General features: G+C 47.1%; 3 protein-coding genes, 2 non-coding genes and 3 pseudogenes across 5 annotated transcripts; 4 read left to right on the top strand and 4 right to left on the bottom strand.

Annotated features, from left to right (window-relative positions):
* Positions 1-31,078: 31,078 nt before the first annotated feature.
* On the bottom strand, positions 31,079-98,308 carry LOC149354755 (uncharacterized). Its single transcript, XM_089583506.1, has 13 exons — positions 98,145-98,308; positions 97,333-97,403; positions 83,258-83,319; positions 77,498-77,654; positions 71,639-71,867; positions 68,920-68,987; positions 64,732-64,897; positions 63,697-63,847; positions 62,059-63,226; positions 61,787-61,973; positions 42,003-42,111; positions 34,391-34,528; positions 31,079-33,232 (listed from the first exon to the last, which is right to left on the bottom strand). Exons 4-8 carry the CDS (start codon positions 77,634-77,636, stop codon positions 63,766-63,768), a joined length of 684 nt encoding a protein of 227 aa, XP_089439632.1. The 5' UTR covers positions 77,637-77,654; positions 83,258-83,319; positions 97,333-97,403; positions 98,145-98,308; the 3' UTR covers positions 31,079-33,232; positions 34,391-34,528; positions 42,003-42,111; positions 61,787-61,973; positions 62,059-63,226; positions 63,697-63,765.
* On the top strand, positions 69,718-71,441 carry LOC149354756 (uncharacterized; annotated as a pseudogene).
* Positions 98,309-104,162: 5,854 nt separating the features above from the next.
* LOC149354754 (uncharacterized) lies at positions 104,163-105,699 on the top strand (annotated as a pseudogene).
* Positions 105,700-107,906: 2,207 nt separating this feature from the next.
* On the top strand, positions 107,907-180,996 carry LOC149354751 (uncharacterized). Its single transcript, XM_089577547.1, has 6 exons — positions 107,907-107,988; positions 149,605-149,659; positions 159,808-160,537; positions 162,855-162,957; positions 177,443-177,584; positions 179,083-180,996. Exons 2-6 carry the CDS (start codon positions 149,657-149,659, stop codon positions 179,299-179,301), a joined length of 1,197 nt encoding a protein of 398 aa, XP_089433673.1. The 5' UTR covers positions 107,907-107,988; positions 149,605-149,656; the 3' UTR covers positions 179,302-180,996.
* TRNAQ-UUG (transfer RNA glutamine (anticodon UUG)) lies at positions 113,518-113,589 on the bottom strand. Its single transcript has one exon. It is a non-coding gene; the product is annotated as a tRNA-Gln (tRNA).
* Positions 124,269-124,340, bottom strand: TRNAQ-CUG (transfer RNA glutamine (anticodon CUG)). Its single transcript has one exon. It is a non-coding gene; the product is annotated as a tRNA-Gln (tRNA).
* An 8,905-nt stretch (positions 180,997-189,901) lies between the features above and the next one.
* On the bottom strand, positions 189,902-200,367 carry LOC149354750 (uncharacterized; annotated as a pseudogene).
* A 46,266-nt stretch (positions 200,368-246,633) lies between these two features.
* On the top strand, positions 246,634-248,196 carry LOC149354749 (uncharacterized). Its single transcript, XM_089583505.1, has 2 exons — positions 246,634-247,128; positions 247,289-248,196. Exons 1-2 carry the CDS (start codon positions 246,759-246,761, stop codon positions 247,297-247,299), a joined length of 381 nt encoding a protein of 126 aa, XP_089439631.1. The 5' UTR covers positions 246,634-246,758; the 3' UTR covers positions 247,300-248,196.
* Positions 248,197-267,007: the final 18,811 nt, after the last annotated feature.

Genomic DNA, 267,007 nt, shown 5'->3' with positions numbered 1-267,007 from the left:
ATTATGATCAATGATTTACACAGGCAAAGCAGACCAGTTGGTCTAAAAATTCGAATGCAGAAAACTAAAGGAATGTTCAATCGTCTCGAAAGGGAACAGCAGTTTACGATTGATAGCAAGGCGCTAGAAGTCGTAAGGGAATAGGTCAACTTAAGGCAGGTACTGACTGCATATTGGGATCACGACAGTGATATATAACTAGAAGAATAAGAATGGGGTGGAACGCGTTTGGCAAGTTCTCTCAGATCACGAATGGCTGTTTACTTATGTCCCTTAAGAGAAAAGTATATAAGAGCTGCATCTTACCGGTACTTACCCATGCGGCAGAAACGTGGAGGCTAACCAAAAGGGTTCTGCTTAATTAAGGGCACCGCAGCGAGCTATAGAAAAGAAAATTATAGGTCTAACGTTAAGAGACAGGAAGAGGGCAGAGTGGTTCAGGGAACAAACGCGAGTTAATGACATCCTAGTCGAAATCAAGATGAGAAAAGGGGCTTAGACAGGGCAGGCAATGCGAAGGCAAGGTAACCGATTGTCGTTAACGGTAATTCATTGCATACCATGACAGTGCAAACGTAGCAGTGGGCGGCAGAAAGTTAGGTGGGCGGATGAGATTAAGAAGTTTGCGGGGATAAAGTGGCCGCAGCTGGCACATGATATGGTTAATTGAAGAGTTGTGGCAAAGTCATTTATCCTGCAGTGGACGTTGTCAGCATACCTCGGCACCATGAGAGGTAGCTCAACTGCACTCACACTCACGGGCACTCGCATTCACATCCACTCACTCACACTCGCAGTAATGTCCACTCCACACACAGCTACTCACTCACCCTCACACTCATGATCGCTCATACGCTCTCATGACCACGCACTCGCGACCACTCACTCACACTCATGACCACTCGTACTCATAAGCACTCACTCACACTCATGACCGCTCGCACTCACAATCACTCACTCGCACTTACAACCACAACCACTCAGTCGCACTCGCACTAACAATCGGCCAGAACCAGTCGCGCAGCGTCCGCGACTCGCAGGGATGTATGCAGCCGAAGAATAGATAATGAGGCACTCCAGAGCTGATGACTCGCAACGGGCGTTTATTTTTCAAACTATGAGATATGAAGTTTAGTAGAGAGCTGCTAGAGGCTTGTTGGTTTGACAAGAGAAATTAACAACGCGGACACATGAACGATGAAGACGACGTTCATGGTCCTGTGTCCGCGCTGTTCCTTTCCCTTATAAGGTACGGTTGGAAAGACGTTCCTCTCTGTTGCCGGCAAGAATTGGTAATGAATGATTCAGGACGAGTATGTCCTTGTCAAACCGGGAAAGACGTAGGTTGACTCCGCGGCCACCGCAGCCTCTGCAGCCGCCCGCAACTACCAAAACCCACTCGCGCACCCCTATCCACCGAGGGCTGGCAGCTCCGCACCGTGGAGTATCTCTGCAGAAGGCTGCTGAGCAGGCACAAAAAAAAATGCAGGAGGCTATATCATGAGCCTTACGGGAGGGGAGCCCGGAAAGAGCAATCTGGGTCTTACAAGCCCCACGGGTGTCTAAGTTGCATACGGCACTGCGGCGCTCAAGGGTGCAGCGCTCATGTGATCACGGATTCACAGCAAGCCTGCCGAAACTTCCTGCGAGGACGCGTCCACAGACACGCCGCTCGACTAATGGGTACCTAACCCCTCAATAAACCCCACCAGATTACGTGGACCCCTGGTCACGCGGGACTACGAGGTCTGTTAGAAAAGTATCCGACCTTTTGCCGAAGAAAAAAAACTGGCATACCTGAAGCTTTGGAAACCTAATCATCTTCAAAGTAGGCTCTTTGGGACTCCACATAGTTCTTCCAGTGGTGCTGCCATTGTTGGAAGTATTCCGAAAAGGCCCTTTTCGGAATGGAGTTTAGCTCAGCTGTCGTTGCAGCCATAATTCTCTTGTCTGAAATCGCGCTCCTTCCAATGGCCTCTTGATTTTGGGAAACAGCCAGAAGTCACAGGAGGCCATATCAGGAGAGTAAGTAGTCTGTTGAACTACAGCAGTCTGGTTTTTCGCGAAAAAAGTGTGCATTTAGTGCGAGGAATGTGCAGGAGCATTGTCGTGATGGATGCGCCAATTTCCTGTTGACCACAACTTCGGCCTCTTGCGCCGCACAGCACCACGCAGGCGACGGAGGACATCCCTGTAGTATTCTTTTAGTCAATGTTTACTTTGTGGGGTGCGTACGCGTGGTGTGCCACACAGAGGGAGTCAAAGAAAGCAGTCAGCATCACTCTGACATTGCTGCGCACTTGGCGGGCCTTCTTTGGTTTTGGTGACGTGGAATGCTGCCATTGTGACGACTGGGATTTCGTTTCCGGGTCGTACCTGTACACCCAAGACTCGTCACCAGCGGTTATGGTGTTGATGAAGTCGGGGTCACTGTTTGTGGAATCCAGCATATCCTGTGAGACTTCAACACAAAGCTGCTTTTGTTCCACCGTGAGCCGCTTCGGCGCGAATTTCGCCGCATCTTTCTCCATGGCCAAATTTTCGGTGATAATGGAATGTTCAGAAAAATTGGTGATGTCCACCTCTTCCACAATTTCTCGGATAGTCACACGATGGTCCCGCGTCACCATAGCGTTCACTTCGGCAATGACCTGGTCATTTCGGCATGTTGATGGCCGACCGGAGCGTGGCTCTATGTGCACCGATGTGCGGCCGTCTTTAAACCAATTGTACCACTGCTTAATCTGTGTCCTGCTCATAGCATTGTCACCGAAAGCCGTCTGAATATTCCGAATGGTTTCCACTTGGCTGTCGCCTAGTTTCTGGCAAAATTTGATGCAGTAGCGCTGCTCCAGCCGCTCCGCCATTTTCCTTGCAACAAAAAACCGACGAGAACACTGCGCACTGCCTCACTCAAACGCTGCGTGCCAGTGACTGACGCTATCGGCAGGCGAGAAAAAATTTGTGCATGCGCACCAAGGCTCAAGGTAGCCTGGTGCAAGCGTGCTTGTTTCAAATCCATCAGGTGTTCGTAAAAAAAAATAAAGTCGGATACTTTTCTAACAGACCTCGTATAGGGAAATGAAAGGGCACACGCCTTAGGTCGAGCATCAATTAACCGAGCGGGACCATCCAGCGCATTCCTGTTCATCCGGATTCCCTCCGCGTACAACGAACGCTTATAGTTCGATTGTCTCGAACTCCGAAAATACCCTCCTCCTCACCAAAAATTAGACACCCAGAACACTTTCTCCCGGTGCGATCCAAACGAACGCTTTCCCTCATCTCCACAAACTTCACCTCATACGACCAACATTTTACCCTGACAAAGACCCATGGTACCAGGCCCGCCCAACACTCTTCCACATTTCGTGGTGATGCGAGGCGAAACCGAAGCACTTACAGACGCAGTGCATGTCATTTGAGCGGTGGGAGGTGATGCTTACCAGAATCGTATCGAGGACCAAAGAGCCCTCATAAAACAGGTCCGCCTGACAGCACAAGCAGGTGGAGCCCTGGAATGAGGACCCCACCCACAAGCCTAAAGAAACAATCCCCTTATTTTGATCATTAAAGTTTACCTACCAGCCTACCTACCTACCTACCTACCTACCTACCTACCTACCTACCTACCTACCTACCTACCTACCTACCTACCTACCTACCTACCACGTGCTCGGGCAGTGCCGCATCGCTTAACCGCTGCACCACTGCGCTATGACCCTTTCCGTAATCTATGCACGTTATTGAGACGGTCGTGACGGCATCAACGCCACGTGACTACCAGTCGACCAATCATGGGACCCCGCCAAATTTGAAAATCTGATGAACCCTAAAATCCGTAAGTTAGCCTACCCACAAAAATTCCGAAGGGCCTCTAACCAGACGTACCAGAAAATGGACTAAGGTTGATTACTAGGGATTAGTGGGTTTGATTAGTATAACCCTATACGATAACCGAGAGATGCAGCGATGGCGTAGAGGTAGAGAATCCGCCTCGCGCGCAAGAGGACCGGGGTTCGAACCCGGTGCCATGCAATTCTCCACCGGATTAAAAAAAAACCGCGTGTCGATGGAATTGCATAACCAGGCTAGGAGTGCGGCCTGATTTCGGTGACCAGAACCGACAACGCACTTCCTCACCAGAACAGAATTTGGCCACCCTGGTGTAGTACTTGGCCACAACCTTCTATGAACAAACCAGTTAACCCTCGGCCCTCAGTCCCCAGCGGCTGCGGAGCAACTGACCAAGGTGGAGGTCAGACTTGTGACGCAGCAGAGGGTGCTAAGAATCTCTGGCTCCGGACAAGCCGCCATTGGAAACTGAACCTGGCAACGTTTAACGCTAGAACCTTATCAAGTGAGGCTAGCTTAGCAGTGCTGTTGGAGGAATTAGCCGGTATTAAATTGGATGTCATAGGGCTTAGTGAGGTTAGGAGGACAGATGAGGCGTATACAGTACTAAAGGGCGGGCATGTACTGTGCTATCGTGGATTAGCAGATAGGCGAGAACTAGGTGTGGGATTCCTCATAAATCAGGATATAGCTGTCAACATCGAGGAGTTTTACAGTATTAACGAGAGAGTGGCACCTATCGTAATTAGGCTTAATAAGAGGTACAAGCTGAAGGTGGTGCAGGCCTACGCGCCTACATCAAGCCATGATGACCAGATAGTTGAAAGCTTCTATGAGGATGTGGAATCCGCAATGACCAAACTAAAATCACAGTAAACTACTGATGGGCGACTTTAATGCAAAGGTAGGTAAAAAGCAGGCTGGAGACAAGGCGGTAGGTGACTATGGCATAGGTTCTAGGAACAATAGGGGAGAGTTATTAGTAGAGTTCGGAGATATAAATAATTTACGGATTATGAATACCTTCTTCCGCAAACGAGCAAACAGGAAGTGTGGAAGAGCCCCAATGGTGAGACTAAAAATGTAAGACTTTATACTGTGTGCACACCCTGGCATCGTAGAGGATGTGGAGGTCCTCGGTAAGGTCCGTTGTAGCGACCACAGAATGGTAAGGTCTCGTATTAGCTTAGATTTGAAGAGGGAACGGAGGAAACTGGTGAAGCGAAAGGCTATTAACGAGTTAGCATTAAGAGTGAAGGTAGAGGAATTCAGAATGTCGCTGCAGTACAGATTTTCCGCTTTAACTGAAGAAGACGACCGTAGTGTTGAAACAATGAATGATAATCTCACAGCTATCGTTACAGAGTGCGCCGCAGAAGTAGGTGGTAGGATGGTTCGACAGGATACCAGCAAGCTATCTCACGAGACTAAAGATCTGATTAAGGTGGGGTGAGACTTTGAAATCGAGTTTCAAAATTTGGCTGTACAGAAGTAGCAATAAAAGCTATGGTCATAAAATTTGAAAGCAATATTAAAGATAGACGCAGCTTGCACTACAGTCAAAAATTAGTTTTAAGTTTTGAAGTAGCTTTTTTATTTTTGTTTTTTACTTTTTTATACGTTTGTACCTTTTATTTAAGATCTACTACCCACAGAGTGTTCCAATTTTGTACAAAGGTCGCAACAAATGCTTTACAGACGTGGAACTACAATTATGTTCCTACAACAAAAACTAGATTTTTGTTTTTTTATTTTGCCGATGCATGAAAACTGCCACTTATGACCGGTCTTTTTATGCTAGAAAAAATAAAAATGCTCCTAGGCTATTGATCCTAGTTCCAGTTATGTAACAGCAATTAATTAACACCTCAGAGAAATTTTCTTTGCTTGTGCCCTATAGTTCCTGAGAAAAAGGTACACAAACATCTAGAAATGTTGTTTTGAGTAGATCGCCGGTAAAGTCCTTGAAAACATTTTTATTCTTCAAAAATTCCCTGAGCGGCAGTCTTTTGAAGTGGAAGCATTGCCATACCCTTTCTCTTTGTTTTTTAGGTCCTTTCCTTCCTGTTTCGCTTCAGATCTCAGCTTGAAAACATTTTTTTTTTGACCCTCCGTCTGTCTATAGATGCTAGCGTTGACACACGCAGTGGCCCAGGGGTGGCTCCCAAATGTTTCAGCACACTTACTCATGCTACATTTCCATCATTAAAGCATGTAATTGCATCATCGACAGCTGTCTCAACTGTTTTGAGACTGGCAAAGATGGTTTCAGGACACCTCACCCAGAATAATTGTTAGTACATCGGCAGCACAAGGGGACAGCGTCAAAGATTAGCGCGCAGCCATAAACAGAAGAGCAACAGAAGGAGCCCTAGTGGCTTACAAATGAACTACTCACAAGAATAAATTTAAAACCAAAACCGAAACCTTCAGTGAATTGACTTTCTGCACGTATCGGAAACGAAGAGATTGCGTCGAGATCACAGTGGAGATTAGTGGTCGAGATACACCCATTTTTCCTGTGAACGTGTCGAAGAGAAAGGACAAAAAATATTTTTGAAGCAGCGAATACCCAAGTGTAATATATTTTCTGAAAGATAAAGAAATTCTCTATCCGATGATTGAAGAATCTCAAAACTGAATTTTATGACCAAACAAAGTCTCACCCCACCTTAAGAAACGCCAAAGCATGAGGACGTCTAACTCCACAGACAGGACAGAACTAGCAGAGCTATCAAAGTTCATAAATAAGCGCAAGGTAGCCGACATAAAGTTTAGCATGGAGAAAATCAGTGAGGAGAAAACTGGGCATAGGTAAAAACCAGATGTATGCACTAAAACACAAACAGGGCAATGCCATCAGCAATATGGATAAGATAGTTGAATTAGCCGAAGAGTTCTACACAAATCTATACAGTAGCGAATCTAATCATCAAGTTACTGAGGGAGGCAGTCGAGCACAGCAACGGGACCTCCCGCTAGTAACGAATGAGGAAGTAAAGAAAGCCTTAGGAGCAATGCAAAGAGGGAAAGCAGCTGGTGAGGATCAGGTAACAGCAGATTTGTTGAAGGACGGAGGAGAGATTGTGCTACAAAAACTAGCCACCCTGTATACGCAATGCCTTGTGACGTCGAGAGTACCAGAAGCTTGGAAGAACGCTAACATTATCTTAATTCATAAGAAAGGAGACGTCAAGGACTCGAAGAATTACAGACCAATCAGCTTATTGTCCGTTGCCTACAAGGTATTTACTAAGGTAATCGCTAATAGAGTCTGGACAACCTTAGACTTTAGTCAACCAAATGATCAGGCAGGCTTTTGTAGAGGATACTCGACGATAGACCACATTCACACTCAATCAGGTGATAGAGAAATGCGCATAATATAACCAAACCCCTATATATAGTCTTCATTGATTACGAGAAAGCATTTGACTCAGTAGAAACCTCAGCTGTCATGCAGGCATTGCGAAATCAGGGTGTGGAAGAGTATTATGTGAAAATATTGGAAGATATTTATAACGATTGCACAGCTACTATAGTTCTCCATAAAGTCAGCAATAAAATTCCAATAGGGAAAGGTATCAGGCAGGGAGACACGATCTCGCCAATGCTCTTCACTGCCTGCTTACAGGAGGTATTCCGGGGACTGGAATGGGAACAGTTGGGGATAAGAGTTAATGGAGAATACCTGAGTAATTTGCGATGCGCTGATGACATTGCCTTGCTAAGCCACTCAGGACAAGAACTGCAAATCATGATCAATCAGTTAGACAGGCAGAGCAGAACGGTGGGGTTAAGAATTAACATGCAGAAAACCAAAGTAATGTTCAACAGCCTAGCAAGAGAACAGCAGTTCGCAATTGGTAGCGAGGTGCTGGAAGTAGTAAGAGAATATGTCTACTTAGGGCAGGTAGTGATCGCAGATCCGGATCATGAGAGGGAAATAACTAGAAGAATAAGAATGGGGTGGAGCGCATATGGCAGGTTCTCTCAGATCATGAATGGTAACTTACCAATAACCCTGAAGAGAAAAGTATACAACAGCTGTATCCTACCGGTACTCACCTATGGGGCAGAAACGTGGAGGCTAACAAAGAGGGTTCAGCTTAAGTTAAGAACAACGCAGCGAGCTATGGAAAGGAAAATGATAGGTGTAACGTTAAGAGATCTGAAGAGGGCGGAGTGGGTGAGGGAACAAACGCGGGTTAATGACATCTTAGTTGAAATCAAGAGGAAGAAATGGGCTTGGGCAAGGCATGTAATGCGAAGGCAAGATAAGCGCTGGTTAAGGGTAACGGAGTGGATTCCAAGAGAAAGCAAACGTAGCAGGGGACGGCAGACAGTTAGGTGGGCGGATGAGATTAAGAAGTTTGCGGGGATACAGTGGCGGCAACTGACAAATGACAGGGTTAATTGGAGAGACATGGGAGAGACCTTTGCCCTGCAGTGGGTGTAGTCAGGTTGATGATGATGATGATGATGGTGTATTGATTATCCGCTGCACCACTGCACTGGGAGGGGTATGAGGACTCACAGAGATCCATGAATGCAAAGTAGAAAATGACCTCATATACGGGAATTAAGCCACTATGCTATCGCGTCATACCTGGTGCTGTACAAGACTAACAATATTGGCCGCTGATGCATGACAGCGTGAGCACTACATCATCGTCTTCCAGGTCAGCCATGTGCCACCTGGCAATACTATAGTCGGACACATCTAAAGCCTGGAGCTAAACTCCGGCCATATTGAGGACCTGCATACAGATTTCTTCCGCAACAAAAAATAATCTATTGTTAAAACGTTTCTTGTTACCTAAAGAAAAAGCTACTTACAACGGAAGCAATTGTAAGTATGATACCTGGCTTGTTTGCTGTACTCAAACAGTAAAAAGTTGATTTAGTTTACTATTGTGATTGGCCAGCGGAGTAATACAGTACGTCGCGAATCGTTGCCCACCGTTAGCAACTGCTCTTTTTTTTGGTTGTATCAGACTGCAGGTGGCATTATTTCCTCCTATAAAAAAGAGAAACATTCTCATGCATCGCGGTCGACGTAAGGTTAAAACCGAAAATAAATGGGGGGGGGGAGGAGTGAATTAAGTGAGCAGAGGATTCCAGCTGAAGCGCATTGCAACTTAAACACGTTCGCCATTACCTTGTATAGCACGTAAGCCACGCAACGTGCACAATGTGACAGCTGAGCTGTCAGCGTCACGGTTGCACGGCGCCATCCACAAGCACTTCATAGTCAACATCACCAACATGCCGTAGCACTCTGAAATGGCCAAAATAGCGGCAGAATTCTTTCTCACACATGCCTTGGCAACGAACACGAGTCCACATCTAGATTTGATCACTGGGTTTATAGCCAACCCGGCGATGGTGACGGTTGTAGTGGTGTGCATCTGTGCTGTGCTCTTTGCCCGATGTGCGCATGGGCCAGCTGACGGCTTTCTTCAGCACGTTGAGCAAATTGTTGGGCGCCCAGGACGAGCTGGTCATCATCTGGGCACGAGATCATAGCATCAGGCATACTCTAGACTTCCCATCCGTAAATGAGGTGAAATGGCGTGAAGCGCACAATTTCCTTCAGGTGGGTGTTGTAGCTAGGCTAAGGTGACATACGGCAGGACCTCATCCCAAGTTTTCTGCTGTGCATCTACATACGTTGGCAGCATGTGCACAATGGTCATGTTCTATGGTAGGACCTAAACTCAAAAATGTGGTCGATTAGCTGTGCCGTAAGCACCTATCATCTGTCAGTAATCGCGTGCAAAAAGGCACCATACCGCAAGATAATGTTGTGCATGAAGAACTTCACGACATCAGAAGCTGTACTACGAGAGATTGTCTTGGTTTCGACGTAGTGAGTGAAATAGTCTGTGGTGACTATAATCCACTTGTTTCTGGCCAGCGACCGAAGGAATGGGTCGAGGAGGTCCGTTTCTGTTTGGTCGAAAGGAGCGCTGAAATGGGCTTAAATGGTAACGTCTTTCGGTACTGGCATTGTCGGCAGCTTTTAACATAGCGTTTGACAGCACCAGTGAGTCCAGGCCAGTACTAGATGTTCCACACTCTGGCGAGCGTTCATGAGAAACCCAAGTGGCCAGATGTGGGGTCATTGTGGAAGAAAAAAGTATGTTGGCACGGATACCAGTGTAAATTACGAGAAAGTAAGCTCTATTGTGGTCTTTCAAGTCGTTGTACGAGAGACCATGTTGCAAACAGAAGGAGCTGAGACATCAAAAGAAGTGTAAGGTAGAATGAGAGGGCGAATGTCCGCGTCCGCCTGCTGCCGGGTCATTAGTTTCGAGGTGGTGAGGGTATCAAGAAAGTTGCTCTCATCATTGGGTGGTGTGCGAGCCAATGTGTCTGTGTGTTCGTGTTTACGGCCTGACGTTTATATAATAGTGGTGTCAAATTCCCGAAGCCGTAAGCTCCGGAACCAACTTCGACTTATATATATATATATTCTAAGCACTGTAATAATAACCGCCGCCGCGGTGGCTCAGCGGTTATGGTGCTCGGCTGCTGACCCAAAAGATGCGGGTTCGATCCCGGCCGCGGCGGCTGGAATTTCTTTGGAGGAGAAATTCTAGAGGCCAGTGTACTGTGCGATGCCAGTGCACGTTAAAGAACCCCAGGTGGTCGAAATTTCCTGAGCCCTCCACTACGGCGTCTCTCATAGCCTTAGTCGCTTTGGGACGTTAAACCCCATAAACTAAACTGTAATAATAACCCTAAAGTCATATTGCTGAAAGAGCTGCAGCAAGGTCAGGCTACACTGATAAGTCAACAGGACATCATTGAGACAAGGTTTTTCACACATGAGGCTGTAATCAAAGAAGTCAGTGAGAAACTAAGCTTAACTGAAGAACGGATTGAAGATATTAACAAAGTAGTAACTGACCAAGCTGGCATCATTAAACACCTGACACCGCAGGAAGGCCTTGCAAAGTAATACAGTCGAACCGAAAAACTGAAGCTGCAGGCAGAATCTTGTCTTCTATGGTGCAGATGATAATAATCCTTGTGAAAGGTGGAAGGAATCAAAGGTTCTGGTAACGAACGTAAAACATCTATAGACTGAACCAAAGTTTATATAAAGCACACCGAGTGGGCCGTTATAATGAGAAGACAAAAAGATATTTGTTGTTAGGTTTTCGTTGTATAAAGAGCAGCAGGACATTATGCTAAATGCTAAGAAATTGAAAAATACGCAGTACAGCGTAGGGCAAGACTACACACCGGAGACTTGTACGGTGCGAAAGCGACTATGGGAATATGGCAAAGAAAAAGCAACTGATAAAGATAAGGTGGACCTGAACTATGACACACTTACCATTAACGATTGGGCCTTCATGTGGGATGCAGAGAAGGAAAAGGCTGTTTCTGTCAGGAGGACATGACACCGTAATGAAAACCACAGATGTATGTGTCATGATCTTGTTGCTTTAATTATTAACTGCCGAAGTGTAGTGAACAAAGCTGCCGAATTGGCTGGAATACTCAGCAAAACCTTATGTACATAATTTTCGACACAGAATCTTGGCTCAAGCCAGATATTGCTAACAGTGAGATATTCCCGAAAGAATATGCCGTTTATCGTAAAGAAAGGCCACGAGTGGGAGGAGGTGTTTTCTTGCTTGTACATACTGCTTTGTCATCAACAGCACTAAATTTTGGCCACGACGACACTGAATCTGTCTTGTGCAGGATAGCCTTGCCTGATAATACTGCACTAACTGTCGGGGTGGTTTATCACCCACTAAATTCTGACCTTAGATCATTGCAGTCTTTACGTGACATAGTTTCCGAAGCATCTGCTCACACGTTAATTATTACTCGGGGTAAACTTTAATCTTCCCAATCTGCTTTGGCATGATGGCTCATGTATAGGTGAGCTCGTGGTCATGACAACTTCAAAATGAAAAACATAGCTGATACATTTGAGTTGCTGCAATACATGGATAAACCAACCCATGATAACCATATTTTGGATCTTTTGTTCTGCAGTTAACCTAATCTCGTTACTTCTGTGAATGTAATTCTGGGTATAAGTGACCACCTTCCTGTTATCGTAAATATCAATTCTGAAGTGCATCGTTGGAAAATGTGCCAGAACAGCAGCTTGGGCTTGTTGGTGATCCATCTCGAAGTAACAGCGCAAAAACATAGACAGGACACACAGAATAAGAAGACACCACAGCGCTCATGGTGTCTTCTTATTCTATGTGTCCTGTCTATGTTTTTGTGCTGTTACTCGAGAGGAAAATGTGCGCTGAAAGAACAGTCTATTTTTTTTCAAAAAGGTGATTATTCTGCTGTCTGAAAAGCTTCTTGACCACTTGCCTGTATTTGAGTGTTTGAAGAAAGTGATATGCAATGAGTTATGGCTTATGTTCAGAGATATTGCTCGAGCTCACAGATATGTGTTTGTACTGAACGTTAAATCCTCAAAGCTAAAGAAAAGAAGAAAACCATGGGTGAGTGCACGAGTCCTGATGCTTATTCGAAAGAGGAGGCATGCACTACAAGCGTGAAAAAAAAATCAGTTCGTTAATTCTCAATACTTTCTTAGATTACCAATGAATACAAAATGAGCATACCAATGGCAAAAGACAAATACTTCTATAACATGAAAGAAAACCCCAAATTATTTTGGAAGTATATTAGAGGGTCTCGATCTGAATCGTCAGGCTTCAATGAATTAGTTTATAATGGCCAGGTCCTCACTGATGATGAAAGTAAAGCAATGTGTCTTAATAACTACTTGCACTCTGTCAATCTGCCTAAACGTGACTTAAGTTCTGTACCACCTCTGAGCAATATCCCTGCAGTGTAGTCAGTACATAGAAATCAGTATATGCGGTATTCAACGGCTATTGGAAAACGTTGACGAAAGTAAAGCTATTAGGCCCGACAGTATCTCACCATGTATTCTGAAAAGATTCTCGGTACCAATTTCTCATTATTTGTATTTGATTTACAGCAAATCTTTAGCAGCAGGCAGTTTACTGGATGTCTGGAAAATTGTACATGTTGTTCGTGTTCACAAGAGTGGTTCCAAAAAAGATGCCAGTAATTACAGACCCATATCATTAACATCAATAGCATGTAAAATCCTTGAACATATTTTATATAAGGCGATAATGAAGCATATTTATTTATTTATTTATTTATTGTACCCTCAGTGCCCGAAGGCATTACAGAGGGGAGTGGGAATACATAAAATTTTTAGTCTAAACAGCAACAACAAGAGAAAACAAAAATAAACCAGGAATACATGACAAATTGAAAACACAGGAAGGCAATAAGATTAGAATGCAGTAGGGATATATTAAAACAGTGTGTAGACAGTGAAAGGCAATTTTTATACAGTAATAAACGACACATACTCAGAAAGAAACATTAAGGACTTGACGAAATGCATTGTTATCAGAAATACCTGCGATGTCGTGGGGAAGGTGATTCCAGCTGGCACAAGTTCGAGGTATGAATGAGTCATGAAAACATTTGGTGTGACAAGATGGGATTCCAACTTTATGACGGTGATCAACGCATGCTGATATGTAACATGGTCTTGACAGTAACTTAGGGTTGAGAAAGCTGTTGTGGTAAATTTTATGAAAAAGACACAATGAGGCTATTGATCTGCGGTGGGAAAGAAGTGGTAGGGACAAACTTGATTTCATGGCGGTTACACTGCTTGTTCGGAGATAATTAGAAAGAATGAAACGGCATGCGCGGTTCTGCACAGCTTCCAAATCTGAAACAAGTGAATCGATGCCAGGGCTCCAGACAGATGCAGCATATTCTAACTTGGACCGTACCAATGTTTTATAAAGTAATAATTTTATTGAACTAGATGAACGTGAGAAATTTCTGCGAAGGTACCCAAGCATGCGATCAGCGTTATTTATTATGTATTCAACGTGAGTTTTCCAAGACAGGTTACAAGAAACGTAAACACCCAGATATTTATAACATGACACGGTTTCGAGAGACACGTTGTTAATGTGATAAGAGGAAGGGGCATTAGAGAGACGAGAAATGCGTACATGTTTACACTTATTAATGTTTAGTTGCATGTTCCAAATAAAACACCCGTCAAGAATCTTGTTAATATCGGATTGAAGACAACAGACATCATTATCATCTTTAATTTCGCGGTAAATAACACAATCATCGGCAAAAAGATTAATTGAAGAAGAAATGTTAGCCGGTAAGTCATTTATATAGATGAGAAAAAGGAGGGGCCCAAGAACTGACCCCTGAGGCACTCCAGAACGGACAGGCAAAGAATGCGAGTTTATATTGTTCACTGTTACGAATTGTGAACGGTTAGAAAGAAAGCATTGTAGCCATGCAAGGACATTAGGGTCTATGTTAAGATTGCTTAATTTAAGAAAGAGAAGCTCATGCGAAACAGTGTCAAACGCTTTCAAGAAGTCCAAAAATATGCAGTCTGCCTGAGACCCGTGGTCAAGGATGCAATGAAGGTCATGTGTGAAACATATTAGCTGAGTTTCGCATGAAAAAGACTTACGAAAACCATGCTGGGCAATGCTGAAAAAGGAGTTAGATTCTAAAAAAGAGATGAGATGAGAATATATGACGTGTTCCATGATCTTGCACGGAATACTAGTGAGCGATATAGGTCTAAAGTTATCAGGAGAATGTTTATTTCCAGACTTATGCAGTGGAATCACCTTCCCAATTTTCCAATCATTGGGAATACAACCTGTTACAAGAGACTGTTCAAACAATTTAGTAAGAATTATGGAACCGAAAACAATTTGTTAACAAGAGAACAGCATGGGAACAGGTTGTCTTGCACCACCCAGCAGATCAAATTTTATCGCAACTTAGCATCAGGTATCAATGAGGGAGGGCAAACTGACTGTGTTTTTCTGGATTTCCGCACAGCTTTTGATACAGTTTCATACTCACTCCTAGTTAACAAGCTTCAACTTATAAACATTCACTGCTCCGTACTAAAATGGATAGAAGATTACCTGTTTCAGCGGCAACAGTGTGTTGTGTTAAATGGTAAAATATCAGGGTACTCTTGTTCTTGTTATATGTAAATGATATCTCCGAAGGTATTGTACGCTCTGTGCATTTTTGCCGACGATTGTGTTTTGTATTGCAAAGTTGTCACTGATCATGATGTTTCATATCAGATTTAACACGGATTCAGACCTGGTGTTCAACTTGGAAGAAGAATTTAACTGTTAAAAAGTGCGTTCATGTCCGCTTTACCAAAAATAAAAAACCTAGATTCCCGGTATATGATTAATAATAATCTAAGACGTAAAGAAACTGCATATAAGTATTTAGGCATAACGCTCTTATCTGACTGTTCATGGAATGCACATGTTGACGACCTGGTGCATAGAGCACGTAGGGCACTAAATTTTATTCAAAGAAATTTGAGATGTTCTCATGTTAATTTAAAACATACTGCCTATCTCAGCTGCGTAAGATGTATTGTAAAAAATGGCTGTGTGGTTTGGGACCCTTCAAGCAAGACGCATATTGAGCATTTTGAAAAAATTCAAAACCCTGCGGCCAGGTTTATCTTAAACGATTCAGAAGATAGGACGGCGTAAGTGCCGTGAAAGATCCACTTAACTGGAACTGCTTGCCTCCCGCCGAAGAAAACCAAGGCTTAAACTGTTCTTTACAGTATATATCACAATTAAACTGATATTAACAAAGAAGACGATATTAAAGAGCCACACTACGTCTCCAGGCGCATAGACCACAAGTTCGTGGGTATCATGCCAGGGCAGGCACTTACACAAATTCCTTTTTTGTTAAATTGATTGGAGACTGGATTCGACCAACAAATCACAAGTGTGCTGTGTGAATGAAGATGTGTTTTTCTCTATATTGTAACCCTCCCTGCTGTAACACCCTCGGGCACTGCGGGGTAATGTCTGAATAAAAAATAAAGAAAAAAATATTAAAAGATAAGTATTTGCAGCAGTTGACTTGTAAATGGAAGTGCTGTAACCACGATCTATAGATTAAGGAAAATTTTGCCCGCATGTCTGTGTAACGGAACTTTTTTTTCAAGCACTGTTCATTCAGTGGAATAGTACCTGTAGCTGATGCAAGGATTTCTGGTGTACTTAGCAGTTATATGATGGTTGCCTTTAGTATACCTTGCTGCATGCCTGTGTTTTCAGCTGTCATTACCTTGGTGCAACTATTAGTAATGTACCCTTTATTTATTTCCAGATTGCTTTTGATTTCTCATAGCATGCATTAGGTTTACTTGTGAAATGTATGGCAGCCATGCTTACAAACCTGTATCGAATCACTTTCAAAGGGCAAGGTAGATGAAAGTAGTAAAATATCAGAGTTGTTTGCAATATGTCATCCACGAAGTGTGAGCAGGTGTTGGGGTATGTGGGCCTCATGCACTAAGAGTGATTGACCCTTCAGTAGTCACTTTTGAGAAGCCTCCAGCTAGCACATTTTTTCTCTGATGGCTGCCTTACATCTTGTAGAACTTCAGTTTAATTGCTGCAAACATAGCAAATCAAGTCTGTTCATTGTGTGATATGTCTCCATTAAATATGTGCATTTGTATTTTTTGTAGATTTTCCAGCATCGAAGGAAATGGAAGAAATAAAGGAGCAAGTGCAATTCATAGCAGCTAGTGGGCCAAAGCTTTTACCCTCAGGAGCAATGAAGAAGTACCTGTTGTGCCACAAGTCAGGAATGCATGTGAAAACTGGAGAAGGTAAGCGGCAGCCAAAGTTAGACCTCTTTCTCTCTTTCACTCCCACCTTCCTTCCTTCCCTTACAGCACAGTTCAGGTGTCCACCGAGGTATGTGAGACAGACACCGCACCATTTCCTTTCCAAAAAAAAACAATTTAATTGAAGCCAAACTTCGAGGGCAGCATGAAGTGCAACAAGCACTGCTTTGCAACTATGGCTGTCACACAAGAAGGTGAGAAGGTAACTATTGAGTACCAGGCTGAGCATTATGGCCATGAGAAAAGTGTGAAGCATTAGCACTTGACATCCATTAGAAGAATTTCATAGCAGCAAAACTGAGCCTAGGATTCCCTTGTAAAAGGATTTTGCTGGTGCACACACAACTGGTCGAGATGAATGTGCTCCATACTTTGAACAGGCATGATGTTTACAATGTAAAGCGCAAGTTTCATATTGGAAATGAAGAGAAGAAAGACCCAGATGAGAAAAAGCACTGTGCAGGTGTCACTATATCGAAATCCAGTGCTAACAAAGCACCTGATGGCGGCTGGCTTGTGGAGTCGCAGTCTTTGCAGTAACATCAGTACACAGTAATAAAGGGGAGCACAGCATGCGCAGGGCACAGATGAGTGGCCAGGAATGGAACATTTGTATTCACAGTTGGCATTGTACATGCAGTGACTTCGGGAACAGCTTGAGTTTGTGCAAGCACATTCGTGTTGTTGCGCAGTGGGAACTGGAACAAAATTAAGCTTTCAGGGCCCACTTGATGAAGATGAAGCCCTTCCCTCAACTTCTGTGCAGAATAGTTAATTTCCATTGGATGAGCCTCAGGCATTTCTTGTTAGCATTCAGGCCGATTCTATCCCTCAGCCAAAAAAATTCTAGCATGGAAGGCATTTGCGCTCTGACAGCAGCTGTTCTATGAAACCTCATGAACACAGAAGACTTGGTTGATCCATCAATAGTACAATTAAAGAAAAAAAAACTTCACGAAGCTAGGCAAGTTGCAAAACAACTCCCAGACAAGCAGCTATCACTGCTGAAGTCCCCTGTGAGTAACAAAAACCTGGAGAAACAGCCAGATTATTGGCCCTGAAAGCACTGCATCTCTGCATCTGCTGCGTCTGCACACTTTCCAGCACCTATGGTTTTCCAGCAGGACTACTTAAAACAAATGCTTCTCAATGAAGTGGAGGTTCCTTTCATTCATACTGCTAGTGAAAATGAATTTTAGTGTTGTACAGGGTATACAGCTCAGTGTCATCATAACATTGGTGTAATTATCAGACATGGTGCAGGAAATGTTGTTTCAGCTTGCATCGCACACCGTTTTATGAGTGTACAAAAGCAGTCAAAGCTCAGATCAAAGCACACGCCCATGTTATGTAAGTAAAACTGTGTATCTTTTTTAACCATTGTCTGCTGAATCTGGCAGTAAACGAAGTTCTCTTTGCTACTTTGTTATGATGACGTTTAATTGTAATTTTAATTCAGAGTTGGAAATAATAATGCTCTTGCTACAGTCAAGTCAGTACTATATGAAAGCGTGAGAGCAGTGGCCCTTGCAGTTGTGTATAGTTAAATTCGTACAGTGCTGCCATAGCGCAGCCAGGATGATGTGTGTTACTGAGGCACCTCCAGATTTTCTGTATGGGCAGCCTGTGTATTCTTGTGCAGCATAAAATGATGATGCTGTGAATTTTAACAGGAATAGTTCATGTTGTGTATTATTCCACTAGTCAGCACCAGGTCCATCCATTACTGCAACATGTAACTTCGCTGCGTAAATGAGCGCTGGGCTCTGGTACGAAGTAGCATGGATGCTGCATGGGTAAGGTGCCACCATTGCTTCCCATGTGGTCTGGCTGGGTAATAAAGTGTTGTGCAGCATAAAACAATAATGACAGTGACATCCTTCATGCTATGTATTCTTACTGTGGTAATCAAGTGTTCTGCAGCACAAAAATAGTAATGCTCTGGACACTGGGGTGTTGTGTATTGCTAAATCTAGTCATCTCCAGGTCTTCAAATGAGTGGCTTCAGTGTTAGCTACCATTATAGTATTTGTGTGCAGTAAGGCCTCTAAAATACTTGTGTGCTGTACTGGTGTGCTTTTGTTTTCAGCAGGCACTACAAGTGCCGCAGCATAGTGCTGCACCTGGCTGTGCCAGGTTTTTTTTCCTCTCAGTAGAGCCTGGCTGCTAGAGAGCGTGTCTCCCAGGTGGCGGATAGGGAGGCTTCTACCAAACAAGGCAACTTCAAAGCCAGTGCATCAGTGATCACACGTGCAAGAATATTGTTCATGGATTGAGAGCTTAAAAGCGGCTGAAATACAAAGCCAAACTGATTTTGCTAAGCTTTTGTTTGGCAGGAGGGGTGCTTGCACCCGCGGACCAACAGGTGCTTTAGAGATGATGATCGACCACTTTGTCATCATTGCACGTCACAAACATGGCAGCATTTAAACAGCTCTGCTTATTTAAACATATTTAGGCACCACTTCCTTTCAATATATTATGTGCCCCAAACTTTTTGATGTAGTTCTTTTCGCCATGTACCTTTTTTTTTGGTTTGGGTGAGGTTGACCCTAACAACAGCCCCCATCCAAAGTGACCACCCCGCTGGAGAAGAAATACAAGGAGTGGCAAAGTGGCGTGTGAAAGTGCGTAAGAATTCAGGGGTGAGGTGATTCAGGGAGAGTCCACAAGAGTCAACCAACCACGGCCCCCAACCAAAGTGACCTTCACACTGTTGCAGCAGAAAGACGAAGCAGTGGCAGAGTGGTGTGTGAAAGTGCGTAAGGTTTCCAGGGTGAGGTGACTGGGAGAAAAGGAGTGTTCACGAGAGTCAACTTTTTTGGTGGCAAGATTGACCCCAAACAGGGCCACCAACCAAAGTTACCTGCACCCTACTGCAACAGGAAGCCCAAGCAGTGGCAGAGTTATATGTGAAAGTATGCCACTGCCAAGCACTCCTGGGACTACAAGATGGTGATGAAACCACATCTCCCTCGACAACCTGCTTACTGTTCCAGAAGGGCGACTGCCTTTGAGAACTGCTGTGTTGTGTGAATGGACTGTCGCTGCACCGCAGTCATTGTATGCATCTTTTTCAATTTCTATTCAGTGCAAACTTTTCAGTTCATTCTAATTATTATTTGTCACCCTTAATTGTAATCACTTGTATGTGTTTAATCTGTATCTATTTCAGTGGCAGACTGTGAACACATGTATATAGTGCTCTGGTATTCTTTGATTATTTTTGTGCAGTTTTTGATTTGTCTGCATATTTGTTTTCCTGAAACTATATTTGTTATTCTTACCTTAATTTGTGGCTGTGTCCCATTCACAATTAACGTGTCAAATTCCACCCATTTTTTGCCTCGGTTTGGCAAAGTGCTTCGCATTTCTGCTGAGCTGTGAGAGCACACATCCATGGTATACCACACTGGTCAGCATAATCACAAATGCCTTCATTCGGCCTCACATTCAGGCTTGTGAGTGGATATGTGTTTAATGGTGATTGGCTTCTCCAGCTGGTCCATGCTTTATGTACACTGATCTGTTTTGTTTATCTTATCTGTTTTGTTTGATCTTGGCTGTGTCATGTGGTGATTTGGAGCGTATAAAAAGGAATGCTCAAAGCATTTTTGAATAAATAAAGGACATTTCCAGTCAATTCCTGAAAGTAATCTTCGAACAGAACGGGTGAACTACCTAAAGATTGGAAAATTAATAAAGTTGTGCCGGTGTTTAAGACTGGTAACCGATCATTTATTGCCCCATTTCCCTGACATGCACTGCTTGCTAACTTCTGGAACACGTAATATACTCACAAGTCGCATCACATCTCGATCACAACTCTTTCTTTTTCACTAAGCAGCATGGTTTCCGCTCCGGGCTCTCCTGTGAAACTCAGCTTTTTGAATACTGACCTTCACTTAAATCTGGACTCTTCATTCCAAACTGACATAACTTTTTTAGACTTTTCTAAGGCTTTCGATCACGTACCCCACCATCGTCTCATGTCTAAACTTCCTGGTCTGTCCACTGACCCTCTAATTTTAGCATGGGTACGCTGTTTTCTAATTGATCATTCTCAGTATACAGTAATAGACAAGCACTGTTCAGGTCCTACTAAAGTACTGTCTGGTGTACCACAAGGGTCAGTCCTTGGCCCTCTTCTTTTTCTCATCTTCATTAATGATCTTCCCTCTAGTACTTCTTCCACTATTCGCCTCTTTGCAGATGATTGCATCCTTTATCGCCGCATTGCTACTAACAGAGGCCAATTATTACTCCAGAACGACTTAAACATAATTGAACGGTGGTGCTCTGAGTGGCTTATGACGCTAAACATCTCAAAATGCCAATACATGCAAGTATCTCGCAAACATTCCACCCTCACTTACGCTTATTCATTGCTTTCAAACACATTAACACATGTGCGATCCTACTGATACGTCGGAGTCACTATTTCCAGCAGTTTAACCTGGTCTGAACACATCTTGAAATTAGCAGCCAATTCATCCAAATCACTCGGCTTCATCAGAAGATAGTTATACTTGGCCCCTCCTTCGGTCCGTAAATTAGAATATGAAACCTTCATGCGTAGTAAACTTGAATATGCATCTTCTATATGGGACCCTCATCAAGCGTACTTAATTAACACCCTAGAAGCTATTCACAACTGCACAGCATGTTACATCACCTCAAATTATGATAGATACTGCAGCATCACCAGGATTAAATCAGCACTCAACCTTCTACCACCTGAGAACCGTCGAAAAATTTCACGACTTTGCCTTTTTCATAAATTGTATTACAACTTTCCTGACCTCCGCAACTCGATCATTACTTCTACCTCCCATCAGAACATCACGTCGCCTCTTTGATTCCCTGAGTGTTCAGTGTTTACATGGTTCTACAATAGCGTTCAATAAATCATTTCTACCTACAGCAATAGAAAATTAGAACCAGTTACCAGACCACATTGTAAACAAGTGTGATGCTACTAAATTTAGATACGCACTAATCGAACATTATAGCAAATGAAAAATCAACCTAATGCTTTGATTTTTACCATTTATTTTTCTTGTTACTAGTGCCTAATTTAGCCTATCTGCCACCATGTATTGATTAGAACGGCAACTTAACATTTCACACTGTATTCCAGTTTTTTTTCATTGCATTGTGTTGTATTTTACTGTGTTAACATTGTTATTCTCTTTACATTGTATTTCAACCGTTCTCCCCCCTTATGTAGTGCCTGAAAAGGGCCTTCAAGGGTACAAATAAATGAATGTGAGCAGAAGGTTTGCTGTGCACTTTTGTGGCAACTGTACATGTTTAGTTAGAAGGGAAGGATGAGTCAGTGCAGAGAGTACTCGAATTGACAGTAATGGGGCATGCTTGAGTCCAGTTTGATTGGTAGAAGCAGAGGATTTGACGAATTACACAACAGTAGGCCTTCCCCTTCATTTCACTTACCTATTTGGCTTCTTGGCACTGTCACCATTGTCTGAATTTGCACTGCCAGTTCTACATGGATTGCTGCTCCTTTTTGTGCACCTTGCATGGTTCAAGGTCCATACTGTGCAGTGTCCCTGTGCTTCCTAGACCAAAAGGCCCATTGATTCATAATTTGGATAACAGGCAGTACAGTCCCAGACAATGCTGTATAAGTATGGTGTCTGTTCCCCAAATAGAATGCCTTAACAGGATTTAATCCAGTTGTCTCCTTTAGAAACTAGCTCGTTGGAAACTGGCAGTGTAGAATATTTGGGCATTTGCAGATGCACTCCATCATGCACTGTTCTCCAGCAGACCTGTGAGGACCCATTCACGCATTAGAAAGAGCATCATCTACATATGTCAAAACGTGTTTTTTTTCAAGGTAGCCACAGGCTAAGTTCTTATATCTTGTAACTGCCATGGAGATTACAGAGTTTCTTTTGGAAGTCATGCATACCTGGTCACTCTTCAATATACCACCCTGAAGCAAAACACAAAGTAAATGTTTGAATAGGATTTAACCAATTGCCTCCTTTAGAAACTAGCTCACAGAAAACAGCCATGATACAATAGTTGGGCGTTTACAGATTCACTCCACAGGCATCAACAGGAGCAGTTGCATCTACTGTTACAAGGGAAATATCTGAGGACCAAATCAGACGTGTTTTTCTCTATTCCTTCCTGGTTTGAGACCAGCCCTCACCAAGCCCTTCAGGAATTGAGAGCAAATAAATAAGCAAAGTTACACTAAATAATTCACAGATACACAAAAGGCAGCTAAGGCACCATAAAGTGGGAGACTTCAAATCCGCAAGCCTGTCTCTTTTAAAGTAAATGGATTTTTTCTGTTGAAAAAAGTGATCAGAAGACAGGGTCCAGCCTCGTATCTCTTGAACGAAGGGAAAACCTGGCATTCATCACAAATTTATTTATCTCCATCGACTTGTAAGAATCATAATTGCACCTTTTAAGGGACGTGAAAGGGCTTTTTAAAGGGACCATGAAAAGAATTAAAAGCCGCTTGTAAATGTTAGAAGGGATGCTCAGAAGCATTGACACCAAGTATGAATCTTCGGAACTGAGCCGGCAATTTATTATGAATTTTTAAAAATCGTGTTTTTTAAAATTCGCGGGCCGCTTGGTGTCTTCGTAGGGAGCAATTCTGAAACCAAAATCGGGAAAACAGACGTCACTAGTCCCATGACGTCGGCAGGCCACCACACGCTGTCATTCGCTAGAGCCGCGGCAGCTTCGACGTCACGGGCACACTTCCGGTAGCGGTGAACATCGTCTGCTCGAGCGGCCGCGCGACCCCCTCGGGCAAGCGCGAGCGAGGGCATTGCCTTCGCGCATATGGTTTTAATTTACCTCTGCCGCCTCTCTCTGTCGCGAGTTCGGGAGCCAAGAAAGCGCAGAGACCGGAGAGACGCTGCCGACACACGCTGCTCCTCGGGAGTGGGACAACCGGAAGTCGTAAACCGAACGTCAGCGAATGACGTGTTCATGGGCGGAGCCGAGTCCCGGAGCTGTTTTCTTTATTTTTTTATGGTACCCCGCGCGTACGAGTTGAGGGGGGAGAGGAGGAGCGTGATTTTTAATCGCCTATAACTTCGTTGTTATTGATGCTAGCTCAAAAATTCTTGCGCTGGAGTGACGAGTGATGGATTGCCTATCTTTACGTAATCTCAAAAAATTTGTTTCATAGTCCCTTTAAGGGCTTTCGGAGCTGCAAAATTTATTTTTTGTCATGAAGCGATGACATTTGGTACGCTTATTCTGAAATTCACTAAGAAAATGAATACAAATTGTCACCCATATATGCCGAGCAGTTTTGACATTAAAATTTTTGTGCTTCACTGCTGTACAAAACTTGCAGAAAGCCTGGCATGGTAACAAAGCATGGCAAGAGCCTGAGTCGAAAATTTTAGCCAAAGGAATGGTACATGCAGTTACATTCTCTAAATATTCTTATGAACCAGAGTTTTTTCTGCACAGAACATTATATCCATGCTTGCAAGCTTGTTACTATCGTGTCAAGTTGACAAAGTGAAAAAGTGCGAAAGGTAATTCACAAATATAAGGCTATCACTGCATTCAGAATTTATCACAAAGCAACAAAACAAACCACTTCAAAATCTTTTCTACGCTTTCAGCGAGCAGGCGATCAGGAGAAACAAAAATTTGGGAAAACCTGGCATTTTCACATAGATTTCGACCAGTTTCTTTATAGCCAAGTATCAAAGGAATCCCACTCTCTTGGCCAAAGAGCCCAGTCCATACAGCAGCAGGCTTCAGAGATTCATCTGTCTCCAGGAAATCGGCGTAAAAGGACGAGGGGTCCACCTCCATGGCTCAAAGACTACCATTTCAAAAGTGTCTGGTAGGGTATGTGTAATAAGGCAGCTTCCCTTGAAATACAAGTGTGCAGGTAGTTTCATTGTGAAACTGATGGCGTTGTGGTATTGTCTTTAGTGCTTGAAGTTTCCTAGTGTACTGTGCAGTCTGCAATTCACTCTGAACTGTCACATTATTAGACCAAACTTTCTTGAGATGCACCATCATCATCAGCCTGAATACGCCCAATGCAGGGCAAAGGCCTGTCCCATATCTCTCCAATTAACCCTGTTTTTTGCCTGTTGCGGCCACCGTATCCCTGCAAACTTCTTAACCTCAACCGCCCATTTGACTTTCTGCCACCCCCTGCTATGCTTGCCTTCTCTTGGAATCCACTTCGTTACCCGTAAGGACCAGCGGTTATCTTGCCTTTGCATTACATTCCCTGCCCAAGCCAGTTTCTTCCTCTCGACTTCGACAAGGGTGTCATTAAACCGCATTTGTTCCCTCACCCACTCTATCAGTTTCTAACATTTAACATTACACCTATCATTTTTCTTTCCATAGCTCACTGTGTTGTCCTTAACCTAAGTTGAACCCTCTTCGTTAGCCTCCATGTTTTTGCCCCATAGGTGAGTACTGGTTAGATACAGCTCTTGTATACTTTTCTCTTGAGGGACATTGGTAAACTGCCATTCATGATCTCACAGAACCTGCCATATGTGCTCCACCCCCTTCTTATCTTTCTAGTTATTTTTCTCTCATGATCCGGATCAGCGGTCACTACCTGTAGACATATTCCCTTACTACTTCCAGCACCTCTCTACCAGTTGTGAACTGCCATTTTCTTGCTAGACTGCTCAACAGTACTTTAATTTTCTGCATGTTAATTTTTAGACCCACCATTCTGCTCTGCCTGTCTAACTCACTGATCATGCTTTGCAGTTCACGTCCTGAGTGACTCAGCAAAGCAACATCATCAGCGAAATGCAAGTTAGGTGTTCTCCATTAACTCTTATCCCAACTGTTATGGTAGCTGTACAGTCATTATAGATATCGTCCAATATTCGAACATAAATCTCTTCTACACCCTGATTCCGCAATGCCTGCATGAAAGCTGAGGTTTGCACTAAGTCAGTGCTTTCTCGTAATCAATGAAGGCTATATATAGGGGTTGGTTATATTCAGTGCTGACTCTAGTACTCTATAGTGCTGACTGATAGTGTGAATATGGTGTATCCTTTAAGAAAGCCTGCCTGATCATTTGGTTGATTGAAGTCTTATGTTGTCCCGACTCTATCAGAGATTACCTTAGTAAATACCTAGGCAACGGACAGTACGCTGATCGCTCTGTATTGAGATGCATGCTCCATTAATTTTTTTTTGTCATGAGGGGAATTTCATGTCCCCTTTAAAGGACCTAACAGTCTGCTGTCCTAAGACATAAAAAAACGTGGCTGCTCAGCTAGCAGCTATCACTGATCTGGGGACACCCAGCAAGAGTAGCCGCTCCCCCCCCCCCCCTCCCCCCCGGGATGAAGGAAAAGCGTCGAGGTGTCTTGGATGCATTGCACATTGATGACAAGTATGAGCATGTGTTGGAAGTGTGTGTGCTGTTACATGTGGCAGTACCGGCATGAGTAAATTCAATGCAGCATTAATTGCGAGCATTCAGTGTTGCAATTAGCAAATGTGTGTGAAAAATTGTACGCAATTTTCATGCTATTTGTCAAGTGCTGGGTTGGGTTTGAATTGTAGGCATGTGTTTCCTTCCTATGAGTTGGGTATGCTTGATTATTCGGACTTTTTCGCGGCACCGCGACATGGCCCATAGAGTGTGTAAGAGCGCTTGAAATTTCGGACGCACCGCAACTGACCACACGATTTTTCGGACCTCGTTCGCACTCGCCGCCAGTACTCAAGCCGTCATATAATACAGTGGACCCACATTAACTCAAACTGCAGGAGAGATCGAAAACTTGATCAAACAAAACGAAATTCAAGCTTAAAGGGAGGCTCTTGCGACGCTGAAATTCTGCGCGAGTCGGCACATTGCGCTCGCGTGTTTTCGAATTCGTGCTGTTCTTGAATACGGAACGCGTATACGATCGCGGAGGCTACGCGCACGCCGTGGCCTCCGCGATCGAAGCATGCTTTGGGCGCGCCGCCGAAGCAGGTCGGCGCGCGCCGTGGCCTCTGCGATCTGCTCCGGCGCCGCGCCTTTCGCGGAGGCCACGCGCGCGCACAGGAGCTTCCAAGGCCGTTATCATCATCATCATCAATTTTTTTTTTCCGCCGCATATTTTCGTTAATCACATCGGCATCACTATCGCCAGCTCCAGCCCTTTGTTAAAGTGAACTAGAATACTTTGTGGCGTGTTAGCTTGGAGCAATACGTTTCTAGATAAAGACGCCGGTGAGCCAGGAGCAGAGCGGCCCCACGCGATCGCCGTCTAGGCGGTGGCGCTGCGGTCGCTTTAGGATGAGCGCGTCGTCTGCTACTCCCAGCTCAACGTTTTTAGATAATATTATCAACATAAACTATATATGAGGAGAAAAGCGGTACGTCATGTTTCTCTAAACCGCGGAAAGAAGGGCTTCCAGTTTTTTGCGATATGTACAGCCAAAAACTCAACCTCGAGCATCCTGCCCTCACGCACCCCAGACCACGGTGGAAGAAACAGACTTCCACCGTGCCCCAGACGTAGAGCGCACGCGGACTTCGCAATTCGTAGATGAGCGCTGCTAGTAGCAGCCGCCCCCGGCGCAGACGATGCGAGGCGCGAGCTAACGTTATTCGCGCAGCAAACTGTGACCAAGTGCAGCCAATGGTGAAGAGAAATCGTGGCCTCTGAGATTAAGCGCAATGTTCAAGTACCGATGCTGGAGCTGGTCACGGAGGCCATGGGGAAACAAACGCGGTACTCCCACCACCCGAGAGATGGCGCTCGCATCTCTTCGAGATTTTTGAGATGAAATCGGCGACAGAAAGGGGCCGCATACTCGGAGCAAGTTTTCCAACTGTCTTTATCTAGAAACGTTGGGAGCTTCCAAGGCCGTTGGCTTGGAGGAAGGAAAATGTGTCTGAGCATGGAGCGTGTCAGCACGTTCGCCGTAATAGTTGTGATTGTGGCTGTCGCGTGCTGCCGCCGAGCTTCGCAGTTTTAGCGCGATGGGCAAGCACCTGAAGCTACACGGCTGGGAGTTAGCTTTCGAACACGGTAAGCGTGCGGCGGGCAGGAAATTCGACGTGGCCGAGGAGTGCGTCCGATAATGGTGCAACCAGAAGGATGCATTTAGAAACACAAGCTGCAAAGAGCGCGCTTTCCGAGGCAAGCCGTGCGAGTTTCCCGAACTGGAAGAAGAGCTGCTCCTCTGTGTGACGGAATTTCGGAACAGCGACGCGTTGACAGCGGACAGCGTTGACAGCGGACGTGCTGCGCGACTTCTTTTGGGATGTGCGTGCACCAGAGCACAGCACCAGCTCAAGAGTCGAAATACTCCGCGAGTGACGAGTGAACGTAGAATAAATGTCGCTCATTCCCTGGTTGGTGTGTTTTTACTTAAAAGAATTTTTTTTCGCACATCGCGTGTATGGGCCGCACCCCCCAAAAATGGCCCTCGAATCTGGAGAAAAAAAAAGTGCGGTCCTTATACGCGTTTATACGGTATGTCGCACGGCGAAATATCGTGAGGAGCTTTAGAATGTGTGCAATACAATTGGCCGCTTTCTGCGGCGTACTGGTAATAATAAGTTCGTGATTTTTTCGGTGGAATTTGATTTTCCGGACTGCCCAATTTTTCGGTCGTTTTCGCGGTCTCTAGATAGTCCGAAAAATCGGTCGTCGACTGTAAATGTTATATAGTTGGTTTCAGTTTATGGTTTATGGTTTAGTGGCATGTCTTGTGTCCGTGTTGTGTATGCAAGTAACTGAATGTCATGTGATGACAATCAGGCTAACTACACACACCCACTGCAGGGCAACAGCCTCTACCATATCTCTCCAATTGACTCGATTTCTTGCAAACAGTGGCCACGCTATCCCCACAGGTTTTGTAATCTCATCTGCCCATCTAACTTTCTGCCATTGCCTGCTACATTTGCTTTCTACCGGAGTCCAGTCAGTTGCCCTTAGCGACCGTTAGATATCTTGCCTTTGCTTTACATGGCCTCCCCATGCCTATTCCTTCTCGATTTCGACTAGAATGTCATTAACTTGCATTTGTTCCCAGACTCAGTCTACTTACTTCCCAGCATTGCACCTATAATTTTCTTTTTCGTACCTTCCTGCATTGTCCTCAATGCAAGTTAAATCCTTTTTCGTTACCCTCCAAGTTTTTGCTCTAGTGAGTACTATTAAGATACAGCTGTTACATACTTTTCTCTGAGAGCACGCCAAATACACTCCATCCTACTCTTATTCTTCCTAGTTATTTCATTCTCATGATCAGGGTCTGCAGTCACTATCTGCCATAGTAGACATATTCCCTACCAATTCCAGCACTTTGCTACGAAATGTAAACTGCTGTTTCCTTCCAAGACTGTTAAACATTACTTAGGTTTTCAGCATATTAATTTTAGACACACTGTTTTGCTTTGCCTATCTACAACATTGATGCTTAGCAATTCAGCCAATTAATGGCCTTAGCAAGGAAATGTCTCAATGAATCGCAGAACACTAAGATAATGTCCGTTAGTTGTTTTCCCTGAATGTTACCATTTCAGGTCTCACAATAATTCTTGCATGCAAGTGAATAGCAATGGAGAGATTGTGTCTCATTGTGTACCATCATTCTTTACTGCTTTCTCTATGGAGGCCTATTTTGTCGCACAACCACTGTAAATATCTTGCAGTACTTTCACATATGCCTCCTCTGCACCTTGGTTCCACAATGTCTTGATGACTGCTGACATTTTGACTGCCAGTTAACGGTTAGCTTTCTCAAAATATATGATTGCTATATAAAGGGGTTGGTTATTTTCAGTGCATTTCTCTATCAGCTGGTTGATAGTGTCATCATCATCATCATCATCATCAGCCTGACTACGCTCACTGCAGGGCAAAGGCCTCTCCCATGTCTCTCCAATTAACCCTGTCCTTCGCCAGTTGCTAGTGATACCAGTTGCTAGTGTAGACATGATCTATTGTCAAGTAGTGTTATTGAGTGTTGTGCAGTACATGGCCACAAACCATGGTATCCTATGGGAATACTTTGCTCAACGTACACCCTTCACCTTCAAGCCTTGTCTAAGTTCTGGGATCTATCCCGAAGCCCCGTGCTGCAAGACGCATGCTTGCTTGCAAGTAGCTCACTACAGTGGTAACAGCAGTGCAATACTAGAATTTTTCCATGCAACTCTTGGCAAAACGGGCAGTAAAAGACATAAAAAATCGAGTGGCAAAAATTATGGTCAGTCTGTCCAGGCGAAGCAAAAATGCCCATATGAAAAACGGATGCAAAGAATGAGAAAGAGCCCTTGTTTTGCTGTAATTTATAAAGCGAATAAGTAAGCTGGATAGCGGTGTGACCAGATATGAATAGAGTGTTTCAACGCTAAACACGCATCATAAAATGGTTCCCTCGGTTAAACCGCTGTATAGGCATGACCAAAATACAGAGCACACTTTGGCATGCTACTTTCATGCATTTCACAGTCTGCTTTCAGCACTCACGCCAGCTAGGCTGTGTGTTGTATTTTTTTTATGGCCGCACTGGAGCTTGCACCGAATGTTTAAAATGACTGATAATAACACTTAAGGAATTCGAGTTCGGACAACACTTGCGGCCGAACGCATATTCAAACCATAGTAAGCAGTGCAAATGCATCCCGCAGTTGTCGGCATGCCACCAAAGAAGGATTATTTCCTCTTTTCTAAAGCACTCACGTTAACATAGCCGCCACAACCACCATCATAGTTGCTTGCAATCAATCCTCTCAGCGCTGTAATTCTGAATCAGCAGCTGTGTAACAGTAGCTACTCTTGCTGAATACTCGACAAGTCCACGACACCTTTTGCTGTTAACCAGAGAAGTTGATGATAAAGCTCTGTGTCGCTACTGCTACGCCATATTTGTATTCGTTTACCAGATTTGTGCTAGGTTTGTGGCTAGTCTTAGCCGTCCACAGGTACAGATGTGCAAGTTGGCAATGCGAAAGTGCATTTTTTTTTAAGTGATTCAAAAATGGCCTTATATTATTGAACAACACAACTTGAGGCCCACTACAAGGTTTTTGCATTTCTCTGATGCGATAAACTGGTTATTGCCATTACCTTTAAATGAGTGCGATCCTTGGAAGGCGATAAGAAAAAAAATTAGCGATTTTTCTTCGAATATGCTTGCTGAGCAATGCAGCACTAGCCTGTAACATTTATGACAATTTTACAGGTCTAAATTAACAGCTGGTGCATTTGTGCTCCTCGAATTCTGCAAGTACTTTGGCCGTGACCTCCAGGTCATTTCGGTAAAACTGCTAAGAAAAGCAGATTGATTTATGTAGCAAAAGTCTGGTGCCGTTCATAAAGCTAATTTCCAGAAAACCACTGTTAGTTCCTAGGTGACACCGAGTGTTGCTGCGTAAAATGTGACTAACGTGATGTAGCCAGCGAGGAGGGACGAGGCGTAGCCTGCACAGTGTCACTTAGTTTATTAGGTGTAACTGTCCAATGCCAAATGAAACAAACAGCAAAAATGGGTGTCCTCGCATGCTCCATCTGGTGGTAAGGCAACAAACTGTCGACAGGGGTGGAAGCAGGCACCAGCTTTTTGGAGCAGGCACGGGAGCACCAAAAGTCTTATTTTGGAGCAGCTTTGGAGTAGCAAAAGTCTTATTTTGGAGCAACTTTGGAGCAGCAAAAGTCCCATTTTGGAGCAACTTTGGAGCAATTTGTAGGCCATTTCAGAGCACTTTTGGAGCAGGCTGGTGACATTTAAATGCGACTGAAGGCAATTTTGTTTGCAACTTGTCCAAAAACTGCATAAATATTGATCATCAATCCTACAGGCCAGAATTCTTTAAAAGCACTGCAATTGTTCTAAAGATAATTGCTAGAGTTCATAAAAAAAATAGACATGTGGCAGCTGCTACAAACAGTAGTTGCAGTAAATTAGCCGTTATCAATTTCAGTTCCGAAAAAAAAGAAAACAACATAACGGCAACAGTTCGTCAAAACCATCAAAAGAGTGCAGCAGAATCTTGAATATACTATGTCAGGACTGAAAAAAAAAGAATCAATACCTGCCAACCGGTGGATTTTAAATTCGGAAAATTGCCGCAGCTAAACCAACAAGAAGGTACTCACGTAATTTGCACCCTCGCGTAAATGCGCACCAAGAATTTATTACCCAAGCGTATATGAAAAAAAAAATGCACCAGCGTGCATGCGGGTGCATGCAAGGCAGGCTGTGGAAAATCGGCGCGAACGCATTGCTGTGTATGGCTGCGAAAGGTGTGAGTAGCAAGGGGACGCCAGCCGCACTGCTGTGAAGATGTAACCCCGTAACTGGCCACGCCAAGCCAAAGCAACGTCAACAGTGTGCGAGGTATGAGCACGACGGTACCTCGCACGACGGGTAGTAAGCCCGATGTCCATTTCCTGGCAGCTCCACGTGTAAGAAGTTCGTAATTCGTTTGTTAAATTGGCTCCGGTAAATAAAATTATATTTGTGGGCTGTTTACCCGTTCCACTCGTACTGGCAGTCGCTTTCCAGGACAAAATGTCGGGAATCCTAAACAACCGAACCATTGTCGGTTCGGTCTGCCGCTATTCAGCCGGTCCTATCGAGAGGACGCTGTTTTAGTGCCGTTTATCTCCAGAGTTTTTCCTTCCTCCAAGAGCGAACCCAACTGTCGATGCCAATGTGGTTGCGTCCGTTTCGCAGCGAGCGCCCAGTGTTGCCCAGCCGACAATAACACTCGGCTAAATTTGGCTCTGTATACTTGCAATAAGCGTAAATTGCCGTTTAGGTGCAGCTTGCCGCAGGAGATCAAATTGGCGCAGCATGGCGCAATTGGCGCAGCACTTCCACCCGTGTCGAGAAAACAAGCCATCTGATGGTGGCTTGTTTTCACACTGCACGTTTGAAGTAAATGCAAGAGATAGCTTTAGTTTGCAGCCATAGTTTCGGAGGCTGCACGCAGCCCTCACTTCATCAGGGTAAAATGAAGAGTTACACATAGGCTCACGTAACCTGCAAGGCTGTAAACATGGTGCAGGCACTGCAAGGCGTAATACTGACTTCAAAGAGGTCAAAGGAACAGCCGGGTCTCCATGGCAGCCTTAGAGCTAAAATCTCATAGTTGAGGTGCAGTTCATACTGCATGTGTCCTCAAATGCTTCCATTGACAACTTCTCCAAAAGGTGCACCTCCACCAGCTATCTTCATATGTTTGGTCGTACCCATGCTTCTAATTTTTTCTTATGTTCACCTCTAACACCCAGTTTCCAATATATCATTCATCCCTCATTATGCAACCATGCCAATGAAGCATTAACTTGTGTCGATTCACACCTGCATTTGCCACCATAACCATGCACCCTATTATTATCTCAATTTATCATAGTCACTCCACAGATCTAAGATTCTATCTTTATCAAATTGGTGCATCAAGTAGTCCTCTGTGCCCGACATGTGGTGTGTGGAAGGATCTTTAACACTTGATCTGTTGCTGCCAAATCTTCAATCCCCATCACAAGGCACTGTTAAGTGCTTTAGGACTCCGTCAGGACAGATCGGTGCACCAGGAGCATGTCCTTGGACCCTGGAGTGGTGCGGCTTCGGCTGCGAAAGGGATAAAAGCATTCTTAGTTTTTCTTAGGGACATGGGTTCAGTGGACACCATTTGACAATCATGTGTTTGTGAGTGCATGAGTGTTGACTATGCTTGATGCCACCTTTCTTTTTTTCCTTTTTTCTCTTTTTCACCCTCCTCTTTCACCCTCATCTGAAGTAGCATGCTAGGCTAATAACCAGGCAGACCTCTCCTGTATTCATTAAAGTCTCTCTCTCTAAGTATTCCCAGCTGACATAATACGATAAATACGTCATACTCACAGTATATCACGAAACTACAATTGCACATTGCACCACCCTTGTTTCTTTGAGGAGCTGGATAAATTTATGAGCAGGTACTGTGAACTAGCAATTCATTTTGAAAAAAAAACATCTGTAGCCAAATAGGAAAACCTAAAAATATTGAAATTTTCAACTCTTGTCATACAACAAAGTGACTGCAAACACAAAGCATAGTATAAAAATGTGCATCTACATGAAGAAGCACCAACATAAAGTTGACAATTCATGCCACATAAAAAATTTTACTTCCATAAACACAAGTTCTCAAATTTGCACACTGTCCTCACAAGACACACATTTCAGTTTACCTCCAACTATAACTATCTAAAAGCATGTCAAGACATTTAAAGTTTGAATAAGCTAATGAAGTCCCGGAACATGTGCTTGATTTATTTGTGTAACACCCCCAGCATTTTGCACCTTTTGAAAACAAGCAAACACAGAAGTACTGCAGCTGTCAATTTCGGCACATGACACATGACAGGGAACAAATCATAGCATAAAAATGTTTACATGCATGAAAGAGCAGCAATACGAAGTTGATAAATTACACGAAGCGCGAGGTCCCATTTCTACACAAAGATGTTCTAAACCCACAATGGTAGCACCAGCCATACATTTCAGTTTACTACAATAACTAAGTTTTTAAAGGATGTCGAACCATTCAAGTTTTACTAAGCTTACACAAGTCAGAAACATCTTAACAAACCCAACATTCTGCTTTTTTTTTAAGCAACCAAGGAAGGGAATAGTGCAGTTTGTCCATCTTGGGGACAAACAGTTTGTCCATCAGCAAGTCATTCGCACACATCTATTGGTTTCTTTGACCGTGCTCCGTGAAACCCACGATGTTGCACTTCTCACCGCATGCTTCCTGGTGAGCATGTACTAATTCGAGAACTTGCAAAAGTGGACCCGGTGCATGCCCAAAGCAGTTCTTCCAAATTGCCTTCAGCTGTGGGAGCGACGGTGCAAAACGGCTTGCAAGTGCAGTTCTGTGTGCTGCAATAATAATAAAATAATATATATATAAACAGTTATCATAGGTGTGACTGTGGCCACTATCGCACAATGGGCATGGCATTGGGGTCGGCGTGCTGCCGTGAAATGCCTCCAGTAGCAGCCCATATCCCCGAGAGTGCACAGTGCATTACAAGCAGCAACATGTTTGTGCAATGGTGCCTTAACATCTGTGCACTACAACTTGCATACTTTGCACTGCTGGAAGGCAGGCCGGCCCTCGTCAACGCACCAGAGATCCACGGTAATTGGATGTTGCATGTTCAATCATATATACTAGAGGCACTTGATTTGTTGCCATGCTTCACTCCTGTATGAGCTTCAATGGTGACATTTGTGTCTCGTCTCTTGCATTAAACTCCACATTTGTCATTGATCTTCAAACCTAGCTTAACAGCCATTGGCTTGCACCAATACCGGTTTGAATGCAGCCAGCATCACATGAACTAAGTTTTCAAGTTTGAGCACAGTGGTTGGAATTTTGGCAATTCTGACAGCAAAGCTCTAGAAAGTGAAAATACAGCTTCCAACACAATATCGCTACATACTCTCTTACTGTTAATATATCTAGCCTGGCACCTCAGTTGAGGCACTTGCCACTGATATTGAACAACTAATGGAAAAATGAATTCAGGGTTGTGTGACTACGTAACAGCGTTTTTCTGTGTTTTGCACATCACCATCATGACGCAGTGACTATTTTTTGCAGTTGTTACAGGTACACAGCCTACCGACAGTTTGTAAGATGGATTTCGCATCGCCTTGGGAGAAGGAATCGTAGAGATCTTTCAAGCTGTATCGTGGCAAACATCAGAAATGCTTTCCCTGCATAGCGATACTGTGGGTTTCGCTACCCAGAATAAATCAGTGTTTCATATTAGCAAAACATACTGAACTGTGCCCACTGAAGTCAACAAGGTGTACAGTCATTCATTTCACATCAAAACGCAAGGCAGAACATGAACTACAGGTAAAAAAAAAAAGTATACATTAGACTGAATTATCACAAGTGATATTTCGAACAAATGTGTACTTTGTATAGATACACATATACATATTTTGGGCTGGCCTAGCTATACATATAACATATGCATGAAACGCTGCCTTCAACGATACAAATGCCCGAAATTCACACCGCATAACAGGGTTTGTACCTGTGTTAAAATATCAGATTGCTCTGTAATCACTATGAATGAATACATGCATTTGCATACGCAATAGTAAAATGGCAGAACAGCTATACCTGCATTAGCTCCTATGCATAAACAGTGACTCTGGCCGGGCCAGTTTGTACCAATCATATGCTGGTACAGTGACAGACGTCACTATAGAATGGACTTCCTCAGTTGTATGCACTTTTTGCAAAATCCTGAGAAGTTTGGTTTGGTTTCGTTTATTGGAGTTTAATGCCCCAAAGCGACTCAGGCTATGAGGGACACCGCAGTGAAGGGCTGTACTGGGCAGTGACATCGCACAGTACACGGGCCTCTAGAATTCCCCTCCATTGAAATTCAGCCACCGTGGCCACGATCGAACCCGCGTCTTTCGGGCCAACAGTTGAGCATCGTAACCACTGAGCCACCACAGCGGGGAAAATTCCTGAGAAGTGCTACCCTAGTTAACTCAATGCATGTGCAGCAAAGCTTTAGCACTGCTCAGTGCATGAAATAAAGCCCATATACTGCGTCAGGATGCATGCTTTGCCTTCTGCAAAGCACTGATTATTATGTCAGCATGTCAATATCCGTGATATCCAGACAAACCAGTTTCATTGAATGAACCCTCTCCCACTGCTGTCCTTTTTTCTCCCATTTGCTCACCTCTGTGCCCGTTGTGCACACATACTAAAAGAACCCACTATTAGCAAAGCATAGAAAATTAGTGAATCACTTATTCTCGTTCTGCAAGGTAGTTTTATCATGGGAAGTAGCGGGGCCAGTTGGTTCATTTTTCAACTTAAAACAGTGCGCAGGGACAGGACACAGTCAAGAAACACACAGACACAGCACTGACTGACAACTGAGGAATTTACTGCTTTGCTTGCAATAAATACAGAAATTATCGTCTAAAATACAAAGAAAGCCTTGAAATCGTCATTTTGTCACTTCTGTCGTCATTGCTTGTCCAGATAACCCATTTCTTTTTTCGTCAACGTTAGTGATGGTGTGCTTACGCAGGTGGAACGATTCTTCTGAATGATGAACGCTTCGTATATCTCTCGCATGAGCTTTCGGGGGTATCTTCTCAGAATCTTGCAGCGTCGAAAGTGTGGAATGCATTCGCAGTCCGACACGTGTCCCGCTAGCTTGCTGCCATATCCTTTTTCGATGTTGCCGACGTGTTCCATGAGACGTATGTTGACGCAGCGTCCTGACTGCCCGACATATGACGCCCCGCATGACAAGGGGATCTTATAAACTACATCACTGTCGCATTCGGTGAATTTGTCTTTGTGCTTTGTTTTACAACGTGCTGTTTTTTCAGCGCCTTGGTTGACCATTTTGCACAACTTGGATAATTTGCTGGGCGCATTGAAAACTAAGTCCACTCCAGCTCGCGCCACCACTTTCTTTAGTGCGTGGCTGACACCGTGGACATATGGCATGACGGCTACCTTCCGCTCTACTTTTTGAGGCTTCTTGGGGTTCGGTCGCCGGAACTCTTTCAGTAACTTGAAGCCAAGGCTACAGATGAGGTCGTCCGGGAAACCAGCTTCACGTAACCGTGTCAGCTGTGTCTGGACGCTTTGCTGCTGACGGTGAATGCAGGATCTATTCACGGCACTCCTCAATGCGCCTGTGGCCACAGCTCTTTTTACCAGTTTCGAGTGCGCCGATGAATATGGTAGCAGGCCTTTTTTTGACCGCGGTGCATAACACCAGCACAGATGGGCTTCTTCGACGAATAGTCGTAGATCAAGGAACTGAAGCTGATTCTCCGTCGGTAATTCTTTGGTCAGTTCAAGGTCAGCAAGACCTTCACAGAAGATCTTGAAGATGCCGTCGACAACGTCCTTGTGCTGCTCCTTGTTTGGAAGCTTGTGGATAACAAGGAAGTCGTCCACAAACCGGAATGTCCTCACGACAGTGGTATTAGCCAGAGTTTCTTGTAGTTGACGGTCTCGGCGAGCTAGCAGAAGGTCACTGAGAATTGGTGCAACGCACGAACCAATGCATACGCCTTGCCGTTGGATGTATAGGTCATCATTATGCTTTACAAATGTCGAACGTAGATAGAAGGCCAGCAACTCAAGGAATCTATCCGCATTGATTCCGCATTCATTCTGGAACCTTACAGTTCCCATGGCATCGATTCCTTCTCTCACTGTCTCAAACAAGGCAGCATGTGGCAGAGTGTAATAAAGATCTTTGATGTCTATTGAGAAGACACTCACTTTTTCCTGGCAGCCGTTCATGAGAAATGCGGAAACTTCTTCTGCCTTCTTGACAAGGAAAGGGTCTTCGACGGCGAGGAAGGAGAGCGATTCTTGCAGGTATCGTCCCAAGGGTTGCTGCCACGTTCCTCTTTCAGACACAATTACTCTGAAAGGGCAGTCATCTTTGTGGGTTTTTGCCGTGAAGAAGGCATTCAGGCATAAGCCCTCACTGTTCTTCACAGCTAGTCCTAGTTTTGTCAAGTTGTTGGCTTCACACAGTTTTAGGGCTTCGTTCCTTACTTTTTGGGGTTTAATCTTGTTCAGTTTGCGGAAGTTCTTTGCGATGGCCTGGCTTGCCTTCTCGCCAAAGGAAGCTGACGACATGACGACAAATCCTCCTTCTTTATCCGACAATAGAAGGCTGAGGTCCGCCTCCTGTAAAGACTTGGCCGTCTTGTCAAGGCGTGGAAAGGCTCTTTTCTTCGAGGCTCGACTTAAAACGTCTACCCCTTCGCTTATGCACCTGCTTACTTCTTCATCATCTCCTTTGCCGGCACTACTCCTCAAAAAGGAGAGCAGCTGAACTTTGTCCAGACGAGGTTCCATGCAAAACTTCGGTCCCAGTTCAAGCACTTGGCTTGCCTGGAGAGGCACTTGCGTGTTTCCAAGGACATGGAGTGTCTGCTTCGGAGGGGAGCGAGTGCCCTGTTTTGGAATTGATGCCAACACCTTTTTCCACAAAAAGTCCGTTACCTGTGACGCCGTCCGAAGGGCTAATTGCAGCCTTCTGGCCCCGCCGTCAGGCGGCGATTCTCGAAGGCAAGCGATCTTGAGGCAATCTTTGAAATATTCCACTTGGTGCCAGGCCTCCGAACGGAGCAACCGGCACAGCCTGATGCCATGCTTGCTTGAAGGAGGTAGTGGTCCTACCAACCATTGTAGGTCAGGCGGAATGTATCGATGCTTGATGGAATAAGAGTAAAAGCAAGCTCTGCCTGCTCTTCCTGCTCAGCCTGCTCTTCCTTGGTCGTAGCAGCAACGTGCAGAGCTCGCTTTTACTCTTATTCCATCAAGCATCGATACATTCCGCCTGACCTACAATGGTTGGTAGGACCACTACCTCCTTCAAGCAAGCATGGCATCAGGCTGTGCCGGTTGCTCCGTTCGGAGGCCTGGCACCAAGTGGAATATTTCAAAGATTGCCTCAAGATCGCTTGCCTTCGAGAATCGCCGCCTGACGGCGGGGCCAGAAGGCTGCAATTAGCCCTTCGGACGGCGTCACAGGTAACGGACTTTTTGTGGAAAAAGGTGTTGGCATCAATTCCAAAACAGGGCACTCGCTCCCCTCCGAAGCAGACACTCCATGTCCTTGGAAACACGCAAGTGCCTCTCCAGGCAAGCCAAGTGCTTGAACTGGGACCGAAGTTTTGCATGGAACCTCGTCTGGACAAAGTTCAGCTGCTCTCCTTTTTGAGGAGTAGTGCCGGCAAAGGAGATGATGAAGAAGTAAGCAGGTGCATAAGCGAAGGGGTAGACGTTTTAAGTCGAGCCTCGAAGAAAAGAGCCTTTCCACGCCTTGACAAGACGGCCAAGTCTTTACAGGAGGCGGACCTCAGCCTTCTATTGTCGGATAAAGAAGGAGGATTTGTCGTCATGTCGTCAGCTTCCTTTGGCGAGAAGGCAAGCCAGGCCATCGCAAAGAACTTCCGCAAACTGAACAAGATTAAACCCCAAAAAGTAAGGAACGAAGCCCTAAAACTGTGTGAAGCCAACAACTTGACAAAACTAGGACTAGCTGTGAAGAACAGTGAGGGCTTATGCCTGAATGCCTTCTTCACGGCAAAAACCCACAAAGATGACTGCCCTTTCAGAGTAATTGTGTCTGAAAGAGGAACGTGGCAGCAACCCTTGGGACGATACCTGCAAGAATCGCTCTCCTTCCTCGCCGTCGAAGACCCTTTCCTTGTCAAGAAGGCAGAAGAAGTTTCCGCATTTCTCATGAACGGCTGCCAGGAAAAAGTGAGTGTCTTCTCAATAGACATCAAAGATCTTTATTACACTCTGCCACATGCTGCCTTGTTTGAGACAGTGAGAGAAGGAATCGATGCCATGGGAACTGTAAGGTTCCAGAATGAATGCGGAATCAATGCGGATAGATTCCTTGAGTTGCTGGCCTTCTATCTACGTTCGACATTTGTAAAGCATAATGATGACCTATACATCCAACGGCAAGGCGTATGCATTGGTTCGTGCGTTGCACCAATTCTCAGTGACCTTCTGCTAGCTCGCCGAGACCGTCAACTACAAGAAACTCTGGCTAATACCACTGTCGTGAGGACATTCCGGTTTGTGGACGACTTCCTTGTTATCCACAAGCTTCCAAACAAGGAGCAGCACAAGGACGTTGTCGACGGCATCTTCAAGATCTTCTGTGAAGGTCTTGCTGACCTTGAACTGACCAAAGAATTACCGACGGAGAATCAGCTTCAGTTCCTTGATCTACGACTATTCGTCGAAGAAGCCCATCTGTGCTGGTGTTATGCACCGCGGTCAAAAAAAGGCCTGCTACCATATTCATCGGCGCACTCGAAACTGGTAAAAAGAGCTGTGGCCACAGGCGCATTGAGGAGTGCCGTGAATAGATCCTGCATTCACCGTCAGCAGCAAAGCGTCCAGACACAGCTGACACGGTTACGTGAAGCTGGTTTCCCGGACGACCTCATCTGTAGCCTTGGCTTCAAGTTACTGAAAGAGTTCCGGCGACCGAACCCCAAGAAGCCTCAAAAAGTAGAGCGGAAGGTAGCCGTCATGCCATATGTCCACGGTGTCAGCCACGCACTAAAGAAAGTGGTGGCGCGAGCTGGAGTGGACTTAGTTTTCAATGCGCCCAGCAAATTATCCAAGTTGTGCAAAATGGTCAACCAAGGCGCTGAAAAAACAGCACGTTGTAAAACAAAGCACAAAGACAAATTCACCGAATGCGACAGTGATGTAGTTTATAAGATCCCCTTGTCATGCGGGGCGTCATATGTCGGGCAGTCAGGACGCTGCGTCAACATACGTCTCATGGAACACGTCGGCAACATCGAAAAAGGATATGGCAGCAAGCTAGCGGGACACGTGTCGGACTGCGAATGCATTCCACACTTTCGACGCTGCAAGATTCTGAGAAGATACCCCCGAAAGCTCATGCGAGAGATATACGAAGCGTTCATCATTCAGAAGAATCGTTCCACCTGCGTAAGCACACCATCACTAACGTTGACGAAAAAAGAAATGGGTTATCTGGACAAGCAATGACGACAGAAGTGACAAAATGACGATTTCAAGGCTTTCTTTGTATTTTAGACGATAATTTCTGTATTTATTGCAAGCAAAGCAGTAAATTCCTCAGTTGTCAGTCAGTGCTGTGTCTGTGTGTTTCTTGACTGTGTCCTGTCCCTGCGCACTGTTTTAAGTTGGAAAAAGGTAGTTTTATTAGGAGCATTCACTAGACATGTTAGTGAATTACACTATGATGCATGCCACTGCTGCTGCAATAGCAGAACAAACTCGGAGTCTGTACAACAGAACGACCCCAAAACCAAATTCATTCCATTTCAGAATTTCCTGTCCATAATTGGCTGAAGCAATTTCCTGCTCCACATTTGCTCTTTATAAGTGCTTGAAGCCCAGGGCATGGCATCAATTCAACCAATGACAAAGGACAGGGAATCCATAGATAGAACACACTGTTGAAATAATTTTTATATTATACTGACAGACTTAAAAATGGAACCCACAAGAAAGTGCGATGCATTCAGCACTGAAGAAGGCAACTGCTAGCTGCATACATGTAGTGCTTAACCTTGACTACACTGCAGTAATGACATTTCCTTTATCCTGTATGAACCAGATACCTTCAGTTCGTAAAATACTCATAAAAAGCAGGAAGCATCCGACTAGCCATCTGTTGCAAGTCCTTGACACAACCAAAAATTCGCAACACAAAGAGCTCATAAGTGTGCTGCAGTGCAGGTGCTGGGAGCTCTACCACCAAATAAAGTTTAAGGTTGGGAGTAATTGCTGACTGACACCTACCTGAGCACAGCGTTACAGCAACAAAGCGGATTGGAATAACAGTGTTGCCAATTCAAATTGATCCACTCGGCCTCGCCCTGCCACCTGCTAGCCGTCCCAATTAGCCCACCTGGTAGGAGGAGGACAGGAAAGGCAAGGAGGTTAACCAGGCAATGCCCAGTTTGCTACCCTGCACATGGGGATGAGGATAAAGGAAGAGGAAGGGAAGAGCAGAACACTTGTGTCCGTGCAGCCATCAGTTCAACAAAGCACAGATCATCTAAAGTCTTTTGCTCAAGCCTGTGTATTTAGGTATTAGAAGAGTGCCTTGATGTTTTTTTCTCTAAGGATGAACTAGGCCAAGGACAGTTGAACTCAGACAGTGACCTATTCATGTGCGAAGGGCATGACCTTGAATGCTCTGGAGACATGCAAGTTATTCATGCATACGAGGTCTGTTAGAAAAGTATCCGACCTTTGGCCGAAGAAAAAAAAACTGGCATAACTGGAGCGTTGCAAGCCTAGTCACCTTGAAAGTAGTCTACTTGGGACTCCACACACTCCTCCCAGCGGTGCTGCCATTGGTGGAAGTATTCCGAAAAGGCCCCTTTCGGAATGGAGTTTAGCTCAGCTGTTGTTGCAGCCATAATGTCTTCTCTTGTCTGAAATCGCGCTCCTTTCAATGGCCTCTTGATTTTGGGAAACAGCCAGAAGTCGCAGGGGGCCATATCAGATGAGTAAATAGCCTGTTGAACTACAGGAGTCTGGTTTTTCGCCAAAAAAGTCTGAATCAAGTGCGAGGAATGTGCAGGAGCATTGTCGTGATGGATGCGCCACTTTACTGTTGACCTCAACTCCGGTTTCTTGCGCCGCACAGCGCTACGTAGGCGACGGAGGACATCCCTCTAGTACTCTTTGGTCATTGTTTGACCCTTTGGGGTGCGTACTCTTGGCGTGCCACACAGAGGGAGTCAAAGAGAGCAGTCAGCATCACTTTCACATTGCTGCACACTTGGCGGGCCTTCTTTGGTCTTGGTGACGTGGAATGCTTCAACTGTGACGACTGGGATTTGGTTTCCGGGTCATAACCGTACACCCAAGACTCGTCACCAGTGATTATGGTGTCGATGAAGTCGGGGTCACTGTTTGTGGAATCCAGCATGTCCTGTGAGACTTCAACACGAAGCTGGTTTTGCTCCACCCTGAGCAGCTTCGGCACGAATTTCGCTGCAACTCTCTCTATGGCCAAATCTTCGGTGATAACAGAATGTGCAGAAAAATTACTCATGTCCACCTCTTCCACAACTTCTCGGATAGTCACACGATGGTCTTGCATCACCACAGCGTTCACTTCGGCAATGACCTGGTCATTTCGGCATGTTGATGGCTGATCGAAGCGTGCCTCGCTCTCCACCGATGTGCGGCCATCTTTAAACCAATTTTACCACTGCTTAATCTTTGTGCTGCTCATAGCATCGTCACCGAAAGCCGTTTGAATATTCCGAATGGTTTCCACTTGGCTGTCGCCCAGTTTATGGCAAAATTCGATGCAGTAGCGCTGCTCCAGTCACTCCGCCATTTTCCTTGCAATAAAAAACCGACGAGAGCACTGTGCACTGCCTCACTCAAACGCAGCGTCCCAGCGACTGACGCTATCGGTAGGCGGGAAAAAATTCGTGCATGCACACGAAGGTTCAAGGTCAGCTGATGCAAGCGCGCTTGTTTTATATCCATCAGGTGTTCGCAAAAAAAAAAATAAAGTCGGATACTTTTCTAACAGACCTCGTATGTTTAAAATTGCAGGCACATATACTACAAGAATCCCAAAAAAAAGCACTCTGTATATCTCCAGCACTAGCCTGGTCAACGACCACCATGATTTTCCGCCCACAAATCTTAGGCAGCGACAGTGAAAAGCTTCTTTTTCATGAAGGTACAATGGTGCAAACGTTTACATGTGACAGGGAACAGTCTCTTTGGAAGACAATTTTGATGCAACGTGAACTGCCCAGATGATGAATCCCAAGAAATACGATGCCTTCTTTCGCTGCCTTCATGACTACAAGCAAACTTGCGTCCGTAATGCCATGTTGACATAACAAATGACGTCATAAGACTCCTTACTGAGCGGGATGAATGTCTACACAGCGATGCACTCATGCTCAGAGGTGGTCCTGAGTGACTCCAGGATAGCCGTATCGTAGATGTCTAGTGCTACAGTGCAGTAGTGATTTCGTCAGGCACGAAGGCCTCCAGCTGCACAGAGACAGCTTGGCTGTTAAGCTGCCTCATCTTATCCATTGGGTGCACATGGGCAATGAGGATAGTGTGCCTCATTGGTTGGCTTCAAGTCTTTACCGCGGACACACTGCCACCTCTTAGTTTGTAGAATGGCTGTCACAGTACAGCGGAGGTCAGGGCTCAATTATTGAACCAGGACATAATTTTATTCAAATGCAAAGCTTCCCAAGAAAGCTTTATAGCTTTCCTATGCAGCTGTATGGCTACACTCTGTAGGATGTCAATAAGCAACTACTTTCTAAGCAAAATTCTCCTCCACCTTGGTGCAGTCCCCTAAATATCACTGTAGGACTAAGAGCGGAGTACTAAAAGTGTTTCCATAGCACAGGCAAGTTAAAACCTTCAGAATCCATTGCTATGTCCTTATTAGCTTAGCTTGTGCCATTCATGGTAAGGTGGTGCAGCTCAGAATGTACTGGTCACAACACAGTCATTATAATATTGAGTACTTTTACTTAATCCAATGCGGGATTGTGTGGCATTACTAAAATAAATCCTAACACTGAAAGGATTGAAGGGAAAAGCACCTGATTGTCTCACCACTTCATTACTCATCAGCACCACAGCACAATAATTGCAAGACATCCTCAGGTAGATAGCATAAATAAGTGGCTGACACTAAGCAACTGTAGCATTACATTACAAAAACTCCATGAAATGACCGGCCAACAATGCAGCAACACACAACAGAACCACCTGCGCATACCACTACCATGTACAATGTCCTTCCAAAGTAAGGCAAAAAGCAGCATGCACATTTTGAAAAGAAAAGCAAACAAATTCTACCTTGAGGAATGCTACACTAATGATGTTTCGTACAAGCAATACAGCCCAACAACTTCAATGCACTTCATACACAGCAAACACGTGCGAGTAATGAAGACTTGAGGGCTGGACGAGTTGCAGTGGGCTCATTTTTTGAAGGGCAAGGATAGATGACAGTAGAAAGAAGATACTTGTGCTAATCAAAGAAGGTAATTTGGAAGAAGCAACAAATTACAGCTAAATTAAACTAAGCAGACAGAGGAAGAAAATAAAAAAGGACTGCTAATGGTTTACAGCAATTATGAACGATTAAGCACAAACTGTTTGTGTGCATCAAGGAGCTTTGACTATGAATGCAACTGCCAAACAAATGCGTAACGCGAGCCCCAGCGTCTCGCTGTTATGTGAAAAATTTCAGATTAGAGCTTTATATGGGGAATTCTGAGCAGGCAGCCACATTTCCTTTCTGTAGGTGTTGACACCTCAGTGAGCACAGCAGATCGATAGGAGTGCTGTTAATTTAGTCTGAACTCTCTTGAAACAATGCTCTGGTAAAAAAAAAACTTGCACGTGGCCAGATATCTGCTCAAGCAAGCTAGCGCGTCAAGTGTGGTAGGTCTGGTGGCAACCCATTCATAGTGTTTTATGGTAAGAGGTGAGTTATGAAAAGTATCATCGTCATCATTAGCCTGACTACACCCACTGCAGGGCAAAGGCCTCTCCCATGTCTCTCCAATTAACCTCGTCCTTTACCAGTTGCGGCCACTGTATCCTCGCAAACTTCTTAACCTCATCTGCCCACCTAACTAACTGCTGTCCCCTGCTACGTTTGCTTTCTCTTGGAATCCACTCCGTTACCCTTAAGGACCAGCGGTTATCTTGCCTTCGCATTACATGCCCTGCCCAAGCCCATTTCTTCCTCTTGATTTCAACTAGGATGTCATTAACCCGCGTTTGTTCTCTCACCCACTCTGCCCTCTTCCGATCTCTTAACGTTACACCTATCATTTTCCTTTCCATACCTCGCTGCGTTGTTCTTAACTTAAGTTGAACCCTCTTTGTTAGCCTGCATGTTTCTGCCCCATAGGTGAGTACCAGTAAGATACCGCTATTGTATACTTTTCTCTTGAGGGATATTGGTAAACTACCATTCATGGTCTGAGAGAACCTGCCATATGCGCTCCACCCCATTCTTATTCTTCTAGTTATTTCCCTGCAAGGTCCAGTGCCCTTGACATTTCTATGATTTCTGCGCATCTGTCGTCTTCAGCAACTTGGAATGTAGACATAGAAACTCATGGCAGCGATCATCTACCTACGTATATTAAGGTTGGTGGTGCTTTTTTACGTTCCGAGCGGCGTAAGGTACGCTACACGAATTGGGATGTTTTCTCTGACACAGTAGATAAATTGCAGCTCTCCCACCTTGATTATGAAAACTTTATTGATGCTGTAGCACGTGCTAAAACGACCAGCACTAAAGTTGTAACCTTACCAACAGTGTACTCAAGTGTAGATGCTGAATATGAGCGACTTCGAGCAATTCGCCGCAGAGCAGAGAGACGAGCACTCAGGACCAATAACAGAGAAGACATCAGCGTTGCTAGGCGTGCACAGAAACACGTTCAGCGCCATTTGGACAAACTCGCAAGACGGGAATGGCGATCTTTCTGCGCAAAGCTCGATCCCAGAAAGCCCCTTTCGAAGATTTGGAGCATTGTGCGCAGCCTCAGTAGTCAGCCGGCACCATTAAATCCTTTTGAGTGCGTAGCTCTGAATGCGAATATTTCTCGTCTCGACGCAGCAGAGGCTCTCTGTTCTAAGATAATTGCTCGTTCATCAGCCGTATCGGTGCCACTATCTCCCCAAAGATTTATCTCTTCACCTAACACCGCCCTCCTTGACGAACCGTTCACTATGGATGAACTTCATGTGGCTCTGGCAACTACCAATAGAAGATCCTGCCCTGGACCAGATGGCATAAGCTACACTACCCTCTCTCACCTGACAACTAGCGCCAAGGTTCAACTCCTTGCAGTTTATAACATCTCCTGGGAGTTCGGCCGCCTTGAAACGTGTTGGAAGCGTGCGTGTGTCATACCCATCCTCAAGCCTGGAAAACCATCAACTGACTTAAACGCCTATCGTCCTATAGCCCTTCTAAGTTGCGTCGGGAAGTTGATGGAGAAAATGGTTCACTCCCGTTTAACCTGGGACCTGAAGAACAGGGGAATTTATCCTCCGACCATGTCTGGTTTTCGAAAAGGACGCAGCAGCATTGACAATGTTATTGCCCTTGCCAATTGTGTCAAATGCAGCAAAGCAGTGCGGGCTATGACCATTGCAGTGTTTCTTGACGTGAAGGGAGCATTTGACAACGTCACACATGAGGCAATTCACTCAGCTTTACAATCAATTGGCATTACTGGACGAATGTATAACTGGCTGCGTGACTATCTTCATGAGAGATCGATTTTTATGTCAACATGTGAAGGTGACACAGCTCCGCATCAAATATCTCGCGGAGTACCTCAGGGGGGTATACTAAGTCCCACCCTTTTCAATCTCTCACTTGTTGGCTTGGAAAAATGCTTGCCACCGACAGTTGAAATCTCCCTTTATGCAGATGACATCTGTATATGGTGTTCCGGACGCAATAGGCGCATTGTGCATGCCCGTCTACAGAGGGCAATAGGCTCCATTGAATCGTTCTTAAGCAAGCGCGGTCTCGCCATCTCGTCCGATAAAAGCTCAGCAATTGCATTTTCAAGGCGTGATCTTTCGCGCTACGGGCTAAAAGTTGGTGGTACTCCAATACCGTACGTCACAACCCATAAATTTCTGGGGGTAACGTTTGACAGGTCACTGTCATGGTCCCCACATGTACAACAGATGAAAGTCAAGCTCTGCTCTTACGCCTCTATTTTTCGTATGCTCTCCACCAGCAGAACAGGCTGTTCGACACCATGATTACTTAGACTGTATGGAGCCCTCTGTGAAGGCCTTCTGTGCTACAGTCTCCCAGCTCTGGAGGGTATTTCGCAAACCAATATTAAAATCCTTGAAGCCATGCAAGCTAAAGCCTTGCGAATCTGTCTCGGCCTTCCCAAAAACACCTCCACAATGGGTACTCTAGCTGAGAGCAGACGTCTATCGGCATCAGTGCTTTTAACCCAGGAGCTCCTTCGTGCCCAGGTGCGGTTTGTGGCTCGTGTACCAAACCACCCACTCGCTGAGTACTGCATGGAGGAAATTTCTAACATTCTCCCATCACAGTACCAGCGTCCTGTCACAACCTCCACCGCACCTTGGAGGTATGCAGCATGGCAAATTAAGATCACAATCCCTGGCATTAAAAGAAAAACAAACACCCCCAATCCTGCACTTAAATACTTTGCGCTTGAGCACATTCATAGTTGCTACAATGCGTACCGTCACATCTACACTGATGGCTCTATCACGTCCTTGTCATCTGCGATTGGCGTCTGGATTCCGTCGACATACACCACAATTTCAGCGATACTCAGTCACCGCACCTCGACTACTGCTACCGAGCTGGCTGCTCTGCGTGTTGCATTTACTTACATCCTACAACAACTGCCAACAGCGTGGGTTGTCTTCAGTGACTCTCGCGCTGCACTACAGGCGATAAATTCACCAGGAAGCCTTCAAGAACAGATCGTCGATGACTTGAATAGGTCACACAGAGGCCTGTGAGTTACGTCACCGTGTTGTGCTTCAGTGGTTACCCGCTCACTGTGGCCTCGCAGGCAATGATCGTGCTGACGGTGCAGCAAGATCAGCGCATGGCGACACCTCCTTGGTTCTACCGATACCCTTTTCCCGTAGTGATGGCGCGAGACTTCTCGCTACTAAAGCCTGGCAGACGCAATGCTCTTTGTGGTGTGATCCGCGGCGTCAATACAGACCCCTCTTTCGCATTGACCCCGTTTGTGAATTCCGCATGCCCCGGAATTTAAATAGACGTGACTGTAATTGCCTGCACCGAATTCGTCTGGACGTTGTCTTTTCTAAATTCTATCTTCATAAAATTGGTGTATCAAGTAGCCCTCTGTGCCCGACATGTGGTGTGCGCGAAGATATTGATACATGCATTCGAAGAAGAGACAGAAGTAGTGCATGCGCTAGAAGAGGAAGAAGTTGGTTGGCTCTCTCGCGCGCGCTCGAACCACTGGGTGACCGCCGCAGGTTTTTCGGCTCTGCGCGGGTGTTCTTTTTGGCGTTGCACGCTACAGTTTGGTGGAGCAGTGCTGGGTACGCTTCCCGACCTGCAAACTCCGTACAGCGTCACTACGGACCTCACACCGGTTCACCAGCGACCCAGCCGCCGTCTCCGCGGAGAGTCGCCTGAATTTGGGCCCCTTCCCCCGCCAACAAGGACGACGCAGCCTCGACCGCCGAGTCCAACTGACATGGCCACTGACACCAGGACCCAGCCGCCGATCCAGCCTCTACCGTCGAGTCCAACTGCCATGGCCGCTGACACCAGGCCCCTGGCGCCGATCCTTTGCCACCCACCGCGAACACCGCCATCTTTTCACGGTGACGTGTTCGAAGACGCTGAGGACTGGCTGGAGACGTTCGAAGACGCTGAGGACTGGCTGGAGACGTTCGAGCGGGTCGCACGCTACAACGGCTGGTGCGACGAGCGCAAGCTGAATAACGTCTACTTTGCCCTGGAAGAGTCTGCTCGGACGTGGTTTGAAAACCACGAGGCTACACTTCCCACCTGGGAGACGTTTTGCCGGAGTCTCCTGGCTACGTTCCCCAACGCTGACCGCCGGGAGAAGGCTGAAGCTGCGCTGCACTCCCGAAATCAGCGCACGAACGAAAGCGTGCGCATGTACACCGAAGACATGGCCCGTCTTTTCAAGCGCGCCGACCCCAACATGACAGAGGAGAAGAAGCTGCGCCATCTCATGCGTGGGGTTAAGCAGGAGCTGTTCGCGGGCCTCGTGCGCAGCCCACCCCGCACGGTGGCGGAATTTCTAACCGAGGCGACCACGATGGAGACGACGCTGCAACAACGGGCCCGCCAGTACAACCGGAACATCAACTGCATGGTGCCCGAAGGCTTTTCGTCGTGTCTCGGCGGCAGTGCAGACACCCTGCGTGAACTAATTCGCTCCGTTGTCCGGGAGGAACTGCAACGGATCCATCTGCCTCAGGTTGCACCTGCGCCGCTGTCAGCGCTGTCCGAAGTTGTCAGGGACGAGGTGCGACAGGCTGCGCAGGCACCTCCTGTCCCCGAAGCGCCATCCCGGTTCGATGACCGACCCACGTACGCATCTGTTGTACGTCGCACGACAGGCTACGGTCCCATTACCCCAACGCCTGGCGTGAGCAACATCGGCACATGTCACGCAAGCGTGCCTGGCTACGGTGTGACCCCGTCGACCTCCGTGAGTAACATCGCCACGTATTCTGCAACCGCATCTGCTACAGCTGGGCCACGCCCTCGCAAGTCGGATTTGTGGCGTACACCAGACCGCAGGCCTCTCTGCTACCACTGTGGGGAGCCTGGTCACCTCTACCGCGCCTGTCCGTACCGCCAAGTGGGCCTTCGCGGTTTCCATCCCGACGCACCCTGCCCTCAGAACGGCGAACGACCGCATGAGATTGCACAGCATCTCTGGGCACGCCAGAACCCTGCCTACTCTGGAAGGCGCGAGTCCCGTTCCCCTTCGCCTCTCCGTTATCGCTCTTCCAGCCCTGGCCGCCAGAGTAGCTCTGCTGGCCGTCGCTCGCCGAGTCCGCGTCGGGAAAACTAACACCAGCGACCTCTGGAGGCAAGGGCGCTGACGTCGGGACGTGTCAAGATCCTCCATCGCGGAACCCTCGAGCCGACGATACCCGGACAGAGATAGGCAGCGACAGTATCAGATACGCTGCATCCGATTTGCGTGTGACAATTGATGGCACTGACATTACCGCGCTGCTCGATACCGGTGCTGATTACTCTGTTATGAGCCGTGCCTTCGCTGGAGAACTTAAGAAGGTTCTGACACCATGGACGGGGACGGACCCCCATTCGCACCGCTGGTGGCCACCTAATTTCCCCTGTGGGCAAGTGCACGGCTAGAGTTGGGATTAGTGGTTTTACGTACGTTGGTGAATTTGTCGTACTCCCCGAGTGTTCCAGAGACTTGATTCTGGGGATCGACTTCCTGCAGTCGAACGGCGCTGTGATTGACTTTCAGGAGGCACGTGTCACGTTCTCGACCAAACAGGCCGTGGCGCGCTTTGACTCCCGCGACCCCTGCAGCAACGCTCTGCGCATTGTCGAGAACGACGTCACGGTGCCGCCGCGGTGCAGTGTTCTGGTGCTCGTGCGGAACGACCTCTTTCATGACTACGAGGGCCTAGCGGACAGCCATAGTCCACTGCTGCTTAAGCGGGGACTTGCCGTTGCAAGAGGTCTCATCCAACTACGTGACGGCCGCACCCACGTCCTCCTGACTAACTTTGCCAACGAATATCAGCACCTGGCCAAAGGCATGGCCATTGCCTTCCTCCACGACGTTGCTGAGGTTCCAGGTTTGTGCACCGTGGGAGGACCCTCTCCGGAGTATGCTGGCCCACATCACGTTCTTCAGTCAGTCAGAATAAATCCTGCCTTGCCGTCGGTTCAGAGGGATCTTCTGTCGGCCCTCTTGGCAGAATTTGCGGACTGTTTCGCTACGTGCTCGAAGGTCGGCCGAACTCCACTCGCCAAGCATCGTATCATCACTGACGAGACTACGCGACCCGTCTGCCAGCGCCCATATCGTGTTTCCCCGGTGGAGAGAGAAGCCATTCAGAATCAGGTTGCCGAGATGCTTGCAGACGATGTCATTCAGCCGTCCACCAGTCCGTGGGCATCGCCTGTGGTTCTTGTCAAAAAGAAGGACAATACTCTGCGTTTCTGCGTGGACTACAGGAAACTTAACAGCGTGACCAAAAAGGACGTTTACCCGCTGCCCAGGATAGATGACGCGCTCGACCGATTGCGGAACGCCAGATACTTCTCGTCATTGGATCTTAAAAGCGGGTACTGGCAAATCGAAGTGGACGAGAGAGATCGGGAGAAGACGGCTTTCGTGACGCCTGACGGCCTCTATGAGTTTAAAGTGCTCCCATTTGGTCTGTGCTCAGCACCGGCCACTTTCCAACGCATGATGGACACTGTCCTCTCCGGCTTGAAATGGCAGTCCTGCCTGGTGTACCTGGACGATGTCGTTATATTTTCGCCCACCTTTGACCAACACTTGGAGCGGTTGCGCATTGTGCTACAAGCGCTCAAATCCGCGCAACTCACCATCAAAGCCGAGAAATGCCATTTTGGCTTTGAGGAACTTCGCTTTCTTGGTCACGTTGTCAGCGCACAAGGTGTTCGCCCGGACCCTGACAAGACTGCTGCCGTCTCAGGTTTTCCACGCCCAACTGACAAGAAGGCCGTTCGCCGGTTTTTAGGCCTGTGCTCCTATTATAGGCGCTTTATTCAAGATTTCTCGAAAATCGCGGAACCGCTGAACGCACTGACCCGTGACGACACGCCCTTCCTCTGGGGGACCGACGAAGAGGCTGCATTTGTCGAGCTTCGCAGCCGTCTGCAAAGCACTCCGATACTCGGCCATTTCGACGAGCATGCTGCCACGGACATCCACACTGACGCCAGCAATGTTGGCCTTGGTGCAGTACTGATCCAGTGGCAAGACGGTGCAGAACGGGTCATCAGTTATGCTAGTCGGACACTTACGCGCTCCGAGACCAATTATTCTACGACGGAGAAAGAATGTCTTGCAGTGATATGGGCCATCTGCAAGTTCCGACCGTACCTCTACGGACGACCCTTCCGTGTGGTAAGCGACCACCACTCCTTATGCTGGCTGGCGAGCCTCAAAGACCCCTCAGGACGCTTGGCTAGATGGAGCTTACGCTTGCAAGAATACGACTTAACAGTAGTTTACAAGTCTGGCCGCAAGCATCAGGATGCGGATTGTCTGTCGCGCGCGCCTATCCCAATCAATACCGAAGAAACCACCGATGATTTTCCTTTCCTGGGCTCTGTTAGTACCACCCAAATGGCGCAGCTTCAGAGGGCGGACACGGAGTTGGCGCCGCTCATCGATTACCTCGAAGGCAGTGAAGCTCCCATTCCGCGTGTTTTTCTTCGAGGGCTTCACACCTTCACTTTACGGTCTGGTGTTCTCTACAAGCGCAACTTTGCCAACAGCGAAGAAGTGTTCCTACTTGTCGTACCATCACAGCTGCGGTCTGAGATCTTGAGTGCCTGTCATGATGCACCATCCGCCGGCCACCTTGGAGTCAGCCGTACACTCGCGCGGATTAGACAAAAGTATTATTGGCCCAGGTTACTCCCATCGGTGCGGGCCTACGTCAAAACATGCCGTGAATGCCAACGTCGGAAGACTCCTCCATTGAAACCGGCCGGATTTCTTCACCCCGTCGATCCACCGAAGACCCCTTTCCATCAAGTGGGCATGGACCTCCTTGGCCCATTTCCGAAGTCTTCGTCTGGAAAGCGTTGGATAGTCGTTGCGACTGACTACCTCACACGGTACGCTGAGACCACGTCTCTTGCCAAAGGCACTGCTGCTGAAGTGGCGCAGTTCTTCGTCCACAACATTGTCTTGCGTCATGGAGCACCCGCCGTTGTTGTTACTGACCGGGGAACTGCTTTCACGGCCCGCTTAACCCAGTCCGTGATGACTCTGACGCACACGAGCCACCGACGTGCTATGGCGTATCACCCGCAGACAAACGGGTTGGTAGAGCGACTCAACCGCACACTAGCCGACATGCTATCAATGTACGTTGACGTCGAGCGTCGAACTTGGGACGCCATTCTGCCGTACGTAACGTTTGCGTACAACACCGCCCTGCAGGAAACAACCCGACTGACCCCCTTTCAGCTTGTCTTCGGTCGCCAGGTGACCACTCCGTTGGATGCTATGTTGCCCGTCGACCCTTACTGCGACTCTGACGCTGACATCGACGTAGATACCTTCGTTCAGCGTGCTGAGGAAGCGCGTCAACTGGCCCGCCTGCGCATCCACCGTCAACAGGAGGCTGACGCCACTAAGTACAACTGTGGACGCCGTTTCGTCAGTTATGCTCCCGGCGACCTTGTGTGGATTTGGGTACCTGTTCGTCGCCGCGGGCTCTCTGAAAAGCTGCTGCGCCGATACTTCGGCCCTTACGAAGTAGTGCGCCGCATCAGTGATGTGACTTATGCAGTTGCTCCCGCCCCGACAGCTTGTTCATCGCGCCGGTCGCACCGAACTGAAGTCGTACACGTTGTCCGCATGAAGCCTTACCACGACCGGCTACCTGACTGAACTGCGGTCCACTGCAGCTGTGTTCTACCCTTTCGCTGACTTTTCTCTCCTAGCCGCATCGTGTCGATGCTGCAGAAGAGGGGGCAGTGATACATGCATTCGAAGAAGAGACAGAAGTAGTGCATGCGCTAGAAGAGGAAGAAGTTGGTTGGCTCTCTCGCGCGCGCTCGAACCACTGGGTGACCGCCGCAGGTTTTTCGGCTCTGCGCGGGTGTTCTTTTTGGCGTTGCACGCTACAATATTGAACACTTGATTTGCCACTGCCAAATCTTTAATACTCATCGCAAGGCACTGTTAGGTGCTTTAGGACTTCGTCAGGACGACCCCGTGCTCCTGGAGCATGTCCTTGGACCCTGGACTGATGCAACTTCGGCTGAGCGAGGGACAAAAGCTCTCTTAGTTTTTCTAAGGGACACGGGTTTAGTGAACATACTTTGATAATCATTGTGTGTGTGAGAGTGCGTGAGTGTTGAGTATGTTTGATATCACTTTTTTTTTTTTCACCCTCTTCTTTCATTCTCACCTGGAGTAGCATGCCAGGCCTATAACCAGGCAGACCTCTCCATTATCCATTAAAGCCTCTTTCCTTCCTTCCTTCTCATGATCCGGATCAGCGGTCACTACCTGCCCTAAGTAGACATATTCTCTTACTACTTCCAGCACCTCGCCACCAATTGCGAACTGCTGTTCCCTTGCTAGGCTGTTGAACATTACTTTGGTTTTCTGCATGTTAATTCTTAGCCCCACCATTCTGCTCTGCCTGTCTAACTGATTGATCATGCTTTGCAGTTCTTGTCCTGAGTCGCTTAGCAAGGCAATATCATCAGCGAATCGCAAATTACTCAGGTATTCTCCATTAACTCTTATCCCCAACTGTTCCCATTCCAGTCCCCGGAATACCTCCTGTAAGCAGGCAGTGAAGAGCATTGGCGAGATCGTGTCTCCCTGCCTGATACCTTTCCGGATTGGAATTTTATTGCTGACTTTATGGAGAACTATAGTAGCTGTGCAGTCGTTATAAATATCTTCCAATATTTTCACATAATACTCTTCCACACCCTGATTTCGCAATGCCTGCATGACAGCTGAGGTTTCCACTGAGTAAAATGCTTTCTCGTAATCAATGAAGGCTATATATAGGGGTTGGTTATATTCTGCGCATTTCTCTATCATCTGATTGATAGTGTGAATGTGGTCTATTGCCAAGAATCCTTTACGAAAGCCTGCCAGATCATTTGGTTGACTGAAGTCCAACGTTCTCCTGACTCCATTAGCGATTACCTTAGTAAATACCTTGTAGGCAACGGACAGTAAGCTGATCAGTCTGTAATTCTTCAAGTCCTTGATGTCTCCTTTCTTATGAATTAAGATAATGTTGGCGTTCTTCCAAGCTTCTAGTACTCTAGAGGCCACAAGGCATTGCGTATATAGTGTGGCTAGTTTTTGTAGCACAATCTCTCCTCCGTCCTTCAACAAATCTGCTGTTACCTGATCCTCACCAGCTGCTTTCCCCCTTTGCATTGCTCCTAAGGCTTTCTTTACTTCCTCCTTCGTCACTGGCGGGATGTCCCATTGCTGTGCTCGACTGCCTCCCTCACTAACTTGATGATTACATTCGCTACTGTATAGATTTGTGTAGGACTCTTCGGCTAATTTAACTATCTTATCCATATTGCTAATGACATTGCCTTCTTTGTCTCTGGCTCCGGACAGGCCGCCATTGGAAACTGAACCTGGCAACGTTTAACGCAAGAACCTTATCAAGTGAGGCTAGCTTAGCAGTGCTGTTGGAGGAATTAGCCGGTATTAAATGGGATGTCATAGGGCTTAGTGAGGTTAGGAGGAGAGATGAGGCGTATACGGTACTAAAGGGTGGGCATGTACTGTGCTATCATGGTTTAGCAGATAGGTGAGAACTAGGTGTGGGATTCCTCATAAATCAGGATATAGCTGGCAACATCGAGGAGTTTTACAGTATTAACAAGAGAGTGGCAGCTTTCGTAATTAGGCTCAATAAGAAATACAAGCTGAGGGTGGTGCAGGCCTACGCGCCTACATCAAGCCATGACGACCAGCTTCTATGAGGATGTGGAATCGGCAATCACCAGAGTAAAATCACAGTACACTGTACTGATGGGCGACTTTAATGCGAATGTAGGTAAAAGCAGGCTGGAGACCAGGTGGTAGGTGACTATGGCGCAGGTTCTAGGAATAGTAGGGGAGAGTTATTAGTAGAGTTCACTGATAGAAATAATTTATGGATTATGAATACCTTCTACCGCAAACGAGCAAACAGGAAGTGGACGTGGAAGAGCCCCAATGGTAAGACTAAAAATGAAATAGACTTCATACTGTGTGCTCACCCTGGCATCGTAGAGGATGTGGAGGTCCTCGGTAAGGTCCGTTGTAGCGACCACAGAATGGTAAGGTCTCATATTAGCTTAGATTTGAAAAGGGAATGGAGGAAACTAGCAAAGCGAAAGGCTATTAACGAGTTAGCATTAAGAGGGAAGGTAGAGGAATTCAGAATGTCGCTTCAGAACAGATTTTCCGCTTTGACTGAAGAAGACGACCGCAGTGTTGAAACAATGAATGATAATCTCAAAGCTATCGTTGGAGAGTGGGCCGCAGAAGTAGGTGGTAGGAGGGTTCGACAGGATATCAGCAAGCTATCTCAGGAGACTAAAGATCTGATTAAGAAACGCCAAAGCATGAGGACGTCTAACTCCACAGACACGATAGAACTAGGAGAATAAATAAGCGCAAGGTAGCCGACATAAGAAAGTTTAACATGGAGAAAATCGAGCATTCTCTAAGGAATGGAGGTAGCCTAAAATCAGTGAGGAGAAAACTGGGCATAGGTAAAAACCAGATGTATGTGCTAAAAGACGAAGAAAAGAATATTGAGTAACAAAATGTGTTACTACTTTCAAATAATGATAAGCGACTATTCTGGGGCTTCCTCTTGCGGCAGTACCAGGTCTTCCAGCAATAAAAGTGAGCAGCAGGTCAGTGGCAAACTTTTTCATGGTTGTAACACACTGCAGGCCCACTACAACAGATGCACGATTATGCACTGGGGCATCACCAGAGAGAGATCAATCACTGGCCAGCAATGTATGAAAAAAAAAATCCAGTCTTAAATTTATTAGAAAACCAAGCACTGCACTGTCTATACCTATTTAAGACAGCCCAGCCTAAATCCTCTAGGCAAGATAAAACAAAAATCAGCTGCGAGCAGTTGGGGCCATTATGACAAAATGTAAGATCGAACACACAACCCATTTTACTCAGTGCTGTATGGGTGTTGTTTAGAGTTTCTGCCACCTGTGCAAGGAGAAATATTTGCCAGACATGAAGGGCACTATGTCAGTGATAATATTTGAAAGAACATTTCGATTTTTTTAAGCTGTTCCTAACTCTCATCAATTTCTACACTGTTGCCCTATCGATTCCACTCTCATAATGCAAACTGACCATTACACATTCACAGAAGCAACCTTCCAGAACGTAAACAATTCTTTTTTTGTCAGAGTTCTTGATCCTTATACGCCCTGTACACTATCCCCCACATGATACTTTCGAAAGAGGGCCTTTAGGGGTAAAATGACCAAATAAATAAAAAGATCTTAGTGTTGGCCAGCCTTGTATGAAGAGGTGAAACAAGATGGGCAACCATTTGCAAACATTGTACCCTAGAGTTCCACTCCTGGTTTTAGTTGCTTTTTTTTTCTCGTTTTATTGCACTTTTGGCCCTTTGCTTTAATTAATTTTTTTCCATGATTCATTGCTTTTTCCAAAACATCTCCACCTGAAACTGATTGTGTCACCTATCTGTCTTTTGTCATCAACTTTCTGTACACATGCTCCATAGCATCAGTTATCTGTGAGCCTTTCTGCAAAAAGTACCTTGGCTAACAGACGCGTAACACTTATTCAGCATGTCACAATACAAAAACATAATACAGGAAGCAGGCCCATACTTGGAGATCTGAGCTGCATTGCAGATGGTAAACACGCATGGTAAACACACCCTAGGATCTAAAAACCTGCTGATGCCTTAGTACAGTAACACATATGCAGAACATTACTTCAGAAAAAATAACCTTTGGTACTTCCAGGGGCTGTACTAAGCAAGGATATGAAAAGACACCAAAAGGATGACAAAGAGGTCGGGAACTTTGATTGGATAGCACAATTTGCACAAAGAAAGCAGGCAAAATGTCACTACACCTGCGACTATGGAATGGACTTTACAACGAGAAAGAAAGCAAAAGACAGCATTTATGTAGAGGGCAGCTACCATGCAGCTTAGACAAATTGCTGTTTACAAATGCTACTTCATCCTGATGCCAACCCGTCTGTGGTCCTCTGTTGGAACTACTTGCACCTACTTTTTGATGAGTGCAAGCTTTTTTTCTGTGGCCCTCCTGCTTTTTACTGCGTGATTTTTCTTGTCTCTTAGGTCTGCTAAAGCTGTTTGATTTTTACAAAATGTTTCTGAAGCTTCAGCTGCAAAAATTATTTGCACTGAGTCATTTTCACTCTTGTGTGTACTTGGGCCCTGCATCCACCATGCTGTGCAGGTATTCACACCGCATACTTTGACTGCTGATGCTAAGCAGCTAAAGAAACAAGTTACATTTCTCACTAAGCAGTTTGACTGCCTCTATAGATGGTACAAAAGCATAACACAAGATTCTGCTGCCTTAAACTAAATGAGTAAGAGGGGGTTCTGGCCAAGTTCAAACTACATAGTCTGCAATGACCAACAACAGTTCAAGTCAAATGTTCAGTCTACAAGCATCCCTTGTGTTTCGCGGTCGTCGTCTTCTTCACAGCGCTGACCCAGCATGGCTGGCTGCTCTGCTACTGTAGAAGATGTTGCTTCCACAAGAGCCACAGCCAAACTGGTTTATTCCAGTTGCTGCGCATCTCTTCCTTTACTTCTTCGCCTCATAGTGCATGGTGCTGGGTCACGTCACCACAGGGCCTCCCCCTCAGGAGATGGAGTCGTACCAGTGAACAGTCTTTCAGAAAGGTGAAAGTGGGCAGTTGATGAAGGAAGCACGAAGTTGTCGACGTGTGGCTGGCTTTAGGTGATCGAGGAAGACATTGGTGTAGTGACCGTTGATGCGCAGCGTATAAGCTTTGTTGCCCTGCCCAATGACGAGATGGAGTCCAGTATAAGGTGCCTGAAGCGGAAGGCAAGCCCAATCCAAGCGTAAGAAAATGTAGGTGCTGTCTCTCAAATCGCAGTGGACAAAGACCGGCTTCCACTGGTGAGCGTGTGTCGGAAGGGCGGAGATACGGGACAGGAGAGTGGTTAGACGTTCAACGTAAGGTATGCCAGGAGAAGGACAAATGATGCTTTAGGCAGGCGGGCACACGAAATCAGCCGGTGGACGCAATGATGTGCCATAGATGAAATAAGAAGGGGCACATCCGAGGTTTTCATTGATGACTGTACGAAGGCCTAAAAGGACGACTGGCAAGGAAGTGGCGGCCCAGTTCTCTGGAAGGTCGTAAGCCATGAGCGACACCTTCAGCTGATGGTGTAACCTTTTGACCAAAAGGTGGGTGATGCCGAGAAGCTGGGTCAAACTGGCAGTCAGTGGTGATTTCTGCTGGCATACCGAAACGGGCTATCCATGTGGAAATGAGAGCAGAGGCAAGTTTCCACAGTGATGTCCAGTATAAGAGTGGCTTCCGTCCAGCACACAAAACGGTCATTTATGATGAGTATATAACAGTAACTGTGCAATGATGGTAGTGGCCCGACCAGGTCGATGTGAATAACTGAAAAATGGGTTTGTGGTCCGTGAAGATAAAAAAATTTCGACCTTCCAAGAAGAAAGAAACTGTTTCATGGCGATGTACGCTGCAAGCAGCTCACGACCGAAAGCACTCTACTGCTGCTCTGAAGATGAGAGCTTTTTCGAGAAAAAACGAAGTGGACACCATTCACCACTAAGAAACTGCACCGGGATGTCACCAACGGCGGAACCTGAAACATTGGCCATGACGCTCGTGGGTGCGTCGTGCGCCGGATAATCTTAAAGGCTGGTAAAGGCAAGACGCTCTTTGACAGCAATGAAAGCAACATTGGCAGCTTCGTTCCAGGAGACAGCAGGTGCCTTTGGTTTGGCCAACTGGAGTAAACTTTCGAGTGGTTGCAGAAGGGCAGCGCATCCAGGAATGGAACACCTGTAGTAGTTGACGAGGCCAAGGAAACACCATAGCTGACACAGTGAGTCCAGGTGGGAGAAGTCTGCGACTACCTTGATCTTGTCTGGAAGTGGTTGGATACTGTGGGCATCGGCTAGATGTCTGAGGAATTTGTCGGTGTTAAGAATGAGTCTGTGGTAAGCAAAACGTTCGAAGACAAGGTGCAGATGACGGAAGTGCTCGGCAGGAGAGGAACTAGTGATGAGGACATTATCGACGTATGCGCACAGAAAGTTGTCCCCAAACATTATGGTTTTTGTGAGCTATTCGTAACCCAGGATTATGAACATTACTTTCATATGGAACGTCAAAGCAAGGGTAACCAAGTCCCCTTGGTGTTACACCGAGCTTCTGAACAAATCAGCCTTATTTTTATCAAAAACATGCGCGATATGTTTAACCCAAAACCTGTATAATAAGCTATCCGATCTTATTTTTCATAATTAATGCATTGGCATTATGCATTTGTAATACGAACAAGCTAGCTTCCCTCTCACATTTTCTGGCCTTCTGTGGTACACAGTAGCATTGAAGCTGCCCTTACAGGTCTAGGGAGGCTCTTATAAACACCTTACACTGCTTTACAAACACTTTACACTAGTGATTACAATATTAATTTCCTATTAACCAAAATTAGAAATAAAAAAAAAACATTCTTCTGTGCTTCGCTTCTCTTGGTTTTAATCACTGTTGGCTTCCTTTCTAAGTATGTCATATCGAGCCCTTCACTTCGCTACACTAGCAGTCTTGATGCCATAAGGACCATAAGAAGGTTCTTGTACAACTGCTTCCCTTACATTCAATCACGCTCTACCTTAGAGTACCATATGCGGAATACAGAGGTCGTGGTTTTGGATCCCACTGGTGACATGGTTGATTTTCTTCTAATTTATTACCAATTTTCAGCCCAAAGCGATTACACCACTAGTTTCCCATTAACACAAATTAAAAAGTAAATTTAAAACTTCCCCAATGCTTCCCTTGGTTATGATGACACTTGGCTTCCTGTACCTTTACAGAACTAAAGTCCTTTGCTTCGACTTCGTTTAAAAGGTCTCCTTTTGCTGTAGCGGAGAATGGTCCAATCAACTACTAAACAATTCTTGCAATTAGGCAGTGATGCAGTTTCCCAGCTGTAGAGGTGCTAACCTTTGCCAACGTGCCAAGCATCAATTTGGTGGGGGATATCTGGCCTCACATCTCTCGTAAGGGCGGGCACTTGGGCATGCCGGTCGGTGACGAGCTCGAGGACTTTGACATTGTTGGCAGCAAGGCAATCAAGTCCTCTTTTCAGGCCCTTGGGTTCCATCGCACCACTGCAGCTGATTTCATTGGACTGCAGAGAAATGTGAAATGATAGATATCAGAAATTAGTGAAATCAGTGAACTGTGAACATGAAAAGTAGACAAAACTGCGTTACCTGGACAAGCTGCATATCAACTACCCGGTTCATATAAGTGTCCAGCAGGGAACAGATGCCATGTTTCTACAGCCAGGAGAGTCAGCCCAGCTGTCCCTAGCCAGCTTTGTGGCAGTGGTGCTCAGGTGGCTGAGTGATGCTGACTTGCCTTGTTCCCAAAGCTAGGATGAGAATAAGAGGGAGAGCAAGAGAGCGAGAGAGAGAGAGACACACACACACACACGCACACACACACACACACACACGCACACACGCACACACACACACACACACACACACACACACACACACACACACACACACACACACACACACACACACACACACACACACAGAAGAACGGTAGATTGGGCGAGTCAGCGCCGTGTTTGTCTACTCCTCTTCTAGTCCTGTCGTTTAGCGCTGTTTATATGTACTTTCGACACACACACACACACACACACACACACACACACACACACACACACACACACACACACACACACACACACACACACACAGTTGTAGCTACAATACACAGCTATACTTTGGCCAATGTAACTATACTCTTGACTTACAGCAACCTGTTAGAAAAATTCCTTGCATTTATGAGTGAATGTGCAAACACTGCTTGTCAACATATGTATTAGGTGCCATACAATTTTTAAGTAGTAAACAGAGTTTCATCATCAAAGCATGTTGTCGACATGACTACACATAACACTACTCAAGCTAAAACACCAAGTCCAGAACAAAAAGATTGGCACAGCGGTATAAGTAATACATTCATAGCACCAAGAAAATTAGCAGAATCTAAAAGATGTCACACACAGACATAACTAAGTTTTCAGCACACAGTGGTTGAAAACATGCTTGAAGAACGAATATATAATGTCCTCATTTGCAATAGCAGAAATCCTGGCATTTATAAATAAAACATCCAAACCTTGTACAAAGCTGGGGAAAAAATGTCCTTTTGGATTCTGTCGTATGTGCACTTTGAAAAGCAGCAGATGCCGGCATTCTCCAGGAGTCGCAGGAACTGTGCTGGGTTGCTTCCTGTGAATAGAATGGCAGCAGCCAGAAGCACGTTGCCATGTCCAATGCGCCTCTGCGTTGGCTGGCTATACCACTTTGTGCCGTGTGTATTTGGACATGTCGCTGTCACCACATCAACAGAGCCAATGACCTGGAAAACACACAGAGCAAGATTAAACAATTAGCGAAGGTAGGAAGATATAAAGCAGTACATTCAGGTATTCTGATCAACTGAGAAAAGATTACTGCAACTGCCACAATGTTTAAATGAGACTCAATTACACATCTTCAGTGAAGATTGTGTTCGGTGTGATGGCACTTCCTGCAGAGATTGGTGAGTTGCAGCATGCGGTCCTCATAAACAATGAATTTCAGAGGTGGTGATGGTTCATAGGAAGACCTGCAGGCAGTTTAGTATTGTCATGTGCATAATGAAACAATATGCTCAATGTACAACTACCAAAAAGATTAAAGAATGACCACCTTCAGGTGCTACTATGAAAATATTTGCCTGTTGATGTTATGCACAGGTTCTACTTAAGCAAATTTGGCCATTAACGAAGATACATACGTGCTGCTGAGCGATTGTGTGTATGCTTAGGCCTGACTTAATATACTTACGCTGCTGAGGTGCCCGAACTTGGATAGTAAGTGCTGTCATGAGGATTGTCATTGAATTTTGCAGGCAAATCATCCCAGTTTGGCGACGAACACCTCGGAGCTGTGTCCTCTTGCAGCAAAATATTGGCAACTATAAAGTCGGTCTGAGATTCTGTAATTTGGAGGAGAATTAAGAGCAATGTGCAGTTGCCAACATTGTGAAAGTAATCAGCCAAAAAGGTAGAGTTGTACCACAGATGAGCAGTGCACAGTGCGTGCGTCTAAAATCAGAGATGCACTATACTGGCATACCTCGGCTCTTCAGTGCTAAGAAACCAGCCTATTGTGTGTATACTTGCAGGTTTACACCACAGATGCATATGATTGCTCTTTCTTGAGACACAGTACAATTGCTTTCAACTGCTGGGCAAAACATTGAACTTTCATTGCTGAGGCTGCTCCCGGGTAGATCACCTGAATAACTAGCTCGCTTATGTCTGGCTTGCCAGCAGTAAACCACCTGGATGCTTCTCTCAGAGACCAGTGCTGGTCAACAAGCAATTGACATGAACTATTAAAGGATTCCAAAGAAAACCTCATGCTAGTGTGCTTGCTGGTTTGGTTCATTGGGTTTAATGTCCCAAAGAGACTCAGACTATGAGGGACACCGCAGTGGAGGGCTTTGAAAAACTACGACCAGGTGGGGTCATTTAACGTGCACTGACATCGCACAGTGCATGGGCCTCTAGCATTTAGCATCCATCGAAACGCGACTGCTGCAGCCCGGATTGAGTGTCTTTCCAGCCGAGCACCAAACCACTGAGCCGCCATGGTGGCTTCTAGTGTGCTAGCAATGACTATATCATTAGTACTCTTTCCAAGAACCCAAAGAATGTCCCGTTAGAAAATCACATGTAGCGGCACAAAAATGTATAATTAGGGCTGCTGTTACAGGGATTAACAGCATCAACAACTCACAAAATCGTAATGCATGCATTATAACATGCTTCTTTCATATTTTTTAAAAAGGAGACAAGTACTCCTTTGCACACATACCCTGCATGCCCTGTTTGCACACCAACACTTTTCGTTTTAGGCATGAATGCTGCCTGCGTACGTTTCCATGCCACTGGGGCTGTGCACTTGAGCTTTGCATCAGACTTGGTAGGTGCAGGTTTTTCTGGCCCTGTGAGAAGTGGTGTTGCTTGGCCATGGATAAGTGCTAAAACCAAAAGAAAATGTAACAAAATTGTGCAAGGAAACTAATAGCAAGGCTTCCAAGTATACAAACAGGCATTTATACAGATAGGCCATGACAAACATATGCTGGACAGTCATACAGGCTGTTTGTCAAGTGCATCACAAGATTTGCTATGCACAAGGAAACAGTGGATGAATCAGTGGTTTCCGAGGACTTTCACTAAAACGGTGGTGGTGGATGCCACTATGCTTTGTTTTTTTTTTTTAATTATAAGCCAATCAATCTGTGGAACTTTTGTTTCAAGTAAAAATCTCAGTATTTTTTAAGCTATCTCAAATTTCAATCCTGATCTTGTACCGTTAGGTCACTGCACTGCTTTTAAGCCAACAATCTTGCAACTTTCCCTTGACAGTGTTGACAATGGCTGTTTCACGTACTGATTGTGCAATTATCTATTTCTGTATGCTCACATATCGTTTGAAACAGTAGGGCAAAGCATCCTGAATTATCATGGAATGATCTTTTCCCAATTTTCCATTTCTATTTCCTAAGCAAGCCCATAGTCTTCCTTTCTGCCTCTGTTTAAAGTTCTTTACTTCCATTTCAGTTGACCACAAACTAGTTTTCTATTCCTTTCCTTCCTTTTTGAGTCCAAGCTCTTTTTATACAGGTACCTGAGCACCTCAAGTGACATTATGTTTGCACCTGATTTCCTACACCATTCCTCACACAAAATTTTACTCTGTGCTTCTCATCTTGTACAGCGTCATTTTAAGTTTCACCGTGAGCACGTAATGCTGGTACTCCGACAGCACTCTGGTTTATTTCTGGAAACGTGCGCAAAGCTGCTTAAGTGCCTGTTTTGCTAACTTAGAAGTCAACACGGAAGGAAACTGCAGGCATGGCAATTGATGTGCTTCATATACAATGACCAAAAACTTCCTAGCTCTATACAGGAGTGCACTGCACAGAAATGATGTCCAACTCTGCATTTTGGTAGTGAACACTTAGTCTATAAAGGGCACAAGATGAACGTAGCGCTAAGGCTGCCATGAAAGAAGCAAGACGAAAGTACGCAAGGGCTGCCATAAGAAGAGTCACTGCGCGTCTGTCTGCATGTCATGCAGGGTGGACATCGTTGTAGCATCAGGACCCGACAGCGAAGGTGGATTTCTCGGAGCTGTCTCAGCTTTTGATACATTGACATGGGAGACAACCATCCTCTTGCAAGGCCAACCTGTCAAATTCGAGACTGACATAGTCTGTCATCCCACCTACGACATTCAGCATGCTCCGACATCACCCTCCATTGTCGTGTGCTCCTCGGCAGCTCTACGGTCCTGATCGGAGACCTCTCACAGCCAAGGACGTAGTGCGTCTTCAACTCACCTACCGTGGACATGAAATGATCCATGATGTCTACGTGCTGAAAGATGCCCACACTCCCTTACTCGGCAACCATGCCATCAAAGACTTGCAGGTGCTAACCTTCGTCAGTGCCATCACAAAAAAGGTGAGCCTGAGACAAATTTCCTTCATTGTTTCAAGGCCTTGGCAAGCTACTACGAGAACACCACATTCGCCTGTGCAAAAGTGCGAAACCATTAGCTCTGAACTCCCCTCGCCGCATACCAATTCCGCTCTACAAGAAAACAAGAAAACAACTGGCACTCTTCCTGCACGACTTACATTTAAACCTTGATCTTAATATCCCGACTAATGCAGTGTTTTTAGACTTCGAAAAAGCGTTCGATAAGGTCCCCCATGGTCGTCTCTTACTAAAGTTATCGCGCCTTAATATTCATCCATGTGTTCTGAACTGGATTCGAGGGTTTTTATCTAACCGTCAGCAGTTCGTATATGCCAATTCACACTCTTCATCCTTAACACCTGTGCTCTCAGGGGTACCGCAAGAAACGGTACTCGGGCCCCTCCTTTTCTTGATATATATTAATGACCTACCGTGTAACATTTCTTCTCAAATCCGACTCTTTGCCAATGACTGTGTCGTTTACTGAGGAATTACTAACTCCACCAACCATTTCGCATTACAAACTGACCTTATTCGCATACAGGACTGGTGTAAAACATGGCTCATGTCATTAAATATTTCTAAAACCGTGTTAATGTCCATTCACCGTCGTCACAATCACGTAGCACCTAATTATAATATTAATAACCTGCAGATTGGAACATCCGAATCATTCAAATATCTTGGTGTGCATATCTCGCGTGACCTAACTTGGACCTGTCATATTAATCACATAATAAATTCTGCTAATTGTGCTCTAGGTTATTTACGCCGTAACCTTTCACTCGCTCCTTCCTCTATTAAACAGCTTGCTTTTCAAACCTTTGTGCGTCCCAAGCTTGAGTATGCTAATGCTATTTTTGATCCGCACCACAATAATCTTACTAACGCCCTCGAATTGGTTCAAAACCGCGCAACACGATTCATTCTACCTAATTATTCCTACCACACAAGCATCTCAGCACTAAAAGCCCGAATCAACTTGACCCCCCTAGCCTCGCGCCGTAAGATAGCACGTCTTTACCTTTTTCATAAATTCTTCCATTCTTTGCCTCTTGATAACCCCTACATAAAAAGAGCCCACCGCATCGCCCGGTTCAGCCACAGTAACGCAGTGTATCCCCTACAAGCCCATACTGTGACATTTCAGCAGTCATTTTTTCAGCGTACTGCACGAGACTGGAATGACCTGCCCACCGAAGTTGCCATTATCATCAACCCACTAGAATTCAAGCGGAGCATCGCCAACCTTTCATCTTAACATTTTTTACCATTGTTTGCCAGATACCGCCCACTCCCTCATGTAATGTCTCAACTGAGACCTTTGAGGAAATAAATAAATAAATAAACTGCAGTGAATGGAAAATGCCGGCGTCATTTCACCTGTTCATGAGCCGACTGAATGCTGTGCACCTATGGTGGTAGTCCAAAAACCAAACAGTGATGTTAGAATCTGCGTGGACTTCACTGAACTCAACCGTTACATCCTGAGAGAGTGGCATCCAATTCCGTCCGTCGAGCATACACTCGGGTTGCTTCACGGGGTCAGGATGTTTTCAAAGCTTGATGCCAATTCAGGGTTCTGGCAGATACCACTCAGTGAAGACAGCAAGAAGCTTACTACCTTCATCACACCATTCGGGAGGTTTTCCTTCAACAGGCTTCCATTCGGCATTGCATCTGCTCCTGGGCACTTCCAGAAGCAGATGTCAAAAATTCTAGAAGGCATCAATAGAGTTGTGTGTCATATGAGCGACATCCTTATCTGAGGCTCAGACGAAACAGAGCACGACGAGACCCTCCGCACCATTCTTCAACGACTAACTGAGGCAGGCCGCAGGTGTCACGCTAAACGAGAACAAGTGCCTGTTTCACCTCGACTAGCTCACATTTCTAGGTCACAAGCTTGACCAGCACGGAATCAAGCCCGACGAAAAAAAAGGTTGAAGCCACCTGAAAAATGGCCAGTCCCGATGATAGAAGCGAGTTGCAAAGGCTGCTTGGAATGGCTACATGTCTTTCCCGCTTTGTACCCAACCTTGCGGACCTGCTCCAGCCGCTTACTTGTTTGCTGTCAAAAAAGCAGCAATTCATTTTGGACATTCCTCAACAGCAAGTGTTCAACAAATGGAAGTAGCTACTTTCATCTCGCAAAGTGCTAGGGGTCTATGATCCTGCTAAGGAGACGGTGGTCAGTGCAGACGCTGCTTCCTTTGGACTGGAGGCAGTGATCCGACAGAAACAGACCAGTGGCAAGTTTTCAGTCATCGCTTATGCCTCCCGGCTTCTATCTGACATGGAGAAACACTATGCGCAAATAGAGAAAGAGGCACTTGTCTTGGTTTGGGCTTGCGGAAAATTCAGTGGCTCTGGTCGGCAAGCAATTCACAATCGAAACAGGCCACAAGCCGTTGGTACCCATCTTTATGTCAAAAAGTCTTGATGATCTTACACTGTGGCTACAAAGAGAAAAAGCGAATGATGAGGTACCAGTACGAAGTGGTATATGTACCTGGGAAAGCAATGACCGCAGCCGACACGCTTTCCAGAGCGCCTCTGCAGGAGACAGGTGACATAGAGCTAGAAAGTGACATCAAGGCTTTTTGCACTGCGTGAGGACAACCCTTCTCATCAAGCAGCACTATGGAGTGCATATTGCAACCGCGCTAAAACGACGCAGGACAAGAAAGGAAATCACAGGACAAGACGGTTTCGGCTGTTTATCTGGTGTGATTACGTTTCCTGTATAAATGTGGTTTTCCCGTAGTAAACTTTAGTTGAAGTTCCGCGTCTTGTCCTGTGATTTCCTTTCTTGTCCTGCGTCGTTTTAGCGCGGTTGCAATATGCACTCCATTGTCAACCACCAACTAGCCCGCCTTCACTTGTTACAAGCAGCACTGCCTTGAGTGGCTGAAAGAGTCCCAAAAATTAGATTGTGTGTGCTTGTATCTCCGAGAACTCTGCACAAAAGAAGGCCTTCTCGATGAGATTGACCCCTTGTACCCCTTAAAGTGAGATCCTTCTATGAGCATCGCCAACAACTCACCATAGAGGATGATCTGCTACTTTAAGCTGCCCGTGTGGTTGTCCCCCTCATGTGCAGGAAAGAAATTTATACCTTTTGCACGAAGGTCACTTCGGCATCACGAAAACCCAAGCCCGTGCTAAGGACTCCGTACGGTGGCCTACAGTGGCCAAAGACATTGCAGCCACCATAAAATATTGTCCAGAATGTGTCAAGATGTCCAGCAGCCGAAAATTGCTCCTTCAAAGCACTGAGTTTTCTTCAAGATCGTGGAAGAGAGTTGCAATGAACCAGTTCTTCAATAGCCACCAGTGGTTAATTGTGACTCATTATTACTCCAGATATCCGGAACTGACTCGTCTAAAGAAGCTACATCTAGTACAGTGATCAATCACTGCAAATCAATTTTCACCCGACACAGCATTCCAGAGGTGGTGGTCTATAATGGTCCCCAGTTCTCGTCCTCTGACTTCACTATGTTTGCTCAAGAATACGGTTTCAAACATGTCACATCAAGCCCACACTACCCCCTGAGCAATGGACTCGCTGAGGTAGCAGTGAAAATCATCAAAACTTCAATGAAGAAGACCCAATACTCGTACCTGACCCACTTGTCCTACAGGTCAACTCCACTGAAAAATGGCTACAGCCCCTCTGAGCTATTGATGGGGAGGCAGTTGCATTGGGGGTTGAGTCAGAAGAATCTTTGTCTGCAACCGCCTGCCGGAAGGCTCGTTCCCTGTTTTCCAGACGCCACTAAACTTCGGAATTTTGAAACCTAATACCTTAAACAGCAGCGAAGAGATTACGATAAACGACATGGTGTACGGCAACTTCCGACCCTTCTGGAAGGAGATGAAGTCTGGGTTACAGACTTAAAGCGAAAAGGGAACGTGATGGCGCCTGCAAGTGAGCCTAGATCATATAAAGCTGACACAGGGAACAGCACTATATGGCGAAATCGAACCCATCTTATCCTTTTTCTCAAGCCTGCAAAAGACGAGAAAGGTAACCAAGACCTCGTATATGAGGAATCTTTGTATGGCGATATACATGAGGACAACAAGGCACTAACACTCCCTGGGACTTTAGTTTCTCCAGAAGATTCACAAACAACCTTTGCTGACGCCTCTCACCAGAACACCAGGCGTGGAGGTGTGGACGTTGCGTCATTCTTCACAAGAGTTTGCTTTTTTTGTCAGGGGAGATGTTGTAGTAGCCACATGCAGTGGTTAGGCCGGTTAGCTTGGCTGCGCTGCTGCGTGCTTACGTGAGGCTCGTTGGGGCTGGCACATGTCTCGGGCTCGTGCTGCTATTCACCTGGCTGGAATAAACCTGTCCCGTTGGCATGTCAACATGACTGACAGGCTTCCTAGTCCACCATGCCACTACCAATAGTGCTCCATGCCGCCCCTCTGCTGTGCTGTACCAGACTGGGCAAGGCAAAGATTGCCCGGGTTTCTGGCTCATTTCTTTTTCCCTTAGGCACAAATCTACACTTTCAAAACAAAGCTCTGGCACCATTTTTTCTATCTATCAAAGTTCCTTTCAGTCGTTGATACCTGTTGCACCCACTTAAAAGTGCTGCAGACTAACCATAGAGTAGCTCAGTATCAATGGGTACAATGTCAGGAACAATTTCTGCTGCATGAATGCATTGCAATGCTAAGCTCCTTATCACCTGCTACCTGCATTACCGAAATACGCTGGGGAGAAAGAGGAAGAGGAAATATTTTGATTTTCCTCTTCGACGGCGGTCCATTTTAATCAACCGTAGCGCTTGCAGCGGCGTGCCGCGCACGTCACAATAACGGAAGCCAGCGGTCGGGCAGAGATAGGAACAGTGAGGCCATATTAATACAAAGCTCTAGTGAAGTCACGGCGTTCACACCAGATTTCAGTACCATTTACGACCCGTCCTTTTTTGCACTTTTTCTGGGCAACTGTGATCTTTAGATAAGCAGCCAATCAAAGCATCAATCTCCGGCGCCATGAGAAAACCGAACTAAACCAGACCATCAAAAAATGTCAACTTTTGCTCGAAGACGACAAGCCTGGAGCCTCATCCATACCCGCGTACTCACATGAGTCAGGAAGCCTGCTGACACCATCAACGATGCACTGTGCAAAAATTTTTTCAGAAGCTGACGATGCAGCACGAACATGCACATTGACAGACATCATTGAGAAAGCGTGCGATACATACCTGAAGCTTTGGCTCTGTTGGTCTGCTCTGTGAGCCCTCCGCAGCCAGAAGATGCTGTGCTGCTGTGGGGTCTCAGGAAATGCTTTGCTCGAATGCCAAAGCCACGTAGGTATGCCAGGTTGCACTCGTAGCTGTTGTTCTCGAAGTGTAGTGAGCATATAACACTGTACTTGCTCAGAGTTCAATAGTGGCACCCAGTTCCACGCACAAAATCTGCCCAGGCTTGCCTCTGCATGGCATCCCGAGGAGAGAGAGAGAGAGAGAAAGGAATTTTATTGAGATGAAAAGGAGGAGAGGTTGGCCGGCGGTAACATGGCCCTGGCCTGCTACTCCACACAGGGGAAAGGAAAGGGGAGGAAAGGGAAAGTGCGAATGAAGGTTGATGATGGCATAATAATATGAGTTTCATGGGGTGATGTCCACACCCACACACACTGGCTGGCACTCGCATCGCAGTGAGTAGACACACGTGAACTTCATGTCTTGAACACACACACCGACACGTCATTAACACATACTGGAGTAGGGGCTACATGAAAACACAAGTGTAAACCGTGTAAACTGTGTAAACCATGTAGGTAGTTCACAAGCAGTCACAAACAGGTATCCAGGACTGTTTCAAATAAAAACTTGAGCATGGCCTTTGTCACACACCACCAATCAGAACATTTCATCCATTGTTCTCCTTTCAATAGTGTAGTTCGGGCACTTGCAAAGAAGGTGTCCAAGAATCTCTGGAGTGTGGCACTGTACGCAATTTGGGTTAGTTTTTATTCTGATCTTGTGACGGAAGTGCTTGGTTTAGGCAATGCTAAGCCACAACCAGTGGAATAAAGTCCCATAACATCGCATTACCCTAGATGGCAGATGAAATCGTGAGCCGGCGTCAAGCTTAGAGACGCAGCCCTGTTGATGGCTCGAATTGTTCCAGTGCAACTGCATTGCGGTTTGCATTAAATGTGCCAGCAAGCCTCCAATGTCAGATCTGGAAAAGGCTATTTCAGTGAAAGCACTATCATCATGTGCCAGCCTAGCCTCGGCATTAGCACGCTCGTTTCCCACTATGCCGCAATGGCTCGGTATCCATTGAAGTTCTATGATATGGCCGCGGTGAAAAGCCTCAGCTAACAAAAGTACAATCTGTTGAACCAGCTGCTCGCATGTCCTTGATTTAACTTAAGTTTGTGTGACCTGCAATGCCAATCTCGAGTCACAGAATATAGTCCATTGGTGTGCTGACTGGTGAGTAATATAACAGACGGCCTCTCGTATGGCTGCCAATTTGGCTGCTGTAGATAGCCTTTTATGCATTAGCCTGAAACAGTGACATAAGGCATTTCCTGACATTATCACCGCTGCAGTTGAAGAGGTGGCCGTCACGGATCCGTCCACAAAAACATGCTGGGGGTCACCATACATAGATGCAATGTATGACAGCGCCAGCTGTTGCAGACCGCCTGTTGGGATGTTCATCTTCTTTGTTATCCCTGGAATGGTTGTACGTATATATGGTTTCGGTACTGCCCAAGGTGGCACCTCCACAATCTGTGGTGTGGCATGTAGTTTGCAGGTACTGCACTGCATTGCATCCAGAGGGCTTTGAAAAGGCTGAATCGGGATGCACAGCACTAATATTGGTCAGGGGGTGACGACGATGCCTGGTCAGATGTCGCAAATGCACATGAAGAGGCTCCTGTTGAAAATAGATTCGTGCTGGGCAGGCGCGGGCCTTGTAAACTGTGCCCCATGTAGAAGTTTTGCATGGCAAACCCAAGCATACTTTCAAAGCATGAGCCAGCGCTTTCAAGTGCACGCAGGCCTGATAGTCTGACCTCCGAGAGAACGGGTGCTCTGTATCTGAGAAGACCGACTACCAGCGCCTGGTACACGTGAAGCAAAGATGGCTCCGAGGGACCCCAGGATGTCCCGCCATACACCGCACAATGCTTGCAAAGCTGTCGAGCTATTTCTTGAGCAAAAAAATGTGCTTCGTCCAGGACAGGTCACGGTCTATCGTAACACCTAAGAATTAGTGATGTGTTACGTATGCAACAATTTGTCTGCCGATTGTGACCGGATACCACGCCATTAACTTGCGTGTTAAAGCCAGGATTACACTTTTAGTTGGTGAAAGTTCAAGCCCATGACAGCGCAAGTATGCAGACGTAATGGAAACCGAACGCTGCAACCTTGCTTGCACTAGGGGACGCGTGAGCGTGACACTTGATGTCCATATGCAAATATTGTCTGCATAGGCGGATATCGAAACAGTGTTCAGTAGTTTCTTGAAAAGGCCGATAAGCACGAGATTAAACAACGTTGGACTGAGCACTTCTCCCTGAGGAACACCACGAGCAACTTGATGATCTGCTGTGTCTCCTTCAAGAGTCTCCATGTAGACTGTCCGGTTTGTCAAATACGTAGCTTGCAATCCAATTGTGCAGACGTCCGCCTATACTACATCCATCGAGTGCATTTAATACTGCGTCATACTGAAAATTATTGAATGCGCCCTTGATGTCGAGGAAAAGAGCAGCAGTCAACTTGTGACGCCGTTTTTCATGTTCTACCATCAACACAAGATCAATTACACTGTCGGTGGCAGACCGGCCTTTGTGGAAACCCGTCATTGTGGAAGGATATAGTCCACATTTTTTAAGGAACCATTCTAGACAGGTCAGCACCATATGCTCCATAGTCTTGCCAATACAACTTGCAAGAGCTACTGGTCTGTAGGATGTTAAGTCGAGTGGCGGTTTTCCTGGTTTGAGCAAGGCCACAATGCGGCTTCTTTTCCACTGCTGTGGAAAAGTGGCAGAGGCCTAAGACTGGTTGAACAATGTTAAGAGGGCTTCCATTACCTGTGGGTCCAGATGACGAACCGCGCTGTATGTGATTCCATCAGGTCCTGGGGACGAAGGATGCGTACAAGCAGAAAGCGCTGCTTTCAGTTCTTGAATTATGAAGGGAATGTCTAGTCAATTGTCCATTGTGGGAGGAGCACATCGATGCTGCCGAGGTGAAGAAGCGCCTCCAGCAATTCTCGAACAGAAATCCTTCGCGGCCTCTAGTTCTTGCTGTTTTTCATGAAGTGCCATTGCACGGAAAGGGTGTTGCTGCTGGGGAAATGTCGATAGTGCTCGAATGACGTGCCAGATTTTGGAGAGTGGTTTGCAGGGATCGAATGTGTTGCAAAATGGCTACCACCGTTGTCTGCCTAGATTCTCTAAATAGCACTGTATTTGCTTCTGGGCATGTCGAGAGGCCCGGAGATCCGAGACATCCTTTGTCCTCCGGTATTTTTTCTCTGCGTGCTGATGAATCATCTGAAGCTGCATGTAGATCACATCCACTAGAGCTGTGGAACTGGGTGCTGAGATGTTGCACATTGTATTTTGCATGGACGCAATAATATGCTGCTCCACATCTGTTGGATTAGTGAGGTTCTCACAGCTCTTTTCTAGAAGAATGCGGAAAGCACTCTAGTCGGTGCAGCATATTTTGGCATGTGGAAGATGGTGAAACCACCGTAGCTGCACATACCCTTGGTATGTGGTCACTTCCATAAGTTTCAATATCAGCACACCACGTTGCGGACAATGAGAGGCGCCTGGATACAAATGCCAGGTCCAGGCAGCTGCCGTTGGTAGTCCCGAGCAAAAAGGTCGGCGTGCCATCATTGAGCAAAACAAGACCTGCACTGTCCATGAACGTGGCGATATCCCGTCCTCGAACTTTCATAACGGCGCTTCCCCAGCCGTGGTGATGCGCACTGAAATCTCCTACTATTATATGGGGCTCTGAAACCCTGTCGAGTAGCGATTTCAGTCGTAGGGCGTCAAATCGACCCCTTGGTGGGATGTAGCCACTTATAATAGAGATTGTGCACCCATTTAAAGTCACAGTGGTTGCTACACACTCGTGGCTACTGCCCCCAGGAATTTGATGCTGAACGTAAGTCAGGTTGCGGCAGACGCATAGTAGTACCTTGCTCAAATGCCCAGCCGCTTCAGAGAGGAAATTCTCATAACTGGACAGTCAAAAAGGCAATGTGATATTCGGCTCACATATCATAAGCACAGGAAATCGGTATTTGAATATCCTCTGCCTGAAATTTGCTAGGCGGCCTCGCAGACCTCTAGTATTCCATTGCAATAGTGCCGATCAAGAAATTCTCTCCTGTAGTGAGGGTGCTGACGACGGTAGTCATAATTTCTGACTGCTGCTAAAGAGTGGCAAGTACCGGTTCAATAGAGTCTAAAATTTGGACAGCAGCCTTAGCAATGGGCGTGTCCACTCCAGCAATTATCAGCCGCATCGCCCTGATTTGATCATCTGTTGTAGACACATCTGGCGGACATACAGGAGGACGTGTCACAAAGCTTACAGTGCGCGATGGTAGAGGTGGCCACTCTGCAGAGTCCTCCTGGGTGGTTGGCATTCTTGGCTCTTGCGGAGCTGGAGGCAGTGGCTTCTGCGCGGCAGAGCGGTCTCATTCCTCCTGATGTGTTGTCACTTCATTAACTAAATTCAGTTTCTTCTGCCAGTTTCGTGTCCTCCTTCTCGAGCGACGTACCGTGATTGCTGCTTCTTGGTGAGTAGAATGGTCTCTCACCATTTTCTTCAAGATCTTCATCTCTGTTTTTACCTTCAGACAATCCCTAGATGTTGCCTCATGGGGTCCTTTGTAATTGGCACAAATTGTAGCTTCAATCGTACATGTAGGTCCCTCGTGAACACCACCACAAGGCGGACGTGCTTTCGTGCTCGTACACGCAGCACTTACATGTCCAATCTTCTGGCATTTTCGGCACTGCACTGGTCGGGGTACATAAGGACGCACTGGGTGCCTCACAAAACCCACTTTCACATGAGATGGTAAAGTAGTACCCTCGAACACTAGTTTGACACACCGTGATTGGCCAAAACGATGGATGTCAGTTATGCGAACAGAACTTGATAGAAGTTGCACCAGTCCATATCCTTGGACTTGGTGCAACTTTGTGCAAAGCCTTCGGACTTGAAACTTGGCTTTGTCCAAAGCCGCTTCGGTGCCGGACTTGCTGAGGCAAAAGTCAACAATGCATGAAATTGGAGGCATGGTGATTGGTGTGCCTTGAAGCTCACTGTTCATGTAAACTAGAATGAAAGCAGAACAGCGAGACTGGCGGGCTCACTATAACAGTATGTGCTGAGGCATTGTGAGCACTGCCACACTCGTGAGCTTGGAGGAAAAAAAATGACTCGCAAGTACTCGTGAACAAGATTGCTAGGCTGCAAAACTTCGTCCTGTACGTCAAAATATCGTGCAATGATTTAAGAAATACCTGCTTGTGTTTTCTTCTCTGTCACTACATCCCACTGATGCGCTAGCAATGGCTCAGACTTCAAAGTGAGCATTTTCACAAACTTTAAAATGACATTAAAATATATTCTGGACCTCCTGTAAATTTAATACTTCGCTCCTATGGTCCTCACACACAAAGAAAACATATAGAAGCCTTTTGTACAACCTTGGAATTTTGTGCTTCTACCCCTTTAAGCCACACCAATGGCGAATTCAATGAAGTCTAAATGAAAAAGTGCCTCTGTGCTGGGCAACACCAGTAAAAACTAAAGAGCCCCACGTGATGCTGCAGACTTCACGGAGCAGATACAGCTCAGAAATACATCAGGAACAGGTCTCACTGCCACCAGGTTAATCATCAAAACCTTACAATCACTGCACTTCCCACTGCTGTAAGTACTGCAGGCTGTACTGCAGGGCCTATGGACTGAAGTAGCCATAGCAGTCTCCATGCTGGCTGCCCTTAGATCCGCAGTGATGGCACTAGTGAATGACATACCTGGCAGGCACACCTGAGAATAGTGCCGGGATGCCCGCTCCATAAAATTTTGCGACGCCCCTGGCGAAGACCTTTGTTAGCTCCAGGATACCTTCGCCAGCCAATAGGTGATAGCCATCAGAGGCAAAAAGGTGCTCCTTGGGTGTCTTCATTGAATCCAGAAAGTGACACTGAAAACAAAATGCGACGTGCTGATAAGGCAAATTGAGCAAGCAAGACATCCCAACAGCATAGAGCTGCAAGTATTTCGGCTTTAAGGCACATCTTGCCAGTAAAGAATGCATCCACACAAATGCAGTGCTCATTGAAAACCAAATTAAAATGACTGATTTATATTTTTGGCAGGTAACCAAGCAGACACACAAGGATAAGAACCGAGACCTGGATGTCCCACTGCACTAGGAGTGCTTTTTGGCAAAATACTGGCATAAACTGATACCTTTATTGCCTCCTCCTGCAGTCTTCTCAGCTGCTATAGTTTCCTGTTTTCTTTTGAGAATGAGTCTGAGAACCAAGGTATAAACCAACTGGAGCTACAATGTGCAGCTGTGTCCAACATGGCCAGTTTTCATCCTGATAGCATGCCCCACGAGTCTTTCATTATGACACCACCCAGTCTAACACACTACTTATGAGGATTATGACACATCACACTTTCTATTCAATAAGGGATCTTACGAAGAGATGCAGCTTTTAAATTGCAAAAATTGATCAATAAAGTCTATTTTCACAAATCATTGTATCCACTTGTATGCCTCCTTTTGTATGCTTCATTGCTGAAGTTCACCTAGTATTCTAGAACTGTTTCACAAACCATAGTGCTTCTGCATTTACAGGGTCTGTTCTGAAAGTAGTAGGACTGGTTTTTCCTGGGCAAACGGGCAGACAAGCGGTGGTCTGCGCATGCAGTATCGTTGAAGGGGGGATATTGGGAATGCTGGGGAAAATTAGTAGTCGGCTCTCGGCTGTTGAAGAGAGCAGGTCGCTTGTACTGTGAACCCCTGTCGAAATGTCTCGTCACACAGAATCATGAAGCGTTTACTGGATCAGCGATACGCAATCAAATTTTGTGTAAATCTTGATAAAACGGGCAAAGAGACTTACGACATGATTAAAGAGGCCTACGGTGACACTGCCATGGGTAGATCAGGTGTTTTTTGAGTGGCACAAGCTGTTCCCAGAAGGTAAGGAAAGAGTGGAAGACGACAACCGCTCTGGATGCCCTTCGACCAGCAAGACCAACAAAAATGAGTAGCGAGTGAAACATTTACTGAACCGTGATCGCAGGATGAGTATCAGAATGATTGCTGATGACTTGAGCATTCCTCAAACCCAAATTTTTGAGATCGTGACAGAAAGCTTAGCCATCAGGAAAGTGCACATGAGGTTGGTGCCGGGAGTGTTGTCAGTGGAGCAAAAGGCCAACCGGAAAGCGATCTGCCAGGATCTTCTTCATCATGTGAATGAGGACCCCGATTTTTTGCCCAGCACAAGGCAGCAACAATACCTCAGCACTCCTACAGCCCCGACTTGGCCCCGCCAGATTTTTTTCTATTCCCGAGAATAAAATAAATGCTCAAGGGGAAACATCACAGATCGGTAGAGGCGGTTAAACAGGCCGTGACGAGGGAGCTAAACAGCATTCTGGTCCAGGCGTTCCTGGAGGCGTACGAAAACTGGAAAACTCATTGGCAGCAGCGTGTAGGTGCGGAAGGGTGCTACTTTGAAAAATTCTAACCGTTTGTACTATTCTCATGAATAAATTTTATTAAAAAAAATGAGTCCTACTACTTTCAGAAAAGACCCTGTAAGACAAGTGCTCGAACAGTTGGCATTCTCCATTCCGTTTTGTCTCCCTAGTTACTCACCAGCTTGTGGAGCAGATTCCTTGTAAACTATTTTATTTATTTGAGCCCTGTTAGTTTTACTGTACTTCTAGGACCGTACTGCAGATCAAGACTTGTGTTTGTTTTTCAAATTCATGAAATTTAAATTCCTTGTATGAAATCTGTCTACTGTGAGCATGTGAGCAGCCACTGTGTCATAAAAATAATGGTGAAAATTTGTATTTTACAAAAAGAACATTTATATTTTATTTCAGAGATGACACAGAGTACGACGACACAGGGAATGACACGGATGAAGAGGAGTACACTGCTGTCACGAACCCCGGCAACCACTTAGTTTTTGACCTACCAGCAAGTGATTTGAAAGAGGAGGTATCACGCCTGACCAGAGCGCCTAATACACTTCAGGTTGAGCCAGTAGCCGCCCAGAGTATAGACCCTTTAGAGCGTGCAGTTCCTCCATTTGAGCCCAGTGGCGCCACATGTGCTCTCAGAATAAAGCCCCTTGATAGTATGAAAGTTCCGTCAACCATTGAACTTTTCCATTGCCGCGTGACCTCCTTGCCTCCTCCTTGTTCTTTGTGTGCCCCTTCCCTGAGGGCCGGCTCTCCGCCCAATTTCCTGCGCAACAATTGGTCTCCCTGCCGTTACCCTTGGAAACGCGCGGGTCTGGCGTTTTCCTTGTGCTTTTCTTTTTCCTTCGCACCATTTTTCTCCTAGGCTCGCCGAGCGAATATTACGCACTGTGCTTTTATTGCAACGTGCAAGCGCTATGCCATGCTGTTGCATGTACAACTGCAGTAAGCGGCCTGAAGATGGTTATGCAGTATTCATGATACCTCAAGGCAAGCGTGACAGCTTGCGCAGGCCTGTACAAACAGGCATCATTTTAGCCACAAGAACATCTCTGGAAGTGCAAGATGTTCTTCTCAGCAAGTAAAACTTTCAGTACGTCTTCCTAAGCAGATTAAGCCAAGATGGTCTCGAAAATTTGTTTTCCACCCTGCGTGCAAAAAATCCTGTCCTGCGACTGTATGAATTTAAATGCAGCCTGAGGAATGCAACACTAGCGCAATTCCTCAAGCCCAGCAAGCATGGTAGCTATCCTGAAGTGGAAGGCTCTTTGCTGATAAATTTACGGGACACAAGTGCGCCAAAAATCACGACAAGCAACATTCAAGCCCCAGAAGACCTTGTAGATTTAAGTCCTGAAGTAGAGGAATCGATTGCATACCTCGCGGGTTACGCTGTCTCCAGGTTGACAAAGCGAATACAATTGTGACAGATTGTGACAATTCACTGGTTGACAATAGCACGCCTACCAAGTTGGCAGAATTCAAAAATTTTCCTCAGCACCAGCCTCTGACTACTCCATCTCAAGGCGTGATTGAGGTCATCAAAGTTGCTGAAAACTTCTTCCACAACAATAAAGGAGCCCCGATACATAACTCTGTAAATGTGGCCGAGGTGCAGCAAAGCGTTACTCGAAACATTTCCGTGCAAACATGCTTTCCTTCTTATCACAACGTGATTCCTAATACTGTTCAGGTATTCTGCAATCTGTGAATGGAGATTCCTGTCAAAACCGAAGCGTGAAAAAAATTTTCTGCTGCTGAAAGTGCGAAATGCGCCAGCAAGAGTATTGGCATGCGTGCCGCAGTGTCCTCCATCAAGTGAGGTGGCAGTAAGCTGTTGCAAAAGACATAAAGGGGGTGCAACTGCCTCTGTAAAGTTGTGTACATAACTTGAGCCTTAAGAGAGGACGTAAAAGTCAAACACCACAGTCGCTACCCACTGATATTGGTTAAGGCAGCCTTTTGTGTGGTATATGAAGCCAAGCTTACCAATATTCAATGCAAACATATTGCTATTTTCTAAGTATCGCTTGCGCATTTTATCCACTACAGTCAATACAGCTAAAAAAAAAAACCAGAAAGAGATCCTTCGGCAAATGACATCAACCAATTATCATGACGGAGTGGTTAATCCATTTCACACAGAAACCTACCAGCCATATACGATGTCACGTTAGGGGATTAACCACGACGTCATAAATGGTTGACGCCGTTGGTTGGAAGGCATCCTTCAAGGGTTGTTTGCTGCTTCATTTGTAGGTTATTTTGCATGCAATGCCAGAGCGGAACAAATCTTCAAAGCATCTGTGCATTGCATCTTCTCTGCAAATAGCGACTGGGCTCAAAACGTGCTAGTTCTTGCACTTGCATCGTCTTTATAAAAACAAATCTGCAATTTTTAAAAGACAAGCTTTTAGCGTAAGATCCCATTGTCCATCGACTTTCAGTTGCATGAAACTGCTATATACATGTATAAAGTGACGTTGATTTGGGCTAAGACATACACCACTGTTGTATTTCCTTGAGCATGTTTTTTCTCAACTGTCATCAATATTGCATAGCAGATTTCTGCACTAGCGTAGATGCTGAATATTATGTGATGCTCCCGTCTGTTACATGTATCTTGTCAATCAACGTTCTTGTGTGTGCGCAAAAATAAACCATCCTGCTGACCATGCTCTCATTTTCTTTAATTATATATGTTTTTGTGATGCCTAATCAAAACACCAGCCTTATATCCCCTACTACATACTGGAACAAAATTTCGGTGTCAAGTATAATATTACATTATCGAGAGGTGTTTATCTTGCCTAGAGATATAGAATGCATTCTCTCATAGGTACACTGGGTATATACTTAAGCTTCCTTGACACCAGTGCCTAATAATGTTCGATGAATTGCGGTCGATGAATGGTTGTCCGCACTCCTTGATCGCATTGAAAGTGCGCAACTGTTTTATTCAGTGAACAGACTAGAGTGCAAAAGCCACTTTCACACTAATGAGAGAAACTTATGGACAAAAGATGCACTCATGACTAATTTATTGTAAGCGGGTGCACGCTAAATAAGACCTACTACACGCAAGTATGCACAAGCTTAGAAAACATTTCGAATCAGTTCGTGTTAAGCCTAGTTAGAGTGTCAGCTCTGTTGCTGTGAGACTAGCTAGCATAATGCGTTTACACTTGCCCTTAGTTTTCCATCTATAGTGCAAAGTTTGGATTTAACAGCAGTTAAATAATTAGCACTAATTGATTCGGGTCGATAACTAGCACAGCTCATCTGCACTCATCCTATGCTTTCAAAAGGTGTATGACTCGATGCTAAAATGAAAAGGGTGGTTTTGATTGCATATAGTTCATTAACGCTAATTAATAGGGATTGCTAACTAATTCAGAGCATTTTCACTCATCCCAAGCTTTTCAACGGTATATGACTTGATCGTCTAGCTCAAAGTTTGGTTTTATACAAAATTAACTAATTAACACAGTTTAATGTGGATCGATAACTAGCAAAGTGCCATTACACTTGGTGTAAGCTTTCCAACGGTATATGACTCGATGCTACAGTGCAAATTTTTGGTTTTAATTGCAATTTACTAAATATCAATTAATTTCGCCCAGTAAGTAGTCAAAATAAGTGTATAATTAATCAATGACCCAAACTCACGGTTGATCACATGACATATACTATGCTTAGACAGATAGCTTGACACTAGCGAAACAGACTAAGTCCAGCTTTGACCTTCTATGATCTTGAAGGTTTTCCAAAGTTTTACCACAGTGACAGAGTTCACGCTCTAAAAAAACAAACACAGACAAAGACAGAGGCAGTACTAGATCAGGTGAACAAAGTAAAACACCTTATCATGTGACTTAAAAAGTGTCTGCAGTACAGAACTTGCCTGAAAGCTTTGTTTACATCAGTATTACCCATTCAAACAGTTCCAAGAAGAAACCAGTCTCTTCATGAACGTTACTTCGGCATTATCAATGCTTTCTTCGCAATTTTTCAAATATTTTGTGCACTCCTGGAGCGCAGACCTGGCTCAAAAACACACGCTTCACTCACTGCTGCGGCCAGCCGGCGGGCGCCAAGGAGAAAAAGCGTGTTGTGCACAGAGCTTGCAGCCGCTGCGAGAGGAGAATCGAGGAGGAAAGTTCAGCGAGGAGGAGAGTGTCACTACTTTCAAATTATCAAGGGGCTTTAGCTCAGAACATGGCGCCATTATGAGCCTCATAAATCGCCAGCATGTACGTAGTGGCGCAGCAGTGTAATTACCCCGGGTGGCTGCCAAATGTGCTTTTTCTACCAATATGTGGAAAGGCAGAGAAAATACGTGCTGAATTGTGGATCACAGGAATTGTGACAGAGTTAAAGATGTGCGATGAGATTATTTGTGAGCTTCACGGAACCGAACTGCTCAAGAACTGCCCCTGTTCACACCCATTCACCATGCACCCTTTCCGAACAAGCGAACGGAACAAACACATCAACCAGCGCTGGACAGCCATTCAAGAAAGAAAGGTTTCTATCTAAGAAAGTCTGCGAGGGTAAGTACACAACATATCCGCATGAACAAGCTGTTCCACCGCCGAAACCGAGACGGCATCCTTTCAGTTCCTGTCAGTTGCGTTTGTGCATGTAGTGAGACCCTATTGCTCGTCAGGAACAAAAAAGAAGGACGACTTACACTAATATGTACCGTTAGTATAGATTGGACAGTTCACAGCCATGCGAGCGGACAATGCATGCTGTCGGTCTGTAGTACATGTCTTGGTGTTACTGCTGAACTTTGCCCCGAAAAGCGTGGTATTCATGGACCATGTCCGGTATAAAGCAGTAGCATTGTGGGTGCTGTGCTGGGTGATGGTTTCTTTCTCGCAGCCCATGAGCAAGTCACTAAAACTGACCTCGCAGGTCAGCGCTCACAGTGAAGCTGGTTACTTATTACCAATGAGGCCTCGACCACATGGTTGCATGTGCACGTAATTACAATCTGGAAATCCTTCAAAACGACTGCATGCCAGCTCAAGAAGGCTGCTTAATGCACGGTACTGTTGCCATGGTAATTACCATTTTTGTATATATTTACTTCTGTCACCTTTTTTGTTGAACAAAGCAGTAGAAAATATTTTTGGCTTCCAAAGCATCATTAACAGGTTGCAAACAAATGTGTGCGATGTGCATGTGAATGTTTTAGAGCGGTGTCTGCAGACATGTACACAAAACGAAAACGACCTAGCTGCGCTGCCACAGCAGCATAAAACCTTGCTGCTTTAGACAATAACAGTAAAAAAACATTCAACACAGCCTTCAATGGACGAAAAAGCAAGCATTCAAGCATTGTGTTTGGTTTAATGACGCATAAGCATCTAAGGTTATCATGCGTCAAACTCAAGGTGTAGAAAATTGTTTTGTGCAGAATTTTAATAAAAGGTGTAAAACAATGGTGGTGTAAAGGGCCTAAAAAATTATTTCATAATCTTTAATAATGATCAAGGACAAGAATTTTAGAAATGCTTGTTCGTAGAAGCTTTAAGATCGGGTGACCTCAGCAACCACCCTTGGGTGGGCAACGCTCTAGAGGTTTCCATGAACTCAGATAATGGCCTCTGCCATCTTCTTAGGATTGAGAAAGTGGCTGAGGTTTCACTGTGTGTAGCGAAGCATAGTGCCAACTTTTAGAGTTTATGAAGCATGTTTGCTTCCCATAAAAAGCTGAAAACATGTGGTATACTGACCAGAGTGTCTTCACCTAAAATCAAGGCTGGATGAAAAGGAACATGTTCTTTGTAAAATGGGATAAATTATTTTTTTCTCAGTGATTCAAGCTTTGTGCATAAAAATAAAATGTGGTTTACTGTAATCTCACCTCTGCATTATTTGCAAAAAGGCTCGCCTTCTTTTGTCAGTATCAAGTTATATGCGAGATGTCTGTGTCCTATACGCAGACTGCAGATCATCACTTCCTCGAAAGGTTTCTGGTGGGTGCAAGACTTCCATTCACCTAAGGGCTTTACAAAGTGAAGTTTGTTATTTGCTTCATTGTTCTAAGCCAACTGCTAATTTTTTATTATTTAACGATGTACTAGCTTCATGCAATCTTTAAAGGGTATATGAACTCTATTTGCTTGCCACGAGCTTGAGCAGCACAGACATTTGCTCTCTCGTTGCCTTTAGTCCTGACATGCCTCGGCACCCAGCACAGTTTTGTTTTGTCCTTGAGCTGTGGCTATTTTTATGCTGTGTATGACGTTGTCATGAAGCGGACAGATTGCATTCTTAAAGTGGAGAGCTCTAAGTACACTTAGAGAGTCTGCATAAATAATTTAAAGTGGAGAGCTGCAAGTACAATTAGAGAGGGTGCATAAATATTAATGTTTGTGAGGTTATTTTTTAATACCTTTTCTACAGTTACATAGACGGCATAACATTTGGCAGTGAAAATCGATGCACACTGTGGAAGTCTTACTATTTCTTTCCCATTCCCTTGTACCACTGCACTTCCAACATAAACATAAGTTCTTCAGCCATCCATATAAAAGTCCAGGCACCCACTGTATTTTTCTTCGAACGCAAGAAATTCTTGTATAATCTGTTGTTCTGGAGTTTGCTTCTTACAGAAATGAATTAGTGCAAAATCGCGGATTGCTGACAAATTGTACCATGGAGGAAGTGGATCTCGTCTTTGAGCAATGCTGGGTAGTATGTCTAATATGGCGAGGTTTTCGCATATCTCTTCAAAACGTATGAGCAGTGGCCTGGTAGCTTGCAGGTTGTTGTTGAAGAGTGTAGCATTCAAGTGGTCCCTTCGCTGGTTTGAAGAGGCGGAGAGCTGAGTGTCTCTCTGCGACATGCAGCCCGATCATGCCTCAAATGATCAAATTACAGTTCTAAAATGTTCTTTGGTGCTTTGGCCAAACGATAGTGTCGTCTTCCTACTCTTTTACAACCATATAAGTTGAAACACTGGCTGTCGGAGCCAAACCCCCAGATGCAGCACCCATCGGGACAAGGCAGGAGCCAAGCAGTCGGAGGGTGTGTTAAGACAGTGTGACCATGTGATCAAAGGTGGCAGCCCCATGACATGGCGCTGCAAATAGTTTATAGGCAACCAATTTTAAATTGATAAGCAATGTGGTTGGCATGTTATTTTGCTGCTTGCCTAAGAGATTTTTGTTCGCTTTGGCCCGAGCTGCATAGATGGCTCTGTCTGCCATTGCATCAGCCATTGCCACTGTGACACTGCGAAGGACAAAAACTAGGTCACTAGCACGTGCGACCCCGCATATGTTGTAGCTCGCTCTTTGCTGTTTACATCAACAATGTGAATATTTTCCCAAGCGCACACACCACGCCGTCTGGAAGACATTTCTCCGCACACTATTTGCACGAGTTGTCACATTCAGTGCCACAGACTTTGCTGTTGGTGTGGTATGATTTTCGTGCTCTTGAAGGTCATTCACTCATTTTTGTTCATTTCTTTGGTCATGCCCTTTCTCCTTAAAAAAAAGATGCCGCATTTCTCGTGAGTAAGCGCTTCCAAAAACGTGCCCCGTGCACACCCAAAGCATTTTTTCTGAAATTAGCTTCGGCTATAGACACACAAGCCCACAACAACTTGCGTTTTGCGTCCTGAAATAATAACAATAATAATACAAAAAACATTCACCCTACTTGTCACTGTGGCCACTGCCGTGCCATGATACTTAGCCAGACTCTGTGAGCTGCCAAGAGATGTCCAAGGCAGATGACAAGACATTTGAGAGTGTGCAGTAAATTACAAACAGTGGCATGTTTGTGCAAAAATGCCTGCATAAATACAAGTTCATCTGCATATCTTCACCCCATCTTTCTGCCCTGTGTTGTGTCTTTTTTAGTGCCTGTAAACAAAGATGAGCATATAAACTCTAGGCCCTTGCGATAATGTCATGCTCAACTCCAGGCTATAAGTTTCAATATTTGTTTCTCTTGCAATAAACTCCACATTGTGTTTTGTGCAAGCTGTAAACAAACTGCTTTTAAAAACAGCAATCTGTTCTAGCATTTTCTGTAGCAGAAATGAGGACATAAGTTGTACAGCAATGTATGTGGGTGATACGTACCTAGTCACACAATGATCGCACTTTTTTTTTCAAAAAATTGGCACAAATTTAGGGGTGCAATCATTACCCGGGGTAAATTTTCTACAAAAAATTTCTGAGCCCCGAAAACGCAAACAAGTTGCAGGTCAAACTACCCTTGTCACACGGGCCCACTACCCTCGGTTACGTAGCTAAACGCAGTTATTGCGAACCAAGCTTGGCTACCTCGGTTTAAGTCGTTAACCGAGAAGGCATTGTGCGAAAAGCGGACTAGCTGTCCTACTTCAAGAACGTACTTTCTGCGTATTAAATCATGTTCCAAGAGCAACGCATCAAAATAGGCAGTGTGTATAGTGCTGCGCGATGGTGCTTTTATGCAGCCTTTTATACCGACCGAAGGCACAGCAACAGCGTACAACAGCAACATCCCGCAGCGCTCAAGCTAGAGTCTCTGCCGCAGCGCTAAATTAGATGACACGTTCGCAACAGTCGTAGCACCGGATTCCGTGTGTTTACCGCAATGGTACTGCCCGCAAGCGCAACGGACGATGGCACTCTGGTGTGCGACTCCCTAGTCGTCGCTAGGCCTAACTTGTTTTGTATCGAAACCACGGCGCTTTTGAATTGACCAATGCTATACTAAATGGTAAACTTATGGCACTGCCTTACTGACAACTTAATTGTTTCATATTAAAAGCAATATATACGATCAACTTCAGCGACGCCTTCACAGCAGAGCTGGCGTGCAAACCGATCAGGTCAGTTGTGCTAAAACAGCGGCAGATGCTACGAACTTAAAACTAGCTTCTATCAGTTATTACTCCTACCAGCAACTCGGTACAAGTCAGCGACCCTCAAGGAGGTTTTATTTTTGACATTCCCGTATTCCAGGGCTTATTATTTATGAGAACAAGAAAGTTGAGCACGGTTTTCTGACGCTGGTGCCAGGGATCTGCCGCAAAGATGTTTCCTTGGCGCAGGCGGTTAGCGGGCGGCGTGGCGATGTATTTGGCTGTGAAGGCAGGGCTGCAACCAGACAGCATCGCTGGATGCCACTCTCGACACTGCGCCAACTGCGCTGCAAGATATTTGCAAATGTCGCTTTGCTCCGGATCACCACGTCGCTTCGTTCGTTGCACCGCAACCCATAACGGTGGCGGGTTCTGTGACAACGGCGAACCATGATTCGAGATAACCACAGTTAAGATTGGTATCCGCGTATAAGCATAAGTGCATTTAGACTGCCTGTGTGACTGCAGGTCAGCCAACAGGTGGCTGCCGCTGCAATGCTGACACAGCAAGATGATAATCTGCACGTGCAACCTGTTAGGTAGATGGCAAGTACGATCATCGTCGGCGAGACTTGGCACATGACAAATTGCAGCGGCAAGTTCGGGGTGCAATCATTGCGCGAAGAATAACGACATTTGAATTTTGCCAACAAAATTCGGGGGTGCGATCATTACGCGAGTGCAATCATTATGTGAATAAATACGGTATGTGCAACTGGCCACGTCGCCCACACACATAGCTACTGAAAATTTTTAGTCTTTTTTTTGACAAATTTCTTCAGAGAATCCTAAACATAACAAACATTTCACAATTTTTCGATGGTAAAAGCAGCCGTGTTGGTGCACATTATAATCAGTTTCCATCAAACTACTGTCACTTAAATTCAGGGTTTGCCAAAAATTTCAGTCATTCATGGCCCGAAAACAGCTCGCAAGACTAACCAATCACAGAAAGATTTGGGGATTTGCAAAGGAGGTTTTTTTAGAGCATGGTTTCAGCGAAGTAGCTGCCGTGCTCGCTTCATCCGAGCTATAGCTTGGTGAAATAGTCAAGTGAAAGCTTGGCAGTCATAATGAAGCAAGGAAGGTCATTTTGGCTACCTATTATTAACTATTATGGTTGTGGGAGGCTAAAGTCACTACTTGCATATTTTTTCAACACTCACAGCATCTCTGAGGAATACAATATATTACCAGAAGATTTTTCATCAGTACTGTTGTCATACTTCATGCTGCTTAGTCTTAAAAACTGGGAGCTAGTATAATTACACTTCCCCGATGCCGTGAGATGACCGAACGACAAGATGATGCTTTAAGGGCACGCCAGTGATAGGCGATGGTGTCGCAGGCACAGTGTAAGAATATTTTAGGTGTTGACACATACTGCCTGCCGCGGTGGAAAGCGCACACAGATCATGTTCACCCTCTAGTACATGCGGAAGAAATGGGCTTGAGCAGGACATATAATGCGAAGACAAGATAACCGCTGGTCCTTAAGGGTAATGGAGTGGACTCCAAAAGAAGGCAAGCATAGCGAGGGGTGGCAGAAAGTTAGGAGGGCAGATGAGATTAAGAAGTTTGCTGGGATATCGTGGCCGCAACTGGCAAAGGACAGGGTAAATTGGAGAGACATGGGAGAGGCCTTTGCCCTGCAGTGGGCGTAGTCAGGCTGATCACGATGATGATGATGATGACATGCGCCGACCACAGCGGCGCGGGGGCACTGAAGAGTAGTGGCCATTGGAAGGGTTGCCGTTGGTGGCTACTTTGTGCCAAACTAGCTACTTCTGAAACCTGTCTGGTGATGAAAATTTCAGGTTGGCAACCTGGCTACTTTGAACTTTTATTTTGGTGCATTTATTAGCCATTTTTTAACTCACAGCATCCTCGCCGGCAAGGTCAGTTCACATCGAGGCACCCCTACGCACAGCTAGGCTAGCTATGTAGCTTACATGTGAGCGCAGCGCGATGCTAAAGAAGGTGACATCTCCAGGGAAAAGATTTCACTAGGCCCAGGAGCCGTGATAGAGCGATGCTTCCAGTTCTTGAGGCAAATTGCGATACAACTCCTGCAGTGGCTTCCTAATGCCCTGCACTTAGGAGGCTGCATGCCATCAATCCTGATGACAAAGAAAGCATGAAGAGCCGTCAAGGCATACTTAAGCTGCATTTTTTATAGATGTTCCTCCATCGAGCTGTAGTCGGAAATGTGGCAAATGCAAACAATACGCGTGAAATTGATTACACATCATGTTTGAGTGCCTGGCATGCAGTGGTCGGATTGTTCAAAGACACAGCGAATGGCCTTTCTGCACCTGGTGCAATAAGGCACAAAGTTTTGTCCCTTTTGAAATCCCAACTCTGACGTTGAGCACGTGTTCTCCTGTGATAGCTTCATAAAAAAAGGTGCGCAACAAAATGAAGATTCACTGCCTTATGGTGATGACACGAATCAAGTTCGATCTACGGCTTCAGGTCTAAAACAGCTTCAATGTCTTACTGGGTGGGTTGTTGGCTAGAACGTGACAAAATTACTCTCGCAAGATCACACTATCTACATGCACAGAGCACTTAATAATTCACCTATCTGCAACATACCAGTGCCTTGGGGGCCAAGAAAAAATGATAAAATTTTGTGCCCTTTATTCTGTTTCTTGTGTTGATTTAAAATGCTAACAGTTATTTTTCATCGATAACAGTCATATTCCTAATATCGCTTCTATTCTATTTCGCAACAAATTTGATGCTAAGATTGAATAACATGGCTACTTTTGGCTACTTTCAGCTTAAGTTTTGGCTCCTTTTAAAATGTTCCCAACGGCAACCCTGGCCATTCACTTGTGGAGCAGCGAACGTGGCCGAGCAGTTTGCACAGCTTGCCGGTAACATAACAAATATACAGCTGCATATTTGCAGATGCATAATATTGCTACGACGAAGAGGAAGTGGAAGTCGAAGTGGCCTCCCACGTGAAAGGGTCGCACGAAGAAGAAGAGGTTGTTGGTGCTTCCTGCTAGTGTTGGTACTTCCTGATGCTCGCCGCTAGGAACTATTCACCTACCGCTTGTAAATAAATGTAAATAGTATTTCCCCGTAACATCTTGGTGGAGGTGCGGCAAGACGGAACTACGCAGCGGGCGCTACCTTCCACCCCCGAAGTACCTTTCACGCCGCCGCTACCTTCCACGGCTTACAATGACGGAAGCCGCTCCTCCAGATTCGGCAGCATCAGTGTCCTCAGTGATCCTCACTCACCCTCGGGATCCTGGACCCTTCTCTGGGGACGACGACGCTGACGTTGAGACCTGGCTTCGCAAGCATGAACGGTGCAGCGCTAACAACCGGTGGGACCAAACTTTCATGCTTGCGAACGTGGTTTTTTACCTTAAGGGCACGGCGCTGAAGTGGTACGACAGTAACGAAGAGACATTAAGCAGTTGGGATGACTGTAAGCAGAAACTTATTGACCTTTTCGGCAAACCACTCGGCCGGCAGCTTGCCGCTACAAGAGATCTTGCCAGTCGCGCCCAGTCATCCACGGAGTCCTACGTGTCCTATATTCAGGACGTGTTGGCTTTGTGCTACACGGTCGATAAGGAGATGAGCGAGGCTGACAAAGTCGGACATGTGCTGAAAGGCATTGCAGACGATGCCTTCAATCTGCTCGTTTATAAGAACTGCGACAAGATTGCAGACATCGTAAAAGAATGCCGCCGCTTCGAGGACGCCAAAAGCCGACGGATCACCCAGCATATCGCACGCCTGCCCAACACGGCTGCGTCTTCGTCCTGCCAAGATCTTTGTCCACGGAACCAGCCGACCTCACCAGAGAACGTGACCCGTATCATACGCCGTGAGCTTGAAGCCATTGCTCCGGCCTCCTTAGCAACACCTGCAGCCAACCAGCCCCTGCCCCTTCCACTTATTCAAGCCGTCGTCCGCCAGGAAATTGCTAACTTGGGTTTGTCCTCTGTCGCCGCTCTTCTTCCCTCCCAAGTGCCCGAAGTCCCTCCTCTATACCCTGTCCGGCCTGTTTACGCCGCTCCTCGGCCGCGCAACCCCTCCGAGTGGCGTACGCCCGACGACAGGCCTATCTGTTTCAACTGTTCCCGTGTCGGCCACATCGCCCGTCATTGCCGTAGTCGATGGTACTCCTCCCAGCGGAACCGTTACTCGACCCCACCTTATCGCCGCGACGTTGCAGACTCAAGCTCTTTCTCGCGACCCTTGGACACGTCAAGACCCACCACCGACGTCCCGCCGCCCCGCTTCAGCCGCTCACCATCTCCACAGCGCCGCCAGTCCTGTTCGCCGCAACGACCGCGCGCTTCCTCTCCCGGCCCCTACGGACGATCACAGGCAGAAAACTAATTTCTGCAGCGTCCAGAGGTGATGCTGCAGATACGACCCGGCTCCAAAACCCTCGTTTAGTTCTTCGTGCCCCGCGCAATTTACTGACCATACAAGTCGATGGCGTTGCCATCTCTGCTCTGGTTGACACGGGCACCCACAGTTCTGTGATGAGTTCCGACCTACGACGCCACCTCCGCAAAGTACTGACGCCTGCTCCTACAGCTGTTGTTCGAGTTGCCGATGGCACAACGTCCCCAGTCCTCGGCCTGTGTGCTGCTCGTGTGACGATTTCTGACCGCCAAACCACCGTGCTCTTTACCGTTCTGAATCAGTGCCCTCATGACGTCATACTCGGCCTTGATTTCCTTAGTGAGCATGCAGCCCTTATTGACTGTGCTACAAGTGTTGTTGAGTTGGACCTACCGTACCTCTCAGAACCACCTGCCCCAGTTGTGCACCGTCTCTGTACTGCCGAGTTCACCCGCTTACCACCTGAAGCCGCTACTTACGTATTGTTTAAATCTGTTCCACCTCTTCCTAACGGCCAGTATATCATCACCCCTGTCCTTTATTTGCCCGTCACAAAGAATGTTACCCTTGCCCATACGGTTGTCGCAGTCTCAGCAAACAGCGCGTGGTTACCTGTTCTCAACTTCAGTACGCACGTCCAGACGCTTCCTCAAGACATGTGCCTCGCCACGCTGTCCCCTACCGATGAATACGTGATCCCTGCAGTCACAAATTGTGTATCGTCCTCTCCGGACAATCATGTCACAGCTCTTTCGAGACCTGACCACTTTGCCAATATGATCGCTTCAGATCTCTTTGCCGACCAAGCCGAGGCACTTACCCATCTTCTGGCATCTTTTCAGGACATATTTTACTTCAATGACCGCCCTTTAGCTCGTACGACTATTGTGAAGCATCGTATCAACACTGGTGACGCCACTCCTCTGCACCGCCGGCCTTATAGGGTGTCCAGCTCCGAACGCCAAGTGATACAACAGGAAGTCGAAAAGATGCTTGCTAAAGACATAATCGAACCGTCGTCCAGTCCTTGGGCCTCTCCAGTCGTCCTTGTTAAAAAGAAAGACGGCAGTTGGCGTTTCTGCGTCGACTACCGCCACCTGAACCGCATCACAAGAAGAGACGTCTACCCACTCCCTAGGATCGATGACGCTCTCGACTGTCTTCACGGATCTCAATACTTTTCTTCCATTGACCTTCGTTCCGGTTATTGGCAAATTGCCGTTGACGAGCAAGACCGCGAAAAGACAGCTTTCGTCACACCTGACGGTTTATACCAGTTCAAAGTGATGCCGTTCGGACTTTGTAATTCACCAGCTACTTTCGAACGGATGATGGACTCACTCCTTCGCGGATTTAAGTGGACTACGTGTCTGTGCTACCTTGACGATGTTGTTGTCTTCTCGCCCACATTTGCCTCGCACCTTGAACGTCTCAGGAGTATCCTGACTGTCTTTCGTACGGCTGGGCTCCAGCTCAACTCGTCCAAATGCCAATTCGGCCGCCGGCAACTAACCATTCTGGGACATCTCGTCGATGCCTCCGGTGTAAGTCCTGATCCAGCAAAAAATTGCAGCGGTGCAACAGTTCCCTCGCCCAAATTCTCAGAAAGACGTGCGCAGTTTTCTTGGGCTGTGCTCCTACTTTCGCCGTTTTATTCAAGATTTTGCCCTTATCGCTCGTCCCCTCACTGACCTCCTGAAGACGGACACAGACTTTACCTGGGGCTCTGATCAACCAAATTCGTTTTCCATGCTTGTCCGCCTGCTGACATCATCCCCGATTCTGGCACATTTTGATCCCGCGGCCCCTACTGAACTCCGCACGGACGCCTGTGGCTACGGGATCGGAGCCGTGCTGGCTCAACGCTCCCGGGGCCCACACCACGTGGTTGCGTATGCTAGCCACCTGCTTTCACCTGCCGAGCGAAATTACTCCATTACGGAACGTGAGTGCCTCGCTCTGGTTTGGGCTGTAGCTAAATTCCGGCCATACTTGTTCGGGCGTGTTTTTTCTGTTGTCACGGACCACCACGCCCTATGCTGGCTGTCCTCGCTGAAAGACCCTTCTGGGCGTCTTGGCCGCTGGGCGCTACGCCTTCAGGAATATTCGTACACTGTCGTGTACAAGTCTGGACGTCTCCACCAAGACGCTGATTGCCTGTCTCGGTACCCTGTCGAGCCACCTGCTCTCAGTGACACTGACGATATCCCTTCCCTGTTTGGCATTTCTGATCTACACAACATCGCCGAGGAGCAGCGCAAAGACCCATATTTGCAAACCATCATCGAGGGCGTCAGCTCTGGAAGCTTGAAGCGTTCCCTGCAGCTCTTCGTTACTAAAAATGACATTCTCTATCGTCGCAACTTCCGTCCTGACGGGCCCACTCCTTCTAGTCATTCCCCAGCAGCTGCGGTCTTCTATAATTGCAGAACTCCATGACCTGCCTGCAGCTGGCCACCTTGGTGTGGCACGAACTTACAACCGCATATGGCGCCGTTTCTTTTGGCCTGGATTATACCGTACAGTCCGGCATTACGTCACCAATTGCGACCTTTGTCAGCGCAGAAAGAAGCCTTCGGCACCACCTCCTGGTCTTCTGCATCCTATAGACGTGCCTGTGGAGCCGTTCCACCGTGTAGGGCTCGATCTCCTCGGACCATTCCCGACCTCGGATTCCGGAAATAGGTGGATCGCAGTAGCCACAGACTATGGCACTCGGTATGCGATCACCCGTGCGCTGCCTACGAGCTGCGCGACCGATGTCGCTGACTTTCTTTTGCACAGTCTTATTCTACAACATGGTGCCCCTCGTCAATTACTCACAGACCGCGGACGCTATTTCCTGTCCAGAGTTGTCGACGACATCCTGCGTTCGTGTTCTACCAAGCATAAGATTGCCACAGCATACCACCCACAGACAAACGGGCTAACTGAACGTTTGAATCGAACCTTAACAGACATGTTGTCTATGTACGTCTCCCCCGACCACAAAGACTGGGATCTCGCCTTGCCCTATGTGCCGTTCGCTTACAACACCTCCAGGCATGACACAACTGGTTACTCTCCATTCTATCTCTTATACGGCAGACACGCCGTCCTGCCATTGGACACACTCGTGCCATCCGCTGACCGTCCCGTCACCGCCTTCGCCCGGGACGCCATTGCTCAAGCTGAAGACGCTCGCCAAATCGCCCGAACTCGGCTCCAAGCGTCCCAACAAGCGCAGAAGTCATTGTACGATAATCGCCTTCGTCATGTCACCTACGAACCGGGGTCGCTCGTTCTTCTGTGGTCCCCTTCCCGTCGCGTCGGTCTCTCTGAAAAACTTTTGTCTCCCTACCATGGTCCTTATCGTGTTGTGCGTCAGGTCACCGATGTCACGTATGAAGTTGCTCCTCATACACCTGCATCCTCTTCATGTACACCACCCACCGACATTGTTCACGTTATGCGCCTCAAGCCCTACCACGCCGCTCCTCTATCACCGGCCTAATGCCGGGACGGCGCTCATGCCGCCGGGGGTCATGCTACGACGAAGAGGAAGTGGAAGTCGAAGTGGCCTCCCACGTGAAAGGGTCGCACGAAGAAGAAGAGGTTGTTGGTGCTTCCTGCTAGCGTTGGTGCTTCCTGATGCTCGCCGCTAGGAACTATTCACCTACTGCTTGTAAATAAATGTAAATAGTATTTCCCCGTAACAATATGCCAGACCCTAGAAGGCTCGATGGAGAATTTCGTCGCCCAAAATTATAGAGGAGAACAAGCCACTTCACAATGCCAACTACAATTATTCTCAACTGACATTCACCAATCCCAGTTTAGAGTCGTGCAAGTATTTTACCTCTGCGCTTGCACACCAGTCTTTTCTTGAGGCAGACAACAGCTCAGCATCCTCGGTGTCAGCGTAAAAGATGAGCTTGTGAGGAGAATTTTCACTAACCATTTTCGCGTCGCATAGCTAAAAGTGCACTGCACTAGCCATTAAAATGACGCAAATGCACACTTGGTTTCCTTTCAGTCCCTGTGCTTGTTCGTATGAGGCATTCCACAACGCAGCACAAGAGCGCGGGTTCTATCCTGGTTGCAGAGGCAATATTTCTGATGCAGGTGAAATGTGGAAACGCCCTCAAGGTTTCTCTGCACATTCTCTGCATAAGGTTTCTCTGCCAGTTGGCCAAAAATAACCCTGTTCTCTACACAGCGGGCATCATCTCACAGCATTAGCGCATTACACTGCTAAGCAATGTTGGAATGTACGCGCAGGTTCTTTGGCCCAAATGTGGGAGCATGCACATTGCGGCTGACCTTTTATATTTCAGAGTCTGTATAGTTAACTATGCTCTTAGCATTCATGCAGATGAATGAAAAAAACTTTGCAGTCAATGAATTTCAAAAATGAGCTCGGAAGGATCACAGGGCAGTGTCCTCGCTGCTGTTCCACCCATTCACGCTGTCTCAGCAATTAAAACCTGAAGTCATCCAAAATCATTCGGTGTTGACAGCAGTTTCAATCCTTCTGTGCCTTGCTGCACTTAACAAAGCACATGTACTACACGCCGAGGCACCAAACGATTGCGCAATGCCTGCATTATGACCGCGCAGCTCAGCGATTAGACAAGCCCCCATGGTATGGCGCCATCTGTCCGCGTTCGAGACAAGCACAAGGAGTAGTGAACAAGATCTGGTCATGCCGCCGGGCGCTGTATCAGCACCTAAATATATTCTTACACCTTGGTCGCAGGACACATCACCTCATGCAATTACTGCTTAAGAGTTTGACAAGTGTGTATGCTATACTGCAACCCCTCCAGTGCAGCAAGCAATAATTTGAATGCTTGCAAGAGTACAGCTGCCATGTTATGAAAGGCTCAGACCGTATGCCACCCACCTGGAAATTGGCCTTGAAGGATAGCTCCATTGCAGTATCTGTGGGTGCACACCTCAATTTGCAGACTCTCTCTGAAAAACAAAGGTCTACTGATGTAGGAAAGTTTGAGCTCTGAGAATAGCAAGGGGACTGTGTCCATGTCTGCTCGCCTTGACTGTTATCAAAACAGCTCGAAAATTCACGGTCACATGGAGGCGCTAATCTTTTTCTTCATGACTGTTTGCTTCCCCACGCACAAACATTGTTGCAAGGCACCACTATATTTGTCTCATCTTCTTGTACAGTAGTCAGAATGCCTGTTTAAAGTGCTAGAATGCCACCCTATGACATAAAGACAATGAAAGTTTTGAACCTGCACTCGATTGTCAATATTATGCTGGCACTAGACCGAAGGCTCGTTGGCATACTATATGTCCTGTCAACTGCACTGTACCAGTTAGAGAACAGCTGAGATAATATTTCACTTTTATTGTTCCTTGGCACACCGCTCAAGTGCTCGGCAGGGTTGCTGACTGCACTTGCCTTTCTGTGAAAGGTGCACAACAGTTAAGGCAAGCATGAATTGCTACTCACGTCTGGGCTCAAGATGCCTACACATGACATCCGCTTAAGTGCAGCCGTCAACTTGTCATTAAGCAAGCGATGGCTTGCCTCGACGTCCGTTGTGGCAAAACACTGCGGCAAGACCTTCACCACAAGCACGATAGGTGCCACGTCACGCAGCAGGAGCAGGACAAGGGCCTCTGATGCAAAATATATGAGAATTCCATACTAATATTGACAGAAATTGAATGCGTTGAGCAACTACGTACCTTGATGTTATCGCATATGGCTTGCAGACTGGCACCACACTTCGTAAGGTCGTTCCCTCCAGTGTACAGACTGCAAAATCTGCATGCCGCAGTGTGCTTGCGAAGTGCAGGGCGCCGTAGCCCCCGAAGCTGAATGCGCAGGTCTCAACCGATGGGCACAAACGTCCTGCACAATCGCTTCAGTTGGCTGTCGCTGACGAGAACGCCTCACAGAACTGGAGATACTTGGTTGGAAGTGGACGCTAGGAGGGGAGGGGAAGAATAAAGTATGGGAGTTGTGCAACCCTATGACTGTCTCCTATAAAAAGGGACCACCACAGCGGCGCTACTTAGGCGAAGGGGAAAAAATAGTAGGAGAGAGGAAGAGATGAGGCGAGTAAGGAGTGGAGAGCGGCAAGGGAAATGGAAAAGATGGCAGGAAGCACACGCGTCAGTTTAGAGGCGCAGGCATAAGTTCGATGCCTCGAAAAATTCGAGCAATTTTTTTAGGGCACTGGTAATCTCGTCAGTCGAGCCTTCGGGGGGTGATGGAGTCACATAACGTGGCACAGGAGAGGCCAAGTTTTTGGAACCCACCGCAAAGCTTGGTGAGATGCGGATGCAAACATGGGCACTGACAGATGAGATGTTCCGAAGTTTCACAAGCACCACAGAGAGCACAAGCATCACTGGATGAAAGACGAAAGCGATGCTACCTTTCAGCAGTCCACACACAGCCAACACGCACCCTCAAAAGGAAAACAAAATCGCCATGAGTGAAAGCACAGGTGTCCACGCAGTGAAGTCGCCTCTCAGAGGAAATTCTGGGGTCAGGATGATATAGTTCGGCATGGAGCCAGACTATAAGTCTTGCAGAACCATAAGATGATGCAGCAGTGGAAATGAGGAGGGAGGGAAAGTGGGCTTGACGTGCCAGGTAATCAGCAGCATCATTTAGGTCGACTACGACATGGGAACGCACCCAGTGGAAGGTGACACTGCATCCATGGCCCTGTAGCTCGTCGAGCTGTGTGCGAATAGTGCAAAATTTTGACCCTTATCGGGATGAAGAAAGGCTTCAGTTGCGGTCTTGGAGTCAGTCAAAACAGCCGCCCATGCAGGATGAGGATGGAGACGAAGCAGATTCAAAGCCAGCACAAATTCCGCAAGTTCTGAAGCAGTGGAGGACGCTGGCGGTGAGAGTCTGCATTGCCCGCGAGCACCCAGTGTTGGGGCAACACATGCAGCAGCTGCAGAATTTCTACCATTTAAAACAGAGCCATCTGTATATAAAAGAATACTTCCAGCAATATGATGGGAGATATTTTCGAGCGCCTCGTGATGCAGGGCACAATGGGGCATACGCCTTTTGGATCAAATTCCCGGCAAAGTTCTCTCAGTGACAGGCGAGATGTCGAGATGAGGTGGCTTAGGTCGATAATTATGATGGGGAGCAAGACCTAGCAGTAAGAGTAGTGGGGCACAGTCAGGGGCGCGGCTCATGCGTTCCATGTGTTGGAGGCAGATTTTGAAAGCATGCAGAGAGATAGGCCAGGCGTTGATCTCGGCATAGGTGGGGCCAATCTGCGAGTACCATGGGAGGCCATAGTAAGAGTGAACAGCCGCACGGTGGTCGGCATTGGTCCTGTGCCACTGAGAAGGGCTGAGGGATATGAAAGGTAGGGCATGCAAAGTCTTGGATGTGCCCATGGCCTCGTAAAGCTGCAGACAGATGGCAGGCGAGGAACCCCCCTCTCGAATAAGAAATCGACGGGCATAGCGCTGAACTGCCTTAGTCTGCTAGAGGACAGCATTGACAGCAGGCGACCAAGTGAGATCATAGTCAATGGTGAGCCCCAAATAGATCACTTGCTTGTGCCAAGGTTTGTCCAGGCCTGCGTAGTGGAGGGAAGAAAAGCATCTTTGACCGCTGTGCCCTTGAGAAAGAGAGAAAGGAATTTTAATGAGGAAAAGGTGGAGAGGTCGGCCGGTAGTAACATGGCCCTGGCCTCCTACTCCACACAGGGGAAAGGGAAGAGGAGGAAAAGGAAAGTGCAAATGAAGGTTGATGATGGCATAATACAATGAGTTTCACGGGTGATGTCTTCACACACATACACACACACACACACACACAACACTGGCTGGCACTCGCATCACGGCTAGTAGACGCACACAAAATTGGTTTCACGGTCGCTTCCAATGTTTTTTCAGCAGTATAGTTCGGGCACTCGCAAAGAAGGTGTTCAACAGTCTCTGGAGTGTGGCACTGTACGCAATTTGGGTTACTTTCGATGCCGATCTTGTGAAGATAGTGTTTCATTGAGATAGCCTTTTTTAGATCTTTTTTTAGATAGCCTTGTTGGCGCATTTAATGCAAGCCGCAATGCAGTCACACTGGCATGATTCGAGTCATCAACAGGACCGCGTCCGTAAGCTTGACGCTGGCTCACGATTACATTTGCCATCTATGGTGGTGCTGTGCCCTTGAGGATGGAAAAGAAGTGCCTCGGTCTTCTTCACAGAGATGCTTAGGCCAACACATTGGGGAAGGGAGCGTTTCAGTAGACAGCACTCTGCAGGACACGAACAGAATGCACAATGTGATAGGTGGGTGACAATGCAAAAAGAGCAATCTCATCTGCATAAACTGCAACACGCATGAATTGCGCACTGGGGGAGTTAGGCACTTGGCAACATGAGCCATAACGAGGTTGAAGAGAAAGGGACTAATAACTCCTCCTTGTGGCACACCAGAAGGAACTGAACATGGTGAGCTAAGCGTGCCTCCAACACAAATGCGTATAGTTCAGCAGAGAGAAATGATCTCAGACATGCAAGAAGCTCACCCATTACACCAGTATTGATGAGCACTTGGATTATCGCTCAGTGCAGAAAGTTATCGTACACACTTTTGACATCAATAAGGAGCAGGAAACCAGCATGACTATTCAGCTTGGCCTGTTCCAAGGAGGTGATTGCACGCAGCTTGCGAAAGCCATTTTGCTGGGGCACAATGGAACCACATGCATTTGCAATCCATTCAAGCTTGCATAGCGCCATGGTTTCCATGAGCTTGCCTGCTGATGAAGTAAGAGATACAGGCCGATATGAAAAGATGATACGCTGTTATTTAGCCCTTTTGAGAATGGGGACAACGATAGCCTTTCGTCAAGCAGAAGAAACAACACCCGAACACCAGAGTTGGCTGAAGGCAGCAAGCAGGAGGTTGCTTTGCTGCGGGTCAAAGCTCTGAAGCATCTGATCTGCTCCAGGGGTGCTGTGAGGTTTGCGATTGGCCAGGGCTGAGCGCAACTCATGAGCAGTGAAGTCCGCACTGCAGAGAGCACTGATCTGGGTGCTGTGGCGTTGATGAAGCGAGGGGATGCCGAGAGAGACGTAGGCGGGTGGACAACAGCAGGTACAGCAGCCATGACGGGAGCAAAGTGGTCCGCCAGGAGCTCAGCCAGCTCGGCACTGGTGATTGCCAGGGAGATGGCAACAGCCAAAACAGAACACCTCGAGCCACCCGGCTCAAGAAAAGAGCGAATGATGCGCCAGGCCCACTGTTGGAGATGCTGCGTATTGAGGGTGCAGCAGGAATTCGCCCAGCTTTGCTTCCGGAGTCGTTTGGCATGGCGACGATAAGCCGCGTCAAGCCGATTGTAAACAGTCCACCATTCCGGGCGGTTAAACCGCAGAGCGCGGTGGTGAGCCAACCAGAGAGCCGTCCGAAGGTTGAGGAGCTTAATGTCAGGCACTGGCATCCCCAAAGGCATGGTACACACAGTAAAAGCACCACTGGCACACCGGCAGATATGTTCGAGAAAGTTCAAACTGTCGAAGCCTGCACAGAGTTTACGGACCTTTGTCCACTGAACAACAGTGTAAGTGCATGTGAGTGGGAGCATAGATTGCAGTGTAAAATATTTGGGGAAATGGTCCAATCCCCGAGTGTCTGGCGAGGTTTTCCATGTGCGATCGCGGGCACGAAGGGACGACGCGAAGGAGAGAGACAGTGATGGCCGAACGCACACAGCACGAAACATAAGTGTGATGACCTGTATTCAGGCACAAAAGACCGGCGGCGAGACCAGCATCAAATAGGTCTTTTCTGCTATGACAGTTCACAGGAGAGCCCCAGGTTGTATGGTGAGAATTAAAATGCCCAATAAGGAGGCTGTCACAAGAAAGGCGCAGCATAATGCGCACCAAGACGCCTGGGGCCCAGTGTCAGTTTGGATGCACATAGAACGGAGTGTCTAGCGTTCTGTCCAGATAGAAACATTTGCTGCTACTGCAGTTCCGTCCAGGCGGAATATTTACTCAGCTAGTGTTCCGTCCATACAATGTCCGTACTGTCCATACTATATGCCTAGTGCATACTGCCCTAAAGTGTACAAACATTTATTGCTGCACCCTTTTATTGCTTTAATTTTGGTTCAGTTGACAATAGAAGCGCTCAGACGCGCTCATCAACGCCTTTGTGATGATGATGATCATGACAGTGCGATGCTCCTAGCCAAGCTGAGTGGCCACCTAATGTAACAAGCGATAGCAAATTATTTATAAATATATAGATAAAATAAAATGGGGAAGAAATGAGGCGCCTTGAAGGCCTTAAAATCAGCGTGCACATAGAGCTAGTGCTAACCTGCGCTGTGCCTGTAGGTAGCGCTATAGCAACTTCCACCAAATTATCATCATCATCAAACCTCAGCAGTCAGTGGTGGTGGTGAGTAGCAGCAGTAGCACATGGTAGCAGTCTCAGCAAACCACATGGCTGATGCAACCACACCAGCTAGATCGTCAGCCACATGCTTGCACCAGTTGCGCCATGAAGGTTGGCAAAAAGTTTTCGACGTTCCAGGAATTTGAGGAAGCCATGAAAGCGTACAGCGATAAAAACTATGTACAGTATTACAAGCAGGAGTCATCGGTCGTAGCAGCGGCGAAGCGGAAGGGAATCAAGCAGTACATCAATGAGAACGTACTTGTTTATCAAGTTCACTACCACGGCATCAAGGGCGGCCGAACCTCCGAAACGCGAATACAACCATACAACTGCCAATACAGCCATCCTGTATCTCAGGTATGCATCCAAACGAACTGATAAATTTGGCAGCTTTCATGCACTCTGTATTACATTGCGGCTAAGTTGCGGACAGCAGTGCGAATTCGTAATTCATTGGAAACCTTGAAAGAGTGAAAAGAATCTCCTCATGCTCTGTAGTGTTCATATTATAATGCATTAAAATGGTACCTTTATTCTTTAGGCCATATATGCATAACTTCCTAAGCAACGAGTGCTACCGGAAGGCGTAAAGGGTCAGGACCACCAGCTGCTGCAGCTGAAGGCAAATAAAAAGCTTCTCAAGCAGAAAATTCAACAGGACACAGGCAAAGTCGTCTTGCTGAAGGACCTCAGCAACCTGGCCAGCTCTTCGAAGCCAGCAATGAGAATGACCTTGAGCAGACTGTGCATCTCCTTCAAAAGGATTATGGTATGTTTAATGTGCACTGGACACCATCAGTTGTAACCCAGTACATTTGCTGGACTGCATAGAGAATAAATGGGAAGTTATAAAATATCTTCATTCTCACATTCGTTTCATTCCTTATTTTAACTGCATGCACATTCTGACTGCCATGTCCTGGTGGATGACAATAACTTCTAAGGTCTCCTTATTTCCACCCCTTCAGTGCAGAATACAATGGCTGCATATCCAGAGATTTTAGGCATTGATGCCACATACAAGTTTTTAGATGTCAGGAAGCCAGTGTACATCATTCACAATGAAGATTCCAGTGGTGCTACAGAAGTAGTCTGTGTGGCCATTCTTGTGAGGGAAGATGAATGCAGCCTGGAGTGGCTCCTTGACAAGTTCCAGGATCTCAATCCCTCTTGGACAAAGACAAGATGCATCATGGGAGATAAGAATCTGCTAAAGTGAGATTTGCTCAAGAAGTGCTTTTCCTAGGCACAAGTTTTAATTTGTGTGTTTCACACACTGAAGACATGAAATCACCTGTACAAAGATGACTATGTCAGCAGAACATGACCATGCCCTCAAGCTTCTTCAGAGGATGGTGCATACAAGGTCTGATGAGTTTACGAAGCTTGAAGATCAATTGGGCCCTACAGCACCAGCATCTGTACTGGAGTACTATAACAAAAACTGGCGCAGTAGTAAGGATGAATGGCCCAAAGGACTAGTCTTTAGCTGGGAGCTTTAATAACACAACAAACAACCGCCTTGAGAGCATTAATGCAGAACTAAAGAGTGTTGTCCCTCTGTACTGCTCTCTTGAGCAGTTTGTTGCAGCCCTATTCAGTATTCTAACCACAAAGCAACAAGAGAGGGACCATATGGCTGCAGATTCGGTCTATAAACATCCCACACGTTTGGAAGCGGAAGAGCACCTCCAGCAGTATCAGCTGACTCAGACGCCGTATGCTTTTCTGTTCGTTAAGCAGCAAGGTGAGCAGTCAAAGAATGTTACTGTTAAAGCTGACTGCCAAGATCAGTGGCGATGCCAGTCAATCTCTGGTGAGACTGCAACTACATTGTGCAGCTGCACTTGCTCATTTAGGCTTTCAATAATGCTGCCCTGTCATCACATCCTTGCCGTAAGAAGAGCTGAAGGCCTTAGTCTTTATGAAGGAAAGCTATGTAGTGAAAGATGGAGCAAAAAATATAACCACTGCACTGCAAACAACGATTATTCACAAAAGAGGCATGAAACACTCCAGCCATATCTGTCACACCAGTTGCAAAAAAGCCAAGGCCAATGACACAGCAGCAAAGGTACAAAGCTTTGTTTCCACTCTGCAAGTACTTGGCTGAGCTGGCATCAGCGGAATGCAATGACCAGTATTTGAAGCGTGTACAAGTTTTAAAGCTATTGATAAAGGAGTGGGAAGGGGAGCAGTCTAATGAACAAAACTACCATCAGCAGTACAACTGCACTGAAGCAGACTCAGCATCAGATTGTTTTTTTAGGTCTTCTTCATGTCCATAAGAACATGAAGTGAAGAAAGCACTGGTCACTCTCTTAGAGCACACTGATCCAGTCTCAGTCCCATTGTTGAAGATGAACCAGCCCCAAGCCCAGCGAAAACTGCTAGTCAGCTACTGCTGGAAATGGTACTTGGCCATGTGCCGCCGTTCAATGAAGCTGAGAAAGCGGCAGCAGTAATGTCTCCAAGCCTTGCGCTTACAGTTACGTCAGCTGATAGTACCGAGGCAGCGAATGCTGCAGAGCTTAGTACAATCTAACTGCCAAAAAAGATTAAACCTCGCAGTCGGCCAGCGGGATGTGCAGTCACTGTAATTGTACTGCCTAAAAGGAAAGTTCCAAAAGCCCGCTCTGATCTCAGTAAAGCTGAAAAACAAAAGAAAATTCTTGGTTCGCTGGTTGGAGACAGAAATGCCAGACTTTCCTTGGAAAAAGAAGTTTGCCTGGGTGAGTGAACTTAAATGTCCTATTCCAATCTTTCCAGCTCTTTTGTGGAAAGGGGCTAGGTGAACATACACTGTGCAATATAGTCACATTCTATGTGGTTCAGCATAGCTATACATTACTTACAAGCCCATTTTGCAGCAATATTGCCTATCGGACACTAGGTGATTTAAATTTTGAGGCAATTGTTTTAGCTAAACAGGATGGGTGTTTTTTGAAAGTGGCCTTTCAACATATGTACGGTGAACTCTGCACCTCCTGAGGCGCTAAGGATAGAAAAGTGCGTTCGGAGGCTTCATTACAGTGTGCTCATAGTCGCATGAATTTTGTCTTGCACGGGAAGACAAAGTGGAAACCATCCCTTCAAGGCTCCCAGAGTCCATCTCGGACAGCCAGCTCAACGCTGCTGCCGTGAAAAACTTTTTCACTGCCGATGTGCTGTGCAATACGTGCTTAAAGTCAAGCGCAAGAACATGAAGTGGAAGTGTAATGCTTGCAAGGACCTGTTGAGTGAAGCACCATCAATTGTTTGTGAAGCGTGTCTTTGCTGGTACCACATGTGTTGCCAGAATGATAAAGAAAGCGCTTGCCAGCACTACTTTAGAAAGTAGTGCTGGCAAAACAAATTTCCTTTTAATACACTTCTACCTTCAGCACATTCACTGAACTTGGTGTTCATGGTTGCACCAATTTGAGCAAAAGGGCCATAATGAATTCTAATTGGGTCATTTCATTATAGTAGAATGGATAGTTGGGCTAGCTGGTATGCAATCTTTCTGGGTGGAAAGCAGCGCGAGCAGACGAAGAGGAAGCACGCAGATGAGCGCTTGTCTGTGTTTTCTTGGTCTCTGTCCTTCATCTGTTCGGGCTGTTTTCCCCCCAAAATGGGTAATTTCTACCCACATAAAGCATTTGTTTGCCTCTGGAATAACCAGTTGACAAAGCTGTATACAGATGTCCTCTGTACGCATGTTCAAAGCATCAAAATATCTGTCCGCGTACTGCGTTTAGTTGCATCCTCAAAGGTATAACTTCCGTGCATGCATGCAAAATTGGGAAAATAACACTGTTAGAAGCAGAGTGCAGAAACTCTTTGAGGAGTGATCTGAAGCCCTGTCGCTGTTTGTGCTGCAAGATGATGTAGCCCGAAAAAGACTAGGACGTACACAAACGGTGAACAAGCGTTATGCAAACAGACCAACAAACCCAAGCCAAAACTCGTTCTATGCCATTTCTCACTGACTGCTCGGAAAATAAAATGATAGAGCAGAATATCCTGTTACATATTAAGTGGAACAGGATTGCCATTCTTCTCAACGGACATGCAACAGTCTGCAAGCAAACTGGGTTCCCAACCCCTAACGCCAGCTTTAATTCCGTCTGGACATAACTCTTGTGGCAGATAATGCTGGACGGAACTGTATAGTGTCAGATACAGTTCCGTCTCGACGGAATCCCATCGCTACATGCAGTTCCGTCTGGACAGAACTTTAGCGCAAATTGTAGTTCCGTCCGGACGGAACTCTAGCGCAAATTGTAGTTCCGTCTGGACGGAACTCTAGCCATGGCAGCCCACACAGAAACTAGCTGCGAAAGTATCGCTACCAGAGACGAGCACTGTCACTGCACAGCACTCCACCGCACCACTGACGATATCAGAAACATCGACGTGCACCTGAGAGAGGCTGGCGCGGGTGTACACAGCAACACGAGGATGACCAAGCCGATGAGGCACACTTAACCACCGCACATCGTTGCATGGAGTGGAACACTCGGTCGCAGTGCTACGTCTCTTGGAGAGCCACGACTTGGCAGGAGTAGCGAAGGAGATGACTGGCCAGTTCAGAGCCATTGATAAACTGGCACAGTACGACAATACCACGATACGCGCAGCGATACCAAGGTACTTCTTGGCACAACTTAAAACAAACGCGTTATTGCCCCTCAAGCGCTGCGGCGCGCAGACACCAGCGAGCAGTGGGGGTAGCATCAAGTGAGGAAACCTCTCCTCAATGCGAGCTAGCTATAGCGCAAGCGATCGCAGCGCCAGAGCCTAGGTGGCAATCGCGCAGGCCCACTATGTTCCAAGCGCACTGACACTTTTTGAAAACGAAAGACCTCAGCACTCCGAAATTATTCTCTGCTGCAGTTTTTAAACGTACACGAGGATGTGCGAGTTTCACTCTATATTGAACTAGAAGTTGGAGTAAGCCAGAACTATCGACTGCCGACAGGGGTAGTGGCCTAGAGTAAGCGGCGCTGGTGTGCTACTAGCAGCTGACTAGCACACTGAGCAGACGACGCTGTTTTAGTTGCGACGCTGCCTCCGTCACAGCCAGGTCTGCTGCGGAGATTGATTCGCAATTTTCAAAGGCGATTCCTCGTTTGCGGCTTGCTAAAGGTAAGGTAAGTCGCCTTCTGGTGCAAGATATTCTCAATGCGCGAACGTCGACTGCTACGTTCGGTCTTTAATGAAGGCGCTGTTGTCTCCAGTGAACTATTTCGCCTAGGTGAATCGGCAGTAATTTGAGAATTGGACATTGCGCGTCCCGCTAATCGGCGGTAGCACTCGACCACCATTGACTATGGTACCTCTATGCAACTGGTTTATCATTAACCCTGTTCCGGCCCCTACGGCAGTCAACACATGTGGCGAACGTTCGAAAACTTCGTCTGCCATTCCTGCCAACACATGCATGATCGATGCAAAAACCATACCGTATTGTTCGTTTTTATCGTAAAGATTTTCAAAATTTTTCTTACCTCAACCGCTGGCTCGTTTGCGGTGAAACTGCACACAGAGCTTGCGTATTACGGTAACTTTTGTATCGTAGCAAGTTTTACAACGGTACTTACTTAGTTGAGCCGTGCATGATGCAAAAGCGTAATCGTCTGCTTCGAGATCGGCGAACCGAAACCCAAAACACCAAGTTTTTGCTGAAGGGCGGCAGTAGCGCCATCTGTCTTCTGCAGTGGAAAGCGTCACAAGGCGCCAAAGCAAGCGTTGCAAGGAGCGCGGGCCTTTTGAATACGCCGTTCCGGCCTTTTCGTCTGCTTCAACTGAAGCGCTTCGAACATTTTCGGCCAACTGAGCAGAAAAAAATGCCGGAAACAACTATTTTAACGAGGTTGTGCCGTTAAAAGAATATTGTTTGACGTCTTTTTTTCGTCCAATGATATCGTCTGCTTTCGTGGCTCTTCTAAAGCGTCGGAGGACGACGTCGCGAAGTGCTGAGCTGTGTTTTTCTTCTTTGATTTAGTTCTGTGGGGCAAACTTTTTATTCTTCGCTGCTGTCCTGACTTCTTTGTGTCACTGTGCTGTGGTGTGTTGAGGTGCGGTATGGCAACTTACAGTGCAAAAGAGAAAGCGGCGGCAGTGGTGTGGGTAATTGAAACAAACTCAGTTCGCTATGTCCGCAAACAATTCACGATGAGGTTTCGGCGGCGGCAACCGTCTCACGCAGCCGTTTTTAAATTGCGACAGAAGTTTGAAGACACCGGCTACGTGACAAGGCAAGTGCGAGAAGATAAATCGAAGACACACCGCGGAATCGGTGAAGCGCTTTAGGGCGTGTTTGAAACCAACCCTCGCATGACCTGCATCCGTGCTGGGTTTATGTTCGGCGTAGCCCCATCAACGGTGAGCCGAGCACTCAAAAGCAGAGGGTGGCGTCCGTACAGGGTGCGGGTTCACCAGAATTTAAGCCCTGCAGACAAAGCCCAGCGGGTTTCATTCTGCCGCTCAGAGCAGCAGAGGGGGGCAGCAGACCCTACACACCTCGATTTTCTGCTCTTCAGTGACGTGACTGTTTTTCATCTAGACGGTCAAGTGAACCGACAATGCACGCGTTTCTGGGCGAAAAGCAACCCTCATTTCATTCACACCAGGGCAGTGAACTCGCCACGCACAGTTTTCTGGTGCGCAATATGGCGAGAGGGAGTGGTCGGCCCGTTCTTCTTTGAGGACACCGTGACAGCCGACTCCTATCTGCACCTACTGAAGGAAAAATTTCTGCCGGAGCTGGTGCAGTACCATATGCAGCAGCAGGTAGGCATCTTCCAGCAAGATGGTGCCCCTGCACACTATGCAGCCAAAGAAGGAAATGGTTAAATGAGCAATTTCCGGGACGGTGGATGGGGCGTGGGTCCGCCAATATGCCTTGGCCATCGCGATCGCCAGATATGACACCATATGCTATTTTTTCGCATGGGGATATGTCAAATCGATCGTCTACAGGACTGGAAGCCTTCGCACTCTTGAACATCTTCAGGAGCGGATCAAAGAAGAGCTCAACACCATAAGCGACGACATGAGAGCTGCAGTCTTCTAGGAATGTACGCACAGGCTGCAGCGATGCATAGACGCTGGAGGCGGCCACTTTGAGGATTGATTGTTGTTGTTGCTGTCCTCAAAATGTCTCAAAATGTAAATGCGTTTGCCTTGGTATTAAATGCCTTTGGTTGTTGGTTTTGGTTTTGACACTGCTTTGCTACGATTTCTTTTAATGCCACCGTTCCTCATTTTTAACCTCATGATTCTTCTTTCCTTCTTGATAGCAGTGCTGGGGGTTGTTGGAACTTTCGATGTAATCAGGCTGCACCTGTGGTGGCGTGGTGGCGGTATGGTTTGGTTTATTGGGGTTTAACGTCTCAAAGCAACTCAGGCTATGAGGGACGCCGTAGTGAAGGGCTCCGGAAGTTTCCACCGCTTGGGGTTCTTTAACGTGCACTGACATCGCAGAGTACACGGGCCTCTAGAATTTCGCCTTCATCGAAATTCGAACGCCGCGGCCGGGATCGAACCCGCGTCTTTCGGGTCAGCATCCGAGCGCCGTAACCACTGAGCCACCACGGCGGGGCTGTGGTGGCAGTATGATGATGTGAAATGCGCATGCGACGATTTTTATCGCTGTGTTTGACCTCTAGGGTATAAATGTGCAGCTGTCTATGAAATAAACTAGTTGGAAGTCGCGCATTGTACATGTCGTTTGTGTTTCCTCGTTCTCGTCCCGTCTTTTGCGCAAGCACGTACCCCTTTCTATCAAAATGTCTCTAATGTCGGAAATAGGCGATGCAGGTAATGAATAAATAAATGAATAAATAAAATGTTCAGGGCAGGCTTGCAAGGGCAGTCTTTCAGTTGCTTTGTTATCAGCAAATGTAGAAGCGCGAGCGAGTTGGTGGCAGATAATTCTTAAAACAGCATCAAACAGACACGGACACAAGGAAGGGGCGTACACAAGAACGGACGTCGTGTAGTGCCAATAAATTACTACTGTTTCTTTCAACAACTCCGACAGCGGGACATCCAGCGAGGGGAACAGCTGTTCTTCGGGTGTAGTGTGTGTATGTCGCTTTCATTGGGTAAATGATGACACATAAGCCTGTAATTGGTTTTACTGTACTATACTTGAAAAGTACTAAAGACAATTGATTGTAAAACATTTTATTCGCCGGAAAGAGCTTGGTAAGAGGTCGCGTTGAGTGGTCGAGAGTACGCAGCCCTCGACGACTCTGTCAGTCACTCCACCGCCAAAACTTGCGTTCTGGGGTTAGAGCTAGTCAGCACGGTCTCCCACCGCTCGAGAGAAGGAGCGGTAACTAGATCACCCGGAGGTGGCTCTATTTTGCAGTCCCACAGGATGTGATCATAGGTGGCTGGTTGGCCACAGTGTTTACGTTTGGGTGTGCGGCCCCTTTGAATACGCCGTTCCGGCTTATGCGTTGTCTTTAGTAAAGCACATTTATCCAGACCTTTACTAAAGACAACGCATATGACGGAACGGCGTATTCAAAGGGCCCGCGTTTCTTGTAACGCACGCCTTGGCGCCATGTGACGCTTTCCACTGCAGAAGACATATGGCGCCACTGCAGCCCTTCAGCAAAAACTCGATGTTTTTGGTTTCGGTTCGCCGATCTCGACGCAGACGATTGCGCTTTTGCGTCATGCACGGCTCAACTAAGTAAGTACCGTTGTAAAACTTGCTACGATACAAAAGTTACCATAATACGCAAGCTCTGTGTGCAATTTCACCGCAAACGAGCGAGCGGTTGAGTTTAGAACTTTTTGTTGGGCTAGATGGCCGCATGTTAAGAAAAGAACAGTAAAAGAACAGTTAGCGCTAGTCCTGTGTGGTCCTCACTTGTGTTCGTTTTGGTTGCACTCCTCTTCTTTTCTTACACCGGTAGAGGTAAGAAAAATTTTTAGTCTTTACGATAAAAACGCACAATACAGTACAAAAGAATTATTACGTATGAAATCTTTTTATTTATTTACTGCAGGAAAATACCTCACTATTGCGTCTCGTGGTTCTTGCTAAGCCTATGCAAAAGGCAAGGAAAATATTATTGCCGTCAGCGCAGCCGTCATGTAACGGGAGCAATTCATACTTGGTGGCATTGCAGACGGCAAGTGTAGCTCTGCTATCTGAAGCAATATTCTTAGACAGTTTCAGTTTCGCAGCTCCTGTCGGGAGGTGGCTAAAGTGGCGGGCGCAGGAACTAGTGGCGCTGCGGTAGAGCTTTTCTACATCTTCTGCTGCCGCGGGAGTTTCGCTCCATGCAGTTACGATAGGATAGTCAAATTTCCAAATTGGTTTTTCGTGTAATGGTGCTGTTAATATTGTGAAAACGTGTTTGCGTAGAAATATGTGCACTTGTTTGTGGTGAAATATGTTTGCGGTGAAATACAGGGTGTTTCACCTAAGACTTTCTGCAATTTTTAAAAATAAGCTATTTGAATTAGATGCGCGCTTTTTCTGGAAGAGCATTGTCAGTGATGTAGTACATCATAATGCAGCTAAGACGTGCTAACTAGCAGGCTTGTTAACCAATATTTAATAGTTAACTTTTAAACTATTACCGTTGGGAACCTTAATTATTGAGAGGCATGTAGCCCACCGTAAGTAATGTCCATATCCGTTTTTAGAATTTCGAGAACGCGATTATCCTCGGCGCTGTGGCCCAACAAATTTCGCCTACATCGCGCCAAAATACATGCGGTTTGAGAAGCTTGCAGGCAAAGCAACCTCTCCAGTGAACCTAATTCGTCGAGATAGCCAAAATATGTTGGGCCACAGCGCCGAGGTTAATCGCGCTCTCGAAATTCTCAAAACGGATATGGACATTACTTACGGTGGGCTACATGCCTCTCAATAATTAAGGAGCCCAACGGTGATAGTTTAAAAGTTAAATATTGGTTAACAAGCCTGCTAGTTAGCACGTCTTAGCTGCATTATGATGTACTACACCACTGACAATGCTATGCCAGAAAAAGCGTGCATCTAATTCAAATAGCTTTTTTTTATTGCAGAAAGTCTTAGGTGAAACACCCTGTATATTTGTGGTGAAATATGTTTGTGGTGAAATATGTTTGTGGTGAAATATGCTTGTGGTGAAATATGTTTGTGGTGAAATATGTTTGTGGTGAAATATGCTTGTGGTGAAATATGTTTGTGGTGAAATATGTTTGTGGTGAAATATGTTTGTGGTGAAATATGCTTGTGGTGAAATATGTTTGTGCCGCGTCTGTGACGACCTTGAGCTGCTCCATTTCTTCTTCGAATTGACCGATGTAATAACGCCAGCGCGACACATCGCATTGCGGAAGAACAGTATTCAGGGATGCATTTCCATTTGGCAGTCGCGGACGAAACCGTATAACCACGGTAAGCATCGGCAAACACAGTGCTCATGCTTCCTATGTCTTATTCTCTTGCCTGCCAGTAGTGGTGTCTAGAACTCAACAAGACGAGCCGGAGCAAGAAGGCGTTCTAGGCATTAATAATGACTTCACCACCAAAGTGCACATGGCGGCAGGATGCGCGTAGTGAAGCTGCCTCTGGGCCAGCTTGACTCGGCCATGGACACCCAGGCGCAAACTTTGGCAGCAAAATAGTGGGTAAAAAAAGAAAAGGGAAAATAAAAAACAAGGTCTCACCGAGATTCGAACTCGGATTGCTGGATTCAAAGTCCAGAGTGCTAGCCATTACACCATGAGCCCACACTTCCCGGCGCCGGGAATCGAACCCGGCCCTGCTGGGTGAAAGCCAGGTGTTGTACGCACTAGACCACGCCGGATTTATTTATTGCCTGACTTCGGCAAGAACCACAGTACACAAATACACTTACAGAGCGCAATGAGCAATAATTAACAACACATCATATTAAAACTCCTTAAGCGTCACCAAAGGCTCGACTCTTTTGAGCCACTCGGGAGCTTCAGGAGCAAGTTTCTGAACTTCAATATACTTATGCATGCACTCCCGAAAATAGATCCGTGCAGACCACGCCGGAACACGATAGGTACAGGGCATTCTAGGCATTATATACTTGCAAATACCCTTTGTAACAGACTTTTAGTAGAGCGATAGCGGACCTGTTGGAAATTACGCTAGCGTGCTGCAAGCAACTTATCCCCACAGATAGTTCTGGTATAGCGTTCTGAAAACGTTAAATGCTATCTGCTGGACATGGAGGTGAAAGGTCCTTCTAAAACAGTCGCCGATGCCACGAAATTTCCAAAATAAAATATTTCAGAGTCTTTTGAGCCAATTATTGCACCAACACTTATTTTCGCCAGCAAAAGTGCCGAAAAAATTAGAATAAAGCGAAACGAAAAACGTACCACAGTGGCACCATCTAGTAAAAACAATGTCAACTAGAAACCGTTATAGGAAGAATATTTTCCGTCACGTGGCGTCTAATGTTCAAAACACTTTTGTTAATTTAATATCAATGGTTGTGCTACATGATTTAAGTATATAAAACACCGCGACAAACCTCTAAATATATTTTTGCTTAGTTCCGGACGTTTGTGTCACTTTCTGGGCAGTTGCAGACGGTTACACCTGAGGTCCCATTAGGCTGGAGTGCTAAGAATCGCGAGCGGATCTGAAAAACTAGGCTGTATTGCAGCTTAAACTTTATCGTCGAAGCAAGGTAAGTCATCGCGAAAAGCAACAACACCAGTAGTTGGCTGTAAACATGCCCACCGGAATCGCAAGGCCGTCTGAATCGGCTGAAGCGGGCGGCTTTCGCGGGCGGCGCATGCGCACTTTGGACTCGCTATTCCGCTATGCACGCATTTTCGTAAATCCCCCAATACTAAAACTCTCGCCCAGGGCTCGTGTGACTGCAGCGAATGTCTTCGTGCAGCCTTCTGCTCCACAGCTGAATTCGCGGCACTCTGAACAAATACGGCATTCTTTCGTAGGCAGAGCGGCGACCTTCCGTGAACGATAACAAGGACGTTAGCTGCTCTGAATACGCAACTGATGCGGCAACGTCTTCGCAATAAACCCGTCTTTCGTGGTGATCACCACTGACCTGGACGAAGTCTGTGCGACATAGAACTTGCTTGCAAGCCAAGATTCCCTGGACAGTCTCAGCTTTCCGAAGGGCTCCAGTACTTTACGCATGACATCGTCACTATAGTATGACTTGGTATCCAGTGCAGCATTTTTTTTTTACCTTTTCACCATTTGTTTAGCAGCCATTGAATGCGTCGTTACAGCGCAGATGTGATTAATCTGGTAGGCGCCTATCGACGCCGCGTCTACGACGACTTTGAGCCGCTCCATTTCTTCTTCGAATTGGCCGATGTGATCAGGCTGGCGGGACACATCGCATTGGATAAGAACGGTATTCACGGATGCATTTCAATTTGGCAGTTCGGGACGAAACCGTATAAACACGGTATGCATCGGCAAACACAGTGCTCATGCTTCCTATGTCTTCGCCTCTTGCCTGCCAGTAGTGGTGTCTAGAACTCAACAAGACGAGCCGGAGCAAGAAGGTGTTCTAGGCATTAATAATAACTTCACCAGCAAAGTGCACATGGCGGCAGGATGCCCTCAGTGAAGTTACCTCTGGGCACGGAGATAGAAGGCTTTTAGGAGGCGCAACTCCATGGCCCCGCGGCCGGCGCGGGCGACCAGAAAACGTCACAGAGGAGGAGAGGAAGGGAGGTCGGTTTCCGTGGCGCGCGGTAGATGGCGCTCACGCGTGGTGCCCGCTAAAGTCACTGGAACTCTGAAAGTACCGAAGCTGTTGGATGGATGGATGGATGGATGGATGGATGGATGGATGGATGGATGGATAGGAGCGCCCCCTTTGAAACGGGGTGGTGGCAATTGCCGCCATGCTCAGCTTTTCTTTATTTATTTATTTTTTTTTGTTTACTGTGTTGGCAATTCTCATTAAGATTCTCCATCAACTTTGCCTACGGTTTCCTACTATTCTAACCTTATTCCACATCTCTGCTTTTCAGCCACCAATCCTCCAATCGCTTTTTGCTGACTTCCACTGCAGATTTATTTACATGACCATTGTTATCTTTAAACCCTAGGGCCTCAGAAAGAGTGACTGTGCCTGCATCGACATCCGGATGGATACCATCACATTTGATTATGAGGTGTTCAATTGTTTCCACAGATCTACCACACACTGCACATGTGTCATCTTCTTCGTTAAATTTCTTTTTGTAGCTGCGCGTTCTAAGACACCCTGATCTAGCTTCAAAAAGTAGGGCACTGCCTCTTGAGTTGTCATAGAAAAATTCTTTCCTGATCTGCCTTTTCCAGAATCGATATAGTTCTACACTATGTTTCTTTTCCATTGAATTCATCCAATTTTTAACTTCCGCGTTTTTGACCTGTCGTTTAATGCTCTTTCTTTCTCCGCCCTCATGACTGGCATACTTACTGGTTAGTTTTCTAGTTCTTTTCCGCCACTGTGAGTCAACGTTCTTTCTGTATAAATATTTAAATACCTTAGCTGCCGATCTGTTATCGTCCAATTTCCTCAGGCGTTCTTCATATAGTATTTTACTCTGCTTCCCGTGCCTCGAACGATGCCCAGCCCATATCCCCTTGTACTGCCTCGTTTGTGGTTTTGCCGTGGGCACCTAGTGCTAATCTTCCAACAGCTCTCTGATTTACGTCTAATCTCGACTGAACTTCTGCCCTTAAGCACATAACCGCATTGCCGAAAGTAAGTCCCGGCACCATTATTCCTTTCCAAATACCTCTTAGTACTTCATATTTGTTGTACCCCCATAATGCCCTATGTTTCATTATCCCGGCCTCTCTTCGTCCTTTTGCCCTAAGAGCCTGTTCATGCTTTTCCGTGTATATCTGCCCTTCGTTTAGCCATATCCCGAGGTATTTGTATTCGGCCACTTTGGGTATTTCGTGGCCTTGTATTGTAAGCACCTGATCAGTTGTATCGTTAAAAATCATCACACCTGATTTAGTTGCGCTAAAACTGAATCCTAGAGCGTCTCCTTCGTCTCCACAGCAATTAACCAAAGTTTGTAAATCTTCCTGGCTATCTGCTAACAGTACAATATCGTCCGCATACATTAAACCCGGGAGTCGCTGCTCAACTACATTTCCGCCTAATCTGTACGATAGATTATAACCCAGATTACTTTCTTCTAGCCTTCTTTCCATATTAATCACGTAAAGCATGAACAGCAGCGGTGATAGAGGGCAACCTTGCCTTAATCCTTTGTGCACCCCTACAGTTGTGGTACTTTTTTTCCCTTCCCATGTAATTTCAACTTCATTATCTCGGTAGATTTCCTGTAGAAAATCAATTACCTCATCACCAACACCTAAATCTTTCAATATGCTCCACAGGAGTTCCCTGTTCACGTTATCGTATGCACCGCTTATGTCTAGAAAGGCTATAAACAGAGGTCTATTTTCCGCCTTAGCTATTTCTATGCATTGGGTAAGCACGAACAGGCTATCATCTAACCGCCTACCCCTTCTGAACCCATTCTGAAGTTCTCCGAGTATCCTATTCCCTTCTACCCATGACTGCATTTTTAATTTCACCGCCTGCATTGCCAGCCTGTACATAACAGATGTTATCGTAATCGGACGGAAGGATTTTATGTTCATCTTATCTCCTTTCCCTTTATAAATCAAATTCATTTTACTCTGTCTCCAGCTGTGCGGAATTTGCTTATTTGTTATGACTGCCTCCAATGCTTTTTCAGCGCGTCCTTGCTTCTTGGGCCAAGTTCATTAATCAGCTTAATTGGAATTTCGTCTATCCCTGCGGATGTGGTTTTAGGAATATTTGCTTCCGCCTTTTCCCAGTTAAGACTAGTCAGTTCTAAGCTGTTCTCTTTTGTGCTGTCCTGTGTTGCCGCCTCACTTGGGGAGATTACCCCATTGGCGTCGCTAAAAGACGCAGCTATAAATGACGTAATGTAGTCCACAGCATCGTCTCCCTCCAAACATTTTCCCTCAGCATCTATAATCTGTTCCTGCTTTCTTTGATTTGTTTTTCCCAACCAGCTTATATGGTTCCAGACTTTTCTTGGCCCCCCTTTATTTGCCTCGCGAACTTCAGCCAGCCATTTATCAGAGGACTGCTTTATTTTAGCCTGGACTAGGACCTGAACTTGCTGTTTCTTTTGTCGATAAGATTCCCATTTTTTTCCTATTTCCTCTACAGATACTGCGCCCTCTTTGCTTCTCTGTGTTCCCTTGAAGCCACCCGTCGTTGTTCGATGGCCTCCTTAATTTCCATATTCCACCAGCTTCGTGGCTTCCTCTTTCCTCTCCAGCGGTTAACTCCTTTCACTTGTTTCATTTTTGTAGCGATGAGCAGTTCCAACTGATTATGATCCCAATTTTCCATGTGGCGTTTCTCAATTACTTCTTCTATATCGGCTGATATTAGCGCTATTTGTTCATCATTTAATTTTGCGTTGTCTTTTGGACTTCGTTGCATTTCTCTTTTGACTAGGGCTCCCAACTGTAGACTAATACGTTTATGATCACTTCCTAGGCTGTCCTTCCCCTCTTCGTCTATTTCCATTATTGCGAGCTTGCTATAGATGCCCTGCGACATTAGACAGTAGTCAATGGTTGTTTGCCTGTTACGGGATTCCCACGTGATTTGTCCCTCACATTTAGTTTCTCTATTGACAATAACTAAGTTGTGCCGCTCACACAAGTCCAGCATTAACTTCCCGTTACAATCTGTGTATCCATCCAGATCCTCGATGTGGCCGTTCATGTCTCCAAGCAAAATAATATCGACACAGTCTCCAATCTGCTTTATATCGTCATTGAGGCACTTAACTAGATCCTTGTTTTCTTGCCTGCATTTGTCCCCGGTCCCTAAATAAACTACCCCTAGCCATGTCCTTTTGCCAGCAATTGTACCTGATACCCAGACATGTTCTTTGCAAGTTGATTTTATTCTTTGCCAATTTGTTCCTTGATGTATCAGCATACCTACTCCTCCTCCCTTCTTCTCCGTTGTTGTTCTGTTGCACCCTTCCCAGACATAGCCATCGATGAAAGGTGGATCTTCTAGATCCCTCAGATGTGTCTCGCATAGAGCGTACACACCTACTGCTTCGTCCTTTAACTGCTGTTCTATTTCTAGCCATTTCGCTCTCTTTCTACCCCCTTGCATGTTTATGTAACTGATCCTGGCGTTAAATTTCTTTTTCGTAGTTTTCTTTCTGGGCCTCCTAGTGGCCATTTTGTTGGGATCAGCCGCCATTGTTACATTTACATCGCTTCTACCTACACCTACGCCCTGAGCCACCGTGGACCCCCTAAAAAAGCTACCGCTCGGCCTCCCAGGCGCCTGCCTATCTCTTCTCCTACCCTTCCACTGAAATGGATGCCATCTCGTCCAAAGTCTCTGCCCGAACCTGCCCTGTGCACTTCCTTGTTTATTTCTACCACCTCAAAGCCTTTCTCGAGGCCTAACTGCCTTATCTCGCGATTAAGATTCACAACGTCTTTAGCAACCTCTGCATTCCTTCCTTGTACCTCCGGCACTGTACACACCACGATCTGCGCTTGCTGTGCTATCGCCCTTATACCGTCAACTCCCTCAGCTAATGTTTTCCCTACTTGTGCGGCGTTACCATTCAGGACATCATTTAGCCCAGCCGCTACCACTACCAAGTTACGCCTTGCAGCCTTCTCGGAAAGTTCACTTTTAGTCGCTGTCAGGACATCGTCCATTGTCTTTCCTGGAAACACCCCGACTGCTACCCGCCTATCACCCTTCACCCGGTCCAGAATAGCTCTTTTGCAGCGCCCCATGTTTGAGTCACCAGCGATAAGCACTAGGGTACTCTGCCACTCCCTCCTAACTTCCGGATCTCGCTGCCTCTTATCAGCGACTGTGCCCTCATTTCCTGGAAATAGCTCGGACCCCTTCTCAGTACCGCCTCTCGAATACCCAGCTGCCACCTGTGCATAGCTGTTCCTGCCTGAACATGTCTGACCTACTGGCCCCTCGCTGTCCATGCCAGTGCAAGCCCCATCCACGTGGCTGGCGCTGGAATGCCCGCCATTGTGGCTTCCAATGGCGGTGTCCGCCGTTTTTGACTCGATCTGAGATAGCTGTACTTGAAGCTTACGCTTCTCTGCCCTCTCTATCTCTAACTCTGTTTCTAGAGCATCCATCCTTAGCACTAGTTCGCTGTTCGCCTGTTCAGCCCTGTCCAGGCGTGCACCTAATACGCAGAATTTGCGCATAAAATCTGCGCCTTCGGCCTCCTCCACTGAATCGAACCGCGTTTCTTTTAAATTCACCGATTCCTCACACTCCATACATCTAACCTTCAGTAGCTTAACCATCGTAGCAACACTCGATTATTGCTTGCACCAAATGCCCAGATATCTACACGCTCAAGACGAAAACACTTGAAAACACGTGCAAAATTAAAATAAAAGTCTGGCTACCGCAAATGCCGATCAATCACTTGGAAAAAAAATAGCTATCTCTCTAAAAGTTAACGCACAAAAAAAAACACTGAGACAACTGTCGGCCAAATAGTCCCGGCCGAAATTAGGTCACTGACCTAAATTCTATTCCTTAACCTGTACTTCCCCTAACAGCCTAAAAAACTAAACGCACTTTTAAAACTATTAAAGGAAAGTACTCATCTATTTTACGCAGTCGCTCTCGCAGTCTGTCCGGTCCCGGTCTCCACGCGTGATCTCTTCGCCGCCGCGCCGCCTATTGGCCAGTTTTGATCACGTGAGTAGGCGCCTCCATAGATGGTCCACTCGCTCTAGGAGCCGACGGGGCGCAGTGCTTCCGAGGTGGTTGGACGGCGTGTTTTCTGAAGTAGCACGTTCAGTATAGCGTCTGTGTGCATGTGTGTGTCTGTGTGCGTGTGCGCGCGTGCCTGTGCCTCTATCTGAGCGTATGTCTGTGTGCGTGTCTCTGTGCGCACGCCTGTCTCTGTGTGCGCGCATGTGTGCTGCGCGCGCGTGTCTGTGTGCGTGCGTGTGTCTGTGCATGCGTGTCTGTCAGTGCGTGCGTCTGCGCGCGTGTGTCTGTGTATGCGTGTCTGCGTGCGTATCTGTGTGCGCGCGTGTCTGTGCACCGCGTGTGTCTGTGTATGCGTGCGTATCTGTGTGCGTGCGTATCTGTGTGCGTGCGTGTGTCTGTGCATGCGTGTCTGTCAGTGCGTGCGTCTGCGTGCGTATCTGTGTGCACCGCGTGTGTCTGTGTTTGCGTGTGTCTGCGTGCGTATCTGTGCGCGTGTGTCTTTGTGCACCGCGTGTGTCTGTGGGCGTCGTGTGTTTGTGTGAGTGTGAAAGCAATAAATGTCTTCGAAGATGTTGCTTTACGAGATTTTTTTTCCCTGCTGGTCATCGATATTGGCTAATGAGGATTAAATAAAAAATAATAAATTGCAGAGTTTAACGTCCCGAAGAGACACGATAGCTATGAAGGGTGCCGAAGTGGAGCGCAGTGGGAGAATTTATGCCATCTGGAGTTATTTAACGCGTACTTACATCGCACTGCGCACGGGAGTTTTTGTATTTCCCCTCTATCGAAATACGGCCACAGCGCGCCCGCATGCTATCTTGTATTTCGCCTCTATCGAAATACAGCCACAGCGCGCCCGCATGCTATCTGGCCACACAGTTAGAGCGTTGGACCCGTCGTCGACCTTGGGGTCGCCCAACTACCTCCCGCAAGCCTCCGACCGGCGACTGACCACACGGAGGGAAGAACAGGAGGCAGGAAACAGCAAGCGCACAGGGAACGTTTTATACGCATCAGGCTTCCAAGTGAACCGATTTACTAAACGCTTTGCTATAGCCCGCTCGTATGTACGCAGCCTGCCGGCTTTAAAGTTTTCCGGGCCCCGAAAACATGCATTTGCAAGCCTCTCACGGAAGCAAAATAGGACAAGCCTGCTTCTTACGTTGTTAGCTCACACCCGTGGGCTAAAGAATACGAGAGGCTGCGCAGCTGTCGTGCGACGCTTTCAAGGTTTTCGAAACCCTCACCTCATCTAAGGTATCAATCATGAATACTTTCATTGATTAATTTTCGCGCAAAACCGATGAGCAAGGCGGCCGCAAGGGAGACCTTCTTCGCCTAGCAGACGACGCGCTCGCCGAGCTGGACCACCTCTGGCAACAACACCCCAATGTTGCCCGCGCGCCGCCCGCTGGTTGCGGTACTTTCAGAGTTCCAGTGACTTTAGTGCCCGCTAAAGTCAGTGACTTTAGTGCCCGCTTGGGCAGCGCGAGGCACCGCGCTGCGCGGTGCGTGGCGCGGTTTCGGGACGGCGGAGCGTGAAAAAAAAAAAAGCAGTGCGGGAACATTGGCAGGGTGTTACAGGGAACCCCTCCGTTTGTGGTCTGGGGCCGCTGATGGGGTATCAAGAATGTTACCATTCCAGCCGGCTTGCACGGAGAACAGCGGCTAAGTAGTTGTAGACGTCGTGCTTCCAGCTGTGGCTAAACTAGCCAGCCCACAGAGGGGCTCACAATTTTTTTTTAAACATTGCACCGCTCCCTTTTCATCCCCTGCGGTCAGAGGGACCCTGAAGCGGGCTTCCAAACACTGTACTTTCCCTGTAAGGCGGGTTGAATCCCACGATGGACGAACCCAGCTGGTTCCTTATCTCCCCTGCCTATTTAGCTGCAAGGGAATCACAACGCTGTCACCGCTAATTGGGCACTGCACGTATCGATACGGCTTCGTGTCACTGAGCGGCCTCCTTCATCTTGTTGTGGAGCAGTCCATTGTAGCTAGCCATGCCTGAGACGTCAGGCTCTTCTATTTGGCTATTCGGGTCAAAATGGGCTAACACAATGCGTCGCTGCCCAGCTCAGACTGTCTTGAGAACGGCGAGGTAGACAGCCCTGCTTGTGCACAGTGACGGCTGGGAAACTCCCCCCACTCCCTGCAGAGGAGCTCCGCCAAATCTTTTAGCAGCTTCGGACACAAAGTGGCGGAAGGTAAGAAACCAAGAAAAAATAAATAAATAAGGAATACTCTGTAACACGTAACACCCTCGAAACAGCGGGTGCGGTCGTGTGCTCTAGTCTCCAGAAGCTGTGTGACCGACGTGGTAGAGTGCTCGCGCTCGAGTCCTGGTCTATCTCCGTGGACCCGGTACGCCTTACTGCCTCGCTGTAGCATACGATGGGACGTAAGTGATTTGTTCCGAACTGCAATAGCGGATACAAGTCGTGCAAAGAAAGCGTCATCTCCTTCAAGGCTCCCAGTGACTTGTTCCCAGTGATTTGTTCCGACTGAAGAGGACACGCGAATCAGCAAGCTATGATGTACGTGTTGCCTTAATTATGACCGATGCGGTTTGGTTTATGGGATTTAACGTCCCAAAGCGACTAAGGCTATGAGAGACGCCGTAGTAGAGGGCTCCGGAAATTTCGACCACCTGGGGTTCTTTAACGTGCACTGACATCGCACAGTACACGGGCCTCTAGAATTTCTCCTCCAAAGAAATTCTAGCCGCCGCGATCGATCCCGGTCGCGGCGGCTAGAATTTCTTTGGAGGAGAAATTCTAGAGGCCCGTGTGCTGTGCGATGTCAGTGCACGTTAAAGAACCCCAGGTGGTCGAAATTTCCGGAGCCCTCCACTACGGCGTCTCTCATAGCCTTAGTCGCTTTGGGACGTTAAACCCCATAAACCAAACCAGAATTTCTCCTCCAAAGAAATTCCAGCCGCCGCGGCCGGGATCGAACCCGCGTCTTTCGGGTCAGCAGCCGAGCAACATAACTGCTGAGCCACCGCGGCGGCTTATGACCGATGCTTGCGCCGGGAGCATATGCACCTCTTCATCTTTTTACTTCTTCAGCAAGCTTTGCTGCATGCCTCTCTATCGTGGTCCCTAAGACCCTGAAGGTAAGCACATAAAGCTAATATCTTTCGCATGTTTCATGAGTATCCAAGGAATTTCCTTAACGACGTGAGTAAAAAGGGCAGCCATCGCACGCGGCACTGCCCACCAGTAAGTGGAAGAGCGCCGAGCCGCAGACACATCAACAGTTAGAATTCGAATGTAAATTGCCTCCCGTACTATGAGTCCACGTTTTACCACACGATAACTCAGGGCAGCATGACATTTGCGAAGAAAATGTTGGCCGCGCAAATATGCTCTCCCGCGGAAGCACGGAAATGCACGCGACGGCGCGAGCTCGCGTCGTCCTCGGGAACCTGACGAGGGCGGCATCCGGCGGCGGTCGAAGGAAGAAGACAGCGCCTGTGACTCTGCGGCCGCGGGAGAGAGGCGAGTTTCGCCTCCTAAGTGCTTCTATCTCCGTGCCTCTGGGTCAGCTTGACTCGGCCATGGACACCCAGGCACAAACTTTGGCAGCAAAAGAGTAGGCAAAAATAAAGGGCAAGAAAAAAAAAGCAGGTCTCACCGAGATTTGAACTCGGATTGCTGGATTCAGAGTCCAGAGTGCTAACCATTACACCATGAGACCTCACTTTCCGACAGTGGGGATCGAACCCGGGCCTTGTGGGTGAAAGCCGGGTATCCTACCTGTCGTGAGTGTTCGACGAGCGCAGAGAAGAACGACCCTTCAGACGGGTGGCTGAGAACAGAAAAGCATTTATTTTAGAAAGGGACGGGTGAGCTGGGGCTCGCCCTCCGACGGGCGCCGGGAGAGGAGGGCGCGTCCGCTCTTTCACATTACTTGGCGCTCGGCTGTTACACTAGCCGGCGGCACACCACATCCCCCTCCGTTAGCCGATACCACGGCGATGCCCCCGAAACGGTCCGGCACAAAGACACTACGCCCGGAGCGAGTCACGGCAACTGGTGCCCTTGCAGCCGCAGCTTGAGTGCAGTGTGATGTCTCGGGCGGTGAGTTACTGCCGCGCTGCGGTCGAGCTCCCCCGTCGTCCTCTGTCGGCGACGCTCTTGGTGTTAATAGCCAGTCTTCATCGTCGTAGTCCAGGAAAGCGGGAGAAGGAGGCGGCGTCGTTCGACTCTGCGATGGCTTCCAGGAAACCAGCATCCGCCGATTGCGGCGCACGGTCCCGCGGCTTGTCTTTACCCAGTATGACCGTGGGGTCCCGGCTTGCTCTACTATTTCCCCCTCGCAGTCGAAGTCTCTCACCCAAACTTGGGTCTTGGGCGGGAGTACCGGCAGCTCTCTGGCGGCGTGTCGGGAGTTGAAATTTCGCCTCTGTTGCTCCTTGTTTTCGCGATCCTTTGCGGCTGCCTGCTTGCTCTCGCTACCCCGCTGTGCGAAGAGAGCGGGAAATGTCGGAACACGTGTGCGCAGCCGTCGTCCCATGAGCAGTTTCGAAGGGCTGAAGCCTGTTGGTCCCGGCGTGTCTCTGTAGGCCAGCAACGCAAGATAAGGATCTTCAGCCTTCTTCAGCAGGCGTTTTACTGTTTGCACCGCTCGCTCTGCTTCCCCGTTGGCCTGCGGATGTAAGGGGCTGCTCGTGATGTGGGTGAAACCGTACGTCTTCGCGAATTTCTTAAACTCCGAGCACGAAAACTGAGGGCCGTTGTCGGAAACCACAGTCACAGGAATTCCATGACGAGCGAAAAAGCTCTTGAGGTGGTTTATAACTGCGTCTGCTGTTGTGGAAGCTAGAAGCGCTATCTCCGGGTACCGAGAGTGGTAGTCCACACAGATGAGGTACGGCTTGCCACGAAGTTGAAAGAGATCTATGGCCACCATGTTCCAAGGCAGCTCGGGAATTGATGTTGGCAGGAGCGGCTCAGCATTTTGCTGGCGCGTTTTAGCGCAGATTTGACAGTTAGAGACGACTTGGCGGAGTTCACTGGATAACCCTGGCCACCACACAGACTGCCTGGCTCTGGCTCTGCAGCGCTCGATTCCTTGGTGCCCCTCGTGTAGGCGAGCGAGAATTTCTCCTCTCATGTGTTGAGGGATAACCAAGCGTGTTCCATATAGCAAGTAGCCATCGTTTTGGGATAGACTTGCTTGGTGTTGCCAGAATGGTGACAAAGCAGCGGGAACTTTGCGTTTTTCCGGCCATCCATGCACGCAGTACCATGCACCGAAGACGCTGGCAGATTTCGTCTTCGTTTTGTGCTTTCTTGATCGGATCGAAGGCGGAACTTTGAAGTCCGATGACAGCTCCCTTTACGTAGGCACTGACTTCGTCGCAGGTGAGCATTCCTGCTACCAGGTCGCTGGTTACGGGTGCCCTGGACAAAGTGTCGGCCGTTGCAAGGCTTTTCCCTGGCACATACTGCACCGTATAGGTGAAGCGCATCAGGCGCATGCGGAAGCGTTGAATACGTGGCGGCAGCAAATCCAGAGAGGCCTTTCCCAGAAGGGTGATCAAAGGCTGATGGTCAGTCTGGAATGTTGCCGTGAGTCCACGGATGTATTCTTCAAAGCGTTCGGCTGCCCATGTCAGTGCCAAGGCTTCCTTTTCAACCTGAGCATAGCGCGTTTCTGCCGTTGTTAGGGATCTCGAGGCGTATGCAACTGGGCGTTCACATCCATCTGGCTGCGTTTGTAGCAGGACTGCACCCAAACCATGGGCTGATGCATCCGCTGACAGTGTTGTAGGGTAGTCTGGATGATACTTGGCTAAGCACTTCTCTGAACAAAGGAGGTCTTTGATGCTCGTGAACGCCACTTCCTGAGCAGGCCCCCAGGTCCACTCTGATGTCTTTTTGAGGAGGTCACGAAGCGGTGCAGTTTTCTCGGCCAGACATGGCAGAAACCTTGCCAAATGATTCACCATTCCCAAGATCCTCCGGACTCCCGCGACGTCTTTTGGCGGAGGAAGTGACTTGACTGCCTCGACTTTTTTAGGGTCGGGTCGGATACCTCGGCGGTTTATGACGCATCCCAGGAAGGTCACCTCATTAACACTGAAAACACATTTTGTGCGGTTGAGGGTGAATCCCGATGAAGCGAGTTGCTTTAGCGTCGAGGCCAGGTTCTTGTCATGCTCCGCTTGGTCGCGGCCAAAAACTAGAATGTCGTCCATGAGATTGACTACTCCAGTCAGTCCACTGAGAGTTTCGGACATGCGTTTTTGAAAGTATTCCGGCGCTGACGTGATACCGAAGGGAAGTCTGGTGAAACAGAACCGCCCTATCGGCGTGATAAAAGTAGTCAGCTCTTGGCATGCCGGAGAAAGAGGAATTTGGTGAAACCCCGAGTTGGCATCAAGTCGAGAAAATACTGCAGCCTCACCTAGCAGTGCGAGTGACTGTTCCACTGACGGAAGAGGAAACCTTTCTCTGAGGACCGATGAATTGAGGCGAGTGAAGTCCACGCAGATTCGGACTCCTCCTGACGGCTTCACGACGGGAACGATTCCGGCACACCAGTCCGTAGGGCCTTGAACAGGACGAATAACCCCTTGCTCCCTCATCTTGAGTATTTCCTGCTCCACTGCTTTTCGTAGCGGTACAGGAATGCGCCTCGCTACAGTCACGGAGTATGGCACGGCTGTCGGCTCGAGACGAATGGTGTACTCGCCCGGCAACTGACCTAGTCCGCAGAAAAGTTGGGAGTAACGCTCCTCAATGCGTTCGGTTGCGCACAGGAACTTCACCAAGCCCAAAGCCTCTATAGCAGGTAATCCAAGGAGCGGGTGCTTGAGATGTTGAACGACATAGATGACTTGGTCGGAACTTCGCGTCTTCCATTTGATAGTTGCGCCAAATTTTCCGACAACTTGAAGCGCTTTCCCCGTCGGTCCTGCCAAAGTTTCTTTTACCGGATGGAGATCTCTGGGAACTCCGGCAAAATTTGCAGGCACAACGGAGACTTGAGCCCCTGTGTCAATCTTGGCAACCAATGGAAATCCGTTAATGCCGACTTCGACGAGCCTGATGTCGTTCTGAGCAGTGGCTGGTTGATGGACAGCGCCGAGAAAAAGTGCTGAGGTTTCCTGCTCGAGTGTTGAGACTTCTTTAGAGGGAAACTTTCTGCAGACGCGAGCGTAATGTCCCTTACTTTTGCATCTTGAGCACTTTTCGGATTTAGCCGGACACGAAGGACGAGGGTGAGGCGTTCCCCCGCAGTAGCTACAAGACTGGCAGCTCGTCTTCGCGAAACTGGCCGGTCGCGTGCGATGTTTTCCCTTGTGCTTTGCGCGGGCAACAGCATCCAAAGCAATGCCTTCCGTCTTGACCGATGGACTTCCCCCCGCGGCTTGAAGTTGAAGTAGCTGCTGTTGATGATGCACTGTTTCCTTCTGTCGAGCCTTGGAGAGAGCTTTGACGAGGGTGAGGTCGGCATCCAGCTGCAACGCTTCTGACAGCCTTTTATCACGGAGGCCCAAGACAAAACGGTCGCGGATGAGTCGATCCCGCAGTTCACCGTAATCGCACCTGTCCGCCATGTTGTACAGCACAGTGACGTATTGGTCAACCGTCTCTGTGGGCTCCTGTTCACGCCGGTTGAAGCACGCTGACTCGTAGACAACGTTCTTTGTCTGAACGAAGTGCGAATCGAACTTCTCCTTGACGAGGTCGTAGTTCTTTGCATCTTCAGCGGAGAGCGAAAACGTGCTGAAGATTTGCCTGGCTTGGCGGCCCATCACGTAGAGCAGAGTCCGCACCTGCGTCTCCTGGTCTTGCCTGTTGAGACCGGATGCGTAGCGGTAGTCCTCGAACTCGAGAATCCAGGCTGGCCATTCCGACGCTCGGTCGAAAGTGAAAGCTGTGGGCGGCTTCAGCGCAAAGCCCGAACTCGCAGTTGCTTCTGCCATCACGGTTCCTTCCGACCGCTGAGGACGGCGAGAATCTCTTTAACGAAGCCCTGACCCCACTTCTGACACCATGTCGTGAGTGTTCGACGAGCGCAGAGAAGAACGACCCTTCAGACGGGTGGCTGAGAACAGAAAAGCATTTATTTTAGAAAGGGACGGGTGAGCTGGGGCTCGCCCTCCGACGGGCGCCGGGAGAGGAGGGCGCGTCCGCTCTTTCACATTACTTGGCGCTCGGCTGTTACACTAGCCGGCGGCACACCACACTACCCACTAGACCACGCCGGACTTCTTTTTTTCTTTATTGCATGGAAGAACTTCCGTAGAAAGGAGGAAAACTTCAGTCAGACTGGTTCGAGTCACAAGTTACCGGGCTGCTTAATAGGAGCCCGCCATAGCCCTACCTCAACACTGCATCTCTATCCAAACATCAAAATTCAGGGAGGCACACACATTCATCCAGACACGGCAGCCAGCTTGGAGGTTCTTCGCGTGCAGCATATACACTACTCACCAAAGCACACTGTTCACGAAACACAGATTTGGACGATCTTGGTGGCTCGGCATGTCTGTCCATCATACGGCTTTTCCAAAGACTGAATAGTCCCATCAACACAAACAGATCATAAGGCACAAGAGAGTTTTTGTCAACAGGCAGAAATCTAATAGTGTATGGTGTAATTTCAATGTCCTTCTTAAGAGTTCGTTGTAGTATGTCCCAAAAGAACATGGCATCACGGCACAGGATGAAGCAATGATCAATTGTCTCAGGCACGTTACACAGACGGCAATTCACATTCCAGGGTACAAACATCCCCTTGTCACTAAGAAATGTCTTGACAGGCAGCGTCGCTGTGTGTAGTTTAAAAAAGAACGTTTAGCGGCTGCCTGAATGCACATCCGCCTAACACGCTTTAGAACACTGATGTCCAAAGACCCCAGATAAGGCTGCCGATACAATGGTGTAGGGAAGAAAGACTCAGTGAGAGCCTGGGTCATCTGTTTTCTCGAGAGGCTATACAGGTAATCTAAAGAGAAGCGCACAGTGAGGAAATTGAAAGTGTCAGCAACCTCCTTAAGGAATCCCCATAAAGTCCCCTCACGAGCCTGCACAGTCGGTGCGAATAAGTAAGGCAAATGAAAACTAAGCCGCCTAATGAGCACAGCTACCAGAAACGGGTGGTTTGCCGATTTGAAAAAGAAAAAACGGGAAACAAGTATATGCACGAACAGGTGAACAAGACCCACTCCACCACCCTCTAAGGGAAGGAACAAGTTGTCACGCCTCATGGGCTCCCATTCAGAGCGCCAAACGAATGTTGCAAATATTCTGTGTATTGCTTCCACCTTTCTCCTCGCACAATGCAGGACTTGAAGGACATACGCGAGCTTTGCAAACAAAAATATGTTACAGACCTGTGCCCTCGCAAACACTGAGAGTTCCCTACCCATCCAAGCCCATCCTAGACCACGCCGGACCCTTTGTAACAGAGTTTTAGTATAGCGTTAGAGCGATTGCGGACCTTTGAGAAATTACGCTAGCGTGCTGCAAGCAACTTATCCCCCCAGACAGTTCTGGTCAACGTTCTTATATTAGGATACAACTTAAAAAAACAGCAGTTGCTAACACTGGGCCATGGTCCGCGGCGTCCTGTATTACTCCGCTGGCCAATCGTAACTGTAAAAGAAATCAGCTTTTTAATGTTTGACTATATCAAACAATCCACGTATCAAAATTCTAGACCTCATAATTTTTTTTATTCTGCTAAGCTTCTTGTTTACGTAACAAGAAACGTTTAAGCAGTGCACTACTTTTTTGTCGTGGAGGAATTCTGTGCGCGGAGGCGGAATGAGGGCGGAGCTTCACTGTCGCAGCCCCTCTCGGGAGGTGGCTAAAGTGGCGGGCGCGGGAAGTGGTGGCGCTGCAGTCGGGCTTTTGTACATCGTCTGCTGTCGCCGGAGTTTCGCTTACTGCAATTACGACATGCTGGGCAAATTTTCAAGCTGGTTTTTCGGGTGATGGTGCTGTTAGTGCTGTAAAAATGTGTTTGTGGTGAAAAAATCCAGGGGGGCGCTATGCTGACTTAAAGTGCCATAAGGCGAAAGCCTTAAGCGCGGTGTTGCTGCTTGTGTCACTGAAGTGTGGTGACGATGTTAAGCTTCGAGTGGAAGGCGGCAGCGTCTTGCAACGTTGCCATGGAGTCCACAGAACGCCGTCGCCCGTTCAACTCTACTCCTTGCTCGTCGGTAATTGCAGGATCGGTTCCCCTAGTCCAGGGCTCCGCTGAGGGTAGCTGCCCTGCGTGCACGCCTTACTAGTCCTTGTTTGACTTTCAGGATGCCGCTGGATAGCATCCTCTCCCACTGTTCTGCACTCGGATTTTTTATTATGGGTAGGTCGTCTATTTTCTGGCAAGCCCATGTGGTATGGTATAGGGTTGGTTTGTCTCCACACCACGGGCACTCGCTCTTGTACGGCGTGGGTTAGATTTTACTTAGGATGTTTAGGCACGGGAATGCTCCCGTTTGTAGCTGTCGCCATGCTACGGCGTCTTCTCTACTGAGTTGTTTGTGTGGGGGCGGGTATTTTCGTCTGATCCCTCTGTAGTAGTTAAGAATGTCTGTATAGCTTTGGGCTACCGGCTCGGGTTCCTCAGCGGGGTCGGGATTGTTGGATGCTCTGTTTGTTGCGTACCCTCGAGCTATATTATCCGCCTCCTGATTTCCCTTAATGTCGGTATGTCCCGGCACCCAAAGTATCGTGTGTTTGGCCTGGTTGTTTACGGCTTTGCCACTCGAGCGGAGAATGCGGAGCGCGCTGTGGCTGATTCTGCCGTTTATATAGTTGCGACATGCAGCTTGTGAGTCGGTGAGTATTGTAAAGGACTTGTTGGATCGGTAGCCCTCCGCTGCCGCTAGAGCCACGGCTGCCTCTTCAGCCTCGACTATACCGTACAGTTCCGGATTGACACACTGGTGATTTCTTTTAGGTCCGAGTCGATCACCGTCCACTTTGCTTTTCTTGTGGTTTCTGTCCTCAGTGTATGTAGCGGCGTCTACGTACGCAGTGCGGATTCTAGTTGCCAGTGTTCTTTGTACTGAAGTAAGACATGATGTTGGGCTAGTCGGTATATACTCTGCTCTTGCTTCTCTTCGCACCATGTGTAGGTTCGGGTCCATATTCCTTGGTATCGGTGCTACTTTGATGGTGTTTCTGTATTCGTCTGGTATCGTCTCCGTGGTTTGTGTCTCCTTTATCGTAGCTGCACCGCCGTATCTGCTCAGAAGTCTTCTGCCCATTGCCGATAGTTTTAGTCTTTCGATTTGTGCTATTATTTGCGCTTCTTGGAGTTCTTCGAGACTGTTGTGTAGCCCCAGAGTCAGTAGTTTTTCGGTTGATGTTGATTGTTGTAGGTGAAGCGCCGTCTTGAGGGCTTTCCTCAGGATTGCATCCGCTTGTTGCATTTCGTATTTTGTGCAGTGGTAGTATGGGAGGCTGCATGTTACTCTGCTTACCACCAGGCTTCTGACCAGCTGTAGCGTGTCTGCCTCTTTCATGCCGTGTCTTTTCCTCGAGATCCTTGTTATCATGCGAGCTATTTGGTTGGTTGCTGTTTTAAGTATTGTTAGGGTGTGGGTGCACCTTTGGTTCGGTTGTATCCACTTTCCTAATATCCTGATGAGTGTTTTTTCCGGGATTAGTTGTCCCTTGAGTCGGACATTTAGCCTCAGGTTTTCTTCATCGGGGACAGTGCGGTTCTTGCCTCGCCGTACTCTTAGGAGCTCGGACTTCTCTGTCGAGCAGGCTAGTCCTCTTGCCTTGACATAGTCTTCTACGCATGTCGCGGCCTCTTGTAGTCTTTCTTCGTTTTCCCCGAGTGAGCCTTTGGTTACACCAGACGTGCCTTTGTTCATTCCATACCAGCGAGTTGGCATGGCGGAGTCGTTAGCGTGCTCGTCTCGCACTCCGGACACCCTGGTTCTGTTCCCCAAATCGACCAATTTCCTACTCGGATTTATTTATTTATCTGGTCTGACTAGAAAGGTTAATTAGGCGAATTGGTTAAGCAATTAACTAAACTCAGTCGCACTTACTTGAAGCATCACTATACCATCTCTTTAATTGGTTGCACGGTTACAAGCCAAAGTACTATTGGCCCCGTTTGAAATTCGCGCACGGTGACGTCACGGCCATTTCGACCAATTGAAGATTGTGACATTTCTGTCGACAACTCCTGCCTACAACGATGAGGCATTAAAGGCTTCCGCCTTAATATGTGCACTTGGTGACTTCAAGCGAGAGGTACATATGCCATCCTGCTTTGCGCCCCTCATGCAGTGCCTCGTTCAGATATCGCCCGCCCAAACCCCAGTGGTTGTACCCTTGTGCCCTCCAAGCGGAACAGCGTTTCGCCATGTACCAACACCAGTTATGCCATATTCTTGTTTGCTTATGCCGCAAAAAAAATACCTCCAGCTATGGGCACAGCGCCGCCCTTCTTGATGTGTATGTAGCGGACGACGCGCCATATGTGTAGAAAAGCGCGACTGAAGCGCCGTTAGTTCCAGCGACGTCCACGATAGGCACGCCTGTCTAAGAACGTTGATCTGAAGGTCGTCACGGCGTTTTGCTGTTTCATTACGGAATTGTGTGTCAATCACTGCTGTAGCGAATTAGCTCACACCAAATATTTTCCTCTTGGAGAAAAATGTGAAACGACGGTCTGTGCTTACAAGCTATTAGGTGCCTGTTATCAATAATCGGCAATCGATCGGCTTCTGCGGCGGTCGCCAACCGGCACTGTATAAAGTCATACGCATTTACGCAATTCTCACTTTTCTTTTTAAATACATGTCCGGTTTTAAAAGCACAAAAAAGTGTGCCTGAAATAGTGTTGGTATGCATATAGGACCTTGGATTGCCCTTTTACTGGGGCTTCTGATACGCAACTAGGCATATGTTTGACCTTTCCTTTTGGTCGTTTCGTTTATCGGCAAAAGGGCAAAAATTACAGGATTTTACTTAAGTCTGTTGTTGTTTTTAGTGGCTTTTTTATTGTTAAGAAAAAAAAATATGGAAGGAACAGTTGTTGCAAGCTGCGGCATCTAGCGTCGAAACCTAAAGCACCTGAGCTGCGGCTAGCGGGAATAAAAGTACAGGGAGAGGGAAAGAAAGGGGAGAGCGATAGCAAGAAAGGGGCAGTGCTGCCAACCTTCAGAGCCGCTTCTCCCCCAATTTGAAACCAAAATTCCCTAGATTTCCCTAGATACGAAAAATAGTGTTTAGTTGTATATTGTAAAATTGTATATTTATGCGTAGTTCAATACCAAGTTTTATCATGCGGCTACCCTATTAGCTGGCGTTGGTAAGCAAATTAGCTGTAAATTTGAAATTAAGGATGTAAAATGAAAAACTTCTAAATGAAGCTACAAGATAAACCGCAGCGTTCTTTCAAAATTACAAATTAAAGGCTCTATATTGTATATGTCTTTTTTTTTCACTGTACGGAAGAATTTAGTAAACATGCATCGGCACGTGGAATTAACTGATTTTTTTCCCCTCATGTTTGGTTCGTTTAGACTTCAGCCGAAGGCTACCATGTACACAATGCCTGGAGGTCGCTTGAGAAGTGTACAGAAACGGCGATATAATGGCTGCTTGTTCATTTTTCTGCGATTGCTCTAGAGAGTGGCTGACGTAAGAGTTTGAGTCAATTAAAACAATGAAGCAGTGATTGGCTTTTGTATGCCTCTTGTGACCTCAATGCACTTTGTTCGTCGTGATGGAACTGGAAATTATGGTTTGTGATTTTGGAGGGTCTAACGTCCCAAAGCGACCCAGGCTATGAGGGATGAAATAGTGAAGGGCTCTGGAAATTTCGACTACCTGGGGTTCTTTAACATGCACTCACATTGCACAGTACACGGGCCTCTAGAATTTCGCCTCCATCGAAATTCGACCGCCGAGGTCGGGATCGAAGCCTCGTCTTTCGGGTCAGCAGCCGAGCGCCTTTACCACTGAGCCACCGCGGCGGGTGAACTGGGAATTGTTACCTTAGTTAGACTAGCTCAGATTTCCAAAACGGCACTCCTTTATAAAAAAAATGGTGTCCTTGTTCTTTCCTACTTATCAAAACAAACATGCAGATAAGCTTAGGAAATAGGAATTCCATGTCGTACAGCGAGCTCCAAATGCAGCGTGAGGAAGGGGCGTGCGTGTTGAGGGAAGACGGTGGCGCGGCAGATCACAGCAGCGGGTGCCACTGGCCACGCCAGGAACCATACATGTCTGATTACGTCCGTGTAAAGGCTGGTTCGCATGCAAGCGACTTTTTTAAGCGATGTTTTAATCACTGACCAATTATGGTTTATGGTTTATGGGGTTTAACGTCCCAAATCAACTAAGGCTATGAGAGACGCCGTAGTGGAGGGCTCCGGAAATTTCGACCACCTGGGGTTCTTTAACGTGCACTGACATCGCACAGTACACGGGCCTCTAGAATTTCTGCTCCAAAGAAATTCAACCGCCGCGGCCGGGATCGAACTCGCGTCTTTTGGGTCAGCAGCCGAGCACCATAACCACTGAGCCACTGCGACGGCCTCACTGACCAATTAGTGATGTTTAATTAGTGTTCGTTAATTAGCGGTTAATTAGTGACCGTTGGTGGTGTGGACACCCACTCATAAGCCAAGAAAGGCTTTCGCATTAAAAGTGCCCCATGGCCTTTCGCTGTGGCAGCTGTAACACAATGACTCCTGCTGGGGCTCACAGTCGCAGCAGAATTGACATATGCCACCACATTGCCGGCCAATCGGTCGTCGCCAAAAGAAGTACTTTTGAAAGGGACGCAGCTTGGAACACGGGCAAAGGACTAATCTGTGTTCAGCTACGAAGTCCCTGTGGAAGCGCTTAGACATCCTTTTTAGCCGTAAGGCTACGCTTGGGTGGATGCTGATCAGTTTTAAGGCGAAAGCCTTTAATGGCTCATACTCGCCTCGCGTGCAAGTAGACCGATTGTTCGAATCCCGGTGCCACGCAATTCTCTACCGTGTTAAAAAAAACTCAGCGTGTCGATGGAATTGCATAACCAGGCCTTGAGTGAAGCCTGATCTCGGTGACCAGAACCGACAACGCAGTTCCTCACCAGAAACAGGATTTGGCTACCCTGGCGCAGTACTTGGCCGCAACCTTCTTTGAACAAACCAATTAACCCCCGACCCTCAGTCCCCAGCGGCTGCGGAGCAACTGAACAAGGCGGCAGTCAGACCTGTGACGCAGCGGAGGGGGCTAAGAATCTCTGGCTCCGGACAGGCCGCCATTGTAAACTGAACCTGGCAACGTTTAACGCAAGAACCTTATCCAGCGAGGCTAGCTTAACAGTGCTGTTGGAGGAATTAGCGGGTATTAAATGGGATGTCATAGGGCTTAGTGAGGTTAGGAGAACAGATGAGGCGTATACAGTACTAAAGGGCGGGCACGTACTGTGCTATTGTGGATTAGCAGATAGACGAGAACTAGGGGTGGGATTCCTCATATAGCTGGCAACATCGACGAGTTTCATAGTATTAACGAGACGGTGGCAGCTATCGTAATTAGGCTTAATAAGGGGTACAAGCTGAAGGTGGTGTAGGCCTACGCGCCTACATCAAGCCATGATGACCAGATTGTTGAAAGCTTCTATGAAGATGTGGAATTGGCAATGACCAAAGTAAAATCACAGTAGACTGTACTGATGGGCAACTTTAATGCGAAGGTAGGTAAAAAGCAGGCTGGAGACCAGGTGGTAGGTGACTATCGCATAGATTCTAGGAATAGTAGGGGAGCGTTATTAGTAGATTTCGCAGTTAGAAATAATTTATGGATCATAAATACCCCTTTTCCACGAGCAAACAGGAAGTGGACGTGGAAGAGCCCCAATGGTGAGACTAAAAATGAAATAGACTTCACACTGTGCGCTCACCCTGGCACTGTAGAGGTTGTGGAGGTCCTCGGAAAGGTACATTGTAGCGACCACAGAATGGTATGGTCTCGTATTAGCTTAGATTTGAAGAAAGAACGGGGGAAACTAGTGAAGCAGAAGGCTATTAACGGGTTAGCGTTAAGAGGGAATGTAAAGAAATTCAGGATTTCGCTGCAGAACAGATTATCCGCTTTAACTGAAGAAGACGACCATAATGTTGAAGCAATGAACATAATCTCACAGCTATTGTTACGGAGTGTGCCGCAGAAGTAGGTGGTAGAATGGTTCGACAGGATACCGGCAAGCTAACTCAGGAGACTAAAGATCTGATCAAGAAGCGCCAAAGCATGACGTCGTCTAACTCCACAGAAAGGATAGAACTAGCAGAGTTATCTAAATTAATAGATAAGCGCAAGGTATTCGGCATAAGAAAGTTTAACATGGAGAAAATTGAGCATGCTTTAAAGAACGGAGATAGCCTAAAAGCAGTGAAGAGGATACTAGTCATAGGTGAAAAACAAAAGAATGCGTTAAAAGACAGAGAGGGCAATGTAATTAGCAATATGGATAGGATAGTTAAAGTAACCGAAGAGTTCTACTCAAATCTATACAGTAGACAATGTAATCAGAACGTTAATGAGAGAGGCAGTAGTGCACAGCAATGGGGCATCCCGCCAGCAACGAAAGAGGAAGTGAAGAAAGCCTTCGGAGCAACGCAAAGAGACAAAGCAGCTGGTGAGGATCAAGTAACAGAAGATCTGCTTGAGGACGGATGGGGAGATAAAGCTAGGAAAAATAGCCATCCTTAAAGAATTACAGACCGATCAGCTTGCTGTCTGTTGCCTACCAGGTGTTTGTTAAGGTAATCGCTAATAGAATCAGGACAACCTTAGACTTTAATCAACCAAATGATCAGGCAGGCTTTCGTAAAGGATAGTCGACAATGGACCATATTCACACTATCAGGTGATTGCGGAATGCGCAGAATATAACCAACCCCTATATAAAGCCTTTATTGATTACGAGAAAGCATTTGACACAGTGGAAACCTCAGCTGTCATGCAGGCATTGCGGAATCAGGGTGTGGAAGAGTGTTATGTGAAAATACTGAAAGATAATTATAACGATTGCACAGCTGCCATAGTCCTCCATAAAGTCAGCAATAAAATTCCAATAAAGAAAGGTGTCAGGCAGGGAGACACGATCTCGCCAATGCTATTCACCGCCTGCTTACAGGAGGTATTCCGGGGCCTGAAATGGAAAGAGTTGGGGACAAGAGTTAATGGAGAATACCTGAGTAATTTGCTATTCGCTGATGACATTGCCTTGCTATGTCACTCAGGACATGGACTGCAAAGCATGATCAATGAGTTATACAGGCAGAGCAGAACGGTGGGGCTAAAAATTAACCTGCAGAAAATCAAAGTAATGTTAAACAGCCTAGCAAGAGAACACCAGTTCGCAATTGGTAGCGAGGTACTGGAAGTAGTAAGAGAATATGCCTACTTAGGGCAGGCAGTGACCGCTGATCCGGATCATGAGAGGGAAATAACTAGAAGAATAAGAATGGGGTGGAGCGCATATGGCAGGTTTTCTCAGATCATGAATGGCAGTTTACCAATATCCCTCAAGAGAAAAGTATACAACAGCTGTATCTTACCGGTACTCACCTATGGGGTAGAAATGTGGAGGCTAACAAAGAGGGCTCAGCTTAAGTTATGGACAACGCAGCGAGCTATGGATAGAAAAATGACAGGTTGAACGTTAAGAGATGAGAAGCCGGCGGAGTGCGTGAGGGAACAAACGCGGGTTAATGACATCCTAGATGAAATCAAGAGGAAGAAATGGGCTTGGGCAGGGCATGTTATGCGAAGGCAAGATAACCGCTGGTCCTTAAGGATAACGGAGTGGATTCCAAAAGAAGGCAAAGGTAGCAGGGGCGGCAGAAGGTTAGGTGGGCGGATGAGATTACGAAGTTTTCGGGGATACGGTGGTCGCAACTGGTAAAGGACAGGTTTTTTTGGAGAGACGTGGGAAAGGCCTTTGCCCTGCGGTGGGCGTAGTCAGGCTGATGATGATGATGGCTCGTGGCCATGACTCTGTCCGTCCGTCCATTACATCTGAAGTGAAAGTCATAACTAGTCATTACTAGTCACCACTCATGACTAACTAGTCATTAACCAGTCATCAACTAATTAGTCGCGAATAGTTACCCATTAACCAATCATGACTAGTTAGTCATAAACCAATTATGACTAGTTAGCCATCAACTAATTATGCATGACTGGTCATGACGGCTAGTCATGACTGGTTAGTTATTAGCCAGTCATGACTAGTTAGTAATTAACAAATCACGACTACACTAATAAGTCATGACTAGCTAGTCATTAGCCAGCCATGTCTAAAATAAAATGACTAATTATTCATGGCTAGTCATGACTGGGTAATCATGACTAGTTAGTCATTAGCCAGTCATGACTAGTCAGTCATCAGATGCATCAGCAGTAGCAGCCAAAGTTGCGTGAAAAGGCTTTCGCCTAGCGCACTATAGGTCGTCTAAGTGCTCCCTGAATTTTTTGTCCTTTATTTGAAACACACTGGACCGTGCTGTGCGATACCGCAACACACTGTACTATACCACTCATACCGCACCATACATACACCACATCATACTGTACTATATAACATAGTACACTACATAGGAATCGATGGAGTACTATGCCATATCATACTATACCTTACCCTACCACTACACACCGTACCGTAGGATTCGATATCATAAAATACCAAGCGCAATATGCCATCCTATAATGTGCCATACTACATCATACAATATGATTCCATTCCATACCATTTGTAATATACCACATCACACCATACCATAATACCACATCATACCACACCATACCACATCATACCACATCATCGTACCACATCATAAAATATCGTAAGATACGGCTCCATACCATTATGCATCATATCATTCGCACCACACTATACTACAGCATACCACAATATACCACACCATCCACATCATACCACATCACACCACATCATCATACCACATCATAAAATATCGTAAGATACGGCTCCATACCATTATGCATCATATCATTCGCACCACACTATACTACAGCATACCACAATATACCACACCATAACCACTCGATTCATTACTGCATTATACCATTGTACTATATATCGGCTGTTGCGTCATCAGAGCAAATCGAAAAAATTCCCTCGGCCTAACCGCTTGCATGTTCGGGCTCAAATTTCGCACTAAAGTGGCACTTGGTGGATAGTTTTGTTTTTCACTTCGTTTGGAAGGGGCACTTGCCTGATTCGATCATAATTAATCGAAAATCTCCATCGTATACGGTGAGGGCGCACCGAAAGGGCAAGCTTTCCCAGTAGTCGTACCCGTAGCGGCATCTCAGCCGCCGGAGGTACGAGCGCTCTACCATTGAGGCTGCGGCGAAACGCAAGAGGGGTGAAAGCGGCTGCGCGGTTGGTTTGAAGCGCTTTCTCGGCTATTTATCGAAATTGGGCGCAGGAAAAAATCAGGGGACACTTTGACAATCTAAAGTGCGCGAGGCAAAAGCCTTTCAAGCAGCTTTGGCAGCACAGCTATAGGGACACACGAGGCCGCTATGAGCGACTTGGATTGGCTAGTCATGACTAATTAGTCATTACCCATGACTAAGCAGTTATGATTGCCTATTGACTAATTAGTCATGATGACTAGCGAATGACTAACACTGCATGACTAATCATTTGATGACTGGTTAGTGACTAGTTAGTCATGACTAATTAGATGACAAAATATTCATGATTGGTTAATGACTAACTAATAATGATTTGTTAATGACCAACTAGGAATGACTAACCAGTAATGACTAACCAGTCGTGGCTAGACATGACTAACTACTTATGACTATCCAGTCATGACTGGTTAATGAATAGTTAGCATGACTGGTAGATGACTAGTTATGAATTGTGACTAGTAATGGCTAGACTTTCAGTTGAGATGTAACGGACGGACGGAGTCATGGGCGCGAGTATGAGCCATGAAAGGCTTTCGCCTTAAAACGTTGTTGCACGCAATGCCATCCTCCCCGCACCTTGTTCTTCTCCCACGAGTTTCTCTGCAGCCTCCCTGCGCGGTAGAGTACTCCTTCGTCTCGAGTGCGCATGATGGCGCTACCGGTATCATTACGGCGAAAGATGGCAGTTTCGGTTCGCCGTCGCCACAGAGGATGAACATTTTCGATTACTTTTCACCGAATGAGGCAAGTGCTCCACCCAAACACAATACAAAACAAAACTGGCCGCCAAATGCCACCTTTGTTCCAATTTTTAGCACTATCAAGTGGGCGGTTAGTTCGAGGGATTTTTTTTCTTCGATTCTCTCTGATTGATGCAACTGTCGATGCAGTGCTTTACCATGCCTTCATGATCATTCGGCTTTCATTTCAAGGCCTGCAGACAGTAAAAGCGTATCCATGTGTTTCCAGCTTGTCTAGCTATTTCTCATTGCGCCTTGGCATCTTCTGCTGCCTTTCACTCTGGCGCCGCAATCCTCTCCACTGTCGCGTGCCTGTCGTTGGGTCCTTGCGTGTTGCTGAACGAACGCAGCGCCCTTTTCACAAGCATGCTTTTGAAGAGTGACGCACGTTTTGTGCAGGTGTTTTTTCGAGCTCTTCTCGAGTCCCCAGAGCAGCGTTTGAAGCCGTCAGCAGACAATCCAGCATTACCCCGCCTGCACGAGTAAGCGCAGCTACTGTCGTTTGTACTCCAGGAGCGTCGAAGTAAGCACACCTTTTGGATTAGCCTACATGGTTCTTTTACCGATGTTCTTCTGCTGCGCAGTTATTAGCAACAGCATGTTCGAGCGCGACCGGCACAATTGTGAAGTAGGGGTAACGAGCGTCCGTAGCAACCTACTGGCTCACGTGACATTATGGCTCGTTGTCCTCTACTCTGTACGCGTGCGTCCGCTGTTCTGCACTGCCACGGCGCTGATGGCTTAACCGCCTCAGAGCCGACCGCGCCAATCTCTAACTATGTCGCTTACTTGAAAGGAACAACCCCCGTTGGTGGGGACATCTCTTTCTCTATTTAAGAATTCGTCTTGTTCGCCGCCACTAGTGAGTGCAAGGCAGGATTGGTGCAACATTTTGCCGAGCAGGTCGTGCACGAAACAGCCGCGTCATATGTGTGTTTTAAGCAGGGTGTCGAACCGGAACTGAACCCGAACCCGAAACCGGAACCGAACCCGAATTTTCGCCCGGAACCGGAACCGAACCGAACCCATATTTTTTTCGCCATCTTGGAACTGAACCCGAACCGGAACGATTCAAAGGAACCGTTCCGAACCGGTTCGGGACCCGGTTCAGCCCCACTTTTTTTGCATCCCGGCATACGTCTTGTTTTCAGACAAAATTAGATGATCTTTCGCATAGATTTACCCACCCGTAGCTGTTTGCGCTGGGAAGTGCGAAAATGGTACCCAGTATATGCGACAGCAAAGGAGGTCTGGTGCCTGAGAAGAAGCCTGACTGACGCTTCTGTAATGTACTACCGCCAATTCTAAACACTTGTACGTCAGGTTTATGTGAAATCCTGAGTTATTACTCCTCGCTTTTACATATTTGCGTAAATCTTTAATCAAAATGTTAGGACTGCCCTGACTCAATAAAGTACTATAGACACCAAACTTTTGCTTGCGTGCCTTCTTTCAAACGATGCGTTAGACGTTGGTGTACATGGTGCACCGCGTGGTAGTCTCCCTCACATAATAAATAATTTATATTTGAATTTCTTCTTGGCCCTGTTTCGGTTTCACCAACATAACGATGGCTATGACGTGTAGTGGAAATTAGGTCGCGTGAGGTGCTATAAAACGGCAGTATAACTGCTGATACGTCGTTCGTTGTAATTATAGGTTTTGAAGTCGGCTGATTTAAGTGCTACAGTGAGTCAAAACAACGTATCAGCGTTTGCATTAGTTTTCCCGTGCCTCACGTGACCTAATGTTGAACTCACGTCACAGCCATCATTCGGTTGATGAAACCGAAACAGCATGGGAGAAAAAATTAGTTTCTAAATTATTTAGCGGCAGTGGGTGAATACCACACGGTGGTCCATGTATTCTAATATGAATGGCGTCATTTGGAAGGAGAAAACACGCAATAAAACTGGATGTCTATAGTCATTTTAGTACCGATTGAGAATGCCTTCCTTTTCTTTGCGTCATTTCCCACAAATAGACGATATATTCGCGCGAGGACCCAACAATGTTGTGATGGTGGTTTTTGAGGAAAATGGCGCAGTTTGTCTCACTTCTTGATGGACACCTGAACCGCGCCGTAAGAGAGGGAGGAAGGTGGGAGTGAAAGAAAAAAAAAGAAACAGGCGCAGTAGGGGTGGGCTCCGGAATAATTTCTACCAGCTGGGGATCCTTAAAGGGCAACTGCATAGGTTTTAGAAATCGACGAGCTTAATTAAAAGGGTTGAATGTGTGAAACATCCAGGTAAAATATGCGCAGTCCTTTTGGCCTAGCATTGGCAACGGTGACGTAATCACCAATTAATATTGCGACGGCCTTCAAACTTCTCCGCAGCGCACAACGCTAAGTGGGGGACGCATGGTGACGTCATCGAAATTATCCGTACATTTTCGACGCATAAACGCCTGCTTTGAAGGAAAAAAACCAACGCCACCGAAGTCAAAGCCCGCCGAATGTTGTTTGGCAGCGTCCAACGAGGCAGGGCAGGGCGTGGCTGACGGCAGCAGTAATTTGAAATCATACCTTCCGTGACATCACGCTGAACTTTCCCGCACTCCTCTGTTGCTTTGAGAAGAAGTGCAAAATTTAATCGTTGATTACATCACTATTTTAAATGGTAGTGCAAAAAACTTAGCATGCTTTACCTACAGCCTATATAAACTTGAATCCTTGAGTATCGCGAAATTCTCATAAAGTGGCGCAGTTGCCCTTGAACGTGCACTGACATCGCGCTGCACACGGTGCCTTTTGCGTTTCGCCTCCATCGAAACGTGGCCGCCGGGGCCGAGTTCAAACCCGGGTACACCGAATAAGTAACCGAGCGCCCTAACCACTGAGCAACCGCACTGGGTAGTGCAACATATACTTTTGTAGGCGCTCATTGTCTTAGACAGCAAGTTCTAAATAAAACCCCTCACGATGGGCCTGTAAGACAATAAAGAAAAAAAATGGCTCAATGGCTGTGGAGCTCGGTTGCTGATTCCAAAAATACAAAAACCAGCGTGCTCTGTCGCACGTCGAAAATCCCCAGCTGGTCTCCGTTAATCTGGAGCCCACAACTACACCGTCTGTCATATAGCCCGAATTTCTACTCGACACGTTAAACCCGAGATATTCCGATTAGTATTACCAAAAGAAGGATGTGTAAATAGGTGCAGCTTCTTTTTTTTTAGAATCCGCATATTCTTGTTTGCGCGCAACGGAAATAAGCGACGGTGGCAACGGTGGAAATGGCAACGGTGGAGATGCACTAATAAGAAAAAATTAAATACCGATTACACAAAAGGGCAAAGCGGAAATACATGCGCTCGCTGGCATGCGATAGTGATTACGCCCAGAAAGATGCTACTGCGATGAAATGTAACTGCGATGAAGTGATTTCGTTATGCCGATTCGCTGAAATCGTTCTGCTTCTAAGAAAAATTTGCTGGCAGTCGCCAGCGCGCGGCTCCATCCGCTGTTCTCGCACTGCTCGATCTTGAATTCTCTGTCTGGCGGCTTATATCTACTTCTCGCTGTCATACTTCTGGTTATTAGTGTCTGACACCGCAGGATTACGACTGTTAGCGTTTTTTTTCGTAGAACGCTTGAGCGACTGAATACGTTGAGCCTTCAATCTGCCTCGGCTATATCGGGTACAGGTGTGTGATGAGGGGAGGGGAGATGGGTGAAAGTTTTTGAAGGTGCATTTTTACCAGTGAATGCCCTGATGTGCGCCCACCGGAGTGTGCATCAAGGATGAAAGCGGCACGCACGCAGCGCGGTTAATTTTGGGAAAGCAGGCAGTTCTTTTTACTGCTAACGCAGTAAAAGAACAACTAAAAGAGTATGCATAGTCTAACCTCTGACTCCGAGCGGGATTCGTACTGATGGCGGCGCAACAAAAAACTGTTTACAGATGCTTTAGGCTATTCGGCTATCTTGTAGGCTTCTTTTTATGGTTGCTGCATGGAATATTTGGAACCTCTCTGACCCTACTCATGCCTTAATAGACCGCGTCGAATTCAGCGATCTCGGCATAGGGCCTCATGCCACCATAACTCCCTGCCTCCACCCGCACATGTAAATTCCAGACGGTGCACACGTCATGAAAGGGGAACCAGTCAGGAGGTTGAATTTGCGCAGCATATTCCTCCTGCGTTAAAGTGGACTGTGTTCTGAACAGCGACCTCGCGGAACACGGCAGTTCTGCGTCCTATGGACACGAAGAGTTCGCACGGAATTCCAGAGTTTTTCATCGCAGACATAAATGTTATAGTGAAATGTATGATGTCAATGGGTTTTTTAAGAGACTGCTTAAATATGCCCCAAAAGAACACAGCATCACGACAAAAAAAAAAAAACCAGTTTATTGCTGAAATTGTTTCTCGTTGCTCGCAATGGTAGAGGTGCACTGACCTCGACACAAACGTCCCTTTGGAGCGAAGGTACGTCCTAACATGTAAGGTCCATGTCTGAAGGATGAAAAAGGTTTTTGTGGCCGATTAAAAGTACAGTCGAGTCCACTTATAACGAACATGACGGTCCCGCGGCTTTCATTCGTTATAACTAATGTTCGTAGCTAGTGGATTCTTCGTACAACAGCCAAAAATACTAAGGCTGCTAAAAGTGGCAATTACTTCTTATAAAGGTGCGTTATGCGTGCCTAATTGTGCAAAGCAGAACCTGTCGCGGCTCTTTCCAGGCTATCTATGGCGGTCATTTAATTCTCGTCGAGACCTTGCTGCCAACTATCAAATTCAGGGACGTGGTATAACTAATCATGGATGAAGTGTGCATGGCAACTGTTAGCAGGTCGGCCACATAAATGAGATTCCTGGCAGTAGGGAGAGCTCGCACTTAGTGTTCAACGTCTCCGTCAGAGCAGGCGCTTCTGCGATTTTGTGGTCCGTAGGAACGTAGTTATCCGAGGAAACATCTGGTCGGCTATGGATCAACGAAGCGTTGCCAGAAATCTGCAAGCATCTGGTCACGCGTGTTTTCGAGCTTCTTCTGTCTGTCGTTACTGGGCTGATGCAGCGACGAAACAGCGCAGCGCTTGTGGCGCAGAATGCATCCGTTGCACTGTCCGCTGCATGATAATGCCTGCACATGGTAGCGGCGCGAAGGATGGAGACGACTGGGCAGGCTATGCATACCACGTGACTGGCATGACCAGCAAGGATTTCAGAATTATCTAATCGCTGCTGTTAGTTGATCCGCAACCATGTCCAGTGGCTTCGCTTTTGACGATGCCCTTTTCTCACGCGCACCGCGGTTCTTCTACTCGGGATGCTTTGCCGAGCCGGCGAACGCGTAGGCAATGATTGCCCTCGTTGGCCATCTACGCGGGATTGGCCGGCGGTTACTTACTATTTCAATAGAGAATTATAACATATCATTAGCGTGTTTACGTTAGCGTTTACAGTGATACCGGACGCCGGACTTTCCGGTTAGCGCTGCGCGCAGCAGTGCCGCCTTTTAATTCCATTTCTGGGTTGACATGTTGTTTCCGGGGCGGTGTCATGAAGGTTGAGAGGCTTGGTTTGGTTTATGGGGTTTAACGTCCCAAAGCGACTGAGGCTGTAAGAGACGCCGTAGTGAAGGGCTCCGGAAATTTCGACCACCTGGGGTTTTTTAACGTGCCCTGACATCTGACAGTACACGGGCCTCTAGAATTTCGCCCCCATAGAAATTCAACCACCGCGGCCGGAATCGAACCCGCGTCTTTCGGGTCAGCAGTCGAGCACCATAACCACTGAGCCACCGCGGCGGCTAAGGATGAGAGGCGCTATTTCATCTGCGTGCTTAGCGGAAGAACGACCTCTGCAACCTCGGGGTAGTTCGCCACCTCGTTCGCTATACCGAGTGGTGTGGCCAGAGTTGTTCGCTGTATCTGCGACGAATTTCCGTTGCCCTTACGCATATTTTCACGGTAGCCCCACACCCGCTCGTAATAAGCTAGAGTTCGATATACCTGCGGCCATTAAAGTGGGGTCCACTGTACATCCGCTGACTTCACTTTAATATACTAGTATCAAGAAAGTCTATAGGTAAGGCTGTAGATGTATGGGTAGAAGAAGTAATGACCGATCGCAACATTTGTCATCTGCCTTGTGGAGAGGCCGTACAGGTAAGTAAAAGCGAAGAGTGAGAAAACCGAATGAATCAGCACTGGCGGCCATGTCCAGAAAAGACAGGCGAGCACTTAGTCACCTAAAAAGCACAGCTGCCAGAAGAGGGTTGTTTGTAGTTTTGAAAATAAATGCTTGAAACAAGTTGGTGGACAAATTGTGTATGCCAAATTAACCACTCTTTATCACTCCATCAAGGGCGCAAAAAATTCTGTTGACGCAAAGGTTGCCTTTGATAGCGCCCCAGGAAAAGTCCCAAACATTCTATCACAAACAAATTTCTTACATTACTATAGTGAGAAGCCACGATTAGCTGAGTTTTTGAAGATACTGAGCTATAGGGGCTCGGAATATATAACGTGAGTCACAAAGGCGATGTCGAGTAGGTGATTTAAATGTTTGGTAAGTTCTGGATGTTAGGGAGAGCCAGTGCTCCCACGAGGCTCTCGTTGGGTGGGGGATGGGCGCTGGAGGGATTCTCGAACATTTTCTTACCATGTAGTAAAGGAAGGGGGGGGGGGGGACTTGCAAGTCGGTTTTGGGGTGACGGAAAGGTATCTGTCTGTATGTATACGTGCCGATACATGACAGTTTCGTTTCTCGGTACTACGCGGGAATGTAGAGGGCGCGTGCGGCGATAATTTTGAGGCCCCGTAAGTACACTGCATACGAGAAAGTCCCAACTGACTAAAGCTCCAAGGGAGGTCTATTACTCGCGGTACGGGGTCTCCCAAACTGCTCAAGCAGGAGGGTCTTGTAGATGCAAAATCCATCGGCTTTTCGTCTTACACCTCATAAGGTGGATTATAGCGTATATATATAGCCGATTCTCATTTAATTTTGCGGCTCTTGCCGTAAATTCGTCTTTGTGCTGAGGACAATAAATAAAATGGCTAAAGTGAGAACATCTCGCTTTAAACAATTTTTTCATGCTCAAGTAACGCAGTAAACACGACAAAAGGAAGACAGGAGACGACACGAGTGCTGACTAACAACTGGTTATTTTATTCTGGGAAAAGTATATAAAGCAGGACACAGGGAACAACCCCTAAAAACAGAACAAAGGTTGAAACTTAAAAATCGTACTGCGCATGCAAATCACAGTCGAGTCGTGACATCTTTTTCAACGAAATTCGAAGAGTATCTTCCATAGTAGACGGCACTCTCCTATCTCCTGGACCTCACACAATGCCAGGAAAGCCTGACTCCTTATCTACGAAATTGATAGATGGTGAAGCAAAACTCAACTGATTTCTTCCTGATCCCATTGACCTCGACCAACTCCCTACAAATGCAAACACAGTTATTAAACAGGACACTTGTCTTATCTACGGGGGGAAGCAATCGTTGCACTCGTTGCAATGCAAAACCAAGTTGTACGACACCGCTACTTTTTTTACCCATCTGTTATGTTCGAACAAATGCTCATTGCTTCCCCACTTAGAAAGACAAGTCTCCTGTTTATTCACCCTGATCGAATTTGTAGGGAGATAGTGGAGGCCTCTATGATCAGGAAGGAAGCAGATGAGCGTGTTGCTTCACTATCCATCAATTTCGTAGATAAGGAGTCAGGCTTTCTTGGCAACTGTGTGAGGTCCAGGAGATAGGGGAGTGCCGTCAACTACGGAATATAGTCTTCGAATTTGTTGAAAAAGATGTCATGACTTGACTATGATGTGCATGCGCAGTATGGTTTTTTAATTTTAATCTCTGCTTTCCTGCTTTTTGGATTGTTCACTGTGTCCTGCGCCTTCATATACTTTTCCGAGAATGCAATGACCAGTTGTTAGTCAGCGTCTTTGTCGTCTCCAGACTTCCTTTGGTCCTGTTTACTGCGCTGCTTAAGCAACTCTTACCAACTAGCCCAGTTTTATGTTCTCATAAACAGATCTTTGCATTTTTTTATTTTGTATCGATGTGCAAGAAAAAAGAAAACGCATAGCAAGGTTGCCTGAAACCCACCTGCGTTCTATTTTTTTTTTGTCCTGAACCCGTTTGAACCGGTTCGAGACGGTCCGAACCGGTTCGAACCGGAACGGAATGGCCCTTTGGAGCCGAACCCGGAACTGAACCCGAAAAGCGTGAACCCGAAACCGAACCGAACCCGAAAAAATTCCGGTTCGACACCCTGGTTTTAAGCCAGCGTTGGCCCGCTTTCCTTAGGCGTTAACGACTAGTTGCGCCGTGTTCGCGTGAGGCTGCATAAGGCTGTCGTTGCCGAGCAGTCGGGCGCCTCTCTGCCCCGGGGTCAAACGCGCATTGCGTTGCAGCATTGAGACCCGCGTTGCTAGCTGAAACCGGGTTTGCTGGCTCTCGAATCACCCGGCTAACCCTGGCGATGGTAGAAGCTCCGCCATGACGTGGGTTCTTGACCAGCTCGGGGGCTCAGGAAAGCTTTCTTTTTCCCGTATGTGGCTACTTTGTGAGCGATAGCTCTCGTCCTGTTCAGCTCGACTTTCGGCGTGAACATCACCGTAGTTACGGGAGCAATTCCAGCGAAAGGGATGGAAAAGCGTTTCAAGTTAGGAAAAGGCCTAAGCAAAGTTGTGGGCCGCCGCCCGGTCATTTCAGCGTTCGTCCTGCCAGCGCGTAGTGCTGTGGTTGAGCTGCGAAATCACTTTTTCCCGCGTGAGTGCTCATGCCTGACCTTCGCTCTTTCCACAGCCTCGTGTCCTTGCCCACCTGAGTGTACCGGGAGTTTCTGGCGACCCCAGCCATGGTAAGATGTCTTCGGAAACGCATAGAGGCGTTTAGGTGGCAATGGGCGTGGAGGCGAGTGCCGTAGTAAGACTGGCCGAAGCCATGCAGTTGTGCTGATCTTGCCGTGTTAACGATAATCGAGACATTATAAAAAACATACTCTATACGTCACCGCGGAAGCAGCGACTAACGGGCGCTGTAGTATTTTGCATGAGAAAATTTTGATGTCTGTAAACAACCCTAAATTAAGGTCTTATGATGATAGTGAGTCTCGAGGGATTCCGGCTGACGAACATTCGGTGCTGTTGGCTCTTGGTATGAATTTGTGCCAGTGGCCCCGTGCAGACGCGGCCGCGCTCGAATTGCTTCTTCTTCTTCCTGCGTTCATCCTCTGCTAAAAATACCGAACGAATATTTCAAGCAGCCGGAGCGCGAAGAATAGAGACGCAACCGGGTCTGTGCATGCCTCTGAAAGGTTCTACGGCTAAATAACACTGCACTGAACCCGGAGTATAGAATGGTGAGGAAAGCACTGCCTCTGTTAGTATCGCCGCCTGTGATGCGGAGGACGCTAACGTAGCCTCGCCTGCCATCGTTTCTCTGTAAGCGATGGTCGTGCCCTACTTGCCAAGGTTTCGTGTCCTCGGTTCTCGACCAGATATTTGAAGGAGTGGCCACAATTCGAGCCCTCGTAATAAATAGAAGGAATACACCAAGATGGTCGTAATAGCGAAAATGCGCGTTTCGAGGCTCTGATTTCAGCAGCTTGGAAAAAATGCTCCATCGCTTCGCGCTTGCGTTCTGGCTTCGTCGCCTAGATCGACATGGGAGGTATGGTAGGTAGCGTTCCGTTTGCAGACGTGTTTTTGTGACTAAAAAGCACACCTCTTGCACCTAACGCTGCCGTGCATTCGACAGAGAATCGCCTGCTCAACTCGATTTTAATCTACCAGACGTAACATCTGCTGCCGCGTTTTCAAATCAAAGCGACGGAGGAAGAGACTCGGCAGAGCTCTCTGCATTTTGTAGAACAAGCACTTCCCCCGGAGTTCGTAGGTATGCCAAATTGTTGTACCCATCTTTTCATTGAGAGTCTCTAAGGCCCGGCTGCATTGTTGCCGGAGTAAAAAAGGTTTCGGAGTGATGAGTTTGATTGATACGGAGGAAATGCGATAGCATGCTTCTTTCACTCTCCAATCTATTCCAGTTCTGATTCTGTTACACTTCTGAGTTCATTGGCTTTCACTCCCCAATCTATTACAGTTGAGATTCGAATCGACTACGTAAAATGCCTCACATTTATAGATCGCTGCGACTCCTCTTACCGGTACCGGCGCAGTGGTTTTGTTAGTGGGCCTTGAGAGCCACGTTGCTTCCCGAGCAATGCGAGAAGGCACAGCGCCCGCAAGCCTAGTTTGCTGCGCAGATTGTTCTTTGGGAGGACGTATATTTTCCACGTAGGCCTGCTGTTGTCCGAGTCATTTTCTTCTTAGCCATTTCATTTTTGCTGATTCATTATTCGTCTGCCGTCGCCGTCCTTTGACCTACAAGTGAAGCAGGGTAGGGGGATAGGCACAGGGTTAAAGTGGCTGTTTGACAAGCTGCATTTTGAGAGAAGCAATTCCCCCTAAACTCCGCCTAGCGCGTGCAGGCTTTGTACAGAAGCCGACACGGCCGCACGATTTTCGCCTTCATGACCCTCACAGTGTTGTAGCATTCAAAGCATTTAAACCTGAAGTGATGTGAGGCTCACCTGCTCTTTTTTCTCGGCAGAAAACTTTTGCCAAAACCGTCTACAGCAGGTCGTATAGCGGATGATGCGCCTGCTGTGATTACGACTGTTCCCTTTTTCCAAGACGTGGCTATCTGCTTTTTTCTCGTACGTTGAAGTTGACGGGATAAGGAAAGCTTTAGTAAGCTGGTTAGGAGCCAGAAAGGAGCGTTATTATTGCTACACTTAAAGTTACACAGCATCTAGAAACTGGTACTCGGAGTATCACTGAAGCCGCAAGCCAAGCCGATTACGAAGCCCGTACTTCCGACAATTCCTTCAGTGAATGAAGCACTATGGCGGAATTTCCGATGGCGCCACTCTCCCCTTTCGCCTGACATAAGCAAGGTGCGGTGGTGCTCCTGTAACCGTGTCTGTGAAAAATCTAGGGTTACTCCCCAATGGAATACATATAGGCAAAAGTTTGCAAAGCGGTTTTCTGATTTGACAGTCGACCTGTGAGGTCGTTTGTTGATCAAAAATCCCAGCATATCGTAGAAAAGAATGTGTGACTACGTAGCGTGATTTGAAGGCCGATATATTTTTAAAACACCCGAGTGTGTGCGTGTTCAAGTTAGCCTAGGTGGATGTACTGGGTAGCTGGGCGGCCCATAGAAACACACGTAAACAAAACGTTTCAAAGTAATTTTCACTATTGATTGTGCACCTCTGAAGTCAACCGTTAGTAAACAACTGGCGAGTACTTTTAAGAAAAGCATGAAAATGTCTGCAACCTTATTTCAAGGATGACAACTTAATGAAATCAACTCGCAAGGCGTTCGGATCATGCGAAAGCGGTGAATTAGTCACTTTCTCATCATTCTACCATTACTACTGATGTCCGTGGCGAAAATATAGAATAACACCAAGAAAAGAGAACATTGTTGTTCATACATAATTTCGAAAAAAATAATCAAAGCCAAAATTTTTTATGGTGTCCCGCGAAACTGGGGCCTCTGGGTTCCCAGACCAATTGCCACAGCTCTTGATAAGCTAACTAGGTGGGTAAAGATTTACCACTTAGCACCTGAGAAACGCAAGGTTGGTGAACATACCAAGCCAGTGGCGCCGTCTTATATCGAATGCATGGCCGATGCCTTGAAGATTGCAGGGCACAAGTTGCACAGAAGTGGATGTTGTTTTGTCGTTCTAGTTAGGATTTCCACTATTTGATCAGTTATGCAGTGGCGTGCCGCTTATTTGAAAGACAGTTGTTCAGTCAAACACGATCCAGGCCCCCTGAAATGCAAGGCAGCTGTCGTTTATCGATTCGCCTGCTATGTACTATGGCAAAGCGCATATTGGCCGTAGGAGGCGTTGTTTTAACATCCATTCCCAGTACTGGCAAAGATCACGTCTCACACGAGATTTTTCAAGCGTATCGCATTTTCAAAACCTTAGAAGCACATCAGTCAGCCGTTCGTGACGTCTCTTGTAAAAGAAGTCTTGAAAGCTTTTATAAACGTTTGTGTCGGTCGAATGTTGGCGCATGTTGCTTGTTTTCTGCGTTTCAGTTGTTTTAGTATTTTCCTCTTTTCTTTCAGCGAAGGCTGCATAACCTGTTGTTTTCCCAACAAAATTCAACTGAGCACCATATCTCGTCCGACTCTTTCCTCCTCTGGTCTGGGTCCCTTCGCCCGGTGCTGCTTTTTCGCCGTGCAAGATGTTGGGAAGATCAGTGGGTAGCTGCCCTGTCTCCTCTGCCGGAGCAGCGGGTTCACTTCCATCGGAGTACACCGCGCTCTCTTCTTTCTTTTGCGAGTCCAGCTGCATGTGTTGCATTTCTGTGGCGCACAGAAAGAGCTGAGGTGGCGAGGCACATAATGCATCCGGCGTAAATAATTACCTATTCGCCAGGTGTTGTTTACAAGTGGCATGAAAAGCACTGAAATAATTTTGCTTCTTTTTTTTCCTGATTTTGGGGAAAACTTCGAGGCCAGTCACGGAAGCATACTCAGTAATCGGAAGTGTTCATTCGGCTTCTTAATTTTTTGGTGCCCATTTGTGACACCTTCTGCGGCGTGTCGGTATTATTCTTGTGAGGTGATATCTAGTCTAAAAGATAACTACCCGTGCCGCAAAGCGTAACACGGAAACTGTGTACGAAACAGATCGTAGTTTTTGCTTGCTCTCACTACATGCTGATGAAGCTAAGATTTGTTTACTCGAGTATGTGAAGCTCGCCCGTCGTGTAATTTGCTTATTTTTAAAAGCACCTAATAGGCTCTTCTGAATGCATGAAAGGGAAGTAAATGAAGGACGAACTAAGTGAAATCAGGTCACCAAAGTTATGATACCGGTAAAAATAATACAGTAGTGGGCGCTGCAAAAAAAAAAGATAGGATACAAAATTTGTCTCCACAGTGCAAGAAGCGTGGTCTTGCAGGCGCTAGATAAAGATAAAAGTCGGATTGAAGCAGCTCCAGTATACGTCCATTCTCTTCGCCAGTCTGCACTCTATGCCCTTAGGCGGAAAGAAAAAAGGGCCAATTTATTTTTCAAGGGCTTAACTTCCATAACAAGATTACGGTGGTGAAAGAAATTCAAGGCATATACAAATTCAGTACATGACATCTAATACTCTAGGAGGTCACACATTCAGGGAACTACCTTGGGGACCCTTTAGTACAAAGTGAATGGTTTTAATTCAACATATGCAACAAGCACAGCAGGGATCAGTGTTATACTAAAAAAAACGCGGCGAACTATACAAATTTCGATGCAAGCGAAATTCTAGAGGCCAGTGTATTGTGCGATGTCAGTGCACGTTAAAGATCCCCTGGTGGTCGAAATTTCCGGAGCCCTTCAGTATGGCGTCCCTCATAGTCTGGGTAGCTTTGGGATGTTAAACCGCCATAAACCAAACCTATAAGAAACAATGTTGCAAATCAGAAGAGTACACACATTAAATAAATGCTTCACAAGGTTACAAACATAAACTTCATGACCACGACACATACAGAATACGGGCTGGAAACTAAGGAGTGCAGATTTATCATACAATTTAGAAACTTGTTAGCGTATGATTAGGAGGCAGAACTTAAAACAGTTTGTACGTCAGGTAGCATGGAAATGGGTGGTATTGTACGCAACATAGCGTGATTTAGTCGCTTCTACAAATAGTGACTTCATGCTTAAATCGCGACAAGGAAATGAGCACAGACACCCGCTACGATGGCTGAGTGATTAAGGCGCTCGTCTACTGACGCGGAGTACCCGGGTTCGAACTCGACCGCGGCGGCCGCGTTTCGATGGAGGCAAGACGCAAAACTCGCCCATGTGCTGTGCGATGTCAGTGCACGTTAAAGGCCCCCCGTGGTCGAAATTATTCCGGAGATCTGCACTACGGCACCTCTATCTTCCTTTGTGCTTTCATTCCCTCCTTTATCCCTTCCCTTATGGCGCGGTTCGGGTGTCCACCGAGACATGTGAGACAGTTAGTGCCTCACCTCCTTTCCTAAAAAAAATAGTTTTCAAACGAGCACGGTATTGACGCGGATTTCAAGAGGAGTTAAACGGAACAGAGAATAGCGGCGATTGCGGTGGGCAGGGGAGATCAGATGCCTCTGGCGTAGGGTAGTTGTCACATGAACACCGCTGGTGTGTGTGTGTGCCTAGAAACCCTTAGAGCGTGCGGGCTAACTTTTCATGTTTACCAGGAGATGCGCTCAAAATAGTCTGAGAAGCTAAACCGGAATCCAAGGACCACAATACAAAGAAGCTGTTCATTTGGTGTCCTGCTTTTGCCGTTCGCAAGCTACAGAATGGGTCGCAGTCAAAGATTGACTGAACGACGAACTTTATATAGCGGGACACGCTAAAGAGGACATACAAATAACTCGTAAGAACACACGCAATGCGTTCTACCAACAGAGTAACACATGCAAAGCAACTAGAGAGAAGCCACAAAACAGAGAGAAATTTTACAACAGTAGTGCACAAGTTCGCATGAGAGGAAAAGAAAATAAAATGTTTGTTCACGGCGCACTGCGACGCACCGACTGCCGAAGAGTCACGGTGCGGCCGTCCCAAAGACTGGCGCGCGCTTTCTCGCATGTCTGTGCCTGGGCAGCAACGGTCTTCCTGTGGAGTCCTAAGGTAGCGCTTCTTCCTACGGCACGGGCTGCCCGCGGGCGCTAAACGCCCCTTAGTTATAGTGCGTGTCGCGTCAGGTAGTCACATCGCGCCAAGGCTGGAACGCGCACACACGTAACATCGACTCTACAAACACCCCCTCACCCTCCCTCGAGGGTGCGCGTAGCCATTGGTCAGGCGGCGAGTTCTCCAGGAAGTTCGAGTCCCTTCTTCTGTCAGGCGCCGCCGCTGACGAGCGAAGTGCAGAGGGCATAACTGAATAGGCGCGAAGCTATACGTTTTCCGCCGGGCTGCAGTGAATTTTTCTCGGCTATTCTCGAACTTTCTATGACGTGCGTAAGCGAGTTTTCGTTTGTGCGATGCAAGCCTCTTAGATTTGCGCCGATTTTTGTGACACTTGGGCTCGCTAGAGGTAATCTGGACGGGCCTTTGTCGTGCAGTCGACAGGAATGGGGCTGGTGATGGTGATGGCAGACAGTGACAGTGTCACCCAGAGTCATTTCTAGGCGCTTAATGGAGGGATAATGATTTGTTAGTTCATGGGGTTCGCTCCCGAAGCTCATGTGCTGTGATAGGGGCTGTAGAATGAAGGTAGAATAAGAAGGCAAGTGCACCGGCCTCTCCACTCCTGGTGCTAAACAACGTTCGCTGCCGCGTACGTACACAGTAGGAGACTTACAAAGCGACGACAACAGCTTCAGCAACAGAGACCCCCGGCAGGAAAGAGCCCTCGCCATTTTAGGGAGAGGCTTAAGAGAATTCATTATTTTTGAATATCTGCAGTAGAAATTACATGTTAATCAGGTTCGTGTATTGATTCAATGGGTATCACAATATAACATTCACGACATTCGTACAAATATGTACTGTGGCCTATAGATTATACATGTGATAACATCAAAATCTGGTCAATTCCATGGTTTAAGTTTGCGCGAGGTGGCTTTATGCAGCTGCATTACGTGCTAATGTACAATGCAGGGAAAGATTAGAAACACAAGACGACCTTCCTAGTACGGAAGGATGGGCGCGGTCACGCCTATTTCCGACGACAATGAACCTCGTCGACCAGCGCACTAGGAAGGCTTCCTCTAGTACAACAAGCTCCTTGTTCAAGTGTTTAAGTAACAATTTTTTTAGACGATGCAGTAAGGGAAACATAGCTTTCTGCGGCCGTCCCCGCAAGAGAGCCAGTCCCCTCCGTTTCCAAAGCACATATGCACCAATTCCCATTGTTAGTGCGACAAAGACACCTCTGCCAACAACAACATGCGCGTTTCCTGGCGCCAAAAGTTGCGTCAGAGTGGGCATTCATAAGCAGCATGATTTAAAGTTTCAGTTCGACCGCATTGCGGGCATGAGGTAGAGGGCGCCACGCCCCATGCCGCAAGGCGGTCGTGTGTGGGCAGCGGTTCCCATTCTCCAAGCCAAGTGAAGTTGGAAACATCTGCGGGGAGGGAAAGAGTAACTCGGTGTTTCCGCCTTCCTTTGCGCGCTTTCTTGCGCTGGTCTTCTTCTAGGGTGTAAAAAGCGACATATCAGAAGTTTCACTCGCGGATAATTCTCTCAGTCAAGCAGAGTGTTCTCTAGAAAACACAATGATCTCACTGCATACGTGTAAAACGCTGGTGCCTTCTCGGCCGCAGGGCCCTTTCAATTTGATAGTTTAAAGAAGCGGCGCGACGTTCCCATTAGGTGTGCAGTAAGTTCTCTGCCTCGGCACTCTCTGTCTGAGATGAGATCCCACATGGCTCTTAAGGTGACACGCTGCACATAATTTCGAGGTCTGGAACAGTGGAACCACCCATGTTGGTTGGCAAGTGAACAAAAACCCTTGCTCGCTCTGTGTCTGTCCGTCCCAGTAGAAAGAGCCACACGCGGTGGCTAACCTGTGGAGGACGCGGTGCGGAGGGCCTGCAGTTTTAGCGACATAAAGAGATATGCTATAATACGTGTCCTAGTACGGTATTCTCGTTCAGAAAAGGGGAATTGGAAAGTTCTCTCTACCTCCTTACGGTGTTCAGCCTTGCGTTTTTTTTATTCGTTCCAGGCGGCACGGCCCACTTCACCTGTGGCTAGGAACGTGACACCTAGGACTTTTACTCCGTCTACCCATGGGACACGTACCATCAGGGAATCCATCTTCATAGGATCCAAAGCGTAACGCTTGGGTTTTAGCCGCTTTGAGGCGCGCACCTGACAAGCTGCTGTAGGCGCGAAAAAGCTGTAGGAACGATCTGTAACTGTCAACGTTCCTAATGAAAAGGGAGTTATCATCAGCATGTGCTGCTACTCTAACCTCGCCGAGGCCTGAAATACGGAAGCCTAGACTTGCAACTTTGAATCTGTTGCAACAAAGGCTCTATTCAGAGGAAGAAGAGATTTGAAGGCAGTGGGCAACCCTGGCGTATACCACGGCTCACTGGGATTGGGTCAGTTAGCTGGTCGTTGACTGCAAGACAAGCTTCTAGATATGTGTTCAGCAGACTAAAGACTTCTATCAGGCACTTAGCGAAGCCGAAGCAGTCTAGTACTGTGGAAAGATAGCCTCGCTCAACGCGATCGAAGGCTTTCTCTTGGTCCACGGAAAAGAAAGCACCGGAAACCTGGGTGCGCGTAGCAAATGTAAGTAGACCGCGAGTTAAGGCTAGTGAAGTAAAAAATTGTGCGTCCAGGCACACAACATGTTTGGACATTGCTTATTGTGTCTATAAGAACTGATGTCATGCAATGAGCTAATATTGCGGCTAGTATTTTGTAGTCAGAATTCTAACGAGAAATGAGCCTCCATGCCTTACAGCCCTAGATCCCAGACCTGAAGGGCCTTTCAGTACCCAATGAGCGGTGAGCTCTCAAAGCCTTCACGCTTTCATCGAGGACCCGCATACATGCGCGAGATGTTGCTTGAACGAGTTTCAAAAATGCTGTTTCCCGTTTATGTTCTCTGTTCGCTCGCGTTATCTCCGAAGTTAGCTTTGCAAAGCATGGATAAGTTTAAATTGTCACTAGTAATAACGACATTGCCAAGAAAGATGTGCGGAGGACGACTTATGCTTGCAGTGCTCAAAGCGTGAGGCAGAGTCGGCCATCGATTAAGAAGGGAGGGAACCGAGAAAGGGCTTGTCACTGCTTGCTGCATAGGCAGGAAGGTGGGAGGTGCGCGGCTTACAGGGCACTTTCCTTTCCCCGGAAGACGCAGCTTCGCTGTTCAGTACCGCGTGGACAAGGTGCACAGTAGTTCACGACGCAAAACGTGTTCGCCGTTGGGACGCTCGTAAATTCGCCATGCCGGCGGAAAGTGAATATTCTCCATTCCGACAGCAAAATCGAAAGCGTCGTGACATCCGAGCTGAACGTATACTATCGCGATGAAAAGAAACGCGAACAACGCGGCTCCTGTGCGCTGCACTGTTCGAATTACTTTTTATCGCGCTTTTGCCTGGGTTGTAAGAAAAAGAGGCTAGATTCGTCCTGCAATGTAACATGGACGACTCTAGCGTCTTTTTGCTAAATTCTAAGCAAAAGTGTGATGAGAAGAAATGCGAACAGTGGAGCTTCTAGGCTCCGCTCTGTTCGCATTTCTTTCCATCGCCCCTGCCCAATACCGCGCCGATAGCGGTGGTGTTGACGGTGGTTGTGCTGCGACGACGGTTGTTGCCACATCTACTACCGGAAGTAAGAGAGCGTCGGAAAAATGCGTTTGCTAACCATCTCTCGCTGATTAATGCGCTAAGCCGGTAAGCTTCGCTCTACAGTTCTTTTGGTAAGCATGTCACAAGGTTGAATAGACTGGTGCAAACGTTTTAAATTCAAGTTTTCTACGTGATAAATGCGTCCTTTGGTGCTCTACAAACGTTAATATACCCAGAAAGAGGCAAAGAATCAATTTTATCTGATAACAACTGTTGCGTGAAGTAGTCCTAGTGCCTCTTCCGTAATTCAGATTATTTTATGCGTTTATAAACGCTCACGGCGCACAGACACTCCGTCAGGCGCATTTCAGGAAAAGCAACCCATTGTCTGACATCTCCTAATGAACAAAATCCCCACTAAGCGAGGAATGCGTGGAAAATAGTCACCCTGGCTTCTCGACATGACCTCCTCAGCGTCGTGATTCGTGCTCGGCGGTTTCAGCAGCAAACTAATCAGGGATAAGTCCCACAATATGCCTTCCAGCACGTAATTTCTCCTTCAGCTGAGCTTGGGGCCAAATTATGACGCCGGACGGTATTAAAAGGCGCTGGAATTTGGGGATTTTCAGACGCTATCTTTTCTTCATCTCTTTCATTTGTTTTCACTTGCAGGAAGACGAGGCTGCGAACTCTGAAGAAAGCATGGAGCTGGTCATGGACGATGCGCAGCGGGCAAGGCAGGAAGAGGAAAAAATATGGGAGGAAACCTGGGATCGAATGGAAAAAGAGCATGAAGAGTTTGCGAAACAAACCATGGAGCGGTTCATGGACGATGCGCTGCGGGCAAGGCAGGAAGAGGAAAAAATGTGGCAGGAAACCTTGGATCGAATGGAAAAAGAGTATGAAGAGATTGAGCGTTTCCAGCTACACGTTGAGCCTTTCAAGGAAAAAGTGCGTGGAAGCTCGTTGAGTCCCAACACTCCACCGCTCCGATCTCGTTCAGATCTTCCCCATCGAAGCAGCGCACATGAAACCACTTATTCGGGCGCTCCTTTTGGGACTTGGGTGAAGCGACCGCGTCCAGCAGACGAATCCGTCGAAGATCCGCTCTCGGGCCACCCGCCATCTCTGCAGAGAGAAAGCGCCTTTCGGCCTTCTCGCTACGCTGCTCCTTTAAGCAGCACCACGGAGGACATGGCATCCTGCACGAAGGCACCACCTACCTCCTCGCACTGCATTTCTCTTAAGGAGAAAAAGTCATTCACCGGCGGGAAGACCTCTGGCCGACTGTCATTGTCATCAGACCCGTATGCGGCCAGCGCCAGGACGCGCTCGGGCAATCGACACCGTGTCCAGGATGAAGGCATTGCGACAACATCCGGGCTGTTCAAGGACGCTACTGGTATGTAACGCACGCATGCAGAAATCAACCGAATACGTGAAGAATCGCCTCACGAATTCAACTCTAAGTTCACTTGGACAACAGAGGAACACGTTTGTTTTACAAGTGCAGATGAAGGCGTTGAAGAAAAAATTACAGCCGATTTAGCTTACTTGTGAAAATGCGAAGTATGTGTTTTAGCACGCCGCGTTCCATTTCGGTTCCGGTTCGAGGCTAGGGTTTCAAGATCGGGCTTCAGGCAAACATCGGCGAAATCGGTGATTGGGGAGCTCAGTGGTAGCGCGCTATAAAAATTTCCCTGCGCTTAACGCACCTTAAGAGGGCACTGCGGTAGCGGTGTGTTCTGGATTCATTGCACACAGATGACAGTTGATGAAGACGGCGACGTGAAATGCATGCCGCGAGATAGTGGCAGTTAAACACGAGGAGTAGTTGGTTGCTGCGATAGCATAGAGATTTCTTCTCGTGCATTGGCCAGCGAAGCTCATCTTTTCGCGCCGCCGCGGGTGCGAAAGCTGGGCGCGGCGCACTCGCGGCAATATTTATTTTATTTCTGCTGGTCTAGTGGGCTTCAAACAGCGAGTCTTTTTCGAGATTCAATAAGCCTGAGTGCTGCCGCACTAAAATGCGGTCTTCTAATGGAGGTCCCTTAAGAGAAGCGCTACGAGAGGGTACTTGCGACGTAATGAAATACCCTACTCCTTTCACGTAGTTTTCAGAATGTTACCAATGCCCCTGTGATAAATTTAGGCTATAAACTGTTTCAGACTGCTCCAGCTTCCAGTGTTGGGAGCCTGTGCTGGATGCTCTTCCAGGTCATCGGGATGCGTTCGCGAGAAGGCGAGAAACGTGTATGGAAAAAAATCTAGGGAAAAGGCCACTGTAGGCAAGGGCGTGTGTGTGTGGGTGTCCCGAACTGTCTTCTCCTTGTGCTTAGCCTGCGAATATCACTGATGCGCTTGTTGCGGATCTTGAAGATGGGTCACCCTGTTCATTTTCGGTCTGGTGGCTAATGGCTATCGACAGCTCGATTTATTTGCATACTATCGCCTCTTTAATGATGCACATGGTATCAGAATAAATGGACCACCGCGTGGAATTCGCCTACTACGGCCAAGTAATTTAGATTTGATTTTTTAGTCTCAAGCTGTTTCTATTAAGAACTATGTTAATGTTAAGATCTATTTTGGGTCACGCAAGCGACGAAATAAATTCCAACATAACCACTGATACGTTATTTTTTGCTTCTCCTGCGATTTAAGCTGGCTGCCTTCGACGCTTTATTTGAATAAAGCTATCATCAGCGAGTTTTCACCCCTCAAGTGACCCAAGCCTCCTTACATGTCCAGTTCGGTTGGAACAGAAGCAGCAACAAGAAGAAATTGAACTGTGAATTATTTTTCGGTTGTAAGGAAATACCACGGATTCATCCATGTATGCTAACGTCTAACGAATAATTTGAACGAAGAAGACAGGCAAGCAATGTTTAATGTTTATGGTCCTATAACTTCGTTCTGTCAGGACCAATCCGAAGAGGCCCATCTTTATGGAAGCAAGAGCTGCCAGTTTTTCCGGCTCTACACACTATCTTAAAAAAAAAAAAAACGTAGCAGCACGAAAAAACGGGGACTAAATAGACACCAGTACGACAGGACGTCCTGTCGTACTTGTGTCTATTTCGTCCCCGCTTTTTTCGTGCTGGTAAGTTTTTTTTTTAGATGGAAAAATACCAACTGCCCCAAAACTTCGGTGCTTTTACACACTAATCGGATCTTTCTAACCCTTACTTGTTCAAATCTTTGTCCGGCCTTATTTTCTAAAGGTGCTAGTACCTCATCGCTTTTGCAGGTTACGCTTGAATTTTCATTTTTACCGTCGACTGTGAGCAACTTATAAGCTGCGCTGTAACCTTCATCTAAGCACGAATCTAAGGAGTATTGCAGAAAGGCCTGAAAATCCTTGTCACTGGAGGTAACAGAAAAAGGACACAATTAATGTTTGGAAAATTAGTCATCGAGCACAAGGAAAATAGACCGTATTTCTAGCCGTGGTTGTGCGCAGTCATGGCTTGACATGCTCGTTTTTCATTCTAAAAGGGCCTATAGACAGGAACTCTATCTGTCGCGGTCGCGTAAGCTGTTCATGAACGACTCGGGACGCTGGCATCAATGTCTGCGTCGAGAAGGTTGCTTCCTGGTTCAGGATACGAGAAGACCGCAGTACTGAAGTACGCGCTGGTTTAGGCAGCCGCAAGAGAATGCATCGAGACATTAAAACGTTGAGGGAGGGAGCCACAGGCTGTGTTCTGCTTGCGCAGGAGCCAAGGCGGTGCCCCCGAGCTCCACCACCAGTACGTCAATGACGGTGGCCTCAGCTGGAACCAGCAGAACCCGGCGCAGCTCCAAGGATGCGAAGGACAGGTGGGTCCGCCATTTACTAAACTTACGGGTGCTACGTTCGTGATCTGGCTCTCGACCACAAAGAATCCACTCGATTAATGGGAGTCTGCGGAATCCAAATGAGAACGGACTACGTTTTCCCGATATCGAACGTACTTGAGGACACATATATGCATGGCCGTTGTTCTTCGCGTAACAGGGTTTAACCAGACGCAACAACATGCAGCGTTTATATTGACCAGTGTTCTAAGCATATTTGGTGGTGTTCACGGTGGTCGCGCATATGTACCCAGGCAGGAGTGTTCTCTGCAAAAAAGTCACCGGTCACGTAAACACGAGCCTCAATTTCCGCCGCACTTTAGTATTTCACAGGGAGCGGCATTACCGACCTTGTGATTTGAAATCCGGGCCACAATCACTGTGGCATTTTCACCGCGTGATGCTGCTGTGCGCCACCGACAGTGAGACTGTCCTGCACTCCCTTCTGCTGGGCATGCTGCCGTCAGGGAGGAGCGATATGGCGTAGAGGTGGAGCATTTGCCTCGCACGCGGGAGGACCGTTGCTCGAATGCAGGTTCGGCGCAGTGCTCCACCGGCTAAAAAAGGAAAATCTGCATGTTGACGCATTTGAACGAGGGCTGGAGTGTTCCCGCTGACCACAGCCAACAACGCACTCCCTCACCACAGCATGATTCGGCCACCCTAGTGTAGACATTGGCTACTATTTTCTATGTGTGTGAATGCAATAATTAACTCCCAGCCCTCAGGCCTCAGTGACTGCCCAGCAATTGATCAAGGTGGCAGTAAAACCTGTGACGTGGCGGAGTCCGCTAAGAAGCTCTGGCTCTGAACAGGCCGCCTTTGGAAACTGATCCTGGAAACGTGTAATGCTAGAAGCTTATCCAGTGAGGCTAGTCTGGCAGTGTTCTTCGAGGAACTAGCGGGTATAAAGTGGGATTTAGAGGACTTAGTGAAGTTAGGAGGACAGATGTAGCATGTTCAGGGCTGAAGGGCGGCCGCGTACTATGCTATTGTGGATTATCGGACATACGGGGACTAGGTGTGGGATTCCTGATCAATAAGAATGCAGTTGGCAACAAAAAAGGAATTCCATAGCATTACCGAGACGGTGGCAGATATGATAAATACGCTTAATAAGAGGTACAAATTCCAGGTGGTGAGCGTCTTTGCGCCAACATCCAACCATGATGATCAGATAGTCGGAAGCTTCTATGAAGGCAGGGATTTGTAAATTAGTAGAATAAAAGCACATTGTACGGTACTGACGAGCGGCTTCAGTGCTTGGGTAAGCAACAAGCAGGTTGGAGACTATGCGGTTGGTGAGTGTGGTATAAGTTCTATGAATTGCAGTGGGAATTATTATTAGAGTTCACAGAACGGAATGATTTACTGCCTATGGATACCTTCTTCCGCAAACGGGAGAGCCAGAAGTGGACGTGGACATTTTTATCGCATTATACCGATTCTGATTCTCAAGTGTCCGAACGGCGAGCCTAAAAATACAATAGACTTCATATTGTGCACTTACTCAGCATCATGGAGGATGTGGGGTTTCTCGCAGGGTGCAATGCAGTCACTTTAGGATGGTCTCTAATTAGGCTGTACTTCAAGAAAGAACGAAAGGAAAGTAGTAAGAAAAGAAGCCCACCGACGATATAGCGGGAAGAGGGAAGATAGGACGACGATCTTTCTCCTGAAGGAATAAACCATTATCTTAAATACATCATATAGCAGTGCACAAGAGAAGTGGGCGGTGGGATAGACAGGATACCGGTAACCTCTCAGGAGACGAAAGATCTGATTAAGAAACGCTAAAGCATGAAGGCTCTAACCGAACAGACAGAAACAACTGGACGAGCGATTAAAGTAAATCAATAAGTGAAAACAACCGACATAAGGAGGTATAACGTTCAGATAATCGAGCATGCTCTTAAGCACGGAGGTACACTAGAAGCGGTCAAGAGGGAATTATGCATAAGCAAAAATCAGACGCATGGGCTAAGAGACAAGGACGGCGGTATGATTACTAAGATGGATAAGGATTTAAGTAGGCGAGAAGTTGTACAGCAGCCGAAACAATCAGGGTGATAATGAGAGAGGCAGTAGTATGGCAGAGCAATCTGACATACTGCCGGTAGCTAAAGAGGGAGTAAAGAAAGCCTTAGAAGCAATCCAAAGCGAGAAAGCAGTCGGTGAGGGCCTTGCTAGACTTCCTTAGGGAGTCCGGCGTGTATCATTATTTGTAAATTATTGCCTTAAGCAAGTAGTCCCTCTGTCGCAATTAAAAAAAAGGATCAGGTAACAGCATATCTATTGAACTCCGTCCGGTGTAGAGGATTGTGCTAGAAAAACTAGTCGCCTTGTATACGCAATGCCACATGACCTCGACCGTGCCGGAATTTCGGAAAAACACTAACATTATCTAATGTACAAGAGAGGGGGCGTCAAGTACTTGAAAACTTGCAGTCCAATCAGCTTTCTGTCCGCTACGTATACAACATATCCGCTAAGGTGATCGATAAAAGTGTCTGGAGAACCTTAGACTTGAATCAACCAATGAACCAGTAAAGCTTTGGTAATTGCTACTAGAAAATAGAATATGTTCGCACGATTGCTCAGGCAATACACAAATGTGCGAAATATAGCCAATCCGTATATATAAATAGCCTTAATGGATTACGAGAAAGCGTTTGACTCAGTCTAAACCTCAGCAGTCATGCGGGAATTACGGAATTAGGGTGCAGGAAAGCCACATGTAAAAATACTGGATGCTATCTACACCTGGTCACACACACCATAGCCTCCATAAAGAAAGTAATAAAACCCCAACACGAAATTGTGTCATGCAGAGAGACATGACCTCTCCAATGTAAATCACCTCGTGTTGTCAGGCGGTATTTAGATACCGCCTGACAAGTTTGTGGAGAATGCTTTTTAATCTGCGATCCGCTGACGAGATCGCCTTGCAGGGCTAGAATAGCAAATCATGATCAATGTCTTAGTCACGCAAAGCACAACGGTAGTTCTGTAATGGTGAAAATTAAAGTAATTTTCAACCGTCGCGAAAGGGAACAGAAGCTAGCCAGGTAGCCAAGCGCTGGAAGAGGTACGGTAGGGGAACTACTTAAGGCAGGTATTGACCGCAGTTCCGGAAAACGATAGCGAAATCACTAGAAGATTACGAATGGGGTGGAGCGCATTTGGCAGGTACTCTCAAATCATTAATGGAAGTTTACCAGTACCCTTCAAGCAATAAGTATATAACAGCTGCATATTAACGAGAATCACCTACGGGGCAGAAAAGTCGAGGGTAAGGATAATGATTCAACACAAAATGAGGACAGCGCAGCTAGCAATAGAAACAAAAATGGTAGGCGCAACGTAAAAATACAGGAATATAGCACAGTGGATCAGGGAACAAATGGTGCGAGATAACAACTTCCTAGCCGAAATAAAGGAATGGGCAGCGGCAGCTCATGTAATGCAAAGGCAGGATAACCGGTATTGTTGCGAAAGTAACACTGCGCTAGTCACCGAGCCATTTTGCGGAGCCGAGGAAAGGCCATACGGCGCATGCGCGAGGAGCAGTGACGTCACAGGGCACCGAGCTGGCGCGTCGCCGCCGTCGCTGCGCGGGTGACTCAGAGGTGCCACCGCCGCGCTCGCCAGTTGCGCATGCGCAGTAGCGGCGCATAGCTATCGTGCCGGGGCCGCCGCCGTTGCCGCGCGCTCTCCATCGCGTCGCTCTCTCTCCTCGTTGCTTTCGCACTCCTCCAGGTTTAACCAGAGCCACGGTGTAAGCTAAACCACTGCCAATGTTTTGTTAAGGTGGATTCACATGACGGACCAAATCGCAATGCACCCTCGCGGATCGACATTACGTGACCCTACGTCAACGATTTCCGCTGCTCCGGCTCGGTCTGCGAGCAGCGATTCGCAATATAACCAGGACCTTTTCACAATGGGGATCCTTCCGGGGTGACACTTTATTGTTTTTAATGCGAAAGGGTCATATGGCCCATCTTCAACAAAACACGGCGTTGCTGGCATTGTCCAGGAGCAATGGTCCAAAAAATCCCAGATGACGTCATCGTGGCACCACTACGAGAGAAAACTAAAATTTCTTAAATTAAACCTGGGACTTTCAGACCATGAGGCGAGCACGCAGCTCATAGGCCGCAAAACCGGTTTTTTATAATGGTATTCATCACATTGAAATTATGTTCAATTTACATGAACTATTTAGAAAGCTTTCGGGGAAAGCGCGTTGCTCGTTTGCGAACAAAGGCGAACCTAGTGTATTGGTTGCCTTATGACTGTTAGCTAATTATTGTGTGTTTGTCATTAAGAAGGAAGAAAAAATTAACAAATAAATGAAAATGAAACCGGAAATGATCAGGAAACAATGCTTTTTCCTTAAAACACGTACACGTGCGAACAGAAGTAAACAGAGTGCGCCGAACAAGAAAAAACTCGACGGGCTTTAGAAAAAATTGCTTGGCAGCGCCGCCTGGCCGAGCCGGCCGAAAGCTCAAAATGGCCATGCGCATGCGCAGGCTTGAATCAGCGTCACCCTCCCATTGCAGCGCTTGCGTGGCATTCGGCGCCGTCAGTGTCGCGCTAATGATGATTATGATCGGACGGTATCGCCCTTTGTAGCAAGCGGCCTTTTCGGAATATGCACACCGCTGCGCTGATTACACAGAGCCCACGGGGACTGCGCTACCATTCGGGGTTCGCTATAAAATTCTTGCATTATGTAGAGCGAGGCCACGCAGCGTTCATACCGGGTACGAGACCTCAAAAACAAGCGGAAAATATGCAATATATTTTTTAAAATTCCCGCTTTTGCACCTCGTGGCAAACAGCGCTTCCAGACTCTCGCACGAAACCAGGCATACGACGTCATGTCGCGCGGTTAACGCCAGCAGCCGGGAGTTGTCATTGGTTCGCCGCACCGACTCTCTCAGACGTCACGCAGCTACCATGACCGTGGCCACTCCGGCTGGCCAGGAAGCTGTCGGCAGCCGGAGGATGTAGCGGAGGGGCCGAGTGGGCGGGCCCGGAAGAAGGGCGGCCGCGTTCCAGCGTGCGACAATTGAAGAGAGGAGAGGGAGAGGCGCCAAGGCGCGGAAATTCATACTTTGGCTTCATACAGCTTCCACAAAAGGCATTAAATAAATTCTTGCTGGAGGCTACCTGTGAAGCGGAGTCCTTTAACGTCCTAGGCATACCCCAACTTTATTGACAGCCCCTTTCGGAGGCCCTTTAAGCTGCTTCATCTCAAACAGCTATAGCCGGGTTTCGGCCCCAGATAGCCCGCGTGTTTTGAACTTTTTAAGCCCTGGCACTCAATTGCGTCTCGCTACCAACCAAAGCACTCGTAACACTACAAGTACCGCCGCAGTTTCGGGTTCGTTTATTACAGTTCGCAGTGATGATTCGCCTTGTTCCGGCCAGGCGCCGACGCGGCGCAAATGCATGCACCCTGTCTCTCCTGCAGCACACGGCTCCTGCTGTTACCGCCTTACCTTATCGCCATCGAGACGGCACGCTGCGTATCGCGTTGTCATGTGCGAAGCAAAGCTCGGATAATGACCTTGCGCGCCCCTTTGGGTCTTAGGGTGACTATAAGCAACCGCAGTCTCAATTCCTCATGTGAACGCAGCGGCAGCGTTATGTCACCATTGTGTGGCCCCCGTGAGAAATTCGGTATATGTACCCGTGTGCTCCAATTAATTGGAGAATGAGCCATGACACGTTTCATCCAGTAAATGTAACTGCTCTCCCGGAAATATATTGCTTCAACATAGCCTCCTATATTTTCCATGTCTGGGCATCGGCTCAAAAACGGCCGTTCAAGCAAAATCAAGGCTACCACGCTGCTTACTGTCAAAGTGTGAGGAGGTCCGGAGAAAGAAAGATAACTTTTAATTAGCATGGATTAATTCGCAGGAGCCGGGTGGTCAGGGCCCCTAGTCCAGGGCTGCGATGGCGGCAGCTTACTTGCGGACGAGCTAGATGATCCAAGCTTGCTGGTCCAGGTTCTCGCAGGCCCTCCTCCCACTGCTCGTGTGTCGGGTGTGGCACTATTAACGTTTTGTCCGGTTTGTTCTGGCATTTCCAAGATGTATGATAGAGCTTGGGGCTTGTTCTGCACCAAGGACAGTAACTTTGGTATTGTGTGGGTCTGATCGTGTGTCAAATTTGAAGACTTTAATATGTGTTTCTTTGTATTTTCCTCCAGTCAGTGGCATCCGAGGAGGATAGTAGTTTGTGTGGTGGTTACAAATGTCTTCCTTCTAGACTAAGGTTTTCTAGCCTGTTGCCATACGGTCCTAAGAGGGGAGTGTGGTAGGGATCCGTCCGGTTTGTGAGTGCTCGGGCTTGATCATTCGCGACCTCGTTTCTAGCTAGTCCTTCGTGACCAGGTGTCTATGTTATTCTGTGTGAGTGTGAGAGTACGTGATAGTGTGCTCTCCCTTCCGTGAGGTTCTCCAGCAAGGTAGTCCCTGCAGGCATTTTGGGAGTCCGTCACTATGTGCAATGACTTGCCCTCTTGATCATGGGTCTTGATTGTCATGGCTACGGACACTGATACCGCTTCCGCAGGATCTGTGGCATAGATAGATGCCCTGATGACTGGCCCCTTCTGGTTGTCGGCCGCAGCAACAGCGACCCTGCCTGGCTCGGCATAGTCCCCGATGTCCACGTATACCGCTTCCGGTTCTTTTCATAGTTTTTTTGCCAGTGCTTTTTTGACCCTGGCTCTCCTTCTACCCTGCTGCCGTTCGTGGTGCATGTGCCCGAGTATCCGGTTGACACAAATCTTCTCTCTTGAAGATGTCGGAATTTGGGACTTGCTCTCATTAGTTCATAGTGCCTGACATAGCCCCAGTCTCGTCAGGATATCCCTGCCCGCTGATGTTTTGGTTGGTTAGGCAAAGCGGAGAGGGGAGAGGGGGGAGAGGGTTTCTCTACGCGCCAATGGAGGTGTGCTGCTGGTTTGCGCACACTTCAATCTCTGGCGCGAGCGGGTTGTCTGCGATGCGAGCGGCTCATCACGACCACTGGCGAAACTAGGCGCGCCGCGACATAGCCTTCGAGATGGCCCGTTTGCTCTCTTGCGGGTGATCTCGGAGACTACGGTCGCGATCATTCCTCCAAGGTCGCGATGAACCAGGCGGTGAACAAGGTTTTAGATATGATCCGATCCGAACGCCGCATCGTTGCGAGCGCCTCATTCATCGCCGCACGCCTAGATTTTCCAATCGCCGAGAAGCGGCGTTCGCAGCCTTGACGAAAACTGCTGCGGTCAGCACTTGCCTCTATGGCAATGACCAGGCATGGAAAATATAGAAGGGATGACTTCAATGCTATGGGTTTTATGTCGACATCGGTCAGTTTTAGTCTACTGCACTGTATCCCATCATGAGCAGCCAGGACCTTCCGTACCAGAATCACTATCGTTGCGGTGCTGGATCCCCCTGCAAAAAGCGCCTCCTCTGGAAGTGGGGGTGGGGTGGCTGCCGATCGTTGTGGTCTCGACGATCCGGATGCTAGGGTTGCACTTGCAGGCGAACAGAAAGAATAAGGATGTATTAGAGCGGCTCAAGAACACGGTCAATGCGACGGTGAGACTCATGAGGAGAACAGCCAACCGGAACAGTGGGGCGAAGGAGAGAGGCCTGTGTAAGCTGGTGGAGCCGTTTGTTGCAAGCAGGCTGGTGTATGCGCTTCCGTACCTTAAGCTGGATGTCACGGAGAGAGGTAAGGCAGAAGCTATGTTCTGGAAGTTGTACAAGTTTGCTTTGGGCCTACCCAACAATGCATGATCGGACTGGGGGTGCACTACTCCTTGGGTGAGTTAAAGGAGGCGCATCTTACGATGCACATGGCTAGGGTCTCGGAAACAGGTGATGGGAGAAACATTGTAGAGGAGATCGGTATAGGGATCGAAACTCCGGGGGGGGGGGGGGGGGGGGGATAGGAAAACACAGCAACTGAAGGCGGTACGCAAAAGGTTGTACATCAAACCTCTGCCGAAAAACTTGCATCCGGTGCATCATAAAGACAGTAGAAAGGCGAGGGCGAAAGCGCTCTACGCAAAGTATAGGAAATACGAAGCAGCGGGCTATGCGGATGCTGCTGAGTATGGAGACAGGCAAGCATTAGCGATAACGGCAGTGGACGCGCGGGGACGCTCGATCGCTTCCGGGACGGTCAGAACCAGGTCTTCCGAGTTGGCGGAGGAGACGGCAATTGCTCTAACCATAGCTACCACAAAGGCTGATCTTATTTTCACTGACTCGAAAACGGCCATCTGGAATTTCGCGAGGGGCAGGTTATCGGCGGCGGCGTCTCGGCTGTTGAGCCGAGTCAGACTTGTAGGTAAGTGACAAGTTAAGGGGGTGTAGGTACCGACGTACCGCGGAAATCCGGGGAACGAGGCGGCTCACGCAAGCTCGAGGTTTCGTCAGCCGAGCATGTGAGTCGTCTGTTCCGGGAGGGTTCACGAGGGAAAAGCTGGTGTCCTTCCATAACATTAGAAATCAATACGAGTTGAGGCGGAGGGTTTTCCCGCCGCCTCATAAGACATTGGTCAAGGAGCAGGAGTGTGTTTGGAGACGAAATCTTTCCTAAGTCCTTATATATTCACCAATAATATAGATGGTGTAGGGAGCCGGCGACATATGATCATATCCTGTGGGAACGCAAGAAAGAGCCTCCTCCTGTGGCTCTGCTGCAATATCCTTCTCTTCAGCAGCGGAAGGCGAGGCCGCGTTGGCCAACTCAGACCATGCCGTCCAGATCCGGGCCATTGAGTGGGCCGCCCCCCAGGTCGCCATCAGTCTGTCTAGCACGGAAGCATCTATGCGCGGTTTTGACGAGAGAAACGTTAGAGATCACTGTGGCGACCCGCACTGGGGGTATGCGAGAGCACTCACGTCTCTTCCACACTTGTCGCCTCTATCACTTTCTTTCTTACTTTTGCATCGATTAACACTTTTTTAACCTAGTTTATTCTTTTTTACCCTTTTTTTTTCGTTTTATACTATTTCCATGTCCGAGGCTGTTCTGATGTCCTCCCACTATATAGACGACCATGGCTATTTTGACGGCTGATTGTATTTTTTCCTCTAATTGTTCAACCGATTACTCCACATCAACCAAATTCGGCGCGCAGCGACATTTTGTCATCCTCTATCTTATACAGTCATTCTGTTACCCCTAACTCTTAATGGACTGACGCAAGGTCTGTGGATATGTTTTGCGTCCACTTTCATCTGACACAAAACCGCGAACACAGCCAAGTATTGGTTTCGCATTAAAAAGTTCTTCCTCCTCTCCTGGAGCGGCGTTTTCCTCTTATTTTACGCTAGGCAACTAAAGGAGGTTCCAGAGTAGGAGCAATTCGCGGCAGGAGAGATGTACAGGGCGGATTGCATTGCTACTGCGGAGGCGCTTCGTAGGAACAAGGCGGAAATCAATGGTAATCAGGGTGTCGAACCGGACACGAACCTAAACCCGAAACCGGAACCCACCCCGAATTTTCGCCCGGAACCGGAACCGAACCGAACCCATATTTATTTCGCCATCTTGGAACTGAACCCGAACCAGAACGATTCAAAGGAACCGCTCTGAACCGGTTCGGGACTCGGTTCAGACCCGCTTTTTTTTGAACCCGGCATACTTTTTTTTTTCAGACAAAATGAGATAGTCGAGTGCGCAGGTCTACCCATTCAGAACAAATTTTTTTCTAAATTTTAAAGCGGCCGTAGGCCAATACCCCTCGGTGAGCCATGTATTCTAATATCTAGGGCATCATTTGAAAGAAGAAAACATGTAACAAAATTAGTTGTGTATAGTTCTTTAAGCACCGATTAAGAATACTTCCGCTACCTTTACGTCATTTACCACGAATATATGAAACATTAGAGCAACGACCCAAGAATGTTGTGCTGGCGGTTTTCGAGGAAAGGAAATGGCGCAGTAGCAGTCTCGCTTCTCGATGGACACCTCAGCCGCACCGTAAGGGGAAGGAGGAAGGCGGGATGAAAGGAGAAAGAGAGAAACAGGTGCCGTAGTGGCGCGCTCCGGAATAATTTGGACCAACGAGAGATCTTCAACGTGCACTGACATCCGCAGCACACGGGTGCCTTTTGTGTTTCGCCTCCATCGAAACGCCGTCGGGTTCGAACTCGGGTACACCGAATAAGTAGCCGAGCGCCCTAAACACTGAACCACCGCAGTGGGTAGTACAACATTTACTCTTTTAAGCATGTTACGACGAAACAGCGCTGAAGGACGGGACGGAAGAAGCAGAGACAGATACATGCGCTGACTCAGTGCACGTGTCTGTCTCATCTGTCTCTTCTTCTTCCGTCGCGTACGTCAGCGCTGTTTCGTCGTACCATTCAGCATGAACCAATCAACCCGACTCAGCCCTTTGATTGGACTCATGTAAGCGTTCGTTTTCTCAGACAGCGGGTGCTAAATAAAAACCCTCACGATGGCTCAGTGGAGCAATAAAGAAAACAAAATGCCTCAGTGGCTGTGGAGCTCGGCTGCTGATTCCAATGTTGCGGGTTCGATCCGGGCCTTGAGGGCCGCATTTCGAAGGCGGTGAAATGAAAAACGAGCGGGCGCTGTCGCAGGTTGAAAAAATTGGGAGAGGTTTAACTCTTCTAAACCTAGTTAGACAGAGCGAAAGCTCCACTATACTTGGCTACGCTTGGTTAGACGCTTGAAACGCCTCGCAGGCATGTCAGGCATACTGTCAACCACTCTCTCATCCATGGCAACACTGCAGGCGAGAGCGGCGTCGCCTCCTTAAGCGAACGCCGAATCACGTGCTTAATCACCTGACCACATCTGGTGAAGCGGCGGTGAGAGCAGTGGCGCGGCGGCTGCACCTGCGGCGAGTCACGTGGCATTGCGTCACAGCCACACCTTCGGCACTCTTCCTGCTGAAGGTCAAACTGGAACAACCGATGTCCTTGGCAAAACATGGCGTAGTGGAGCTCCCGCTCCCAAACCCCAGCTGCTCTACCTTAATCTGGTGTCCTCCACTAGAGCGTCCTTCATATAGCTCGCGTGCCTACTCGACACGTTAAACACGAGATATTACTACTATTACTACCAAATAAAGGATGGATAAACTGGTGCAGCTTCTTTTTTTAGAATCCGAATAATCTTTTTTGCACGTGACCGAAATAAGCAAGGAAAGGCGGGCTCTTGGCAGCGGTAGCGATATAAAAGAAAATTAAATACCGATTACAAAAACGGGCAATGCCGAAATGCATGCGCTAGGTGACATGTGACAGTGATTACGCCCACAAAGATGGTACTGCAATTAAATGTAACTGCGATAAAATAATTTCCTTATGCCGATTCTCCGATTTCTTCTGCTTATAAAAAAATTGATGCCAGTCGCTAGCGGGCGGCTTCAACACGCTGTTTTGGCTTTGCCTGACGCCTTTTATATCTACTCTCGCTGTCGTATGAACTTTCGGTTGTTGGTGTCAAAGACGCGAGGCTTATGCTTGTTGGCGTTTTTTAAGGCGGACGCCTTTAATGACTCATCGTTGTAAGCAGGAGTTGTTGACAGAAATGTCACGCTTTTCAATTGGTCGAAATGGTCATGACGTCACAGTGCGCGAATTTCGCTCCTCTATCATGCAGATTTTCCACACGCTAAACGGTCCTATGAACACGAAGACATCGCATGGAATTCCGGAGTCTTTCATCGCAGACAGAAATGTTATAGAAGTGCATGAGCTGAATGTCTTTGTTAAGATACTCTTGAAGTATGTCCCCAAAAACACGACATCACGACAAAAAAAATCATTTTATTGCTCAGCGATTTCTCGTTGCTTTCCAAGATAGCAATTCAGTGACCACGGCACGAACGCCCTCTTGGAGCGAAGGTACGGCCTAACGCGCAAGGTCCATGTTTGAAGCGTGAAAAAAATTTTTGCGGCGGATCCCTTACAAAAATGCTTCTTGAGACAGTGTTGAAGTTCTCATGAGCAGACTCAACACGCCATGTTGAATTTTTGTTGTGACCAGGATGGGCTAGTGTTGGTGAATTGTTGAGGCCGAGTTGAAACTCATTGGAAAAGTGGCCACTGTGCTAGAGTTGAGCATTCTCAATGAAATTTCTGGTTTGCGTTCATGTTGAATTCATGTTGGAATTACGGGAGTGAATCAACACGCCATTCTGAATCTTGGCTGGGGTAAAAAAAGCAAAAAAATCCTGGGAATACATTCGTATTGCGCCAGATGGACCGACTACCAATGCAATTTTCGGCGGTATATTCATATTTATTGCTGCAATTTCTCGTTAACGTGAAGCCGTCATCCTCTGTGACGTAGTGCTCCTCACATACGCACAAACACGTATGTACATCAATATATATACATATATACACCTTAGCCCTACACATCCATCAGATAAAGAGCATGGGACAGTGCTGCACACGAGGCTATAGAAAGAATTGACAGAGTTCATCTTACGATCTTAAGTTTAACCTCGGCTTCGCCCTTATATAGTCCTACTCAGGGGTGTCCGGACCTGCGCAGGTTGTAGACTGCCTATCAGCAAAGTTATGTCAGTTACTACTATTAATATTTATTTATTTTATGCGTAGTAGAAGTAATGAAGTTCATATGCAACGGTCTATTATTTGACGACCTTGATTCATTCATAAAAAACTTAAATAAAGCATAAATAAGCGCCCTTTTTATGAGAGCACATACGAATCATCCAAAGTAGGTATGTCTGAATGAGCATATTGCACTTTTTTCTATGCAAGAAAATGACTTTGAGCGGTTTATGAGAGTTTCGACGGGTGTTGCGTGCGTTCTTAATAAGTGTAATGTGATCAGGTTCTGTTTACACGATGCATGACGAAATGATTTCATTTAGTTAGGCTTAGAAACGGCTGTCTTGAGATGATTAAACTTAAGTTCAACAGAAATTGCTCAATAGTAAATCTCTTGACTACGCTCAACAAAAATTCCGTGTAGCAGGTGTTGTGTAGGCTCAACATACATTGAGTTCATGTGGGTTTTCAGTTGATTCAACAGGAGCTCAACAAGGCGTCAACTGAAGCTCAAAAGTCATTTTTGTAAGGGATTGAAACTATCGTCGAGCCCATTTATAACGAACCTGACGGTCACGCGGATTCCGTTCACTATATCCGATTATCATATCAAGTGAACGCTCCTTATAACAGCCAAAAATACTAAAGCCGCTGGAAGGGGCTTTATTTCTTATAAAACTGCGTTGTGCACGCCTACTTGTGCAAAGCAGATTCTGCCGCGGCTTTTTCCAGGCTATCTAGCGCGGCCATTTAATCCCCGTCGACACCCTTGCTGCCAACTATCAAATTTAGGGACGGGATACAAATAATCGTGGTTAAAGTGTTCACGGCAGCTGGTGGCAGGTCGGCCACATAAACAGGATTTCTGGCGGTACGGGGGTGCTCGTACTGAAGTGTCCAACGTCTTCGTCATAGCACGCGCTTCTGTGGCTTTGTGGTCCTCAGGAGGATAGTTATCTGAGGAAACATCTGGCCAGCTGTGGATCAACAAAGCATTGCCACATATCTACATGCGTATGGTCACGTATGTTTTCGAGCTGCTTCTGTCGTTCCTGGGCTCATGCAGCGACGAAAGTAGCGCAGCGCTCGTGGCACGGAGGGCGTCATTTGCACAGTGCGCTGTATGACGCTGCCTTCACGTGGTAGCAGGGCAAAAGAAGGAGCCCAATGGGCAGGCTATGCATACCACGTGACCAGCACAGGCAGAAAGGAATTTAAACTTCTCAAATCATTGTTGCTAATTGATCCGCGACCATGGCCGGTAGCTTCATTTTCGACGAAGCCCCTTTTTCACGCGCACAGCGCTAATTCCACTTAGGGCGTCTCTCAGAGGCTGAGTTGCTTTGGAACGTTTTAAGCCCCATAAACCACCATCAACCATCTTCCACTTGGGATGCTTTGCCCAACCGGCGAACACGCAGGCGATGATTGCTCTCGTAAGCAATCAACGCGGGCTTGACCGACGGTTACTTACTGTTTCAGTATAGAGTTACATAGCATATTCTTAACGTTTTTGCGTTGCATTTTACAGTGTTACCCGACGCCGGACTTCCCGGTTAGCGCTGAGCGCGGCAGGGCCTTCTTTTATTTTTTTGGGTCGACATGTTCTTTCCGGGGCGATGTCGTGAAGGTTGAGATTCGCTTTTTCCTCTCCGCGCTTACCGGAAGCACGACCTCTTCAACTTCGGGGGTAGTTTACCGTGCCTCCTCGTTCGCTATAACCGAGTAGTGTGGCCAAAGTTGTTCGTTGTATCTGCAAATTCGCATTGCGTCCCGCGTTGGAGAATATTTGTAGTACGTGAGTGCACCAGCGCGGAGGCACCACGCTAAAAAACAAACAAAAAACATGCCTCGCTGACTCACTTTTGCGGACGCAGCTGTGGCGCGCCGTGGGCATGCGGCGCCGTGGGCAGCGACAGGAAGCGGGGCCGCCCTGCCAGCACTTCGGCCGTGGACTGCTTCGGCGCCAATAAGGCATCAAAGGGGCCGCGGGACACAAAGAAAACTCTGAACACCCAGGTACGTAAGGAAACTGCTCGTCTTGCACCGTGAAGAACCTGACAGCTGCATGACTGGTCGCCTGGCGCTTTCTAAAAGCGTCTCCTTTGCAATGTGATGATGGCGGTGGTGACAGGTGGCATCGGGTTCGGCTTTCCTGTCCAGTATTTCAATGCGATAGAATTAGAAGCCTCAGCAGAAAAAAATATTGTGTAATCGGTCGCAAAATTCGTAGGTCTAGAAGTGACGTCATCGGGCCAGAAGTGACTACCGTTTCGATATACCTTCATTGCATCCATGTTCGGCATCACTTTACACCTTCGGAGAAAGGTCTATGACCACCAGCTAAAGGACCCAAAGAGATGTCTGCTTATGTGGAGGTAGACTTGCAGGTCCGCGAACACAACCACGAAAAATTGATACAAAACTGAAAGTAAATATATTAACAGCTTTTCCAGCTCGCTGCGCTAGGTAAGCACGAATCTACAGACGAGATCAGGAAGTCAACATGGCGCAGATGTAGACCGCGTGGACCCCACTCCGTGGTCGCGAGCGCTACCGAGCGCACGGCGACCACGGCGGTGCTTGCTCTGCCGGAACAAAGGAACGACACATTGGCTGACACAAACAAGGCATTTATTGCTAAAACAACAATAACGCCAGCTAGCAACAAAAAAAATTCAGGGGACACTTTGGCTCTCTAAAGGGCTGCCAGGCGAAAGCGTTTCCTGGCGCATTGTTTGTTTTTATTTACTTTTTATTTTCCATATTTTTTTTGCTCCTTTTCTTATTTTTATTTGCATACCTTATTTTTATTGTTTTTTATTTTATTTTCATATCTTATTTTTATTTTGTTTTTATGTTTGTTTATTTTCTTATCTTTATTTTTTTCCCTTTTCTTGACTTTATTCCTTTTATTTTATTTATGAAACCCATGCATTGACTAGATGCGCCTTTATTCATGCTCGAACCTTGAGCCTTCGTGGCGGAGTGGTAGCGTCTTCGCTTCAAATGCCAAAGGCCCTGGTTCGATTCCCACCCTCGGCGCAGTTTCTTTCCGAGTGCATCCCCACAGCCTTTGAAGTTATGCGTCGCGTGGTCACAATTATACCGGTGCTTTTGTGTAGCTATTTGTATAGCCATAGAGCCAGAACAATATCTGTGGAAAAGAAATCTCAGAGAGCAGATGGTTCCCCATTAAGCTAAAGGCGTTACAGTTGGAGTGGGCAAACACACAGAGGAATTCTGAATCTGTAATGAAATTATTTTTATGAAGCGTTGACATGCTGCCCTGAATCGAACTCACCTTAGGCTTCAGAGGAATCACAACTGCCAGCAGCGTGTGATTTGCCTGGTTGTCCTACTCCACGTTGTGCTAACATTAATCCTCGTTTTCTCGTTATGAGCCTTTGGTTTTACAGTTATTTTGTGCATTCCCTTTATTGGCCTCCTGCGTCCTTGGCGAATCCTTGAAGGCGATCCGCTTAAGTGTTCTGTTATCCATTTCGATTTTTTGTAGGACGTGAGCCAGAAGCTGGCCACCAAGCCCATGGAGACCAGAGTGCTCCGAAGCGCTCGTAAGCAGCAGGCCGCACCGGAAATACAAGAAGCCCGCCATCCCTCGGATGGTGTTCGCCCGCATTGTCCGGAAAATACTGTGGGACGCAATGGGCGAGCTTTTCAAGATGCAGATGCTGGCCCTTCAGGCGCTTCACGAAGCCAGCGACGCAATGATTGAGGGCCTTTTTGGAGCGTCCAGGTGGCTGCTTCTCCTCGCTGGCCGAGTTGCCAGTGCCAGTAGAATTGCCTAGCTACTATGCTTGACTCCCCGAAAACTGCCTGTAGTTTGCACAACGCTCTGTGCCCAGGAGTGTGATTCCCTTTTTGTTAACCCTTTCGGCCCTGGATTTTTTATTTCGGTCGTAGATTTTTTTGCTCCGCGTTTTTACCATGCCTAAGGCCCCATAACCACGCAGTAAAAATTTAAAGCTCGTGGTGCGAGTACTAACTGATTTAGACGTATGGTGTCAAAATCGTACATCAGGGCTCAATGGGTGTAAAATGCGAAAGGGACCGTTTTGGTAATCGCAACCGACAAGAAAGAAATGAACGCAAAAATTTCTTATTTTGCTGTGTGGAGACCTCTAAAGAAGCTTTTTTATTATTTTGTAAGGGATAGATGGATTTTGCAGTTGCCACAAAAGACGCCGTTCGCTCCTGTTTACCCTGAGTTTTGTATCAGCTCCCAATTTTTTTTTTTTTTTTTTGCTGACAGGCTTGTATTCCAGCTTGTGTACGTCACATCAACAATACAGACGTTAAAAACTTGCCTAGCCTTCCTGGAAGGCGACTGGGGACACGATCAAGGCTTTCCTCGAATCTGTAACGCCCTCCTCTATCGAGCTTTATGAAGCGCTTCCATCAGACCCAGCGCGGAGCTGTGCACATCTAAGTTCTAAGCTTGCGGAAACATAATGCATCTGGTTTGCATCTGTTTTCAAACCAGCTGTTTGCTATAGAAGAATTCATAAAGTGGAATCTCGTCCTGTCTGTCTCTTCAGCGAATGCTGTTTTCTACAGGTGACAATAAATTCCTTCTCATCCATAGGCTTATGCGTTGAGGATACCTCTCGGCCAGGGAGAAAGCAGAAGTTGTTTCTGATCACACCAAATACGCTTTCTCAAGAAAACATAGCCAAACACTCTGCATTGATCCTAGCGTAGAGGGTGGGCCACAAGTGCTGAACGAGCGGTGTTGCGCGAGTTGCAGTGTGAATACCCCGGTCGCTTCTTGCAGCTCAGAGTCGATGCTCACAGGAGGAGAGCAGTAAAAAAATGGAATAAAAGCGCTAGGCGTGCATTAATTCTCGCTATTCCTATGGTCCCGTTGCTGTTCGCTGACATCCGCATCGTCATTTCTAGGCTCGATCCTAATATTCACCTTGTATGATACCGAAACTTTCTTTCTTCCAATTTATCAAAAAGATAATTTTATTCGTTCTTCCATTTTCTGCGATGAACATTCATGTCAGCAGTCCAAAAAGGCCATTGGTATAAGTGCGTCCGCAAAAACGCTGGCAACCGTTGAGCCCTGATGGTGTCAAAATCGTACATGTCAAAAATGTGTTGAAACGCAGCGTCTACGCATTCAACAATATTTACGATGGGGATGTGAGCTTGGATAGGCGTTTCACACAACATATAAAAATCTGAGCGCAGAAGAACGAATGGTTAGTGAGATACAAATCTACAAATTTGCTACTTCTTGGCTTCTTCACTCCATGCCTCCCATGATGCTGCTTCTTCTTCCTTAGACTGCACAGCTCAATTGAAGGGCGCGAACAGCGATGCCGATAGCAGCAGGGATCCCTAAGGAACTACTGTATTAAAATTTAGCAGTATTTTCATCTCTTACTGAGGCGTGAACGGAATATTTGTGCTGTGGTGTCAATTGACACCGCCAGGGCCGAAAGGGTTAAGGATGTTTCGAAGCATTATCTCTCATTTATTTTCTGCAGAAGCATGCGCTGCAAGGCATTATTGACTGTTTTGCGTGCTACAGGAAATAAAAAGGGCATATATGACGTGCCGGCACTGCATGTTATATGTTGCAACTCGTTGGTCCATTGGTTTAACGGGACGAAATTGTGTCTCCTAGCTCCCTCGGAAGCTTCACTACACCCACACTGATCATACTAATGCGGTTGTTGTTGTGTTGGTTTTAGTGGCGCATACGCATTTAAGCCTATCATGCGCCAAACACAAGATATTGAAAATTGTTTTGTGCAGGATTCCATAAAAAGCGCATAACAGCGGTGGTGTAAAGGGCCTAAAAAGTTATTTTGTACCACCCAGAGAAGATAAATGAAAAAAAAATTGCCATCACTACTGGTAAATGTTAAAAAAAACCGTTCAGGTAGCTTCAGCGGACATTCTTGTCTGGGTAAGCGTTTCAAGGCTCCCAACCAATGAAATAGACACCCCAGCCTTTTTGTCAGATATGAGAAAGTGGCAGAGGTGTATCGAAGACAAGTGAGGCTGTGGGCTGTAAATGACAGTTGATCAAGAAACCAGCTTCTCTTAAAAAGCTAAAAACATAAGGTATGTCCACAATTGAATTATCTCCTAAGAGCAGCAATGGATGAAAATGGAGGTGCTCATTATAAAATTGAGTAAAATACTTTTATCTTAGTTTTTGGAGTTTTGAGCGTGACAGTAAAATATGGTTATGTATGAGCTCATCTCCACTTATTTCACAAAGATGTTTGTCTTGATTCGTCAGGAAGAAGTTGTGTCAGGTGTGTGTGTCCTATGCGGAGACGACATAAAACGTTCCGGGTGTGTACAGGTATTCCATACCCCGAGAACACGCTTTACAAACTGCCGCTTCTTGCTAATTTCATTATCTCAAGTTGTCTGCCATTTACCCTTCAAATTACTCTATTAATTTCATGCAATCTCTGTGGGGCATGATAACTTTCCTGATCTCATGACAGCAAGACAGTACTGTTTGTGTATGAAAGCTTCTCGGACAGTATTTTGAGAACTAAATGGTCTGGTGTCGAACATGTCTTTTTAAAACCACACTGATAAATTTCAAGAAGATCACGAGATTCAAGCACGAAGGTAAGCCTGACATTCCAAATGCTTTCAAAAGACTTGGGCAGGAAGCTGGTAAGAACTATTGGTGTGTAACAATTAAGAAATGTTGTCTACTTCCCTGGTGTCAGAAATGGCACTATAATGGCTTTTTTCCAAGCTTCGGAATTTATCTTGGCGTCCATATTTTGTTAAAAAATTTCAAAAGTGCTTCCAAAGAAGGTTTGGAAAGATGTGCTAGCATTTTGTAATGTATTTCATCAGAGCACAGCGCAGTCTGTTTCCCGGCAGGTAAAACTCTGTTTATTTCTTGGGTTGTAATTAATCTATTAAGTGGTTGATTTGTGCAACCGCTTGTATTATGTGCACTTTTCTACCTCTGGTTTTTATTTTAAGAATGATTCCGTGCAGTGTGAGGAATTGGAAACACTTGAGAAGGGTTCGCCTAGGATGTCTGCTTGTTCCTCTATGCTTGTTTCTGTATCAGGCGCTGTAAGAAAAGGAATTGTGTAAGGAGAAAAGTGGCCGTTTAATTTACGAACTTGCACCCAGATTTTTTTTTTTTTATTTCGGGGCCCGGACTAGGGACACCGACCATGTAGCAGGGCTTCTCTGTGGCTCCCAAACTCTTTCACAAAATAAGTTTTCACCACCACCACCAGAGAGATGAAGCGAGACGAAGTGGCATGGCGAGCACTGGTATGAAGAGTGGTTGAGAAGTAGAAGCTCGGATTTCTCCGAAGCAGGAGAGAGGCCAGCGGTGGTGAGAAAAGAGTCGATATGATCTGGGGTACGTTGCAGTGTGTCCCGTTCGTGACCGGGAGAGCCACACGATCATTAGAGAGGGATGTGGTCGGCGTAAGATATCTGGTGCAGGTCGGGAATTTCGGCTAGCTGGGAGGCGAGAGGGGCCATAGTGAGATTGAGCAAGGTAGGAGAGAGAACAGCACCTTGAGGAGTGTCACGGGTGAGGTGGTGGGTGTGGGACAGATAGGTGTCTACGGGAAAGCGAGCCACGGAGTTAGAGAGGAATGAGCGGTCGTACAGTACATGCGGGAGCCACAGGCCAGGGAGGCGAGTTGAGAAAGAATGTGGTCGTGGCAAACACCGCCGAAGGGCTTGCGAACATCGACGGTCACAAGTGCGTGAATTTGGTTGGGTGCAGGTGAGAGAAAGTTCTGCTGGAGAATGAGAAACATGTCCTGTGCACTGACGCGGCGTCTGAAGCCGATAAGTGAATGGGGGAAGAACTCCCTCGCCTCGAGAAGATTGGAGAGATGAGACCGGGCCATTCGCTCAAGGGTCTTACCAAAGCTCAACGTCAGGGAGATTGGGTGGAGGTTAGAGAGAGAGGGAGGTTTTCCCGGCTTTGGAATCACAGAAATGAGGGGGAGGTCCAGGAGCTCAGCAGGCAGCCGCTGCCCTAGTCCTCATTGTAGGTTTGAAAGAAGAATTCTTTGGCGCTGTCAGGAAGGTTACGAAGTGTGGTGCATGTAACGGCATCCTCACCGGGAGCCTAGCGTGTAGCTTTAGCAGCCAGAGCCGATTCGAGCTCCCTTGGAGTGATGGAGTGGTCCAGGTCGGAGTAAGGTCCGCCCGAGTACACCGGGTAGGAGGGTGCCAGAGGGGGCGAGAGGCACAAAGAGTTGGGCTGATCAAAAACATCGGAGGGAGTCCCCTGAGTGAGGTATTTAGCCATAGTGGGAGCAAGGGCAGGCTTAGTGCCAAGGAGGGATTTAAAGAGAGACCATGCGGATCGCGAGTGCAGTGCAGAGTCAAGGCCATTACAAAGAGCACTCCAACGAGAGTGATCGAGGGAGGCGCAGTAGGGCGACGATCACGGCCCGCAGAGTTGTGATCCGGGAGGAAAGTTGGGAATTGTAGGGTTGGGTGCGAAAAGAGCGCTGAAGACGTTTACGGAGACGCCATGAACGAGGAAGGTGAGGATCTGGGTCTGGGATAGGGTGACGAGAGCGAACGCGGCGGCTACTGGACGTGAGTGCTGAGGGGAGAGGGGCTCGAGCCATCCCCACACCTCCGAATCGGCGCGTGTGCCTCCAGGCATGAAGCAATTGGTTTTAGACCGTATTTTCTTCTTTAAGCTCGTCCGCCTCAAAGTTCTCTTGACACCGCGCCTCCTATGCCAACCACCCTACGCCGCGCTGAAGAGACTCGTAGGCTCGCCCGGCTAAGCACTCTGGCTTTGCAGGACCGCTCTAAGCAGCGGTGCGACCGCCGGCGCAAGGATGTCTGCTGCCTGCCCGGCGGCTTATACTATGCTTCTGGACGCCCCTCCGCAAGCGTGGTTAGTCCATGATGCTGCTGTCGCAGTATACAGGCCCGTTCATTGTGCTCGCTCCGATCAATGCTGCTCACATGGGTTTGCTGGGGGGCACGATTCAAAACAAAGGGCGCCCCTTCATGTCCTGTGTCAACGCCGTTTTCTCTTTCATGTTGTTGAATCTGCACCGACTAGCCCAACCACACGTTGTGTGCGTTGTTTCTCGAACGTTTTTCGCCCTCTTTCGCTTTCTTTTTACCGCTAATGACCTGAACAACGTGGTGTGTCACCAGTCTTCACAAGGTCGCCAGTCTCGGAAAACACAAGTTGTGCATGTCGCACGGATGAAGCGCTGCCTCCCTCAGGCCTCTGACGACTGGCCCAGGGGCTTCGTCTGCAAGGGGGTATTGTCACGCGACGCTGAACAAGGAACAAAGCAGCGGGGGAAAGCTCGACATCTTCGTGCTGACGCACCAGGCTCATGTCGACTCATCCCCGTGAATAGACAGAAGCTGTAAGAATACATAGAATAATAACAAATAAAATAAAGAACCGTGTTCATGTCTGCGAAGTGATATGCAAAGAGAACCCACGCCGCCGACGGAGCCGATTAACGCTATCCCTTATACCCTTAAGGCGGAGCTTGTGCACCCCGAATTTTTTACATTACTCACGTGGCCTCAAACCATGTTTTACGCAACAGCCGTCATTCGGCTATTGAAATCGAAACAGAAGCAGCACGAAAAAAAATCCAAATATAAATAATTCAGGTTGCGTAAGAGAATTCCACGTCGTCTCTGTGTACTTTTGATTTACGAACTATTTCAAAGAAAATTTAGAACATTCCTCCAAGAACTTGGTGTCGGATCCACTAACAGAAGTGAAGTCAAAGACAAGCCACCTTTAATGTTTTTGAAGCGTCGACTGATATCAAGAAATTCGAACGGTGATCGTGTCGTTTCGCAAAACTGACGTAAGAATGAAGAAACTTCGACGTAAGAAAGATGACGTGGTGAGCGGGCGCAAGACTTGCACGTGCTGTGGCTCGACCTGTGGCTTCGACCGCATTGGAGGCGCAGAGAGAGTTCGAGAAGCCGCACACGTTACGCGCGCACGCACGCACGCACACGCACGCACGCACACAAACATGCACACGCACATACAAACACACACACACACCCACAAACGCACACACACACAAGCACCCATACGAACACACACAAACACACACGCGCACGCACAAACACGAACTCACAGGCACATACACACAAACACACGCACATGCGCGCGCTCTCGAGCGCACGCACGCACGCATTGAGTAAAGACGCACGGTAACGGTCTCACTGTGGGCGGACACCTGAAGCGCCTTAGTTATGAGTAGAGACCGGATTTTAGGCAAATGCCTATTTTTTTCAACGCTTCGTAGGCGCACCATTTTTGCATATGAGCACGAATTAGGTGTTGAAAACATGTTTAATACTCTTTTATGCGAAGCATATTAACGTAGGTTTCGGGCCTTCGCGCGACGCCCGGCGGTGGCCACCATTGACCCTGAAGTGGGGTCACGTGACATGACGTCACGTGATGTTGTCACACCGGCTGCAGATGGGGCCTCATATCGCGCCGTCGGACGTCGCCCGGCGGAGGCCTCCACGCTTCGGTTCGCGCCGTCGCGCGCGACGCGGCGGCGGCGCCACCATCGCTGCATCACGTGATATGTGACGTCACGCCAGGGATGAAGCGGCGCGCGCCCGCCGTCGCGTCAGTCTCTGTGCCCGCAACCGCGCTAGCGTCTTTGCGCCGGGCGTGCATGCGGTCAAGATGCCTCCAAACGCTAAGGACGTTAATAATAGGAATGCAAAACGAAGGCTTCGCATCCACTGGGCTTAACCTTGATAAGCCTCCAATTTTTTATAGTGCCTATAAATGCCTATTTGGGGTGTCAGTGCATATAAATGCCTATTTCCGATGTCGGTGCCTAAAAATGCCCTATTTTGCAGAAAAGGGGCCTGAAATACGCTGTGGTTTTCTTTCAGAGTCTGTTTGCTTTCGAATCCATTTCGGTTTTGAGTAGAACACACACGTGGCAACATTAGATGACCTCGTCAGTTGGCTGTGGTGAACACTGCACCTACGCCGGCTGTGTACACAATACCAACCTCGTCAGCCGAAAATATCGAAGCAACCTTTTTTCTATTTTCTGCCATTTTATCGTGGCAGCTTGTTGATGACTTTGGCTGTTAAAGGGGTGGTTGACCAGTGGCTCCACATTTCGGAAAGTATACGGAGTAAGTTATAGGTTCGTCTAAATAATTCCCAGTTGGTTCCAATTGAAACCAACTGTAAAATGTTCCATAAACCTGCTGGAAGCAGTTTAACGGATTAAAATTTTCACCTGGGTAACCTGCCTTATTTTCGTTCCTTGTGCCCCAGCCGCATGCCATCTTCATCAAATGGCATTTGGCGGTAATCTTGTTGGAGCAGGCCACACTAGACAGCTGGCAATCATGCGTGCATACGAAAACGCGTTCGTGCACTCAAACCACAGAGTAAATTGCTCAAACAATGTTTATTTAATGCTTGCATGAAGGCCACTCTTTCGGCCACTCTTCAGGACAACCTCCAAGGAGACCTCGAGTACTTGTGCTCTAACTTCACTTTTCTTGCGAGCACTATAAAAAAATGGAATGTGGGGGTGTAATGCTCACTTCCAACATGGGACTAATTGAGAATGTGCACCAACGAATCGCTGATCTTCCTCCCGAAGAAGTTGCCGAGAAAATCCGCGCTAAGTTGCAGTCCGTCTTGGACAAAAACGAGGGCTTCTCAGTCCTCAAGCAAATTTCAGGAGTACTTACCGGTGATCATTCTATGATACCGAACAGTGTAAAGCCCTCAAATGTTCCAAAGTAAAAGCTCGCTCCTGTAACATCCGTTGATGTTGAGCGTTCTTTTTCAGCATACAAGCTTGTTCTTACTGATAAGAGGCATAAATTTGAATCCATCAACCTGGAGATGGTGCTTGACTGCTACTGCTTCCATAGCTTTAACAGTGATTTCTAGATGAATTATGTTTATTTTACCATGGATCCTCGTGGATGTACGTAGGCCCGTGCAGAACTGATTCTTTTCGGCATATTCCGCATCAAGCAGCAATGTGTGTAACAATTTCTGGCATATCGTATTTATGGTTTCCAGACCCTTCTAATGGCAAGCACCATTTGATAGTCGCGTGGCTCCAGACACGTGAAGCGAACTATAAAACACTGTTTACACAAATGACAACATATTTATTAATGTTGAAGCATCGTGTATGCCTGCAATAAATAAGCACAATTCCTGTGTGAGCGAAGATTGAACTCATTTGTCAGATGCTTTGAATTGACAATGTTTCTATCAATTTCTAAATACATGGCCTCCTGTTAAGATGTTCATTGTTTCTACTTTTTTTTTATTCAAGAAAATTTAGACAACACAGTGCCTTGGTGCAAAGGGCAAAAGGCGAAAATCAATCCGCCTGGCTGGGCCCTAGGCACCACTCGAACACAACAGCAAGAGGCACATACATACACATACATAACTTTTGTACTCGACAAGCGAATTATTTGTTTCGAAGTATACCAAAGTGTTTAAAAGTATTGGTAACCGTCCTTTTTGGTCTGCTGAAGCATGTGTATAGTACGAAAAGTTGCGTGACAGCCTTAAAAAAACAGCTTCTAATGTTCGCACCTTGCTGAAGGTCCCAAATCATTCCTGCTGTGTTTTTGTTTTATTTTACGGCAGATATTGCGCGCTGAAGTTCGGAACTGCGTGCACTTTGATAAAAGTTTATAGTGCCTATTTTTCTCCGTTAGGTGCCTAAAATGCAATTTTAGCCGCCTCTTTATGGCGCCTAAAACGTGCTCTTTAGTGCCTAAAAATCCGGCCTCTAGTTATGAGAAAAAGGAGGAGAAGCAGAGAATTATTCTTATCCAGGAAGCATCAGCGGATTAATTTCGATTCAGGCTACAACGGGAACAGCGCATATAATTTACAGACTCGTTATACCTGTCCGGTTCTTCACTCTTGCAACCGGTTTACGTCCCTTTCAAGAGGCAGCCTTCCGCTACACTTTGCATCACCTTGAACGGTACGTCTTCATCAGTAATGACGATGTGTCCACCTGCTCGCTGGCTCCTAAACATGAGCCACCCGGCACGTAAATGACTGTGCGCAACAGGTATGACACACATGCAGCTGCGGTAACTCGCATGTGCGAACCTTTTTCAGACTGCAGGAGTGCTGAGTTCGCAAAGTTGTTTTGATGGTGGTGAGGCTACGTTGAAGATCCGCAAACGCTTCGCGAGATGGTGCGTATCGTGTCCGCATGTTTCCTTGCTTCTTTAATCCCAAAGAATGTCTTTGAAGAATTTTTTCTTCGGGTGCCGTTCACACGACGCCCGCCATGGCGAGGCGCAGTGTTGGTAACGGAAGCTGGCAATTCTATAGGCATACCGCTGCCGGCCTCTGGTGCGAATTCTCAGATACCGCCTCCCTAAAATTTAGCTCGAGTGCTAACTACAGCCGCCCGCAAAATTTGCACAAATGCTCACGCACTCGACTTGCACTGGCAGCGCACGCTAGCACCGCGAACGGCTTTGGCGCCGCGGCAGCCTGTGTACGCCGCGAGAAGCAGACGACGAGCGCAATCGAAGCGCGCTTTTGCTCCGGCCATCCCATTCGCACGGAGATAGCGTAATTTGAGAGAGCGGTGCGACCACTCTTCTCGCCGCACGCTGGTGCGCTTACCCCATGCTCGCGTTCCCTGAGGCGGTCGTGCGTTGACCACGAAAACGCAGTTGTCGCAGGCCTGTGTGCGATGCGCGCTTGGAAATTGCCGCACAGCAGCGCCGGCAAAGGACAAGGTAGCTTGCTGGTATAATATCTTCCTAAATTCGGAAGCAGACTTAGGACCGAGCTGAAGCATGTCGTCATAAGAGCGTTCGTTATGCAACACGCAGGTAATTTTTTTTTATTTGTGCAGTTGTATATGGCACCAAACATGAATTACTTTGCATTTGATCACAGCGGTCTATTTTAATGTTGCTATCCCTGTAAACGTAAGTTCAGAGCCTTAAATTATATGTAGAGATGAGAGTTCTGTCGGTTTTCCTGTGTAGCATTGGTATTTGATTTGAACTTTAATGCATCCAATAAACGTTTGCTTTCGCGCTTGTAGATATCAATCAATGCATTTTCCCTGTCGAATGTTGGACAGGGCCGTGGACAAGAGCGTGAATGCATAAGGTATTTCGGCGCATATAGACTGTACCGAGGCGAATTTAGACTTTTTTTTTCGCGCGCTGCAAGCAAAACTGCAGGACAAATAAAATTATTCGAAGATACATAGGATACACAATACTTTATTTACGGAGATTAAACCAGATCTATAATGTTTCTCACATAGTGTTAATTCATTCTAAACACGGAGCAGTTTCCTGTGGAGCGGCTTTACTGGCGAGCTTTTTGCGGTTGGCTGCCCTGTCTGCGACAGTAGCGCCTACGTTAGATAAGAGTGGACGCACGAACTTGCCGAACACCACAAACACTGTGCTTGCGGCGTGGTCCTCCCTTGCTTTGCAAACAAAAAGGGAGCATTGCTGGATTCTCGTAATAGCTGCAGCCAGCTGCTGCCGCACGTTGCTTTTTTTTTATATGCGGCAGGGCAATAAAAACATCGTTCTTAGTGGTCACAAGAACACTGACGAACTCTGATTTTGTTTAGGTTAATCCTCCCCTTGACTGTAGGCTAATGAGCCCCATCAGAAACGGACTATAGACCCATCCGACTGGTGCAGGGCAGGGCAGGGCAGAAGCTGCACCTTCTACGCCCTTCAGCAGCTCTCGCCACGAACCCTGCTATGTAAGCAATGCTGGCATTTGTGATGCTTGATGGCGGCCGCTGCAGTGAAATAGAAAATGCCCATATTAGTATCCCGACCTAGACAATCGGCAATGTATTGCAGAATATTCAAATCATGGGCATTGTTGCCACTCAGTGATTATAGCCTTAACATAAAGCAAAGTGGTCGCTTTTCGGTTGCACTTCGTGGGTTGAGTAGGCGAACGAGTGGGCGCTCACGAGGCATCGCTTTCAAGGTTGTGAAGAAAAAACACAGCGCGACGGCACGCAATTTATACGACATGTTGCATGGTGAAAGAATGTGTTGCCCCCATCACCTCCTAAAATTACCATAAAAGCTGCATGTACTGTATAACAACGTACCTAAACTTCTTCGTCACTTCAGGAAAGAGTCAGAAAAAACTGCCTGCGTATTGGAAGTCATTCAGCGTCGAAGCGCGCCAACAATGCTGGTGCACCGGCTGAAATTGCAGGCAGTGCCAGCCGGGCGAGCGCCGCTCAATGCTTGGGCTCTGACCGCCACCTCGCGGCGTTTTAGGGAGTTAGCAACATTTCACTCTTCTGCTGGGCTAGGCGCCGAATAGGACGGCCGGAGCAACGGCGCGCCGCCGTGGCCAACGTTTCTAGATAAAGACAGTTGGGAAACTTCGCCGGCGAGCCAGGGAGCAGAGCGGCCCCACGCGATCGCCGTCTAGGCGGTGGCGCTGCGGTCGCTTTAGGATGAGAGCGTCGTCTGCTACTCCCAGCTTGAGGAGCGGTCTGGGCATGGCCGACAGCCCTGCAAAACCACATATTACCCACCCGAGGAATATTATCAACATAAACTACGAGGAGGCGAGCGGTACGTCATGTTTCTCTGAACCGCGGAAAGAAGGGCTTCCAGTTTTTTTCCGATATTTACAGCCAAAAGCTCAACCTCGATGACACGTTTTGGCGGGCTGGTTGGTTAAGCATCGTGAATAAACAGCGTGAAGTAAGTCAGTAGCTGAGTCGGCCCTAAAGAAGAGAAAGTCAGAATCAGCTACACGGGACGGCCAGGAATCGGACAACAACCGCAAACGTGTCGCGGTGATTCCATATTTACATGGAATTTCACACTCCCTGAAAAAAGTGGGGAAAAAAGCAGGTGTCGATGTTGTGTTTTCCGCACCTGATCGTCTGGCTGGTTTGTGCCGATCTGTTAATGAGATCAAAGGAAAAGTGGCTAAGTGCACAACTAAGCACCAGTCGCGCTTCGTCCCTTGTGATAAGGTTGTTTATAACATCCCTAGCTCTGCCCTGTGGAGGGCAGTACGTTGGACAGACGGGACGACGTCTTAATAAAAGGCTGAGCGAACACAGCTATAAAGTCTCAAAAGTAGTTTCCGGTCACCTCGGCATTCATTGCCGGGATTGTGAATGGGCAAAGAAAGAGAAAAAACAGTGCGTACCGCTATATCATGAAACTAAGGTCATTGCCAAAAATCGGGAAAAAACTGCAAGGGAAATTATAGAGGCCTAAAACATATTGAAGCAGGGAAATGCATGTATCAGCACTCCTTCGCACTACTGCAAAAAGAGCTGTCACTCCTGGGGGCTGATAATCTCCGCTGATTTCTGGCGCGCTTCTGTTGCTGTTGTCATATATATATATTTTTTTTTGCACTTTGTATATCTTTCCCTCTCTGCCGACATCTATGTATTTATACATGTATAATCAGCAATAAACCCTCAGTTGTTAGTCAGCGCTGTGTTGTCCGTTCCCTTGTGTTTTGTGCGTCTTCGTTCGCGCTGTTTATTCAAGAAGACTCAACCTCGAGCATCCTTTACTCACGTACCCCAGACGCAGAGCGCACGCGGACTTCGCAATTCGTAGATGAGCGCGGCTAGAAGCAGCCGCCCCCGGCGCAGACGATGCCAGGCTCGAGCTAACGTTAATCATTCGCGCAGAAATCGTGGCCTCTGAGATCAAGCGCGATGGTAAAGTACCGATGCTTGAGCTGGTCACGGAGGCCATGGGAAAACAAACGCGGTACTCCCGCCACCTGAGAGATGGCGCTCGCATCTCTTTGAGATGAAATCGGCGACAGAAAGGGGCCGCATACTCGGAGCAAGTTTCCCAACTGTCTTTATCTAGAAACGTTGGCCGTGGCAGATCGCAAAACACACGACTCGACAATCGCGTGGCCCGCCCCGCTGCCCAGCGCTCCGACGCTTTTTGCTAACGAAAGTCCTCTGCACTATAAAATTATTGCCTACTGCAGTTTTTAAACGTACACGGTGAAGTGCGAGCTTCACTTTACCATGAACTAGAACTTGGGCTAAGCCATAAGTGTCGTCTGCCGACAGGGGCAGCGACTCTTGTGCTGACGGCAGACGACAATGTTCCAGTCGCGACGCTGCCTCCGTCACAGCCAGGTCTGCTGCGAAGATTCGCAATTTTCAAAGGCGATTCCTCGTTTGCGGCTTGCTAAAGGTAAGTTAAGTCGCCTTCTGGTGCAAGATATTCTCAATGCGCGAACGTCGACTGATACGTTCGGTCTTTAATGAAGGCGCTGTTGTCTTCAGTGAACTATTTCGCCTAGGTGAATCGGCAGTAATTTGAGAATTGGACATTGCGCGTCCCGCTAATCGGCGGTAGCACTCGACCACCATTGACTATGGTACCTCTATGCAACTGGTTTATCATTAACCCTGTTCCGGCCCCTACGGCAGTCAACACATCTGGCTTCAGGCCACAGCTCCCGCTTTTGTCACTACGCTTGCTTCTATAATAGCTCACTGCACTTCACAACATGGCGAACGTTCGAAAACTTCGTCTGCCATTTCTGCCAACACATGAATGCCAAAACCATATAAAAAATTATTGCGTATGAAACCTTTTTATTTATTTACTTCAGGAAAAATACCTCGCTATTGCGTCTCGTGGTTCTTGCTAAGCCTGTGTAAAAGGCAAGGAAAAAAAATTCAGGGGGCACTTTGGCTCTCTAAAGTGCTGCAAGGCGAAAGCGTTTCCTGGCCACTGTTTGTTTTTATTTACTTTTTGTCTTTCATATTTTTTTTAATTTTTTTGCTCCTTAACTTAATTTTATTGTTTTTATTTTTATTTTCACATCTTATTTTTATTTTGTTTTTATTTTTGTTCATTTTCTTATTTTTATTTTTATTTTCCTTTTCTTGACTTTACTCCCTCTATTTTATTTATGAAGCCCATGCATTCACTAGATGCGCCTTTATTCGTACTGGAACCTTGAGCCTTTTAAGCAGTGACGCCGAAAGGCGGACGAATCTGCCGACGCGTCTGTCGACACGGCTGCCGACGCGTCTGTCCACACGGCTGCCGACGCGTCTGTCGACACTCCTGCCGACGCGTCTGTCGACACTGCTGCAGACGCGTCTGTCGACACTTCTGCCGACGCGTCTGTCGACACTCCTGCCGACGCGTCTGCTAACGACAGTATGAGGCATTAAAGGCTTTCGCCTTAATATTATTGCCGTCTGCTCAGCCGTCATGCAACGCGAGCAACTCAGGTTTGGTAGCATTGCAGACGGCAAGTGTAGCTTTGCTATCCGAAGGCCGTCACGGCGTTTCGCTGTTTCAATAGGGACGTGTGCGTCAATCACTACTGTAGCGAGTGAGTTCACACCACAGATTTCCCCCTCCATTTATTTTCCTCTTGGAGAAAAATGTGAAACAACGAGCTGTGCTAGGTGCCCGTTATCAACAATCGGCAGTCGGTCGGCTTCTACAGCGACCGCCAACCGGCACTGTAAAGTCATACGCATTTACGCAACTTACTTTTCTTGCAAAATACATGTCAGGTTTTCAAAACCACGAAAAATGTATCTGAAATGTTGTCGGTATGCATTTAGTACTTTGGATTACCTTTTTTATGGGGCTTCTAAAACGCAACTAAGCATCTCGCTGACGCAATCCTTCGGTCGTTTCGTTTATCGGCCAAGGTCAAAAATTAGGGGATTGCGCGTAAGTCTGCTTAAGAGCGGAAATGCGAAGGCTTTTTCTTCCCAGCGCAAGTTAAAGAACCGCAGGTGGTCGAAATTTCCAGAGCCCTTCACTACGGCGCCTCTGATAGCCTGGGTCGCTTTGGGACGTTAAACCCCATAAAACGAAAGCAAACCAACATTTCCCTGTCCTCTCTTTATCCCTCCATTTCACTTTTTTTTTTGTTTTTGTTCACTATTCCTGTTTTATTTTTTTCTCGTGTTTTTCATATCTTCTTATCGGTTTCATTTTTGTTATTGCTTATTTTGTTTTTGTATGTTTTGTTTTTCTTCCTTTTGTTTTCATTTCTTTTTTGTTTTATTTCACTGATACTATATATATATATATATATATATATATATATTCTTTAATGTTGCTACTTTTCTTTAGTTTTTATTCTATTCTTTTGGATTGCCGACCAATTAGTGATGGTTAATTAGTGGCTAATTAGTGTTTTTTAGTGGTGTGGCCACTTTTTTTGTTCACGCAACCTGCGGACACCCACTCATAAGCCAAGAAATGCCTTCGCATTAAAAGTGCCACACGGCCTTTCGCTGCGGCAACTGCAACACGATCACTCCTGCTGGGGCACACATTCGCGACAGAACTGACATTTGCATCCAGCGTTCCGGCCAGTCGGTCGTCGCCAAAAGAGGCACTTTTGAAAGGGACGCAGCTTGGAACACGGGCAAAGGACTAATCTGTGTTCAGCTACGAAGTTCCTGCGGAAGCTGCTTACTCTTCCTTTTTGGCCGTAAGGCTACGCTTGGCTGAATGCTGATCAGTGCTTGTCCGTTATGTGAATGCGGTACGCCACCTGGGGGATTCCCTTTCACACAGGGAACCACGTTATACGATACCCCAACATATTGTACTGTACCATTCATACGCCACCATGTATTCACCACACCATTATGTACTATATAGTATAGCATACTATACAGCAACCGGTGCAATCCTATGCCATATCATACTATACTGTACCGTACCACTCCACACCATACCGTACGATTCAAAATCATAAAATACCAAACGCAATATGCCATCCTATAGACTGCCGTACCATGCTGTACTGTGCCATACCACACCATATATTATGAATTCACACCATACCATACCATGCCAAACGTAATATACCACATCATTCCACACCATAATACAGCATACCACCGCTTAAAATATCGCCCGTACCATTACGCACCATAACATTCACACCACACTATACTATAGCCTATTATAATATACGAAACCATAACCACTTGATTCCGTAGCGCATCATAACGTAATGCTATATGCATGGAATGGACCTGAATGGAACAACCCCCGTTGGTGATAACATCCCTTTTTGGATTTAAGATTTCGCCTTGTCCGCCGCCACTAGTGGGTGCAAGGCAGGACCGGTGCAACATTTTGCCGAACAAGTCGTGCACGATACAGCCGCGTCATATGTGTGTTTGAAGCCAGGGTTGACCAGCTTTCCTTAGGCGTTCAAGGCGAGTTGCGCCGCGTTCGAGTGAGGCTGCATTAGGCTGCTGTTGCCGAACAGTCGGGCGTCTCTCTTCCCCGGGGTGAAACGCGCGTTGGGTTGCAGCATCTGAAACTCGCGTAGCTTGCTGAAACGAGATTTTCTGGCTTTCTTTGCTTTCTTTTTCCCGTATACGGCAACTTTTTGAGCGATAGCTTGTGGGCGATTCCTCTGCGCGGGGACGCACAGGCAGTGACTCGAGGCAGGTCTTTGTATGAAAAGGTTTAATCTCACATCAGGGGGGCCGGTCGCCGTCTTGGCAGCTGGGTCAGGTGGTCCTTTGGCAGGGCTGGTCCAAGAGCGAGAGAGCGCGAGCCTTCCCGGTCGCGCCTTATAAAGGCTTTCTCCCAGCCTCGCTCCCCCCGCCCCACCACTCGGGAAGAAGGGGTCCGAGGCTACCCGCGGTGAGCGGCGCGAGATTTGACCTGCCCGCGAGCAGACCCTACAAGCTCTCGTCCTGTTCAGCTTGACTTTCGGTGTCAACGTCGCCGCGATTACGGGAGCAATTCTCGCCAAAGGGATGGAAAAACGTTTCAGGCTTGGAAAAGGCCTAGGCAAAGTGGTCGGCCGCCGCCCGGTCATTCCAGAATAGTTTTGGCGTTTGCCAAACGTGTGAACTCGGGCCAGAACTCGACTCCTCAGTGACACCAGAGGTGCAAGCAGCGTTCGAAGCAGCCTTCGCACCGCCAGCGCGTGCAGTAGTGCTGTGGCTGAGCTTCGAAATCGCTTTTGCCCGCGTGAGTGCTCATGCCTGACCTTCGCTCTTTCCACAGCCTCGTGTCCTTGCCCACCCGAGTGCACCGGGAGTTTCTGGCGACCCCAACCACGGTGAGATGTCTTCAGAAACGCCATTGAGGCGTACAGATGGCTACGGGTGTGGAGGCGAGCGCTCTAGCGAGACTGGCCGAAGCCATACAGTTGTGCCGATCCTAATTGACAGAGTATCAAAAACACACTCTACGTCACCGCGGAAGCAATGACTGGCGGGCGCTGCTGTATTTTGCAATGGAACATTTTGATCGTTGTAAACAGACCTAAATTAAGGTCTTATGGTGATAGTTAGTCTCGAGGGATTCCGGCTGTCGAACATGCGGTGCTGTCGGCGCTGAATTTGTGCCAGTGGCCCTGTGCAGACCCGGCCTTGCTCGAAGCGTTTCCTTTAGAGCGTTAGCTCTACTACTCGCGTTACTCAAGGTCGTGTGAGTATGCATTACAAGGTCATTGTCTAAAAATGGCGGCCACAGTGGTTAGCGCTCGGCTAAGGAAATTTGCATATCACGTCACCAACATCACCGCATGAATACTTAATCACGGGTCATGGGTTTTATCCACCAGTGACCAGGTGGTACATCACCAGGGTCCAGGGTGGTACCGTACCACGTGACCCAAACGGTTGCATAGCAGCGAGTTATACTGATAAGCAGCACCCAAGTGCCGCATTCCTTCATTTCCCTGAAAATCCTCAGTGCGCAAACAGCTAAATTGGACCACTGAGTGGTACCATTGATACACCGATCGGGAACCACCTATTTGGCGTAGAATATTCGGAGTGGTATCAAACGATTCAGCGCATTATGGAGCATAAAAATAATTGTCGAATCAATGCATAGCTTAATACAGGCCCTCGTACCGACGACCTTTGATCTCCAAAAGCATAATTTATTCGATATTCAGACGTCCATTACGACCAAACTACTTGACGTAAGACATTCGAGGCCGTGTCAAACGACCTGACTTCTTATGCTATATTGGCATCAAACTGGTTCGTTCTCGTTCAAAAAAAAAAAAAAAAAATACAGCCAGCGCTCGATCATACACTCCCTCAACTTCCAGTAATTTTTTCGTCCGTTCATCATCTGCTAAAAATACCGACCGACTATTTCAAGCACCTGGACTGCGAAGAGCAGAGGCGCAGCCGAGTCTGTGCATGCGTCTGAAAGGTTCTATGGCTCAATAACACCGCACCGAACCCGGAGTATAGAATGGTGAGGAAAGCGGTGCCTCTGTTAGGATCGCCGCCTGTGATGCGGAGGGCGCTAACGGAGCCTTGTCTGTCATCGTTTTTCCGTAAGCGGTGGTCGTGCCACACTTGCCAGGGTTTCGTGCCCTCGGTTCTCGACCAGGTATTTGAAGGAGTGGCCACAATTTGAGCCCTCAAAATAAATAGAAGGAATGCACCAAGATGGTCGTAATAGCGAAAATGCGCGTTTCGAGCCTCTTATTTCAGCAGCTTGGAAAAAACGCTACATCGCTTTGCGCTTGCGTTCTGGCTTCGTCGCCTAGATCGACATGCGAGGTACGGCCATGTAAAAAAGCAGCGTTCATTTGCAGCCGTGTTTTTGGGACTGAAAAGCACGCCACTTGCATGTAACGCGGTCTTGGGTTCGACAGAGTGCAGGTGCATGGCAGGACCGACGCAACGTTTTGCCGAACAGGTCATGCGTGTACAACCGCGTCATATGTGTGTTTGAAGCGAGCGCAATGTTCTCGGAACCTGCATAAGAGTACGCCGGCCCGCGGGGGTCCTGGGTGGTGCACAAGTACTGGTCCCGGAGCTTGAGCGCCAGTTGAGCTGTGTTGCCCTGAAAACTGTGTATTGCTCTTTGGAGGTGTTTTTTTAAGTTTCCGTGCGTGTTTGCGTTGGGTCAATTAGGGCGCGAAAGAGCCGCCACGTGTTCCGGCTTGACATGTGCCGCTTGCCGTATTGCATCGGGCCACCCAGTTGGAGTTGGCGAGTTAGGCCGCATACTCAGCCGCTCAATGAGTGAGCTCGGCGATGCGAGCTTTAAGTTTCCGGTTGTGCTTTTGCCGTCCGTCGGTGGAGGACGGCGAAAGCACAACCGAAAACTTAAAGCTCGCAGGGCTGGGTACCGTATCTAGCCTACCACATTCTCCAAAACAGCGTCTACACCGGGGACCTCGCGCACCGGCGTATCGTTGGGCTCCTCCTCACATGGGCCTTGAGGGACATGAGGCAGCTGACGCCGCCGCCCGCGCGCTCTCTCACCGGACATTCCCCACCGATCCCGACGATCAGGAACTCGAATTCACTCCCGCTTACTCCTTCAAAGACATTGTTTTACTTTATCAATCTGGCCACGGTCTTTATCCCCGCCCGTGTAAAGGTCTCTCAAAGGCGGAGGAGCGGCTTCTGCTTCGCCTGTACACTAATACTTTGCTGTGCACGACAGCTCTCGAACACTTGGACCCTTCTTTCTCGGGCAGCTGTCCGCACTGTGCGGAGAAGTCTTCAGACATCTATCACATGATGTGGGCCTGCCCCTTCAACCCTGCTATCCCCCCTCACCCCAACCCAACCCGGGAGGACTGGGAGGCGACCCTGCTCGGCTGCTCTGACCTGCAGGCCCAACGGGCCTTGGTGGCGGCCGACGCCACCAAGGCGGTGCCGGGCGGCGGCCGACGCCACTGGGGTCCCGAACAGGGGACCTCCACCTAGTACTTGTAAGGGCTGGCCCCCTCTGGGTCAGCTCATACATAACCTCCGGAAGTGTATGCGTACATAAATGTTTTCCACCACCACCACCACCACCCGCTTTTCTTAGGCGTTAACGACGAGTTGCGCCGCGTTCGAGTGGGTCTGCTTCAGCCTGCCGTTACCGAACAGTAGGGCGTCTCTGTGCCCCAGGGTGAAACACGCGTTGGGTTGCAGCATCTCAAACTCGCTTTGCTTGCTGCGACCAGGTTAGCTGGCTCTCGAATCACCCGGCTAACCATGGTGATGGTAGTAGCTCCGCCACGACGTAGGTTCTTGACCAGCTCGGGGCGCTCAGGAAAGCTCTCTTTTTCCCGTATGTGGCTAACTACTTTTTCAGCGACAGCTCTCGACCTGTTGAGCATGAGTTCCGACTCGACTTTCGGCGTCAACGAGCTATTCCGCGAAAGGGATGGAAAAGTGTTTTAGGTTTGGAGAATGCCTAGGCAAAGTTGTAGGCCGTCGCCCGGTCATTCCAGAATTATTGTAGCGTTCGCCAAGCGTCTGAACTCGGGCTAGAACTCGACTCCTCAGGGACGCCGGAGGTGTAAGCGCTTTTTGGCTCTGCACCACACGCCGGTGCCATTGCCGGGGGCAGATTTTCTATTTGTGCGACAAAGTTTTGGTGAGAAGCGCGAGCGACTGCAGTCTTTCTTCACAGTTAATGCCATTTGGGATCGTTAGAGCGATTCAATAGCTCGCAGGCTACAAAATGCCTGCTTCGCGTTGTCTCAGGCCCGCCGCTCACACTTCTGGCTATGTTGGCCCTGCAGGTTTTGCTTCGATGTCGCGCGCATTACGTGGCGTATTGATTTGTTTGTACTCGGACTCATTCGCGGGCTCGACTGGAAAGTTACGCCTCATGTTGTTTGAGCTGCGCCGTTTACTCTGCTCGCTGAGCAGATCTAGGTTTGACGATGCGCGCATTGCTGGACGTAATTGCTTCATTGCAGTTTCACTCATTCGCTCACGAACTCGACACCAAAGCGGTCATTCTCACTGTTGAAGCCCCCGTTTTTCATGATGCTCACGGTGCAGATCTAGATTTCATGCTGCGCGCACTGCTGACGGTATTTGTTCTGGCAGGGTTGATGCCAAAATCTCTCGTTACTGTGCGAGGAGCTGTAACGGCAGCTATCGCTCGAATACTTCAAATCAGCGTGGGTAATATTAGTGAATGCAAGCGACGACCTCCGTTAAGCATAGCTGTAGACATTTTCTCCTTGTGTTCTCATGTTTCGCTTCAAACAAATTCCTAAAGTAACCATCGTGTATGCTTCAAACGGGACTGAGTAAATTCGAGTTTCAGTTTTTCTGCGCTTGGCGTGTTTCTTTTTTTTTTTGCATGCTACTTCGACCGAAAGCGATGATGTGCGGCAGTCCAGGCTGCTGCGCGTTATGCATGGCAATTGCACGAGGGAAGACAATGTCTTCTAATAAGTCATTATGCATATGCTGACCGAAGATGACAATCACCTCAAACAGCCTTCTAGTGAGTCGTGCAGCGCTCTATCTGCGTGCGAAGCAGCGGCTAAAAGCCTTTTTTGATTGCTGTTAATCAACACAAACAATTAACCCTACATTAAAGTTCTTGTCACAAGCATCTACAGTGCGCAACTAAGGCACCACAGTCACCTATTTACGAACAAACATTGTGTGACTACCGTCACGGATCCTTTTAGAGTTAGCCTGCGATGTGTCCGAGGTATAGTAACTCCGAAACTGTCCGCAAGCTTTCCGCAACTAAAAAAAATATTAAAATTGAAACGAGTAGGCACCTACGCACTGAATAGCACAACCCATTGCACGAGCAAGCGCGCCTTTTAGAAAAGAATATATTACGGCAGCATTACACCGCCATCCGTTCATATGAAACGTAGGCCGCACGTCTAGTCGTATGCCGCTACACTTTCTTTTGGCGGAGTTGAAGTTCAATAATTTTCCGAAACACGCCGGTCGAAATATAACACTCCGAGGATATTCACTAATGTGCCGCGAGCTCGCTCGCGCACGCCGCTTCCACCATGTGCACCGAAATCAAAACGATCGCAGTACGAAAACTTCCGATAAAGCAGTGCAACGTACGTAGCAGTATACGAGGTGGTCACGCGACCAACGGGCACCTTTCAAACGCCACGAGTTTTGTGCCTGGCTGTTTCTGCATTGACAGTCTTTGTTATGGCATGCGTGTATGAGATATGGTAGTAAGGTGCCTTGTTATCCACGGAAAAGACGGGGAGGGGGTGATATAATGACGTCATTCGAATTTCATTTCAATATGATTATTTTAGTACTTCGTTATTGCGCAATGCCATCGCTTTGTCTGGAGTCTGTCAGTAGGACCGGCGGATGATAAGCTTGGAACAAAATCGAACGCGAACTGTGTCATAACGGCCGTACATTCATTGCATCCGTCCGCAGCTCACAAAATAGTCCATAGAAAAGTGACGTGATTGTCCTCGCTTTTCACCTGCATACACGATTAGACATCTTCATTCATATATAAAGTAGCACTCTGTTAATAAAAATCGCAACCGGGCGCACTCTGATCAATTAAAACTCAATCTTTTGCAGCTTGTTTCCTGCGCAAGTCCTAAACAAATCACCGACAATCCCTGGGTCATTCTTACCTGTAGTGATAAAGGGAGAAGACCGTGTCTAGTTCCTGTCATTGACCCATGTGCTGTACAACAGTATTCGTTTATATCACTGATATGAAATTCAGGCCAGAGCGCACGTCGACCGCCTACTGCTCCGCTTTCACGCCGGCCGTTTTCAAAAGCCCGACAGCGAGCTCTTTCTTGTCTCTCTGTTATTCATCTACACCTTCAAGAAACGAAAGCCTAACTCATGCGAGGTGGCCGCCATCCACAAACGAGCGCGAACTTGTACTGCATTTTAAAACAAGCGTGATTCCACTAACGCTCCCCACTGGGGGAGTATCAGAGAAGGAACTCAACGTGAGTGGCGTAGAACGGGATGCAGGCAGGCGTTGAGCGCACAGCGTTTATATACGATTGTGTTCGGCATGCATTCATGTTATCAGAAAGTAAATGTGCAGTAACTTTCTGATTTTTATTTGTCCTCCGTAAACCAGTAAGCGCGTTTGAGCGAGCGATCTGGGTACAGATCCCGCGTTCCACTGTCCGCCCAGCGGATCGTCTCTTTCAGCCCGCAGCGCGTCTTTCGTTTCAACAGCCATTTTAATCTCGCGTCGAAAGGACGGATTTAGTATTTTGACTGACATTTCACGCACGGCCGAGGCAATGTAGAGGACGCATGGTTGGACCGCACCCACGTGCGCTCGGTACCAATGTGTCGCAGCTTACCATGAGTGCGACACTATCTGGCAGAAAGAAAAACTTAGGGGACACTTAAGTTGACCTTAAGGGTATGACGTTGTAGCTTTAATGGTTTCCTGCCGTTTCTTAGGGTTCCCCTGGCGCATCTTTTCGCACACATTGACACGCTTGCTGCCACCACGTGCTGCTTTATTACGCATCGATAATTAGCGTCATTCATACTGGTGACGCTAATTATCGCCCTGATTAGCTCAATGTAGCTGTAATATAATTCGCCGGCTGTATTATAGAGCGTGAGGTGGTGGTACGCTGAATAAACTTTTTTCAGTGGTCTAGAGGTAGCGTTCCCGAGTTCTGGCCCAAAGCACAGCAATTCGAATCGGTTTGCCCACCTTTTGTCTTTTTCGCTGAACTGCTTTTGTACGTCAGTACGTAGAACATATAAATAACCTGCAATGAAGTGAAGTAGCAGTCACTGACCATAGTCGAAAAAAGAAAGACGTTTCGAAACCCGTACGGGTTTCTTGTTCACAGTGAGCAGGACAAGAGCGGTGGCGAATTTATATCCGGAGAATGTGCTTCGAAACGTCTTTCTTTTTTCGACTATGGTCAGTGACTGCTACTTCACTTCATTGCATCACCATGCCTGACCAGACGGATTTCCGTCGAACTCTTGACTACATATAAATAACCTGTATTGAGGGAACCCCAGGGTTTTCGTAAGAGTACTTTAAGTATGTTCAGGGATCGGGAGGCTTTGTTTCTGAGAGCATTACGTTGAGATAGAAATGTTAGCTTTTTGTCAGAAGTAATGCTTAGAAATTTAATTTTATTTTCAATAGGTAGTTCGGTTTCTTTGATGTAAGGTGGAGCCGAACTGCAGGCCCCGTTTTAGTGAGAACAGAACAGCTACTGTTTTCTGAGTGTAGAACTGGAATCCATTTTTGTCTACCGATGTCTTTAGTATGTTTATTGCGAACTGTATTTGTCTCTAAGTTGTTGCTAGGTTGTAGGATGTGCAGGCTGTTTGAAGATCGTTGACACATACTGAATGCATAATGGCCTTCGGGATTATTTTGTTACTGAAATTCATCTTACAACAAAGAGTGCTGTGCTCAAAATACACCGCTGAGGAACCCCGTTCTCTTGAACGAAGTTCCTGGAAAGGTTTGATTCCCCATGTGCTTGAAAAGAGCGGTTTTAGAGGAAATCGTTTAGGCACTTCAACACCATGCCGCGAACGCCAAGTTCTGCAAGATCACGAAGAATCCCAAACCTCCACGTTGTGTCGTATGCCTTCTCCAGGTGGAAAAAGGCAGCTAGGCAGTCTTGTTTGTGTATAAAAACTTCATCCACAGTATTTTCAAGGCGAAATAGCTGGTCAGTTGTTGAGCATGTTTTCTTTAAAACCACACCGATGGATGTCAATTAGTTCCCGTGATTCAAGGACCAAAGTCAATCTGATGTTCAGGACACTTTCAAAGGATTTGGCTCGGCAACTGGTAAGGGCTATCGGTCTATAGCTGCTAGGCGAGGTTGGTGGCTTTCCGGGTTTAAGAAATGGTACAATAATGGCTCTCTTCTAATCCTCAGGTATTCTTCCTAGTATCAATATATTTTTTTTTAATTTCAAAAGTCCCTCTAGAGCACGCTGGGAAAGATGGGCCAAGATTGAATAGTCTATTTCATCAGGCCCCGCAGCAGTTACTTTTCCCGCAGAAAGCACTCTATTAAGGCGAAAGCCTTTAATGCATCATGCTGTCGTTAGCAATTCGTGTCGGCAGCCGTGCCTGCGTCCGTGTCGGCAGCCGTGTCGACAGATGTGTCCGCGTTTTGACGGGTGTCCACCGAGATATGTGAGACAGTTACTGCGTAATTTCCTTTCCTCAAATACAATTTTCAGTTTCTTCATCACGGCCCCCCTTTCTTCTTTCACTGCCACTTCCTCCCTTCCTGTACGGTGCGGTTAAGGTGTCCACCGAGATGACCGAGATGACTGATAATTACTGCGCCATTTCCTTTCCTCAAAAAGCGTTGCGTTCAAAGGGCAAAGCATCGCGCCGAACGGATATTGGCGTTCCGTGGACTCCCTGGCAGCGCTAGAACACGCTGTCGCGTTCCACTCCTAAAGGCGAAGCTTAATCGCCATTAATTTGCAGTCAATTAGTGCTGAGTGATTAATCAGTAAATAGTCAAAACAGTCGAATTAGTACTTTTTCATTAATTCGTCATCAATTATGTGTGACGTCATCCAGTGGTGACGTCACCAGTGTCACATAGGCAAAGCGGTACGGAAAACGCTTTCGCCTCTACGCACTTTAGACAGTGAAAGTGCCCCCTGAATTTTTTTATTTCTGGGAGTGTGAAAAGACCATTGCATTGTTCATTTGTGGGGCCACCAGTAGGGACCCTTTTTTTCTAGGCAATGTTTTTGCATTCTGAAAAAGTCTTCGTGTAGTGTGAGGAACTCAAAACTGCAGCGAAGTGCTTCTCTAGTATGTCTGCCTGTTCCCTTATGTTTCTTTCTCTACCAGGAGTTGTTAAGAGAGGAATTCTGAACGATGAGAAACTGGCATTATTTTTGAACCTGCTCCCACATTTTCTTTCGATGTGGCCTGACTGTTTATAGATGAGATGCAACTTTGCCATGGCGCTTTCTCGGCGCTATGACGGACGTACCGAGCTTTAGCTCTGGCTTTTTTTTTTAATTTATGAGGTTTCCGTGTGTCGGGTACCTTCAAGATATACCCCACGCTCTGTTTTGTCGTTTTTTGCTTTCTTCTAGTCTTGTGTCCACCTCACTTTGTGGTTTTGTCGCACCACTGCAGAAGACTGAGGAATAGCTAAGTGTGCGGCAGCTGAAATACAATCTGTGAACTTGTTATTATGCGAAGCATACTACTTTAGCTACCACTTCAGCCCTTCACCGTGGTTATGCGCCTCGAAATCACGTGATACATGACGTCACACCACGTGACACGATGACGTCACGACAGTGGAGAAACGGGGGCCCACCTCGCGCCGTCGCTGTGGTTGTGCGCCTCCAAATTACGCGACACGATGATGCCACACCACGTGACACGATGACGTCACGACAGTGGAGAAACGGGGGCCCACCTCGCGCCGTCGCTGTGGTTGTGCGCCTCCAAATTACGCGACACGATGATGCCACACCACGTGACACGATGACGTCACGACAGACCGCCGTCACGCGCTGGGAGAGGGAGAACGATGCCATCGCACAGACGCCGGAATGTCCTCGAGCGGCATTCCCGCGCATTTCGAACGCGCGTTCACACTCGGTGTAGGTGAAGCGCTCGCTCCACCGGGCAGGCGGACGCGGCTTCCGTGGCAATCCAGGCGCTCACCCAACGCGCGTCTCGGGGTTAGTCGGCGTTCCGCTGTAGCCATGCCGTTGTCTTCCCCCACGACGAAGGCTTCTTGTGGTTGTATTAAAATGACCAAGTATTCAACCAAGGAAAGCCATGTATTACCAAGCCTAGCCATCAATATGCTTCGCATCTGACTAGGCTTAACCTTAGCTAAGCCTGAGCCATTTTTTTATCTCAACGATATTAAGACTATCGGAACCTATTTTTTACTAAGTTGGCTTTTGTTCTAAAAAGTTGCCAGTCTGCCAAATGAAGCTTCCAACGACGTGGCTTTGTTGGGACGATTTGTGGTGCAGATGTTAAACTGATTAGTAGCGGAAGGGGATCTCAGCCAAATAGGTTGTCGATGACATCCCATTCAAAATCTTTAAAAACAGACGGTAAACTGAGGAACAAATCTAAACAGCTCATTTTCCCTGAGGTAGGGGAGCTGTATGTGGGAGAGTGTAAAAATCCGCAAGTGGTAGGGGAGGAGGAGGAGGAGGTAGAAGAGGAAAGGCAGAGATATTAACCGGAAGAATAATCGGTTTGCTACCCTTCACGGGGGGAAAAAGGTGAAAGAATAAAAAAAAATGAAAGAGAAAAGAAAATAGGAGAAATTTGAAGTAACTATGAAAAGTCAGCGTTCGTTAAAGTCAGAGTTTATCACGCAGGAAGTTCGCAAGAAGCGGAGTAGTGCTTTGGAGACCTTTACCACCGACGATCGCAGCGGCCAGTGGCCGAGAATCTTCATTTCCGTCAATGGGCGTGGATCTAGACGCCCCATCGCACGGCTGACAGACTGCGTTTCGGCGCTTTTGGCAGGGCAGTCACAAAGAATGTGGGTTATAGTCTCGTCATACCCGCAGATGGCACATTCAGGGCTATCAGCCATAGCGATTAAGAAAGAGTAATGGTTGGTGAAACCTACACGAAGCCAGAGGCGACACAGCAAAGTTTCTTCACGTCATGGTAGGCCGGATAGAGGCCGCAGCTTCAGATCTGGATTGAATGATTTTAAACGTGAATTTGGAAAATGGCCGGAATTCCACGCGAGAAGCGCGATGTCCGGCGCACGTGCGCGAAGCCTGCCCGCTGCGTCTGATCTCGAAATAGGGATTGGCACAAAATCACCGTCCTGGTGAGCAGTTCGCCCAACCTATCCGCGCGGTGATTCCCTGCTTTGCCACTGTGCCCCTGTAGGCATTAGTAGATAATGTCATGTCCTTTTTTGATGGCAGAGTGATGTAGCTGTCGAATTTCCGCGACCAGCTCTTCATGGGCTCCCTGGCGAAGAGCAGCTTGTAAGCCTTGGAGGGCAGCTTTGGAATCGGTGAAAATAGACCACTGCTGAGGGCGCTGCCGATTGATGTGTTCAATGGCGACACGAAGAGCGGTGAGTTCTGCACCCGCCGTAGAAGTGTGGTTAGCTATCCTAACTCTAATTTCTGTAGCCCTTGCGGGGATGACCACGGACCCCGAAGGACTGATAGGGTTCACTGAGCCTTCGGTGTAGACGTGCACCCGGTTTGCTTGGTGCTCATGGAAATATTCAAGAATGACTTGTTTTAGTTCTATCGGCGATAAGTCGATCTTCTTCCTGATGCTAGGTATTGAAAGAAGCACACGGGGATTGTGCAAGCTCCAAAGTGGCGAGGACGGTCTAGAGGCGGGTGTAAACTGAGACGGCAGAATGGCGTGATGTGCATCACTGATGTCTGTAAAGGATGTGCGCGGCCTGGTAGCAGGAAGACTGGCAAGATGAGGAGAGGGAACCTGGGATATGTGTCGGAAATGTGCCCTCAGTGCGTCAACTGTTAGGTAGGTAGGGATTGGATGCTCCTGGCGATGGGCGCAGATGCGGCCGCAGAGGCACATTTCGGCAATCCTAGAGAGGTCCGGAGAGCTTGAGCTCAAGGAGCGCAAGGTGTACGGTTTGTGTGAAAGCGGTAAATTAGTCACTTTCTAATTAATCAAGCGGTAGGTGGCTGCCACGGGAAGAGGGTCTGGCGAGAGCGCAGGATCGCGTAAATGGAAGATGAATGCCTCGGGCACTGTCCGGAAGGCGATTACCGTGGAAGGATCAGGTTGCGACGAGAGCGGAGGAATTCCCACCGGTGGATGGTTGCTGTGGAAGCGAGAGGGTGTTAGGAGAGCGTTAGAAGGGAATGGGAACTACTAGGAGGGTAGTTACCCTGGAAGGGGGAGTGCAAGGTGACAGCATATGAAGGCGTAACCGTGGGGCGGTCATCAAGGGAGCCATCAGGAAGGTGGTTACTGTGGAAGGAGGAGGATGGGGCGAGTGCATAGGAATGTTTAAGAAGAGGGTGGTTGCTGTGGGATGGAATAAGGCATGGTGAGAGCGCAAGGCGTTCAGTTTATGCGAAAGTGTTAAATAAGTCACTTTCTCATCGTTCTACCATTACTACTGATTTCCGTGGCGGAAATATACAATAATACCAAGAAAAGAGAACACTATTGTCCATACATAATTTCGCAAAAATAATGAAACCCACAATTTTTTTATGGAGTCCCACGGAACAGGAGCATCTGGGTGCCCAGACCAATTGCTACAGCTCTTGACAAGCTAACTAGGAGTATAAAGAGTGATTACGCCACACCTGAGAAACACAAGGTAGGTGAACATATCAAGCAAGTGGCGTCGTCCTATATCGAATGCACCGTCGATGCCTTGAAGATTGCTGGACACAGGTTGCACAGGAGTGGATGTTGTCTTTTCCTTCCCGTTAGGATTCCCACTATTTGATCAGTGATGCAGTGGCGTGCCGCTTATTTGTAAGACAGTTGTCCACTCAAACACGATCCAGGAGCTCTGAAATGCAAGGCAACTGTCGCTTATCGATTGGCCTCCTATGTACTATGGCTAACCGCATACTGCCCGAACGAGGCTTTGTATTAACATCAAAACAAGAGAGCACAGCACCTCGCCTAAGGGTTCATCCCAATCTCACTTGTTATTCGCTGCAGTCCATATAGTTGCTATATTTTATATTACAAAACATTCCATTCTTAGCACTGGCAGAGATCAAATTTCACACGAGATTTTTCAAGCCTATCGCATTTTCAAAACCTTAGAAGCACATCAGTCAACCGTTCGTGACGTCTCTCGTAAAAGTAGTCTTCACAGGTTTTCTAAGCGTTTGTCTCTGTCGAAGTTCACGCATGCTGCTTTTGCGTTTCTATTTTTTTTTGTGCGATAGCAGTACAATCAGGTGTTTTCTCAAAAAAAAATTCAATTGAGCATCATCGATTCTCCGACTGTTTCCTCCTCTGGTCTGGGTCCCTTCACCACACGCTGTTTTTTTGCCGTGCAAGATGTTGGGAAGATCAGTGGGTAGCTGCCCTGTCTCCTCCGCCCGAGGAGCGGGTTCACTTCCATCGGAGTACACCGCGCTCTGTTCTTTCTTTTGCGAGCCCAGCTGCATGAGTACATTTTGAGAGGTTCACAGAAGTAGCTGAGAAGGCGAGGCACATAATGCATCTGGTTGCATATAATGACCTGTTTGCCACGCGTTGTTGACAAGTGGCATTAAAAGCTCTTAAATAATTTAGCTTCGTTTTTTTTTCTGGGTTTGGGGAAAACTTGCAGGCCAGTCTGGTAAGTGTACTCAGCAATCGCAAGTGTTATTTCGGCATTTTATTGTACTGGCGCCAATTTGTGACACCTTCTGCGGCGTGTCGGTATTATTCTTGTGAGGTGACAGCTAGTCTAAAAGATAACTGCGCGTGCTGCAAAGCGTAGCACGAAAACTGTCTAGAAAACAGATTGTAGTTTTTGCTTGCTCTCACTACTTGCTGATGAAGCGAAGATTCGCTTGCTGTCGTGCTTGAGACTCACCCTTCGTGTAAGTTGCTTGTTTTTACAAGCACCTATCAAGCTCTACTGAATTTATGAAAGGGGAGAAAATGAAGGAAGAAATATGTAGAATCTTGTCCATTAAGCTATCATGCCGGGAAAAATCATACAGTAGTAGTCACTGCAAAAAAAAAAAAATAGGATACAAAATTTGTCTCCACAGTGCAAGAAGCGTGGTCTTGCAGGCGCTAGATAATGATAATAGTCGGATTGAAGCAGCTCTAGTATAGGCCCATTCTCTTCGCAGCTCGGCGCTTAATGTCCCATTTGCGAAAAGAAAGAACAGCACATTTATTTTTCCATGCCTTAACTTCGAGAACAAGATTAAGGTGGTGAAACAAATTCAAGGCGTATACAAACTCAATAAATGACATCTAATACTTTAGGAGGTCACACATTTAGGAAGCGATCTGGGGGACCCTTTAGTACAAAGTGAATGGGTTCAATACAACACATGCAGCAAGCACTGTAGTGATGAGTGTTATATCGAAAAAAAAACGCGGCTAACGAATAAGATACAAAGATGCAAATAAAAAAAATACGCACAATAGTGTAAATGTTTCACAAGGTTACAAACATAAACTTCATGACCACAACAGATACGGAACACGAGCTGGAAACCAAACAGTGCAGATTTATCATACAATTTAAAAACTTATTAGCGCACGGTGAGACGGCCGGACTTAAAACAGGCTTCACGCCAGGTAGCGTAACCCACCTCGGTGGCTCAGTGGTAGGGCGCTCGTCTACTGAGCTGGAGTACCCGGGTTCGAACCCGACCGCGGCGGCCGCGTTTTCGATGGAGGCGAAACGCAAGAGGCGCCCGTGTGCTGTGCGATGTCAGCGCACGTTAAAGATCCCAAGGTGGTCGAAATCATTTCGGAGATCTCCACTACGGCACCTCTTTATTCCTTTCTTCTTCACTCCGTCCTTTATCCCTTCCCTTACGGCGCATTTCGGGTGTCCACAGAGATATGTAAGACAGTTACTGCGTCATTTCCTTTCGTAAAAAACAGTTATCATATGAGCACGGCAGTGAAGCGGATTTCAAGAGGTGTCAAACGGTACAGGGAACGGCGGCGATACCGGTGGGCAGATGACATCAGATACCTGTGGTACAGGGTGGTTGTCACATGAACACTGCTGGTGTGTGTGCCTAGAAACGCTTAGAGCGTGTGGGTTAACTTTTCCGGTCTCCGAGAAGATGAGCACAAAATAGCTTGAGAAGGTCAACCGGAATTCAAGGACCAAATGACAAAGAAGCTGTTAATGCACAGGTGCCTTGCTTTCGCCGGTCGCAACCAACAGAATGGGTCGCACTCAAAGATTGACTGAACGACGAACTTTAAATAGCCGAACACGTTAAAGAGGACTTACAAATCACTCATGAGAACACACGAAATCCGTTTTACCAACAGAGTAACACATGCAAAGACTAGACAGAAGCCGAAGTGCGGAGTGAAATCTTTGAACAGTTGTGCACAAATGCGCATGAGAGGGAAAGAAACGAAAAAGTTTGTTCACGGAGCACTGCGGCCCACCGACGGCCGGAGAGTCATGGTGCGGCCCTCCCAAAGACTGGCGCAGGCAGCCTCGCACGTCTGTGGCTGGGCAAAAGCGGTGTTCCCGTGGAGTCGTAAGGTAGCGCTTCTTCCAACGGCGCGGGCTAGCCGCGGGCGATAAATGTCCCTTATGTATAGGGCGTCTCGCGTCAGGTAGTCACTTCGCGCCAAGGCAGCAATGCGCACACACGTAACATCGACAGTACAAACACTTCCTCATCCTCCCGCGAGGTTGCGCGTCGCCATTGGTCAGGCGGCGAGTTCTCCAGGAAGTTCGAGTCCCTTCTTCCGCTAGGCACCGCCGCTGCCGAGCGAAGTGTAGAGGGCATAACTGAATAGGCGTGGAGATACAGGGTCTCCGCCGGGTTGCAGTGAATTTTTCTCGGGTATTCTCGAACTTTCTGTGGCGTGCGTGGAATAATTTTCCTGCGTGCCATGCCAGCCTCTTGCATTTGTGCTGATTTTTGTGACATTTCGGTTCCCTAGAGGTCATTTGGAAGGGCCTTTGTCGTGCAGTGGACAGGAATGGGGCTGGCGATGATGATGACACGCTGTGAATGTGTCACCGAGAGTCATTTCTAGACGCTCAAGGGGGGCATAATGGTTTGTTAGTTCATGGGGCTTAGCTACCGAAGCTCACATGTGGTGTGATTGGAGCCGTAGTTTAGGACTACGCGCTAATCTTGGTCAACCGGGGTTACGACACAGAGCTGCCGCGCGAATGGTAGGCTATAATTATTATTCGTGGAAAGCTATGCTACGGTGACCCCAATGCCAGCAGTATCATGCTCTAATTGGTGGCAACAACATCACCATAGTCTTGGTTTCGTCCCAGAAAAGTCTAGAGCGTGGGGGGAAAACCCGAGCGAAGTAATTACGAATAAATCGAGAACTAAATCTGGAACAGGACACGACATAGTTTAATCGCATTAACACTCCAGTCTTCCTCAAGACGCTATAGCGTCATACCTCAACTTGAGGGGTTTCTAGTGGATGATGATCTTTGATTTAGGTGGTTCAGGAGGCCGAGTAAGTATTGGGTGGCTTGCTGCTATTTCCTTACATATCACTATAGCTAGGTTACTCTTATTTGATTAGCGCACGGAGCCCAGTTGGTCAAACCGGGCTCACGTCCAAGTAGTCTGCCGGCCTTGGTCGTCGTCCTGGCTTCTATCTAACCGCTTAGCTATAGTTTTATTACCGTGCCGACGGGAGCCCCCCTTCTTCCTCTGTGCACATAAATGTAGCTTATGTAAGAAGGGATAATTGTGGAATACTACGAGCCAAGCTTGAGTAAATTGCTCTTCAAAACTGCCTAATTTTAGCCGCAGCGGCTTCACTCCTGACCAGTGTTGAGGTTAGTTAGCTGTCTGACTTTACTTCATTTCCATCCCTTTTCCATGCATGCCCTTTGTTCATCTCACGCGCACGAAGGCTGCTTCGCTGACTCTCGGGTGACTGCGTCCGAAACCCTCAAACAGCGTTTTTGTACAGGTCATGTCATCGCTGTCTATTGTTTCGAAGCCATCGCCTGCTGTTGGCGATAGGCTCATTCACTCGCTGATTCCGGCAGCGCAGATGGGACTCCGGTGTTCCGGGTACTCAGCTGAGTACTGAAAACACCTCTCCGTGTTTCTTTGCACACAATAGTCCTACGCCATGGATGGACACAATTTTCATTCCGTCGCCAGTTACACTGCCAGCTCCGACGGGGCTGGAGCACAACCCCCATGCCAAAGCATGTCCAGAAGAATTTTCGGGCACAGTGCAGAATTATATGCGTGCTGCCTATCCGGGCTTTCGTTCCTGCTGACTTCCTCGTGCTGTATCTTCTACATCAAATGTGAACCAACTACTACACACTAAATTCGAACAAGCCGGGATCGCAGTAAAAAGAGAGTAAAAGGTACCCTAGCGCTCTGCCTTTCATGGGTAGGGTATAGCGCACAAGCTCCTTGGTGCACTTCCACTCCTTAAAATACTAAAGACTTAGGGTAAGCAGCGAAACCAAATTTCGTTTTGAAAACATGCAATGTTCTAGATGTTAGCAAGAATTTAACAGATGTTTTGAATCTCCTTTATTTGCTAACCTCAACACCTCTGGTGTCACGGTTAAAAGCCTCCTTCCATTGCCAAGTGCATCAAGTGACTGTTTTTCAGCGGTAATGTGTCTCCGTTGCCAAGTGCTAAGCATATTGTATATTCAGTTGTCGAAATCTACACCGGAACTTGGGCAGCATACCCTACCCATAAAGTGAAGTGCGCTAGAGGGCAGCTAACTCCATCTTTACTCCCATATAGGCTTATTTGTGCTTACACTGTAGGCTTATTTGTAACCTTGGGTACTTCAGGGTGGGCAGCTTTGTTATTCTGATGCTAACAGCATTTTGCTTACTCTCTAAAAGCTTCGGGAAACTGGCTTGAGGGATAAACATAATATCTTTGCAGATGTGAATGGTGGTCTCCTTGCATCGCAAGATAATGCCATAATGGTCATCCTCGATGAGCGTAACTTACATAATGGTCAAGATGAACGTGAACCTCGACTCTAAAAACACTCGCAACCGCATTTTGCCGTCTCAAAACAGCAAAGCTGCATTTTACTCTAACTCCTGTCGTTAGAGGTGTGCATTCTACGCTGTTCAAAATTAATCCCACCTCGCATCAGTAGCTAGTGTGTTATCCAGTAGCTTGCCCGAGCCCAATTCGCTAAAAACTAAAACAGTCGCACAGGCTCCTCGGCTGTTCTGTGGTCCTCCCTAATAAAATATAGCGGCCTCCCGATGGCTGCACCTGAAGAAATATGGGAAGCCGTCGTTTTTGAGGCCCGCAGGCTTCGTTAAGTGGATGAAGAAGATCCCTAAAAACAATGGCGTGCGCGGCCACAATGGAGCTAGCTTTTCAGGTTTTCAACCGTGCGCATCCGAACCCAGACGACATATTGAACTCGCTGCTGTACGTCATTTTCGTCGCTTCATCAAGTGTCATTTGCTCTTCTGAACTGAATTTCGCCTGTAATGACGGGTAACGTGTTCTAATCACGAATGGATCACGTTCGCAGAAAAGAGATCATTTATACGCTAGAAAAGAAAAATAAACGAAATTCAGGTGGTGTCGCCATCACCGGCCGATTTCTCAAGTAATCTGCGTGCGTCGACATCGAGTTTTGAGCGCAGATTCCAGAGGCTACGCTACACCTCCATTGACTTCAAAATTGTAATAGCCGTTCCTTTACAGTGTAGGCTTTAGTAGCCCCGTGATAAGCCATATAAAGGTAAAACGGCAACCGTAGCGCGTTGTGTTACGCGGGCTGCTTTTGCATTTCGCCTGCATTGGAACGCGGCCGCCGCAGTCGAGTTCGATCCTGGTTTGTGGTGTGCGTGCGCGCATGCGTGCGTGCGTGCGTGTGTGTGGGGGGGGGGGGGGGGGCGGGGGGGACGTGGGGGACGGGGGGGGGGGCAACTGAAGGTAGAATCAAAAGGAAAGTACACGGGCCTCGCCACTGTCTCGTGCTAACCAACGATCGGTTCCTCGCGCATACATTGGGAGGCGTACAAAGCGACGACAAGAGCCTCAGCACCAGATACACGCGGTGGCAGGGCGCCCTCGACATTTAGGAGAGAGGCTTAAGAAAATTTATTTTTAAAATATCAGCAGTAAAAATGACATATCAATCTGGTTCTCAACATTGGACTGATTTCAATGGGTATCACAATATAGCATTCATCATATTTGTACAAATGTCCCCTATGGCCTAGGTTATATATACATGTAATAATACCACAATCTGGTCCATTCCATGGTTTAAGTATGCACGACCTGGCTCTATGCAGCTGCATCATGTGCTAATGTGCAACGCAGGTAAGAATTGCAAACACACGCCAACCTTCCTAGTACGGAAGGATGGGCGCGGTCACTCTTCCATTTCCGACGAAAATGAACCTCCTCGACCAGCGCACTTGGAAGGCTTCCTTATATGCAGGAAGTTCTCTGCCTCGGCACATTGTGGCGGCGATGAGAACTCACATGACTCTTAAGGTCAAGACACGACACATAACTTGCAGCCTGGAATACTGAAATCAGCAATGTTTGTTGGCAGCGAACAGGAACGCTGGCTGCGCTCTCTACCTGTCCGGCCCAACAGAAAGAGCAAGTGGCTAAACTCTGGAGGACGCGGCGTGGAGGGCCTGCAGTTTTAGCGACATAGAAGAGATATGCTATAATACGGGCTCTAGTACGGTATTCTCGTTCAGAAAAGGGGAGGACAAAAGTTCTGGCTACCTCGATCCGCTGTTCAGCCTTGCGTTTTATTTCGTTCCAGGCGGCACGGCCTACTTCACCTGAGGCTAGGAACCTGACACCTAGGACTTTTACTCCGTCTACCCATGGGACACCATCAGGAATCCATCTTCATAGGATCTAAAGCGTACCGCTTGACGTTTAGCCGCATTGAGGCGCGCACCTGACAGGCTGGTGTAGGCGTGAAAAAGCTGTAGGAATGATCTGTAACTGCCAATGCTGCTAATGAAAAGGAAAATTTCATGAACATACGCTGCTACACTAACCTCGCCGAGACCTCGGAGAGGCAAGCATAGACTTGCAACTTCGAATCTGTTGTAGCAAAGGCCCGATGCAGAGGAAGAAGAGAACTGAAGGCTGTGGGCAACCCTGGCGGATACCACGGCTCACTGGGATGGAGTCAGTTAGCTGGTCGTCGACTGCAAGATGAGCTTTTAGATCTGTGTTCAGCAGCCTCAAGACATTTGTCAGGCGCTTAGGGAAGCCGAAGCAGTCCAATACTTTGAAAAGAGAGTCTCGCTCAACGCGATCGAAGGCTTTTTCTAGGTCGAGGGAAACGAAAGAACCCGAAGCCTGCATGTGTGCGCGGACCAAATGTAAAGACATCACGACCTAAGGCTAGTGAAGAAACAAATGTGCGTCCAGGTGCACTAGATGTTTGGACATTGCTCATTAGATCAGTAAGAACTGATGCCAGGCGATTTGCTAATATTGCAGCAAGTATTTTGCAGTCAGTGTTCAAAAGGGAAAAGGGCCTCTATGCCTTCGAGCCCTAGGTCCGAGACCCGAAGGGGCCTTTCCACCCACTAAGCGGCGAGATCACAAAGCCTCGACGCTTTCATCTATAGGGCCCGCACACATGCGCGAGATTGTGCTTGAACGAGTTTCAGAAATGCTGCTTCCCGTTTATGCTCCCTATTCGCTGGTGCTATCTCCGAGGTTAGCTTTACCAACCACTGATCAGTTTAAATTGTCGCTTTTAATAATGACATTCCCAAGGAAGATGTACGGAGAACAACTTATGATTTCAATGCTCAGAACGCGAGGCAGAACCGGCAGTCGATAAAGAAAGGAGTGAAACGAGAAAGGGCTTGTCATGGCTTGTTGCTTAGGCACGAAGGTGGGAGTGCAGGTGCCGAGGCTATGGCTTACAGCGCACTTTCCTTTCCTCAAAAGACGCAGGTTCGCTGTTCAGTACCGCGTGGACGAGATGTACAGTAGTTCAAGATCGACGTTCGCAAATCATGTTTGCCGTTGGATGCTAAATTTTCACACCTGACGGTATTAAAAGGCGCTATATTTAGGGATTTTTAGACATTATCTTTTCTTCATCTCATTCATTTGTTTTCGCTTGCAGGAAGACGAGGCTCCGTACTATAGACAAACCAGGGAGCTGCTCATGGACAATATGCTGGAGACAAGTACGGAAGAGCTGAATAAAGAAATATTCCTGGAAAACTTGGGTCTAAAGAAAAAACGCCTTGAAGACACTAAGAATTTCCAGCCAGCCACTGAGCCTTACAAGAAAAAATTGCGTGGAAGATCGCTGAGTACCAACATTCCACCGCTGACCAAGCGACCCCATTCAGCGGACGAATCCTTCGAAGATCCGCTGTCGGGCCACCCGCCATCTATGCAGAGAGAAAGCGCTTTTCGGCGTTCTCGCTCTGCTCCGCCTTTCAGCAGCACCACGGAGGACATGGCATCCTGCACGAAGACACCACCTACCTCCTCGCACGGCATTTCGCTTAAGAAGAAAAGGTCATTCGCCGGCGGGAAGACCTCTGGCCGACTGTCATCGTCATCGGACCCGTATGCGGCCAGCGGCAGGACGCGCTCGAGCAATCGACACCGTGTCCAGGATGAAGAAGGCATTGCAACAACATCTGGGCTGTTCAAAGACGCTACTGGTATTTAACGCACGCATGCAGAAATCAACCCAGTGCGTGAAGAAGCTCGCAGGTATTGAAAGGCGCGCTTGGCGGCACACATTAAGTTAGTACTCTTGCAATTTTAAAAGGTTTTCTAGACAAGTGACCAGCAGCTTTTAACCCTCGGAAAAATTAGTAACTTCGTATTTTTCTTCGGTTAACCTCCCTGCATTTCCTCTTCCTCCTCCTCCTCCTCCTCCTCCTCCTCCTCCTGCGTAATTGAAATTATTTCTGGGCCTGATTTATTGCTTGAATAATTTGGCAATGTTATGGCGAAAAATGGGACAATGTTCTTTTGTAAATGAGCGAAAACAATAGGAGTGTTCTTTCTGCTAATGGGCGAGTATTGTAAAACCTGCGGCCAGGTGCCAATACCGTCATGTTTAAACGTAAAACTCCGGCATCTCGCGGAAGACGGTCGTGCTGAAACGACCACGCTCGTATCCTGTGTGCACTTAATACACGTATGCCAAGGCACCGTATGAAGCGCATACAGCAGAAGCCAGCGTATATGCTTGATGCCGATACAGCTATACCACTGTAAAACATGCGTATCAATGGCCGCTCGCCTCACGAATTCATCTCTAGGTTGTCTTGAATAACAGAGGAACACGTTTTTTTTACAGGCGCAGATGATGGCGCTGAAGAAAAAATAACAGCCGATTTAGCTTACTCGTGCAAATGCGATGTATGTGCGCTAGAACGTCACATTCCATTTCGATTCCGGTTCGAGGCTGGTGTTTCAAAATCAGAGTTCAGGCAAGCATCAGCAAAATCGGTGATTGGAGACCTCAGTTGAAGCGCACTATAAAATTTTCGCAGCGCTTAACGCACCTGAAGAGGGCACTGCGGTAGCGGTGTGTTCTGGATCCGTTGCGCGCAGATGACAGTTGATGAAGACGACATCTTACAATGCACATCGCGAGACAGTGGCAGTTAAACACAAGGAGTCATCGATTGCGGCGACAGCATAGCGATTTCTTCTTTTGCATTGGCCAGCGAAGCTTATCCTTTCGCACCGCTGCTGGTGCGAAAGCTGGCGCGGCGCACTCGCGGTAACATTTGTTTTATTTCTGCGGGTCTATCTGGCTTCACACAAACAGAAAAGGATTTTTTTCGAGTCTGAATAAGCTTAAGTGCTACCGCGCTAAAATGTGGTCTTTTAATGGAGGTCCTTTAAAAGAAGCGCTACGAGATGGTACTTGCTGCGTAATGAAATACCCTACTCTCTTCACGCAGTAGGGTTATCCAGACGTAGCACGGGTTAGCCCGCAAGTTTTTCATAATGTTAGCAATCATCCTTTAATATATTTAGGGTATAAACTGTTTCAGAATCCTCCAGCTTGCAGTTGAGGGAGCCCATGCTGGATGCTCTTCGAGGTCATTGTCATGCGGCCGCGGGAAGGAGAAAGACGTGTATGGAAAAAAATCAAAGGAAAAAGCCGCTGCAGTCAAGGACGTCTGTGTGTGTGCCCAGAACTGTCTTCTTCATTGTGCTTAGCCTGCGAATATCCCTAATGCGCATGCTGCGGATCTTGAAGCTGGGCCACCCTGACGATTTTCGGTCCGGTTGGTAATGACTGTAGATTCCTCGCTTTATTTGCATATTTTAGCCCCTTTAATGACGCGCAAGACACTAGAATAAGCGGGCCAACACGTCGGATTCGGCGACTATCGCCAAGTAATTTAGAATTGAATTTTTTCTCTCAAGGTGTTTCGGTTTAGGTTTCATCAGCCGATCTATACCTGTGACATGTTAAGAACTATTTTGGGTCACGCAAGCGATGACATAAATTCCAACATAACCGCTAATACGTTATTCTTTGTTTTTCCCGCGATTGTAGCAGGCTGGCTTAGACCCTGTATTGCATTACAACATTGTGTCACCGATTATTTTTATGGTTTGATGCCTCAAGTGACCTAAGCCCCCTAACATAACACAGCCATCGTTCGGTTGAAATGTAAACAGGAACAAGAAGAAATTGATCTCTCAATTATATTTCCGTCGTAAGGGAATACCACGGTTTGATCCATGTATGCTAATGTCTAAAAAACAATTCGAAAGAAGAAAACAGGCAAGCAAACGTTTGGTGTTTATTGTTCTTTAAATTTCATTCTGACAGGACCATTCCGAAGAGGCCCATCTCTATGGCAGCAACCAGTTTTTCCGGCTCTACAAACTAATCCGATCCTTGTAACCCTTACTTTTTCAAATCTTTGTCTGCCCCTGTTTTCTAAAGGTGCTAGTACCTCATCGCTTTTGCAGGTTACGCTTGAATTTTCTTTTCTACAGTCGACTGTGAGCAATTTACAAGATGCGCTGTAACCTTCATCGAAGGAAGAAACTAAGCAGTATTGCAGAAAGGCTGATAGTTCCTCGTCACTGGAGGTAACAGAAAGAGGACACCAATTAATGCTTGCAAAATTAATCATCGCGCACAAGGAAAATAATCCGTTTTTACCCTGATCGTGCGCAGTCACTGCTTGACATGCTCGTTTTTTGTTCTAAAAGGGCCTATAGACGGGAATTATCATTGTCGCGTAATCTGTTCATGAACGAGTCGGGACGCTGGTACCAATGCCTGCGTTGAGAAGGTTGCTTCCTAGTTGAGGATACGAGAAGACCGCAGTACTGAAGTACGCGCTGGCTCAGGCAGCCGCAACAGAATGGATCGAGACATGAAAACGCTGAGGGAGGGAGCCACAGGCTGTGCTTGCTTTGCGCAGGAGCCACGGCGATGCCCATTGGTTCCACCACAAGTACGCCAATGGCGGTGACCTCAGCTGGAACTAGGCGATCCCAGCGCAGCCCCAAGGCTGCGAAGCACAGGTGGGTGCGCCTTTTGGGAAACTTACGGGTGATACGTTCGTGATCAGGCTCTCGATCACACAGAATCCTCTGGATTACTGGGAGTCTGCGTAGTCCAAATGAGAACGGACTACGTTTTCCCGGTATCGAACGTACTTGAGCACACATATAAGAACGGCCATTGTTCTGCCCGAAACACGATTTCACCAGACGCAACAAAATGGAGCATTTATATTGACCAGCGTTCCAAGCATACTTGCTGGTGCTTACGGTTGTCGCGCATGTACCCAGGCAGAAGTGTCTGCAAAAAATCACCGGTCACGTGATCACAAGCCTCGATTTCCGTCGCACTTAAGTATTTGATAGGGAGCAGGATTACCGACCTTGTGATTGGAAATCCGGGCCACTATCACTGCAGCATTTCCACCGCGTGATGCTGCTGTGCGCCACCGACAGTGAGACTGTCCCGCACTCCCTTCTGCTGGGCATGCTGCCGTCAGGGAGGAGCGACGTGGCGTAGAGGTAGAGCATTTGCCTCGCAGCTTCGGCGCAGTGCTCCACCGGCTAAGAAAGGAAAATCTGCGTGTCGATGAATTTTAACAACAATGACTGCAGTGATCCCGGTCACCAGAGCCAACAACGGGCTCCCTCACTACAGCATGATTAGGCCGCCCTAGTGTAGAAATTGGCTAAGCTTCTATGTGAATGCAATAATTGACTCCAAGCCCTCAGGCCTCAGTGGCTGCGGACCAACTGACCAAGCCGGTAGTAACACCTATGATGCAGTGGAGTGTGCAAATAAACTCAGGCTCTGGACAGGCCGCCATTGGAAACTGCTCCTGGCAACGTGTAACGCTTGACCTTATCCAGTGAGGCTAGTCTGGCAGTGTTATTCGCGGAACTAGCGGGTATAAAGTGGGATGTAGAGGACTTAGTGAAGTTAGGAGGACCGACGTAGCATATGCTGGGCTAAAGGGCGGGCGCGTACTATGCTATTGTGGATTATCGAACAGGCGGGGCCTAGCTGCGGGATTCTTGATCAATAAGAATACAGTTGGCAACAATAAAGCAATTACATAGCATTACCGAGACGGTGCCAGAAGTGATAAATACCCTTAATAAGAGGTACAAATTCAGGTCTTCGCCTCAACATCCAGCCATGACGATCAGATAGTCCAAAGCTTCTATGAAGACATGGCATCGTCAGTGAGTAGAGTAAAAACACACTTTACTGCACTGATGAGCGACTTCAATGCTTGGTTAAGCAAGAAGAATGTTGGAGACCGGGCGGTTGGTGAGTATGGTATAAGTTCTATGAATAGCAGAGGAAATTATTAGTAGATTATCAATATTAGGAATTTTATTAGTGGTTATAAATAGCTTCTTCGGCAAACGGGAGCACCAGAAGTGGACGTGGAAGTGTAATGGCGATTCTAAAAATAGACTTCATATTGTGCACTCACTCAGCATCATGGAGGATGTGGGGTTTTTCGCAAGGTAGAAGGCAGTGACCTTAGGATGGTCTCGAATTAGCATAGACTTCACGAGAGAAAGAAGGAAACTGGTAAGAAAAGAAGCCCAACTACAAGATAGCGGAGAGAGATAAGAAAGAGGAATTCGGGATCCCACTGCAGAAAAGGTATCGCGCTTTAATCGATGAGGAAGACCTTATTGATCAAGGAATAAACCATAATCTTGAAGACATCATTAAGGAGCGCACAACAGAAGTGGGCGTTGGGATAGACAGGATACCGGTGACCTCTCTCAGGAGACAAAAGATCTCATTAAAAAACGCGAAAGAATTTAGCCTCTAACCCAACAGACACAAACAACTGGCCGAGCGATTAATGTAAACCAATAAGTGCAAATCAACTGAAATAAGAAGGTATAACATTAGAGAATCGAGCATGCTCTTAAGAACGGAGGTACACTAGAAGCGGTCAAGAGGCAGTTATGCATAAGCAAAAATCAGACGCATGGGCTAAGAGACAAGGACGGCATTATTATTACCAAGATGGATAAGGAAGGTAAAGTAGCCGAGGAGTTATACAGTAGCCCAAACAATCAGGACGATAATGATAGTGGCGGTAGGGCAGATATATTTGACATCATGCTGGTGATGAAAGAGAGAGTAAAGAAATCCTTAGAAGCAATCCAAAGAGAGAAAGCAGTCGGTAAGGGCCTTGCTGGACTTCCTTAGGGAGTCCGGCGTGCGTCATTATTTGCAAATTATTGCTTTATGCATGCTGTCGCAATAAAAAAAAACAGATCAGGTAACAGCAGATATATCGCACTGCGGTGTAGAAGGCTGCGCTAGAAAAACTGGCCACCCTGTATACGCAATGCAACATGACCTCGACTGTACGCGGAATACCGGAAAACGCTAATATTATCGTAGTGCCCGAGATAGGGAGCGTCAAGTACTTGAAAACGTACAGACGAATCAGCTTGCTGTCTGCTGCCTACGAAGTATCCGCCAAGGTAATCTCTAATAGAATCTCGAGGACCTTATACTTGAATCGACCAAAAAACCAGGCAGGGTTTGGTAGTTTCTACTAGCCAATAGAATATGTTAGCACTATTACTCAGGCAATACACAAATGTGCGAAATATAACCAACCCTTATATATAAATAGCCTTACTAGATTTCTAGAAAGGTTTGGTTTGGTTAATGGGGTTTAACGTCCCAAAGCGACTGAGGCTATGAGAGACGCCGTAGTGGAGGGCTCCGGAAATTTCGACCACCTGGGGTTCTTTAACGTGCACTGACATCGCACAGTACACGGGCCTCTAGAATTTCTCCTCCAAAGAAATACCAGCCGCCGCGGCCGGGATCGAACCTGCGTCTTTCGGGTCAGCAGCCGAGCACCATAGCCACTGAGCCACCGCGGCGGCAGATTTCTAGAAAGCGTTTGACTCAGTCTAAACCTCAGCAGTCATGCGGGCATTACGGAATTAGGGTGCAGGAAAGCCATACGCAAAAATACTGGATGATATCTACAACGGCTGCACTGTCACCATAGCCTTCATAAAGAAAGTATTAAAATCTCAACATGGAATTGTGTCAGGCAGAGAGACATGATTTCTCCAATGAAATTCACCTCGCGTTTAAGGAGGTATTAGATACCTGTATTGGGAGCAGTTGGGAATCAGTTTGTGGAGAATGCCTTAGTAATATGGGATCCGCTGACGACATCGCATTGCAGGGGACGAATAGCAAATAATGTTCAATGTCCTAGACACGGAAAGCACAACTGTAGGCCTGTAAATTAATACGCTGTAAATTAAAGCAATTTTCAGCCGTCGCGAAAGCGAACAGCAGCTAGCCAGGCAGGCAAGAGCTGTAAGTGGTACGGGAGTGTATCTACTTGGGGCAGGTATTGACCGCAGTACCGGTACACGATAGGAAAATCACTAGAAGCATACCAATAGGTTGGATCACATTTGGCAGCTACTCTCAAATTATTACAGGCAGTTTACCACTATTCTTCAATAGAACAGTATATGAAAGCTGTATATTACCGAAAATCACCTACGGGACAGAAATTTGGAGGGTTGCGAAAGGATTCAACATAAAATGAGGACACCCCAGCCAGCTATGGAAAGAAAAATGGTAGGCGCAAAGTTAAAAGACAGGAATATAGCACAGTGGATCAGAAAACAAATGCTGCGGGTTAACGACATCCCAGCCGAAATCAAGAAGAAGAAAAGGGCATGGGCAGCTCATGTAATGTGAAGGCAGGATAACCGATATTTGTTAAGTTGGATTCACATGACGGGCGAAAACGCGATGCACCCTCGCGGATCGACATTACCTGACCTTACGTCACCGATTTCCTGTCCTCCGACCCTGTCCGCGAGCAGTGATTCGCAATATAGCCAGGAGACCTTTCACAGTTTGGATCCTTCGGAGGCGACACTTTTTATGCGAAGCATATTAACGTAGGTTTCGGGCCTTCGCGCGACGCCCGGCGGTGGCCACCATTGACATTGAAGTGAGATCACATGATGTGACGTCACGTGATGACGTCACACCGGCTGCAGATGGGGCCTCATATCGCGCCGTCGGACGTCGCCCGGCGGAGGCCTCCACGCTTTGGTTTGCGCCGTCGCGCGCGACGCGGCGGCGGCGCCACCATCGCTGCATCACGTGATATGTGACGTCACGCCAGTGATGAAGCGGCGCGCGCCCGCCGTCGCGTCAAGCCTGGCCCGCATGGAGCGTTTTTTACCCGCGAAATCGCGTCGCGCGCCCAACGCCCGCGCCGGCGTCGACGAATTCACTCCCGCATGGTCAGCAGCCGAGCGGCGCGCGCTACGGGCGACGTTGACAAGATGGTTGCGCCCTGCTCGCCCACTTCGGAATAAATACATGTCACCGCTGGATTCTTCGACGTGATAGCTCGCTCAGATGGTAGCGGTTCGCTTTTACTTCGCACAGCTCGCCCACGCGTAGAGGTATAAGCGATAACTAGCCTTTGTTTTTCAGATAATTTCGCGATTTTCAAGCTCTTAGGCCTAACTGTGTTTACCTCGCAAGAACGACACCTGGTGAAGCAGTTGTCTAGCTTTTATTCACTTGCTACATTTTCATCTATTAGCAGTTTTTCTACTTGGAACGAAAAAAGGCTCGCAATGCACCCATCGTAGTTATAGCAATTACGGATAAAAGAATTCTTCAACACAGCGTTTATGTGCTTTGGCGTCTTGTCACTAGATGGCGCTACCGTTTACGCGTGCCCCTGATGGACGGCGCGGCCAGCTAAAAGCGACTCCTCCGAGAGACAACACGCTGCTCGGCCGTTTCGGCCGAGAAACCCGAAGCCCAAGCCTCGGTACTATAGTGAACTAGAACTCGGTACCCTCGGTGTGTCAAACGCCCGTGTTTCCGGATAATAACTATGCTTTCCGGGAAGCACGACGCAGTTTTGGTGGTCAAGCTACAGTGCCAGAGAGAGCTCGCAAGCGCGTCTCTCTCGACCGGCGTGGCTCCGCCCAGAGTCACGTGACGCCCGTTCCGGCTCTCATTGGCCCTCTGTCGCTGCCCTCTCCCGGCGTCGGCGCGGCGTCGACGTTTTTATCTGTTTCGACAGAACCCGACGATTTGGCAAAAACGTCCTCTCCGGCGGCAAAAAAACGCTCCGGTGCCGTCGACGCCGACGAATCGCCCGGAAAAACGCTCCATGCGGGCCACGCTTCAGTCTCTGTGCCCGCAACCGCGCCAGCGTCTTGCGCCGGGTAGCGCCGGGCGTGTATGCGGTCAAGATGCCTCCAAACGCTAAGGACGTTAATAATAAGAATGCAAAACGAAGGCTGCTTCGCATCCACTGGGTTTAACCTTGATAAGCCTCCAACTTTTTTCTTTTTTAATACGACAGCCTCATATGGCCCATCTTCAACAAAACCAGGCGTGGTTGGCATTGTCCAAGAGCAGTGGTCTCAAAAATCTCAGAGGAAGTCCCCGTGGCACCAATACCAGAGAAAAATAAAATTTCTTGAATTAAACCTAGGACTTCCAGATTGCGAGGCGCGCTCGGAACCCATAGGCCGCAAAACCGTTTTTTAATGATGGTATTTATTACATTGAAATTATGTTTTATTTACGCGAACGATTTATAAAGCTTTCGGGGAGAGCGCGTTGGTCGTTTGCCAAGAAAGGTGAACCTAGTGTATTGGTTGCCTTACGACTGCACGCTAATTGGTATGTTTACCATTAGAAAGGAAGAAAAATTAAGAAATAAAAAATATAAAACGGAAATGATAAATTAACAATGTTTTTGCATTCAAAGCACGTACAGGTGCCGACAGAAGTAAACGGAGCGCGCCTGACAAGAAGCTAAAGATACAGGGGCTTCAGAAAAATTGGCAGTGGTATAGCTCTGGTTAAACCCGGAGGATTGCGAAAGCAACGAGGAGAGAGAGAGAGGTGACGGAGAGCGCGTGCCAGCGGCGGCGGCCCAGGACGCTAGCTATGCCCCGCTACTGCGCATGCGCAATGGTGAGCGCGGCGGCGGTACCTCTGAGGGACCCGCGGAGCGATAGCGGCGACGCGCCAGCTGTGCGCCGTCTGACGTGACTGCGCCTCGCGCATGCGCAGTATGGTCTTTCGTCAGCTCCGCGAAATGGCTCGGCTACTCGCGTTGTGTTGCTTTCGCGACAAAAACTGCGGGGCTGCGCCGCCTAGCCGAGCCGGCCGAAAGCGCAACATGCCTACGCGCATGGCAGCCAACTACCGGCGTGACCCTCCTATTGCTCCGGTTGCCTTGCATTCGTCCGGCGTCAGTGTCGCGCTTATGATGATTATGATCGGATGGACTCTCCCTTGTAGCAAGCAAGCGGGCATTTCGGAATGCGCAGACCGCTGCCCTGATTAGACAGAGCCTACGGGGACAGCGCTGCCATTAAAGGGACCCTGAAAAGGGTGCTCGAGTTGGGCTATGAAATGCTTGCATTATGTAGAGCGAGGCCCCTGGGCGTTCATACCGGGTGCAAGACCTGAAAAAAGAGAGGGAAATTTACAATACAGTTTTGGAAATTCCCTCTTTTGCATCTCGTGGCAAACAGCGCTGCCAGCCTCTCGCACGAAACCTGGCATATGACGTCATGTAGTGCAGTTGACGTCAGCCGCCGGGGGTTGTCATCAGTTCGCCGCACCGACTCTCTCAGACGTCACGCAGCTACCATGACCGTGGCCACTCCGGCTGGTCAGGAAGCTGTCTGCAGCCGGAGGATGTAGCGGAGGGGCCGAGTGGGCAGGCCCGGAAGAAGGGTGGCCGCGTTCCAGCGTACGCAAATTGACGTGAGGAGAGGAAGAGGCGCCAAGACGCGGAAATTCAATTTTTGGCTGCATATACCAGCCTCCACAAAACGCATTAAAAAATTCTTACTGGAGGCTATTTGTGAAGCGGCATTATTTAACGTCCTAGGTATGCCGCAACTTTATTGTGAGCCCCTTTCAGAGGCCCTTTAATCCAATTCATCTTTCCCTGCAGGAGGGATGTAGAGGGCGCAATACATTGCTGCTGCGCAGGCGCCTCGTAGGAACAAGGAGAAAATCAATGGTAACTATAATAAACGAACTAAATACTGTGATGGTACGCCGAGTGTTTCGAGAACGTTCTGCCGAAGGCGAGACGCAATCCAGGTACAGACGCAACAAAAGTTCTAAGCACGTTGGCTATTTACGGCAGAAACACGCCCACAGCTGCCTCAAACGGAGCGGTTTAGTGATAGCGCCGGCCCCGCGGGCTAGACCGTATAAAGGCAGAGGTATGCGCATTAAGACATGCCCGCTCGATACAGTGGGCCCGACCGTGCGATTATGATCATCATTGGGGCGCAACTGACGCTGGATTTACCCGGATGAATGCAAGCGGCGCAGGGTGAGAGTCGCGCCGGTTGGGGTCGTGCACATGCGCGTGGCGATTTTGATCCTTCGCCCGCCTCGGTTAGGCGGCGCTGAAACGCAGTTAGTTCATTTTTTTCCGCTGTATGCAGTTTACTGATGCTTTTTTCTTGTGAGGCGCGCTCCGTTTTCTTGTCTCCGCTCCTGTAAGTACTCTAGCAAAATGAAGTGCCCTCCGTAAACTTTCACTGCTCTAGCGGTAAGTTTTCCATCCATACTCCCGGTCGCAAAGCATGCACAGCGTCGCATAATATCGCGCTAAAACGCTCCAGGAAACTAGAAATAGCTTTAACCCTAAAGACGAGGGTGCGCTCCCGGCTGCGGCGGTCCAGTTTCGATGGAGGCGTAATTTTAGAGGCTCTTGTAGTGTGCAATGTCAGTGCTGGTTAAAGGACCCCTGGTGGTCGAAATTTCCGGAGCCCTTCACTAACGCGTCCCTTCTAGCCGCAGTCGCTTTGGGACATTAAACTCCCATAAAGCATATACCATAAGTGACTAACTTGCACGGCTTCGTAGTGCACTCGAACTAGCGTCACAAAGTTCTGTATCTCGATCATTTTAGTGCGATGTTTCTATTATGGACAGCCATAGGCCTTTTCGCCGCAGTCAAATAGAAAAAGATCGTAGGCGTTCCTCAGCTTTGCGCGACACCTTTTCTGATTCGCAGTCACTCTAGTTCGTAACTTCAAAAAACTTGACCGCGCTTTCATGTAGTGTTCTCATCTGCTGTGGGTTGAACAGAAATTACCGCGAGAGCCTACCGCTACGAAGCGACACCCTTTGTGTGAGCTTTGTGGTAGTACAACTCAGTCGCTTGAAGACATTTTTCGCTTTCCTCTAGCGTTTCAGCGTGCTTACATGTTACGCTGCATAAGCCCATGCTTCTGATACTTACCAGGAGCATGGGGCACCAGTCTGGACTGCTCTCTTCCAAGGGTTGAGTGTGGTGTGCTTATGTAGCCCTAAGCGCGATCGCTACCTGTGACAAACAAAATATACAGGAATAAACTCCGCAGTATCCACTATCTATTCGAATGGGGAGTGGAGGACGAAGCCATTGTCTATTGCCCAGCCGCGGTTCGGTGCTGTGAAGAGGCGAAAGATACCAACGTAACTGCGAGCTCTAGTCGGTGCGGAATGAAGCGCCGTGGAGTAACGACTAAGCAATCTCTTCCGCAGTTAAACTCCCATACCATTTGATCACAAGGGGTGGCGCTTATTTTCCCTGTTTTCCAAGCTGACGAGTACTACCGCAGAGCTCCACTTCCATGGCCTGGCCTTCTCGGTGGCGCAATCAATGTGAAAGGATAATATACATCATGCCTCGCTGTAACCAAAGAAATACGAGGAGCAAAACCTTGAGGCAGTACCGCAAAATTTTCACCGTTAGCCGATGAGGTCAGTTCAGAATACGGCGCATCCGTCTTTTGAGGTCTGGTGTAGGTACCAGCATAAAGGAAGCGGCGTGGAATTTCAGAAGAGACGAATTTAACGACTGATGCTAGCTATGGTCGCTGACTTCTTGTGCTCTCTCTAAACGTACGAACTTGTCCTGACTTACAGCACTAATACGAGGGGGTACCCAAAAGAAACCGGACTTATTTTTGTTTGAACTTATTTGTTCACATTTTAAACACAGACCTTCAGTCTCCTTCAAAGTATTCCCATTTGCAATGATACGCTTGTCGAATCTTTCATTCCATTTTTCAAAACATTGTTTAAATTCTTTTGTGATGCTTGACAGTGCCTCCGTCGTTTTTTTCTTCACCTCAGCAACATCAGCGAAACGCTTTCCATTCACCTATTTTTTCATTCTAGGAAACAAAGAAAGTAGCACGGGGCAAGGTCGGGAGAGTATTAGGGTTGAGGAATAGCGGTCATGCCATTTTTGGTCCAAAATTGTCGTAGAGACAGGGCTGTGTGAGCAGGGGCATTGCCATGATGGAAAAACCAGTCACTCGACTGCCACAAATCTGGCCGCTTCCACCGCACAATGTTGCCCAATCTTTTCAAAACATCCAAGTAGAAAGCCTGGCTAACTGTCTGACCCTGCGGAACAAATTCTCAATAGACGACTCCTCTCTCGTCGAGAAAACAAATCAGCATTGTTTTGAGGTTTGGTTTCACCTGACGAGCTTTCTTGAGGCGAGGTGAATTTGAAGTTTTCCATTGGCATGATTGTTGCTTTGATTCAGGATTCGATTCAGGAACACTTGAGTTGTCCCCATAGCATCGTCCTTGTACGTCTTTCTTAATATTTCAAGATTTTCCATTCAACTTTTTCCGAGCAAAAATCAGAATTTTACCTGCGCACGCTGTTCACGAAAATCAGCCATTCCAAAAACGACATTCACACAAAAACGTCGTCAAAACACACAAAAGTCGTCACTCTAAAACTCTGCCTAAACTAGTCTGACCTCCTTCAACGACGGCACTCGGCTTACTGACTCTGGAATGTTCGTTCTATGTGCTTCTAGTGGCAAAACGCGGTACCACAGAAGCTTTGCCGACCGAAAAATTTAGTCCGGTTTCTTTTGGGTACCCCCTCGTACTTGGTTTGAAAGCATGAACGTGGTTTAGAAGTAACTATATTCTGCCAATTCGCATTTATTCCCACATTGGACAATGTTTACAGTACGTGCATTCGCTGGCGCGGATCACCACATTAAAAAAAACAAAATCAGAAAAAAACATGGCTTGCTGAGTCACTTTTTGCGGACGCAGCTGTAGCGCTCCGTGGGCATGCTGCGCTGTGGGCACCGGCAGGAAGCGGGGCAGCCCTGCCAGCCCTTCGGCCGTGCCCTGCTTCGGCGCCAACAAGGCATCAAAGGGGCCGCGGGACGCAAAGAAAACTCCGAAGACCAAGGTACGTCGCGAAACTGCTCGTCTGGCACCGGGAAGAACCTGACAGCTCCATGACTGGTAGTCTGGCGCTTTCTAAAAGCATCTCCTTTGCAGTGTGGTGATGGCGGTGGTGGCAGGTGGCATCGCGATCGGTTTTCCTTTCCTGTATTTTAATGCGATACAATTAGAAGACTCATCGGAAAAAAAGATTGTGTGATCGGTCGCACAATTCGCAGGGGCAGAAGTGACGTCACCGGACCAGAAGTGACTAACGTTTCGATATACCTGCATTGCTTCTATCTCCATACCTATACACCTTCGGAGAAACGTCTATAACCACCAGCTAAATGACGCAAAGAGATGTCTGGTTATGTGGAGACATACGTGCTTGTCGCGAACACAACCATGAAAAATTGATACGAAACTCAAAGCGTACGCATCAACAGCTTTTTCTCGTCGCTGCGTTGAGTTAGCACGAGTGTACAGACGAGATCAGGAAGCCAACATGGCGCAAACGCCGACTATGGTTTCATGAGCACTAACGGAAAAGCGAGCTTTGAAATACACAGTTTTCTCTCTCTCATCATTTCTCTGCTTTTTAAGATATGCGTCGCATGGTAACAATTATACGGGTGTTTCTGTACAGCCACTTCTATAGCCCTGGTCCCATTATCGCGACACTGGATTCACGACACAAGAATGAAATTTAAAAAAAACGCTTTCAGGCTTAAAAAGAACCCACATTTTCTTGATGAAGATTATTCACACAAAGAGATATTACAAAAAAGCTCTGGCACAGTTCTAAACCTAACTGTGATAAGGGTGACAAGGTACCTTTGGGCTTTATGAGGCTGTTCATAAATAGTCAAGCATACATCTGAGGTGACGATAAAAACGACAAGGCACCATTACAAACAATGATTACCTGACGTCAACAATGACTACCTAGATAAATTACAAATCTATATGTCAAAATATACAAGGAGTAAAATATAGCTGATTGGCGATCTGAATCTTCCAGGTGTTGACTGAGATCGCGTTCAATGTATAGGATCTAAGAAACCCGCGAATGCCGTCTACAATATTGTACGCCAGCCAGCTCGTGAATGCCGCGGTTGCGATTCCATATTAGGCTTGGCATTTGTACCTCGCGCTCTTAGTGACTGCACTGCATGGGTTGAGCAACGGCTTTCTCACCATCACCTTGTGAGCATTTCTGGACCGTTTCATGCGCGCAGCGCGCGCAAACAGCAGCAGGTATGCACATTCAGAGATCACACACACGCTGATGACGCCCTCATGATACACCACTTGGAAACGTGCGTTATAGATTTGGATGGAACGGACGCATGCGCACTTTGGTACAAATTCAAGGAAATCTGTCATTACTGTCTAGATAATTTTGTGCCTACAAAGCACAAAAATGTCTGTGAACAAACGCCTTGCATGAATCGGAACATTATTCACCTTAAGCGCAAAATAAAACGGCTGAAAAAAAAAGCGCGTGCAGCCCGATCTGATCTGGGAGCTTAAAGGGGTTCTCGCTAGTGCGGTACACAGATCAAAAGGTTATTACTTCAAAATATCTCTCCGAAACTTTATAAAAATGACACGAGCAAATTCTGGGGATTTATTACTGACACAAAGAAACCGGTTTCTGAAGCACTAGTGTCCGGTACATTAGTAAATGATCAAGGGGACATTGCTCACCATTTCAACGAATACTTACACAGCGTGTTCACGGTATCAGAACCATACACACTTGATGCTCCACCTGCCTACCTCTCTGAAGCGAATTTTATTGCATACGAAGGCGTGCTTTCAATACCTCTCAACTGGAAAACTAAAACATCGCTCGGACCTGACAATATCCCAAACATTTTTCTCCATAGATATGCCGAATCTGTTGCCAAGTTTTTTGTTATTATGTTTCGCACCTCTTTGTTATCAGCGAAAGCGCCAAGTGAATGGAAGACAGCCAGAATTCTGCCCATTTTTGAACAAAGTGACCGGCTCGTATTAAAAAACTATCGCCCTATATCATTACTTTCGTTTTGTTGCAAGTTGATGGAGCATGTTATCGCCACTCGCCTTAATGAATTTAAGAGTGTAACTCGGTACTAACAAATTACCAGCACGGTTTCCGGAAAGGTTGCTCTACCGTGACGCAGCTGGTATCCGTAGTTGATTCCTTTGCCTCAGTACTAGATATTACTTGTCAGATTGACGAAATCTTTCTAGATTTTAGCAAGGCGTTTGACATAGTCCCCCGCGGCAGCCTAATATTAAAGCTACATTCCATTTGCCTCCCCCATATTCTTATTTCTTGGATAAGTAATTATTTAAATAACCGAAAACAATACGTCGCTCTTGGTCGATAACATTCTGGCTGTCTTCCTTTCGCGTCTGGTGTGCCCCAAGGAAGCGTCCTGGGGCCTTCATTGTTTTACTGCACATTAACGATATTATCAATGGAGTTTTGCGTGGTTTTCAGATAAGTTTATATGCCGATGACTGTGTGTTATTTCGCGATATCTCGAGTGTACAACATCAATATATAGCCCTTAACGATAGTCTCACTAACATAGTGAACTGGTGCAGTCGTTGGGAAATGGCTTTAAATCCGGACAAGACTGATTCTCATAAAACATACATACATTCTTGGGTCATCCCCGCTTAAGGAAGTCACTGCGGTCAAGTACTTAGGTGTGACAATTACACATGATCTGTCATGGAACGCCCATACTGACAAAATCTGTTCATCTGCCTTCAGAAAACAATGTTTCTTGAGACACAAACTTCGGAATTCCCTTCCCAACGTAAAGCTTCTTAGTTATATCTGTTCTTTATCAGATCAGAACTCGAATACGGGTGTAGTCTGGGATCCTCACACGACATCTAACACAAAGAAGATTCAAAGAATACAAAGGAAAGCTGTTAGGTTTGTGTTCTCCAAATTTTCGAAATCTAATTCACCCTATGAAATTATCCAAGGTAATGATATCCCCCTCCTTGAGTGTCGGCGAAAAAGTGCCCGTTTAGAATTTCTTTCCCTGTTGCTCATCCGCAAGTTGGGACTTGAACCATCATCATATCTTTTTCCTCAACCCGGAAGAAGCACTTGGCACTATCACACTAGCCTGATAGCACGTTACTTTGCACGCTCAAACCTGTTCAAATTTTCTTTCTTTCCCCGCACGATAGTGGACTTGAACTTTGCGTCCCCCACAGACCAACACTGACTTATTTGACACGAGGCACGCTTTGCAACTGAATGCATGTGTTCTTTTCTCTCTTTTCGTAAATTGCAAGTTGCCATGTGATTTTTCTGACTTATGTTTTCTGTAAGTCTGTACAGTGCCCGTCCTGCTTGATCCCAACCATGGTCTACAGTATGTACATAAATAAATAAATAAATAATTAAATAAATAAATTAATATAATAAATAAATATGTACCAGAACAATATCTGTGAGAGCAGATGGTGCCCCATTAAGCCAAAAGGTGTTACAGTTGGAGTGAGCAAACGCACGGAGGAATTCAGAATACTCAAAACGTAATGAAATTATTTTTATTGAGCGTTGACATGCTGCCCTGAATCGAACTCACCTTATGCTTAAGAGGAATCACAACTGCCAGTAGCGTGTGATTTGCATGGTTGTCCTACTCCGCGTTGTGCTAACATTAATTGTTGTTTTCTCGTTATGAGCCTTTGGTTTTACAGTTATTTATGCATTGTCTTTATTGGCCTCCTACGTCCTTGGCGAATATTTGAAGGAGATCCGCTTAAGTGTTCTGTTATCCATTTCGATTTTTTGTAGGACGCGAGCCAGAAGCTCACCACCAAGCCCATGGAAACCAGAGTGCTCCCAAGTGCTCGTACGGAGCAGGCCGCACCGGATATCCAACAAGCCCGCCATCCTTCGGATGGCGTTCACCCGCATTGTCCAGAAGATACTGTGGGGCGTAACCAGCGAGCATTTGACGAGGCAGATGCTGGCCCTGAGTGACTGATTTGCGTGTTACAGGAAATAAAAAGGCCACATATGACGTGCAGGTACTGCACGTTATGTGCGCACAGCTCGTTGGTCTATTGGTTTAACCGGACTCAATTGTGTCTTTTATCTCTGTCGGATGCGTCACTACATCCACACTGATCATACAGGTGCTGTGGTTGTGGTGCTTTTAGTGGCGCAAAAGCATTTAATCCTATCATGCGCCAAACTCAAGGTACTGAAAACTGTTTTGTGCAGGATTCTACAAAAAGTATAAAGCAACGGTGGTGTAAATGGCCTGAAAAGTTATGTTGTATCTCATAGTGAAGATAGCCGGAAAAAAATTCAAATGGCTAATGGCAGGAGTTTGACGAAAAAATCAGGTAACTTCTATGGCCCGCCCTTGTCTCGGCAACGATTTCGAGGCTCCCAACCAATGAAATAGACACCTCTGCCTTTTTCTGAGATGTCACAAAGTGGCTGAGGTTTTTCGAAGACAAGTGAGGCGCTCGGCTATAATTTAAAGTTTCTCAGGAAAACCAGCTTCTTTTAAAAAGCTAAAAAGATGAGGTACTCAATACTTGCATTATCTCCTAAGAACATCAATGGAGAAAGAGGGATGTGTTCAGTAAATAATTAAATAAAATACTTTTTCTTAGTTTTTCGAGATTTGAGCATGACAGTAAGATATGGTTAAGTGTGAGCTCGTCTACACACATTTCCCAAAGAGGTTTGTCTTCATTCGTCAGCAAGAAGTTATGTCATGTGCGTGTGTCCTATGCGGAGACGACGTAAAATTACTTCTATAAAACGTTGCTGGTGAGTACAGGTCCTCCATTCTCCGAGGACGAGCTTTACATAATGCAGCTATTTCTTTTTTATTTCATAATCCCAAGTTGTGTGCCATTTGGCCTTCAATCTACTCTGTATTAATTTCATGTAGTCTCTATGGGGTATGCTAACTTTCTTGATTTTATGACTGTGAGTTTGTGAGCACATAATTCGGCTCTTTCATTTTCATCTACATGTATTTCAATATGGCTTGGCAGCCAGCAGAACTTCATCCTATGACCCTGTGTTGTTGCTATTTCTGTGTAGTGTATTATATTTCCTACTAACGGTTCGACTGCATTTCTGGAGTTTAGTGCCGTGAATAGGCTAAGTGAATCTGTGTAGATTATGTTGTTTCGAATATTGTTATTTATTATCCTGCTTAGAGCTACAGAGGCAGCGTAACATTCGGAATTTAAAATGTATACACAGTTTGGCAGCCTATTTTTTGCCAGTTTCTTTGTATTACCGTGCTTCCGACATAATCTACCGTTTTTGAGCCGTAAGTGTAAAATTCTGCACAGTGCACATACTTTTCTTGTAGTGCGATGTATATTCCTGTAATACTTGTTCGTGTGGTGCTCGTTTTTTTCGAAACTGTTTAATGTAAAGTCACATAGAGTGGCAAGGCTGTACCATGGGGGCAGTGGGTCGTGCCTGCAGGCTACATAAGGAAGGGATTCCAGTATTGCCAGGTTCTGTCAAATATTATCGAAGTGGAGCAACAGAGGTCTTATTGACTTGGGTTTGTTGTTTAACAGTGTTCTTGAGGTGGATTTTGTAACTATAGGATAAGGCAGGTGTTTCGGCAGGAAAGAGATTTTCAGCATGAGACCATTGTTCTGTCTGTAAGGCAGGGTTCCTTAATTTCGAGATAGAGACTGTTTATAGGGGATGTTCTGTATGTGCCAGTTGAGTCGTAAACCAAGGTTATGTAGGAGGTCCAGTCGTTTTAGGTATGACGGTCTCGCAGGCCCTTACTCGATGCACCCGTAATCTAGGCAGGATGGTACTAGACCACGATAAATGTGCAAAAGGCATGTCTTCTTGGATCCCCACCTTTTGCGTGAAAACACCTTTTGGAACATTTAAGAATCGAGAAGCTTTCTTCTTCAGGTTGTTTATGTGTGGAAGGAATGTGAGCTTTTTATTAAAAATTATGCCGTGAAATTTGTGTTGCTCTTTTACTGATAATTCGGTTTCCATTAGGTGGAGGATGGGATTGCTCTGTAATGAGGGAGTAATTACTCATTGTTCTGTAGGCTTCGTTTGAGAGAGAACATGACGACCACTGTTTTCTGATTTTCTGAGGGGGGAACTGAAATCCGTTTCTGTCTTCCCATGTGGCTAGTTTATTTATTGTAATTGCACCTGGCTCCTCGAATGTTGATGTGTCTGTGGACGTGCAGGCTGTCTGAATATCGTCAACATGAACTGAGTACATAATTGATTTTGCGATTATTTTTGCTAAGGAACTGAGTGTGACGATAAAGAGCGTCGTACTTAAAACACACCACCCAGGTACCCCATTCTCCTAGCAAAGTTCGTTGAGAGTGTTGAGCTTAGGCGTACATGAAAGGAACGGTTGGTTAGGAAGTTGTTTAGGCAGTTCAACGTCATTTCGCGTGTGAAGAGTTCTGCTAGGTCGCAGAGTATTCCGAACCTCCAAGCTGTGTCCTGTGCCTTTTCGAGATCAAAGAAGGCAGCAAGACAGTGCTTTTTATCTATGAACGCTTCTCGGACAATGCTTTTGAGGCGTAATAAATGGTCAGTTGTCGAATATGCCACTTTATAACCACAGTGATGAATGTCAAGACGTTCAAGAGATTCAAGCACGAAGATTAGCCTTACATTTGAAACGCTTTCAAAAGACTTGGCCAGGCAGGTGGTAAGAACTATTGGTCTATAAATGTCACTGGAAGTTGGCTGCTTTCCAGGTTTCAGAAATGTCACCATAATGGCTTACTTCAAAGCTTCCAGAATTTTTCCTAATGTACATGTATTGTTGAAAAATTTCAAAACTGCTTCTACAGAAGGTTGAAAAAGATGCTCTAGCATTTCGTAATGTATTTCATTAGGGACAGGTGCAGTCTGATTCCCGACAGATAAAACTCTCTTTATTGCTTGGATAGCAATTAATCTGTTAAATGATACATTTTTGCAACCACTTGTTGGAAGTGCATATTCTTCAGCTCTGTTTTTGTATTTTGAAAATGAATCCGTGTGATATAAGGAACTCGAAACACGTGAGAAATGTTTGCCTCAGGGCCCGAAGGCATTACAGAGGAGAGTGGGGATACACAAAAAATCAGCATGAACAGCAGCATTAAGGAGGAGAAAAAACGAGTTAAGCCAGGAATGCCTAAGCGCAAACACAGGAAAGCAATTACGTTAGAAATGCAGCGGGGATACATTAAAAGAGTGTGTAAACAGCGAAAGGCAAACTAAGTTGCCGCTTAATTTACGAACTTGCTCCCACATTTTTTTGTATACATTTGAACTGTTTATGGGGGGTATGTAATTTTTTGAGGAAGCTTTCTCGGCATTGTGACGGATACACCGTGCATTAGCTCTCGCCTTTTTAAATCTAATAAGATTCTTATGTGTTGAGTACTTATGAAACATTCTGCAGGTTTTATTCTGCTTCTTTTTGGCTTCTCTATATTATTTGTTACACCACACCTTGTGGTTCTGTTGAACCGCTTCTGAGGATTGAGGAATAGCAAGATGTGCAGCAGCATTGATACAAGATGAAAACGTTTCATTCAGTTCATCAATACTGTGATTACGTGCAAAAAGTTTATTAAGAGAGCTCTTTTCCCGAAAAAGTTCCCTGTCAGCTACGTGGAGGTTGCAATGGCGTGGTTTAACTGAAAAGATTGATGTTCGTGATGACGTCTTAGTACCACGGGAAGGAGATCATTTCCGAAGGGATTATTCAGGACGTCCCAAATAAAATCGATGCAAACAGACTGTGAACTGAAAAATAGGTCTATGTAGCTCATTTTTCCACAGCTTGGAGAGCAGTACGTGGGTATTTCTGTATTCAGCAGGTAGATATTGAAGAACAGAATAAAATCTTCTAATATCTGACCTCTAGTGTCTGTTAAGGCGAATATCTTTAACGGCTCATATTGACATCCGTTAACAAAGCGGGTCGCTCGCGTTTAACTCGGGAACTAAAAAGATAGAAGAAAAGCAATGGTTGCTTCAGATAGCAGAGGAAAACATGAACCTAGAAGCCAAGTTCGATGACTATAGATTTATTAGTTAATTATTTAAAGACAAAAATGTCCAAATTGCGTCGAAATAGCGCGAACGTCGATATAGCCACGCGAACGGTGTGACGTCACATACACCAGAAGTCGTCACGGTATAGTGAAAATTGTCACAGAATGGTCGGTAAAACGTCGGATTTGTTTCAAATTAGAGGAGGAAATGCGTAATTAGGAGTAATTCACACTTAAGATCCCCAAAAGATGTATAATTTGGATATCGGTATAGCCACGGGAACGGTGTGACGCCACATCCACCGGAAGTCGTCACGGCATAGTGTCCTCGGCTTTCGCCTCTCAACACTTTAGTTGCCAAAGTGTCCTCGCAATTTTTGTTCACTTCCCCAAAAACCAGAATGGGCATTAAAATCTCCATCAACGAGGTATGGCTCTGGTAGCTGTTTAAAAAGTGCTTCTAGGTCATGTAGTTCGACTGTTAAGTGTGGCTTGAGGTATATAGAACAGTGTCTGCAATGACTTCATATCCAGTTTTAAGTTTGCTTTCACGAGTTGCAACACCGTTCGGTACTGTAATAGCGACACCTCCAGAGAACCTACTTGAGTGCTCTCTGTCACAGCGGCAGACTTTATATTTCTTTTAAATATTCTTATGTTGAGGGCCTGAGTTTGTTTCCTGTAAGCATGGCCACAACAGAAAATGAATTTAAGACGTCTTTTACATCGGTGTAGTTGTTCAACAGTCCTCGGCAGTTCCAATGAATTAGGAATGACATTTTTACTGTTTTGGGTGAAATGGTCAAAAAACTTATAGGCTACCGGTTCCTTGGGGCCTGTAATTTGAGTTTTTGGTTTCCTGGCACGCTCAAGTGAGCTGTTCCGGCGCTGCATTGTGGATGCGCTGGGGGAATGTGTCCAATGTCTCACCGGAGGCGCTGGACTGCCGCGAAGCAGCCGCGGGCTCCTCCGATGGGGTGAAGTCTTGTGGGCTGACGATTCGCGGGCAGGCAAGCCCTTTTCTAGAGATGGCAGGGTGGTTTCGCCGCGTCTGCCGGGGGCGCAGATGGCCCTGCAGCAGGCTCACTTTGTATTTCCTGGGCAGGTGCTAATGGTCGGTGTGGCGCCCCCGGCCCGTAGCGCCACATCGGCGAATTTTGTTTTTGCACTGAAGGAGAACGTGCCATTGGGAGGTGAAAGTCGTTGACGTGCTTCTCTAAATGAAGTGTTTTCCTTTGTTTTAGAGTAATAATTTCTTTTTCGGTTTTCCATGTTGGACAAGACCTTGAATAAGCAGCGTGATCTCGTTCACATTTCACGCAGCATGGTGCTGCTTCACAGTTCTCTGCAACGTGCTCACGTGGGGCGCATTTGGCTTATGTTTTGCGGCCACGGCAAGTCTGAGCCATGACGGTATGGCTGGCAGTTGTAACACCGCCGCGGGCTCGGGATGTAGCGTACATTCATTTTCAAATAGCCAATAATTTCTTCGGGGAGTGTACTTGAGTTGAAATTGAGGACAAGGTGCTTTGTAGGTATTTATTTGTTGTCTTTCCTGATTGTGATGCGCTAAAAACTGATGACATTTTGTTCCTTGAGACTCTCTGGCAATTCTTGTTCGGTTAGTTTGAGGAAGTCGGTTTCAAAGATTACACACCGGACTGTGTTTAGGGATCTGTGTGCAGTTATTGACACTGGGGTTTCTCCAATTGACGTTATGGTGCATAATTTGGAATGTCGGGCACGGTCTTTAAGCGGCAGTAGAAGGTCACCACTAGGCATTTTTTAGCTTAACATTGGCCGGAGAAGATGTTGCAGGGGTTCGGAAGAATTGTGTTGTTGCGACAATGTGCTTCATCCAGGAATTTTTTCGGCCCTTTCCGTAAGCGACACTAGGGAGCGTACAGTACCAATGACAGTAACCGTCTCTAGGCGTAAAAACGTCATATGCCGCAGAACGTGCAGGAATCATAAAAAAAGATAGTGATGTTACTCTAAACAAAGCAGTGAAGGTTTTTTTATTACCTCAGAGCTATTGTTTTAGGTTCGAGCATGCGCTGACTGTCTGAGCTGGATTATGCTATTCTATCAACTAACTACTTAAAAAGGAAGGCTGGTTTATATGGAACAGCATTACTGAAGCAGTCATCATTTAAAATAATATTATATTCGCACAAGACTGTGATGCGCTGCATGATAGTGTATTTTAATATTTACCTGTCGCGCAAATAATTATTCCTACTCCTATTTTTATTCATACTATATATATATAACATAGCATGTATCATCCGAAACTAACCCAAGGCATAGCGTACTGCATGACGAGAGAGGGAGAAGTTGTAGAGGAAAGGCAAGGATGTTAACCAGAATGATGTTCTGGTTGGTTACCCTGCACTGGGAGAGAGGGATGAGGGCTGCGTAAAAGGATAAGAGGAAGTAAAGAAACGCGATCCGTAGCAAGCACAGCAAGCAAAGAGACCAGTGGAAATGCGAAACGAGAAGGAAAGAAGGAATCTGAGCTGCATCAAGGATCATCCTGCGAACATGGTTATTTTTTTTTTGGTATCAGGAAAACGTCATTTGACCAGTGGGAAGGCAATTTTTTGACGTGAAATTTTTACAGTGCATATATTTAAGAGAGAAAATTACTACACAACCCATATTGCTTCCGAAACTTTCTGACATAAAAAAACTGTTCACAAAAAACAGCCCAAGTCTTAAGAGACTTCTTGAGAAAAAATGCATACGTTCACATTGCTTCGGGAAGGCAGATATGCCACACGCAGCGGAGCTACCATTTTTCACAGTATACACATTAATGACTACTGGTACTTACAGCGAACGCAAGGAATCCTTCCTTCGAAATCATCATCACCATCATCCTCACTGCACCCATTGCAGGGCAAAGGGTTCTCCCATGCGTCTCCAGTTAACCCTATCCTTTGACAGCTGCGGCCGTCGTATCCCCGGGAACTTCTTAATTTCATCTTAATAGCAGAAATACCTCACACCAGTAAGGAAATTTCAATTGTGCGTACAGGCTCAGACCACAAATGTAATCTAACATGACACGCACCGATCTCAAGAAGGAATCAATGCAATATTGCCTAAAAAAACGCAACATGAAGCTCCTTCTCCTGACTCACTCGGTAAAATGCCAATCCATTAATTTCAAGAGCATGTGGACTCTCTCCTTTTTTAACTTCACAACTTCAGCTACACTTGAAAAATCTGCCTCTTGAGCAAACTACTATAACTCCCTGTGCCTTGTCAGACGCCATATTTTCAGAAACAAGGGTACTAATATACCAAAAATTTCCTTCACTTAAAAAGCACATGAGAAACCAGATGCTACGTATCAGACCTAACTATGGCTGTCTTGCGTTGCTTGAAGCTGGCGAGTTTGTTCTTCTGGCTCTGCTGGAAGTGTCTCGATCAAGTTAGTTACTTTGTACGCTGCTCACATCATTCATGCTTTCGTTACTACCCGGCCACGAGAAACCCAGTATTACTCGAGAGACAAGCTCCTCTTTCTTCTCCACTTTCATTCTATATGCTTACACTTGTATTCTTTGCTTCCGTTTTATTCATAAGTGCCCCTTCGTGGGTGAACCTTTATTGTCGATTCCACTTCTTGCGGCCACATTTCGCAAGACAAGATTTTCTTCTTCACTAAACAGGGAAAGTATCTCATGTAACGCTGCCTGATCCCGCGCTTAGTAAAGAGAAGAGATCAGTCGAGACCCCTTAGCTATCATCTGAGACTTTACGGGACGCGTTGTCTGCCGAGAAGCCCTGGGAATATGTGACACACAGTCTTTGGCAGCATCTTTTCCGTCAGCATCACCTGATGCCACTTGGCGTTCCTGTCCATCTGATGACGCAGCTTCACAGTCCATTTCCGATCGTGTCCTAATTGTGGCATTCAGGGTAGTTAAACAAAGCAAATAGCGCAACAAAATTCGTGCACGGTAATTTCGACATTCCTAAGTACAAACATCATCAATTCTGGTAGTTGGTCAACTTCATGGAAGCCACCATTCCATGCTCAGACTTGATTCGGAAATTTCCTTCCTCGGCCTCTGCTCTCACATCTTCACTGCTATATTCCGACGTTCCTGTGAGGTGCTCCACGATGTGCTTGATTAGCCGAGACGGCCTTCCATGAAGTTAACTAGGTACATTTTCTTGACACAGGTAGCAGCATGGTGAGAAGATCATGCTTGAGGTACTGCGATGCGCCTCTTTTTTGAGGACAATTTTTCTTTTAATCCTTGAAGAAGGCCTCGCAAGCTACATCGTTCGTGGTGTCCCGCCAGGCAAGCCTTTACAGTTTCGTTTTTGTACTCTGTGTCGTTATTTCTATCAAATGGAAGGTCCGATCTATACAACGTCACCCACACTTAAAGCCCGAGAGCCAATTATAGGTAATATAAGCTCAAGCTATTTGTTCTGCTGCCAGTCAGGAGACTTCTTTAAATTATGAAGTGCCATTTTCGGTTCATCCTTATTTGCGCTCGACGCTACCTGCGTCGTCAATTTATTCACAATGATGATGTCTCTCACTAAATTTTTTTTTCTCGCCAGCAATCTCTTCCATGCCTGCTCCTGATGAAATCCGCAAAATACACTGCGGCTGAACTGAAACGCTGCAGTAAGTCCAGCGATTTCTGCATGACTGTAATTCACCATCGAGTACTTGAGATTAAGGAGTGGATTCCAATCCTCAAAGACTCGCAGTGCCTCTTCAATACACTGAGCTCTCTTAAACTCAACAATATAGGCGCCCACAACAGCAAAGTGAGTCGCTGTCATGACTACAACCAAAAATAGTGGATGGTTATAATCGACAGTTTTATAAGTTGCGTAGCACACTACATAATCACTGTACTTTGATATAATCTTTCTCATAAACTCTGTTTGGATGCAGAGCAGTAGCATTTTGTCACATTCTTCTGCCACAGTCCTTAGAACATAAAGAGAACAATTTTAAATGTGTATGGTTTCGATATGGCTGAATTTACCTTCGGCAAAAGGAGGGTGCTGCATCTATTCGGGTGAGGCACCGAACTCATTTCAGCAAATTAGTTTAAATGGCTGTCGGTGTTTTCTGTATTCATTTTGACTTCTGATACTTTCCATTTCAAAGGTTTCACGCCTTTTTCAGTACTGCTGGCAGCGTCAATGCATGCATTGTGCATGTAAATATTAGGAGCATGCGGAAACAGTGGGATGAATTTGTTTCGCAAGTTGTTCTGATCGGAGGTATGCTTGACATTTTCATGTTGACGGCAACAGACATAAAGAGCGACCTGACGCATAAGTTTTCACTCTCGGGATACCGTGGTAATTTTCATGCCCAACAGGACAGACGTGATGGTGGGATTGCTGTTTTCATCAACACATGCTGCACCCTTTCTTTCACCATTGTTTTATTTTCATCTGCTGTGATTCCGGAATATCGTCATCTATTAGTTCCCCCTACGCGCGTAGAATTTTTGAGCAACTCCTAATTTCGTTATCCGTTGAACATGTCAGTGTACGCTAAGAACGGAATAATGCTTTTTTGTGATAACAAAAGACTTCGAATCGTTTCTTTGTCGGCTGCCGATTCGCCGTGCCTAGAAAAGTAGTGTCTAGAAAATGAATTAGTACAATGCTCCGCCATTGTGGTTACAAATAAGCATCAGCTCGACTGGATGTCAAGAAATTATGACTGGGAACATTTAATGACTACTATCTAATTGCTTAAATCTAATTGCTTAATTAAATCCTTGAAAACAAACAGTTGCACTCAAACAGCGAAAACATTGCTGCCCTTCGATTACAAAGACTGTCCTGGCTGCTATAGAAGAAAAGGAGTTGGCTTGGGCTAGGGTTGGGCAGATCTTACGAGAAGAGTTCAAGGATGTTCGCAACTGTACTGTACTGTTGAGGCTGTACTTCCAAGAGGCGAATAAATGTCAACTCTTAAACATTTTTCTGCACTATCGATCATTTTAGCTAATATATTTAGGGGGTTTTTTCAGGGAGAAACAGGAGAGGACGCCACAGAAACGCGGTACGGGGTCGTCCATTGCATCGGAGGGGGGGGGGGGGGGATAGGGGTACTTTCATGTCGCGGCGTGACGTGATGCATGTTTCCCGCCGTTTTTATTCTATCTCCGTCTGGATGCGGGAAAGCGGACGAGAAGGGGGCCCAGAGCAGCGAGGAAGGTTACGCTACGCCAACGTGGAAAAAGTACCGTCTTGCGCGCGTCCCCACCGGCTCTTTAAAGTCGCCTGTTCTTATAACGAGACTGCGCACGTTGGTTCCGCGTGGTCGCGTCAGCTGTGAGCCGCGATTTTGACCGTGCTAACGCGGTCTAGCGGTTACGTATGAATTTCCGGGAGGTTACCCTGTTCTTGTAACGGAAGTACAGCAGTGAAAAAACAAGAAACACACACAGGGACAATGCTTCGGCACTGACAACTGAAATTTTATTTGAAACACGAAGTAGAGTTGGGTGAGGTTCAGGTTCACGCAGTTGCTGTCCAGCAGCCGCGGCACACACTTGTACGCGGCCCACTCGTCGCTCACGATTACGGTATCCGGGGAAACATTGGTGGAGATGATCGCTCCTAGGGTCACTGCGTCTTGTCGGTCGACTTGAAAGAGTCGCAACTCTTTCGTGGCCACCCAAATTATGCCGAATATTCACTGCTTATGGTGGATCACGCCGCCGTAGTTGTTCTGCCGGTGCGGTGGCACGTTGTCACCGGCCAAAAGCCGGCCGCGGTTGGCCTTGCGCTTGCCCCACATCAGACACTCGTCCACCTGCACCTCCTCACCATGTCCACCCATCGGGAGCTGCTCCGACAGCTCGGCGCAGCAGCACACCTCACGGACGCAGTTGCACCAGTCGGTGAAGGCCTGCTTCGAGATGGCGTCGTTTTGCAAGTCCCTGCCGATGGACATGGGGATCTCCATCGCCATGCAGTACGTGATGTACAGCACAATTGACCGCGGCAGTTTGACGTTAGTACGGCCTAGGCGGTCCTCGCGGGCAAAGAAACTGGGACAGTTACCTCCGTTGGCGCGCAGAGCAGCAGACCGTAGCGTAGCGGTGCCATGCATTTGAGCCAGCTGCTTCTTGCACCTTTAGCACCGAAACTGGGCTCGCCTACCATTTTTTTTTTTGAGGCGCGGTAGTACGTCGCTACTTCGCCGTCGCAGTCTGGTTGGGCATCGTTAAAGCCGAGCTCGCCACAGATACCCCATGTTGTATCCTTTCTTGTTTCAGTTTCGTTTCTTTCAGTGTACATATCGCCATCGTCATTCAATATGATTTCCTATATAAGTGGCTTGACTGTGACGAATAAAGGGGAGTGTTTCTGCATACTGCGCTTGCGTGGTCCCGTGTCATGCGTCTGGTCTGAACCAGACACCACATATTGGCGACGAGGATGAACCGCCTACGGTGCAAGGCGACACGGAGCCCTTGCAGCCACGATCTCATCGGCGGCCAGGAGTAGCGCAAGAACGCCGGAGGTGCGCAAGAACGCCGGAGGTGCGCAAGAACGCCGGAGGTGCGCAAGAACGCCGGAGGTGCGCAAGAACGCCGGAGGTGCGCAAGAACGCCGGAGGTGCGCAAGAACGCCGGAGGTGCGCAAGAACGCCGGAGGTGCGCAAGAACGCCGGAGGTGCGCAAGAACGCCGGAGGTGCGCAAGAACGCCGGAGGTGCGCAAGAACGCCGGAGGTGCGCAAGAACGCCGGAGGTGCGCAAGAACGCCGGAGGTGCGCAAGAACGCCGGAGGTGCGCAAGAACGCCGGAGGTGCGCAAGAACGCCGGAGGTGCGCAAGAACGCCGGAGGTGCGCAAGAACGCCGGAGGTGCGCAAGAACGCCGGAGGTGCGCAAGAACGCAGATAAGTGAAATTTGCTCACACCACATATTGCGAGGATCAGTATCGGAGCCATGTCACTCGGGTGTTTCCCAGCACCGCCCCCTTTCTTGCCTGCACCCGGTGACCCGGCTGTGCCTTGGCAGCAGTGGAAACGCGTATTCCTGAATTTCCTGGAGGCCATTGGCGGCGATGAACTGAAGCCGAAGCGTTGCAAGGCAATTCTGCTAAACTCGCTCGGGGTTGAAGGCCAGCGAATATTCTACAGCATCCTTGCACAAGGAGCAGACGTGACTGCGGACGCCAAGGCCGAGGACAAGGGGGACAAGGAGGAAGAGGCGGACCAGTTCAAGGACGCGCTTGCTGCACTGGATACGCATTTCGCGAGCGCTACGAATGATTTGGTGGAGCGACGCCGGTTTCGCCAAAGACGACAACTGCCTGGTGAGACATTTCAAGCATTTACAGTCTTCGGGACCTTGCGTCTACTTGCAATTTTGGCAGTGCTACCGATAGCATGATTCGAGACCAATTACTGGAAGGCACTTCGTCACGAACAACACGTGAACGCTTGCTTTATGAAGGGTCTTCGCTTACATTGCAGCGTGCTGTTGACATCGGGAAGCAAATTGAGCAAACACAACAAGAGCTCGGGGAATTCGCGCATAGCACTGTGAACAAGATTCAAGATGTGCGAAAAAGGTCAGACGCTGAGCAAGGAAGTTGCTACAGGTGCGGCTCGTCATCGCATATGGCTAACTCGACTGCATGTCCGGCGAGGAACAAGCGTTGCCACTCTTGTGGAAAAATTGGTCACTTTTCAAGCATGTGCAAATCGAAGAAAAAGAAATATGCCGTTCGAAAGCCCGAGAAGGCCAACGCCGTCACGGTACTTCAAATCGGTGACCGTAATGCGTCGGCGAAAGATATTCGAGCCAACATTTCTATCGGGAAGATAAGATTGTCGTTGATTGTCGACACAGGCGCTACGGTTTCTTTGCTCAGTGAAGAGCACTACCACAAATATCTAGCCGACACGTACTCATTACGACCGCCGACTGCCAATTTGTGCAACTATTCCGGAGAACAAATCAAGTTAAGCGGTTGCTTTCTTGCTGACGTATCTTACAAGGGAAACAGAGCCAGTGTGCTTTTTCATGTCACAACCAAGGGCACTTCGCTGCTGGGGCTTGATGCCGTTCGGAGCCTGGGAATCACTATCAACGGCTCAACCTTGAATTGCTGCCAGGTGACATGCCCTGATTCACTGCCTTCAGAATTTACGCACCAGTTTGCGCACTTGTTCACGGAACAGTTAGGGCATGTGAAAGGCTTTGTTCACCATGTTAACTGTCGTTCATCTGTGAAACCAGTCGTTGCGAAACTCCGACGCCTGCCGCTCACGCTACGGCAACAGGTATCGGTAGAGATACAACGCCTGCTGGCCGAAGATATAATTGAACCTGTCGACGCATCGGAGTGGATTTCACCGATCGTCGTCGTGAGGAAGAAGGACGGTTGAATTAGGTTGTGTGTGGACCTACGTGAAGTGAACAAGGCAGTAATTGCCGATGCTTTTCCTCTTCCGCATACAGAGGAATTACTTCATGAACTAGCTGGAGGAACGTGCTTCTCAAAGCTCGACTTAGCGTCGGCATACCACCAGCTAGAACTGACTCCGGAAAGTCGGGGACTAACCACCTTTATCACACACGAAGGATTGTTTCGTTTTAAGAGAATGTGTTTTGGCCTTGCATCTGCCCCTTCAGCCTTTCAGAGAATGATGCAGCATATTTTGAAAGATTGTAAAGGCGTACTTTGTTACATTGATGATGTGATTGTGTGGGGCAAGACACGTGAGGAGCACCACAAGAATCTACACCAGGTGCTAAAACGCATTGGTGATTCAGGTTTGAAGCTCAACCAGAAATGCACATTTGCTGTTTCAGAACTATCCTTTTTAGGGCATACGGTGAGCTCAAAAGGGCTCGCACCATTGCAGTCTAAGGTTGACGCTATTGTCAAAGTGCCTGCTCCTCACGATGTTGCCACTTTGAGGTCATTTTTGGGTCTCGCTGGTTACTATGCTCGGTTTGTGCCGCGATTTGCTGATCTCGTCGAGCCGCTTAGAAGGCTCCTGCGGTCTGGTCAACAGTTCACGTGGGATGATGCGGCTGAGCGTAGCTTCCAGCTTGTTAAGACAGCTTTGTCTTCAAGCCCAGTCATACAAATGTTTAACCCAGACCTTGATGTAATTGTTACGACAGATGCTTCTGATAAGGGTCTGGGAGCCGTTCTTCAGCAACGCGATGGTGACAGCGTACGCACGGTGGCCTTCGCATCACGTGCCCTGACTCCTGCTGAGCGGAAGTACTCCGCTGGGGAACGGGAGGGATCGCAAAATGTCGTGGCCGATGCGCTTTCACGCCTACCTCTTGACTGTGATTCGCAGCAGACGATGCAGGAAGAAATTGTGTCCGTTGTATCAGAGTGCCTAACAAAGGAACGGCTGCAGGTGGCCACTGCTGCAGACAGCACACTGCAACAGGTTGTTGTGCACGTGGTACATGGTTGGGCGCCTAGAAAAGCTTTGCCAGCAGAAGTAATGCCGTACTTTAACGTGCGGGGAGAGCTTTCTTTCGTTGATGGCCTTTTGATGCGCGGCGAGCAGGTAGTTGTTCCGAGTGAATTAACCTCGCTCCTGGTTGGTTTTGCGCACGAAGGTCACCCAGGAATTGTGAGGACGAAGCAGAGACTACGTGATCTTTACTGGTGGCCGCGTTTGAATAAACAGGTAGAAGAAGCAATTCATTTTTGTCATATCTGCCAGGCCGCGGACAAGTCCGCTAAACCGTCGTTTGCACCGCTGCAGCCGGTGACGTTTACAGCGCTACCGTGGCAGAAGCTAGCAATGGATATAGTGGGACCGATTGACTGGGGCCCCTTCAAACTGTAGGTACATGATATCGCTGATCGATTATCATTCCAAGTGGCCTGAGGTTGCCTTTTCATCTACAGTAACGTCACAGAGTGTGGTCGATTTTTTGCAGACTGTGTTCAGCTGAGAAGGCTATCCGGAAGAAATTGTCACAGATAATGGGCCTCAGTTTAGATCGCAAATATTTGAAACATTCTTGAGCGAGAGGGGTATTGCGCATCGTTGTTCTTCTCTGTACTATCCACAAGGAAACGGCGCGATTGAACGTTTTAATCGCGTGCTGAAAGATTTCTTGCAGGTTGCCCGATTGGAACAACGGCCCCTCCAGGCTGCTGTGGTTGACTGTCTTGGCATATATAGGTCCACGCCGCATGCGACAACGGGTGTGTCGCCAGCTAAGTTGCTCCACGGGCGTCAGCCAAGGACAAGACTCAATACAGTGGGTTTGCCGACAAGAGAGGGTGTCCATGCCGGTTCGAATGTTCCTGCTAGGGTTAAGGCGAAGCAGATGTATGCAAAACAGTATACGGACAGGAGGCGAGGTGCGAAAAGACCAGCCTTTAGAGTAGGGGACTTCGTTCGTGTACGCAAGCCAGCAGGCGGTGGGAAAGCGTCAGTAAATTACATGGAACCTTTCAAGATTGTCGGCAGAAAAGGCAAAAATAGCTTTTTGATGAGCGACGGTCGTTGCTGGAACGCGTCTAAACTAGTTCGGGTTCCCTGCAATCAATCACAGACAATAGAACAATGGGCATGGGAATTGCCTCATCACTACTCGGGTACCGCTGGGCCTGAAAGCCGCGCAGGCGCTGAACAGGGTGAATTGTTGCGATTGCCGGAAACAAGTGCTGAAGTTAATGAAGAAGTGATTGCTCCTTTAGAGGATTCGGTGGAGCAACCTTTGCGTCGAAGCACTAGGGTACGCCGACCTGTAGAAAGATTTGGGTTTTCTTTACCTGAACAATAAGTGTTTAGTTCGTGTTATTTTGGTTGTTGTAAATTACTATGTTGTATTTTCAAGCGGGAGGCGATGTTGTATCCTTCTTTCTTGTTTCAGTTTCGTTTCTTTCAGTGTACATATCGCCATCGTCATTCAATATGATTTCCTATATAAGTGGCTTGACTGTGACGAATAAAGGGGAGTGTTTCTGCATACTGCGCTTGCGTGGTCCCGTGTCATGCGTCTGGTCTGAACCAGACACCACACCCCAGTACTCCGACGTCGCGGGACGGCCTGCCGATCTTCTGGTGGGCTGGGGTCGCACTGCCGAAAACTGAGGTGCGAAGCGCAGACTCCTCACCAAGATTTCTTGCGCCTTATCGTCTGCCGTGATGCGGCCCATTTCAGCGAATTTGGGTTCCCAACGGACCGACGACATTCTCAAGACTACATTCACGAAAAAGACGGAAATGGCAAGAGTGACTCGACAAGATCTGCCACCACTTATATAGGCATGGTGAAGGGAAAGAGTGTAGGTCACGTCCGCGCGCCCAACGATGATTGGCTGCGGCAGTGGCGTTTGTATCCCAGTATTCCTTGCGAAAGACGTGACCTTCTTTCCTTGCTCTGAGCGTCACTGGTACGCGCCACGTGTCGCAGGCACCCGGAGAGGCACAGACGCATTTCCCGCCGAAAACAAAATTCAGGGAATGATTTTGTCTCCACGATCTTCAAAGACGTCGCAATTGCAAGCCTACGTGTCCTTGGAAGGCAGGTGCAGCAGAATCACCTCTTGACTTATGAGGGTTCCCCAATGCAAGCACCCACAAAAAATAAAATGAATTTAATGATAATATCGGGAAGCAGAAAAATGTTGCGCCGACAAATGTATGCACAATCGTTTTCTTCGCGTGCAAAAACCGCACGATCGTGTGGATAATGTTGAAAACAACTATTGAGACCAGGGCTTTTCCAAAAAAAGCAAATAGTTTGTCATGACCCCGCGCCGCTGGTGCGCATGATGGCCACGGGCGCGTTGCCGAAAAACGAAAAAGGCAAGCAAACGCGGACCTCTGGCTCCTCCATTACCGCAAGCCACCCACCAAAACAGCCATCAAACGTCGCGATAGTTGTGCTGAAAAATGAAATGGCATCTCCAGATGCGTCTATGTAGTGCTCGTGAGTGTTCGTGGCGTCAAACCATGCAAAAAATTGGCTGTGGCTTACCTCTGGTTAACCCTAGTTGAATTGCGAAAGCAATTGAGCGGGTTTTCTCTTCCTCGCTTCTTTGGTTCGTTGCTGCCTCTTTCGCACTCTCCGTAACGACTAGAATCCACTGAGGCGAAACGCATATATATATATATATATATATATATATATCCACACCCCGCGAGGCGAAACCTCCTCTCTCTCTACCCCAGCGGAGCCTATCTGTTGGAGCGCGGCTGCGGCGTTGCTAGGCAACGGCGGCTCAAGGTCGTTGGTGGGCCATGGCATACTGCAGAAGTGCGACCACGCGACGAGCCGAGCTGGCTGGCGTAGTGTTGCTTTCGCAAAAAAACAGCGAGCGCAGTGATCGTCCTCCGAATCTTCCATCATGGCGGCTCGTACCAAGATTTTGTGCTTATCCGCCTATCGTCCACTGCCCCTCGCACACAATTAGCGCGGAGCCAGTTGCAACCTATCATAGCAACCTTGCGAGGTGTCCTTAGATTCCGCTTTTAGACACTATGGAGATCCGGACGCGATGAGCCGCGATCGACAAGGTGGTAACCGCAGTATCGACGCGATCTGACTGCCATTAGCGCGCATTTTACCGACTTTTTACGGCGCTATCGTTAGTGCTTTCGGTCATTATTTTTTTTTTCGAGCCACGTGGAAACGAGGCGTCGAAATCTCTGGACGCGATAGCGTCGAGCGCTGTCTGTGTTTCTTTGTTGCAGTCGTTTCGTTATAACAGGCTACTTTAAAGAGCCGGTGGGGACGTGCGCGAGTCGGTACTTTTTCCAAGTTGGCGTAGCGTAATCCTCCTCGCTGCTCTGAGCCCCTTCTCCGCTATCCCTCATACAGACGGAGATAGAACAAAAACGGCGGGAAACGTGTCACGTAACGCCGCGCCTGGAACGTGACACGGAAACTTGTCACGTGACGCCGCGACACGAAAGTACCCCTATCCCCCCCCCCCCCCCCTTGATGCAATGGACGGCCCCGTACCGCGTTTCTGCGGCGTCTTCTCCTGTTTCTCTCCGAAAAAAAAACATTAAATATATTAGCTAACAAGATCGACAGTGCAGAAAAATGTTTAAGAGATGACATTTATTCGCCTCTTGGAAGTACAGCCTCTGCAGTACAGTACGGTTGCATGCATCCTTGAACTCTTCTCGTAAGATCTGCCCAACCCTAGCCCAAGCCAACTCCCTTTCTTCTATAGCAGCCAGGACAGTCTTTGTAATCGAAGGGCTGCAATGTTTTCGCTGTTTGAGTGGAACTGTTTCTTTTCGAGGATTTAATAAAGCAATTAGATTTAGATAAAAGAGTCGAGAAGTCTTATTCTAGGCACAGTACCCATTAAATATTCCCAGTCTTAGTTTCTTGACATCCAGTCGAGCTTATGCTTATTTGTAACCGCAATTCCGAAGCATTGTACTAATTCATTTTCTACACACTACTAGTGCGCTGCGAATCGGCAGCCTACAAAGAAACGATTCGAAATCTTTATTTATAAACAAGAAAAACATTATTCCGTTCTGAGCGTACATGAGCAAAACACGTTTTTGGGCAAGTTGGTAACATTCTTGATTCATATTGCAGCGAAGAAGCACGAACACAAGTAGAAGAAACACGCAAAAAACACGGAGTTCGTCCGTGTTTTTTGCGTGTTTCTTCTACTTGTGTTCGTGCTTCTTCGCTGCAATATGAATCAAGAATGAGCGTACATGTTCAACGCATAACAAAATTAGGAGTCGCTCAAAAATTCTACGCGCATAGCGCAACCATTAGATGACAATATTCCGGAATCAGCTAAGATGATTGGATAATTTACAACCATTTTTTTTGGGGATTTTCCCAAGTCTACGTTGACATCACCCAAAATACAAACCTTACCCGGCGGAAAAAACACGACGTAGTTCACGAAGATATGAGGTTGCACTTTGCCTACGCGGACGATAAAGATCGAGCACGGAAGTCTGAAATGACGACCTGTATATGTTCACTAGAATCGACTCAGCAGATGAAAATAAGACATTGTTGAAAGAAAGGGTGCAGCATGTATTGATGAAAACAGCAATTCCACCACCACGTCTGTCCTGTTGGGCATGAAAATTACCATGGCATCCCGAGAGTGAAAACTTATGCGTTAGGTGCTCTTTATGTCTGTTGCCGTCAACACGAAAATGTCAAGCACACCTCCGATCAGAACAATATGCGAAACAAATTCATCCTAGTGTTTCCGCATGCTCGTAATATTTACGTGCAGAACAGCGAAACGCCTGCATTGGCGCTGGCAGCAGTATTGAAAAATGCGCGAAACCTTTAAAATGGAAAGTATCAGAAGTCAAAGTGATACAGACAGACTAAACGATACAGAAAACACCAACAGCCATTTAAACTAATTAGCTGAAATTAGTTCAGTGCCTCACCCGAGTAGATGCAGCACCCTCTCTTTGCCGAAGGTAAATTCAGCCATATCGAAACCATACACACGTAAAATTGTTCTCTTAATGTTCTCAAGACTGTGGCAGAAGAATGTGAGAAAATTCTACTGCTCTGCATCCAAACAGAGTTTATGAGAAAGATTATATCGAAGTACAGTGAAGATGTAGTGTGCTGCGCCACTTCTAAAACTGTAGATCTTTCCCTTCCACTATTTTTAGTTGTAGTCAAGACAGCGGCTCACTTTGCTGTTGTGGGCGCCTATATTGTTGAGTTTAAGAGAGCTCAGTGTATTGAAGAGGCACTGCGAGTCTTTGAGGATTGGAATCCACTCCTTAATCTCAAGTACTCGATGGTGAATTACAGTCATGCAGAAATCGCTGGACTTACTGCAGCGTTTCAGTTCAGCCGCAGTGTATTGTGCACATTCAATCAGGAGCAGGCATGGAAGAGATTGCTGGCGAGAAAAGAAAATTGAGTGGGAGACATGATTATTGTGAATAAATTGAGGACGCAGGTAGCATCGAGCACAAATGAAGGTGAACTGAAAATGGCACTTCATATTTTAAAGAAATCTCCTGACTGGCAGCAGAACAAATAACTTGAGCTTATATTCCCTCTAATTGGCTCTCGGGCTTTAAGTGTGGGTGACGTTGTATAGATCAGACCTTCCATTTGATAGAAATAACGGTACAGAGTACAAAAACGAAACTGTAAAGGCTTGCCTGGTGGGACACCACGGACGATGTAGCTTGCGAGGCCTTCTTCAAGGATTAAAAGAAAAATTGTCCTCAAAAAAGAGGCGCATCGCAGTACCGCAAGCATGATCTTCTCACCATGCTGCTACCTGTGTCAAGAAAATGTACCTAGTTATCTTCATGGAAGGCCGTCTCGGCTAATCAAGCACATTGTGGAGCGCTTAACAAGAGTCAGAATATAGCAGTGAAGATGTGAAAGCAGAGACCAAGGAAGGAAATTTCCAGATCAAGTCTGAGCATGGAATGGGTGGCTTCAATGAAGTTGACCAACTACCCGAGTTGTTCATGTTTAGACTGAGTAAAGTCTACATTACCGTGCACGCATTTTGGTGCGGTATTTGCCTTGTTTAACTACCCTGAATACAATTAGTACACGATCGGAAATGGACTGTGAAGCTGTGTCATCAGATGGAGAGGAACGCCTAGTAGCATCAGGTGATGCTGACGCAAAAGATGCTGCCAAAGACTGTGTATCACATATTCCCAGGGCTTCTCGGCAGACCACGCGTCTCATAAAGTTGTAGATCATAGCTAGGGGGTCTCGACTGTTCTCTTCTCTTTACTAAGCGCGTGATCAGGCAGTGTTCCAGGAGGTACTTTCTCTGTTTAGTGAAGCAGAAAACCTTGCCTTGCGAAATGTGGCCGCAAGCCGTAGAACCGCCAATAAAGGTACACCCACGAAGGGGCTCTTATGAAAAATACGGAAGCAAAGAATACAAGTGTAAGCATATAGAATGAAAGTGAGGGATTTGCCCATGAAAAACAGGTGCTTGTCTCTCAAGTAATACTGGGTTTCTCGTGGCCGGGTAGTAAAGAAAACTTGATTGATGTGAGCAGCGTACAAAGCACCTAACTTGATCTAGACACCTCTAGCAGAGCCACAAGAACAAACTCGCCAGCTTCAAGCAACGCAAGATAGCCATAGTTAGGTCTGCGACCACTGCCACAGCTTCTGTGTATGCATCTTGTCATGCCGCATCTTATTTCTGTTGTGCGCTTTGTGTGTAGAAATTTTTGGTATATTAGTACCCTTGTATCTGAGAATATGTCGTCTGACAAGGCAGTGGGAGTTATAGTAGTTGCTCAAGAGGCAGGTTTTTGAAGTGTAGCCGATGTTGTGAAGTTGCAGAAGCAGTCCACATGCCCTTTGAATTAATTGATTGGCAGTTTAGCGAGTGAGCCAGCAGAAGGAGGTTCATGTTGTGATTTTTTTTACAATAGTGTACTGATTCTTTCTTTAGTTCTTTGTTGTCATGTTAGATTACATTTGTGGTCTGAGCCTGCATCCACAATTTAAACTTTCTTACTGGTATGAGGCATTTCTGAAAATAAGATGTGATTAACAGGTTTGTAGAGATACGACGGCCGCAGCTGTCAAAGGATGGTGTTAACTGGAGAGACATGGAAGAGGCCTTTGCCCTGCAGTGGGTTTAGTGACGCTGATGATGATAACAATTTCGAAGTAAGGATTCTTTGCGTTCGCTGTAAGTACCTGTAGGCATGAATCTGTAGACTCTAAAAAATTACGAGGAACTTTAGCGGCTAAAGTGGTGAAAGGCAAAAGCCTGAGTGCTGCATTCTGCTAATCGATTGTTCACTTCAAATTTTGTTGTTGCATTAGTTCACTGCCAATTAATGACACTTAAGCTTCGCCTTTAGGAGTGGGACGCGACAGCGTGTTGTAGCGCTGCCAGGAGTCCACGGAATGCCACCACCCGTTCGGCGCGATGCGTTGCCCTTTGAACGCAACGCCTTTTAAGGAAAGGAAATGGGGCTGTAATTCTCTGTCGTCTCGGTGGACAGCTGAGCCGCACGGTACAGGAAGGGAGGAAGTGTCAGTGAAAGAAGAAAGAGGGGCCGTAGTGAAAAAAATGAAAATTGTATTTGAGGAAAGGAAATTACGCATTAACTGTCTCACATATCCCAGTAGACACTAGTCGAAGATTGTATTTGAGGAAAGGAAGTTGCGCAGTAACTGTCTCACATATTTCGGTGGACACCCGTCAAAATTCGCGCGTGGTGACGTCACGACAATTTGGACCAATCTCAAACGCGGACAAATACGCCTTGCTCGTCGGTAAATTGGTTTTTGAAGAAAGGAAATGTATCTGTCTCTCATATCTCGGTGGACACCTAAACCTCGCCGTAACGGGAAGGGAGGAAGATGGGAGTGAACGAAGACACCGTATTCACTAGACGCACCTTTGTTCATTCCGAACCATCGAGCTGGCATAGAACCTGTTCCGGCGGGTAAAAGACGGGGGGCTAGGGCTAGGGCACCTCTTTTTAAGGCAGCTGGTGAACCGTTTTTTTGTTTTTTCGCGACGTCACAGACCCGTTCTTGCGCACCGTGTGCCAAGTGAAGCTGCGGCGATTGCTGCTGGAGTTTGTGGTATCCACAGAAGAGCTCTCTGGTGGAACTTTTGGTTACTACAAAGAGATTGTAGCAAGCGTTCGGTTTCTTTCGGCACGTTTTTCCACCGATTATTTGTGGAAAAGTAAAAGGAAAAAGTTGTACAATGATCTTTGTGATATTGATTTCCCAGAGCCCATGTACAGGGCCTTGTATAGTGGAGGCCCGGGAGGGGATGTTTTAAAAAGGGTGAAGAAAATGCAGGTGCCACCAGGAGTAAAGACTCTTTTTTAAGTTACACACCGGGACGTTACCGGTTAAAAAGTTTCTAGAGGGAAATTATTTATTTTTACCGTGGGGATTGAACTGCTTAATTTGTAAACTGCCTGAAACAATAGACCATGTTTTTTGCATTGCTGGGAAGGGGTTTATTTTTGGGACGTGTTACAAAGGACCATAAAGAAAGAGCTACCACTTGACGCGCACGGAATTCGCTATTTAAGCACTGATAATGAGGATGGGGCACCTTTTGATCTCATAATGCTCTTGGGCCTCCACTGTATATGGCGCTCCAGAATGGCAGGCTACCATTGTGACAAAGACGCACGACCGGCCCGAATTTATTTTCGGGAAAGCATGGACTGGTTTCTTGCAATCCAAAAACAGCTGCGGAGCCTCCCGAGTGGCCCTCAAGACTAGAGCCGTTGTGTATGTTGCGGGAATTTTAAGCTGACGAAGCCAGTCTCGTGCTGACTGCCCACTACAGTGTCGTATGTATATAGCGTTATGTGTATTTTTGGTGTGCAATGTCATGCGCCAAAGCCAGGCAATAAAGAAAAAAAAGCTGGCATAGCGGAGTGGTAGCGGTCTCGACTCGCACTCCGGAGACCGGGGTTCGATTCCCAAGCTCGGCCAATTTCTTTCTCGGTTTTATTTATTTATCTGGTCTGATTAGAAAGGTTAATTGGACTAACTGGTTAAGTAAGCAATTAACTAAACTCAGTCAAACTTACTTGGAGCATCACTATACGATCCCTTTAATTCGTTGCATGGTTAGTAGCCAAAGTACAATTGGCCCCGTTTGAAATTCGCGCACTGTGACGTCACGACCGTTTCGACCAACTGAAACGGTCGACAGCTCCTGCTTACAACGATGAGGCATTAAAGGCTTCCGCCTTAAAAATGGTGTGGCCGCTGCGTGTGGCATACCTGCCTTCCCGAAGTAATGCGAACGTATGCATTTTCGCTTAAGAAGTCTCTTAAATCTTGTGCCGTTTTTTGGGAACATTTTTTTATGTGTGCAGGTTTCGGGAGTGGTGTGGGTTATTTTGTAATTTGCTGTCTTAAATATATGCACTGTAAAAAAATGTCACGTCAAAAAATTGACTTCCCACTGGTCAAATCACGTTTTTCTGTTACCAAATAAGCAAAGTTGGCAGGATGATCCTTGCTGCAGCGCAGATTCCTTCTTTCCTTCTGGTTTCACATTTGCACGTGTCTCACTGCTTGCTGCGCTTGCTATGGACCACATTTCTCTACTTCCTCTCATCCTTTTACGCCCCCTCCTCCCTCGCCCCCAGTGCCGGGCAGGCAACCAGAACATCCTTCTCGTTAACCTCCCGGCCTTTCCTCTACAACTTCTCCCTCTCGCGTCATACAATACTCTATGTGTTTGTTTGGTTTCGGGTCCTACATGCTATGTTATATATATACATGATCTGTTCTGAAAGTAGTAGGACTCAATTTTTTAAATAAAATTTATACATGAGAGTAGTTAAAACGATTACAATTTTTCAAATTAGCACCCTTCTGCACCTACACGCTGCTGCTAATGAGTTTTCCAGTTTTCGTACGCCTCCAGGAACGCCTGGACCAGAATGCTGTTTAGCTTCCTCGTCACGGCCTGTTGAGCCGCCTGTACCAATCCGTGATGTTTCCCCTTGAGCGTCGATTTTATTTTCGGGAATAGAAAGAAGTCTGGCGGGGCCAAGTCGGGGCTGTAGGGGGGCTGAGGCAGCGTTGCCGCCTTGTGCTGGGCAAAAAATCGGGGTCCTCATTCACATGATGAAGAAGATCCTAGCAGATCGCTTTGCTGTTGGCCTTTTCCTCCTCTGAGAACACTCCCGTCACCAACTTGCGCACACTTTCCTCATGGCTAAGTTTTCTGTCACGATCTCAAAAACTTGGGTTTGAGGAATGCTCAAGTCATCAACAATCATTCTGATACTCATCCTGCAATCACTACTCAGTAAACGTTTCACTCGCTACGCATTTTTGTTGGTCTATCTGGTCGAAGGGCGTCCGCAGCGGTCGTCGTCTTCCACTCTTTCCTTACCTTCTCCGAGCAGCTTGCGGCACTCAAAAAACACCTGATCTACCCACGGCAGCATCGCCGTAGGCCTCCTTAATCATGTCATGGGTCTCTTTGCCCGTTTTACCAAGATTTACACAAAATTTGATCGCGTCGCTGATCCGGTAAACGCTCGATGATTCTGCATGACGAGACGTTACGACAGGGGTTCATAGTACAAGCGACCTGCTCTCTTCAACGGCAGAGAGCGGACTGGCGATTTTCCCCAGCATTCCCAATATACCCCTTCAACGATCCTGCACACGCAGACCGCCTCTTGTCCGCCTGTTCGCCCAGCAAAAAACCAGTCCTACTACTTTCAGAACAGACCCTGTAGTATGAAGAAAAACAGAAGTAGTAATCATTATTTGTGCGAGAGCTCATTATTAAAATACACTGTCATGCAGCGCATCACAGGCTTGTGCAAATATGATCTTATTTTAAAAAGTGTTTGGTTCACTAATGCTGTGCCATATAAGCCAGCCTTCCTTTTTTTAGTTGTTCGTTGATAGAATACCATAATCCAGCTCTGACAGTCAGCTTATGCCCGAACAAAAAGAGTAACTTTGAGGTACCGTATTTTCCGGTGTATAAGACGCGGCTTTTTTTCAAAAATCTTGCTGGTGCGTCCTATACAAGGGTGCGTCTTATAAGCGATTTTTTCGGCTTTTTTTTTTTTGCGAGTTCAGAAATTACTCAGGTTCATGTTCAAGCTTTTTTCAATGGAAAAATATCAGTACCAATAATGCGGTTGTAACACGGCTATAATACGGGGACTGCCATGCGCAACTTTTTTAGGTGAACTTTATCATGAAACGGCGGGGATGATAACTTCCGGGATTATAAACTCGCGGCCGTTTCGGAGGCCCCAAGCGAAAGTAATGTGAAATGCCAAAAGATGGCGACAATCGCGCTTTTCGCCATTGTCAAGACAAGCCGGCATTTTTTTTAGTCTCCCTTTGCAACTTTGTTTGCTTTGTGTACGTAGTATGTGCGTTGTGCAAAGAGAATGTTTCAGCTGCATTGCCTCCAGAAATGGGTAAACTTTTTGATAGCACATCCGAAGATGAAGACTTCGAAGGTTTTAAGTAAAAATAAAATGTTGTTATGGACATAAGGAGAATTCTCTCGTTTTTTTTTTTTTGCTAAAACGTGAGCGGGTATGGCATGAGTGTTGCTTTATAGATCACTCAGCGTTCCTTAAGAACTCACAGGTACGGTGAATTTCACGATGGTCACACAAGCATGTTTAATTAAGCCTCACTAGCCTGACTGGATAAATTGGGGTGCGTCTTATACACGGGTGCGTCTTATATACCAACTTTTTCAGTGACAGCCTGCATATATGGCAAGTGCGTCTTATACAAGGGTGCGTGTTATACACCGGAAAATACGGTAATAAAAAACCTTCACTGCTTTGTTTTCGTACTGCCCGCTCCTTAGTGACGCTTATGCAAGGGACCGAAAAAAATCAGTGGTGAAGCACATCGCCCCAACACACAATTCTTCCGCCCCTCTCAAACATCTTCTCCGGCCAATGTTAAGCTAAAAATATGCCTAGTGGTGACATTTTACTGCAGCTTAAGGACCGTGCCCGAATTCCAGACTATTCACCATAACGTCAATTGCGGAAACCCGAGTGTCAATAACTGCACACAGATCCCTAAACACCGTCCGGGGGGTAATCTATGAAACCGACTTCCTCAAGCGTAACAGAGCAAGAAATGCTAGAGGGTCTCAAGGAACAAAATGTCATCAGTGTCTACCCCATCACAATCAGGAAAGACAACAAAGAAATACCAAAAAAGCACCTTCTCCTGAATTTCAACTCAAGTACACTCCCCGAAGCAATAGAAGTTGGCTGTTTGAAAATAAATGTACGCCCTACATCCCGAGCCCGCGGCGGTGTTACAACTGCCAGCGATACCGTCATGGCTCAGACTTTCCGTGGCCGCAAAACATAAGCCAAATGCGTCTCACATGAGCACGTTTCAGAGAACTGTGAAGCATCACTATGCTGCATGAAATGGTTTGGTTTGGTTTATTTGGTTTATTAGGGTTTAACGTCCCGAAGCAACTAAGGCTATGAGGGACGCCGTAGTGAAGGTCTCCGGAAATTTCGACCACCTGGGGTTCTTTAACGTGCACTGACATCGCACAGCACACGGGCCTCTAGAATTTCGCCTCCAACGAAATTCAGCCGCCGCGGCCGGGATCGAACCCGCGTCTTTCGGGTCAGCAGCCGAGCGCCGTAACCACTGAGCCACCGCGGCGGGGGAAATGGGAACGAGATCACGCTGCTTATTCGAGGTCTTGTCCAACATGGAAAACCGAAAAAGAAATTATTACTGTAAAACAAAGGAAAACATTTCATTCAGAGAAGCACGTCAACGACTTTCACATCCCATTGCCGCGTTCTCCTTCAGTGCAAAAACAAAATTCGCCGATGTGGTGCGACGGGGAGGGGGCACCACTCCGGCCATTGGCACCTGTCCTGGCCCACACAGTGAGCCTGCGGCAGGGCCATCTGCGCCCCTAGCAGACGCGGCGAAACTACCCTGCGCATCCACAATGCAGGGGCGGCACAGCCTACTTGAGCGTGCCAGGAAACCAAAAACTCAAATTACAGGCCCCAATGAACCGGGAGCCTACCAGTTTTTTTTTTACCATATCCCCCCCCCCTTCCGAACAATAAAAATGGCATTGCTAATTCATTTTAACTGCCAAGAACTGTTGATGTACTACACCGACGTAAAGGACCTCTTCAATTCATTTTCTCCTTTGGCTTTATGCTTATGGGACACAAACTTGGGACCTCAACAAAGGAATATTTAAAAGAAATATAAAGCCTTCCGCTGTGACGGAGAGCCCTTCAGTTGGCTCTCTGGAGGTGTCGCTGTTACAGCATCGAACGGTGTTGCAACTCACGAAGGCAAACTTAAAACTAGAAATGAAGTCGTTGCAGTCGGTGTTCTATATACCTCGAGCCACGCTTAACAGTCACACTACATGGTCTAGGAGCACTTTTTAAACAGCTATCGGAGCCGTACCTTGTTGTTGAAGATTTTAATGCCCATTCTGGTTTTTGAGGAAGTGAACAATTTCGTGGACACTTTGGCAACTAAAGTGACACTAAGCCGTGAAGACTTCCGGTGGATGTGACGTTCCACCACTCCCGGTGCTATATCGATACCCAAATTATACATGTTTCTGGAATCTTAAGCGTTAATTACGCTTAATTACACATTTTTTCATCGAATTTGACACAAATCCGACGTTTTTCCCACCATTCTCTGACAATTTTCACTATGCCGTGACGACGTCTGGTGGATGTGATGTCACACCGTTCGCGTGGCTATATCGACGTCCGCGCTATTTCAACGCAATTTCGACCTTATTCCTTATAAATAATTAACTAATTAATCTATGGTCATCGAACTTGACTTCTAGTTTCATGTTCTCCTCGTTTATCTGAAGCAACCATTGGTTTTCTTCTATATTTTTAGTTCCCGAGTTAAACGCGTGTGACCAGCTTTGTTAACGGATGACAGTATGAGCCATTAAAGGCTTTCGCCTTAACAGACACTATAAAAGTCACATTTTAGAAGATTTTATTCTATCCAACATTATCTGCCTCCTCAATACGGGAATCCCCTCGTACTGCTCTTCAAGCTGTAGAAAAATGAGCTGCATAGACCTATTTTTTAGTCAACAGTCTGTTTTTATCTGTTGTATATAGGACGTCCTAAATAATCCCTTCGGAAATGATCTCCTTCCCATGGTACTAACTTGTAATCACGAACTACAATCTTTCCAGTTAAACCACGTCATTGAAACCTCCACGTAGCTGACTGGGAGCTTTTTCGGGAAAGGACCTCTCATGATAAACTTTTTGCACATAATCCCAGAATTGATGAACATAATGAAACGTTTTCATCTTGTATTATTGCTGCTCCACATCTTGTTATTCCTCAATCCTCAGAAGCGGTTCGACAGAACCACAAGGTGTGGTGTAACAAAGAATGCAGGGAAGCGAAAAAGAAGCAGAATAAAGCCTGGAGAATGTTTTTCAGGTACTCAACACATAAGAATCTTATTAACTTTAAAAAGGCGAGAGATAATGCACGGTGTTTCCGTCACAATGCCGAGAAAGCTTCCTCGAAAAATTACATGCCCCCTAAACAGTTCAAATATATATAAAAAAAATGCGGGAGCAAGCTCGTAAACTAAACGGCAACTTAGTTTGCCTTTCACTGTTTACGCACTCTCTTAATGTATCCCCGCTGCATTTCTAACGTCATTGCCTTCTTGTGTTTGGCTTATGTATTCCTGGTTTAACTCGTTTTCCCTCCGCCTTGTTGTTGCTGTTTATACTATATTTTTTTGTATCCCGACTCTCCTCTGCAATGCCTCCAGACCCTGAGGGTACAATAAATAAATACGCGATTCCTTCCCTTACAGTCCCTGATACAAAAACAAGCATAGACGAACAGGTAGACAGCCTAGGCGAACATTTCTCAGGTGTTTCCAGTCCCTCATACCCCACGGATTCATAAAACACAGCTGAAGAAAAGGCACTTCCAACTAGTGGTTGCAAGAATATCATTTAATAGATTAATTACAGTCCACGCAATAAATAGAGTTTCATCTGCCGGGAATCAGAGTACACCTGTCCCTAACAAAATACATTACGAAATGCTAGCACATCTTTCCCAACCTTCTGTAGATGCAGTTTTGAAATTTTTCAACAATATATGGACATTAGGAAAAATTCTGGAAGCTTGGAAGTAAGCCATTATGGTGACATTTCTGAAACTTGGAATGCAGCCAACTTTCACTGACAGTTATTGACTAATAGTGCTTACCAGCTGCCTGGCCAAGTCTTTTGAAAGCGTTTTAAATGTAAGGCTAAGCTTCGTGCTTGAATCTCTTGAACTTCTTGACATTCATCACTGTGGTACGTTATAAAGAGGGATATTCGACAACAGGCCATTTAGTACGCCACTTAAATAATGTCCGAGAAGCGATCATAGATAAAAAGCCCTTTCTTGCTGTCTTCTCTGATCTCGAAAAGGCACAGGAAACAACTTGGAGGTTCGGAATACTTTGCGACCTAGCAGAACTTGGCACACGCGAAATGATGTTGAACTGCCTAAACGACTTCCTAACCAACCGTCCCTTTCCTGTACGCCTAAGTTCAACACTCTCAAAGAACTTTGTTCAGGAGAATGGGGTACCAGGGGGGTGTGTTCCTGCCATGGATACCTAGATCTGCGAGGTCACGAAGAATCCCAAACCTCCAGGTATTATCATAAGCCTTTTCCAAGTCAAAAAATACTGCCAGACAGTGTTGCTTGTGTATGAATGCTGCACGGACTGTGTTTTCAAGACGGACGAGATGGTCATTTGTACAACATGCTTTTTTAAATCCACAATGGTAGATATCAAGAAGTTGGCGCGATTCAAGGATGAACATTAACCTAATATTTAACACACTTTCAAAACTTTTAGCAAGAAAACTCGTAAGTGCTATTGGTCTATAACTACCGCCGAAGTTGGTAGCTTCCCAGATTTGAGAAATGGCACAGCCATGGCCTTTATCCACTCCTCTGGCATTTTTCCAGACTGCCATATTTTAAGCATGAAATGCTTTTAGCCCCCGTTGTCGGCAGTGTGGTGACGTCACGCCGAGACCGAGATCCACTCATCCGGGCATTGAAATCCACTCATCCGGGCATTTAAATCCACTCATCCGGGCATTGAAATCCACTCATCCGGGCACTGAATTCCAGTCATCCGGGCACTGAATTCCAGTCATCCGGGCACTGAATTCCAGTCATCCGGGCTCTGAAACGAGAACATCCGGGCACCGTACGAGACTTAACGAGAATTAACGAGACTCTGTAAGCCCTCCTACGCGACCGGCATGCAAGCGCCGGTTGGTCTCCAAAGGAGTCACAAAAAATAACTACTGCCAGTGCCTTCTCCATGTTTATCAAGATATCAGTCGCTGTGCGTTTGATAATGCACGGAATTATAATTTCCGATTTCTAATAACGCGTGCAAAAAGCACATAAATGCCACGATACACTTGGTTGTCGTACGTGATCTCTTAGGGGCTTCGCGCATCGAAGCAAAGCCGCGCAGGCGGACAGGGGCCCGGGGGAGAAGCGCTGCGTTCAAAGGGCAAGGCATCGCGCCGAACGGGTGGTGGCGTTCCTCCCTTCCTTTACGGTGCGGTTCGGGTGTCCACCGAGATGGCAGAGAATTACTCCACCATTTCCTTTCCTCAAAAAACCTTGCGTTCAAATGGCAAGGCATCGCGCTGAACGGGTGGTGGCGTTCCTCCCTTCCTGTACGGTGCGGTTCGGGTGTCCACCGAGATGACATTAGGCCCGTAAACATTTCATGCTTACTCTACTCTCGGTTACGGGAGAGGCAGAGAATTTTTTATTAAAGAATTTCAGAACAGCTTCTATAGCATCTTCAGAGAGGTGAGCAAGCATTTCATAATGGATTTCATCTGGGCCTGGCGCTGTCATTTAGCCAGCTGACAGTACTCTATGGATTTCCTGTAGTGTAATTAAATTATTGTAATGTTATTTATTTATTTATTTATTTATTTATTTATTCAATACTGCAGGCCTTTACGGCCCAAGCAGGAGGGGCATACAAATGACATCAGCGTATAGAACGAAGATAGCAAATAATAATTTCAAAAAACTTGTTCTATGGGCAATAGAACATGAGCAAAACAAGGACTAAACGAAATGCAAACCGAGCTCTTCATTTGGGAAAGTGAAACATAAACAAACAGAAGTAAGCCAATGAATGAAATGAAATGTCAAACTTGCAGTAAGGCAAAAACACGATCAGTTTGGGCAACCAAAAAGCAGACAAGAAAAATATTCAAGAGCAATTCAAGGTTTCAATTGAATCAACGCTGGTTAGAAGAGGCAGAGGTAAGTTGTTCCAATCTGTTATCGTGCGAGGAAAAAAAGAATATTTAAAAACATTAGTTCTGGTGCTGTATGGCGTTAGAGAGTCATCGTGTCGATGTCGTGTTCGGCGTGCAGTAAGTGGTGTTATGTACGGATCAGGAGTTAGAGCAAGAAGGTTATTTTTAAGAAGGAACATAAATTTTAAGCGCTGAATTTTTCTTCTCAGTTCCAGTGTCGGTATACCATGTTGTTTCATTAGTGCTGTCGGGGAATCAGTTGTACGGTACTTCGAAAAAATAAACCTGACTGACTTACGCTGGATTCTTTCGATAGCGTCAATGTTAGTTTTGGTATAAGGGTCCCATACTACGCATGCATATTCAAGTTTT

The sequence above is a fragment of the Amblyomma mixtum genome, chromosome 3 (assembly GCF_055824585.1).
Source record: "Amblyomma mixtum isolate Tamu chromosome 3, ASM5582458v1, whole genome shotgun sequence".
Lineage (NCBI taxonomy): Eukaryota > Metazoa > Arthropoda > Arachnida > Ixodida > Ixodidae > Amblyomma > Amblyomma mixtum.
The sequence above is the reverse complement of the archived record's forward strand: the minus strand, read 5'-3'. Positions and strand labels throughout refer to the sequence as shown.

Excerpts from the sequence above, each read along its gene's own strand:
- LOC149354755 (XM_089583506.1), bottom strand. The coding sequence starts at position 77,636 with ATGAAGACACCCAAGGAGCACCTTTTTGCCTCTGATGGCTATCACCTA. Across the intron at positions 71,868-77,497 it reads CATCCCGGCACTATTCTCAG|AGGCAAGCCTGGGCAGATTT; the intron begins GTGTGCCTGCCA and ends GATGCCATGCAG. Across the intron at positions 64,898-68,919 it reads TGCGGTCATTGCTTTCCCAG|CACTTATCCATGGCCAAGCA; the intron begins GTACATATACCA and ends TTTTGGTTTTAG.
- LOC149354751 (XM_089577547.1), top strand. Across the intron at positions 160,538-162,854 it reads GCTGTTCAAGGACGCTACTG|GAGCCAAGGCGGTGCCCCCG; the intron begins GTATGTAACGCA and ends CTGCTTGCGCAG. Across the intron at positions 177,585-179,082 it reads AGAAAACTCTGAACACCCAG|GACGTGAGCCAGAAGCTGGC; the intron begins GTACGTAAGGAA and ends GATTTTTTGTAG.
- LOC149354749 (XM_089583505.1), top strand. The coding sequence starts at position 246,759 with ATGTCACTCGGGTGTTTCCCAGCACCGCCCCCTTTCTTGCCTGCACCC.